Source organism: Sparus aurata, chromosome 19, assembly GCF_900880675.1.
Source record: "Sparus aurata chromosome 19, fSpaAur1.1, whole genome shotgun sequence".
Taxonomy (NCBI): Eukaryota; Metazoa; Chordata; class Actinopteri; order Spariformes; family Sparidae; genus Sparus; species Sparus aurata.
In genome coordinates this window covers 5,379,696-5,668,053 of record NC_044205.1, presented here as the reverse complement: position 1 = coordinate 5,668,053, position 288,358 = coordinate 5,379,696, and the positions used below count along the sequence as shown (strand labels likewise).

General features: G+C 40.0%; 5 protein-coding genes and 2 long non-coding RNA genes across 7 annotated transcripts; 3 read left to right on the top strand and 4 right to left on the bottom strand.

Annotated features, from left to right (window-relative positions):
• Positions 1-13,703: 13,703 nt before the first annotated feature.
• On the bottom strand, positions 13,704-29,507 carry c1ql3a (complement component 1, q subcomponent-like 3a). The gene is made up of 2 exons (XM_030397658.1): positions 28,397-29,507; positions 13,704-19,235 (listed from the first exon to the last, which is right to left on the bottom strand). The coding sequence occupies exons 1-2, from the start codon at positions 28,985-28,987 to the stop codon at positions 19,056-19,058; spliced, it is 771 nt and encodes a 256-aa protein (XP_030253518.1). The 5' UTR covers positions 28,988-29,507; the 3' UTR covers positions 13,704-19,055.
• Positions 29,508-45,921: 16,414 nt separating this feature from the next.
• On the bottom strand, positions 45,922-119,123 carry rsu1 (Ras suppressor protein 1). The gene is made up of 8 exons (XM_030398701.1): positions 118,720-119,123; positions 114,275-114,325; positions 107,567-107,687; positions 100,249-100,367; positions 98,623-98,705; positions 88,508-88,622; positions 86,450-86,582; positions 45,922-47,358 (listed from the first exon to the last, which is right to left on the bottom strand). Exons 1-8 carry the CDS (start codon positions 118,826-118,828, stop codon positions 47,256-47,258), a joined length of 834 nt encoding a protein of 277 aa, XP_030254561.1. The 5' UTR covers positions 118,829-119,123; the 3' UTR covers positions 45,922-47,255.
• On the bottom strand, positions 96,517-98,615 carry LOC115570246 (uncharacterized). Its single transcript, XR_003981723.1, has 3 exons — positions 98,013-98,615; positions 97,474-97,580; positions 96,517-97,043 (listed from the first exon to the last, which is right to left on the bottom strand). It is a non-coding gene; the product is annotated as an uncharacterized LOC115570246 (long non-coding RNA).
• A 1,654-nt stretch (positions 119,124-120,777) lies between the features above and the next one.
• trdmt1 (tRNA aspartic acid methyltransferase 1) lies at positions 120,778-130,638 on the top strand. Its single transcript, XM_030397474.1, has 11 exons — positions 120,778-120,940; positions 124,377-124,486; positions 125,065-125,141; positions 125,581-125,652; positions 126,376-126,441; positions 126,791-126,860; positions 126,965-127,024; positions 127,677-128,002; positions 128,257-128,314; positions 129,223-129,352; positions 130,302-130,638. Exons 1-11 carry the CDS (start codon positions 120,877-120,879, stop codon positions 130,400-130,402), a joined length of 1,134 nt encoding a protein of 377 aa, XP_030253334.1. The 5' UTR covers positions 120,778-120,876; the 3' UTR covers positions 130,403-130,638.
• An 11,412-nt stretch (positions 130,639-142,050) lies between these two features.
• On the top strand, positions 142,051-256,784 carry cubn (cubilin (intrinsic factor-cobalamin receptor)). Its single transcript, XM_030398587.1, has 67 exons — positions 142,051-142,216; positions 142,715-142,844; positions 147,703-147,798; positions 147,940-147,978; positions 148,195-148,296; positions 150,488-150,591; positions 151,198-151,324; positions 154,052-154,220; positions 154,945-155,076; positions 156,598-156,693; positions 158,128-158,252; positions 159,652-159,844; positions 161,653-161,771; positions 164,109-164,343; positions 166,236-166,417; positions 167,266-167,428; positions 172,752-172,942; positions 176,292-176,448; positions 177,797-177,972; positions 178,860-179,025; positions 181,161-181,386; positions 183,215-183,345; positions 185,672-185,861; positions 186,529-186,689; positions 190,872-191,053; positions 193,140-193,296; positions 193,534-193,724; positions 197,458-197,617; positions 199,608-199,789; positions 200,308-200,476; positions 205,093-205,274; positions 206,533-206,689; positions 207,481-207,597; positions 207,682-207,792; positions 209,295-209,420; positions 209,567-209,699; positions 210,970-211,175; positions 211,622-211,803; positions 213,407-213,599; positions 214,371-214,568; positions 215,154-215,300; positions 217,219-217,409; positions 218,421-218,589; positions 218,854-219,028; positions 219,517-219,695; positions 222,739-222,948; positions 223,592-223,732; positions 225,241-225,425; positions 226,492-226,663; positions 227,145-227,348; positions 230,987-231,136; positions 231,266-231,387; positions 232,609-232,834; positions 235,936-236,123; positions 238,269-238,425; positions 238,644-238,793; positions 240,837-241,022; positions 242,568-242,697; positions 243,450-243,667; positions 247,263-247,462; positions 247,770-247,932; positions 249,143-249,351; positions 250,635-250,779; positions 252,036-252,217; positions 253,366-253,531; positions 254,928-255,163; positions 256,521-256,784. Exons 1-67 carry the CDS (start codon positions 142,095-142,097, stop codon positions 256,626-256,628), a joined length of 10,887 nt encoding a protein of 3,628 aa, XP_030254447.1. The 5' UTR covers positions 142,051-142,094; the 3' UTR covers positions 256,629-256,784.
• Positions 256,785-257,839: 1,055 nt separating this feature from the next.
• Positions 257,840-265,383, bottom strand: f3a (coagulation factor III, tissue factor a). The gene is made up of 6 exons (XM_030398588.1): positions 265,127-265,383; positions 263,442-263,553; positions 261,844-262,037; positions 260,909-261,090; positions 260,651-260,819; positions 257,840-258,708 (listed from the first exon to the last, which is right to left on the bottom strand). The coding sequence occupies exons 1-6, from the start codon at positions 265,200-265,202 to the stop codon at positions 258,563-258,565; spliced, it is 879 nt and encodes a 292-aa protein (XP_030254448.1). The 5' UTR covers positions 265,203-265,383; the 3' UTR covers positions 257,840-258,562.
• LOC115570197 (uncharacterized) lies at positions 264,163-265,775 on the top strand. The gene is made up of 2 exons (XR_003981720.1): positions 264,163-264,581; positions 265,094-265,775. It is a non-coding gene; the product is annotated as an uncharacterized LOC115570197 (long non-coding RNA).
• Positions 265,776-288,358: the final 22,583 nt, after the last annotated feature.

Sequence of the window (288,358 nt, the reverse complement as noted above, 5' to 3'; positions counted from 1 at the left end):
TAGATTCTAATTTAACTTTTAAAAAACATGTTAAACATGTGGCTAATACCATCAGATTTAACCTGGTTAATTTTAAACTCATAAGGCCATGTCTAACAACAGAGGCAGCCAAACTCTTAATGCATGCCATGATCTTTTCTCACATATACTGTTTCACAAGCTGGTCCCAAGCAAACATGACAACTCTGAAACCTATAGAAACCCTTTACAAGCAAACCTTAAAAACACTAGATCAAAAACTTATCAGCTATCACCACTGCAATATTATAAATAAGTACAACTTATTAAATTTAGAAAGCTTTTTACGTTATCTGGATGCTTGTCTCATTTTCCTCCACCACTGGGTGAGTTTATACAGCAGAAAAACGGCAGTGGTATAACTGTGTTATACAGTATAGACGTAGCAAGTTTGGCCAAACAGTCTTTTCGGTACGGGCCGCAAATTACTGGAACTGCCTTCCTATTGAACTTAGAGAAAGCACCAGCTATCTATCATTTAAAACAAAACTTAAGAGATGGATTAAAAATAACCAAAACTGCAATCATCAATAACTGACCAACTTCATCTTAAGATGATCTTACCTGCTTCATCTTAAGATGAAGTAGGTAAGATCATATCATATCATATCATATCATATCATCAGATATTTGCTCGCTTCCTTGTACTGCACTTATTTTTTTTTTTTTCATGTCTCTTTTCTCTCTCTCTCTCTCTTTCTTTTTTGCTTTCTATCCTTGTTGAATTTTTTTTTTCTTTTCTTTTCTTTCCCACTAATGTAATGTGATGATGTGTTGACCTGCCAAGGGACTAGGGACTAGCTTTTTTGCTAACTCTGGCATATTTACATTTTGAGTGTAAACTTAAAATGTCAATTGATGTGCATTGTCCCTTTTAAATAAACAACAACAAAAAAATAACCTTACGAGAGTAATCATCAATACAGCAGCTAATAGCAAAACGGTATGGTTTTAGTTTGTCATAGCCATCTACATGCCAGACATGGTTTGGACCAAGGGAATGGTAAATTCTACTCACAAATCTTCATCTGTGGCGTTGTTTAACACCTGATAGATCAAGGTCTGCCATCAGAAGCATGACGTCGTCCCTTCTCAATGTGAAACCACATTTTGGATGCTGCATCTGCCACATTGTGCGGTAGCCAAAATGCTGTTAAGGACTGTTCAGCTCTCCAATTATTGTTGATCGGATCATGGCCAAAGGTAAATAATCCTTATTTCTCTACAAGGATAAACTTTTAAGTTTATCTTTCATGGAATGAAGGCTCATTTTAAGGTAGTTAGTCCTGGTAATTTCCAGGAGATCCAAAATTGTTTGTAAGTATGGCCATCTCTGAAGTAATACTGATTGAGTTCTTCATGTGATGGCACTGATCGACATAAAGGGAGATAAAGATCATAATGTTATGGTGAGGTCATGTGGGAAATTCTGTTTCACTGAATTTGGAGCAAGACTGTGTCTTGAGATAACAGTATGTTTGCATTTTCCATTTTCAAATGTTACAAATGTTCAATGATGTAATGATTTCTTTCCCTCCACAGTCACCAGACCTTAATCCCATTGAACATGTTTGGGAATATTAGAAAAGGGAAAAGGTGAAAGGTACTAAGGCAGCACCTGGGATGCTTTAAGAGTACTGGAATAACATGGATACTCAAATTCTACAGAAACATTTTTAAATTCTTTAAAAATTTTAACAAAAACTTACTGTTGTTTTAAACCTCAGCCAAAAAATTACAGCAGTCCAACTGTCATTTTAGCCTGAAAAGAAAAGGGAGACATTCTACTGATGAGTTTATTCAAAACTATGGCTTAACTATACTTACTGTACTGAACAAGCAACCAGAACCCCTAAATATTGCACAGATGACGTTTAGCATGAGTACAATAAATGTAGTCCATTTTAAATGTGCAATAACAATTCCACCTGGCTATTGCAGAACAGCCAACATTGGCTAACTAATGTCTCTGAGGACTGTCTCTATCCCTCAACCTCTCCCTAAGCCTATGGGTTGTCCAAAGTGGTCCCCGATTGTCATTACTCAACCTTATCACAAAACAAACATATCAATCACTTTTATGTGGTCTCATCCAGTGACAGCTACCTCTGCCGTGAGCTAACATTAGCTAGCTAGCTACAGGACGCAGCGGGAGTACAGAGAGCCCAGTATCATGTGTTTCACGGAAACGTGGCTACACGAGCAGATACCGGACTCCAACGCCACCATCCCCAGCTTCCACACAGTCCGAGCCGACAGAGACACCACCGTGAGTGGCAAGAGGAAAGGAGGAGGGCTCGCCATGCTCGTCAACAACAGGTGGTGTCACCCCAGGCACATCTCCATGAAAGACTGGTTCTGCAGCCCGGACATCGAGCTCATCGCCTCATTATCTGCCACAGGAGTTTACCAGTGTCATCGCCATAACGGTTTACATTGCGCCATCTGGAAACGCCGACGTGGCGTGTGACGTCATCCACACTGCGACTGTGGCATCATCACAGGTGACTTCAACCCCGTCTCGTTCTCATCCACTCTCCCAACATTTCACCAGTTTGTCAAATGCAGAACAAGGGACAATAAAACCATAGATATGCTGTATGCAAATGTTAAAGATGCATACAGCTCCACTGCCCTCCCTCCCCTGGGAAGGTCAGACCACAACCTCGTCCTGCTCTCCCCATCATATAAGCCTGTGGTTCAGCAGCTACCAGTGACAGTGAGAACTGTGAGGAAATGGTCTCCCGAGGCCATGGAGTCACTGCAGGGTGCCCTAGAAGCCATTGACTGGGATGCACTTTACAAACCAAACAGTCCAATCACTGATTGCATCTCTGACTACATTGGGTTCTGCATAGACAACACCATCCCCACTAAAGAGGTCCGCTGTTACCCAAACAACAAACCCTGGGTTACTAGCGACCTGAAGGCCCTACTCAACAAGAAAAAGAGGGCCTTCAGGTCAGGGGACCGTGCAGAACACAAGCGTGTTCAGAGAGAACTAAAACTCAGCATCAGGGAGAGAAAGGGAAACTACAGGAGAAAACTGGAATCCAAACTGGAGAACAATAACACCAGGGATGTATGGAGGGGGATGAGAGAGATCACCAGCTTCCAGAGGAAAGGTGAAGGAACAGCTGAGGGGAACGAACAATGTGCGAACGAGTTTAACCTGTTTTTCAACAGGTTCGACTCCAGCTCCCCCAGCAGCCCCCCTGCTGCTCCTCCGAGCAGCCACCTCTGGACACAACCCCACCACAACTCCACACCAGCCCCACACCAACCCCCGCAGCGGACACCTCCTGCTACCCCTGATCAGCAACATCGGCGCCCCCCAGGGAACTGTGCTGTTGCCCTTCCTCTTCACCACCTACACTGCTGATTTTAAGTACCACACTTAGTCGTGTCATCTGCAGAAATTCTCTGATGACATGGGCATTGTGGGGCGTGTAGAGGGTGGGAGGGAGGATGAGTACAGGGACCTGGTCGGCAGTTTTGTCAAATGGTGTGAGGGGAACCAACTGCAGCTGAATGTGGCGAAGACGAAAGAGATGGTGGTGGACTTCAGGAGGAACAAGCCCCCGCCCTCTCCAGTCTGCATCGGTGGGACAGACATCAACATTGTGGACTCTCACAAATACCTGGGTGTGGTGCTGGACGATAAACTGGAGTGGACCGCAAACACGAAGGCAGTCTACAAGAAGGGCCTGAGCTGGCTTTACTTCCTGAGGAGGCTCAGGTCCTTTAATGTCTGCAACCGGATGCTCCAGATGTTTTATCAGTCTGTTGTCGCGAGCACCATTTTCTTCGCTGTGATGTCCTGGGGTGCGGGCATCAAAGCAAAAGAAGCAAACAGACTAAACAAACTCATTAAGGAGGCAGGGTCTGTTGTTGGCTCTAAGCTTGTCATCCTGGAGGAGGTGGCTGAGGACAGGATGCTGGCAAAACAGCTGGTGATCATGGACAATGTCTCTCATCCCCTCCACGAAACCCTGGACAAGCTTAAGAGCAGCTTCAGCAACAGACTCATTCAACCTCACTGCCTTAAAGAATGGCACAGGAAATCATTCCTACCTGGTGCCATCAGACTTTACAATGCTTCACAGCAACGCCCAGGCAATACACACACATCATTTAAGTGACTTATTACTTAAATCTTACCACTGTAATTAAAAATGCACTTTTCTCTCTTTATCTTGCACCTTCAAATCAACTAAGTTCCATTTTGCTCAGTATTTAATATTATTTAACATTTATCTGGAACTGCTAAGCATCTTATTGTATATAGTGTATAGTGTTTTAAATTGCGTATTGTACTCTGATAGTATTTTGTATTTCTGATTGTATTGTGCTGCTACTAGTGTTGCATGGTAAACCGATACTAGAAAGGTACCGCGGTACCCAGCCGTTAAGAACAATACTTTTTCACGTTTTATTAGTATCGGTACTTTATGACCTTTGTGTGACAGCGGGGCAGCGTGTCTGTGTGCAGCTTCTCTCTGCTTCCTCACTGTCTGCAGACAGAGTGGGCGTGGTTTCCCGGTGACAGACAGTCACAGAGCAGAGCGAGACGGACGTGTTGGCTCTCTTGGTCATTACGGATTTAAAGCATCGTTTACAGACGGGCTTTGTGGTGTCCATGGGCTTGCCCTTACTGTCGGCAACGTTAGCGAAATATTTCCATATTTCTCTCCGTGCGTCTGCTTTTTCAACAAGCCTAGGACGGTCGGCAGGAGCACTCATGCCACTTTCAGCTGACAGACATGCGGACTTGTTCGAGGAGTTCAGAGAGCTGCAGGTTAGCGATAGATAACGTTAACTATCCCCCGGATGGAAGTCAAGCGAACTTTTTTCATCATCAGAGTTGCACTCTGGCAGTCAGGGGTAAAGCTAACTGTTTAACAGTCCGATGTGGTTCCACACATCTCTGTATGCAAACACAACGTTCACACTGGTAACATGAACTTCACCATAACATGCGCTGGTGTTCACAAGTATGCTGATCAACAACACCACTTATAAATGATCGTTTTTAAGTCAATCAGTACTAGTAATATAATCATAGCATGTACATTTTTGTCAATAATTTATAATAGATATTATCAGAAAATGGTGTGATTAGATCACCTCCACCAGGTCTGTTTTACTTTAGTGCACTAATGTAGTTTGCAGGCTAATAATCCAGGGTTTGAACTTTGAAATGAAATGTAATGACATGAAATACAAATTGCAAATTTCCCCTTTGTGGGACGAATAAAGTATTATCTTACTATATGAATTGCCAGACTTACAGTTTATGTCATTTATGTTCATTATTTTTATGCTGAATAAAATTGTAGTTAATGTGCTGTTAATTTTTTTCTGCTACAAGCATTGAGCTTTTAATGGAAAATCAGGTTATTTAATAATCTCTGAAAGCAAACAAGATAAATGCACAAAACAAGAAGACACTTGTCTTCTTGGATACAGAAGCTATAAAGCTCAGCAGCTTTTACATTTACAATATATATTTTTATTTTGACTTTTGAAGTGTTTTAATTAATAAAAAGAAATAAATCATTTAAGTTTCACATTCTGTTATCTGATATTTTATTCCATTACTTTTGATGATGTTCTAGTTTTCCGCCGTGGTATCGTTTCAGTATCGGTATCAAGATATTTTAGGCAGGTATCGTACCGAAGTCATAATTTTGGTATTGTGACAACGCTAGCTGCTGCGATGACCTAATTTCCCCTCAGGGATAAATAAAGTTATCTATCTAGCTATCTAGCTATCTAGCCATCTAGCTATCTAGCTAGATAGCTATCTACAGAATAAATATCTGTTTTAGACTCGGTGTGACAAAATATGACTGGTATAAAGCTCAAAGAGATGATCCATCTGTCTTGCGTGTCATCAGTTGTTTGGAGAGAGCTCTTAAAGAGAGAGAGGTCTCCGGCACCGGAGAGACAAACCTTGAGCATCCTGAGGCCAAGCTTCTTCTTAGGGAATGGAAAAGGCTTGTACGTAGGGATGGTGTACTGTACAGATGGTGGACTGAGAGAAGCAATAAGGTCTATCAGTTGGTTTTACCTGAGCAGCTCCGAGAACAAGCACTACAGGACCTGCATGGTGAGTTGACTGTGTGCTATATCTTGTCTGTGTCAGTGGCAACTAAAGATCAAAAAGCAAGAGCTGGCGCAAAAGCTTTGTGGGAAAACTTAATTGTCCACCATGGGGTTCCCAGTCATCTGCTTAGTGACCAGGGCAGACTTTGAGTCCATAACAATCCAAAAGGCTGCTCACTGATGGAACCTGTCAAAATTTGTACCAATTCGAGGAATGACATAACAGGCTACTCACCTTATGAGTTAATGTTTGGTAGACAGCCCAGACTGCCGATTAACCTGGTCCTGGGAGCCGACCCTGATAAGGGAAACCACCAGACCCACTCACAGTATGTAAGGCCTACGTCAGCGCCTACAAGAGAGCTGTTCACTAGCTGCAAGAAATTCCCAGACAATGAGAGAGAAAAGCAAGGCAAGGTTTGACAAAAATGTGAGGGCAGCAAAGATCTTTGAGGGAGACAGGGTCTTGGTGAGGAATATGAATATCTGAGGAAAGCACAAACTAGCCGATAGATAGGATGTTGTTGTCCATGTTGTTGTCCAACTGATCGGAGACAGTCCTGTGTATCTAGTAAAACCTGAAATAGGTGAAGGACCACATTGCATGTTACACAGGGACCTCCTTTTGCCATGTGGGTTCTTGCCTGTGGAAGAGATCAATGAACACAGTCCCCTTCCTTATGTGCCAAGTAAAATGAGGCTTAGGCATTAAAAAAGGCAACAGACACACAGAACACAGACAATCAGGAGGATGAACTCTGCAGTGATGAGGATGAACTGTATCCAAGGTTGCAGGTGCCAGAGGTCCATTTATTCAAAGGCCAGGGGGTTTCACTGGTATGCAGTCACCCTGAAATGTGTTTCTCAGGGCAATGGCAGTGGTGCAGCAACACATTCCACTTCACAGTGTAGAGGCCCAGACTATGTCATCATGACATCGTAGAATCTGAAATGACACGTACACCTGGTGGACACAACATAAATTATACGAGAATAGAGTTTGCAGTTCAGGGCACTGACTATGTAGCAACTAAGGCTGAGCCTGTGGGGTTAAAGCGTTCCATCAGGGAAAGACATGAACCTTGCAACCTCACTTGTGATGAGTTAGGGGAGTTCTTGATTTTGGCTAGGCTTTTTGATTAGTTAATTTCTTCCTTAGGGATTGCCATTTCACCCATTCCTATATCTGTTAAATCAGCTGTGCATGCAGAGACTCATGCAGTCTAGAGGGGAAGATTGTAACCCAGGTTATCTTCTGCAGTTTACAGAGCTACAAATGTTCCATAATGCATCACTTGAAGGTTACATCGTTAAGCAGCTGCGGTCAGGGTCAGGCTACTGCAGAGCCTATTTGCACATCGGAAATTGAGTTAAGTAAAGGTATTCAAGTTAAGGCTATATGCTTTAGGGATAATTTGTACAAGGAAACAAAACTGAGCAGATCTTCTTGGCAATGTACATATCCCTGTATGACTCAAATATAGAAAAGACTCAAATATAGAAAAACCTAAAAAAAAAAATGTTGACCCTTCAGATGTTGTTGTAGGAGGCCTCTGATGCAGAAATGAAAGAGTTTTTATAAAAAATGTTTATGTACGTTTTTAGAAAAATGTTGTAATACTGCAACATTGGGCTTAGTTGGGAGGAGAATTTCTGTATATGTACTCATGTTCTCTGAACAACAATTCAGAACAACCAAGGGTTCATCTGCAGGGTTGATTGCTTACTTAGTCCCATAAAGGTATATAACATTAATAATAATCACATATTAATCATATTTTTATGAAGAAAAAAAAATCTTTAAAACAATAATAAATTAACAGCTTTTTCTAGCAACTTCTTCATTCCTTTTTTTCTTTTCATGGCTGATTTTCATTCACAGTGAAAGTCACAAAAACAGTTCTTGTTCTCTGTAAAGAGAAGGTGAACATCACACTTGCTGCATTGTGTATTAGCGTATCCTTTAATACAGCATCTGCAGCGTCCTCTCCCTGTCTTCACTGGGAAACGTGCAACTAGGGCCTTGCGTACATCCAATGGGAGGTGTGCACTTTTCTTGGATGGTCTCTTCTGAGGAGTCAGAGGACTTCCTGATGTCACTATTGCTGGGCTCCCTTCGCCTGAAGATGGTCGTCCTCTCTTTGGAGTTTGGAGCGCCATGTTAACCAGGATGAGAGAGGACGCTCGCTGTGCCCGAAACTGTCTTCTGTTCATTGTCTCTTTGATAGACATCTTCAGAGAGGATGATGGTGTGCCAGAAGATGTACATGTACCAGCGACAGGATTTGATGGGGGACCTCTATTTGGCTGTAAATGAGTCCAACAAATCCACAACTCCCATGTACTTGTTGTTGGCACCAACAATGTAAGGCCTCTCAACTTCAGTGTAGGTTCGGCTGGCTTTGTCCCAGCATTAAATCTTCTGCACAGGTTCAGGTCCAGCAAAGGATAACACAAGTGTGATGACTCCTGTTCTCATACCATTTGACAGCACAGATGTTGTGATTCCCCTCCACTCTGACGTCATCGCTTCCTCTCCCCTTTTTCTTCAAGCTCTTCTCGTCTTCAAGGTCACAGTTGGGCAGGCACACCTGCCTGGCTGTTCCCATGTAATGAATTCCTAAATGTTTTTTACAGGCAGACAATACTGTCTGCTTATTGTAAGTCGCTTTGGGAAAAAAAGCATTTGTTGAATGCCCTAAATGTAAATGTAAATGGCTGTACTTATCATGCTAAAAAAAATGTGCACCCCAATCACCAGCCATTTAGTCACACAATACTGCCTTGATATGACAATACCGCTTGTAATGCTCTCTAATTATCATACTAAAAGGAAAACATGCATTCCCCCACTTACATCCACACCAAACATTCAGGAACATTTTTACCTTTCCCAGAACTGAATTGTCTGTTGATATCCTCTTTGTGGACAAAGGCGTGGAATTTTAGGTCAGTTTGATCAAATTAACTACATTTTTTAGATATAAAACTTTTAAATCAGTTAAATTTGGCCAGAACACAACACAAGGGTAGTATGTATACTTTCCATGTATTAAAAAAACACTCTGTTTCAGGCAGTGGTGTAGTGGAGGGAATACAACCTGTTTGTGCCCACTGCAACAAGCCTGCTATTTTGACTACCACACTCACCCAACGTTGTAGATTTGCAACAAATATATAACAAGCTCTAAATGAAATTTAATGAATCTATTTTACAAAAACTACATATGTACATGTTCTAGACATTGTTATAACAACAAAAAAAATATTAAAGACAGTTTACTTACTTGAATCTGATGAATTTAGTCCAATGAAACAAAGCAATGTTGTCCGAAGGAAACCATGAGAGGTTGTGTGACTTCATGGCCATGAGGCAGGACTTATAAACAAATGTAATATCCAATAGCATCGTGAGACTGAACAATAGGACCCAATGACTATGTAAATGTGGTAAAAAACAAGATAAAATATAACAGATTGTTTTTTAGGATGGCTAAAGGTAGCGTTGTAATATTACAACAGTGGGTCTTAGAGGGACATATATATATATATATATAAAAAAAAAAAAATCTAATTTCCATAAACCTGTGTTGTGTGGGTTGGGGGTCTTATTGCTCTTCTTAAAGAGTGCTCATGTCAATCTCGTTAAAGGAGAACTTCGGCCGTTTTTAACTCATATCCCTGTTGATCTAGGTTACCAAGTGCTGTCAGTGGGAAAAATAACGTGAAATTTTTTGCACAATATTGGCCAGATATCAGGACGGCAGCTAAAGCAAACCTATGGGGGCAGACATCCTTAAGTTTCACTTTCTGTTATGTCTGCCCCCATAGGTTCGCTTTAGCTGCCGTTCTGATACTCGGTTAATATTGTGCCAAATGTTCTCGTTATTTTTCCCTAATGACAGCACTCGGTAACCTCGATCAACAGGGATATAAGTTAAAAACGGCCGAAGTTCTACTTTAAGAACCTAGTACATGAAAGGAACCTGTAGTCAAATCAACCACTAGGTTTTGGTTTCATTGTATTTTGGTGAACCCTGAATACTGATACCAAGAATATTAGGGCCAGGATTGGTGCCATAGGCTTTTAATCTAGATTACCCCCTCTCACGGGTTACAGGAGTTGCACTTACACTACAATTACATTTGTGTAAAGTAAATGAACATGTTGCTTAGATGTACTCTTACTATGTGATAGACAGATTACTATGTGATAGATTGTTGAATTTTATGAATTCAAAACATGTCCTGTAGCTACCCTCCATACAGTACTGTTGTAGGAAATCAGTTGTTGGATAACTCTATGGGGTCTACTGCAGTACAATCTGAAGAATGACAAATAACTCTGTTTCAATTTCATAACTGTATTTTTCAACATTTTGGTATCTACACCAAAGGATACATGATGTTTATCTGCATTACTTACTGGCTGTTTAGCCCAACCTCATCATGCATTACATTTTTCAGTGTTCAGAGTTTGAGTAAAACATCTGTATTGAACACCATTTCATAACTGTATTTCAACATTTTGGTATAAGTCCATTTCATCTTCATCAGATGCTATCTGAACATAGTGGATGTCAATGTTGTGAATCAATCTAGGAAGACAACATACAGTATATTTGGCATTTTGAATACGCATAATGTGTGTCATAGTATATAGTATATAATCGTTTGTGTTTGGAAGTGGTGGGCACACCTATCTTTTATCATCTCCTTGACTTCACTCTTCATCACCTAGTGCTTGGACATCTTGCTCTAGCTAAAAGAGGCAGAATGATAGATCTAGTAATGTAGACATCATGTAGACAATGTCCCCAAATGGAAGATCTACTGCCGGTTCATTGGAGTCGTCCATTTTGACATTTACAAATATCCCCTTAAAGCTGCGTTGAAGGAACTTTTGCAGCAATTTCACTAAACAAACCAGATGGCGAGTATTTTTCATACAAAACAAATGGGGTCAAATGCTGCAGGACTTCTGTCTGCAATGCATCAGGGCTTGATCAACTAGGCTATATTGCAAGCATGATCAATGATCTACTACTTCGTCAGATCAGCTATATTACAATAGCTGTCAGCATCAGGGCTCTTTTTACAAATTGCACGCTTATTTGGAGTCCTTTCAGTTCATATTATAGTGCAGCAATGTGAGCATGTTCACATTTTCAGTGCTCAGTCTTGACCGCTGGGGAGACAGGATATGGTCAGCATCAGCACTGATTGCAGGAAGGGACAAGTACAGTACCAGTCCCTCTTCTCTTTCCTGTTGGTGGTCGTGGAGGTGCTTTGTGTGGCTGCTCCCGGAGGCTGTTCTGTGTCTGGAGATTATTGTGTTGCTGTGAACCACAAAACTTAATATGTTCAGAACATTCTTAATTTGAATGCTGCAGTGACAGGTCTTCTCTCATCATTGGTTTCATTTGTGTAGTGAGAATGCTGTCTTCCTCTTGATCTTTAAGTATCTTACTGGTTATGTGCTCTAAGACTAGCTTCAGGGAGGAAAGCAAGACCTGTCTCTCTGAGGCCAAGGCATCGGTGAAGTCATGGAGATGGCGAGGGGGGTTGGCTTTAGTACTGCCAGGTGCTTCTGTCTCCTACTAGCTTCCCACAGACAGCCTACTGCTGCTCCAAGAACCTGGAAATCATCTCAAATGTGGATCCCCACACGGTGAACACATCGTGAATCAGCGCATGCTCAGGGATGTTTAATTCTACCTGCTTCTTTCCAAGCTCAACTTTCATTTACCAGCTTTGAGAAAACGTTTGCATTAGATGTTGGCATGCTCTAGTATCCACCCTTGGCACCTTGAGGACTATTGCCAGATTTAGATTGAACCAAAACAAGAAAACCAAACACAAGGGGCATTTTCAATGGCTTTTTTCATGGTACTGGCATCATGAGTTTTAATTCCAGACAGACTCTCTTTCTTAATCTTCCAGTTCTGGAGCATCTGCTCTGTTACACTGTCTCAAGACAGTGAGACAGTTACCAATCATAGGAGACATAGTGGACTGTAAAGCTCATAGAGTGTTCTCCTCCACCACCAGTGCTGGTCCACAGGTCTGTGGTTGCACCAAACCATACACCATCTACCAGATGTTCCTCCACACTTGCTTGTACCTCCTTGTACAAACTTGGGATTCTGTTTGTTGAGAAGTAGGTTCTTGATGGAACTTTGTATTGTGGCACTGTCTTTTTCGTTCGATGAAGAAATCCAGGTTTTTCCACAATCTGAAATGGCATCATATATTTGCAGATGAACTAGGCCACAGCATTACTCAGATCTTGGCCTTTTTTTGAAGAGGGAGCACAAGACCCAATGATTCTGCAACAGTGGGATGAACTGCAGCAGAACTGGAGATTAGGGCTAAACGTAAAAAAGAAAAATGAAAATAAATAATTCGTGCCAAGATTAACTTTGATGGGACATTGCAGTAATGACTTAAGTTGATTTTTAATATTAAAAATATAGTATTTTTAGTATTTTAAATTATTACACATACTAAAATAATTATATCATTCTACTTCATTTTTAAGCATTTTTTTTAAATTAATCCAATTTTACATGTGGTCTGAGAAAATCCTGTATATTGTTATTGTTTTGCAGTTTAAGTAAAAATGAAAGAAAGAAATGGAAAACGTCTCTTATGCACGTGTTATGCCCTCTAGGAGATTACATGCTGCTTTGGTGAATGTTAATGTATAAACATTGCACCATTTATAAATCCTCCTTTTTTTTCTTCTTTACTGTTGGTTTACATTGCACTAAAGGCCCAACTCTCACCGCTACTTCTTTAATTGTTAAGTGATGTATTTACATTTACTTCCTTACCAACTCAGTGTTTTATTAAGTAACTTGCCCATAAGAAGACATTTGATATGACTTTGTGTATTGCCTTAACTTGCGCATGTGTAGCTGGATGGTGTTCCTGAAGATGTTGCATTGCATTCATTGATATTCATCTTCTGGAACAATCCTCTTGTCATTCTTTGTGTATCCAAATTGCTCCCATATTGATGACTTGAGGCAGAAAAGAATATTGAGCCTTTACACAATGGTGACATTTTAAAATGTGGTAAATAGTAAAATCGGTTAATCACGGCATCCCTACAAAGTGATCTGAACACAGAAATCCACGGGCTCTTCTATAAATGAAATTGCCACGTTCCTGAAATCTGATTAGTCTGCAGGCTTTCCTGCCTACAAAGCAATGTGTTGTCTCTTACTGTATATGTGTTTATCTGTTATCTCGAACATAACCTGCTCTATATCAGGTTGGATGTGCAGCATAAGTTACCATGGTGATGTACCCAGCTAAGAAGTGTACAAGCTTCTAAACACTGAAAACCCAAAGATTGCCCTAAAGTTACCTGTCTATCCACAAGTCCTAACTTCAGAGTGCAGACCTCTATTTCTTGAACATTATGTGTAAGTTGGCACTCCACATACAATAGTTACAGGTATATCGCTCACATACCATGACATTTATTTTACTTTATTAAGTGTATTATCAAAACTCGAAAACAAAAACAAATAAACCCAATACATAGACACATTTTGTTACGTCTTTCCATTTAATGGAGACATTGTTGAGGTAACAATATACAGGGGATTGTTGCTAGACAAAGGAAGAGTGCAAAGTGTTTATAGTATTGCACAAACCTGACACTGTATCTACTATATGCCTTTCATACCAATTCACTGCTGAGGCTAGAACTTCAAGACATTCAGTGATTACTGATTACTGACATTCTGTACATGGAATAAGCAGAAAAAATAAGAAATGTTTGTATCACTACAGTATATACACATGATTGCAATAACAGTGAACAACATTTTCTATCTTTAAGATACATGACACGGTACATTGATAAATTCTTATTCCCTACATCTGCATAGTGCTTTCAGTTCACATTGCAATACTTCACAATGCAATTTGCACTCCACATATAAAAAATAACAAAAGGCAATACATTTTCTTGGAAAACACAAAAAGGTATTATGGGAAAAAAATAAGTGATGATGTCATTGCTTCTTTAAATACTGCAGATGCCAGGTTTAAAAGAAAATCAATGCATACAAACTTGGTGCAGGCTAAATGATCTACTGTATGAAACCTTAACTTTGGTAAAAATAGATCTTGTACAAGGCAAAGCAAATTAATTCATCAGGTCAGTGTGTAAACTTCAAGTGTTTGGCTCGAACTTGCTGGCAACAAGATACTAATATCAGTAGTTAATGGCGTTACTTGCTAATATGTTGAGAAAAACACACCCATTGTGTTGTATCATAAGCCATGGTGAGTTTCTGAGGGGGACTGTCTGCGCTCATTCCCTTGTAATTATACTGAAACCAAAACAATTGCTGGCAGAAGTAAAACAAGCAAGCATCAGTGCTGAGACACAGTCAGTAATCAAGCAAACATAAAGTAACATCCTAAAAAAAATTAGTTCCAGTACATACATAAAGGAATAGCTTTAATAACACAATAAAGCTTTCTTTTGTAGACATAGTATTGTAGACAAATATAAACATTTTTATTTTGAAGTCAAGTACCAGTCAAGGCCCAGTATTTTGCTGATACTGACAAATAAGGTCTATTATCATTATTATTATATTCTTAATAATAACATAACACAGCAGTGATATTGATATCAGATAATGATTATTATATGTTTCAATCAAATATTCAAAATTACAGTAGGTTATGGTTTGCTACCCCACACAGTCAAGTGTGAAGTACTTGGTTAAGCGATTCTTCAGAAAACTGTAAGCATTTACACCAGAGGTCAAACAATCAGCCCATTCTGAACAGGCAATGATTTAATAAACAAGAACAAATTTGTTGAAAACTGTTTTAAACTAAACTGTAGATATAGCAAATGTTTTTTTTTTATTCTGCCATATTTCTGAAACAGATATATACTAAAGATACATGTACAAGATCATGTACAGTGATTTCCTGTCACATCACACCGACGGATGTTTGTCTATCCAGGATACACTTCATGGGCAAAGAGAGAATGTGTACACATGTATTCTACTGCTCTGGCCGCCTTTGTTTTTATTATGCTTTCCAAAGGGTCAAACAACTACTTTCACTGGCCAACCACTATAGTTTATTGATCATTATTGGGTCATTTGAAGTATGAAGAATTTTTACTCTAGGTATATGAGCTGTATGCTCTTAGACGCACAAATATCGGGCTTCAAATAACTCGCCTTTGAATCTCAGGGAGCATCGAGGTAAAGCAATTGACATTAAAACACATAATTCAGTGTACAGTAGTTCATGAATATTGAATGTGATGCGTGGTTAAAATAGTCGGACATTTGGGGAATTACACTTGTTTGACTTATATTGGCATGTGATTGTATAAAGGTCATGATGTTTGTAGTCTAGTTTGCTAACTTTGAGTTTGGAAACAATCTAGTCGCATTGAAAAAATGAAGACATATCTTTGTAACAACAGATCTTGTGCACAGTCACAGTGCCTAGCATTTGAATGTCAAGGTATATCACCAACACTATCCTATGCGCTAAGATAGACTGTAATCATGCAGTGGACGCATGTGCTAAATAACTCTGGATAGACAGCAAACATGCTTATATAATAATACAATATAATGATTAAGACCAGAGGCAGGATTTTGGTAATAACAAGGTTATGAGTGAAAACAGTGAAGACATGAGCTCTATGTCCACAATAGTAGCTGTGGGGTAAAGTAAAGCTACTATATATATCTGTATCAGAACCATAAGTTGTATAGATAGCTTTGTTTCCTGCATTAAATGTTTTCTAATAACATTTATACTCATCTATCCATTATCTTACACAATGATGAAAGCAAACAAAAGCCAAAACATGCTGTAATGCAATTGGTAAGACCCAAGATTTCCCAGAAGCATATTGCAATGTGACACGAAGACCAATGTTGTGTACTTCACCTGTTTAGATTCACCGTTTTGTCTGATCGTGTGTATCTGTAAGGGGGACTCAAACTTTAGCCCAGTTGCTCTGTACCACGCTGAAGCACGATCGTCCCTCCTCCCCAGTCCCCCACTGGCCTGCACCCAAACTGCTTTGGCTGCAACCAGGCATGAGCATGGTTACCCGTTGTACATACATCATAACGTCATAGCGTGGTCGCAGCACAATGTATAACGATGCAGGGAGCATGACTTCAATGACTTTTGTGTTTTTTTCATGTCATTTTGGTCACAGATGGCCCTCTTACATTCCTGGGTTTCTTGATCATGCAACATGGCATAATAATCAATGATTATCCTTCATGATAGAAATTAGGCCTCATGGACAACAGTAGGACAAGAGTCAGATGTCAAGGCAAGTTAGAATTGCATTCGGTCATATTGCATGATTTTCTTGAAAAATTGAGGTTGTGTATATGAGTGCAGGCCAGAAGAAAAAGTGTTATTTAAGTGCGAAAGCTGTTGTCAAAAGCTATAATAACCAATCAGGCCCTGCTGCTGTTAGAAAGGAGGGTGTGCATCCCATGAGAGGAAGTCTACAAACAAGTCTGGATAGTCTGCAGTGTCTATGACAAAAATGAGAAAACTGTTGACACAAATCTGCATCACAAAAAGTCCTAATGCTTCGGTTTCTAGCAGATCCTGTTCACATTGTACCAACAAAACCTACTTGATCCCTTTTGATTACACTCCTGGAAGCCATGGCCTTAGCTGGATGTTGGACTGATTCCAAAAGTAGTGTACAGCACCTGATCTGAGCAGGTTGGAAAAAAGTTTAGAGATGATGCAGATGCACGGCTGCAGTACCGGTAGTTAAGCTCAAGCTCTGGGCGGGCTTAGATAGTACTCTCTTATATTCGGTTGGGTGTGGACAGAAAAATATGAGCCTTGCAGCACTCTATAAAGTAGTTCAGTTGATACATCAATTATACTGAAAGTTGAGTGGGGTTGTCAAGCTATAAATGAATGAATGACTTTATTTCTAACCAAAAATGTGAAACAACGCAAAAAAACATTTTTTTAAAGTAACTGTGTCCAAAAAGAAGTAGGTAAGAGTGAAATGTATATGTCCCTGCACCTTTCATGCTGTTCTTCGTTTAACTCATATAATATTTCACGTATTACTAGCTAGAGTGACTATGGGGCTGTCACAATACTCACTATGTATTGGCAAGAAGTCAAGTGTCTGCATTTGTACTGCATTTCCAATTCTTTGACCACAGTGCCAAAGTAGTCATTAATATCGCAAATGTAAGGTACTCAAGGGGACATCCCTCACACATGCAAATAATGCATACAGTATGGCAAAATTGATCTCAGATGGTTTGTTGGATTAACCATGCAGTGTGACACTTCCTGAGATGTCAACAAGAAACATATGCAGGAGCTGAGAGGAGAAATACAATTTTTAAAAAGCAATTCAATTATCCAGATGCATTCAGATCTATTGCACGTTCAGGAGACCTAACTTAAAACGTACATGTAATACATTCCTAAATGTTTGATGAAAGAATATGGTCTCTGTCTTTTCAGTTGACAGTGTCAGATACTCAATATTATTCTTAACAGTCACATTTAAAATATCTGATACACATCCGTGGAGAGTCTTCCATAATTTGTAGTGTTTTCACATGAATAATACTGTTCATCCTGAATCCAGCAGGTCATGTACTTGGAAGTGCTTAATATAACTGCTTAATACCAGCCTATAGGTGCACTACCACCAACTAGAAGCCTGGTGTAGACCACTGGACTGTGGTGTACACTTCTTGAAAAAGCAGTTGTCTGAAGTTCAACATGGTCACATTCAATTTTATTCCACTTACTGTTTCCCTGAGTGTCTCCCACAGACATCAGAAATAACTCAGCAGTGCCGCCCTTAATCATGTTTTCAAATGAATTTTTACCAAACATTCTCCCTCTATAAAGATTGACATAAATCAGCAATTTCAGTGCCAAGTTTTTAGTGTATTTGAGTAAGATTTAAGCAATAGTATATCTGCTCTGTTCTTGGGATTAGGTGGAGTAGTGAAGTAGCCTCTCCCTATGTTGACCAACGACAACATAGTTTGGAGTAGAGAGACAGAGGCATGGCGCGGGCGGGGCTTAAATATGCAAAATCAATTAATGAATACATTTCAATAATACTTAAGTGGAAGTGGTGATACAAACCGTAGATGAGGAATCACCACATTATAAGATGAATATATGTATTAAAATCAGAACATAATTAAACAGATTGTGTACAGAGTATAGGCTCAAATACTTTCAAAAGTGATTTTTCTTTGATTTCTTTTAATACAAAAAAATAATTCTAATCTATGAAAGAGGCCATGATGTTTGTAATGGGTATAATAATCTGCTGTCGGTGTGACTTAATGCAGTTCAAGTGTTACCAGCTTTTCCTTGCTATCTTCACAGCATTATATAAAACAAGAAAGACAAAACACACACACACTGACTGACAACCTTTTCATTAAGTATCACTATGAATATGTTGTTTTTTATAAAATATATTTAAATGGTGTTGACAGGCAGCTTGCAGCCTAATCAGATTTAAGGGTGAAGGGTCACTCTCTGTCCCCTCTGACAACAGCCCCCATCACACACACACACACACACACACACACACACACACACACATTCCCCCGAAACTCTTCCTTCTCACTTTTATAACCAACAATTCGAGACAGCACTAAATTAACATAAACTCGTCAGCTGTTAGTGTAAGAGGGACGTAATGGTATAAAGTGAGGATATGATTTGATCTCACACAATTTCACAATTTTATTGATGTTACTGTCCAAAAGGAAACAAAATGCAGGTTTGGAAGGCTGATTTAAGTTGGTTTCTTCGCACACCTTATCCATAATAGAAGATTTGCCGAAGGACTGGCCCACAAGGCTTGTAATGGCTGATGAATGTGTTGTTGCCTAGTCTGCGTAGATGATGAATCCAGAGAAGGTGCTGTACTTGTTGTTGTTGCCTCCATGAGCTTTCCCTCCGTCTAGTTTAATGTAGACCTCATCTCCTGGCTCTAGATGCAGCACAGCGCTGTTACTGGCATAGTCATAGTTCTGGTCCGCATCCTGGGCTATGGCACTGGCACGTACCTGCAGGAATGCACAAACACAAGCACGCACACGCACAAATAATCAGAGCAAAATCTCGAAAGATGATTAGATGGATTACATGCATGGCAGCATGCGGTAAGGAACATTTTTCCATCTTTCAACAGGCTCACCAGTTATTATATTAAAAATATCCATATCTAACCGTTGTGCTGCTCCAGCAAGGGCTCCGGTGCGATCGACCCGGGGAATATGTCAGTAAATCCGAATTAAAACACAGACTTTGCTTATCCTGTGCGAATGCGCTGCACAAAACACAGACGTGGTGGGATAAATCACTTGAGGTCCCCAGGTAATACTAGTCCTGTGCGAAGAGCTGCATTTTCCCCGTAGCCAAATACCGGAGTGTTGCCAAACATTTTAACTCTGGCGATTTAGAAGTCCTCTGGACTACTTCTAAGGTCTCCCAGACTTAGGTGCTACTTTTAGGCCTAAAATGTTTTGTGAATAACTCTTATTTTTAAAAATTAAGAGTCCTAAAGTTATGACTGACACGCCCATTATTTTGCTTTTGAGTTGCTCCTAAATTCGCCTGTTAGGAGCTAATTTTAGCCTTAAGATTCTTTGTGAATACGGGCCCAGGTGTCCTACTGTTAAAGCAGCAGGTGTACCACTGACATCACTCACTTCAACATTACAGCAGGTGTAACACTGACATCACTCACTTCAACATGACAGCAGGTGTAACACTGACATCACTCACTTCAACATTACAGCAGGTGTACCACTGACATCACTCACCTCAACATGACAGCAGGTGTACCACTGACATCACTCACTTCAACATTACAGCAGGTGTACCACTGACATCACTCACCTCAACATGACAGCAGGTGTAACACTGACATCACTCACTTCAACATTACAGCAGGTGTACCACTGACATCACTCACTTCAACATTACAGCAGGTGTACCACTGACATCACCCACCTCAACATGACAGCAGGTGTAACACTGACATCACTCACTTCAACATTACAGCAGGTGTACAACTGACATCACTCACCTCAACATGACAGCAGGTGTACCACTGACATCACTCACCTCAACATGACAGCAGGTGTAACACTGACATCACTCACTTCAACATGACAGCAGGTGTAACACTGACATCACTCACTTCAACCTAACAGCAGGTGTAACACTGACATCATAGACCTGAGTTTGGAGGAGTTAATGGGAGAACTGGGGATGTGTTTTGCTCCTGACAAGAGTCTCAAAGTCTGGAGGGATAGTAGACAAAGGTCATGCTCAATGTCCAGTCTGTTTCTGTGTTTTGTCTTCAGCTGAACCAGATCAGAGAGGCCACACTCACAGACAGGTAGTGCTGAGTGGTAGGAGGATTTTTACTGCTCAAGTGAAAAGGGAAGGATGCTCGCTCATCACAATGCTTCACCAGAAATGGGAGACACTTACCACTGTGAATTTCTTTTTCAGCGTACAGTCACATGACAGCTCCACCAGGTGACTCTCTTTGTTTAAGTATCCATATTTCATATATTCAGTGTATTTACGTTTCGCCATGCTGAATAAGCATTTAAAAACAAACTTTGTCAGGTGTCAGTTAGCATTACAGGGCATTATTGGCACCTACTGTTAAAGAGTGTGAATAGACAGCACTCCACTGCATAAAAAATCCCCTTCAAAATGAAAACACAGGATTTTTTTTTTCTGCGTGGGCAAAAGGCCAGCGACCCACCAGTTAAGAACCACTGGTCTAATAGGTAAGAAATAAAGATGGCTTTATATTTATTTTGCGTTATAGATTTGTTCTAATGTGATTCAAATTAACCTCTGACAAAGTCTAATAATGAAAACAAAATTGCACACATCCATAACCTAATGTTACTGTTGTCAGGTAGGGAAATGACATTTAAATGGTCTTATCTGATGTCTTATGTAACTGGTATGAGAGCGGAGTATTAAGGAAGGCCATGTATAAGAACCCACACACTTAACAGGACTCAAAAGAACATCCAGGTATGAAAGACTACGATGTCATTCGACTTTAATTAATGGTACAGTTTTATTGTAATGTGCGACAAATTACCCTTTAATAAAGGCTGTATAAGTGTATCTTGCTCCGACCTCTATGTTTTGTCAGACCATAATAATTAATCATAATTATAATATGATATTACACTTGTCTAATTACAGGCTGCGTTTTGAAGGTTCATTGTGGTAGCATCAAGGGTGGTGTCAACAGTATTATTAGCTAGTAAGGGAAATCTTGTGTCTAATATATTTTGAATCTGTATGACAGCATGATATAGTTGCATGGTTTATAATTAGGATATAGCTGTTTGTTCACTGTCTAATAAATAACATCATTTCTAGTTTTTGTCTAATTTGATGCATGTATGAGGTTTTGGGTTCAGTCGCCAGCATCGCTGTGTGTTTTGGCTAGACTGTCACTTCAAGTAACCTGTGGTTACTCATGCCAATCAGGTTTCTTCTTTGTTTTGGCGCCACAGTGGTGTGATGAACTTTCCGCTGAAGTGAGGACAGCAGTCACACTGCACATCTTTCACTCTGGACTAAAAGCCACCTTTAATTTTGGTGTCTTTCTTTTTTCAAAGCTACCTTTTCAAACTACACCTCCACACCCCATTCACTAGCTAAAACAATCGTAAGCACTCTGAGTACACTTACATTACCTAACACTTTCAGCACTGTATTTGTATATTCGTAAGGGTTTCCTCCATTTTTTCTTGTTCAACACACTTGTAATTAGCTATGGCCAAAGGCATTTGCAAATTAAATGTAATGAAATTGATAAACAAGTGGTGGGATTTTAAAAATAATTTCTTAAGAATATCTGGAGCTCTAGCACTGCTTTATTGACTGTTTCCTTACGCTAAACAATAAACAGCCAGACACAACATCTACAACAGAATCTTACTAGAATCATATGACAACTGTGGTAACTGTTCAGGATCAAGAACCAGAGCTAAAATTCTGTTTTTGAACAGCAGTAGGGCTCTGATGTTAAGGGAATTTCACATATATCTTCTTCTTTAAGCATATAAATGGAATAATCTAAAATTCCTGGGACATTTGGACATTTGTTAGAGTCAGTGGTCAGTCTGATGTATTTGCATAAGGCTCTGCCTCACCAAAGACATCTGTGAAATTCAGTGTTTCTTCAACCCTGTCATCAATACTAATATGCACAAATAGCTGTTTTTTGAAATATATTCAAAGCTATCCAGATTGTTTTTTTCAACATAATTAGTCCTTTCCTTTTCTGCTGGGTTACAAAATGCTGAGACAGGTTCAGCCAACAGGGACTAACACCAAAACCATCTTCTCTCACATTAACATGGTCAAAATAAATACCAGTCAGATACAGCATATTACTTTAGTTGGCCAAACGGTAAATCATGGGAAGAACTATTAATAAAAACTCTGCCAATTGTTTTGCTGTCTGTTTCATTTGAGAAATCATCAATGTTTACATTAAAATGGAAAAGAATGCTGTCAAAATCATACTTGAAGGACATTTTCAACACATTCTACTGATCTTCTCTGAAGCCTAGAAAAAACATGTCATCATTCAGTGCCAGATTTCAGTTGTTGAAAATCATACTTCAGTTTCAGTAAAAGATCCTCCACATCCTTCTTGTGAACTTACTTACCCGCAGCCCTTTTTTGGACATGCATTCATTCAGCTCATTTGCAACTACCCTTATTTGAGATCTTTCAGCGTTTGGTTGTTTTCAAGGGCAGCAGTCTGATTTAAACATCTCCCTGTGCTCCTTGTATACAAGTAGCATTACCTTCATCTTAAGTAATGTCTTGGCCTCACTTCATGACTTTGAAAGTAGTCAGATTGTTTGCTCTCCACTAGGAATGTAAGATAATGATACCACAAACTCATGGAACGATATGGTCACTGTTAATAGTCTATGATAGGATCTCACAATATATACTTTATACTGATGGCTCCTTTAATCTACAGCAATCCATCATATTCTATAAGATCATCATACGTATTTGGAGTGGCTGTTCTTTAAGAACCACAAATGGGTTTTTAAATGGTTTATTGGCAAAAGAAGGAGGAAAATGTTTGTCAAAAACATTTGAAATCACCATATCTGGAGATACAAGGTTTTTCACTGGACAGCAAGGGGGTTAAACATTGTAAACCGAAAAGCAACTAGTAACTTAAACTGTGAGATAACTATAGTAAAGTAAGAGTAGATTATTTCCCTATAAGATATAGTTAAGTTGAAGTATAAAGTTTGAATAAAATGAAAATGCTCAAGCAAAAGTACATTACTTGAGTAAATGTATTTGCATTTGTAGTTGCACTCCGCCACCGACTAGCAGGCACACTGTGATGAAGAAAACAACTATATTGTATTACACATTACTACAGCTATTTGTTTACGCTTAAATTTCCTTCTTCCTCTCTAATCTTAAGTGAAAAATAAGAAACTCACATTGCTCATTTTTTATATTTCAGCCCACAAAATTGAGTTTTTACAACTAAGGTCCAGGAACTGGACCACGCCACTCCTCTTGCCGATCTGCCACCCAGGTCCAGCCAAATCAAACCACCTGCATCTCATTAACCTAACCACCTGCGTCTCATCAATCTAATCAACTCAACCACCTCCGCCGCCCCAATCCCATCACCTGTGAAACCTATATAGGTAAGCCAAGCCATCTCTCCCCTGTCCGTCTCAAGTTCTTATAACCCTCCGCCCAGACCCTCTCTTTCTCCACTATCCTTTCTCACAGGATCACCAGCAGCCAAGCCTTCGCCATCGCCATCCCACAACAAGAAGATATCACAGAACAGGGACCTGGGCCATCCAGCAAAGGATCCACGGGGGGGAAGATAAAGACATGCCTATTAGGATGTGTGCCCATTGAGACGTACCCCCACTCTGAGTCTCCACCAACCCCCTGGTTCCTAGACGGTCCGGCAAATCTGCAGCCCCACTCAAAGCACCCTCTTCATCCACCTTGATTCATTTGAGAACATGAATAAAACAGTTTATATTTTGTTTTGTTTTGTGCAGCTAAACTTATTTTATAGTATAAATGAGGATTATACATGGCAGACTAGATGATTTCTAAAAAACATCCAGTGTCAGGCCCAACTACTTCTGGTATAAATCTGAATACAAATTGAAATGCAATATTTTTTTTCAACATAAACAGATAGAGAAAGTAACTTTGTGCAAACAGAGATAGTTGGTTCAACAAAGCAACTCCCAGAACCCAGAACCAAGTTACAAAGGCAACAATCAATGAGTATCCTAGGTATATTATCCTGATTGTATTTGCAAAGTAGTACTTTCAATGAAAGAATTTTACTTTTAACAAAGTATTTTTACAATGTGGAACTAGTACTTACTACTACTTCATCACTTAATAACAAAGTTACACTTAAATGATGTGAGGTTTGTTCGAGGTGAGTCTATCCTAGTAGTGTGAACCAGTCACAGAAAAGTGCATGCCAGTGGTGCCCTAAGGCGCGCCTGGCTCACCAATACCTTAAAATACCCTTTATCCCTCTGTTTTGGAAGGTTGCATATTCCTCTTGTTGTTTTCTTAGAAAAAAATGGAGAGGGTGGCGGGAGCTCAGTTCATAGGGAGAAGTGCTAGTTCATTTCATGAGCACTCCCGGGAGACACTGAACCCCAAACTGCTCCTGGTGCCTCATACAGGGTAGTCCCCTCGCTTTGAAACCTCTCCATATGTATAATGCATCAGTATAGGACCTATGTTTGGAAATTGTTGCAGTCTTTCTTTTTTTTTTATATACTATTTTAATCCCAAATTGGGAAATTCTTTTTTCCACTCACATTACACACAGGTGCGCACACACAAACACACACATGCAGTGTAGAGGAGATGAGCGAAGGGGCAGCCACACATGCCACGGCGCCCAATGAGCAGTGTTAGGGGTCGGTGCCTTGCTCAAGGGCACCCAGCACTCTCCAACTGCCAGTCCATGTCATTCCTTTTTTGGTCCGGATGGGACTTGAACCAGTGACCTTCAAGTCCCCAAGCCAAGTCCCCACAGACTGAGCTATTGCTATAGAATTTCTTTATTCTAATTGTATTTAGTTCTGATTTTATGCCATTTTATCATCCAGTTCTATGGACATTTTTGTATAAATATTGTATGAAGCTTTTCCCATGATGAAGAAGTATGTAATAATTATTGTGAACTTGATTATAATCTTGGGCAAGGAAGTTGTGTTTATTTCCTTTAGAGTTTTTGTAGTAATGTATTGGTAAACTAAGTATACAGATAATTTACTGAAGTACAAGTACCATTATGATAATAAAAAAATACTACAATGTAAGCAACCACTAGCAAGTATGCCAGACAATACAAGACAGTAGTTTGAGATTATATTTTGAGTTTTACCTCTCTGTAATCAATTTTATGGGTGAGAAAATGCCCCTCTTTCCCTTCTTCTGCAGAAAACACTTTTGAATCCTCTACTAGTTTCCTGGAATTTTCTCGAGTAGGTTGTATTTGACTTTTATGATTGCACACAGACTTCAAACTCAGATGACTCAGCATGATTTTACAAAGCTCAATAAGAGCATAGTTATCTTAAATGTATTTTTCGTTGACTAACAAAGACCAGATGACAGCCAGCATCTTTGGAGGAGGGAGACAAAATTCACCAGCATACGTATATTTACAGATTATAGGAAAATAATAATAATATTTCATGGTGACTTGATTATCAAACAAGATGCCAAAAGTAAATAAAGAATTACTTAGAATATTCAGTTTTTAGGTTTTGAAGATTAAAGTTTTTGATTAAAGTCTTCTTCTTATTACAGTATTTTTTATTATTATCATTATTATTAGTAATAGTAGTAGTAGTAGCAGTAGTCATAGTATTTCTTGAGACACCTACAGCATCCATTTTAATTTTCTAATGCGTGTGTACATGCATGATGTTTCCATTTTTTATTAAAAAGAAAGAAGGTCTTGTCCAATATTTGTAGTGCATTCATTTCCATCTAAATGCATCATTTTGAGGTTCCCTGATGTACTATTTTTAATACAAGTGAAAGAAATCCAGTGGGTGAGTTACCTTTTCGATTTTTATAGGGTTTAAGGGGATAACTGTTTTAAGAACTTTGAAACAATGCATAATGCAGTGATCGATGCACTAGACACAGGTAGAATGACAAATTTAGGAAATTACTGAAACAAGTTTTGTTTTTGATAGTTTGAGCTCAATAACAAACAAAACTACTTGGCAACATTGATTTGTTTCAATTAAACAAGTGAAGTCATATTTTGCTTATGATTTTAAGAAAGGCCATAAATCAAGGCAATTGCCAGTCTCAGCATTTGCTGATCAGAAATGTGTTATTTCCCAATCTGATCATGTTTCAACGTCTCAGTAGCGGTAGGCTTAATTGAAACATGTCTGTCTGCATTTGATTTCTCATGGTGAGCAGCTATATTGGTTTAATCCCAAAGATATTTGCTGGGTTATGTGTGTTCTCTAGCAGCTTTACAGGAGCAGGCTGACAGGCAGGAGGGATGTGTTTAGCGGAGCAGTGCTGCAACACTGGTTTGCCCCACGGATTAGATCTGCTGCTGACAGTCAGATCACTAAAGAGATGCACTCAGAGGAGTATGCTACAGGAAGCAGTAAAGGGCTGCTGTAGATCCCCAGGCTTTATTATTATCATTATTATTATTATTATTATCAGTAGTAGTAGTATTATTATTATTATTATTATTATTATTATTATTATTATTATTATTATTATTATCCTTGATAATAATACAAATAATACTTATATTTAAATATATTTGGTGTTGTTTTTGTTATTTGTCGTTGTTGTAAAAGTTAAAGTAGTCATGTGCTCTACTTTTGTGGGTTTTTTGTTCCAAAAGACTGCAATCTAGGCTACTTTATAGGCTCCTATAGGAAACCTCCAACAAAAAGACATTGTGTAAAGGTATTTCAAAAGCCAAAAACACCATGTTACCTTATGCATTCACATAACCCCAAAATAATGTTATATTCATTGAGGTAGTACTAAAAAACCCAAATAATTACACTGAATGGAGCTGGAGCAAACTTTACATTTTACCACATAGGAAGGAAGCTGAAGGTAATGCTACAGTACCATGAGGGGCTTACTGTCGCTTGATTTAGCAAAATGTATACATATATACAACACATATTATATGTATCTATGTATATCTGTCTTAATATATTTTGCTTAAAACAAGCAATCATTAAAGATGAGGCATCTTAATATATGAGCTAGTCGCACATTTTACAACCCAGAGTGGCTAAATTGGTATTGTGCAATAATATAATGTATTAAATGCATCAGTAATTAATGGTTATTTTTGGGATGCTATTTTATCTAAAATCTGTTCACCGTGATTATTGACTGAGAAAGAGAAGGAAATCTGTAAAAGTACAACATTTAAACTTGCTGAGATCACACAGAAACCAGATTAAACATGTCAGAGGGACACAGGCACAGGCCCACATGGCCCCTGCAGCATTGCTGTACAGTGTAATTTGGTCATTCTGTGTGCATTCAAATTTCAAGTTCTTTGTCAGATGCCTGACAGTTACAGCGACGCAGTTAGTGGCAATTACATGTTTCTCCCTCCAACATTAAATGTGTATAAAACGTAAATTACGTATGCATATAGTCTAAGTAATAATGCTACAGTTAAAATATAGGAATAAAAAAAAAGATTGACGAAGATTTACTGGTGCTCAGACTTTTCTCCCACCAGCCTCAGTGATGGAACCGTTCCAGCGCCTCGGCAGTAACTACCCCTTGAGATCTGAACACCAAATCCATCGAGCTTTCAGGTCCTTGACTAGGTTTGATCATTCCTTGTCTCCTTCGTCCTTCTAGATTTCCTGTGGTTGTATCCATCAACACACGTACAGATCTCCTGTTGCTTTGTTTTGTTTTGTTTTTGTTAAAGTGTTGACTGACCTGCTGATAGTGATGTATCTACGGAGATGTATAGAGTATAGTGTGAGTTATATTGAGTGTTTACTTAGTTAACTCGGGTATTAAAATTATCAGCATTATTTTTGTGCTGTGCCCTCCGCGTTTAAAATAACAGACTGCCAGTGTATGCCTTATTATGCACAGTCTGTGTTACCTGGTTGTTTTTGCACAGGTCAGCCCACATGCTGGTGCCGTCCCCTCCGCGCATCAGGACGTGGTAAGTGAAGAAATAAATTCCGGGGATGGAGCACGTGAACTTTCCAGTGGTCGGGTCATAGTGGTTTCCCAGGTTGGTCACCACGTCGTCGAACTTGAGCACCTCGTAGCCCTCGTGTTGCTTTTTCAGCCCTGCGTAAAAGGCAATCTTGGGGACCGTGCTGTAAGTGGCCGCGCTTATTGCGCCGGCAGCTGCGCTGGGTCCCGGTAGTCCTGGTAAACCAGATCTGCCTGGTTCACCTTTCTCTCCAGGTGGCCCCGCTGGACCAGGCGGTCCCGGCTCACCGGGAGGTCCCCTCGGACCTGCCTTCCCTGGGCGACCTGGTTCCCCTTTCGGACCCTGGATAAAAGTGGGTAAAGACTGCACGAGGCTGTTGTCTCGGGCCGTGTCCGCCGTGGCGGTGCTGGTCGGAGATTTGGTGCCATATGGGTCGCATACCATCCTACAGGTACCGAGCATCTCGTAGTGCGCCGCAGACCCTGCTGAGTTGACCAGAACCGGGATGAGGATTACCAAAACTAGAACCATTACGACCCCCAGGACCCCCGCCGCCACCAGCCGCTTCCTGCCGACCAGCCGCGTCAGCGCAGGACGATCCTGTTGTCTGCTTTTGGGTGAAATCTTGCTGGCTGGAGAGGTAACCCTTTCAAGAAAAAAATGTGTAGCGGAGCTACACTTTGGTGGTAATGTTTATAAACTTTTTCTAGCGATGCCCCCCTCCCCTCGCCGCCCGCGTCCCTCTCCTCTCCACACTTTTTCTGCTGATGCGCTGCTTCTTCAAGTCTCTCTTGACGCTCAGTCCTTCACTGCTCCGTGAATTCCAAAACCTCTGGATTCAGCATATCGCAGACACTCAGACATCCAGACATGGGGTTAGCACCTATTTGATCCACAGGTCTCGGACCAAAATATTTGTTCAGCAGCTTAACTGTTAAGGTGGATCAAGATCACTTAGATCGTCTGCCTGATAGAAGCGATCAAAGAGCCAAAGGCGCAGATACACAGCAGTAGCAATTCGGTGGTGGGAGAGAGAGATAGAGATGATAACGCTGAGGGTCCTGATGTTCTGTCGTCCAATAGAAACAGGGCATTTTACCCCACTATAGGGAAGGGACATTTTATGGAATCTGAAAACAGGTTTCATTGGACACAGAAGACTATGATATGTTCAGGCGAACGTTACCAAATTAACTTAGCTCATATGGAAACAATGAAAAGGGCAGATTTTAAGTTATTCACAATTTAATAAATTGATCAATTTCAGAAATGTATTTTTAGATAATTAAATGTATATTTATTTGAATATTAACAATGTAATAATATCACAGGTGGAGCTGAGTGATTTTACTCTTGACATTTTAGGCTATATTTTGCTGATAAATCCAGACTATTAGACTTTTGAATGCTGGACTTTTACTTTTAATGTTTTTTTGTTTTTTTTTGCTTGTGTTTTCTTTACATTATTGTAGCGCTGCACTATTAATCCCAAAATAATCATCGAAATCACAATATTCCTCAGTGATATATCTAAATCACAAGATTTTAATAGGGGTAAATTGTGTAACAAAACGGCAGAGTACTGTAGTGCTGCTGAGATGCCCTGACCTACAAATCTTTCTTACCAGATGTAAGAAAAGGTGTGTTTGGTACAGTCACCAACAAATATCTTGATCTAGATGTTTCAGTAAAAATTTTAATTGTGATGGAAAAATGTCAACTTCCCACTAAACCCGAATCAGATCATTATCACATCCGTCGATTGCAATATGATTTGTCAAACGTATCATGCAGCCCCACTCCTTTATTAATGTATAGATACTTTTACTTATGTTTGTATATATATTTACACACACACACACACACACACACACACACACACACACACACACACATATATAAAAGCCCTGAGAGGACCCGAGCTTGGATGAGGGAGGAAGAACACAAGACCTCCTGGAGGGGCGAGTTTTTACACGTACACACACACACACACACACACACAGCCTAAACCAGGGGAATTAAGCAATAACTTGAAATTGGTGAGGATATGTGTTTCCTTTTTCTGTTAATACACAAATCTGTGTCTCTGAAGAAAGCCATATGTCTAGTGGATCAAGAGGACACTGAGGCAGTCAATGTCAGCACAGTGAATGATGAATTGCTGTCGAGGGCCACATAAGTCAAAAAAGGACCAAACAGAGGAATAACAATAATGAGAATAAACTCAATTTATAGATCAGCTTTTAAAGCAAATGTTGCAAAGTTCTTTAATCGAAGCAATATAGTTGAAGAAAAGTTGTACATTAAAACAGAGCAGCACAAAAAGAGGATCAAGAAGAAACATAATGATAAAACATGTTTGTGTGAAATAGAATGGCACTCATGGACCAACAATCCCCTTTAATCCAATCAAGCCAAATCTAATATCAAACAAAACATACTGGAATCTGCTAGATGCACGTTTGTATTGGATCAGCATCAAACTGTACCCACTCATACATGTAGATATCAGCCATCTAACTACAACTACTAACTAACTACTACAACTGCACTGGTCGCAGTTTATCACACACAACATCATGTCATTCACTCCTCTCACGCATGCTCAAAATGTCCTAATTTGCTACCTCATTATCTAGGGCTGTCAATTGATTTCAGCCGTTCACATCTGCCGGTCACATCTATCCAATAGCACACTGAAACACCACCGTTCGCCTATCATCTTGCAGCTGTCTTTTTAAGTATAACGCTTGCTCTGCATTTATTCATTCTGCCACACAATAATTTTTCCTTTCATTTCAGCTTGAATCATTGCAAATATTTAACATTCACATACCTTTTTTTCAGCATTCATTGTAGTAGCAAGCTGATGTCTGACTATCCAACCTGTAGGAGAAACATCTCCTCTCCACCTGTACTCCTGCTCACACACACCTTTTTCATTTAATAAAATTAGTGTTTTTTTTAAATTAGGGTTGCACCGATAGCATAGTACGGGTATTTTTATTTGTGTACTTGCAGATACCGAGTACCAATACCGATATTTCTACCAAAAAAGTAACTATTAGGTTACAGATGCACAGAATTGGAAGACAGGATTTAAAACACAGAAAGCATCTCTTTGTTTGTCAAATAAATATCAAATATAAACAAATATAAAATTAGATAAAAATAGTTATATATGTACGGCAATAGTAAAATATATACAACAAGATATATAAAACAAGATTGTGCTTTTCACTGCCTGTGGGAAGATGGGGAGATCTGTTCTTCAGTCTGTTAATCTTTGATCTGATAGATCTATATCTCTTCTCAGAGGGCAGGGGGGAGAACAGGTAATGTCCGGGGTGAGTGGGGTCCTTAACAATACAGCTGGCCTTGTTTTGGAGTCGGCCAGTGTAAATGTCTCTGAGAGGGGGTAGTGTCGTCCCAATGACATGCTCGGCTGCCCTCACCACCCACTGCAGGTCCTTCCTGTCCTGTGCTGTGCAGCTGGAGAACCACACCGTGCAGCAGTAGGTCAGGAGGCTTTCTATCGTTAAATCCAGGTTATTGTCCGAAGACCATTCTGTCAGATGCTGAATCTGCTCCCTGCAGGCTGACTCGTTGTTACTTATAATTATTGTTATTAGTCCTACTATTTATTTTCTTCTCTGCTTCTTGCAACAAATGATAATAAATTAAATACAAATAAAGACAAATAATCATAATTTCTTGTGTCAATAAAAAGCCTACACATTGGCACTGTCTTCACATTTGACAAAATGAAAGTTGACAAAATATCAATGAAATTTGACAAATTAAACAATGAACTTATTGCAGTTAACACAGTCAACTCAATATCTCAGTTAAACTATTGCACAATCTCTACATTTGAATCAGTGTGATAAATATTGAAATTGAGTAGTTATATCAATGTCTGCATGTAATCAAGAACTGACTGTCAGATCAACTGAAGAAAGAACATTTCAAAAACATTTCGACAATATTTATTGTCACTTCAAATCTAATAATACAGATATATAGTACTGTATATATTATTGTCTTCCCTCTTTAAGGAAAAGAAGGGCTGTATTTAAAAACGAAATAGTGAAAGTAAATAAAATAGCTTTTTAAAAATTGTGCATCTTAAAATAAAGAACTTAATTTTTTTCTGATTCCCCTCAAGTAAGATTTCAGCTACTGCACTCGTGCACTCCTTGATGACCCCTCCATCAGTAAATGGCTTTCTGTATACACCAACAATCCAAGTGGCTCTGGAACATTCATTAGCTCTTAGAGATCAAATCAAATCAAATCAAATCAATTTTATTTATATAGCCCAAAATCACTATCACATTGCCTCAGTGGGCTTTACAATCTGTACAGTGAACAACATCCTCTGTCCTTAGACCCTCGATTCCAGTGAGGAAAACTTCACATGTTGATGGAAAAAAAAACCTTTTAACAGGGTAAAAAAACAATGGAAGAAATCTCAGGAAGAGCCACAGAGGAGGGATCCCTCTTCCAGGACGGACAGACATGCAATAGATGTTGCGTGTACAGAAAAGAGCAACAATTCGCAGTTTACAAGTTACATTAACAGAAAGTTTGAAACAAGGTATATGTAAAGTGAGTGGATCCAGGAGACGACCGAGCAGCATGAGGCATCACCAAGTGGTGCCCGAGCCACACGACCTCCTGTCCACCATGGTGACCTGGAAGAGGCCAGGCCACACAAGATAATTAGTACTAGACAGAGTGAGGCATCAAGATTAACAGAAATATAGATATGAGGAGATAGTGAAGCAGAGAGGAGCAATGATCCAGCAGAGCCCGGGGTGTGACGATCCAGATCCGTCAGTATTTCAAGGCAGCAGGAGCCTGGAAACGGTAGATGGTCCCACGGGGCCGTGGTCCATCAGAAGGGAGCCTGAATGAAAGAGGGGAGGAGGAGAAAGAGAAGGAGGAGAGAGAAGCTTGTGGGAACAGAAAACAAAAACAAAGGTTAGAGCAATGCGATATTGATCCAAATAAACAGATTGTTTCTTGTCGGCAGGAACTCATTGAGACTGACACCTAGCCACTGAAGAAGCTTACAATTGATATCAAGGGCTAATTAAAGGCTAAATCGAAAAAGTGAGTTTTGAGTTTAGATTTAAAGGCGTCAACAGAGCCAGATTGTCTGATGTCAGCTGGGAGGTTATTCCAGAGGAAAGGAGCCTGATAGGAAAAAGCCCTGCAGCTAGCTGACCTCTTCTTTATCCTGGGAACCATCAGGAGCCCTGAATTTTGAGAGTGTAATGCCCGAGTTGGAATATATGGTGTAATGAGATCTGACATGTACGACGGGGCAAGGCCGTGTACAGTTTTGTATGTCATCAGCAGCACCTTAAAGTCTGATCTTAGAGGCACTGGGAGCCAGTGCAGAGATGCTAAGATTGGTGTAATATGATCACATTTTCTTGTACGTGTTCAGACTCTGGCTGCAGCATTCTGGACCATCTGAAGACTTTTAGTGCTTTCACGTGGACCTGAGAATAAGGCACTGCAGTAATCCAGCCTAGACGAAACAAAGGCATGAATCAGGATCTCTGCATCCGCAGTGGACAAGAAGGACCTAATTTTAGCTATATTGCGCAGGTGGTAGAGGGCGATCTTGGTAATTTCTTTGATGTGCTGATCAAAAGAGAGTGTAGAATCAAAAGTAACACCTAGATTCTTGACGGTTGAGCTTTGAGAAATAACGCAGTTGTCGAGAGTTACAGTCACCTGATCAACGTGGTGTCTCTGTCTGGCGGGAGTGATGACCAGCATCTCAGTTTTTTCTGAATTTAGGAGCAGGAAGTTTTCTGACATCCACTTCTTCACTGCATATAGGCAGGTCTCTAGCTTCGTGATTTGTGATTTGTCATCAGCTTTTAAGGGCACATACAGCTGAGTGTTGTCCGCATAGCAGTGGAAATGTATTCCATAGCTCCGAATAATTTGGCTGAGAGGTGAAATATGTAAAGAAAAGAGCAAAGGGCCCAGAACAGAGCCCTGGGGAACTCCATACTTCACAGCAGTAAAAATTGATGAAGTACCATTGTAAGAAACACATTGTGTTCTTTTGGACAGATATGATTTTAGCCAGGCTGGAGCCAGGCCAGAGATGCCAAATTGACTTTCAAGTCGGTCTGACAGTATGCCATGATCTATAGTATCAAATGCAGCGCTGAGATCCAGTAACATAAGCACTGAGGTAGAGATAGAGTCTAAAGTAAGTAAAATGTCATTTACCACTTTAGTAAGGGCAGTTTCGGTGGAGTGACAGGCTCTGAAAGCTGACTGAAAAGGTTCCAGGAGATTATTATCAAGTAGGTAGCCTGAAAGTTGTTGGGACACGACTCTTTCTAAGACTTTTTGCCATGTCTAGTTATTTTTCTCTGTCTCCAGCTCATCCATCTCTCTGTCTTCTCTCCCTTTATCGCTCACTCGTCTTCTGTCTGTCTGTATTCAGAGTTGCAATGTTTATCACATGCACAGATTTGATTGGCAGATTAGCATCATGTGAGATGGCTTAACTCGCATGCAATCGGTCAGTGCATTTCCTGAGCCGCTAAACCAATACCGCAAAACCTAAAAAAGTGGCGCCGGTCAGAATAGAAGTACCCCGTCAAAATGTAAAATACTTCAATAATGTACTGACCCAGGCCCAGGTCCTTATAGGGTGACACGTGGGTTTGGACTCGGAGCACGGTCGGCCTAACCGGAATTACAACAAAAAATGACAAGCCGCCCTCTGATCGTGGGCTTCATGCAATGTAAGGCCTAACGCAAAAAAAGTGGTATCAGTGCGTGGTATTGGTGATCATTTTTGAGTTCGAGTACGAGAATCTGAGCGCAGTATCGGCCTGATACCCAATGCCAGTATCGGTATCGATGAATCCCTAGTATCTATGTATGTATTTATGGAATTCCTGTCCCCGATTTTTACAACCAAATTTCTTTCTCACAGACGATGGTTCACCACTGTCGTTCCAGGTTTTAAATAATGCGCTGGGTGGTTCTCAACTCAATTTTAGCAGTTTCAGCAATCTCCTAAGTTGTTTTCTTTGCTTGATGCAGGACAATAATTTGACCCTTCTGAAACAGAATAACATCTTTTCCAAGACCACGGGATATGTCCTCTGACATGGTCACAATGAAATGAGAAGCTACTCACTGCATCAATCAAACCTGTTGCCAGCTGAAACATATGAATCACTGCAATAATTATCCAGTGTTGGAAATTGATGGTAGTGCAGTGTTGGGGAAAAATATGATTCCCTCAGGACACTATGTCTCCATACAATAAAAGGTCATACGGGTCTTGTACAGAAGTTAAAGTCTGGATAAGTTTTGCAGCCCCAGTGCTGTGGGTGTACTTGTTGTGTGCTTTGTTTGTCCAATTTAGGTGCCGCCCTCACACTCCCCCTCTTCCTTGCCATGTGTGAAGCACCACACCTGAGGCTACTTGCCATTGAGGCCATGTGGTACAAAGGTGCTGCGGATGCCAGTGGGCTGGGCGACCGTGTCATGGTCATATGGGGGATGTAACATATTTGGGGGCTCTTCCAGGATCGTTAAGGAGCTGGAGAAACTTACAGTGCCTTGCAAAAGTATTCACCCCCTTTAACTTTTCCACATTTTTTCACATTTTATCCACAAATGTAAACGTATTTTATTGGGATTTTATGTGACAGACCAACACAAAGTGGTGCAAAATTGTAAAGTGGAAGGAAAATGATACATGCTAAAACAATTTTTTTTTACAAATAAAAAACAGAAAAGTCTGATGTGCAAAAGTATTCACCCACCTTCACTCTGATACCCTTAAATTAAAATCCAGTGCAGCCAGTTGCCTTCAGAAGTCACCTAATTAGTAAATGGAGTCCACCTGTGTGTAATCTAATCTCAGTGTAAATACAGCTGTTCTGTGAAAGCCTCTGAGGTTTGATAGAGAACATTAGTAAACAAACAGCATCATGAAGCCCAAGGAACACACCAGACATGTCAGGGATAAAGTTGTGGAGAAGTTTAAAGCATGATTAGGATATGAAAAAGTATCCCAAGCTGTGAACATCTCATAGAGCACTGTTCAATCCATCACCTGAAATTGGAAAGAGAATGGCACAACTGCAAACCTACCAAGACATGGCCGTCCACCTAAACTGACAGGTTGGGCAAGGAGACCATTGAGGCCCATGATAACTCTGGAGGAGCTGCAGAGATCCACAGCTCAGGTGGGATAATCTGTCCACAGGACAACTATTAGCCATGCACTCCAAAAATTGGGCCTTTATGGAAGAGTGGCAAGAAGAGAGCCATTGTTGAAACAAAGCCATGTGGGTGGCACAACAAACGTGGAGGAAGGTGCCATGGTCAGATGAGACCAAAATTGTCATTTTTGGCCTAAATGCAAAAGGCTATGTGTGGCAGAAAACTAACAGTGCACATCACCCTGAACACACCATCCCCACCGTGAAACATGGTGGTGGCAGCATCATGCTGTGGGGACGCATTTCTTTAGCAGGGACAGGGAAGCTGGTCTGAGTTGATAGGTAAAATGGATGGAGCCAAATACAGGACAATCTTGGGAGAAAACCTGTTAGAGTCTGCAAAAGACTTGAGACTGGGGCGGAGTATCACCTTCCATCAGTCATCAGTCTTTGGCTGAAGGTGCTCCTCTGTTCGAACAGAGGAGCACCTTCAGCCAAAGACTGATTGCTCCTAAATGCACCACTGAGCGCCACAGGAAGTCATTCCTGCCTGTGGCCATCAAACTGTACAACTCCTCCCTCTGATGATCGGACTCATTTGGCTATTTATAAATCTAAACAAACAATATAACTATCCATTCTCATTTAACTTATAACGTTACAACCATTTCATTGTATGTTGTATATATTTCAGTTTGTATACTATTCTTTACTATTTTATTATTTATTTGTATTTTATTGTCTACTTTGATATTTTATTTTATTTAATGTCTACTTTAATATTTTATTTTATTTACATCTTCATCTTTATTGCTTGTTTCCATTCATGCTGTATTTCTATTTCTACTTTGCACGGAGCATTGGAACAAAATGAGCCTAAAACATACAGCCAGAGCTACAATGGAATGGTTTAGATCAAAGAATATGCATGTGTTAGAATGGCCCAGTCAAAGTCACATCACATCACATAAAATCCCAATAAAATACATTTACATTTGTGGTTAAAACGTGACGAAATGTGGAAAAGTTCAAGGGGGGTGAATACTTTTGCAAGGCACTGTAAGTGGAAGTTTCCCATCTACAGTAGTGGCGGTGGTGAGTACTGTTCGTCCGGTTTGCCATTGTTTTGCCTTTGCTAACTACTCCTCAGGTAAGAATAGGTGAGTGTCCAGCTTGGCTTGGTAATCAGCCTTTCCATCCAGCACTCTTTTGTTATTTTGCCTATTTTATTTTCGGGGTAATCCTGGGCTAGGATAACATTTCCTGTCGGAGGCAGGTGTTTCAGGGCCTCGGCCGCTGAATGTTGCCTTTAAAGTTGCCTCGAGTCCAGCACGCTCCAGAAGATAAACAGGTAAAGTTTTCATAGGTAGGATCTGAGGAGTCGGTTCTCGCACGGCTGGGTGGATAATAATTTTTTGTGGCGTCGGAATTTCAGTATTACCAGTATTGAGTTTTGTTTTAGCAACCAGCTGTAATTTGTTTGGCCCAAGTAGTGTGCTGCTCTAAACTAGCTGTTGGCTAGGTGTGTGATTTTTCTTTATCGACTGTTTGGCCAAGTATGGCGAGCGTTTTGTTGAATGAATTTGTGGCTAATCCTAGTCTGGATCAGCTCGAACTGTGTAGAAAGCACAATTTATTTGAAATTGCTGCTAATTATGGGGTACCTGTTTCAACTTCATGGGTGAAGCGAGGTTTTAAAGCGGCTGTCCTTACCCGCTTAGTTGACCAAGGTGTGTTGGTTGTACCTGGGTCGGATTCTCCTGGCTAGGTGGCCACCAGCAAGACCTCCCCAGGTAGCCAGAGCTCCCAGCCGCTGGCTGCTCCGCTCCTCGAGGTTGATTTATATTTCAATGTGTTTGAAACGTCTTGCGGGTGCTTTACACTGGCCGAGGGATTTGTGGGCCATTTTACTACAGTGTAAGCTAACCAAAGCCATGAACCAATCTACCTGCAGGCACATTGCCGCGCTGATCAGTGCCCAGACAGGTGATCCCTGGCAAAATGTTTTGCTGCAGCTGAGAACAATGCTGGCGTATGTGGGGGGAGGCAATCCTTTTTCATTGACAAGGGTGTGTTGATGCGCCAGTGGGTTTCACAGCCAGGTGTCATGTACTGGAGTTAGCGCATGAAAACTTGTGGTTAACAAAACATATAATCATCAACATTTCAACTCAAACATTTCTTTTGGCCGAGTATGAAGTAGCATTACTTTTCAACTTGCCGCACCTGTCAGATTGTTGGAAAACCAAATGAGGTTGTGCCTCCAGCCCCTCTGCACCCTATTACAGATTTTGGTGAGCCATTCGAACATGTGATTGTAGACTGTGTGGGTCTGTTGCCCCGTAGTAAGTCAGGTAATAAATTTATGTTGACTGTGATGTGTGTTGCCACTTGTTTTCCTGAGGCCATTCCTCTAAGGAGAATCACGGCCCCAGCTATCACCTGAGCTTTGACCAATTTGCTCACCACTTTTGGTTTACCAGAAGTAGTACAGACTGACCAAGGGACTAATTTCCTTTCCAACCTGTTTAAGCAGACCTCGCGATCATTAAGCATCTCGCATGCCGTGTCTAGTGCCTACCACCCTGAGTCACAAGGTGCACTTGAGAGGTGGCATCCGACTTTAAAATCAATGTTTCGCAAATATTGCCATGAAACTGGTAAGAGCTGGGGTGAGGGTGTCCCGTTTGTTCTGTTTGCGATCAGGGTTGCAAAACAGGAATCTCTTGGTTTCAGTTCGGCTGAGTTGGTGTTTGGACACAATGTGCAGGGTCTGTTAAACGTGCTAATGGAAAAATTTTAATTGGAGTCTGAAAAAATGTATGCATTTGAGTAAATCTACTCTACTCACATCCCTCTTTGTTTGGTGATGTTCATTCCCGAACCAGTGTGTTGTCTCACAACATTGATGTTGGCTCTACTGTGCCTATCCAGCAGCATGCATATTGCTGTCCACAACCAAAGAGGGAGATGATGAAGCAGGAGACCGAATATCTGTTGGTAAATGGTTTAGCCAAGCCTAGCAACAGCCCTTAAAGCAGATAGAACACCGTGCTCCTAAACTGATTTTCGGAAGGTTAAATCTGTCACAGTGCCTGATTCATTTCCTTTGCCACGTATGGAGGATTGTATTGACAGCATTGGTCCAGCCACCATCGTTACAAAATAAGATCAACTGAAAGGATATTGGCAGGTCCCTTTAATAGCCAGAGCATCTGCTATCTCCATGTTTGTCACATCCTTTTTTTGCAGTATAATTTAATGGCTTTTGCTTTGAGGAATGCGCCTGCAACCTTCCAGCACTTGATGTGTTAGGAGATGTGCCAGCCTGTAATGTTTATTTAGATGATGTGGTGGTATATTCTGACTCGTGGGCCAAGCATGCGTCCACCTTATTTAAAGTGTTCCGGCGATTGGCTAAGGCATCACCGACGTTTAACCTTGCGAAGTGTGAGTTCGGTAAAGCCACTGTCACTTATTTGGGGAAGTAGGTGGGCCATGGTCAGGTCCGTCCGGTGAATGCTAAAGTCCAAGCGGTGGTGTCCTATCCTTTCCCATCCACCAGACGTGAACTCAGGCAGTTTCTTGGAATGAAACATAAGCCCTTTTTACACAGCCACACTGCATTATCTCCACAGCATTGGTTCGCCATTTCTCCACCGATGGTGATTCACACAGAGCGAAGCATCTCCACCTTAATGATGAAACGCTGTGTAATTCATACAGAAAGCCAGCACTGCGGCTCCTCAAGAGGCGTGACAGTACATGTCATGATGATGACGTCGGTGTGGTTTCAAGGTGTTTCCCAGGTTTCCTCCTGTCAATCATGTACTTGGTCATGTAACGTTGCTTTGTGGGAAATTTCTCTTTATTTAGTTTAGTGAGGGACCTGTGCAGTTATCAGACTGTATGATTGGCACGCCCTCAATACGCGAAGCCGGCACATTGGTTTGGTTCGGCAATAATACGCCTCTGATACTACCTCCAGAGGCGTATCAGCGCCGGAGTGAAATTTCACCCCTCGCCACCTCTGAGAGATTCACACAGACATGGAGGCGGAGAATTGGCGCACTTACCCCGCATCCAAACGCCAGTGTGAATGGGGCTATAGTGGCAGATGCACTGTCTCGTGGGTGTGGTGACGGTTTTGTGTTGCCGGTCGGCATTATGGTGCTGGGTCTGGGTAACGTGAGTGTTGGTGTGTGTGTCAAGGTGAGGCTAACCTGTGGCAGAGGTCTAAACTATGTAGAGTGTGTGTGTGGCAATGTTTTGTTTTCTTATGGGAGGGGGTGTTACAGCCCCAGTGCTGTGTTGTGTTCTTTGTATGTCCTATTCAGGTGCCACCCTCATACTCCTCCTTCTCCTTGCCCATGTGGGAAGTGCCACACCTGAGGCTACTTGCCACTTAGGCCGTGTGGTACAAAGGTGCTGCAGATGCCAGTGGGCTGCCTGACCGTGACATGCAGGAGCCAGATAGCCTGGGAGCTATCCTTAAGAAGATAGCTATCTTGGATAACTAGTGTTTTTGTGTTGGCTTAAATAAAGCAGTTTTTGAGTCACTGTTACCCTACTCTACGACTCAAAGCTACTGTAGATATGTCTAGAGAACAGATGTCTGATGAACCAAGCCAAGGCTAAGCTAAACCTTGTAAACCTCGTAAGGTTCAATCTTATCTACGTTTACAGACTAAGTGTCTCTGACCTATTTTACCTCTTGGTCCTCTGGCTAGAGAGGAGAGACTCTGCATCACCCCCCTTGCAGTGTTATTAAACAGATAACCATGTATGGAAGCACTGCCTCCTGAAGCTGTAAGATATAATTTGGACACTTGGGAAGACCTGGGAGGATTATCATGGCAACACTCTGTGCAGAGAGACGTGCTGTTATTCTGCTCCTCCATAATCATGCTTTATAAACTATCTCAACGTACGCTATCAGTGTCTCCGAGTCTTCTTCATCTTTCCTGAACGGTCAAGCGAGTTGAAATTCCACAACAAGTTGGCGTCACGAAACATTCCCTGCGAGTGACAGAGCTAGACAGCATCCTGTTTACTGATTACGTTTATGTAATTATGTAATTTAAAGTGAAAAAAGTAACTTCATTACTTTCCAGGATATTTGGTGGGTCAGGATCTCAATCACAACACATTATAACAGCATCCATATGATTATAAACAGTCAGCGGGTACATGTTTAGATTGACAGGAGCACACTGGGGAAAACACCTTGAAAAAAAAACACAGACGACATCATCATGACGTGTACTGTCCGCCTCTTTAGGCTACGCAGTGCCGGCTTGCTGTGTGAATTACACAGCGGTCCATCTTTGCACCGGAGTTGCTTGGCTCTGTGTGAACGAACGGCGGAGAATTGGCGAACTGCAGTGTATCTGTGTGAAAAGGGCTAGTGTTACAGATTGTTGCTGAGCCCATGTTGTAACATCCATTATACATCATGTGATGAACATTGCCACATCCAGTTAATCACCGAGCCTTTTGAGTATGCCCTTTTCACAACCAACCATGATACTATCAACCTGTTTACCCATGGAATGTTCCAAACATGTGTTTTGGAGCATTCCATAACTTTCACAGTATTTTGTTGTCCCTGTCCCATCTTGTTTAAAACATGTTGTTGACATCAAATAGAGAATAAGAACTTCTTTACCATATTGATTGTGAACTTGCAGCACTGACAAAAGTAAACAGAGGCAATTTACAATGTAGATAAGTGAACAAAGAGTTTCTCGTGATACTCCTAACATCCATACATCTTCTGTAATAATTATTCATACACAAATGATACACTGACAATTTATTGGTGTCTCAGTAGATATCCCCACATTACAATATAATGTGTAGATAACAGCCAATTATATCACTGATTACTCATGTATTTTGTATTATTTCTGTATCAATGTATTTGTAAATGATGTAACTAAATAATGTTGTTAAGGATTAGTTTAATTATTATAATGGATTAAACCAGACATATGTAGTGTATTATGGCATTTTTCCAGGTGGAGGCTTTCTCATACCTGAATTTGACTGGAAATCCATCACACTGTAGTAATCTGAGAAGGACCACTAGGAGCTTAGCACCCAGGGAAATGAAGCCAGCTCTCATCTGTCTGCAGTCAGACCTCATCTGACCTCTGACACTGTGAGGAAGATGAACGGAAGATCACCTGTATTTTCACAGGATTCGTCAGTGTCAATGCTTCTCATAGTAAGGCGTGTGAAATGAAGTCCAGACGCACACTGCAACTAATCTCTATGCCAATTTGTAGAGTCTAAGAAAAGGCAAAATAATTTGATATGTTATATTTATTGTGATGTGGGGAGGACCATTGGCTACTGTTTGAGACAGACATCATTCTTGATTATTTTACTCAGTAGGTGTCATGGTCTTGGGTTTTAGTTTAGTTATTTCCTTTTTTATGTTGAAGGAGATTCTTTTTGTGTGTCAAGTTTTGCTTTACACTTCCTGACATGTATTGTAATGTATTTTCCCCGATTGTTTTCTGTCTCCACCTGTGATTCATTGTGTTCCGTCATCAGGTTGTCAACATCTGTTCCGTCCTGCCTTTGTACCTCATGTCTCATCAGTGTTACTGCTTTTGTTCCATGTGCCTTTCCTGTTTGATCTCAGTTAGGTTTTATCCTCCTCTTCAGTGTTTTGGATTTGCCTGCTTCTTCTGTTTTCATTGCCTGCCAGTTTTTGTCATCTGGATTTTAGCTTTATGTTACTGAAGCTTGCTTTTTGTTTTTTCAACCTGCCCTGCCTGTGTTGATGAGTTTGATTTTGGAGCTAGATGAGGGACGTACCAACTAGTATTTATCAATGGTGACTCTATTGATGTTAAAGATTAATATAAATATCCAAGTATAGTAATATTTAAAAAAGAAAAAACAAGAAAAATGTATGTTTGGAGTGGACAGACAAATACTAGTTCTGTTTTATGGTTCATTTGCAGAGAGTAGTTCAAATTTCTGATTCGTTGTCTGGTATTTTTCACTGTGTTTTTAACAAGAACAACTTCAGTAATATTGTTAATATGTCTAGCAAGATTATGGTACAACAAAAACACAGTAGCCCGTTTCAACCAAACAAGTTCAGTTCTGTTTGGTTTGTTACACAAGTGTTCAGATTTCCATTGTCAAAAGTTGTGAATGGTCCCAAAAGCTACTTGGGTGACATCCTCCTCTATACAAGCCCCCTTTCCATTGAGGAACGCTTAGTAAACTTGATGAGCACAACATTATCATAACTGATAAAATTGATGATTAAGACAACACAAGCAAAAAGATGAAGCAATTTGTATACCAGTGCAGTAACCAGCTCATATTTTCAAAATACTGAGATTTGAAAAGCTAAATATAAATGCTTTGATCATTAAGTAAAGCAGCAGCTACATAGCCTATTAGCTTCTCTCTCTGTGGTGGGCTGGGTGCTTGCGTCTCTTCCCTGTGTCACCACCCTCATTAAAGTGGCACAGTGCAGCCCCCCTTAGACAATCAAGCCTGCCCTAACACACACGCCACCTATAAATCACCTTGTGAAAATCAATATGCTTTAGTTAGCCTGGGACTCATTGTGTCCTTGGAAAGTTGTGAGATGAATTGAGATGAAGTGAGCACAAAACAGGAACATCCACCAAAAGAGGATAAAATCACCAAAGGGGGAGGTGATAGTTGGTCAAGATGGCAAATATTTAAGCAGTCCATGATGCTGTTAATTTTCCAGCCCAAGCTTAGCCTTTATAACAGAAGGCAACAGAAGATGAGTCAGGTTGCCATTACTTAGAATTTATCTGAGATGGATGGAGGTCTTAATCTAAGGCCGCTATATTGAATATTATTTTATTTCAGGTAAGTTTGAAAACCCTGTCCTGTGCACCTGCACAACTCTCTGCTGATTAAACCACAAACAGCAGCCTTATGCCCCATCCATCAAATACCTGATATGAACCATATCTTATAAATCTGCATGGGGCTCAGATGCACCTGATCATAGAAAAACATGTGCTGTCTCATAGGAAAAGTAGCCCAAACGGCTGCAAGCAGAACTACAATTTGTATGTTTAAAATGGCTCTGTGTAACAATTTGTAGCAACTTAATGTATTAATCACATTTTTATTGGCCATATGTGAGTGGACTATATGTCAGCAACTCCATTGGCTCCCTATCAAACCCTGCGTTGATTTCAAGATTCTACTCCTTACTTTCAAGATCCTTCATAACCTGGCACCATCATATCTCGCTGAACTGATCCATATCCACACACCCTCCCGCACTCTCTGATCCTCTTCTACCATAGAGCTTTTTACCCCATCTGCCAACCTAACCACCATGGGGTCAAGAGCTTTCAGCCTATCTGCCCCCAGCCTCTGGAACTCTCTCCCACCAGACATTTGCACTTCTGACACTGTCTCCACTTTTAAATCTCGCCTGAAAACACACTTATTCCGAGTGGCCTACTCAGTATCAGCCTATTTTCTATTGCACTCTATTGCACTATTCTCACCCCGGAAGCTCAACCCTGCCTAACCCAGCCCGGTTGACTTCCTGTATGGTGAGGACTGCGGAGTCTGAATTCTGTGCCGAGCATCATATACAACCATCATATCATGTGCTTGAGGGATTTTTTTAATTTGATTTGATTTAACCACTAAGATTATTATATAGCCCTATATCTAGGACTCCCTTGGTAGTAAGTAGGGAGTAGTGAATGAGTGTGGGACTTTGGACATTCTCATTATTATTTTTTATTGTGGTCCTCACCCATAATACTCTACGTAGGGCCTGCAGTGCCTGAAAGCTTCCTGACATGACAGCTGGTTCTGAGAACAATGAGGGCGGTCAGAGGCTATGTGTATGTAACAATTGGACACTTACTGCAAGTAACACCCAAATGCTGACATTTGAAAGCTGGTGCTAATTTGGATGAAACTTGTATTTTAGTCTGCTCTTGTTTTTTTGTTTTTGTTTTTTTTTTAACAGTTGGCTTTTTCATTTCGACATTCAGTGACAAAATTCAAATGGGATTCTTAGTCTTTATGAGCCATTCTGTCTTATCAAGGACTGACACCCCATATTTCCAGGCATCATAGTGTTGTCCTACAGTGTCTCATAATTATTGAAACTGTATTCAATGTCACAAAGTTAAAAATAAGAACAACACTTAATTGTCTTATACTGTACTGCATATTTATCTGAAATGGACAAAACAATACATAGGAAACTGTTTGGAGACTGTTTTATTTGAAACGTTCAATACAGAGAGCCTCTGACAAAAGCATGAACTAAAAAGCATGAATTTCAAAAATTGAATACATCCAATCATTTATTCAACAGGCTGAAATGCAATGGACACTTAGTAAAGCTACTAAAAAATAACATAATATAGAGAATGTGAATTGGAGGTACAGTAAAGTTGAAACACAAGAACAACTGAACAGAGATTGCTCTCAGAGATCAGTGGAATGAAAACAATTAACGATTCAGTGGGCCTGCTTCTTCACTCATAGAGATAATTGTATTTAAAATATTTGTTAAAAAAGACTCAGTTTTGTTTGACATTGGATAACAACACTGTCCTGTCTGCCCCCACTGTCCAGCCAGTGGGAGGGAGGGACAGGAGACAGGGAGTATACACTATTCAGAAGAAAGCATTGGGTAGTGTAGTATTTAAACTGAGTAAAATTCTGCAAAAATATGTTAAAACATCTGAAAGAACTACAACTGTTTCGCACGTGCTTGTTAAACATAAATAATGACTCTAAATGAAATACTTGTTATTAGAGGGTTGAATACCTTTACATCTGTGAAGAAGAGTTCTTTCTAGAGAAAACTGGCTCACCTGTTTTTAGTGTTTGCCTTTGTCATCCCAGAATTTTGGCAGTGTCACCTTGTATTACTTCTTGATTCTGATGTACTCAAAAGTTTTGAAGTTACAGGGCCACCAGTATAAAAAGTGACTGCCAGTGCTTTCTAACAATGACATTTAAATCAATTCCTAAATTTGCTTCTATACATGAGTGGCAGCTTAGGCTTCTGTGGCCCAGGTGGTAGAGCGGGTCGTCCACTTATCAGAAGGTTGGTGGAAGAGCCCTGGCTCCAGCTGCATGCTGAAGTGCTCTGGGAGAGATATTTAACCGCAAATAGCTACCAATGGCTATTCCATCGGTATGTGACTGTGTTTGAATGGCTGTGCATAGAAATATTGTGGGGTGCTTTACTTAGGAAGCACTGTAACACAAATCAGCAGGTCAGCACCTTGCATGGCAGCATATGCCATCATTGTATGAATGTGTGAATGAGAGGGGGATTGTAACAAGTGTTGTAGGGCGTTTTGAGTGGTCGGTAGACTAGAAAAGCACTTTGTTAGCAAGTCCATTTACCATAAGAAGAGTTGGATGGAAAAAAAGGCATGTAAGTAGAAGAATTTAACTGTATTATTTAGGAACATAATTGATATATTTCTGTGAAATAAAATGTGAATGAAAAGAAAAAAGGCACATGCAGTGAGTTTGGCTGGCCGAGTGAGTTTTCATCTCTATCCTCAATCTTCTCTTCATTTGTTCTTTGCAGCCAACGGTTTGCGGCTGATCTTCTTGCTCTTATCATTGCTCTTCTTTGGAGGTTCTGGGTTGGCCTGCATGTGTCTGCCATAGAGACTGAGAAGGAGATGAGTGGAGAAGAAGAGAAGAGCAGAAGTCGGGAGGGGAGGGGAGGGGAGGGGAGGGGAGGGGAGAGCAGATTGGAGACTTTTTTCAGTTTGCACAGATAAATACAGTATAGAATTCTCACACACATACAGAGTTGTAGCTATGTTTTTTTTTCTTTCAGCCCAAAGAAAATTGTCACATTTATACAACACTATCATCTACTGTGATGTCCATCTATATGCTCAGTATGAGTCAAAAACTCCAGAAACAGCTTAAGATGCTGCTTTTGTTTGAATTTCATTGACAACTCTCAAGGGGCGTTCAGACCAAACGCGATAGACGCGAATTGAGCGGAAACTCTACATTGAAAATCAATGTAAATGGCGCGGTGACACGCGATTCAGGCGGCGGCGTGAATGGAGCGTCTAGCGCGGCGCGTCTGAAGCGGCGTGAATAAAGTTGAAAATATAGAACTTTTCCAGCGACGAGTTCAAGCCGACGATGTCACTTCCCTCACGTACGGTTGTTTACACTCAGACCAACATGGAGGAGAAGCTAATTGTAGCTGTGTGTGGGCACCGACCCGAGCTAACAGGTCCTCGAACTGGGCTCCGGTCAGCCTGGAACCGGTCGTCATCCAGACGGAGCTCCTGGAGGGGACAGTGAAATTCCCCAAGCTCCGTGTGTCTCTGGAGGACTTCATGAACCCAGACACAACGGCGGATGGTTTTCTGGCATTTCTGGGACTTGTACAGCAGATACAGTGCAGCAACGGTGGTGATATCAGCCATGATCGTCGTGGAAAGAGAGCGGGTTGAGAAATACCGGTTCAAAAATGAGCAGGCAAGCGTGTCGTCTGTTTTTTCCCCCGAGCATCAAGCGCGACAAGTGCGAATGACGCGAATAGTCCAAAATGATCAAGCAGCGCGTCTCAAGCGATTGTATTCGCGTCTATCGTGTTTGGTCTTAACGCCCCTTTAGGGGCACTATTGCAGGTTTGACCAATGGCAGAACAGAAGCATGGGTCTTAAGAGAACAAAGCAACCAACCATAAAACCAGGGCTTATAAGGTTGAGGGGCCATTGAATTTTGTTTTGTGAGAGACGCTGCTTTCACTGCAACATGCATTTATCAATCTATCTGTCCAGCACATGGGGGCGGCTGAGGCTTCAGAGGAAGGGCAGGTCATCCACCAATCGGAGGGTCGTGGTCCGAATCCCAGGTTAGCCCCCCCCTGCAAGTCAAAGTATCCTTGGGCAAGGTACTGAACCCCAAATTGCTTGGCAGCCTCTGCCATCTGCGTACTTGTCCCATTTACCCACTCATTAAATGGGACAAGTACTGTAAAGCACACTGATTAGTCAGTAGACTGGAAAAGCACTACATAAATGCAAATCCATTTACCATAATGTACCCATTGATGTAACACCTGCTGGATGAAGGCATAGGAATAAACCTTAATGGGTGATTACAGACTAAGCTGTGATCAGATAGAGGCAACAGCATAAACTTTGACATCAAACTGCTGTTTCCTATTTGTACTGCCCCCCTTCACCCAATGCAGCAAGAACATGTCAAGCCCTAGATTTAAATAAACAGCTGCAGGTGGAAAAATATCAATTGTTGTCAAAACCAAGACTTGCTCACAATCATTAGGATCCTAGTGGTCGACAACTTAATTGGAACAAATACAAAAACACCAAAAACTCACACAGCATACATATGGTCATCAACAGTGGACACACACAGTTGATTGTCAACATTGACTGTGTTTCTTCCTATACCCCCCCACCCCAGTCTGTCACTTCTCTCTCCCATGGGTGTCTCTTGCTAGCACAGTAGTGAGAGAGAGCAGTGGAGTGGAAAGACTTTTTCTTCAGTTCAGTGTCTCTGTCCTCCTCCCTGCAGCCTGTTTCACATTTAATTGTGTCTTGTTTTTTCCTTCTCTTACAGTATCCATACTTACGCCTGGGTTAAAAAAAAAGGCTTACATAAAACAGTATCAGTAGTATTTTCTATATTATTGTTACAACATTGATATCAAGGTATTTCGTCAAAGAAAATCCGCCTAGCCTGGCCAACTATTTTCACCATGTTAAAGCAAAGCCCCACTGATTTCTTTTCCGTAAGAGGTAGAAACACAAAATTTGCCTTAATTAGAAGACATAATTGATTTTTATTATATTTTTTTCAAAAAATGCATGCTCTTCTTGAGATAAAGCTATTTCTGTATCATACTAGCTTATTTTTTAGATGAGGGGTGACTTTTTTTCAAAAAACCTTGTTGTAAATAGAGGTTCCTTTTGTCACATGTTCAAAAACCAGATGGACATTAGTAAGAATTCATTATAAGAGATTTTTCAGGGAGAAATGATGATACATGTAGCTCCATGATGATGTGTTCCCATGCATTTCTATAGGATTTATGTGTATGGCTGTGTTCTGACAATCTCTCACAATCTGGAGGCTCGTTTAAAATGGCTGCCCTCTCAATGACAGCTGATTTCACCAATGCTAAGCAACTCCTGAACAGTGATTCTTTTTCGGCACTTAGCCACATCGCACTTTCCACATACAGGACCGACAGTGGCCAACCACATCAAATCAGTGACTCGTAAAATATTTTTTTTAAATTAACAAACATCAACATTTGACAAACAACAATTCATGACACAATTCAAACGGGATCAAAAAATTATTTCTCCTTCTCCATTTACTACCATACATCATTTTTCCAGCACAAGGTCCCATGGGGTTCACTGGAAGGAGTATGACTTTGGCTCTGTATGTGTGAAATATAGATTCTGTTTGGAGGATACTGACCAGTCAGCTTCTTTAGTTGTATGTTGCCATCGTAGCACTCAGAGTTGCGAGTACAGTAGATAAGATACATTTCCTTCCTTTACTTTTGTATGGGTGCTTTTAAATCTGTTTGACTCCACTGGGGGTTGGAGATGAAAGAATAAGGCTGAAATGTTCATACATGCCATATCAGAAGACTTAATTTGAGAAACATTAATTTAATGGTATACACAAGTGTCAGATCTTACAGTTAGATCTACTGTGCTGAAAACAGAACAGAACAGAAGAGAAAGTCAGAGCTGTTTTGGCTGCAAAAGTGGACCTTGCACAATATTAGAAAGGTGGTTTTAATTTTGGGGCTGATTGTGCGTTATTTTCCAATGTCAACCTTTCTGAACTAATTTCTTTTCTTAGAGTCTATGGATTGTTGGTGAAATGGCATCGAATGACCCACTCGCCAGTTAAGGATATGATGTAAATTTTTTGTCATGCCCACATATGAGTCCTGTCCAAAAATGGCACATGAAAGATCATTCTTTTATGCACTTTAATAATGTAACCGCAAACCTGAGAAAAAAGTTGATGAAAACGAGCCCAAACAGCACCTCAAAGAAAAAAAGGTCATGAGTGCACTGTAACATCCTAAAAGAAAAAAAAGAAAAACCTTTTACAAAATATAAATATATACTAGAATTATCACATTGTGGTTGTATTCTTCAGCACACTAGTCAAGTTGCTGTTCCAGAGCTGTGTTGATAATGGCCAGAGCATATTTCAGAACATTATGATGTCACAGTACATTCAAACTCTGACCTGTTGTTTATCAAATGTCATAACTTCATAATTTTTTCCTATAAGGCATTTGTATGTCAAATGATATTGTACTTGTAGTATAAATGCTTGACTTAAGCCCCAAAATGTGCTTTTCCCAAATATGAAAAAACTCCCTCAAGGTGTTCTTCAGATATCACATTGACAAGAATGGGACGCCCCCCTGCCCCCAGACTGTGCTCTGATCTGTAGCTGTTTACTGATGGGAGGAGAGCGATAAGAGAGATTAGAGAATACTTTTGGGATTAAAAGAAGATTTATATTCACTGCAACAGCGAGATCCGTTGTCCGATGTCACGTTACTGGAATTCTGACTGGAGCTGGATGGGAAATGCACTTTATTTCATGGAGACATTACATTCACGAGAATGGAAAAAAAGAGGGAGAATTGCAGTCTCAAGTTAGTGCTGAGAACTGAGAGTTGATCTGAACTTACACACAGACACACACACTCTCCTGTTATTCCATTCTTGGTTAAAATTAGCTCATGGCTAATGTAGTAAAGTAACCTGGCTGTTTGCTGGGGATAAACACTTCAAGAGTAGGGTATCAGTTGCTGATGAAAATCTATCTGACATGACTCGGGCACAAATAACATTTAAGAGTTAAGTTTAATAGTTTAATAGTTTTATTCACCTTAAATCTAGTCTTGTTCACTGACTTCCTTGTCTTGGATGTCGCAACAGCATTGAATGAAACGAACTGTTACTTTGAGTAAACGTCATCTGAAGTACTGTCACAAATGTACTGTCAATGTTTCTAGACTCCGGTGGCCCGCCAAAGTGCTCACTGCCGCACCTTAGTCACAATCTGAAAACATTTTTTACTTCTCATCTCTGAAGATGTCTTCAGCAAAAAAACAAAAGAGAAAAAATACTCCAGCAGCAACCTCAACCAGATAATCGACAGTTAAGATGGTACTCTTGGACGCTCAGAATTTTTAAACAAGACAATGCTTATCTAGCCTCTCAGTTAAGGGTTAATAGAACTCGGGACGAACAGTGAAAGCAGTGGATTGAAATTGATTACTGGCAATAGCCTTTAGGATCATGTTAACATTGTATAGCCACAGCTGTACAGTATTGTGGATTGTTGGGACTAGACTAATCACCAAGCAGCAGAGCCAAAGCTCAGTGTAATATTTTATTTTCTACGTTTTATGTTTTCACCAATTCTTCTAATCCATGTTCGTGTAGTTTATGATGCAGCCTCTTAATTTTTCTCTCAATGTGCATCAGATCGATGCATTAAACTTTTAAATGTGCAAAATTGTCTTCAGGGGAAACATGCCCCCGGATCCCCCCCAGAACATGTCAGTAAGTTATAGACACTATGGCCTTTTCTAACACACACACACACAAACTGTCAGACTATGATTGAAGTGTCTTGTATTTTTCCTCTCCTCTCTCTGCCTCCATTCCATTTTAACACTTGCATCTGGGAATTAAATGCTGCCAAACCCTCTAATATCTGCTGCCCATCAAAACCACAGTACTCCAACAGCAGAGACAGCAGAAGAAACAGAGAGAGGAAGGGAGAGACAGAAGCAGCCAGTGAAATAACTGGTCTTGTGCAGGAGGCACCACTTTCACTTTTTTTTTCATTTTAACACGAGTGCTTGCTTCATAGGTGGCTATTTATCTTTGAAAAGCTCTCCACAGCAGCATTATATTACTATCAGCACTCCAGGTTTACTTCTCAGATTCATCCTACTTGGAAATTTCTGCCTATTTGCATTTTAAGACATGCCCAACCTCTTCGCCACACCTCAGATGGAGGTTACCAGGGTGCAGGGATACATATTTGACTGAGAGAAAGAGTTCGAAACAAAGTGGGTTTCGTTCAGTAAGCTGTGCTGCCAAGCCCCAGGGAAGAGGTAGGGGGAGACACAGGGTGCTGGCATGCTCCTAAATGCACTTGAGTGTCTGGAAACAGAAGGCCCTGGGATAGTTGACTGTTTTTAGGGATAGCAACGTTGGTCTGTTTGGTGGCTAGTGTGTCCACACTGAAATATTTCAACAGGATGGATTGGTGTGACATTGGCTTCTTAACGACTCAATTTTCACTTGCACTACAGATGCGCCGAAGTGAATTTCTAAGTTGAAGTCATTTTCTTGCATCTCTATTTGTAATTACAGTGACTCACTAATTCATGGAACAAAAGAAGCCCTGTAACTACAACAGCCATGTTTGTTTGTCATATATTCTATCTATCATATCAATCATGGATTACTCTAATTTACCCTAATTTTTCTAGATACATTTTGAGTAATATGCAAGCAGACTCTATTTCATGTTAGGCCCGTTCAAGCTCTTTTGACATTAATATTTGTAAATATGTTACTTTGTCATTTACCCCATTGGATACTGCATGTACATAATTTGCTATCAGGCCTATCTTGCAAAAGAGATCTTGATCTCAAAAAGAAATCCTGAATGAACAAGTCTGAATTAAGTAAAATCAAAGCCCTTGAAAAATCAATTTGAAAATCTACTCAGCTACTCAACTAAATAAAGCTAATCAGTCACAATGAGACAAATACTGGAAACAAACATGAATCAGGCAAACAAGTCTGATCCATGCAGGCCCCACCTTGCAGCCCACAAAACACAAAGGATCTGTCACACACAATCGCTCTGGTGTAGTGACAGACACTACAAGGCACCCCCTTAGTCCTATGTTGATGCCTTGATGGGTCAATACCAAGCCTGACCATTGGAGCTTCCATGGACCTGACGTGAAAAAATGTATTATTAAAAGCAATGGAAGAAGTGGGCTATATTTAATTTTATTTATGCCTTATTATCCCCCTATTTTTTTAAACAGTTATTTTATCATGAGTTTTATTATTAGTTTAATATTTAGCAATTTCTTTATCTAAACACACAGTAATATCAAATATATATTTATGTTTTGTCAATATATGTCATCCCATAAAAGGCTGCAGGAAACCGAGAGAATAGAAGCAGATAATAAACAGAGAAGTGAGCTAATAATGGACAGCAGGACTGTGTTGACTGATTGTGTGTGCTCCTTTTAAGAAGAGCAAGATTATTCATTAAGTCAATAAGTGGCCATTGCAGCACACTTGGTGCTGTCATAACAAGCTAGTGTTAGCATAATTGTTGGTTCAAAGCATTGATGGATGAGTTGAGGAAAGAAGGATGTGGAGGGAAGAGAAATGAAGTCAGTCAGTGTGTCATAAAGGAAAAATAAATCAATGAGAAGAGGGGAGAATAATGCAGCCTAATTGATGATGGAGTGTCCACTCAAAAGAAAGAACACCAGAATCATTAGAGAGTCGATGTTTATTAACTGTTTTTAATAATCTCGATTGACTACGAGTATATATAATATGTGTTTCTGTGATGTTAAGTCACACAGACATATCTTTCTCATCTGACTGACAGTAGAGGCGTGCATGAACAGAATATTGAAGACGATGAGCGAAAGCAGAGGGCCACTGTGTCATGATCCATTGCCAGACACAATTAACAGAACATGACTAAAGTAAAGCGAACTTATCTGTTCAAACACAGCACAGACTGTGGTATATATATAGCTGTCAATTAACTGTCAATAGTTAACTTGCAAGTAATCGGAAATTAATTGCACTTGTGTTCTAAATATATCTTTCAGGGAATTTTTCAAGTTTTTAATAATGCTATTAACATGGGAGTCAAAAAAAATGCTTGCTTTATGCAAATGTGTGTTTATTATTATTGCAACAATCCGAAAAAATGTCTAGTTCAAATACTGTCCAGAAAATTCTCTAGAATAACCTCAAAAGCAGGGCTTGACGCTTAGCATTTTCCCAAGTAGCACGTGTGCTCCTAAATTGAAAAATCTAGTAGCACACAAATAATTTTAGGGGCACAATGAAAAGTTACCAAATAATGTGTTTTTCTTTAATAAAGTGATATGAGGTCAACAAGGAGGCATTTATAAGCAAAACAATTCAATTCATAGCTTTTTAAGTTTTAGTTATATTCTCTAAAGAGTGCAGAGAGAATAATACTGTAACAACTCATGTATTGTCAGTTATTTATTGGTGCAAATGTGCACAGTGCAACTGAGAGAAGGGTTTTTGTTGTGCCGCTATGAATGCATCTCTGCACACGGTAACGTTATGCCTATGCGATTTACTGTGTTTCACTAAATTGTCTCGTTTGAAGTTCGCGTTGCCTGTGACAAAATCGGACTTTCCAGCTTCTTGCTTCTGCGCTTTGCAGTACTTAAAATACATTAATTCGTTTTCGTAAAGGAGCCACGGGAATGTTTTCTGCCAGTCAGCATTAAACCTGTACTTTTTACGGCAGGGAATGGTAGCGTTATCACCTGCTCCTCTGGTTTCTTCAGTCACGTTAGCTTCTTCATCTAACTCTAATTCTTCCTCGTCCTCGTCCACCATTTCGGCCTCGGTGCCTGGGTCCACAGCTTCTGGCTCTGTCGGCCTTTTAAAATAATCGCTAATGCGCTTCATAGTTCATACGTTTTGTTTTCGTTTGTTTGGCTTCGCCTCGTTACCATAGATACTCCCTCTGCCTTTAACCGCCTTCCGCAGCACGTCGGCAAGCACGCTCACTACGTGTAAATCACATATTTTTTTTTTCAGCTGAGGCTGCATTCAAGTGCACAAACGGCCACAACCTCCAAACGTCAGCAACACATCATTAAACATTAATTGAACGGTAAAATTAGGTAGTTGCACACGTGCTACTAATTGCATTTAACAATTCGCACTGAACTATTTTTTACTAGCATTTGTGACGAGGTGCTCGCACTGTCGAGCCCTGCTCAAAGGTAATGCATGCTCAAAATTTATGCTGAAAGCATAACATGACAAACTCAAGCCCAACAAGCAACAACAGATGGGCCTATTGACCTGAATGTAACTTTCCTTAGTACTACCAAAGTCCTTCTAGGCAAGTCATGCCACTCGGCGGCCATCTTGGCGACGCCTCGAAAAGCCCAAAGAGACCAGACCCCTATCTAAATGAATGGAGGCATGGTCAAATCCACCCTTTAACGTGATAGCAGGACGGAAAAAACATACAGACATGCTCGCCAGTGAAATAAGATACCAATAAAAACCAAAGAACATCGGCTTTACCGTAGAAATTATTTTTAAAACGCTCTTTTCCTACAGGGAGAACTCCACTGCGCATGCGCGCGGATTTACGACACCGACGTCCAACGTACGGCTGAATCTGTGCCGGCTGCTGTGCTCTGGCTCTACTCTACCTGACCATTGATGTATGGACCAGATAATGTCTAATACATCATTTCTTATCATTCACTCTATAAATTAGATAAAGATTTGAAAGCTGGCTCTGCTTGCCACCAGGTGAATGGTCTCTGTCATAAAAACTACTTGTGCGCATGCGCTGGTGAAACGACATGATTGGGCTATAATTTTCCTGGTTCGGCTGTGATAACGCAGGTGATTGGCTGTTGGTGAAAGGGGCGGGATATGCGCCATCTTTGGCGTCGCAGATTTCCCCATTCAAAATGATCAGAGTGATCTGTCTCTACAATAGTAGAACGTCTCTGGTAATACTAACACAATGTAGTGTCCAACTTTCCAATTGTAAAGGTTAACTATACAATGTCAATCGGCCTGCAAGCTTTAGTCACCCATTTAGCTATCGCAGTTGAAAGTTTGTCTCATGTAAAGACGTCCAGGCGTTTCAGTTCCAAACTAACCACTGTGGTCTGCCTTTGGTGAGGGGAGGAGGGATCTCTCTGCATCAACTGCGTGTGCATTATCAGCAAATGGTATTTGAGACTCAATGTATGCCAGTGGAAACTCTGTTATATTGACAGTAAATGCAGAGACCATCTAGCAGGGCTTTGAAGCTGAACTTGCCATTCAAAAGATATATTAGTTAGATTGTGTGTTTTGTGTAATCCTTGTGTTTAAATAAAATACTTTGAACCTTCTTGCTGTCTATCTAATATTGTATGTAAGTTAATAAATTAATTATTAATCAGAGTTGCAAACAGTTTAGTACCTTTTTTTGAGACTTAATTATTGAATTGGCTATATTTTCCCTTCTTCAGGGGTGGTGCCCCGAGGTGATCTAATGTAAATTGGATCCTAGGATTTATCATGAATAATAATTATCCCTGACAATCATTAATTATTATTATTGATAGCCAAATGTAATCCAAACTCTCTTCTAATGCTCCATGAGTACTACATAATTGTGCCTTGTGTGATGCATTGCACAACAAGTGTATTTAAACCTTTGACCACAACTGTACCCAATGAGCAAAAAGTGGTCCAAAATATGTCAAAAAGATGTGTTCTCTGTACATCCAGAAGACATCCTCAGATTAGCCAGAATTAAAGTTTTTATTATGTCTTTTCTGGACGTTGGATAGACATTTTATTTTGGATGTTATATAGACATCATTAAAAGTCACTGTCAAGACATAATTATTGAACATCCAGAAGACGTCCTCAGAGGAGCCAGTATGAATGTTTTTATTACGTCTTTTCTAGATGTTGTATAGACGTCTTATTTTGGATGTTATATGGACGTTGTTAAAAGACGTTGTCAAGACATAATTATTGAACATCCAGAAGACGTCATTCAAGGAGCCAGTATGAACGTTATTAATACGCCACTCCATCGCAGGGCCCTTACTGATGGCAGAGGCTGCTACACAATGTGCCAACTGCACATCAGGAGCAATTTGGGGGTTCAATATCTTGCTCAAGGCACTGTAGCTCAGTTTCGCCCCAGAGGACCTGGGATTCGAACCGGAGACCTTCCGCTCACTAGTCAACCAGCTCTACCCACTGAGCTACAGCTGCCCCGACTATGCAACATACTACATGGATTTCCCATGACAGATAATTTTAGACATGACAAGCAGTGCTCATTTTTTTCCTTATAGCTGAAACAAACAATCAAGGACAACAGAATGGTACCCTCCACTCTTACGAACACATTCTCTCTCTCACACACACACACACACACACACACACACACACACACACAACTTACACTTCCATTGTTCTCTTTACAATGAGACCAACTAGGCCTACTCAAGTAGACCTCGTGGTTGCACAAATAAACTCATGTTATCATGGGTATGCAATTTTCTAGCTGAGACCTATGAAATAGGCTGCGATTCCAAAAGGTTAAAAAACGGGGAATATAGGCCTACATGCAAAGACAGATACAAATATTTTCTCAGGCACTCGTGGCTATCAGTTTAGCCACTTGAGGAAACTAAGCATTTTGTGGCTCTAGAGCTGTAAAATACCTGTTTGGCAGCTGGTTTGTAATCAGATGTGTGATAATATTTCTTTCAGTTTCACTCTGACAAAGTGACTGCCAAGGAGACAGGGAGACACCCAATTTTCCTTTGAGTCAGTTGTTACTGGAAAATTTGGCTTTTTTGACCAAATGTATACTTATATTTAGACATTTATACACCAGTGGTTTAAATAAAAGAATCAAAGAAATTACTTATACTGTTGGAAAGAGCAAATGTCTTCATGGTTATGCTCCTCCTTTATTTGATTAATATGCATTTTTTGGTTGTCCTTTTTTTTCAGCATGTTGTTCAGGTCAAACTGTTGAAGGACACGACATGTTCACCTAAGGGACAGTTGTTGAATTTCATAAAGTCTAACCCAGGCCAACCTTGGCCCATTAGCACATAAGACAAGTAAAGCCTGTTCCTATGTTTGTAATGTCACATGATTACAGGAGGAGGAGGATTAAAGGAGACCATCAGCTCACATACTCACTGACTGTCCCATTGGTTTACTCATGAAGAAACCCCTTTTTCTACTTCATAATTTACCCAGAATGCATGTGTGTGTGCGGTGTGTGTGTATGTGTGTGTGTTTGTGTGTGTCACTATTATATTTATTTACATGGGAACAAGTTGCAAATGACACTACAGCTTCTGATCACAATCACATGAAATACGTACATTTTGATATTCAGTCTTACAAAAGTAATCATGATACAAATTAAAAGTTTTGGAATCTTTGATGATGACGATGACGATGATGATCATCATCATCATCATCATCATCATCAGCAGCAGCAGCAGCAGCTTATCACATGCTGATGCAACAGCTGACAGGACAATTTCATCAACTAATTCTGGCTGTGATATGGACGTCCAGATCATAGTGTAGGAGAACGTCTATTTGCAACTTGGTTTTGTTGTCTATAGACGTCCAGAACCGGGTCATACTGGACTATAATCGCAATGTCATCCATCAACTAATTCTGGCTGTGATATGGACGTGCAGATCATGGTGTAGCAGAACGTCTATTTGACCCGGTTCTGGACGTCTATAGACAACAAAACCAAGTTGCAGACTGGACTATAATCGCAATGTCATCTATCAACTAATTCTGGCTGTGATATGGATGTCCAGATCATGGCTTAGCAGAATGTCTATTTGCAACTTGGTTTTGTTGTCTATAGACATCCACAACCGGGTCAGACTGGACTATAATCGCAATGTCATCTATCAACTAATTCTGGCTGTGATATGGACGTCCAGATCATGGCGTAGCAGAATGTCTATTTGCAACTTGGTTTTGTTGTCTATAGACGTCCACAACCGGGTCAGACTGGACTATAATCCAATGTCATTTATCAACTAATTCTGGCTGTGATATGGACGTCCAGATCATGGCCTGGACCGACCGACGTGATATCAACTTGTCTTGGACGTCCATAGATGTTGCTTGCTCAGTGGGTAGAGAGATTTAGTATAAAGGATTTAGTATACTGTGTAGTCTATTGAATTGTGTGGACTAGATTGATCAAATATGTATTTTCTCTATTCATGTATATGTTATTTATGATGTAGCCTCATGATTTTTTTGTGCACAATATTGATGCATGTGCTAGCATCAATCACACTGAATTCAAAGCATGAAGATAACTAAGTGACTAAGAAAATGAAGAGTGAAGATAGTAGTAGCACAAATACACAACATATACTGTATCGTATGTTGATACCATAGTAGCTTGCATATAAGTGTGGCTGGTTCCCTGGTTCCCTGTTTCATTCAAATATATACTGTCAAAATGTTAGCATTTATAAATGTAACATCCAAAATACATTGCAATAAGCCTAATATACTATAGCCTGTCATATTGCATCACTGTGCATCTAATCTTGTAACACATGTTGTCCTGTGTTGCTACATTAATTTGCTTTGTTGTCCTTCTGCACTGCTATCCCGGTATCATTCAACTTACTACATATGCAGTGTGTGATCTGGAAGTGCAGCACTTCTCCCTATCTTGATCTTAAAATCTACGACTTAGTAAAGCCAAACAATAGACATTTATCTCGGTTGTCGCCTGGCTCTGCTGAAGATACCAGAATCATGAGACCATGAGATCTTGTTCTCTTCTCGAGTATAAATGTAAAGATTTCCCATTCCTTTTGAGTGTGTGTGTGTGTGTGTGTGCAGCTCCCGTGATGAACTGTTAGGGCCAATTAAATGCAGAAGAGGAGAGGCGAATGGATTCAGATTCCTGATGATGTCTTTATGGAGCTCTACTATTCCACACGGCTTAATTAATCCTGGCAAAGCTGTGTGTGTGTGAGAGAGAGTATGAGAGTTGCTATTTGCTTTCCTTTACCCATGTGTATGTTACAAAGTTAAAAATATGTATGTGAGTGCTTGTGTGATAAATGCAAAGGGAGGCCAAAGGCCATTGATCTGATGGGGGCCTTCCTCTCACAGCCAGCTCATCCTCACCAGAGCTGCCAACCAATTTACTAGATTATTTTACAGCAAAAGAAACATAAGTAGAAGAAGTGAAGATGCGGAATGGAGCACAGGGAATGGGGAAGAAATGAAGAAGAAAGTAGGCCTGGGCGATGAAAGGAGAGCAATGTTACAGCAACAGACACTTAGCAATATGAAAATAGTTTGATAAAATGTTCTCGAGTTTCACGTGTATGCGTTGCATGAAAACCAAAATGAAAGCACATAAAGAATAGGTTCATAAACAGCCTGTCATATCCCTTGATACTGGAGTGTCACTCGACTGCCATGCAAACAGCAAATCATTTAACAGTTGTGTAGTATGGCTGCACCATCACCATGTGACTGACAACAATGGAAGACCGTATTCATGGATCCCACCTCTGTCCCTGTCTTCTGCTGCTCCTCTTGGGCACACTTATCCTTTCTCTTCACTGCGGGAGTGTCTCTGGGTTCGTTAGGTGGAGCAGATAATGCAGGCAAACAGGACGCTGTTCCGTCACCTGGCCTGATGTCTCTCGAACGAGCCCAGAGACAAATTAGACTAATAAGCCCTGAATCAGCAGCTTCATGTTTTTCGGACATGCCAGACAGTGTCATCAGGCTGTTGTGCAGGATGCACTAACACTACCATAAAAATACTTCTAGGGCTGAAGCAATCACTCAATTAATATTCCTACCTGGCTTTAGAGCTAAGAATTCATACACAACACATGCTGTGTCATCTTAGAAACAACACTGACAAGATAGTAACTGCAATGCCATTTTCAGAGCTGCCTTTAGGCTTTTTCTGGTGAAAACAAGTAAGTGACAACGGATCAAGTATCATTTCAAGCTGCTTGTCCAAATAAATACATATATATTAACAAATCTGCGGTCCATAAACATCACAGCAGCAACACGCGATGCGGCTTTAGTCACATTTTTCCTATGTGTTTAGCAACAACAGGACAGAATGTAATGAAGCAATTCATTTGTCCAACCAAGATGTTTAGTTGTCTTCTGCAGACCAAAAGCCATCAAGTTGTTGTCACTAACTTGCCATCCCTTGGAACAGCATCACCTGGGATTCTGCATGTCCATCAATGACAGGGATGTATTTGTTATATATTGACTGGATGCAGAATTCTGAGAAAATGTTATAACAACTCATCCAAACTACTTTCCATTCACACTGATTGCACCAGGTATCAAAACGATTAACATTAAAACTGAAATTAGCTAAGGCACGTTGCACGAACAGCGACTTTCAATTTCACTTCTGTGGCAGCAAAGACCGCGCATCATTTCAGTAAGTTTTATACTTCAAACTGAGCCTACATACACATTTTATGGTTGACTTCAGTACTGACAATATGTACTTTACTGTGACTGCAGCAACATGCACGCAGCTCTGTAACATTAAATTTGGCATGGTCTAATTGTTCCAATTATGAAACTGCACCTCCTTGGACCCTCAGCAACAATCCTGCCAAGTATGATGTAGATTGGATGGACAGAGATTTCTGAACCACAGAAAGAGGACAGAGAGAACAATGACAGACAGAGAATTCTTGCTTTTTAGTTAGATGTCAAATAGCCTAACACATTAAGTCCCATCTCGGCAAAAAACAAAACATGCTTTTCTACATAGTTTTTATTATCCAAGATCTATTTTTAGCTCATCATGATTAAGTCCTAGCCATGAAACAGAAGCTTGGTGATGAACATTGTTGTGAAAGTTTTCGTTGACGAAATTTACACTGTCCCAAGTTAAAAATGATCATACAACATTGACATCCATCATATGTGTAATTCATGGCACAATTAAAACTGGATCCTCTCCATTCACTGCCATGCATATTTTTTTTTTTTCAAATAAGGTCCGGAGGTGCTCCCTTACCATCTTATTTCTAGACCCCATGATCCCTTGCGTAAATTAGGAGCACTATTTCCGCCACGTCCTGTCACTTTACTGGCCACTCTGTGTTGCAGTAAATTCCACAGTAAAAACATTAAGAGCAATAAGACTTTCCAAAGTGCCACAATCAGTGTGGAACTATGTTCAGAATTTGAACTTTTCAAAGTTTTGAAACTCTTACTGGTATTACCAAAAAGGGCACTGTGGCCAACAACAATGCTCAATGCTCTGAGTTTGTTGACCTATATACTTCATTACCATGTCTGCATCCATATGGCCAGATCAAACCTCTGGGAAACCATAACATGTCATACTTAACAATATACACTACATATGAATGATAGAGATACTCTGGATACTGAAACAGCAGCTGCAACACTTTATTTAATATGCCTACAACCGACCAGTGAGTTATACATGATGAGAAACTTGGGTATATGCAGGCTGAGGCAGCAGAAGACCACAGTCCTAAAGTGGACGTCATGCATTTCCAACCAAGGAACGAGGCAGTTATGGATGTGATAATCAATCAGCCACAGATCATTATTTGCTGACGTTTGAGATATGTCTTCCATGAATGGCTGATCATTATTCATGCTTTCCTGTCATTTGACAATGATTGAATATGGCCATCTCTTTATTCTTTAATAGTGAATGGATTGTTTGCATTATTTTGGTTTATTAGTTGATTCATTTTGGGGCATAACAGTTAGATAACAGAAACACCATAACATGCTCTCTTTCTGCACAGTGTAGTGGGTGAGTCAACCACAGCGCCACAATATAAAGAAGTGGCTGCAAACAGTTTAAACAAATTATATGTCTTTGAGTGTCAGTGTTGGGCAACATAGTGACAGTCAGTGCTGACCAGGTTACTTAAAAGAAAAAAAAAATCAGTTATTCATTACACATTACCCCCTAAAAACGAAATTATGTTACTTTACCAATTTTTTAGCCACAGCAGCAAATTAATTGTGTTAAAGTCACTCAGCCAAGCACTCTCACCTCAGCCAAGTGGTGGAAAGAACACATCATGTCTTTTGTTTTTAAGTAGTAATAAATACCAAATTAGGTAGGTACTTGTGGCTAATGTAAGCAAGACACATGATAGCACATATCATGTGTATAAGACAACCATAATTCCCTGTAGACACATTTCTCCTCTTTTGGTAGAGGCTGTGGAGTTAGCTTAACTCTTAACACATATTTATTACATTAATTCCCATTAACCTGCAAATGGAAGTTAGCATTGTGTCTGTGATTAAACTATCTTTACAAATGTCCCAAGTCTCAAGTCTTCTGTTTCAAACTATACAGCATGGTCTGCGAGGGGGGAGGAGGGCTCTCCACTTACAGCCAGTAAGTGGTATTTGTGACTGGATGTACTCCAGTGGTAACATCGACAGTAAATGCAAAGAACCCTTTGTTCTTGTCAAGAGAACCATCTAGCAGGGCTTTGAGGCTGAAATTGCCATTCAAAAGATCCTTTTCTTTATCCACTTCTACTCAAGGAGGTTTTTTCTGCTAGTCATGCACATTACTGCTGCATTGCTTCCTGATTTCCCAAACTGTGGAGCGGGCCGAGGGCATGCCCAAAAAATGCATTTTGGATTGTGCAAACTGAATTTTGTATGAATCCATAGAGCTGGTTAATGGGATATACATTTCTCAAATTGTTGGTGACAAGTGCCGACCAGTTTGTTTTACTCATGGCCTGATAATAGCTTTTTATGTAACAGTCGAGAGTCAGTGATAAACATCAGTGATAAAAACAAACATACAAAAAAAACCAACTAAAAACTGTATTACAAATCCAGAGGGTTTAATCAGTTAAATCAGCAGTCAGCATAGACAGGTGGAAGAAGGGGATGGGAGTGAGACAGAGTTTGCAATATTAGCCCTCCAACTGTAAGACCTTATCACTTCAGGGCTCTGGTACAACAGTCTCTGTTAGGCATTAATGCGTGAATATAATTAGACAGCAACTGAAAGGGAGGGACTGCATACTGTATCCAGCAGCATTAATCAGGCCTAGTCGAGCAGAAATGGCAGAGAATGACATGTTCACTTGTGGATTGTGTGAGGGTGATGTAAAAAGCAGAAAGATTGCAAAAAATGCAATATTATAAACTAAATCAAAAGTTTATAGAATGATTTCCTACCTCCAAGTGGTCACTGGTTCTGAGTTGAGTTGTTTGGTGCAAACAGGTGCCAACATAACATCCTTTTGTAGGTAAATATACCATTGCTTCTCCAGATATGACCATGATGAATAACCACACAAGATCATTGCACCAATAAATCTTGTACACACATCGGGGGACTCAAGAAACTTGATTGATTTATCACTCAGTCAAAGGGAGATGAGGGTCAGCAAATGATTAGACAATTGTTGCCCTTTTTATCTGCCGATATCATTGCAATAAATCAGACAATGACAACACTTAACCTTGAGCCTGACTGATACATCGACTGGGCTGATAGTCTCTTAATACAGTTTTAGTGCTGGCCTTCAAGTAAAAAATGTCTGGGAGAAACAGTGTTTGCAGTACATAATTTATCCACCAGAGAACATTTACACTGTTAAATGTCCACTCACTACAAATCTTGGTCAAAGTTCTGTAATAAAAATGTGAATAAAAATGATAGCAGCCAATATAGCCTTTTTTAAACTCTTTAAACATTAGGCCCCATCACTTTCAAAACGTATGCAGGTAAAGTCTAACTCCCAGCATCAGACCTTTGCCCCACCTCATGCAGCTACTTGTCTGAAGCTTCATTCAGAACAAATTTGGTGTAGCAGCAAAAATGCCAGTCCTCTCTTTCATTTGAAAGAGGGTAGTGTGTTTAGGCTATGGACCACATGGGGTACTTGGAAAGCGTGCAGCAAAAAAGGTTGAAATAGCATCAACTTTGGAGGAACTCATATCATGTTGCAGCATGACAACAAGCATGAGTGACAAAAAACTCAATGGAGTGTAATGTTTTATGTGTAATCACTCAGTGTATAACGCACTGTATTGATAGGCCTCATATTCAAGTAAAGTAAAGTAAATTGCGATTTCTGTTACATCTGTGGATGTGGACAATCACTATGAAATATGCATGCTAAGCCCAAGACTTCACAAGGTGTATCTGCATTGCACTTCCAGATGATGCTCATGTCTTCCACTAGCTGTGCCACAGCATGTTTCAGAGGCATCTGCGAGGCATCTCAGGAGTGGCTCTCTGCTCTGCTCCACAAACAATATGCACTGAGTCTATTTTTGAATGAAGAGGACAGCAGCTGCGTCAACCTCCACAAAACAGATAGAGCAGGCAGGAAGTCAGACAGAGGAACAGCAACCAGTCAATTTTCAAAATACTCGGCGCAGACTCGGGATCTACAGCACAAAAAAGTCGGAAATACATGCACACCTAAAACAGTTTTAAAAAATTAAAGCTGCAAGCAGTGATGAATGGGCCCTCGCAGTCTGTGCGCGTTGGGGCATGCCTGATTATTGTGTACGCATCTCTTAACTGTCTGTGTTTCGGACAGTGCAGGAAGGTGTTAAATGTCATTTCCTGTGTCCAATAATAATAATATATATATTTTTTTAAACCTTGTTTTTATGTTGTTTTATGTTTAACACATAACACAATAACTACAAGTCCTAGATGGATGTCTGATACTTCATTCGAAAGCTGACAACCTCTAGTTTCTGAAAATGTGCTTATTTAGCATGTACATACACACAACCAAAATTACATCAGTTCAAACATGGCTCTAAAACAAACATGGCTCTTTTTTTTGTCTTCGAAAATAATAGGTCATATTTGAATAACAATAACTAGGATGTGCTTTTTTTATGTAAGGCATATGGCAATATACCACATACCTTCTACATCTTGTCAACTACACCTGGATGAAATTTTAGACTTCTAGGCCTAACCTTATGGGAGTTATGGAGTTTTTAGTTTGTGGTGTCACTGGCGTCCACGAACCTCTCTAAAACGTCTCCAAATGGCCAAATTGTGCCAAATGCTTTTACTCACTTCTGTGACACTGGAAATATTACTGAAGCATTTTGGTGACTATAAAACCTTTCTCCATGATTCAAAACATCATTTTTTCACACATTCATTTGATGGGTGGTTGGAGGGGTTACCACACGCTTCTAGGTGGCCATATTGAGATATTGTCATGTGACAAGACACTAAAGAATAGTAACCATTATACAAAAATGATAGACTATACTGAACTGAATTTCAAACAAGGATTTTATTATCTTTCAATATACTATTACTGTATGTACAACTGTGCCAATATCAACAAAATATGAACAATAAATGAACTAAATACAAAAAATATAGAATACGAACTAAATATGAACAATATACAAACACAAAAAAAAACTGAAAAACGTGTATAATAAGTAAAAGGTAGTGGAAAACGTATAAAAAACAAAATCTACAAAAATGAAGTATATACAACTGTTCATGGACAAAACTGACGTAACTGGACATTTTGGGCCATGCTACATCCCATTTTGTGTGTGCCACTCATTGTAACAGTCCCTTGTGGCAACAAAACACAAGGGAACACCACATGTAGAACAGCCAACGGACGTCTTTTTGTGGCAGAGTGTGCAGAGCCATCTGCCGACACTGCCTGCATCCCGCTTAGCCACATTTTGCCCCTCTATGAAATAATGCAGCTTGTGGGATGCTGCTGGGTTTGGGGGTACAGTGATGCTTGAGGTGGATGGCTGGGATGTTGACGCAGGCCCTTGGTCTGCAAGCTCCTCAATAAGGGCCTGACGGAACTCTTTCTAAGTCATCGACAGCCCCCTCTGACACTGCTGGTACAGGATGTGGGCATTCACAACCGCAATGTCCAAAAAGTGATAGAGGAATGTCTTGTACCATTTCATTGTCTTGTGTGTTGCGCTGTAGTAACCAATGAGTGCATCTGACAGGTCAAACCCCCCCCATGTGCTGGTTGTAGTCCTTGACTTGTGCTGGAATGGGGACATCGATCACCGCCCACTGTCCAGCTGTCTTCACTCTCCTTCGGGCTGTATCACCAGCGAATGCCTTGTGAATGGTGGAAAACATGACAACCTCTCTAGTGTCCATCCATTTCACAAAAAGGAGTTCACTGTCCCTGATCCACTTCATTGTCCCCCGAGGAGTGCCCCTGGTGAAGTCATTGATGGTGGTCTTGGGGAAACCAACCCGGTTTGTACGGATGGTACCACAAGCCCCTGTCTTCTTCTTTAGCAGGTCCAGAAAAAGTTGGGAGTTCGTGTAAAAATTATCAACATAAAGCTGATAACCTGTACCAAGGGAATCAAAGTCCATGAGGGACATGACAGAGTCATAGCTCAGTCCTTTTCCAGCGCTGGGTGACTCTCCTCATAAACAACAAAATTCCATTTGTAGCCAGTGCCAGAATCTGCCAAAACAAACAGTTTGTATCCCCACTTAGTGGGCTTGTTCCTGATGTACTGCTTTATGGAGATTCTGGCCTTTGATGCAACCATCCTTTCATCAATTGCGATGTGTTGCTCTGGCTGGAAGTGGGCTTTGCAGGCTTCGACAATCTGGCTGTAAAGGGGCTTGATCTTGCCCAGGCGGTCATAAGCCGGTGTCCCCCTCTTAGCTGTATTCTCCTCATCTGCTCTGATGTCACTCATGTGGAGAGCACGAGAAATCCTGAGGAATTTATTTCGGGGCATCACAGAGGGGGGGAATGGAAGGCTATAGAGGCGGGACCCTTTCCAATAATCCACCAGCGTAGAGCACTTGACCATCCCCATGTACATTACCATGGCAAGGTAAGAAAAAATGTCATCTATGCCGATGTTATGCCAGACCTCTTTTTTCCCTTCATGCCTCTTTGCTCCATAGGCATTAGTGTTTGCCATCAAAGTCCCAAGCACTGCATCAGTGAAAAACAGTCTGAAAAACTGCAGTGGACTTGTTGCCACTCTGGTCTCCTGCTGTGGTCCAGGCTGTCTCACCGGCATGAAGGCAACTTGAGCAGGCTCAACGTCGTCATCCCCCATATCATGCCACTGTTGTTCCTCTGTGTGGGAGCTAGGTGCACTGGAGGATCCTCCTCTTCTGCCCCTCCCCCGGGCACGTCTGGCAGCACGGGAACGTCCAGCAGTTGGTGTAGAAGCTGCAGCGTCCCCTGAGCCAGAGGGGGCAGTGGAAGACGCAGCGGGGGAGGTTGCACTGGTGGATGCAGAAGAGGATCGTCGGCGCTTCTGACGACCGCCTTCAGCAAGAGAGGGGGTTGGGCGTCTGAGTGGCTTACTTTGAGGCTCCCAATCCACATCACTGTCTTCAGACTCAGACCTACAAAACACAATGCAATGCACAAATGTTACCAAATATAATGAAAAAATTTATAAATGCATTTCAATGGGGTGTTATTTACATAGGAAACAAATAAACACAGATATATGATATTACATATAACACAAAAACATCAGGAAAATAACTGTACATAAACAGAATAACTGAATAGGGGGAATATTCCAAGTCTGTGGTCAGTGAAAAAGATCTAGTTCAATTTGTTTACAAGCTTGATAAAAAAAAAAAATCTAAATAAAAGGCAATGAGGCTAAAAAAGAATTACAAGGATTACATAACTTTAGTTGAGTAGTTGAGTAGCTAGCTAGCTAGCTAGGCTTAGCTAGGCTAATTAGGCCCTAGGGCGCTAACCATTTAGCATCATTTATGAAATGCTAATGTATACTGTACTGTTCACTGTAATCACAAAACCCCCCCACCCACTAACTTTCATTCAAATTTCACTCATGGCTAAATAAATAAACCAAACATGATCAAAGATAACGTTACTCACCGATCTAAGATGTCGTCAAGGCCCTGAGCGAACATCTCCTCTCTCTCAGAGTCATACTCGCTGTCTTGACTCTCATCAGACGATGGTATGGTCCATTCCTGGTCTTCTTCCCGGACATTTTTAGATTTATTCGTGGCTTTCACCATTGTAAACTCTGAAAATGCCTACAACAAGATTTAAATGTCCGATGCGTCCCTTTACTGTGCGTCCGCGGCATAAAGTGAGCCTACTGGTCGCCAGACGCAGCGATACCCCTTGGCTCATATGCAACTGATCTGGGCACGCCTACCCTCATTGGAAAGGTAAAATAATTAGAAGAAGCCTGGGTGATTGACATATCGATAACCAATATGCTATCCCTATACTAAGGCAGTGAAAAACAGGAAACAAAGCCTATTGGCCCTTCAAACAGGCAGCGCTCGATCTACTTCACGGGCTGCGCTGGGGTGAAAACTGAACAGAAAAAGAGGGGGACACTTTTATTTTGTAGCCAGCAAAGTGATGAAAACAAGCATACCCAACATCACCATACAGGAACTAGAGAACATTTCGATTGCGGCCGGGAAAGTATGAATTCTATTTGCCGAACAAAGTTGGTAGACGGTAAAGAAATGGATTTACAGGACGATATTCACAAGCTGGAGTAATTTTATGAAAAACAATTTTGATGCTTTTGATCAGTGGATTCTTACGGACAACTGGAATATAAATAATTGAGGAATGGACACATATTACGGCTTTATGGCGGCAAAGGTAGGGAGTCGCCGTGTGTTTCTTGTGTCTCACGTTTACCATGCTGGTAAATATCAACAATTTATGGTTTGGTACTCATGATTTTTGCAAAATCAACTGGATGAATGAATTGTGGAGATTCTACCCTTTCTAACGATGTATAGTATGTCCGTATTGATGTACGTTGAAGCGGGATACGTCACTGCGCAGTGTAGACATACAGTCATTAATCTGAAATCGCCCGTCGGCGGGTGGGTGGGTGCGGAGAGGTTAATGTAAATTATTGTATGTAATGTGATTTTGGCACAAAACATGGTGTTTTTCATGAAATGTGACGCTACGCTGCAAATAGCCTACCCTTATTTTGAAAAACCAACACCGGAGTCACCACCTGCCTGTCTAGCTGCTGCGCGCAAAAGACGAAGAGAGTAGAGACAACAGTCCAACGTGGAGGGAGAGAAAAGGGTGAAAGAAAGATACCTAAGTTAGGTTATATATTTTTATAGGCCTATATATACAGTTTTGTTCAAACCAGTGAAAACGACCCTAATGTATAGATGGATTAGGCTACAGAAATAATCCTGATAAATGTGTTACTGATTGGTTAATACAGGATATGCATTATTTCTATCATTATTTCAGAGAGATTCTTATTTTTATTTCATTTTTGTACCACTGACACTTGTTAAAGAGAGATTACTTTAGGCCTAATAAAGCATGTCGAGTCTTTGGTTATACAGTAGAGAGAGATATTATTTTGTTGTAGATTAATTTTTAACTGTAAAACTTAATTTTCTATTGATAGAGGAAACCTGTTACGTTTCAGATACACGTTTTGAACAGCACGACATAACGTTAGCTTAGGTAATGCCCAGGTAATTTTCTGCCATGACTCTTTTCTGGTTACATTTTCAGATGAGTATATTAAACTATTTTCAAAAGAAGAGAAAGGTTCCAGAGGAAGAGAGTCAGGTAACCTTACATAAAGGAGAGGCTCAATGTTCTTGACTTATTGTCGTGATGTTATTCTCTCAAGTCAATAGAAATGATAATAATGTGTACCATGATAAGTGTAATATTTAAATATTCCTAACATTACCTGCGTGGTATTGGTGATGTGAACGAATTTAACACTTCCCAATATTATATTAGATAAGAGCACAGGCAGAAGTAGTGCAGGAGGTGAGTGGAGGAGATAAAAGAGGAGAGGCAGAGAAGGAGGTTGAGGTATTCAGTATAGACTAGTTTAGTTATTTAACTTATATCTTTAATTTGTTGTTGTTGTGTTTGTTGTTTTGGCCTAGTGATACTGCAAGATCCTATTTGCAATTATTATTTTCAAGCCATGTACCGGAAACTCTATAGTAAATAATGTATTTAGAAAAACATTCAGTTTGAAATAGTCATAATTTCACATTTCAAAATTCATGTTGCCGTCGTCGTCACCACCCCTCTTCCACTTGGGCAGACCTCCCCCAAAGTTTAAAAAAATCCTGGAGGAAACCCTGGATCCTCAAAAAAACTACTTAAGTAATGTAAAGAAGTAGATGTACTTCGTTACTATCCACCTCTGGGCGCTGTGACTATGACTGTACATTGGCCTAGATGTTTCAGGGCTGGACTGTTATCAAACATGTGAAGTTTGGTCCAGATAGAAATGAGGAAGTTGATCCCTTATGATTCGGTGGCCTGCTCCTGCTGGTATTAAATAATGTATGCTGAAGTCAGAAGAACTCTCTGCAATGAACATAAAAACAAAATTGACTACAGGTGAAAAACCCCTCAAACTAATTTGTGGTCAGTTGTGTTTTGATTATTGATTGGTGGCGATCCTGTCGGAGGGTGTGCTCACCTTTTAGTTGCATGCCATCTTGAAAAAACCTATAAATGTCATGTAAATAGGATTTTTGTCTGAATTCCTGTGTCCAGTAGGTGGCGCTATGGATACGACACAGTATTGATACATGGAGGTATTCAGGGCAACATCGTATACATGTGTGATGAATTTGGTGTACATGGGAAATTGTATGTTGAAGTTATAAGGACCTGATACTTTATGGTGAAGCATGAAAATAGACCGCACAATGACACCCACCATGTTTGACGTAGGTGAAAGCTTTTGATAATTTTTCATGTTCAAGGTCTGAGGATGATACTGAGTGAATTGGAAGTCTGTGGTGTTCAATCTGTAGGAGTTGTTGTTAAAGTACAAGGCATGGAAATGGATCTAAATGGGGGCGAAATGGAAACTTTGAATTAAAATGGCCGACTTCCTGTTGGAGAGACATTTTGGTACCCCCGATGTTTTTTGTGCATCTGGTCATGATACATATGCATACTGAATGTCATTCATGTATGTGCATGTAGGAGGCAGGGCTTGGATTTTTAATATTCCAGGGGGTGCCATAGAGTCCCCCAGTAACACCTTTCATCAGCTATCATCAGGAGGGCATTGGCAATAATTGTACCAAGTTTGGTGTTAATCCGACCTACCGATGTGGAGATATAAAATACTTCAATTTAAAGAGCGCCACCTTGTGGTAATCACCCAAAATTTTAATATAAGAATAAAACATCAAGATGTATATATGCAGCCCTGTCCTGGCAAGCAATGTCTCTACTAGGGGTGGCTGTATTAAAAACCAACTGTGAATTTTCACAAAACTTTCTGAACACTTGAGCTTGCTGTAGCAGCTCAGTGTTGCAGTGCTACAGTAGCAGATTGAGCTAATTATGTAAGTCAGCAGTTATAATTTTCTTTCCACAGCATAAACAATACTGTATATGCCTGATAATATGAGCACAGATGACGTTATAGGTTAAGTATGTGATTTAACCCTCTGGGGTCGACGGACGCGCTGGCGTGTCCAAATTACATGACCAATTTAAGATGACGTAACAGCAAGATGCAGCCTCATTGAGTCTCCAGTTCGACTTATGTTGAAACTACAGACTTCAATGCCAGTTTTTTAAATTGTGTTGATAGGCCAAGTAAAACCAAACTTATGATACAATATTTACAGCATGCTTTTTCTGAATATTGTTGGCACGTTTGGTGCACGTTTGATGAAATGGTAAAAATGGGCTATTCTCAGGAAAGTGTCCACAAGCCGGAAGTGCTTGGAAGCAAAATACACGTGACACCCCCTTTCCTATTGGTGGAAAAATGCACCACATCAACCAATCACAAAATTATATGGCAATGCTGGGGAAGAGGAGAAAGTTGTGGGAGGAACGGCAGCGAAAGAAAGACAGCATTAGTGTTAGTCATAGCAGTAGCAAGTTTTGAGAGTTGAGAGATTTGTGACATTTAGAGTTTATAGAGTAAATAGTGTGTTGTGTAGTGTGTTTACTGTGTAGTGTAGTCATCTTTTTGGTTTGTGTGTCAGAACAATGAGAATACTGAATGTGGACCAGGCAGTGCAGCTCTTCTTTGAGCTATGAGGAGCTTAGGGAGACCTGAGCCTGAGGCATTGCCTGTATTTAAATGTCAATAGTATATACCTTAGTATATAACTTCTAATTAAACTTCTAAGTTATAAGAAAGGTTATTAATGATGTTTGTAGTTTTCACAGTAAAAAACCCCAACTTTTCTTACTCCGATTTTGTGTTTTTTGGGTGATTTTGGGTCCAATGTGTTAATATAGTATGTCAAAATTAAAAAATAATTGTATAGTCACACAAGGGAGACAAGGCAAGGTAAACAGTTTTAAAGGTGAAATAAGATGTAAAATCATTTGTAAATATGTAAATGTGCTTTTATCACTGACGCTAACCTCAGTTAGTGCGTTAATGGGAATTCCTATTATGTGTTAGAATCTTGCTAGCGGGCTGAGAGCTTGTTGTATAAAACCATCAAGAATCAAAGAAGGCATGCCGTAATACATTTCCCAGTTGGCTGTATGCAGTTAACATAGGCTACTGCCTGTTTCACACCAAGGTTTCGGACAAATTAAAAAACATGATCTGGCAGCTTTGAAAGGAGCCCAGCTCTGATTGCCCGGTTGCAACTGTCCCAACAACAGCCTTCTGCCTTAGCCATGCCTCCACCACCTGCAGCTCTTTGGTAGCACTCATGATTGTTGGCTGACGCATGCAGCTAAGGCAAAAGGATGACTGAGATTGGTGCAGGCAGTTACGATTCCCTCTAAAGCCTGTGCCACTCTGATGTTGAAGACCCAGAAGTTTTTGCGGTAATCCAGAATGAGGTTCTTTATCTTGCTGAGAACATGGTGTCTTCAGAGAGTCTCTTCAACCAGCTTGTGGGCTACGGACACAAGCATTCTCAAGGTCCAACCTCAGGACCAGCAGGTAAGCCTTGCCTTCCTTTGCTTTTCTCATAACTCCCTGTTTGCTCCCAGTTACCAGTTCCAGAGATCTGCCTTTCTGTACCAGACGTGTCAATGCAATCATTCTTTACGAGGAAACTTGACAGCTGCCGGGACAAGATGCTGAAAAATATATTGCCTTCAATGCTGAGCAGTGACATGGTTCTAAATGGGTTGGTGTCTTTGGAGTTCTCCTCCTTGGGGATTCAAATGCACTCAGGGCATCTACACTGGTCGGCAACTCTTCATCTCTGCCACATCACTCTCAGGATTTTCCAAAGTTGCCGGACTGAGTCTTGGACAGCTTTTATACGCGCTGTACGGTACCCCCCTAGGCCCAGGGGCAGCGGCTGATCTTGCTGCCTTAATGACTTCCTGGACCTCTCTCAGGCTTGGTTCCTTGATGTCCAACTCAGCTGTTGGGATCACACAAGGTGTTGCAAAGGAAGAAGTTAATGTCATTCGCCCTGGCTGCCACTCCTCTTATCACCAAGCAATTTCCTACTAATGTCGAAGGGGTTGGCAATGAAGGATTTTCGCTTCCTGGCCTTTTCCTTCCCTCATCTTTGGTGCCATTCTGCTCTGCGTTCGCCATGAGCATTTTCCTGAGGTTTTCTTGCAACTCTACTCGTGGCTGGCGTCACTCTTCACTGACCACCGTGTACTGTTTCTAGAGAGTTCTTCACTCTTGCCGCAACTGTTGTATTTTCTGTTGTAGGGTTTCTTGTGGTTCCCTGTTTCAGTGTGGCCAAGTCTCTCAGATAAGCAACATCAAACAACTCTGACGATGCAACTGTCAGAATTATCCTCAGCTGTCACTGTCTTGTTCAATATGGCATACATCACCGTCAAACTACTCTGCATGGAGCCTAGGGAGCAGGTGCACGTGCCCAGGTTGCCATCTTTCCATGATGTCAAGCAACCCTCCAGAAGACACCTCTCTGTTCTTGGTTTTCATCTGGTCTGTTCCCAGACATCATTGGTTGAACCAGACATGTAGGTTGCAAGAAACATTTCTAGGATGCACTTGCATGCATCATCAGTGATGTTGTATTGATAATCAAGAAAAAAACTTTTTTGATTGGAGTTAACATCCTCTCCATGGGGATATACTGTACTTTGTACTCAACTGCATTTATTGTTTTACAGCTATTGCTAGTCTCCAATATAGGTCTTCACTGGCCTCACGATTCAATTCGACTAAAATTCAACTGTCGATGATTCGAATGCAAAAAGATTTTTGATGCATCTCAGTGTATGGCATCCTCAATGATGCATATTAAAGTCCCTCTGCACACACATCTTTCTTAGTTGGATGGCAAAGTTGACTGTGCCTCCTGAGATCTTGGCTGATAAACTAGGCTTGCTGTAACAGTTATTATGTATGGCTGCAGACATCAACTTCAGACTCTCAATTATCCCTCTCTCTGCATCGATGCAGAGTCTTCCACATCCGCATCGTGATGCATCTTATGATTGAGAAATTTCCACAACTGAAAAACTATGATCAGTTAAAATTCTACAGTTAAAGTCTACTTTTTCAAAACACAGAGTCTGCCTCATGAGTTTGTGCCTCTGCCAAATGTGTTGGAAAGCCGACAAGACACACCTAGTATCTATTATCAGGATCTGTGTGTGGTCATGACTGGTTCTAATCCTTTAATGCAGCCGTGACGATAGGCTAGACAAGCGGCTCCTGCCAGCCAATCAGACATAAATAGTGTTGAGGCCTTAGAGCCTGTCCCTCTCAGGTAATCCAAAAAAACAGACAGAAATAAAACCTCTCCAATTTTAAATTTTTTCAGTTGTCCAACTGTCTTTCAAACATCTCACAAATTGAAGATCAGAAAAGAAATTGCAATTTTCTATTTCTCATAGGGAAATTTGAACTGAAGCATTACACAGACCAAGGGAAATGCAATGTCATTTTTATTTTGCTGTATCTGGCTTGGAATTAACTATGCACTATTGATAAAGTTAATTTCTTGCTTGGGTCAGATCAGTGTCCAGAAGTAACTTTTTGGCCAAGTTGATTGCAGCAGGAAAGGAATCTACTGGCAAATCATATTTTTTGCCAGCCAGAATAATAAATTACTTTTTTGTGTCACATATGCTTTCATTTGAGAACATTTCATTGAGACAATAATGCATAATGTTGAAATCAAACAGAGTATAATACAAATCAGTATTGTTTCAAAAAGGTGATTAGTGGTTAACCAATTCAAGCCTTGATACAACTCAACAAGCCTTGATCTCAAAGTTGAATGTGCAAAAAACATTTGGTACAAAGGTTTTTAAATCTCTGCATAAAGTACTGAATGCTTCTGAAAATGGTCAGCAGTAATAAAAAAAGTATTCATGAAATAATACAATATCCACATGTAATGACTGTGTGTCCTGTTACAGATAGTTCCACTAAAGCAGAGGTTCAGAGCAGAGTTTGGAAAATGACTGCTGCTTTCATGCAATGGAGTACATTAGGGGTGGGTAAAAATATCGATTCATCAATGCATTGCAATATATTTTTTCCCAATTCAATATCGATTCATAAAATCCTCTGAATCGATTCGGGCAAGCGACCACACGCGGTCCCTCGCCGGACCTCTCGGTCCCCGCCTCAAGCAGCTGGAAGTCTCGCCCGTGACCTCGCTCGAGGGTCGGAGGGTGATGCGCCGCGGAAACACCGTCGGAGCTGCGGAGGCGGGTAGCCGATGTCTGACGCACCGCTCTTTTGGAGACTGTAAACTCCCAGCGCAGCCGGTCTCACCCTGGCTGCTGCACCGTGCGCCCGCGAGTAGCACTCTCCTCCGGGGAGAGAGGGGGGGTCAGTGTCAACGTTTTACCCCCTTGCGTCTAGTCGGAGGGCGGAGGGACCGCGGTCATGTCAGACAAAAATGAACCATGCAGTCCAAGAAACAATGGCACTTTTTCAGCTTAACTATGGTTGCACTATTTTATACCTAAACACATTGAGTACCTTTGTTTACATTTCAATTCGAACTAGAACTTCCTAGAGGAAAGATTTATAATTTAAGATGACTTTTTTTAATTAAAAAATTATCAACAGGTACCCTAATGAATTATTTGTTTATTACTACTTATAACTGAATCGATATCGAAGCATTTAAGTCAATATTAAATTGAATCGATATTGAATCGAATTGCGACCTAAAGAATCGAAATCGAATCGAATCGTGAGGTTCTTAACAATACCCAGCCCAAGAGTACATACCCTCTCAAACAATATCCCATATTAATGGACATTTTACTGTTCCAAGGTATTCCACTGAATGCCTCAATGTAGAAGGGGCATTACAAAATACCGTTTATCTTACCAAGAAAAATACCAAAGTACTATTATTACTTTCAATTTGAAGCTTTAGTCTATATTTAACTGTGTGTGTGTGTCCATGAGTGCATGTGTGTGTGTGTGTTTGTGTATGTGTGTTGACAGTCTTGAAAGATGAAGGACATTTAGTCTGGTGTGAATAAAGCTGTGAAGACTCAAAGAAGATCTCTCGGGGAAATTGTTTAACACCTGTCGAAAGACCGGCTGCTGCCAGATGTGTGTGTGTGTGTGTGTGCGGTAACTTTCACCGCTGCACTTCATCACATGCACTCATACATCTTTTTCACCATCACATCCTCACAAGCCCTCTTTAACACAGGCTTTTTGAGGCAGGAAGGCCATGTGGCAATGCTCCATCCACCAGGTCATTGGGGTGCTCCTCATTTTAGCTACATGAAGGAGATGACATTAGAGGATATAGTGCAGGGTGTTTGTTTGCAAGTCTTTAATGAGCTCAATAGATAGATTATGTATGTGTTGCTTTTAGGAGTGGTGACTTCAGAGTTGGCAGTGATGGATCACAAACATATAATGGCAGTCCATGGCAAAGCTCTCCATCATCTAGCCTGACAGACACAGGTGCCTGGTCGATTTGATCAGCGTGTCACTATATATAGCTTGTCACTGTATATAACTGTGTATATATATATATATATATATATATCCGTTCTCCCTTATGCTGCTTTCAAAGGTGGGGCCTCTAGGGTACTATAGTGTCTGTTACCAAGGTGTTGGCGGTGGATCCTCTGAGTCTCTGGGTAGCAATTTTGGCCTCTCTTGATTGGTCTTGGCAGCAAGTCCCACGAATGCTCTTTTGGATTAGTATCAGGAAAAATTTTGAGCCAAAGTTTCCAGGCCTAACATTGCATTGTCATGAGATGATCAATTTTGATCAAAACGATATCACTTATTAATCCTTTTAATGTTGTGACTGCCAGGTGTATTGATATGAAGAAGTAGACAGTCTCTGACCTCCCATGAATTTGTAGCTTTGTGGATGTGTTTTGCTGAGGAGGTCATTTACACAAGAAGAAATAATTAATTTCCAGTTGGATTTATGGTCTAATTTTAACATGTCCCATGTAGTTGCAACAAGGTCCAGTTTGAGAGAGTGTGATTCTCACACCGAGCACATTTAATGATTATTCGGCTACCACATCAGGAGGTCATCAATGCTATACTTTAGCTTTTTGTTTTTCAACAGTACTGCATGAATGTGAAAGTAATATGCCTGGGAAATTAATGATTTAACAGGAAGGAAAAAACTGTGTGTGCTGCACTCGTCTGAGCGGCTGACTGCGCTAACAGCTCTTGTGGTGGTACCAGACAAACTTTTATAGTGTAGGAGCCATTTCTGTGTTTGTTATTGTAGTTATATAAATGTTGTTTCTCATGCTGTTAGATAACTGCTACACCACACCGTCAGGTGCTTGCGTAAATCCAAGAGCAAACTTTTTTTTGCCAAAGTAAAAATGTTGTTTTTGAAAGGCTAAACGCCATCAAGCAGAATGTTTTTTTAGGTAAAAAATGTTGACGATTTGGGAAATTATTAAATTGATCCTTTATCAGTGTATTTTGACTTTTGGTCTTTTCATGTGCTCTGATATGATTAGTAATGTTTGAATTACATGAGTCAGAAGCAATCCCACGCGAAACAGAACAAAGACAAAAGTACATGCCATTTTTTTCCCGTATTTCTGTAAATGTGGAAGGCACAGAGCAATTTTTGGTGAAGTGCCTGAATGTTAATGCATAGACATGAGCCGCTGATCAATGGTTCTTTACAGTGAGTCATGGCCACTACAAGCAGAAGACAAAGATTGTTTTTTGACACAGAAAACAAGATGTTTATGGATGCCCATGCATGATTTTGAAAATATCCAGCCAATTAATCCCAACCTCTCCACTCGTGCTTCTCCACATAGTGAAAGTTGCATTTCAAGCCCTATTTTGTTTGTACACAATCTGTATAAATGAGGCCCCTGGACTGGACTGCAAGATTAATGAATTGTTAGTTTCACTGAAGTACACCTCTAGGTCATTTACACCAATACCTCCCCAGTTGAAGGTGGTTTTAATGTGGCTTTAATGTGGTTTATGTTGTTCACATTGTGGCAGTGTTATCTGCTGGAAAGAGTAGAGAGTATTTGTGTGCATTTGTTTTCATTTGCATTTATATACACAAGTATTTCATGAAGGCACAAATCACATAAAATTGTAATGTCATTCTTAAACAGATACATGCTGCTGTTTTGTGTGCCCCTGCCCCTTCTCCATCTCCACCCAGTCTCAGAAGAGTCATCAGCCGCCACCACCACCACCGTTTGGAATACATGGGTGGATTTTACTTGCTATTGCTCAAGTCAGATGCCTTTCTTTCCTTTTTTTGTATATTTCTTTGGCTTTATTGACAGGATAGTTGAAGATATGACAGGAAACAGGTCAAGAGAGGGGGGAGTGACACGCAGCAAATGGACCCAGGCCGGGAGTCAAACCTGAGTCCACTGCAGCGAGGACAAAGCCTCTATACATGGGATGCCTGCTCTACCCACTGAGCTTAACGGCGCTGCAGGCAGATGCCTTTCTATCACAAAATCTCCCAGTAGAGTCGAAGTGCTGATGACACATCATCACACATCATCTACTGTAATAAACATTTTCTTTTCTTCATACTAATGCCCCCTGAAAGAAATGAAATTTTAATATTTCACTAACATTTTAAAATATTATACCAATATTCTAGAGGAACATTATAATAATTTATACTGGATACTAATCCAGGTTTTGGATACTACATCTACAGTGGACAGATGGGACAGGAGACACTTGAAACCCTGTGCATTATGATATCTTTAATTATTTCATGAGTTCTTTTCCGATTTTAAGGAGTTAAACATTGGCCCAGTGCACTGGCACTGTCAGCTGCTGCATATATATAGTGCCTGAATAATTCCAATTTGTTCAACAAAACTATTTGGAAAGATGTGCACACAGATAGAAAAATCACTGCCATACACTGCTCATACAAGTATGCAAACATAATATGGAAAGGGATATGGTTGAGACATGGTCTTCTTGTCTACCTCACACACAGTCACACAGTGCAGGGATCAGTTCCAGAGCATGCCTCAGAGCAGCAGTATGAGGCATTCACACAGAGGATTTGCAGCATCTCCTTCTGCCTGGAACAAAGAATTCATAGCAGCCTTCTGCTTCATACTACTACCTCCAGCATTTCATCTCCATATGAGAGAATGCTGCTTAGACTAACATTCCTGTGCTCTAAAATACACATTGTATTTATCATATTTCTCACATTTAACATCATATCAGCCAATATACATATCTCAAATCCCATGCACCTGTTTGATTAGCTTTCAAGACAGATTCCCTTTGCCTTTTGAAATCATTCTGAGGTGGAAAATGGCTCAGATTCTTTAAAATATGTAGATTTTTTGCTTCTTTATTTAATCATGAATAAATAATTTACTGTTAATCAAGTCTCCAGTCAAACTTCCATGACTAACACAAGATTAATTCTTATTTGTTCAATAAACCTTTAGAATGAAGTGATGAGGAAAATTTAAAGGTTCATTTATTTATTTTATTTTATTTATTTATTTATTTATAAATAAAATGTTCACAGTCTGACAACTACACAGATCTCTCACTCATCAAATAAAAGAGAATTGACCCAAAAAGCAGTTTCACTGGACAAAACAACAGTATGTGGCAACTGTGTCATTGGCAACTTATATGAAAAAAAGATTACCGCATACATACATGGAAAAGTGTCTGCCATCCTGTCTGTCCTACCGACACTTCTGCCCAAAGAACAGCATCTGTCCCCGGCAGCAGAGCCAGGTGGCTCCCACAGTTGATTGGCGGTGATGATGTGACACAATTCAGAGCAAAAAACGTGTCAAAAAAAGAAACAACTCTATGTGAAAAGAGCTTTAGATTCAGACTAGGGAACACCACTCCACTTACATCTACATCAACCTAGTCCAACCCAATGCCTCATTGTCAACATGAGGTTTCCAGGTGCTATCATGTGGTCTATGAGATCATATCCCTGGTAGAGTGATTAACAGTAGTCTGTATAATAACTGTACAACTGGCATATTAATATTCATAACATTAGCTATATTTTTTTCCTTCAGACAAAGGTCATAAACATTTATTTAGACGACTTCACGTTCATGGTGGGAGCGGACCTTAAGACAATCATTTCCTATGGTATTCTCTGACCAGCCAGCCAGAGCAGTCGGACCAAACATCACGTTAAGTGAAGTCTGATTGGACCTAGAGCTATTCCTTTACATAGGCTACTTCTTACAAATGGTTGGTTAAGGGGAAATAAACAGGGTTAAATAAGACTCAGCAATGGGAAACCGGAGACAGTTGTAAACTAATTTTACAGAGACCTGGAATCACCGCAGTATCCCGATTCAAGCTTTTGCATTTGAACAAAAATCAAGAATCAAGTAAGAAATGGGGAAGCAGACTATGTGATGCTCAAACGCAGTCAAAACAGATACTGTTTACTAGGGTTGTACAATATAAAAACTCACGATTCCATAATTCTCACAACATTAAGAAACAAAGAAAAAAAATCCTGGAGATATCCTGTATCATTTCTATAAAATAATTCCTGGCAGCTTCAAAGCCCTCCTGCAACCTAATTTTTCAGACCAAATTTCCCTACTTCTTCTGTCTACGTTCAGATGATCAAGAGGGTCAAACCATCAGTAAAAATTGTTGGACGGATAAAGCTAAAAGTTGCCCTACAGGACAATTGACAACATCAATCTTGAAAATTATGAATCTTCAGTAACATCATATATCGGTTAATGTGTTGATGACATGGTGAACACAAAGACAATAAGTTCATTCCCCAACCTCAATGCATAGATGATAAGAGAGGTGAGGGCTGTTTCCGGAGCTTAAAAAGCTGCATATCGGTCAGGTGACAAGCTGGGACTCTAGAGGGACCTAAACACCAACAGCGGCTAGGTCCGCGGTTTTAGACAGAGGGCGGCAAATTGAGGGTCTGTTTAGGTCCGCCGATTTGCCGCCTCGGAGGGTACACTTATTTCCACCTCGCCTGCTAGATGAGCAGCTGCACAGCTGCTGAGATTCAGGAGATTCTAGCATCTCCTGGATCTCTAGCTGTTTCGTTGTGTTAACTTGTTGTTGTAGCACAAGCTAGAAACGGTCGCTACTTTCAAATTAAAAGACCCCCGCTAAGAACCCAGTTCTAAACTCCAATGGGGTGCAATATAAAGCTATTATTTTGAAGACAAATTCGTTGTCAACTGTTCAAAGCCCAACTTCGGGCTTCATGTCACGTCACATGTTTACGTGAGGAATATTACGCCTCCGTTTTAGAAAGCCGATCACAGCAGCTATCACATATCACCTAGCCAAAGATACGGCCCAAATAAACACTGTACAACATGAGGGATAAAAGGATGCCCTATCATCTTTGAGACTATTTTTTTTTTTCTTTTGTAAAAATAATTTCTCATCCAATGATTGAACTTGAACAAAACAAAAAAAAACATTGCTTTGGCAGAGGCATAGTAGTATGCCTCTGCCATACTACAAGGTTTTTTTTACTCATCAGTGCAATAAACATTTTGTGAAAAAATTGTGCCAGAGAATCGTGATCTCAATTCTAAGCAAAAAAATCGTGATTCACATTTTTTCCAGAATTGTGCAGCCCTAGTACAAAAGCAGGAGCACCGCTATCATGTATGAGGCCACACTGCCAGAATAGCAAAACACATTTTTTGTGTTAGAGCTATAAAGTCAATTTCAACTCCAGGGGACTGACCACTGTCAGTGACCACAGTGAGGTGAAAAAAATCCTGCTGAGAGGGAATATTAAATGGGCTGCTGGTTCAGAAAATATACTTGGCTGTGTACCAAAATCATCTGCTATCTGATGACATTGCTGACAGTTTTAACATCTCAATCTCACAGTAGACTGTTTCCACTTGCGTCAAGAGAGCTTTCATTGTCCCTATGCCTTGAAAAGTCTGTATTGTCTACTCTTAAGGATTACAGTTTTGTGGCTGTCACTGCCCTATTGAAGTGTTTTGAGAGCTTTATTCTCCAGCACAACAAAGACAACAACCCTGCCAGCCTGGACCCTCTCCCTTATGCCTTCAGAACAAACAGATTCACTGAGGATATAAATAGGGCCTGAGCAGGTCTCGACCTGCGAGGTCCCTATTGTTTTTCAAGTGACCACTTCCTCCGAAATCACCGCAAGCAAGGGCGCCATTGTGCACCTAGTTTGTGTAATTGTCATGTACACCATATACGAAATGTACAAAGATGTAGCAGTTTGTTGTTGTTGGTGACGTAATGAGGTCAGCCTGAGGTGGTTCTGTTACCACTAGTTGAAATGGGTACAGCGCCACCTATCGTACCGGGGTATGACATGCTTCGGCCAATAATCCGATTTTCTCACCGGCATGTATACTCGGACAACTGCAGCTGTCTGATTGAGTAGTATAGTCGAACTATTGCTGTAATCTGACTAAGCTGTGCATGACTGACTTGATCAGATTGGGATCTGGGGAATTTGGAGGCCCGGTCAACACCTTGGGCCCTTTATTGTGTTCCTCAAGTTATTTCTGAGCAGTGTTTGCGGTGTGTCAGGGCACATTGTCCTGCTGGGGGGCCACTGCCATCACGTAGTGTTGTTGTGATGACAGGGTGTACTTGGTTCACAACAGTTGGATGGGTTACTCATGTCATGTGAATATATAGTGTGTATATGTAAGTATACGTTAATAGGGATATTGTTATTTACATGAGTGCTTTTCCTATTTGGTCTGAATTTTAATGAAATAAGTAAAAGTTCCCTTTGATATTACTAATAATGAATGAGAAGAAACACCATTTCATTAGTTTAATATTTATTATCCCAAAAATTTAGACAATAATAAGGATAGCCCCAAATAACAAAAATTGACAATGTCAGTAGCGGGTGTTTCCACCATTTGCCGCAATGACAGCTTGACAGCGACGTCTCATGCTCCTCACTAGCCTCATGATGTTGTTCTGAGGCAATGCGTTCCACTCCTCCACAAGTGCTACACGCAGTTCTGCCAGGTCATGTGGGGGTGGGGTACGATCATCCAGTCTCTGCTTCAGCTGGTCCCAGACGTGCTCTATGGGGTTCAGGTCAGGGGACATTGCTGGCCATACCATATGAGGCACTCCGACTTCCTGAAGTCGAGCTGTGACAATTCTGGCAGGATGTGGTGGAGCATTATCATCCATGAACAGAAAGTTGGGGGTGTGCTGGCAGAATTGGGGGATGATGATGGGTTCTATGATGTCTCTGAGGTAAAAACGTGCAGTGACTGAGCCATCTACAATAACCAAATCTGTTTTGCGCTGACTGGTGATGCCTGCCCAGACTGTTGCACCTCCTCCACCAAAGGGAACCCTGGGGACCATGTTGACCTCGGCGTATCGCTCACCTCGCCTTCTCCTGCAACGCTGACGACCATTATTTCTGTGCAAGGTGACCCGACACTCATCAGTGAACAGGACGGTAGACCACTGCTGCATTGTCCAGGTCACATGGTCTTGTGCCCACTGCAAACGTTCACGCCGGTGTCTTGGTGTCAGTGGAGTCACCTGCAACGGTCGTCTGGCATTCAAGCCAAAGCGGTGTAGTCGGTTTCGAATGGTTTGTCTGGAAACCCTAGTACCCCTCACATCTCGTAACTGGGCCTGCAGCTGTGTGGCAGTTGCATAACGATGTCTGAGTGCATAGGTCCTAAGGTACTGGTCATCGTTGCGGTCTATCACCTGGTGGGGCTCCACTCCTGGGTCTGTCACAAACTCTGCTAGTAGTTCTGTGTCTGGATGCAAGTCTGCTGATGACACTTTGAGACACACCAAGTTCACGAGCAACATCTGACTGCCTGCCACCGACCCGAAGGCGCGCTATGGCCAGGTGGCACTGCTCGTCCGTTAAGTGACGTCGTGTGTTCATGGCTGTTTGAATGATGAACTTGGAATGACTTACTGACAATACTAGGTTTTTATACCCACATAATGTTGAAATTGATGCCACATTGAAAAGGGTTGTCTTTTAGTTTTTTGGCATTGGCCCAAATATGTAAGGCACACTGTACACGTGGAAAACACAAAATGAGGTGTGTCTATCACCCCAATACAATTGCCGCCCTATCCCAAAACTCTCTGAAGTGAAACAAACACCATATGAAATCCACTGAGTCTCTCACAATATCCCTAACTTATTGTGAGTAGTGTATAGATATATGTGTGTGTGTATATGTAAATATATATATACACATTTATACACACACAGATCTATATCCATCTATCTATCTATCTATCTATCTATCTATCTATCTATCTATCTATATATATATATATACACACAAACATACTGTATATACGTATACATATATGTGTGTGTGCTGTAAAAGGTAGGAATACATATGTGTGTGTGTGTGTGTCTGTGTGTTGTATTACTTACTACTTATAGGTCTCTGAACGAACATATTCAAAAACATGGGAGACACCCAGCTGGAACTGGTCTGCAATGGGAGTGACCCATGGATTATTCTCTGCTTTAAACACCTGTTTAGGACCAGTCAGATCCAGATTGCCTGCAAACATAGACAAATTGATCACATACATCATCTGTGTAGTACTGCCCTATTCACGTTAACTACTCACACTAACACTATAAGCTGCTCTCTGTATAACCACAAGATCAGGACTAAAAGCCTTTAGTTTGAAGTGGCACCACTGAGTTAAAGTCCTTGCTCTAGTCGTGGTATTGCTTAGGTTAAACCCACCCAAATTATCCCCCTTGCTCCTGCCTATTCTGAACACTCCTGTCCAATAGTTTCATTTGGCCCATGTGAAAAAAAATTAACAGAATGCCTACATTTTCCAAGTAACACCACTTGCAAATACAATCAAAAACAATGAAAAAGCCATCTTGCGTATAACAGCTATATCAAGCCCTGTAACTTCTCTTAACTGTTTTTCTAGTTGTACTGCTCGACTCCATTGGCGGCACTGGCTGCTTGAATGCAGACTCCAACTTCTCTTTAGCATTGGTTCATCTGATCTATCAGGGCCAGCACTGTCATAGCCTCATGACTCTGATCTTTTCTCAGGCAGCATTTGCCACCAGGCTGATCGTTGAGGGGCATTCAGCCTGTCCACACTGTCTCGCCCAGATACACTCGGCACTGAAGAGGGCAGCTGCCAGTCCGTCAGATGGGACTGCAACTTCTGAAGACTGCAGTGTGTTTATTGGGGAAACTACAGATAACAATCACCCTTATTTGCACTGAAGAGAAGCCGGAAAACATGATGCTTCAAGGCAGACAAATCACAGTCCAAGTCAATGGGACGTGCAGTTACATTTCTGGAAAGGTGCAAGCCAGGCCAAGACTTGTACAATGGTGTAGACAATAATGGTAAACAACTTACACATTTCATTATTGTTAAAGTGACTACAAGGAACTTCAGGTTTTTCATTGATTTTAGCCTGTTTGGACAAAAGCGGTCCAATCTGATGTGAAGATCTTTGCTAGCGCAAGCTGGCGGTGTGTGCATTTGTTCTGGAAACAAGTGCATTTGAAAATCTCAGTGATCAGATCAGAGCACAGGCATTAAAGTGAAACTCTCGCCAAAAAGCAACCGAGGCTTTATTTGGGATTGAATATGAGTCAAACCTTCGTGTAAAAGCATAATTATGACGAAAGAGGCACTTTTAAGATTTACCGTAGTTTCGGTTTTGGGCATGTTAATTTTGAATCGCTATTTTTAGAACACTAAGAAAGCTCGACACAACATGAAACTTTGCTCATAGCATCACTAGGGTCTCTACTCATGAACAAGAGCATTGAGAACATTGTTTGTGTAAACAGAGTTTATGAAAACGCTTGAGGAGCGGTTCACCATTACTCTCCTGCCTGTCAGGTCGCACTCGGGGATCGACACTTTTTGTCTGCCATGACGGCGACGCGCAGGAGGTGCAGCAGCTAACGTGAGTAGTTCAAAAACCTTCTTTTTCATAAACTCTGTGTACACAAACAATGTTCTCAATGCTCTCCAGTGTGTGCACTCCTGTTCAAAATTAACGTGCCCAAAACCGAAACTACGGTAAATCTTAAAAGTGCCTCTTTCGTCGTAATTATGCTTTCACACGAAGGTTTGACTTATATTCAATCCCAAATAAAGCCTCGGTTGCTTTTTGGCGAGAGTTTCGCTTTAACAAACAAAAAATAGCAGTCTTTTTGCTGATGGTTTCATTTGCTGTTACAGGTCATTTATAGTCATCAGAGGAATCATAAGACTTTTTCATAAACAAGTTTCTTGCAGACACTTTAAATAGCACAGGCAGCCACTGGTATTCAGCTACTGAAGCAGCAATGCTGTCAAAAAAACCCCCAAAAAAACAGCCAGAGTGTAAACCTAGGTTTTAACAGACATTCAGAGGTGTTTGGGAGCTTACAGTCCTTTGTGGGTGTGTGTGTGTGTGTTTGTGTATGTGTGTGTGTGGGGGTGTTCATACCAAGTTCAGGGGGCAGCACAGTCAGTCTGTTGCCCTGGATGTGAAGCTCTTTGAGGTGAGCCAACTCTCCTATCTCCTTAGGCAATGAGATCAGATCGTTATCCCTCAGACTCAACTGAACAAGAGGAAAAACAGGGGAAAGACAAGACAAAGTATTTTAACAAAAAAAGATCTGACACTTAAACGTACAATTTCCACTGCTAGAAGGCTCCCTATCAAAACAAAACACAAGACATTTGCAGAGTATTATGTGGTGAGGAGCTGCTCCCAGGCTGTTGAGAGCCGGTTCGACTGTCTGGAGCTAAGCCAGACCTGAAGAATGGGTACAGTCACACTGGATTTTGCTCTGACCCGGAGCCATTTATTGACAGGTTTCAAACTTTTGGGATTCAAAATTGTAGTAACATTTGCCCCTGATTGGAGCTGGATGGGAAAGGTACTTTACATCATGACAGTAGCATTACAAAGAGGGGGGGGGAAGAAGAGAGAATTGCAGTCTCTGGTAAGTGCCAAATGGTGAGCGTTTGCTTGCATTTAAACTCAGATAAACACTCTATGAGTAAAGGGCTGGATACACTGGCTGTGTGTGTACCTCGCGCTTTTCATTGCAGCGTCCATGTTAACAGGTTTGACCAGCCACGCTGGATGCATGAGACATGCTTATCATGCTTGTCATGGGTGATGTAGAGATTTAGAGTGTCTCCCATTTTTGCCACAACATGTGCACAGTTATCGGCAAAAATAGACCCGAGAACCACCTGTACACAGTCATATCCATATCATACCGGTGTTTAACTGCAACTTTAATGTCTGTATGTGTAGAATGTGTCACAGACATGAATAGAATACAAACAACAGGTGAGCTTTCCTGTGCATGTTTCTTTCACTTTCGCTCCCTCCCTCTGTTTCCCCCTTGTTTTTCTTGCTCATACAAAGGGGATAAGGCAAAATCGAGTCATCATATTTATTGATAATTATCAAAGGCAAACTTCATGTGAACAGATGGGGCAGGCAGGAGCAGCGCTGCAATCAGCAATGTAGCCACCACTACATAGGCAGCCAGTGTGTCCAGCCTATGAGGCGAATTAAACATTAAATTATTTGCTGGTGGTTAATACATCATTTAACAATCACCATGATGATGAAAATCTTTCTGATGTGACTCTGTTCACACACACAGTAGTTTTTAAGTGTTATTCATATTTAGTCTAGTTCGCTGTAGGGGAGTAAATCTTTGCCAATCTCCAATTTGATTTGATTCTGATTCAATTTTCAATTCAATAAATAGAAAAGGGGGGACTATTTTACTGTGTTACATTATGCTGTGTGCTAAACCATTCCCTGGGGCCCTTAATCTGCAGAAATACAATATGAAACACAACTGGAAATTAGGATAAATGATCTTTAGCTTTTCGATTTAATGAAGTCAACAGCACAGATTGATAAATTAATGAATTTGAAAGCATCTAACAGTCACCTATATGTGAATAACAAAATTAGGGGGTGTGCTCTGCTGAAAAAACAAATTCACCCCGCTGCTTTTAAGATGTGAAAAGTGGACAGGACTAGACATATTACTGAAACAATCAGCATTTACATCACATTTGTGTTTTTGTCAGCCCCTTAAAATGTGATCTTAATTAGGTGAATCCAATACACTATATTATATTGCTGGCAGTTTCTTTTTTTCTGGTCCATTGTCAGTGTGTTTCTCTCAGAAATGCCACTGTTTTTGAATTTTTGTTTTAGTTTTTCGGCTTAGCTTCCTCAGTATAGCCATGTTTCAAGCTTCTGAAGCTGACCACAGCTTTGTTGTGCACATGTGCTCCTGAGACAAATACCTTTTTAAACTGGGCGCAGGGATGTACAGTGGGGCAAAAAAGTATTTAGTCAGCCACCAATTGTGCAAGTTATTCCACTTAAAAAGATGAGAGAGGCCTGTAATTTTCATCATAGATACACTTCAACTATGAGAGACAGAATGGGGGGAAAGAATCCAGGAAATCACATTGTAGGATTTTTAATAAGTATTTGGTCACCTACAAACAAGCAAGCTTTCTGGCTCTCACAGACATGTAACTTCTTTAAGAGGCTCCTCTGTCCTCCACTCGTTACCTGTATTAATGGCACCTGTTTGAACTCGTTATCAGTATAAAAGACACCTGTCCACAACCTCAAACAGTCACACTCCAAACTCCACTATGGCCAAGACCAAAGAGCTGTCAAAGGTCACCAGAAACAAAATTGTAGACCTGCACCAGGCTGGGAAGACTGAATCTGCAATAGGTAAGCAGCTTGGTGTGAAGAAATCAACTGTGGGAGCAATTATTAGAAAATGGAAAACATACAAGACCACTGATAATCTCCCTCGATCTGGGCTCCACACAAAATCTCACCCCGTGGGGTCAAAATGATCACAAGAACGGTGAGCAAAAATCCCAGAACCACACGGGGGGACCTAGTGAATGACCTACAGAGAGCTGGGACCAAAGTAACAAAGGCTACCATCAGTAACACACTACGCCGCCAGGGACTCAAATCCTGCAGTGCCAGACGTGTCCAGGCCCATCTGAAGTTTGCTAGAGAGCATTTGGATGATCCAGGAGAGGATTGGGAGAATGTCATATGGTCAGATGAAACCAAAATAAAACTTTTTGGTAAAAACTAAACTTGTCGTGTTTGAGGAGAAAGAATGCTGAGTTGCATCCAAAGAACACCATACCTACTGTGAAGCATGAGGGTGGAAACATCATGCTTTGGGGCTGTTTTTCTGCGAAGGGACCAGGACGACTGATGCATGTAAAGCAGAGAATGAACGGGGCCATGTATCGTGAGATTTTGAGTGAAAACCTCCTTCCATCAGCAAGGGCACTGAAGATGAAACGTGGCTGGGTCTTTCAGCATGACAATGATCCCAAACACACCGCCCGGGCAACGAAGGAGTGGCCTAGCCAGTCTCCAGATCTCAACCCCATAGAAAATCTTTGGAGGGAGTTGAAAGTCCGTGTTGCCCAGCGACAGCCACAAAACATCACTGCTTTAGAGGAGATCTGCATGGAGGAATGGGCCAAAATACCAGCAACAGTGTGTGAAAACCTTGTGAAGACTTACAGAAAACATTTGACCTCTGTCATTGCCAACAAAGGGTATATAACCAAGTATTGAGATGAACTTTTGTTATTGACCAAATACTTATTTTCCACCATAATTTGCAAATCAATTCTTTAAAAATCAGACAATGTGATTTTCTGGATTTTTTTTTTCTCGTTTTGTCTCTCATAGTTGAGGTATACCTATGATGAAAATTACAGGCCTCTCTCATCTTTTTAAGTGGGAGAACTTGCACAATTGGTGGCTGACTAAATACTTTTTTGCCCCACTGTATGTTGTTGTGACGGGAGACAAAAACAGCGATGTCATTGTCCACCATGATGTTTAGCTATGGACATTGCCATATGGCAGTTTGGCATCGACCAATAATACTACATAACTAATAACACACATTAATTTCTGGGGAAATCTCAAGCTGGCTCTCCACATCCTTCAGGTACCTCCAGAAAACTTGCTGTCCAACCATCTGAACACCCCCTACGAGCTACATCGCCAGTACAAGCTTTTTGTCCATTTCTGTCCACTTCACAAACCTCACTTAGCATGTGGGGACTACAAGCTTTTTGTCCATTTCTGTCCACTTCACAAACCTTACTTGGTTGTGGTATAAAACAGTCAGGGTCATGGCTTGGGCTTCAGAGCAGGTTCCTGGAGCCCCAGAAAACAACACTCTTTTTTCTGCAACAAATCATTAGCTCATGGGGGGTTGACCCAAGTTCAATTGACTGGGCTGTCCACTCCATCCAGGGGCATCCGGGGAACCCTATGGAAGAAACTTTTGGTCGCTTGTATCTGTTTTCTAATTCTTTCAGTCACTACCTAGAGCTCATATGTCAGGGTTGGAACATGGTTGACTGATAAACAAAAGCTTTGCTCTCTGGCTCAGGTCCCTCTGTACCTGCAGTACTGCTGATGCTTCACCAAAATGCTTGTCCAGCTCAAGCCTCACTTTCACATTACTTGTGAACATGACCCTGCGATACTTGACAGCCTGCTGGTGGGAAAACTATCCGTCATGCTCAAATATTAGTCGTTGTCTTTGCTGCTTTTGGTTGCCTTATTGAGGCTGGAGCTCACCCAGTTGGGAAAGTGGCTGACCCTCATCATGACCACATCATATTCGGCTGCACACCGTCCCCATGCCTCCGGAACACAGCAGAACCACATAAACCACAAAAAACAGAGATGCAATTCTTAGGTTTTCACTAGACATTCTCCTCACTATAACTGCACCTTGAGGTCCTGCCCTTGAATCTGATGAACAGGGATCAGATAGTTACTCCCTGTGGGGACATGTTTATAGGCCTTCTCCAAGTCCACAAAACACATGAAGACTGGATGGGCAAATTTCCATGACACCTCCAGCATGTCTGCAAGGGTAAAAAGCTGGTCCACAGTTCCAATCATTGTTCCACCTGAATCCAAGAGTCAATAAACCATCCAGCATCCTGGAAGGGAGGCTGAGCAGCGTGATAACCCCTCTCCAGCAAGTCTTACAGATGCTCGATCAGATTGGGATCTGGGGAATTTGGAGGCCTAGTCAACACCGTAGGCCCTTATTGTGTTCCTCAAGCTGTTCCTGAGCAGTGTTTGTGGTGTGTCAGGGCACATTGTCCTGCTGGGGGTCCACTGCCATCGGGTAGTGTTGTTGTGATGAGAAGATGTACTTGGTCGACAACAGTGTTTGGATGGGTGGTTCGTGTCAAGTGGCATTCACATGAATGCCAGCACCCAAGGTTTTTCCAGCAGAACATCGCATTGTGATGAAATGATCAATGTTATTCACTTTACCTGTTAGTGGTTTTAATGTTGCTTCATAATGAAAGCTTTTAAATGACTAAATAATGGGGGGCTTTTATTGTGAGGAAGTCAAATTAAATTAAACATGTTTGTATTCTGATTTATCAGATGTACTTTGTTGCTGATCACTCTTTGATAGTACTAGGACAAGCGTGTCATTGGTATAAGACACACCATCAAGCAGGTAGCCCAGTTGTGATGGAAATGCAAAACTCCACTCTTGCCAGGATGCTGTGCCAAGTCAAATAGAGTATAGCCGGGCAGGCAGATGTGATAGAAAAAATGCACAAGTTGTTGTTTCTGGCTCCTTTAAGCAGACATTGGTCTGATGGCTTGACATGATCACTGCAACAAAATGGTTATGTTGAGTTGGCACACCTGATGTCCAAGGGCATATTAATTATCATTGCCATCGGATTTCAGCTACGGGACAAAGCCATCTGCCACCACCCTACCACATGCACCTCTGACACAGATGGCTGATCCTCCCACTGTTTGCTTGCCCCAGTGCTCTCTCTCCTCCTTCTCTCCTGTGGACTCCATTTCTGTAGCTAAGTTGGTCTCCCAGGCAAAAGCCTCCGCCTGCTCTCTGGACCCCATGCCAACAACTCTAGTGAAATCTTCACTGCCTGCCCTATGCCTCCTCATAATGGAAATGATCAACTCTTCCCTAGAATCTGGCATTGTACCGTCCACCTTCAAAACAGCTTCAGTCACCCCCATCCTCAAGAAGCCAGGTCTGGACCCAGATGACTTACATAACTACCGGCCAATCTCTAACCTTCCTTTCTTAAGCAAAATCCTGGAAAGAGCAGTTGCCGCCCAACTCCAGCAGCACATGTCCAACCATGAGCTCTATGAACCCCTTCAGTCTGGCTTTAGGGCACGCCATAGCACAGAAACTGCCCTCATCAAGATCACCGACGACCTCCTCATCGCTGCAGATTCTGGCCACATCAGTATTCTGATCCTCCTGGACCTCTCTGCAGCCTTCGACACAATCTCCCACACCATCCTCCTCACCCGCCTATCTGACTACCTTGGTCTTACCGGTACAGCACTCTCCTGGTTCCAGTCCTATTTAATAAACAGGAAACAGATTGTCACCATTGGAGACTCCAGTTCCACCCCAGCTCCAATCAACCGGGGCGTGCCTCAAGGCTCTGTGCTTGGACCCCTCCTCTTCACTATCTACATGCTCCCCCTTGGTCAGATAATTTGCAAACATGGTCTCAACTTCCATTCTTATGCTGATGATACTCAATTATATCTCTGCACCAAACCATCCACCCAGCTACCCCAACAGTCACTCGTCAACTGCCTACATGATTTAAAACTCTGGATGACATCAAATCTACTCAAATTAAACACCAATAAAACAGAGCTCATGGTTGTGGCCTCCAAGGCACTGCTCCAGAAGGTTGGAGATCTTCTCCTGGATGTGGACGGCTGCTCTATATCCCCATCCACGGCAGTCCACAACCTGGGTGTCATCCTTGATTCCACACTATCTTTCCAATCACACATAAAATCCATTACTAAATCAGCTTTTTACCATCTCAAAAATATCTCCAGACTCCAGCCTTCCCTCTCTGAACCTGTGGCTGAGATCCTCATCCATGCCTTCATCACCTCCCGCCTGGACTACTGCAATGGAGTCCTGTCCGGGCTCCCTTCGAAAACCCTGGATAGGCTCCAGTATGTGCAGAACTCTGCTGCCAGGGTCCTCACCCGCACCAAGCCCTGGCATCACATCACCCCCACTCTCATCCGCCTTCACTGGCTCCCAGTTAAATCACGCATCACCTACAAAATTCTCCTCCTGACCTATAAATCTCTCCGTTCCCTCGCCCCCCAATATCTGTCTGACCTCCTCCACCCCTACACCCAGTCCCGGACGCTGCACTCATCAGGCACACACCAGCTCTCCGTCCCTCACACCAAACTTCAAACCTTTGGCAACAGAGCCTTCTGTGTGACAGCCCCCACTCTCTGGAACACTCTCCCAGCTGAAATCCGCAAACAGACTTCTCTGGAGACCTTCAAAAGAGACTTAAAAACCCATCTTTTTAATAAGGCCTGTCAGCTCTAGATCCAGCCAAATCAATCAACTTTTCTATTTTTTTATCTTATATGTATTTTTTTGTTTATCCATTTATTCTTTGTTTTGTTTGTTCCATTTTGTTAAGTGTCCTTGGGTACCCTGAAAGGCGCTATAAAAATTAAATGTATTTTTATTATTATTGAGATGACATGACATGACAGATACAAAAATCCAAATTGTGTCCAACAGGTGGACCCTTCCCTAGCAGTAATATAAAACATAATCACCACCCGATCCTTCAGCAGTAGCATGGCTGTGAGGATGGTGTGCAGTATCACTCAGCCCTTTTTTTTACCAACACAGGGCTGACATGGTGTCAGCTATGTCATAGCCAGTTCCTTCATGCCTTAGATCATTTCATTTTGCAGGTTTGTGAACTTTTATATGTCATCTGAAAAGCTGTGCTGTAGGGCACAGCTAATGGGGATACCTAAAAAAACGAATGCTGCTTTCTAGACCTTGGCATTACAGTGGACATTGACTACATCAGCATCAGCCTCACCCTTAGCCTAACTGCGATAGCTCTCTGAGAGCGAAGCCTATATGAAATAAATCAGCTGCCAAATTCTACCAGTATGGGTGTAGCCCTTTACTCCACTGGCATTAACTAAAGAAAATTATGACTTTGGGGAGTACAGCTCAAGTCACGCAGTCCTTATACTGCATAAGTGGCTCTGAAGGGGGCCACAAGGGCTCAATAGAAAATATTCACTACTGCTCATTGGGCAGGGATGAGATCAATAGTGACAGCCTTTAGCAGGCTACATCTATACTAATAGAATCTGAGTTCCAATACCTAAGGGAGATATTTGTAATTTCCACCCACCTGCATCAAACAAATAGGGGGCAGTATTTCCCATTTTCTCAAGGTTTAGTTATATAAGTACTACTATGTATGTATTTATGCAACCATATAATCACCATTATTCAGTTGCATTCTTTTGATGCACAATAAGTGGATTGTTCTATTTCAGATATTTTCAATACAAAAGCCTTTCATGTTTTGCCATTTATTACAAAGTCTACAAAATATACAAAAATGCCAATGCAATAGTGGACACTAAAATGCTGGTCGTTTTTTTCAAGGGAGGTATTTGCCTTGGTGTTTGGTGCATAAAAAAATTGGGGCTAGTTACAGCAACAGTCAAGACCATAAACATAGAATACAAAAAATACAATAAGAATAGAATTAAATAGTATAATAAATACTAGATTGTATGTATGTATGTATGTATGTATGTATGTATGTATGTATGTATGTATGTATGTATGTATGTATGTATGTATGTTTTAGACTTGCAAAGCTTTACAGTTTGGTGCAAACCTTTTCAACATGGGATGTGCTACAGTTCAAAGTATATCGAGTGTATATCATGACATGTCAGTCAAATATGTCAGCTGATGTAATGTACAGAGACAGATGTCCACTTGGGGGCTTGTTGAACAGACCAGCTACAGATGAGAACAAAGGGCAGGGTGGTAATTTCTCACTGGGGGTGGCAGGACTGGAATTCCAGGTGCCTAAAAGACAAAGATGTGGCAGAGCTGTTAGTTCGGTTCAGACTCATTTATAAGAGCATGTCAGGACTGTGTTTGTAATATACAGTGTGAACAGTGATGTGGTCAGGCTCAGATATATACAGTGTGAACACTGTAGTGTTTGAATGTTTTCTGTAAAGTCCTCTATACATGTAAGACAGGATTTATAAGATCTTTAATGTTAATATTAGAGACAGGATGTATTGATTTTTTAACTCTAATGATGTCAGCACTCATAATTACACACTGTGCATCACAGTGCCATCTGCGCTCTTTCAGGAGGAAAGGAACAGGTGTATAAAAGTAATGATTTTATATTGTACAAGGACTGCAGAGAAAAAACATGATCATCAGACAGCCACATGGTTTACAAAGTACAAATAAGTGATATCTTCGGCCAATTTAGACTTACTTGTGACTGTCATTCTGCCCAATGCTTGATGCAGCAGGATCTGTCAGCTCTGCAGGCCTGGTCATTTCTTAATGAGGGTAGAAGCTGGAGCTGCTGCTTGTTCTATCCTGGGGCAAGAAGTTCATCATTTACTAACTGTACACAATGGTAACAGTGTAAATGCTACAGTTAGACACACTTAATAAACCTTAAATGTCCTCAAAAATGTATAGCGAAGTAACATAACAGTCCAAGTCAATACAAAATAATGGATTGAATAACAATATCTGGTCTACTACTAGGTTCCACACAATCGCACAATTATAGTCAGCTGTTACAATTAAAGGCAACTAATAACTGACAGCAGAGCAAGAATACAGCTGGTCAAACTATGACAGCGTTATTATGATCTTATCATGTATCGTTGGTGTATAAGTTTACTCAGCTCAGCTTTAGCAACGCCACAGTACCTTGAAAACAGTCACATCAAGCTAACTGTTACAGTTTGTGTTGTGTTTGTGATATGTTTCAGTAAACAGACAACATTAGATGTTACTTACCATTCAAAAGAAATTTCATGAGTTTATCTTTTAACTCGTCCACAGCTGTTATTGAAAGCCTTGACAAAATGTACTCCTGTTTAGCTTCTTTTCTCTGCCGTGGGCGTGGTGACTTTTCAGGAGCTGTTGTTTGAGATGATAAAAAAAGTTGTTTCCTGCATCTTTGTGTTCACTGAGGCTGTTAACTTCTCTGCGGTAGTTCCTCTGGCCAGCTAGACGTCTTCATCATCTCTTGCAGCACACCAGAGACAACAGTGACTCAACTATTGCCCCTCAGGTCAGAAGGTGTTATTACAAGAAGGGACAGCTTGTGAGGCTAGAGAGGCTTTAGTGACTCATTATCACCCCCAGGCCAGGTGTACGTACACAAGAAGATTCGGACCATATCCGGCTTCTTAGCAGTGGATATCTCATAGGCACCTTGGATATAACGCCAGATCTGTTACCTCCTCACACACTTTGTTGATAGGGTAAGTTAATTTTTTAAATGCTCTAAATTAAAATTCTGTCCAGATCTAAAATAAAAGGCACCTTTAACCAATGTTTTAAACTATAGGGCTGTAATGCTATCAGATCAACAGTACTAAGTCTTGTGTTGACATTAACTTACTATTTGCAGCTTGGTCAGCTTCCCGATGTCAGCAGGCAAGACCTCAAAGTCATTGTCACTCAGGTAGAGAGCACGGAGAGTTGCTGCAAAACAAGCACCTCTGTTACTCTGTGTGTGGGTTAACTGTTAAAACATGGAACAAAAAGCTACTTCTGCTGTACAATGCTATTTATCTTCTAATATGAAATCCATATCTCACTGGATATGACTAATGTAGCTAGAGACCTGGTTCCTCTTGCTCCTGCTTCATGCACTTTGAGCCCTCTGTTTGCATCTGAGAGTTAGATCATTATCAGTTAATTGTATTAATTTGCAGTCTCAGAGTGCTGTGAGTAGTAACCAGAAAATGTCAATAAGGATACAGTTTAACACAACAACATCTGGACAAATGCACTACAAGTTACAAAGACAATGACTAAAACATGTTCTAATTCATCATGATAGGAGCATCAATGTACACAGTATTTCAATCCAATCATTTGTTATTGCCTATACATGTGTTTATATTCAATCCAATCATTTGTTATTGCCTATACATGTGTTTATATTCAGTCTTAGGGTTAGGGTTAACTGGAGGAAAGTGTCCACATTGACTGTTTGTATTGTATTTGTGTATCTCAGTCTTCAAAGAGATGGATCTGTATAAGTTGGGGTGTATTAATACACTGTAGTCCAACATGTTCTTCACTGCATTCAGAATCTAAGTTGTTTGCACTTTGGTGGTTTTTAAATAATAGCCATGCAACTCGTGTTCCCCAATACCTCAATTACGAGGTGTAGAGAGAGGCCATCTATTAGTGCTGTACTGTCTGAAACTCGTGACTTCAATTAGGGAATTGCCGCCCTCTGTCGAATCACTTGCAGAGGTCAAGTAAATCTGTGCTCTGCTCACTGTGCTGAATGATGCTGAATGATGCTGAACTTTTGTTGACATTACAGAGCAAGACAACTGCCATGTGTTGACAGCAGAACAATTTTAAGTATGTCCGAGAGTAGTTTTATGCAGTTTGCGGGAGTAATGCAGTAAGAAGTAGCTGTTTGATGAAGATCTGCAGATAGGCTGCACATCTCCATCTTCTCAGTGAGGTAACCAAGTCCTTTTCCTTCAATAACAACATCCGGTTCATTATTAAAGCACTTGGTTTAAATCTTAAATACTGACAACCAGAAGGGTTTTTTTTCCCCCTTTGACAACAATTCCTTCACCACTGTCTTGTAAGTCAACTCTCTATACTTTTGTGAAGTAATAGGTAAAATGTGATTCTTGCTACTCTCTGCTGTGACTCTGCTGCTGGCCCTGATGATGCACATAACACACATCTTCAGTAAATTATTGTAGGGGCTGTAAAAACAACGGTGGGGGCACTGGGCAAGTAGTGTAACTGGTGTATACCTAAACACTGTGTAACACTAGTAACTCTGACTGACCCACAGGGACAGCCAGTGGTAGCAGTGGTTGTAGTAGTTGTAGTCATCATAATAATAGATTGTGAACTAATAATTTGTCCTTTATCCTATGATAAACACAACTTAGGGGCAGATGAGTGTGAATCTGTGTGTGTTTGCTTTTGTGTGTGTGTCTGTCTGTTTCCAAGCACTTGCAAGCATGTGTTAGTGCAAACTTACTTAGGTAGAAGAAGTTTCCAGGCAGGGAGCTCTGGTTCAGGTTGTTGTAGGTGAGGTCTAACACTTCCAGAGCTGGCAACGAACCAAATCCTCTGGGCAAGCTGCTCAGGCGGTTCATACTGTGCTCACAAAGACACATACAAAACATACATCACAAACACAAGCCTCACTGTACAGTGCACTTCATAAGAGGCTTTTGATGCCTTCAATTACAATTCAGAGGGGGGAAAAAAGAAGTACACAAACGTGATTAAACATAACAGAAAAATAAAGTACCTTGTCCATGATGGGGCAAGTGAGAATAATTTTTTTTTCTTCTGGTGCTCCATTTCATCAGTTCTAAATTATCATTTTTTTAATGTGTCGAGCCCAGTAGAAAAACTTTTTTTTAATAGGAACGTATGGCAAATTTTTCAAAATGTTTGCATCTGTCATACTCAAACTCAGCAGTGTTACTTGCCTACTTGCACTTCTGTATTTGTAGTGGAGTGTAATAATTATTCCATAAACACCATTTCAATTGTAGAAATAACAGCCAACTCAAATCTTTAATCAATAAAACCAGCATTCAGGATATTTCAAGGCGTTGATGTCATGATGCAGACACGACAGCAGTAACTTCATGCCAGTTCAATTTTAAGATGCCTGTCCTACTTTCTCTCGAACTGTAATTACTTCTGCTCTTTGAGAAAATAGTTAAGTACCCATACAGTCAATGTGTGCTTCTTCATTTGGATATTTGACCCTCAGATTGGTTTTGACTTGGAGTCCATTTTGAAACAGGAAACAGTAAAGCAGTCAACTTGTAACAGGTAGAGACAATGAAGAGGATCAAGGTTTATATCTGATCAGCACTGCCTTGGTACGAAATGCAAACAAAACAACCCCGAGACAGAAGCCAGATGGCATGCTTCAGGGGAATTTTGCCAGCAAAAATGTGGGGGCTCTGGGTGCAGGTAAAAATTTAACAAGTTAACATGTTCATTAACAGTGTATGCAATTATGTGCACTGTAGTAAGTAAGTAAGTCAGTAAGTAAGTAAGTTTTTATTTATATAGCACTTTTTTCAAATCAAAGTTTGCAAAGTGCTGTACAGGGTACAGTAAACATAATACATAAGTAAAAACATAATAAAAAACGAGCATAAAAGTAAACAACAAGATAAAGTAAAACAAACATACATGAACAAATATTTGCCAAGAAAGATGACAGTTCAGTCGTAGGAAATGCAAGACGATAGAGATGGGTTTTAGGAAGTTTTTTGAAGACATTTAGTGATTCAGCTGATTTGACAGAATAGGGTAGATTGTTCCAGAGGGATGGGGCCCGGACGGCAAAGGCGCAGTCACCCTTAGATTTGAGGAGGGACCGGGGTATAGATAGGAGGCCTAGGTCGGAGGATCTGAGTGGTCTAGAGGTGGAGTAAGGGTGTAGGAGTTCAGCAATGTAGGGAGGGGCAAGACCATGAAGGGCCTTGTAAGTGAGAAGTAGTGTCTTAAAGTCTATTCTGTAGTTTACTGGGAGCCAATGAAGGGAAGCAAGAATAGGTGTGATGTGGGATCTGAGATGGGTATTGGTTAATAGTCTGGCTGCAGCGTAGTAACTTGGTAACTGTAAATGTGTGAATACAAGCTGACAGATGTATATATACACATCTATATTTCTGCTGTGTGTGTCTGTGTTGGAACAGAATGATTGCCTGTCCTTTGACTGCACAAACAGACATGTAACAAATTGCCAAATGTTCAGGGGTGAAAACATACTTATTATTTCTAGAGGCTTATTTTAACCGTATTACAAGTTGCCGCATGACATTTTGCGTAAGTGTTGGCTCGGTGAGAGGGCAGACAGACAGAGCAGAACCCTTCCTCACATCATGGAGGTGTCTGAACTTACCGTCGTTAAGGAGACATTGTTGGAAAGTGTGAAATCATATCCTCATTTGCTACATTTATTACGTTTCAGCTCTCTTAACGACAGCCACTTTTCATTCTGTGCCTCTTGCCTTTTTCATGCGGTTGGACAACACATTATGAAAACCAAGCATTTTGTGTAACTTTGGTTACACGTATACTAAAATTGGAAAACCAAGCATTTTCAGCAATTTACACATTGTTGACTATGATCTTTTCATTGGATTTGTTGACAGTGAGAGAAATACAGAAAGAAATGTCAGCTTTATCCTTAAAACCAACATTCACACACACACACACACACACACACACACACACACACATAAGATGGTCAGAGGAAACGGAATGGCAAGCTCTCTAAGCCATGCTGTTTATTTTATTAGATTAGATCACACTTGCCCTGTTTTGACATGAACAGAGTAAAAATATAATTTATCAGTAATATGTTTTACAGCGATTTTAAGTACTGGTGTATCTTTAAATATTGTGGTCCATATTTTAATATATATTTTGTGTGAAATATGGGTGAAAATATCTTTGTGGATTAAAGAATTGGTTCCCCGCAAATGAAAATGCATTCAATATTCACTCACCCCCATGCTGAAGGAAAGTCAGGTGAAGTTTCATAGTCCACTAACATTTCTGGATCTTCATAGCAAAACAGCTTTGCAGCATTTACCTAAACTAGTTTTTTTTATAAGAACAAAATTTAATTTAATCTAATCTATTTAAGAACTGTGTACCACTACCCCTAAATATTGTGGTCAGACTTGTGGTCATGTTTGTGTTACTTGTCCCTGTGGACTAATCAGTCATGTCAGTGACCAAATAAGCAGCTCAAAAACAGAAAAATAAACAGCCGATGAAAAGTGAATGCACAGTCTGAATAGTAGTTTGAGGCTTACACTATCCAGATGATGTTTGTCTGTAGATCAATACACACCAATGCTCCCCCTCTAATCCGTCTGTCACTGACGCCCTGCCTGTGTGAATCTGCACTCAGAAACACACACATAAAGCATTTCTATTTAACGGGTGAGGACTGACCCTACCTCAGCAATCTGTTACACACATGCATACGCACACTTTTTTTGTATTACACAAACATAATGAATGACAGCTCTTTGGAGCACTGATTGTTGCGTATCTGAGTATAATTTATATTAAGATTGCTGGTGATACACCACTGTAAAAGCAAATGAAGAGTGTTTCCTCAGGAGTCTGATTAAGCCTGCAGTTACACAATCTTTAAAGCAACAACTGTCTGACCCACTGATTTGGTTTCTGTCTTGTCTTACAGACTTATGAACCAAATCAACCAAAAAGGCTCAGAGGTTCAAAATATCTGCTGTACCCCAATCTGAGCCTAAGAGCTTGAGGGGGCAATTTGGGTGACACTGTGGAGACTACAGGGATTGAATAAGGAATCTAGTGCCTTAGGTAAAGCTTGAAGTGTGTATGTGTCTGTGTTTTTGTGTGTTTATGTAGGAAAAAGGAATATCAGACAGTATGCAAGCCTGGCTGAGGGGCAGCAGTAAATGAACAACAGGCAACTGAACAGTATACTGTACGGCTCCACGACAGATCTACAGAAAATGACAAAGAGAAGGTGCATGCGTGTACATGTGTGTATTAATGCTTAGGGATTACATTATAGCTGCTGGAATGAATACGGTAGTCAAATATAAAAAGAGTAGTAAAATAAGTAGTACTAATTGAATGCTGAAATTATTGTTTGAATGTTTAATTTCTAATGTTTGTCATCTGTGCCCTTGACAGCTGTTTTCTTCAATGACAGCCAGTTATTTGTTCTTCTTTTGTCAACATTTTCTTGTTAAGTATATAAAGTGTCATTCTATAAAGTGTAACATGTCACAGTGGAATACTTGAATTTTCTGCAATACAAAATACAACTTTCATTTTCACTAGAACTTCTCTCTCTGCCTCTTTCTAGCATAACGATTAGGTCGATTAGTTGACATCGGGCCTTCATGCCCCCCTGTTTCTCACAGTTTGGTGGGTAACATGCACACCAGTAGCCTGCTGGAAGTCACTTTGTAGGGCTCTGAAAGTGCTCCTCCTCTTCTTCCCAAAGAGGCAGATCAGGGTGTCTACAGACATAAAGTTAAATTGAAGACTTTTAAAGACCTTTTTAATGCCACTTTATAGGAAATATGCAAACCTGCAATGGAAATGCACACCAAAAGAAAAAGAGTTAAACTTGCAAAAAAAAAAGCTGTAGCTAAAATGAAATGGACTACAGAAGAATCTCGAACTTTTAAGTCCTCCACCAAGCTTGGCTTTTGGTGTTATAATAAAGGCAGATTTGTGGTTCACGTAGGCTCTATGCAGAGCCAATGCAGTAATCTACACCAGTGGCCTACGTCGTGGTGAGCATTCACATTTATAGATGGTCTGTGTGAAGCTGATTGCCCCTTCAAACACAGAGTCCTCCTCGCAACAGAGTCTCCGTGTGAGAGAGAGCGGACAGGCTGTGTGCCTGCAGGGAGGGCAGCCTCTCCATTCAAACACAGCTTGGATGACTTGGTTTCAGCAATAAAGCGTTTGCCACAGAGCCGCTCATCATTCTTTCCAGTCTCTCTCGCCCAGAGACTAACAAAGAGAGGAGTATGATCCAGGAAAAGCAGCCAGCCAGTCAGGAGGGACTGCAACAGCCAAGTAGTATGCAGTGTATTTACCAGGGAAACTACAGGTCACAGTCCCGGTTATTGGCACAGCCACTATCCCCCTGTCCAGCTCTTCGCTTTCCTGCTCATATGAATGTGCCATCTTGGAGGAGCTGGACAACCTGTGTCACCTGATTGGGCTGCAGGTACAGCCTTGTGCTACCACTAGTGACAAGAACACGAGCAGAACACAACAGAATCAGTCAGGAAGGTTAAGGAGAGTGCAATTGTCTGTGGCCACCACGTGAAAAATCAGCAGATTTTTGTTGGGTTCTCTTGTTTTTCCTCTGCACCTGTTGTTACTTTCATCTGCTGCAAAACAGGTTAAACTGATTCAGAATCACTTGTGCTGCCTAAATGGACAGATTGATACCCCTGAAGTTTAACTGACTTGGTGTTATGCGGTGACGATTAGGTGTCCTCTTCATTTTTTGAGTGATGTTTTCAGTGTATTAAGCGTTATTCGTCTATCTCGAGAACCATCCAATCTACTTCACACTTCCACTTCCACTTGGCCCATAGAAGTGTGCGCATCTTTCAACGGACCCAGCTTACTTAAGGTTTAGCCCCCGGCTAACTTGAATGACGATCAAATAATTTTATCGGGCAGCTGTTCTGCCAAATGTTATTGGACGAAATGACTCACAATATGATAGTAAAACGGGTCATTTTGAGGGGGTGGAAATGCTAAATATAATATACCCACCACTTTAGACTCTTCTTTCACAATGTTAGCTGGGAAAAGGCCTTTTTGGGCTGCAGTGCATCATGTGACCATGTTATTTCTAGAGATGCACCGATCGATCGGCAACCGATCGCAATCGGCCGATAATGCCCCTATCGGTTTTGATCGGAGTTCTCAAAATAGATCAAATCAGGCCGATCAGATGACGTTTCAATATAGAGACAGTGCACTGACTGCATGCAGGGTGGGAATTTAGTGCCCCGCACTTTGGCCTTGATGCAGCGTGAAAAAAAAACTCATCGTAGAGCCACAGTGGCCTCTGTGCCCCTGGCCCGGTCAGCGTAGCGAGCTTGCCTTTAATTACAGCCACCTGAGTGCACAGTAGTCACTCACAGTAACTTCAGTGAGTCCGCGGTTCGTGCAGGTGGAGTCTCATCATCACGATGATCTCACGTGAAAGTCTCTCAAACAGCAGCAGCTTCTCAAACTGAACAACGAAACTTACAGCACAGCGAGCGAGCGCAGCCGGTTTTGACATGATACGTAACTGACTTATGTGGTAGAATTTAGTCCAGTAAAGTTGGAAATATATTCACAGATTCGAACTTCCCGGATCAATAACTCATAAGTGAAACCTTGTTAAAACACAACTGACGGCTCTTTCCTACCGTAGTGAGGAAGACAACGAGCTCCAACCGTATGTTAATCAAAACGAGCGTCTGGACATTAACTCTGGTCTGTATGATCAGCCGGCTGTGAGACGAGGGCGCAGGGACCGTCTACAAAGTGCAACACTGAAAAGAGAAACTACAAAAAATATTCAGTAACTTCACTATTATTCAGAGTGTAGTGTCACCAAAATCATTCCACACATCAGTGGTCTCCTGCTGGTTATTCTACAGATTTTTTGTTTGGAAAAAATGTGCTTTGCCATAATTTTGGGGAATTTCTATTAGGAGAAATATTCAATAACACTAATATTCAGTGTAGTGTCACAAAACTCAACTCACCCTAACCCTACTTAAAAAAACTGTTTTGTAATGTAACATTAACTTGATATTGGTATTAAAAAAATGTTTTAATACATAATCCATGTCTAATTATAAATTAGGATGTTATGGTATCAGTCTGAAAGGTAAATCAACACATTTTACCCAGTGGCCTTTGTGCCCTGTCATGTGTGCAGGCCAAATGGACTTGCCCCTAAAATGACAAAATTCCCACCCTGACTGCATGCATTCCCACTAGTAAGCTACAGTTACTCTATGTAAGCTGAGTCCAAGTTGTCTCTAAGAGAGTCTCTAGAAATATTAGTGAAATATTGCATATTGCCTTAGTCTGCAATAAAACGGTGGTCAATTCATGATACTTTCTCATCTCCTAATTTTTATACTTAATAATACAATGTCAATGTTGTGTAAGAAAAATCATTAATTAAATATATGAAAGTTACACAAGACAACAATATAGAAGAATTTATGGATTTGACACTGTGATCGGTGATCGGCAATATCGGGATCGGCAGATACTGCTTTTGGTGATCGGTGATCGGCCCCAAAAATCCTGATCGGTGCATCTCTAGTTATTTCACAGTCTGTCCACCACGAAAACTGGCTTCAGGGCTTGACATTCTTCGTGGGGGCTAGGTTGGTGACCTAGCTGGAGCTGTGCAGTGTGTCTCCTTCAGCTCTTCATCTAACAGCTCTTGCTTGTTCTATTACTCACAGAGACTGTATTAAAACCGTTCTTGGCAGCAACATCAGCTGCTCCACGTTGTCAACATGTTAGATATTATCAAGGCAGCCTATTGATATAGATCATCTTTGCCCAACAGCATGCTTTGTATGGGCACTGCACTAGTACTAATAACAGGCTCAATTTGAGCATTAAAGTTTTTAATATATAATAATAATAATAACAATAACAATAACAATAACAATAATAATAAGAAGAATATTATTATTATTATTATTATTGTTATTATTATGAATATGCATGTTTTAGAGGAACATTGATGGCAACATTGGACATACCCAAGGTTGAGGTGTTTCAGCTTCTGTAGACTGCTGAGCTGAGTAGGCAGCTCTTCAATCTGGTTATTGAACATGTTTAGGACCTCCACATTCTTCAGCTCAGAGATGTTAGCAGGCACCACTGGAAAACACACACAGAAGAGAGCAAATAAAACACACACACATACACAAATACACACATACACTTCTCCAAAATGTTTCTCTACAACTAATACATCACATCACACCAGTTAGCACTCATCAGCAGCATCAGTAACTAGCTCATCATCATAAGCCGCAGGCTGTTAACTAACCTCATATAATTACTAAACTATATTAGCTGCTGTGCTGGTCATAGCTCTACATGTTGACATTTAGACAGCACAGATATTAAAGTGTCTCTCTTCACTTTCATTTATAGTTTTATTACTCCACGGTGTGCAGCCACAGAGGCAGCCACAGATCAATAGGCTGATAACAAAGAGCAGGACGTTTATCGGATTATCAGGCTGATCAATGGAAGACGAGAGATGGAACCAGTGGAAGGAAGAGTAAACCAACCAGGCCCTGACCTGAATGCTGCCAGGACGATGAGTGTTTGAGAGGTGACTTCTGCGCATACTGATACTATATCAGATGAGCAGTGTGTGTGAATGAGTGTGTGTGTGTAAAGAAATACAACTGTGATTTTTTTGTTTCTACTTCGTACTTGTTAAGATGTGAAATAAACACATAACATACTGTATAAATCGTATGAATTTGTAGATGTAGGTGGCGAATCAGACCAGGACTGCCACAAAAATTAGCACGAAACAAAGAACAAGAACAGTCTTTACTTTGTGTCACCCTCAGAATTGGGGGTAACACAGAACAAAAGCAATGTGTTGCAGTAACAATTACTTGTAATACAGAAATGGACTAATATTAAACGGTTCTAATAGGATTTGTTGTAATATTGTATCCGTTCCTAAGTCTGGTGACAGGTTACCAGCTGAAAGTGAGACCTGCCAGGAAATTTAAATGAGGCTTATAGCAATATAATTAACAAACATCTTTATTTCATGTAAGCCTGTTGCAGGTTGGTTGAGGACATTCAAACTGTTAAGTGTTGATGCAGTGAAACAGGGACCACAGTAGCTTTGCAGGCCAGGTGATGGTGCCAGTGGTTATAGTACAGCCAACAGATGGATGGTTTGTGATGTCTGTGAGAGTCAGTAAATAGTTGCTGGTTTTAAAGGTCCCACTGGTTCATGGAGGATGTCAGAAATCAATTTCATTTAGCTGGCCTCTCTTTCTGTGGACCACTGAAAAGATCAATTAATAGACCACCACAACTCCCTACCCAGGTGGACAGACAAACTTTTACACAAAGGTCCTCCATACAGTGTATGATATTGATTTCCATATGGCCTCCTAAGCAATGTTGTGTGTCAGTGTGACCTGGGGAGCTGCTGGATTATCAGTTTGTATGGTGTTCTGTTTGAAAAGAAAACCTCTGCAGCTGTACATGAATAAGGTTGGGTGCTGTTCACATCTGAAATGATAACAGTTCTATAGACAATATCATGAGTCATATTTCCAGTAACAATACACATCACATGTCAGTCAGTTTGTAAGTGTAACGTCTTGCTGTACTACATATTTATTTGGTCATTAAAAGCGTATTGTTTGAAAAATTTCCTTTCATCACAGTAGTAACGTAATACCCATTAGCGCATTAATTGGAATTTCCCTTATGTGTTAGCATTGAGCTAGCGGGCTCAGTGCTGGTTATATAAAATACATTCTGAAATTTAAAAAATGCATGCAGTACTACAGTGGCTTGCAAAAGTATTCATACCCCTTGAACTTTTCCACATTTTGTCACGTTACAACCACAGACGTAAATGTATTGTATTGGGATTGTATGTGATAGACCAACACAAAGTGGTGCATAATTGTGGAGTGGAAGGAAAATGAAGCATGGTTTTCAATTTTTTTTTACAAATAAAAAACTGAAAAGTGTGGCATGCAAAAGTATTCAGCCCCCTTTACACTGATATCCCTAAAAATCCAGTGCAATGAATTGCCTTCAGAAGCCACATAATTAGTAACTGGAGTCCACCTATGTATAATCTAACCTTGGTGTAAATACAGCTGTTTTGTGAAGCCCTCAGGGTTTGTTAGAGAACATTAGTGAACAAACAGCATCATGAAGCCCAAGGAACACACCAGGCAGGTCAGGGATAAAGTTTTGGATAAGTGCTAGATGTTTGGTGTGCTGGCATCAACACGGAGTGTTTCGTTATGAAAATCAACAGGATGTTATGTTGTTGTTTTTTCTGTGTGTGACTTCCTGTTCTGCTGAAAATTATTTTGCGCTGCCTTTGCCTGCCCATATAGGGTGGTGGCAGTGATTCACATACCACTACCACCTAATTTGGTGCCAGGAAAAGCTCTGCATATGATATGATAGGTGGTATTTTGGCCCAATTCCAATCCAGCCCATGCGCCTTACTCCTACCCACTCTCAATCAGTTTTTTGCACATTTTTGACGGTCCACCAAATTGAGTGTCATTACCATGATACCATGTTTATGCACGCATGACAGAATTAGAGGTTAAATTGCACAGTATATTTGAACGAATATTCCACTGAGAAAACATTGCACATGTTGATTTGATATGACTTGATTGACTAGGGTGTACAATTTCTGTGGCAGTAAGGAAAAAAAGAACCTGAACAGATTAAAGCTAGCTAACAAAAATTTCAACATGAAGAAAAATGGCCAAAAAAGGGTATGAGTGAGTTTTTAGTCTGTATCAATTAGACATGGGAATCAGGAATCAGATACTTAATTGATCCCAGGTGAGAACACTCACACACACACACACACACACAGACAGAGATTCTGTGCATTTATAGATAGATAGAGAAATTCTAAGAATAAGAATTATTCCCCCGGAAATGAACAAAAATGTTGAACATGTTATCTCACAATGTTAAAGAAAGAGAAAAAAATCCTGGATCTTTCCCTTCATCTGGATCCTCATCAAATGTTGATGCTGAAATCCATCCAGTAGTTTATGTGTAACCCTGCTGACAAACTAACCAACCAACTTACAAATGGACACTGGTGAAAACATGCCTTAAAACTTGCTGTTGTATTTATGTGACTGGATGAGAGGGACAGATACAACAAACACACGGTTATATTTCCTGCTACTTTTAAGGGGTTGCTGACAGTGTGGGGCAGCTGAGATTTACTTTACAAGGCTGGGGTTACTGAGCCTGCAGGTGAGTAACTACGCCAATTATGTTATCCCCATTTCTGTCTGATCTGGGCTATAAATAACCTAGCAGAGTGAGATGTGTGTAATCTTTTCATCACCAGCAGCAGATTAGAAAACACGACAAGGTGAACATGTCACTGAATCGGTGCAGAAAAAGTGCAACTCAAAAGGTATCAAAAGTCCACCTCAACAAGATCTTATCTGATTTTTTTTGGAGAAGCAATTTACTTAACTAAAGTTGTTCATTTCTAATACTAATGTGAATAGTGGGATAGTCAGGACAGATTAAGTCATTTAAAATCATGAAAATACAATCACTTTGACCACTTAAAATAGATGAAACTGACCTAAAATCATGAGAAAACGTGCTACATTTGCAGATTTTAATTGTTCTCATAGACAAAAGAAAGCCTGGAGAAAGAAGGCACCATTTCAGAGGAGAAGAGAGAACTGGTTTATCTCTGTAATAAACCTTCTGAATCACCTTGTACTAACCTATTTTTTGCAGTTCACTGACAGAGTCTTATACTTTACTATGAGGTATGCTTTCCCCAGAAGGAAGAATAAAGTAGGAATCAAAATGCCCTATTATCTTAGTGTTTTATAGCACAGTTAAAACAGGTTACCATGTCAATGAGTGTGTGGTGACCTCTGCTGGTACAAAACACAATTACAACACAACACTTGTCTGTCATTGACGATGTCCACTCTGTACATGCATAGGCTGCTTACTGTTCTACAGGAAATAATATCTGACAGAAGAAAATGACATTAATTCACAGCCTCAGTAAAACACTGACTATACAAGTCTCCCTCTCTCTTAATGGAGCTGGCTCAGGTTTACAACATCATTTGCAAGAAATCAAGTGGTTTAAAGGAGAACTTCGGTCGATTTAAACATGCAGCTTCATTGCTCAAGCTACCCTTGACTTGCCAGTACCGAAGACGCGAACACATTTGGTCCAACCATTACAGAGCTCCGTGAACGGAGACTTAGCATTGACAGCTAACAACATGGGGTCATAACTTTACACTGTGTTTTAAGCGTCTTAACATGCTCCACATCTCACACCGAATGTTATGCAACATCAGCAGACACCTTAGCACACAGCACTGTAGCGTGTATGACTCAAAATGAATTAAAAAAGTAGTTAAAACAGTGTGTTTGTGCAAGGAGCTACTTACCTGTTTGTTGACAGCCGTGTGTTCCGGTAGCTAGACCAAACTAGCATATCCATCGAGTGTGCACTTAACAGGCTTAACAGGCTATTGTAAGGCCCATGGCTCATGACAGGCTGTAACATGGACATGTACATTATGAACATGAACACGAAAATGCTGGATTACGTTTCCGTCTCCGCCAGTGAGGGAGTAAGTGCACGCTTGACGGATTGACTAGTTTGGTCTAGCTACCGGAAGACACAGATGTCAACAAACAGGTAAGTAGCTCCTTGCACAAACACACTGTTTTAACTACTTTTTTATTCAGTTTGAGTCATACACGCTACAGTGCTGTGTGCTAAGGTGTATGCTGATGTTGCATAACTTTTGGTGTGACATGTGGAGCATGTTAAGACGCTTAAAACACAGTGTAAAGTTCTGACCCCATGCTGTTAGCTGTCAATGCTAAGTCTCCTTTCACGGAGCTCTGTAATGGTTGGACCAAATGTCTTTGCGTCTTCGGTACTGGCAAGTCAAGGGTAGCTTGAGCAATGAAGCTGCATGTTTAAATTGACCGAAGTTCTCCTTTAACACTAGGGTTAGGGTAAGGTCAAGATTACTATTTCTATTTTAAGTGTGATACTCTTTTTTCTTTACAAATTATAATCTCACCTTAACAATTTGAGTGAAAAGTTGAATCTATCTATCTATCTATCTATCTATCTATATCTTGGATTTGTTTCCTTTTTGCTTTATTGACAGAATGCACTCAAGCTGCATGGAAGCCAAAACTTTGTGTGAAGCCTGATGATTCATGGTATGACTCCATAAATGTTCAGAGGGGTTGAGGTTGACTGTGGAAGAAAGTTTGTGACAGTCCGGACCAACAACTCTGAGCAATTTGGCAAACGTCTTACCCTGCATTTCAATACCCATAGTACCATACTATTTAGTATGCCAGAAAAAGATTTAGTATGTGCCAATACTAAGTATGTGAATTGCAGTATGCCAAAAATACCAGGATGTTCTACTACATCCAGTTGCATCATATCCAAACCAGCATGCTTTTCTCTCTATTGTGACCCACAATCTGCTGCACAGAAGATGTGTCACATAGGTCATAGTTTTTCAGGAGGAAAAAACCCACAGAGTGATTACAGACTAAGTTTACTAAGGCCTCCAGGAGGATCCCTACAGGTGGTCTACATGTGGTTATTGACAGTGTTTGTTCTGAGAATTCTATTCTTTGAAAATGACTGACAGCCTCCAGATGTTTCATCATTTTATCATTGTTAGAAACTCAGTTAAAGGGATATTCCGGCGTAAGTTTAATCTATGGTCTAACACACCGTGACACCGAGTAAGAGCCCCCCCAAGAGATGAAGTTTTCCCACTGCTAGCTTATGTAGTTTTAGCAACCTCAGAAATGACCGCACGATAACAATACACTTCAGCCTATGCCTCCACCAAGAAACCGCCATCAAAAAGCCACTCATAGCCACATATAATGCTCAGAACAGCACCAAACTCCAGCAACAGTACAAATAGGGTCCCAGCACATAGTTCAAGGCATCAAACATCTGCTAGCTTTGCCGGATTTCAAGGACAACAAAACTCACCACTCTCCTGCAGCAGCTTGCTCGTTGTGGGGAAGCATTGACGAGTCGATTACCGAGTGCGGTCAGAAATGCTCAATTCCATTCTTTTCCCTGTCAGCTCTCGATAATAACTGTTATAAACTGGTAGGCAAGACACATATGAACTTTGATTGCATTTCTATGGAGTAATAAGAATACATTATCATCCTTGAGCTGCAGAACTCTACTGCACTCTGTAATCGACTCGTCAGGGCTTCCCCACAACTAGCAATCAATTAATGTCCCTTAAATTGTGACTTCTGGGTTATACATTAACTAGACTTTCACTTACAATCCAAATTTAGCCGCCTTTAGGATGTCAGGTCTACAAAAAGATGGCTAAGAGATATCTTTTAAATGCAAAATTGCTTGTTGTGTAATGTTACAGACCCATTATTAACAAATAGCTAGATTATGTGGATTGTGTGTGTGAACTATTAGGGCAAGTCAAGAACTGAGTTGCTACCTCCAACTGACTTAAATAACTTAAATCCTGTTAAGACCTATTAATTACTGTTAAATATGTTGGTATCCTGAAGGCATTCTTGCTACAAATTTGACATAGCTCCTCTCCTGTTGTAGAAAGTGATGTCACAATTCCACAGATTGAATTCACCGCTGTTGTCCGTGAGAGCAGAGGATGGAGGAGGCAGCTTACCTGAGAGCTTGTTGTGGCTGAGCACCAGCTGAGTGATGTTAGACAGGGTGACTGAAATGACATAGAACATCAACATCAATTAACTCAGCAGTTTGTTTACTCATAACAATAATCTAACTATAAATACAAGGAATCTCTGTGTGTGTGTGTGTGTGTGTGTGTGTGTGTGTGTGTGTGTGTGTGTGTGTGTATTTGTCTGTTGGTCAAATATCTCTGCGGATAAGGAGCACACTGACCCGAGACTTTCAACATGGCTGCTGCGTGGTTCAGTGGTGTGCATCTAAGCATTTGTTTGGACTGCAATGATACCGTGAATAAATTATTTCATAAATGCTTTACAAATTCCGCCGAGCATTGTCCACCAGAGCAACCACAGTCACGTGCGCACCAGAGCCAATCACTGCACACCGTGGCCACGTGCGCACCAGAGCCAATCACTGCACACCGTGGCCACGTGCGCAACAGAGCCAATCACTGCAGAGCTCAAGCCCACGACATACCTGAAGAAACAAGCGGATGTATACCTGCAGCAGCGCGATCTGGACCGGGATTTTGCCGGTGGTTCGGTCCGTTCTGTTCTGTTCTGTGCATCTAAACTGACTGTTGTGGATTAATGAGATTAAACGAGTCAGGACCGAGTCTGTTCGGGTCTGAGGAGATCCGGAGACGGGCGGACAACAAAGTGGAATCGGAATCTGTGGATGTTCATGTGTAGCTAGCCGCTAGCTAGCTGCTAGCCGCTAGCCGCTATATATTTTTCCAGCGGAAGTTGCAGCCGCTTGCTCTGTGAATTTGAGACCAGATAGCTGCCGTCTACTCTGTTTTGATCCATTAATTCTCTGACTTCTTAGTCTTTCTAAATTCCACTGGTACTTTACCAGCAATAACCTGAATCTGCTGAGTCTCGATCTTCACTCTCACTCTTTCTCTCCAGATAAGGATGTCATCGTTCATCTTGTAAAAATGCACATAATTCGTTTGATCTTCTCCCTTTACTGTTGTTACTTCAAATATATTTGTCTCTGTAGTGAGTTTGTGATTATTTGGTAAAGATTTCTCTATCAACCATTTGTATATGGCTTAAAATAATCTCTTTATTTTTCTGAAATATGCTTGGTTTTCACCGAACCCGTAGTCATATCGTATCGTATCGATATCGAGATATCTGGCATGAATATTGAGATATGAAATTTTGTCCATATCGTTCAGCCCTACGTTAGACCTCTAAAGTCCAGTTTGTTTGACTAGTGTGAGCGCTCCATACCGTTCTCTAGCATGGAAGAGGTGTGGTCTGGCACAGTACGATTGCTCATGCATGAGCGTAAGAACAGATGCACAACAGGGAAATGTAGTAAGTAAGTCACAAAAAAATGATTCAGTCATGTTCTCTTGACACTTCATGACGTATGGTAGGTTTGGTTGGCTATGTCTGCCGAATTGGCATATAACGATGTGTACAGTCAAACATCGTTCTGCAGTGACACTGTGTTTAAGAATTTGAGGCAGCATGTCCCCTCAGTGTTGTGGTAGGGCAGCAGTTGCTTATTAGCTCACCACTGTATCTGCTGCCGTTTCCTATAATTGATCTGACATGAATCTCCAACTGTCTCATCCTGCAGACGAAACTATCCACCACAATGCATCCCTGTGCCAGATTTAAAAGGATCCTCGTCTCCACGACAGACGTCTCTAATTTAGCTTTGCTCAGCCTCATATGCATAAAACGACGTCAGATGACTAGCCAAGGAAGCTAAGCTAAGACAATTGTGTGTAAAAACAACATTACTGAGAGAAACAGCAGCCCACGGGAAAAGAAACACTGCAGCCAAAAATTTAACCGAGTGTCTGGGGTTCACCTAACTGAGCTGGTTTAATAAGAAAATAATAAACAGGACAAGGAGACGTAATGTTAGTGCACTGAGCAGCAACACACTTCTTATCGTTCCTTCTCCCCACATATCACAAACAACATCAACTCTTGCTCCACAGCAACTCTGAGGGGACACACCACTTAATGGGGCTCTCTAATGGGGAAAATTTAACTCACGATGTTACGATGGTCAGGGATTAGTAGTAAGCCATTGGGCTCTACTAGGTTGCTACTGTTTGTTGCTGGTAATTTTAATCGCGTGTGTTATTACAGTCAATACAGTTTTAAGACTATCTGAGTTCACCTGTCAGCTGTTAACCTCCACTATGGAAGTTAATCATTTGAATTTATAATAATTTAACCAGCCTAGTAGACTGGTGTCAGCCAACACCTAGTTGCTGATGCTGTAGATGGCAAATAACTCATGGTGTTTCAGCAGTATAATGATCTCCAAATAAGAAGCTATTTCTTGGCTTTCATGGCTTGAAATTATTTTATTTTTGTTGAAATGACAGCTGTACATTATGGTATGGTTCACTTTATTTATTCAGTTAACTGAACAAATTACTGTTTATGAAATGGCTTGGACATCAATTTCCAAAAATGCACTTTGATAAGCGCCATAAAACAAACAACTGTTCTGGTTATATTGACCTAAACTGTGCTACCAATAACTCATACATGTTAGATTCATTTAAATTTTCAGCTCTAATCATTAAGGTAGTTTTACGTTAGCTGACAACCCAAACAAATGTTTCTCTGACTAAAAACTATAAGCAACTTACATAAAATGACTCCAGCACTAACAGACTAACATAACGATACCCATGTCTCAATGTCAGCTTCTCAAAACTCCACACAGGAATGTGTTTAACCCATTTATAATTCTTATTATTTTCCATGTGCAGATCATTTTGACACTGATCTCTCTCCATAAACGTGGTGGGGGTAAAGCACATGCTTTCAGCAGATTTGGGAATAGGAAAGCTGATCACTGGACTCAAGTAGGTTTAATATTGTTTTACTATATACTATAAATGATCTAACTGGCTTATTAAGTTCAGATTACACTTTGTAGAGAACTATGGATATGTTAAAAACACAAAATAAATCATACCAAGCATTCTTTACATTTAGAACTAGTGAAAAGGCAACCAGATGAACTCATGAAAAAGCTGCAATGGCCAAACATTTCTGCTGGACACTGACAATGACATACGTATTATGACGACAATATCAATATTTCAATGTGAACTATTGTGAATATCGTGAATATCGTGAATATCATGAAAATGCGACACCAATACTTTATACTTTCACCACTTTCATATGTTATTAGTTACTTTGCAGCTTTACATTTTCAATGTAAGATATCATTCAACTCATAAAGTATGATACACTGTTGTAGATTAAACTACCCAACATTAAATAAAGCAGGGGAAATGTGTTTAAAGTTCCCCAGCTATATATCAGTGATCCACTGTACATAGTTATACATTACTATAAGGGTCCTCCACTTAGGATTCTTGGGGCCAATCACTGATTGCTGGAAGCAATATCGGCAGATATCGATCACCGATCAAAAGGATGTTTATTTACTGTCACTGACTGTTAGTAATTAGTGCCATAGTAAAATTAAAATGTTGAGGCAAAAAATAATTATATCTATTTTACATTGATTTAATGTAAAAATAGGTATTAAAAAGGTTTAATACAAAAGGAAAAATTAACTGTAAAAAACAGAATTTAGAAAATTCCAAATTCAGTTTCTCATTCCCAGTTGTCTCAGTCTTTGACTAAGTGGTGGTCAGTCTAGCCTATATGACATCATAGTAAATGGTGCACTACATTCATGTTTCCTGTATTAAATTGAGTGGCTATGATAACATGTATCTAATCATCATCAAATCTTTTACAACAATTTGAGACCTCATACACTACAGCAGACAGCAAACTTGAACACAGACACACTATAGGTTAAAGCAGTCACATCAACTACAGTCAGCAACATAAAGGAGAAGAGAGGGGAGAAAGATTCACCGGGCTACCTTTTAATTTGCTCACGTTTATGAATCGTTAAGAGAAACTTAAAAAGTGAAGCGCTGATTCTGACAAACTCTTCATTCTTTGGGCCTTCTTGTAAACTTCAGCATGTCATAGACTCGTTTTTTTTGGGGGGGGGGGGGGGCTGTTGCAGCCCTCTCAGTACCTGTAGTTCGAGTAGACTTTGTTAAAATAAGAGATTTGATAGATTTTGGCTGGCATATGCTTGCTGCATCCTTTTAATGACCAGGACAGAGACCAAGGAGAGGAGAGGACACCCACAGACAGAGGAGCTGCAGAAGGGGATAGTATGAGACAGATAAGCCTCACAGTTTTGCACAGTGTCTCACAGCTCATGTTCCTCTAAATATAAATTCTTATTGGTGCAGTTATAGGGTGAAAATCTAAAATATTTCAAAAAGCCCCCAATGTTGAAAGATGCTACTAACACCTCTGTATACAACTAAAGCCTAATGGTGGTTAAAAGAGCACTTTAACAGAGTGGAAACTGGAAACTGAGTCGTTCTCTTACATAGTCCCGGAATGTCCAGCATGTTGGAAATGCCCCGGTCGCACATCTCCACCTCTGGCAGGTTCTTGTCCCGACTCTCCTCCACTATCTTCTTCAGAGACTTGGACATTTTTCTGAAAGCACGGATCCAAAACAGTAACGTTACAGAGTGGCGTCAGAAAAGTCGGTGTTCGTTCAATGTAACGTGATGTGAGCGAAAACCCAACAGCAACACGCGCGAGGAGAAACCGGAAGCAGCTGCTGGCGCGATGATAAGCAGTCTACTTAAGATGTTTACCGGTGTGAAACGAGGAATGAAAAACTAAAGTTCAGATGAGCTTTTTGATGACTGACAATCTTCGCTACAGGCTCACACCCTACCGGAAGTTTGTATGAGAAGCCACCATTCCATAATAGGGTACTTCCTGCTCCTGGACATGTTGAGCCACACCTCCTGTGGAGCTGCAGTCTGCGGTCCTCAGGCTGCTCACAGCTGGATGGCAGCAGCTGCCTGCATGTCGCGCTTCGTCACAAGCAAGGTCTTTTCCGACGGATTAACTTATTGTTCATTGGTTTTTATCTTCTTTGTTTTTTCTTGATGTATTTATTTTTATTTAATGATGTTTTCTATGATTAAATCTATTCATGCGGGTCACTTAAATTGCTGTGTTTTTATTCTTGTGTGTCATACAGTCTCTTTGTAAAGCACTTTTGGACACGATTGTAGTTTTGATATGGATATGTGCTCCAGAAAAAACACTTGTTTAATATTCCCGCTGGAGACTAATTTATTAATCATTTATGGATGTGCAATTTTTTCTAAATATATAACATTTCTGCAAAACATTTGCATGTCTAGATGTATAAAAGTATGGCAACAGATCGCATTCACAGAAGTAAATTCATAAAATAAAAGCTTGATTTTTGTTTTGTTATAATTCTGCTGGGTCGATGAAGGAAAGCTTTGAAAAAACAGTCCTACCTGTAGTTTGACTAATATCACTGTTTAGCCGACCTATATCTCGTCTCCTTTCTGTATCTTAGTAATTTAAAATATTTAGAAGTGTGTATTTCATACAATCATCTACGTTATCCATCTGTCCCTGGAGGGCACTGTTGCATTATTTGTGCAGGAGTAAAGTTATTTTATTTTTTGTCTATGGAAGTCAGTACCTTTGGAAACAAACGCAAAGGTTTACAACAGGACCAGGCCACTAAAGGTTGCTGCTGTTTTTAAAGGGGCTATGAGTGCCATCCCGTTGTTAGGTTAGACATTTCACACACACACAAAAAGAGAGAGACACAAAAACAGTCAGAAAGGTTTGTCTGAACTAGGTCACAGTTGTCTGTGGACTGTGCAATGCTGCCGGGAGTGCAAACAGATTTCCTTTGAGATTTCGTAAGAGTAAAACTGTCTCCTCTGAGTGTTTGTTAGTGGTTTTTAACTGTGTGTTAAAGTAATTACATTGACCTGTTCTCCGGAATCACATTTTACATTAACACTGACAGCACTGCTCTGAGGGCTACATACAGTGGATTAATAACATCAACATCAGATTATGTGGTGTATGGGTCAGCAGCAAGCACAATACAAAGTTGGATAACATTCAGAATCAGGTTTTGAGATTATGCACGGCTGCATTTAAGACATCCCCAACAGCAGCAAGATACCATAAAACCTTGTTGGGAGAATGTCAGTGTCACTTGCACATGAGTTAGCAGGTAAGACTGCAAACAAAATGCTACAAAATGAATAATATTGATTTGGTGGACTGAAACAAAGAGCATTTTTAAACAGACTGAAGAAAAGATGGCAAAAACAGTGGGAAGATGAGAGGAAGGGATGCATGCTCTGGCACACTGTTGAGATATGAGCAGGAGAGAAGGCATATGAGTCAAACCTTCATATCAGGCAAATAAAAGTACTAACTAACCTCATAGACATTCTAAAACAGAACTCAAGAAATGTGTGTCATCAGTAGTTATTTTTATCGGTCTTTCCCGTCTGATCCGCACTCCATACCAGTTGGTGGCAGTAAAGCATCAGTTGTTTATTTTGCCAGCCGCCAATGAAACGCAAAGAAGAAAAAGCAGGAAGCGCTGTGAGACATGACGTTCAACCACAACATGCCTGCCGTGCAGTGCAGTGCAGGGCAGTGCCATCACTGACGGTGTGACATGGAGAGTCTCCGGGTGCTGGAGCTTTACAGTGGCATAGGGGGGATGCATTACGCTCTAAAGGGTAAGCTCATCGTTCATAGATGCTGGTTGATTGATTTCTTTCTTTGGAAGTGCTAAACCGTACCAAGCGAAGAGATATAGTTCTCTTCTGCGTTATCCTTCATTTATTATTCATTTGAGATGAGCGAGCAGAGACTAAGACCCGAGGGTACGAAACAAGTTCGACACAGTCAGGCTTTCTTTGCGTGAGCTGGCTCGAGAAAACCTTAAAACTTGGGTCAGGGATGATGGGTGTCACTCTGGTGGTTAACAACATGCTGTCTCCCTCCAACGGGTGTTTGGTGCGTCAACCGACTCTTCTTCCGCACAAAAGGCAAGGAAACCGCTGCTTTAGATTCGTAAAGGGGCTGACTGAAAGTAGCAATCTCGAAGATTTCCTGAGGAAGCAGTTATAGGTGCATGTTTGATCTCACTACTTCCCAGAGGCCCAGTGTCGCCTGTGTGACGTCAGTCGGTTACACAGTTGTATATATGTCAGCTGTGTATATGTCTGTGCCAGCAGAGACCAGTACAAATTCAGCTGTTATGTCACGTGCGAACTACTCTCTCTGGCTGACCAATCACTGCTGGTCGAACGCGTCACTAACTGTGCACCGCTTGAGATTTTTTAAAGATTTTTTCATAGACACCTTTATTAAGCAGTAGACAGATAGGAAATATGGGAGAGAGAGGGGGATGTGACATGCAGCAAAGGACCTTCCGCCGGAATCGAAACCGGGGTCGCCTGCGTATGTGGCATGCGCTCTAACCACTCGACCACCTCCGCGCCGCCGCTTCAAATATTTTCCGAAAAATCAGTAACGATACCGAGTATACATCTTCATCAGTGAATTAACAGATATTTATTTATATAGATTATAACTCTAATAGATAAAAGCAACCCTGTTGCAGCAGATACAGCAGAAATGCTGGTAGGACATTTCTAAATGTATTAAACTGATTATTAATAACTTCACCTAATACACTATGTGGTGTTTGTATCTATGAGGACTGCAACATTCTAAGGGCTCAAACTTTAAATGTGATACAGAATATTTGAAGCCGATATTCAAGAATAACACTGAGGTCAGACAGTTGCTGTGTCTCAGTTCAGGGTCTGCATCCTCTGAAGGACTCGGCCTTTGTGGTCTTTGAAGGCGAGTCCTTCAGAGAGACCTTGTTAACCTCGTCAGCTGTTGTTAAATGTGACGGTCTAGCCTTTGGAGCATTTCCTGGTTGCGTCACCAGATGTTTTACCCTTACGTCACGATTTCTGCCACCCAGGCCCGCGAAAGTGACGATCTACATCATGCGATGTCACCATTTTCTTTCTTTCTTTCTTTCTTTCTTTTTTTTCGGCGGCACAAAGAATCTAGGGATATGTGAGGTCACATAGGATAGTAGCGTGCATCCTCCAAAAACAAGGAAAAGAAGGCTGCATTTGTGGGCTGCATTTGAAGGAGCTTTCGAATTGGGACAGCCCTCACACGGCATAGTGACGTAATTGGCCTGCGTCCTCCGAAGGATGCAGACCTTGGATTGAGACGCAGCAAGTGTCTGAAAGTGAAGGGTCGTGGAATGTTTTACGTCCAGGACTTCACAAGCAGCCCACGTATCCCAGTGTGTCAGCATCTGTTTTTTAACCTCTTTATTAACAAGAAAAACAAAACAAAACATTAATTTATTTGTTTTTACGCATTTCCTGTTTGTTATGTTACTCTAATTAACCTTTCTAAATATGTATTTATACAGCAAATTAGCATATTACAATTAGAAGGAAATGCCAGCAGAACACTGAATTCGGATGTGGAAAAGTTTTTAATGAGCCTGCTTTCTTACCTACTATTTAATTTCCTCAGACAGCAACACAGCTGGACACACATAAGTACACACAGCCCTACACACACACACACACACACACACACACACACACACTCTTAATTAATTTTTCTCACCTTGGGTGGAGGACTGTAGCAATGGTGTAAAGGTGCTCAGATTCTGTCAAGGAACCTCTTCTGGAAGGCTTCCGAAAGGGTGACTTTGGACCTTTTCACACCTATTTTTTCTCAAGAAGATGTGTAAAAGTTCTCATCGATGGTATAACATCTGCAGCCGCTGCAGCTGATGAGCTGTTTTTTTGTGTGAGCTCTTCATACAGGGCATATTTTCCACTAATTTCCACTGGCTGCTGGGGAATATGCAAGGCAAGTCATAATCAAGTCCATAAGCACACAGGACACATTTCTGCTCCAGTAGACTCTGTAGCATGTATCAAGTACTGTTCCATGTGCTGGGTACATCCTCATCTTGCTGCAGCTTTTTGAGAGGCTGTCCCAGTTGTTTCTGAATACTTTGAAGTCGGGAGTAGGCAGAGTTGGAATGTTTAAAATGATGATGCGTCTTTTAGTGGCTATTATATCAGTGATTCTTCGCTTTGACAAAACTCTCACGGCCATTGCGAGCTTGACAGTATCCGACATGCACAGTAGGCTGGGGAAATCACCATCCATCATGACCTTTGCCATGATTGTGGCCCAACATGGAAATGGGACATGCAGAAGGAATCCATCTTGTGATGGGATCACATCAGCCCCAACGCCATCAACATGTTGACATATTAAATTTGCCTGAAAATTTGTACTTGTAGTACCAAATTGTTGTATAGCGTTATTAATCAACGTGACATCAGCTTGAGTGGTGAGATTGTTGGAATTGTTTGCTGGAATTAGGCCTCAGTCATTACCAACAGCTGACAACACCATCAGAACACTTTTTTTTTATTTGTTTACAATCTGTTCCTCAAGTGTGGTTGATTTTTTTGATTAAAATAAAAAATGTTGTTTTATGTAAAGAAACTCCTTCAGTATTTTCTGGATCCTTATGTAAACCTTATGGTTTTTGGACTACTTATGTGCATGGATGAAGTCAGACATCAGCTGCCATCCTTCTATGAAACTTATGTTGCTGCCAAGCTTATTTCAGGACCATTTTCTTGATGTTCAAGTTTATGAAGTTGGTCAAACATGGTCATAAATTGTGCTTGAGTTTCTAGGCTCTATGGACCTCTTTGGATTTCCAGATGGATTTCCCAGATGAATTTTGCTTTAAGGACATGTATTGCTTTGCTAATTGATCCAGTCCCTACGCATGGACACTGTTAATAGACTGCTGTTGCTGTCTTTCCAATCTTCCAAGCTGTCCTCTGTCTTGATTGTGGGAACACTATGTGCACTCTCTCTTTTATTTTTAGTTTTTGATCACTTTTTCTAATTCCCCTGCTCATTACATTTTCTCTATGTGTCTTTATAAATAACTGGCAGTTTCCTTTAAGCTAGCTAACCGACATCTAGTTCACACAGCCATTTTATCAGCTTCACCCCGAGAGCAGTTTGCTATTGCTAAATGATGTCAAGAAAATCTTGTCTGTTGCTTATAAACTGATTTCTGTCTTTCTCCAGAGAGTGGCGTACCTGTCCAGGTAGTAGCTGCCATCGACATAAACACAACAGCTAATGAAATCTACAAGCACAATTTCCCCGACACCCCCCTCTGGAACAAGACCATTGAGGTTGGTCACAGTTTGTCTGTTGCCCTGTAATAGACTGGCAACCTTTTCAAGGCATTGCACTGTTTATGCTCAGGCCCTGTTAACACTTACATGAGTATTTCTCAAAAAGTTGTTTCTGTGTTTTGGCCATTCCCTATGCATGTAAAACAGTGTTATTGAAAAGTGAGCTTCTGGAAAACTCCTTCTAAAGTGAAGGTATTGAGAAATGCTGTTGTCACTGGCCCTTTTCACACAGAGATGCCGCATTATCGCCACAGCGGCAGTTCGCCAATTCTCCGCCGCTGTTTGTTCACACAAAGCCAAGCAGCTCCGGCGTAAAGATGAACCAGTGTGTAATTCATTTAGAAAGCCAGCGCTGCGGAGATTACCTACGAAGTGGTGCTTATACACGTGTCTTAAAAGAGATTTGTTTTATTCTAAAACCCTGTTTACAAAAATACCCAAATGTATGTGTACTTAAATAACTGTTGATAAAGGGAACAAATGATATAAACATGATTACATAATTACAATTAATTATAACTTTGCAATGTTCTAGTTTGAACCCTTTTAAGTCTTTTTTTCATCTATTTCCTCAGGGCATAACACTCAATGACTTCAATAAATTATCTTTTGACATGATTTTGATGAGCCCTCCTTGCCAGCCTTTTACCAGGTAGGTCTTATTTTGTATGTATTGTTTACCAAGTAATTTGTAAAACTTCAGAGGAGGCACTGGTGACGTGACAATGGTCAAGTGTTTGAGGTGGACTACATCTGAATAGCGGCAGTTTCTATTAGTCTCTTGGGAACAAGTGTTAGCAACTCCCCTGCTTTTGCAGTCTCCTTGGAGTCATGTAATATCATCATCAGACCTTTGTGGGGCGCTGTAGGATTCTGGCAAGTGGTTTAAGGTCCTGCTTGCATCCATGCTTGATTTGCAGCTTTTTTGCAGCTTGTTCCTTTCTGCATATTAATATACCACTTCACACTTCACTTATCTTCTGTCTCTTTGTTTGATCATCATAGTACCTGTCTTGTTTATAGTTCTGTTTAGTGTCTTATCAATTTAAATCTGTTTTTCCACTTTAATCTTTGTTGTTTTCCTTCTGCAGGATAGGACTTCAGCGTGACATTGCTGACCCAAGAACAAAGAGCCTTCTCCACATTCTTGATCTTCTGCCAAGGTGCTCAATCTCCAGATTTACCTTACTTCACCTTAAATTTGGTTATCAACTATGTCAAGAAGTCTGTCTATTGCTGTGGTGACAATATGATTTATTTTACTGAATTTAATATTAAAGGGGTATTATTATTAACATTATGATATGGCAACTCCCTAACAGCAGTACATTCAAACTAAATATTCCATGCAAATCTCACAAATTTATAATCTATATTTTTTCAACTTGAGTTACTGCTGCATCTGCTTTGCACCTGCCAATCCCTTCTATGAAGGTGTGCATCAATACATTGGATAGCCTGCTGCGAAAGCCTGAGTTCTACATGGTTCACCAGCCATCAGTTTCTGTTTGTCTAGCCTTTTAGTCGGAATGCTGTGGTCTCCCCAAACACGCTGTGTACTGTTTTACATTGACCATACATCAGATCACATCAGATTCAACTTTATTGTCATGGCAGAAGTACTGAGACAACGAAAAACCGTTGAGGTGAAGTGCATAGTAATGTACAGTGGTAATATAGTGCGAGGTGGATATGCATCTTGTAAAACATTGTGAGTATGAACAGTGTTGACGGAGGTGAGAGCTGTATATTCCGCACATAGCTTTATATATTGGGCCCCAGGTCTGCCCTCTCCTGTGGGCTGAGGATGGATATGTTTGCATGGTTTCTGTCGGTGAACCCTCTCAAACTTTCTTTCCAACTTGCATATGATGGTGTGTGTCCAGGCTGAGCAGGCTGCCCCGCTTCATACTGCTGGAGAACGTGAAAGGCTTCGAAAACTCCTCTGCCAGGTAACCATTGAGTCTAATTGTTTCTTAATAGAAAAGTTTGTACTGTTTTTACTGAAGGTTTCTACTGTTTGACTGTTTGGAGCATGTGTCATAAATCTTCAGTTCATGTTGTTATTATGATTATTATTGATACTTGTTAACAGGTTGGAAATTGTCTCTTAAATTATCTAAAGAACTGGACTGATTTGGTTGCTGTTTCAAATTCAATCTTAATTAGGCCTTCTATTTTTTTACTCTGCTTTTGAATCCTTTCCTGTTTTCACTCTCATTAACCACTTTACGGATGATCTACATCAAGACATCTCATTTATGAGTAAATCTGTCCTCGTATTATGCATCTACCCTCAAGGGAACATTTGGTGAAAACACTGATGGAATGTGGATACACTATTCAGGAGTTCATGGTCTCACCCACAAGTGTAAGAAATACACACTGGAACATTAATTGTATTACATGCTTCTGTGATTTGGGAGTTATACAAAGTAAGTTATATCTATATGACCTTTTTCTTCATAAATATAGGTTGGGATCCCAAATTCAAGACTGCGTTACTACCTGATTGCTAAGATTTCAACAGAAAAGGTAAGGCTTGCTGCAGTAATCCTGGTGTCATGAAATGTATCAAAGAATCACTTTACTGCTAGCTCCCAGGATCAACCAAAGCTGGAATGACTCAAGGATGATCCATTTTTAACACAGGACGATTCTGTACGATTCAGTCTGATTTAATGTGATACCATGCCATATGATGCAAATAATACAGTTCTTGACGTTTGTTTCATGTTGTCCTTCATTTTCCATAATAAATTACAATAAGCCTTTTCTGTAACAGTGGCAGTACTTGGGGTTGGCAGTTGTGTAAAAAACCAAGTCACAGCTCTAAATAACTTCTCATTCTGATTGGTGTGGCTAAAGGAGGGGCCATCTGAATCAAAGCTGGGTCTAATGGTTGGAAAATGAGCCAGGGAAAGTCCACAAGCTCCCATCTCTTATATTTAAATGGAGTGAACTGTTAATGTGCAACTTATACTTGGAGTCTATGGGCACTTCTGACAATGTAGAACATTTTTAATCTCCTTTTTTATTGCCGATTATTCATTCAACTAACTAACAGTACAATATTTACAGTGCTCATTTAGAAATGTATGTTGAACTATTGTCTCAAAGTCTTGTTTGATGAAATTCTACTACTTCTGGTTGTCTATAAGGCTTTTGACAAAGTACGTCATGTTAGATTTCAGATGCCTCTCCACATCCTGCTGAGAGTGATTCCCTCGTGGAGCCGTCAGTCTCGAGTCCTCTCGGACCAGGAACCTGTCTGCCAGAGGAGGAAAAGCATGGGGGTGAAGCCCTGTATAAACTAGAGACAGCAAAGGATGCCCAAAGGAAAATAAATCAGAACAATGACCTGTCTGTCAAGCAGATCCAAGACTTCATGGAACCACAGATGGAAGTAAACATGGAGCATTATCTCCTTCCTCCTAAAACACTGCTGAGATATGCTATGCTCCTGGACATTGTTCGGCCCACATGCAGGAGGTCTGTCTGTTTTACCAAAGGGTGAGTACAGTATGTCTACATCTGTGTCCATTTTCACATGTCGTATTTGAGAGAGAAAAAAAGTTTTTGTGGAGTGGTCTGCTTTGTATCTAATGTCACATCTCAACAGTGTAAATGGGGTACCTGGTCCACTAGTTGATAGTGTAACTAATTTCTGTTGTTTTTTCTATCTGGTTGATGGATCATATTTATAATTATCAATATTATATCAATTAGTAATGTTGTTATTTGATATCCATGTGTTTAACCTATAGCTATGGGCGGTACGTTGAGGGAACTGGCTCAGTGCTGCAGTGCTGCATGGAGACAGAGGTGAGTTTTGGCTTTAGTCGAGGCATCAACAAGACTAAGCAGCTGTGGACACTGTCTGAGGTGATCTATCAATGTGGTTATAGTTGAGTGTGACAGGATTTAACTGCTCTCCGGCTCACATGCAAGGTTTCGTTGCGGTGACAATTTAAACTGTGATATAATTGTAATGCCATTTATAGTTCAGAGTTGTTTTGACAGCATAAATATACATTCACAGGTCATTTACATGTAATAACATCTTTTGATGCTTTCTGGCCATTCTTGAATGTGACAACCTTTTGCTTCTCCTCACATTATGTATAAATAACAATGTGACCGTAATACCCACTGACCACTGAACACAGCAAAATATGTAAATGAGAACAACTATATTGTAAATTTGGCTGCAATAATATTCTGACTGCGATGACAAAGAGCGGGAGGGAACAGAATGCTGGTTTAAAAGAACAGTATGTCTTTCTTGAATGTAATGATGTTGTGAAGTAGTGTGGGATCAGGGAAGTTGTTGTCTTCACTGTAAAACAACATTGCTCATGACAATTTAAATAGCATGCGCCAATCAATAGCAAACAGTAGAGTGGCTAGTTAGTCAGTTCACTTTTCCCTCTTTCCTCATTCTCTGACGTGTCATCTTCCTGTGTTCAGAGAAGTTATAGGAACAACAGTTTGAACATTGTAGGAAACATCTGGGATACTGTTATTTTACTAGTTTTTTAACATTTTAATGCGGAAATACAGACATTGATATATCATACATATTATGCCTTTAACAGAGTTTCTTCCTCCCTCCTTCTTTCACTTTTGACTTTTTCACTTTTCACTCTTTCACGCTGTGCCGTCGCAGTAAAGCTTTCGCCATCTTGCCAAGTGAGTGTTTATTGAAGGCGTTTGCTTTGTGTGCTCTGCAGATGGAGAGTGTGTTTAGGGGTCTGGACCAGTGCTCTGAAGAAGAGAAACTCCAGAGGCTGCTGAAACTAAAGCTCCGTTATTTTACTCCTAGAGAAGTTGCCAACTTGATGGGTTTTCCAAAAAGCTTCTGTGAGTCAAATAGCTTTATCTCTTTAATGTGTCTGTCTCTTCAGATGACATACGTCTTTCTCTCCTTTGTGGATCTTAAAAAATGTTTTCTGCAGCATCTACTGCTATCAGGCATTTAAAAAAATCAGTTTATAATAAGAGTTTGATTTGATCGCTGTCTGACAAGATAGAGCCAAGTTCAATCCAGTAAGCTATAGCTGGAGTTGAAAACTATCTTGGAAGTGGTACTATCCACATTAGATTACATTAGTATGGTTCTGTTTTTGCCCCTAAGGGCTTGAGACATTTGTGTTTTTGCCGCTATAATGTTTTTGGTCCTCTGCAGCGCTCTAATTGTTGGGTCCTGGAATTAGCTAGAAACATGAAACTTGTATAACTAAATATTATGTGCAAGTGCTTCCCAAGAAAGAGAACTCATTTGGCCAGATGGTGGCACTGTAATCAAGGCTCAAGTCCTGCTCAATGTGCCTTTCAAAAATTGCATTTTTGAACCTTGACCACAGCAACACAAGTGTCACGGGAAAACATGGCACAACACTGAGGGCATAAAATGTTGTATTTGTATTCATAGTTAAAGATAACATGCTTTGTGTACAGTTTGTTAACTAAGTATTTGGCTGATTAGGCTTATATTTCTTGGGAAGCACTTGCTTTTTCAGTTTCATGTTGCTAGCTTATTCCAGCTAATTTCAATTAGAGCTACATAATAATAATAATGATAACGATAATGATGATAATAATGATATAAACCTAGGCATACTGAAGGGTTCTGCCCACCTGCAGGGCTTGAGCTATAACAATGGATTGAAAAAATACCTAGGTAATGATCAAAATGTTTTAAATAAATGCCAAACTGAGAATGTGAAAGTCTAAATGTGATATTGGTGGGTTTTTTTCCCTTTTATTTACAAGTGTTAACTTACTTTCTGATTGTTTTTTTCTTTTGCAGCCTTTCCAGAGCATATACCTACCAAGCATCAGTACAAAGTTCTAGGTAACAGCCTCAATGTTGTGGTGGTGGCCAAACTCATACAACAGCTGGTTTCCTAGTATTACTTTCCTGGACAAACTGGAGGAGGAAACCATATAATTTGTCATTGTAGATTATGTTACTGAGGGCTCTTTGACGAATGGCTGTAAAAATGTAGTCTGGTTTTTCTCGAGGGGAAGTGTATTTCTTATGTTACTTTAAACATTAACATCTCTTTTGGCTGAGCTTGAATTACATTTTTTTATGATTACAATAATTGCTTTTCTGTTACTTAAAATAAACAACTTTACAAGAACTTGTATCTGATAGATCATTAATTTGTTTTCCATAGTATATTCTCATTCACCAATAGTTAACCAAATGAGTCACAATCACCAAGTGTCCTATTATGCTTTAAAGGGATATTCCAGTGTAAATTTAATCCATGGTCTAAATCACCGTGAAACTGTGTTAGACTCCCTCTCGAGAGATCAAGTTAGCAGACCACTAAGTTATGGAGTTTTATCAACCTCAGAAACGACCGCACGACAACAATACACTGCAGTAAATGGATCCAAATATAAACCGCCACCAAAAAGCCACAAATAATGCTCAGAACAGCACCAAACTTCAGCAACAGTACAAATAGGGTCTCAGCACATAGTCCGGGGCATCTAACCTCCGCTAGCTTAGCTGGATTTCTACTGAAAAGCTGACAAACTTTACCACTCTTCTGCAGCAGCTTCCTGTTGACGGGAAGTCCCGACGAGTCGATTACCGAGTGCAGTAGAGTTCCGCGGCTCATGATGAAAATGTATGATTATGACTCCATGGAAAAGGGGGGGCAGACAATTCATGCGGGTGTGTAGCGCTGTTTCGGGTTCGGACTGTAATTTTCAGGCCCGTTGAGAACTCTAATTACATGATAATGATGAGCAATGGCGATTGATTAGTATCGATATTAATTGGTGTTGCATACTTCTCAAAATCTGGCAGCCACGGCACCTTATTCTGATAAAACAGCAAACGGTCAATGCTGAGAAGTGTCGGATGAGCATTAAGTGTCTATTTTAGGCTCCATCATAGCATTTTAGATATTTAGGTTAAAGGTGTGTTGAAAGGCTGCATAGTAATTTGAATGTGTAGCAACCCTCTATGCTGTGGTTAAACATGTTTTAAAAAACAGATTTTGAAACTGCTAAATGATTAATAAAAGCTTTGCAATTTAAGCATTACTAAAGTAAGTGTAAAAAAAAGTATAAAAGTATTATTAGCAAAAGGTTTGCCCACATAGAACAGGAGTAGATCTGTCAAATGCTTTTAAGACAAGTTGCTTTGCATGAGTTCATAAAGCAGCCCTGTTTTTAGCCTGATATAACAATTTTATAGCTTTTTAAAGGGAGCACCTTTTAACCTGAAGAATTAGAATTGAGCTGCTATATCAGGGAAATTCAGAAAATACATATTAGAGATGATTTCAATAAAAAGGATAAAATAATCAATTGAACTACACAGAGCAGACAAAAGTGGTAGAGTTAACAATAGATGCTAAACTTCTGAGATCTAGGATGCCGATGATACATTATGCTTGAAATAGAATATATCTTTACTCAACTATGTGTTGAGTAAATGTACTAATTTGTTTTCCACAATGGTTATTTGATAGACTTCTAAAGTAATAATAAACTAAATAATAATAATAACTAAAAAGTTATGAGTTTTTTTTTCGGTTTGTGCTCCGCTAATTATGAGGGGCCGGTCTAAGCCAAAAATGCCAGGGCCGATTTTTTGTCCCAGTCCAGCCCTGTATGTGACTGACTGTTGACATCTCACACAGCTACAGAACCACAAACCTCCTCTTTCCTCTCACTCTACGGCACAGCACACAATTTACTGTGAGAGCAAACCCCTACAGGTCAATTGCAGAATAAGCTGTTTGGCTTTACAAACTATAGGATTTTACAAGGTCCTGTAAATTAAACAGAAGGTGAGTTGCAGGGATGACCCATTATGGTATTGATGTTATTTGACTAGATGGGTGGGCATGAGGTCAAGAAGGCACGTAGTAGTGCTGGATTCAGTTCAGTTACAAACTGGTCGTCAACAGCAGAGGAAGCAGAGAAACAGCTAGCAAGAAGAGGACAGTTGGTGGTAGCATTAAGTTGAGTGAGCGTGTTGTTGTGTAGCTGCTGGTAGACGGCAGTAATTTGTTAACAAAAACATACCATGGAGTCGGTGCACTGGTTGGGTTGAGGGAGGGAGTGAGAGGAAACTGTCAAGTTTGTTTGTCGTTTAGTTTCATAGTTGAGCTGCTTTGGTCAAGTGATACCTATATTTTGTTCAATGAAAGTATTTTTGATTGGATCAATGTGCTTATATTAATAAATTCTATTAAATTGTACATAGCAGTTTCCTGTGATTATTTTGTGCATATGTTTGTGATAATTCCTGGTTGTGATGGTCAGTGCTCGGATTCATTTCCTTCACTGTTCCCTTAGTTGTAAATATTTTGCAAATAATCATATTTGCAAAATATTGGTCTGGTTATTGTTTGCTGATTCCAGGGTGGTGCCCCGTTTTAATGATTTAATCATAATTTCTAATAATTTTATTGATTTAATTTAAATAATTATCATCAATATTATGAATTTCTAATAACCACACCTGCCCTACCATAGATTCCAACACAACTTAACTTTACCAAAATCCCCAGTCAAGGTTGGAATAGTAGTTTTTCTGAATTCTACACAAGATACATAGAAATGGAGAAAATACAATGCTTCACTCCAAGAACCTAACATAGAAGTGACTGTGCAAATATGCAATGTGCAGGGTTCCTTAGATAATAAATAACAACAGAACAAAAAAAACATCAGTCTTTAAGTGACAGTAAAGTGTATGGTTGAGTCCCTAAAGTTGTAGTCTGTGACTGTTTTTTTTGTTATATGTGCTAAAATTGTCATAATGATCTGACAGTAGAATAAAATACAGGTCAGCTGTGTAGAAATCCACTGTCTGTGGCTCCACCCAGTGGCTGTAATTTGATTTACAAGAATCCACCGCTCCGGATCAACACAACCAATCAGAGCCAAGGGGAGTGTCTGAGTGTCAATCATTCTCATGCATACTGCTGGCAGTCCCCCTCCCTCACACAGCATGTACTGGGCACATTCAACATTCAAACCCAAACTGTAAACAATGACGGAGAACAGACAACAACAACAGAGCTGAAAAATGCCCCACCATTGTCCAATTACCATTATCAAAGTGAGCAAATAAAAAGACTGACAAAAAAGAAAGAACTGCACAGAGGCAGAGAGAAAACAAGGATAAATATTAGAGTGTCATTTCAGAGGTGGAGGGAGCTGCAGGATTTAAGATTAGATAAGGACTCAAGAGTGACGCAGAGGTAGCTGCTTTTCTACCGGACAAGTAAGGACCCTGCTTGATTTATGTTTCATTCTATGTTTTAACCACAAAGCTATGGTGGCGGTGGTTACAGTAATACTCACAATAACGCATATGGCTAGGGGTGGGTAAAAATATCGATTCATCAATGCATTGCAATATATTTTTTCCCAATTCACTATCGATTCATTAAACCTCTGAATCGATTCAAGCCTCTGGCCAGTGGGGGCGCTGTGAGCAACACCTTTGTGTGATTTGCGTTGTACGGACGGAGGCCGCACTCGACCACACAACAACAATAACATGGCAACCGAAGCAGGTAGCAGCAGTGTAAGAGCAGCGCCTTCAACTTTAAAAGCAGACTTTTGGAGTCATTTTGGATTCCAGTGTAAACCTGGAACACAGGAAATAGACAAAAGTAAGGTAGTGTGTAAACTGTGCCAGGCAGTACTAAAATACTGCAACAATACTACGAATTTGCGCACTTAAGCCGACACCATGCAGATGCTCTGCAGCAACCCGCAGCTAAACCTGTGGATTCAAGACAGATGCAACTCGACAGATCCTTCCTTTGCAAACTGCCGCCAAACTCTGCCCGTGCACAGGAGATAACAGAGCCTGTGGCCGTCTTCATATGTAAGGACCTACGACCGTACAGCGTCGTGGAAAACAGCGGTTTTAAGAAGATGGTATCCACACTCGAACCACGATACACCATACCAACACGCAAACACATGACGGAAGTCGCCGTCCTGAAGCTGTACACAGAGGTAAAGACAGCGGTTTTGGAGTCATTGAAGTCGGCAGAGAGAGTGGGTCTTACCTGTGATGGTTGGACTTCCAGAGCGACTGACCCCTACGTAACTATCACTTCTCATTTCTTTTCTAACGAGTGGGCATTAGTGTCAAATGTTCTGCAGACCAGAGCCCTGCACAAAAGCCACACAGGGAGCAATATAGCAAACTTGTTGACGGAGACAATAAATGAATGGGGATTAACGGACAAAGTACTGGCAATTGTCACCGACAATGCCGCCAACATGCTACTTGCTGTCCGTCTCATTGAGTCATTGCATGTTGGCTGCTTTGCCCACATACTCAATTTGGCCTCACAGGCTGCTCTTAAAATCCCTGCGGTCACACGGCTCCTCGGCAGAGTGAGGCGCATCTCCACTTTTTTTCACCAAAGCACTTTAGCCAGTCATGCACTCAAGAACAAACAGAAGTTGCTGGTCCTCCCACAGCACAAACTTGTGACTGATGTACCAACGCGTTGGAACAGCGCTTTAGGCATGCTGGAAAGATTTTTGGAGCAGCAACCAGCTGTCTCTGCTGCACTACTTGCTCCTGAAGTACGAAAATAGGAAAAGGATCTGTGCACCCTTACAGAGGCAGACATAACAGCAGCAGAGGATGTTGCACAGGCTCTGGAGCCACTGAAGAAAGCTACCTTGGTGATGTCTCAGGAAAGTACCCCAACTCTGTCTGTCATTGCACCCCTGAGAGCAAGACTTCTGGAGGAGATGCAACCGGCCCCCGATGATTCTGTGATGGTGAAGGAGATGAAGTCTGCTGTGCACCAGGATCTCCAGAAAAGGTATTTACTCCTTTTTATAAGACTTTCATGATCATGAGGGAAAAAAGATTTATTGTAATGTGAATTAATTTTATTTCAAGGTACATGGGCCTGAAGGACGAACTCTCCTTAGCCTCAGCTCTGGACCCACGCTTCAAGGCCCTGCCTTTTCTGTCTGATGATGAGCGTGAGGAAATCTTTGCACATCTCATCACTATCACTTAGGCATTGGCAACTGAGAAAAGCTCTGTAAGTACAAATGAACATTGAATTAAGATGCAGACTGTGTGTACAGAATATTTGTGTTGTGTTGTCTTATGGAATGTAGTCTGTAATCAGGTCTGTAACTATAAAATTATAAAGCTATTATTTATTAATGCGATTCATTTACTTTTTTCAGCAGAGTCTGCCAATAAATGCAGCAGACAGTAAAGCAGGTGAGGTGCTGGAGCAGCAGGCAAAGCCAGCTGATGACCCGCGACCCCCATCAAAGAAAGCAAGGGACTCTTGTGCTCTGGCTGATCTCCTGGGGAACACATATACTCCAGTAGCAGCGTCCAGAACTACAAATGACAAGGCATTAGATGAGGTGATGAGGTACAAAGAGGTAAAACCACTGCCACTCTCTGTCAATCCACTCAACTGGTGGAGGAAACATGAGGGGTAATACCCCCTTTTGTCATGCCAAGCAAAACGATACCTCTGTATCCCAGGAACCAGTGTACCAGCTGAGAGGATCTTCTCAACAGCTGGTGACATTGTCACAGCCCAGAGAAGTGCACTGAAGCCTGAACATGTAGACCAGCTGATTTTCTTAAACAAAAATCTAAATGTTCATATCTAGTATGTAACCAGAAATGAAGTCACATGGTTCTGATGTGTTTGTTGTTGAATAATGTTATGTGAGCTATATCACAGTTTCCACATGCACTTTACTTCAATGTTATTACAGTACAGTCAGGTTTTTTTTTTACTTTTATACTCTGTTTTCAGTATTATTGTGCTAAGGCTTTATTTTCAGATGTTTTATTGCGCAAAAATGTTATGTGAGCTATATCACAATTGCCAAGAGAAAAGAAATATAATTTAAGTTTACATGCACTTTACTTAAATGTTAATACAGTACTGTCAGGTTTTTATTAATTTTTGTACTCTGTTTTCAGTATAATTGTGCTAATGCTTTATTTTCAGATGTGTTATTGCTCAACAGTGCTATGAGTTATAGCATGGCTGTTCATATGGGCATGAAAATAAATAATTATTTTAAAATGATCAACAGGTACTCTAATTATTTGTGTAATTCTACTTATTACTGAATCGATATCGAAGCATTTAAATCAATATCGAATCGAATCGAAATCGAATCCAATTGTGACCTAAAGAATCGAAATCGAATCGAATCGTCAGGTTCTTAACAATACCCAGCCCTATGGCGCGCAGGTGGTCGAGTGGTTAGCGTGCATGCCATAAAACGCAGCCGACCCTGGTTTGATTCCGGCCAGAGGTCCTTTGCTGCATGTCACCTCCCCCTCTCTCTGTCTACTGCTAATAAAGGTGTCTATGCCACAAAAAATCTTTAAAAAAAAAAAACAATACCCAGCCCTACATATGGCCGTACGATGTCTAGCTTGTTAGCTTGTATGCTAACTCCGGTGTTTAGCTTTTTGTTTATGGCTACTGGTTAGCAAAAATAATAATAATAATAATAATACATTTTATTTGTTTGATGGCGCCTTTCAAGTCACCCAAGGTCACCTTACATAGGATAAAAGCATAAAATCACAGAGTAATATCACCACATAATATCACAGAATATTAAAAACAAACATTGACATAAAAAGGAAAAGAAAAGTGTAGTGCACAGTGACCAGTCAGAGTGAGTATGCCAGTTTGAACAGGTGGGTTTTGAGTTTGGATTTGAATGTTGTGATGGAGTCTGACTGTCTTAAGTGTCTTTTAAGTGATGATGCAGTTATAATAACCTTAGTTTGTGTTCAGGACGCTCTGAAGTGGTTGAATTCATTTAGAGAAATAACGTTACTCATGCTTCAGAGGAAAAAATGTTGTGCCAGGTAATGATTAGCTGGTAACTGTCTACAGCGATGTGAGGAATATTGCTAGTTACTCGGGATATATACAGTGATCGGCATGAGGCACTCATCAATGTAGTTTAGTTGTATTGATCAGAAATAGAACAATCAGGGGTTATGTTGTTGTTGTTATTTTGATTGCGCCATCTTGGTTATCTGGCGTCCTCTGTTACCGTGGTTACAAGCCTGCTCATGCACAGCAGGCTCCTCTGTGGGGAGGAGCTTTGAAGGCAGGACTGCAGCAGCAGAGAGGAAGAAGGAGGGACCTGGGAGCTGTATCATTCAAATATTCTGGCTAAGTCCAACTTTTTTCTCAAAACTTCCAGACTGCAGCTTTAAGCAGTGGAGAAAGATTATGTTGGGAGCTATGGTAGTGGTGTTGTGTTATCTGATCGCTGATGATATATAAGAGCCCCCCAAGTGCTTTGAGGTACAGGGTTGGATGAGTCTGTCGCTGAACGTGCTCCTGAGTGGCCTCAGCTCTGCGTAGAGAGGGTGAGAGGGGATGTCCATTATAGCTTGCAGCTTTTCTCTCATCCTCTCTTCTGTCACCGCCTCCACACTGTCCAATTTCATCCCCACCACAGAGCTGAGTTTCCTCACCAGTTTGTTCAGCTTGATGGCACCGCCTATCCTAAGCCTCCTCCGTAGCACACTGCTGCAAAGAATATGACACTGGCGACCACAGACTGGTAGAACACTCGTAGAAGCCTAGTGCACACATTGAAAGACCTGAGCGTCCTCAGAAAAAACAGCCTGCTCTGTCCTTCCTGTAGAGGGCGTCAGTGTTGTTTGACCAGTCCAGTGTATTTTTCAGATGCACCCAGTTTCCATCATCTCCACCTCCTCCCTGTTTATGGAGACAGGTGTTGGGGGGCTCTTTCTGCGCCGGAAGTCCACCACCTGCTCCTTGGTTTTCCCTATGTTGAGCTGAAGGTGGTTCCTGCCACACCATCATACAAAGTTCTCAATTAGTTCCCTGTATTTTTCCTCCTTATTGTCTGTAATACATCCAACAATGGAGGAGTCATCAGAGAACTCCTGCATATATGTTTAATGATACTGATTGGATCAATGAAGCAAGATGCATACAGTATACAGTAATACAGCAGCCAGTTACTCCTTGTTAACCCCTCCAGACAGCTTTGACTCCTGCCATTATGGGAGGAGGCAAACATCACCTAGCAGGGCCAATCAAACAGACAATTAAAATAACTTGCTGTACAGTTGCCAAATAAGCTGTAGGTCTAGTTGCTTTTGCATTAAACACAAGATTGATGCACTGTGAAAGTTGGTTTCTCACTGTATTATTTTTAAGATGACCCCCTGTATGTTATATGTATTTTGTCACTTTTTATTGTACTGTTTAGGATTCTGTGTACTGGTTGTGTTGGTTACTGTTGCAACCCAAATTGCCCCTGAGGGATAATAAAGATTTTCCAGTCTTATCTAATGCAATACTGTATTCACTATTTATACCTATTTGAAGGCTGTTAGCGGTATGAATTTGATATTATTTCCTGCTACCCATGGGTTTCCTCCTTCTTTGACTTTGTGCACAGTGGAAATATTCCATATTTTCAAATGTGCTAGACTTTTCATTTCAAAATACTTGAAAAAGCAGTTTACCTCCAGCTTAACAGCTAACTAACATCAAACAGCCTTCTAGACTTTTATCAATCTGGCTTTCAACCTCACCATAGCACAGAAACAGCACTTATCAAAGTTGTGAATGATCTGCACATAAACACAGATTCTAATAAAGTATCTGTTCTTGTGCTCCTGGATCTCAGTGCTGCCTTTGACACTGTTGACCACGATATTTTATTGGAGAGACTAGAAAAATGGGTTGGCCTATCCGGCCCAGTTCTAAACTGGTTCAGAACCTACCTACAGGACAGGCAGTTCTTTGTGTCCATTGGAGACTTTGTCTCAGACAAAGTGGGTGTTATGTGTGGAGTACCCCAATGCTCGATTCTTGGTCCGTTACTATTTAATCTGTATATGCTCCCACTCGCACATGTTATAAAGAAACACAACATAAAGTACTATAATTATGCAGATGACCCATTCACTCCCTAACTCAGCGTATTAATGATATCAATCTGTGGATGTCACAGAACTTTCTACAACTGAACAAAGACAAAACGGAAATACTCATTCTCAGAGACAGAGAATTGCAGCTTATCTCAGTTCTCTGTCCCTGGAGAGCAAAAGTGAAGCTAGAAATCTGGGTGTAATCAGAGACAGTGATCTAAACTTTAAGAGCCATATCCATCACATCACAAAATCAGCTTTTTATCATCTAAAAAATATTTCAAAATTAAGAGGCTTCCTGTCAAAAGCAGACTCTGAAAAATTAATCCACGCATTCATAACAAGTAGACTAAACTACTGTAATGGTCTATTCACTGGCCTCCCAAAATCTGCTGTACAGCGATTACAGTTCATTCAAAATGCGGCTGCACGCGTTCTTACTGGAACAAAAAAATTTGAACACATTACACCTGTTCTTAGATCTCTACATTGGCTCCCTGTCAAAACTAGAATTGATTTTAAGATTCTGCTACTTTTCTACAAAGCTCTAAATGGCCTTGCACCTCAGTATATAAAAGACATGCTCATTAGATATGAGTCAGCAAGAACTCTCAGGTCCACCGGCAGTGGTCTTTTAACCATCCCTCGCACTAACTCTAGAGCAGGGGAGGCTGCCTTCTGTATCTATGCCCCAAGTAGATGGAACACCCCGCCTGAGGACTTGAGAGACGCTCCTTCACTGAGCACTTTTAAAAGCAGGTTAAAAACCTTACTTTTTTCTAAAGTTTATGACTAAGTTTTTGCGTGTGTGTGTGTCTGTGTGTGTGTGTGCGCGCGTGCATGCATGTGTCTGTTCTGTGTATTGTAAGATTTGTATAGGCTGCATGCGCTGGTTCTTTGTATAGTTGCACAAACTTTTTGCACTTGTCCTTTAATCATGTTGTTGTTTATGTGTAAAACACATTGTGTTATATTGATTTGTATGAAATGTGCTATAGAAATAAAGTTTGATTTGATTTGATTTGAATCATAGGCAGACCAGTAATAGCCACACTAAGAGGGCTGGTTTAGACAACATTGAAGGCCCTGTTCAAACTTTGTATAAACAGCTCCAAGTACAAGTGTGAACACACCAGAGCGCATTGAGGATGCATTTTAGATCCTATCGCTTAGACCACATTCAGAGAGATGCAGCATTATGCACAAATGTATATGTTAACAGTGACTGTTCCACTTTCCAAAATGATCGTGACGATCAATTAAATACCTGAGATATAATATGAAAATCGAGGATGGATCTGTGAAAACAATTCATTTCTTTATTTTAATTTAGTTATGGTGAAAACGGCCAATGATTAGGACTCACAGTGATGGTGAGACAGCACTGGCTGAGGAAATATTGATTTCAGATTGGAGGTGACTAATATCTTGCACGTTTAAAAGATTATTGAACAAATATCCTTTAGTACAACTGATGGTTTGAATGTTAATGATAACATGGATCTATGATTAACATTTGATATGAAGTGAAGTCAGTTGTGAGATGTGCTGTATTATTATGCACAGAATAATGCCTCTCATATTTCAAAATGTTTGCATGCATGGGTCAGAGTTTACTTCGAGGTGTGCACATCTCAAGTTTGTTTTCATAGATCATAGCCTTCCGTGTGGGAAAGGGTGTACGCCTCTTGATGATGGTATAATATGAAATGATATACCTATAAACATCACTGAACACCTCAACTTTGTAATGTTGTTAACCTCACTGGCCCTCTCACATGATTTCACAAAGTCACAAACTTTGTGTGTGTGTGTGTGTGGGTGTGTGTGTGTGTGTGTGTGTGTGTGTGTGTGTGTGTGTGTGTGTGTGTGGGTGTGCGTGTGTGTGTGTGGGTGTGTGTGTGTGAGTTCAGGTGAGTGGTTATGCTGATGGTTATATACTTTGCACTTTGTACATTTTAAATATTTTAGTATTGGACTACAATGGGCCAAGCCTCAAATGAATGCAACTGAAGAAGCCTGCTACTTGTTATAAGGATAAATCCTACACATAATGCTTTTGATAATAAATATATATGTATATTAAAAACATAAAAGTAATATGACAGAATACTGATATTGAGAACTTCACAGTTGACAACTGAGGATTTTAGGATTCATGTGGTTGCTATAAGGCCCCTCTGATCAAGCCCCTGCGTTATCCTTTGATGACACTGGACTATTCTGATAAATTGACTGGTTTGTAAGTAAACATTTCAAACTAATTAATTTAAGTTTTGAAATATAATTTGGATGAGATTTCAAAAGTCTACTAACAGTGTTGAAGTTTATGATGTGAGTATAGTAAATATAATTTACAGTATTTTTATGTGAAAAAAAATATTTTATGAAAACATTTTTTAGCTACTAATTCATCTCACAGTGGCAACCCACTTCTGACATCTGCAAAGCACATATAAGCAAAGTCACATGAAGCAGGTTACTCATCTCCTACAATCATGTGCAGGTCCATGGTCACTAAAGTTAATCAGCTTCATTAAATGAGGTGCACTTTATGGTTGTACTGTCAGGTCAAAGTCTTGGCAGTGAAAATTAGAGTGTGGAGGCTCATCAAACCCCAGTTAAGTTGTTTCCAGTGTCGAAGCAACACATCTCTTTTCTATGGCGCTGACACTGCGGCTCTCGTGGCTGTCTGTCATACTCATTTTCCTTCTGGTAGGGCTGCAAGGAGAGCCAGGGGACACAGCACAGGGACGAAACAAGAGGACCGTTGACAATGACCAGTGAGTTGGGGTTTGCAGAGATCAAAAAGAGGGTTGGTTCATATAGTGATGGAACATAAAATTGTATTACTTATTTAAGGTATTGTCTTGTTACATGCAGACTTAAATTGGCACTTCAGTTTGTGAGCAGCTGGTCAGTAGATAAGCAAATTGTAATAGTCATAATTCTCCCTGACTATATTTTCAATGTTTCTCTTTTAAAGTTTTCAGATCATGTACAGAAAAAGGTCTGCCATGGGTCAAAATAGTTGACAAATAGTCAATATCTCACTTCTTAAAATATTCTGTCAACGTTTGGAGTATTTTTATTTGTGTAATATATTAGATTTGTTATACCCTACAGAACTTTTTTTTTGTCTAACAATCAAAAACTCATCACTGACTTCCAGTAGAACACCAGCAGCAATCTCTGAATGTATGGGGATCATAGTGGGACTCCCAAACTTCAAGTTCTCTTTTCAAAAAATAATTTTGAATTTGGTTGATTTGACCCTATAGGCCTCGTATGCAGTCAGAGAATGGTCACCTTGTCTTCACAACTGGTTCAAATAAAGAGATCCGCTTTCAGACATCACCATCAGGACGGGTAAAAGTGGATGATGAAGACCTCACGCAACTTTTAAAACAGGTAAGTGTAGACTTTTTCCATAATTAACAGGCACACTTGATGGGACAATAATCATGTGGGTCATAGGCACTGTTTAGAGGACTTATTTATAAACGTTGTGTACGCACTAAAGAAGGTGAGTGCCACTTTCTAAACAGAGCTTGGGATTAGGATTTATATATATCTTTTAAAAATGACAGGAGAGGTGGGGTGCTCCATAGAAACCCTGATCCATGCCTACGCACATAAATCTGGAGAAATGAGCCACTGTGACTCCGATAGCAGAAACTGTTTTGGTACCTGTGTGTAACATAATCGAACAAACACCTCTAACCTATCATGTGAGGGGTTTATTTGAAAAAAAAAAAATAAAAAATCTTATCATCCTGAAAACCAATAAACAAACACCTTTATGAAACTGCCTGCATTGAAATAATAAAAAAAACTAAAATATTATTTAAAAAAAATGTTTTGAAATAATGAATCAATACCTTTATGTTGTGTGATCAATTCTCATTAAAAAAAGAAAGGAAAAAAAAACATGCAGTGTTGGAGAAATCGTCTGGGCAGATACAAGTTCATTGTTTCATTTATTTATATCACCTGTGAGTGAGCTAAATGGTCCATTCACTGCCAGTTACATCAGGATAATTTTAATATTAATATATTTCAATGTAAAGCTTAAGTTACATGAAATAAATGTGATTTGCAGTGTGGTGCAGTCTCTCAACAAGGTGGGTGGGCTGTGTGTCCTCATTCTCCTGCACCTTGGCTGTGAGCACAGCAAAACCTTTGATTTAACACTGTGCAGATTTACTTTTTCACACTTTCTGCATTTTCCATGATTTCCATATCTTTATGCCATCAGCGCGACTGATGGTCAGACAAACAATTAACAATAAATGCAAGGGCATATACCGTAGTATCATATTCATGTGAAAGTTGTGACAGATAATGTACAATTAGTAAAAGACCTTCACTTTTCCACAAGATTCTCACACAGATCGCATTCTCTCAGTTTTCACAGTGGCACTAAGCACAAGCAAACTTACTTCAGTCTTCCTCCTGAAGCTCTGAAATGCAGTGGACAAATGACAGCTGACTGATCGAGCCAGAGAGCGAATGCATCGTGTGAAAGATGCGACTAAATTTAAAAACAAAAACACATCCATTTCACCTCATGAGCTCTGTAGTAAACAAATGAATTGAAAACAAAATTAACAAAAAAAACATATGCTTGTGGTGTCCCAGACCTGACGATGTTGACAAGGAGCTTAATGTGACTGAGGCCTCAGATTTTATAAAAGGGTTGTGAACATAGCAACTAAATTCATTTACAGTGTTCGTCATTTGGGGTCATATTCATATTGGGATACCTAGGCCTGTTTGTGTAGGAAATAAAGAAGCAATCACATATATCACACAGATGACGGTTGATGTCTGATGGTGATCACCCAGCGAATCTTAATTTTATTAAATTGAATACCTTTATGTCATTATTTAAAAAACAGTTTAAATATACAGTTGACACTGCGATAAATATGTAAAAAATATAGAAAATGTGCAAACTACTAGTAACTTTTTTTTTTATGTTGTTGCATTTAGCAAACATAGAGGCCGGGGGAAGGGGGTCCTCAGGAATATAGTTGACTATGTGGGTACCTGATTGTTTTGCTTTTTCATAAATATCTGAAAGTGCTGACAAAAACTTGAGCCCTCATTTTGACTTATCACAAAATAAGAATACATATTTTTGAAAATGTACTGCTTTTACGTTTAAAGATGTTTCAGTTCTACTCTGGAATATGAATTATACATTTTACAAAAAAATTTTCACAGCTTTTAGTACATTGAAATGTTGTTCTCTTTTTTGGGACAGCTGGTTTTGTAGGAACTGGACTGACATGTTATTAAATAAATTATAAAATTATAGACTATCATATGTAAAGAAACCATGATTACTTTAAACAAGAAAATGTTATTTATTTTCAACAGATTTAGCACTTTTCTTACTGGGACATGTTTTTGCTGAAGTCTTAAGAATCAGTACCAACCATTGTACCTGCTGACCCCAGTTCTAAAATATTCCTGTGATCTTGGCATGATTATTTTGTAATTCTCTACTTATCTATGAGGTATGGCTTTATTGTGGTTGTACTCCAAGACATCACTGCAGTACATGTTTCATTTAAACATATTATCAGCTTTACACAAACTGAAAGCTGGCTGCTGCTCATGTGAGACAATGAATGATTTACCAGTTAGAAAGCAGACACAGCAGTTTGGAGAGGACCAAAGATCAGGGGCCAAGTGTCAGATACACAGTCTTTACATTAAATGTATTATGCCCTGTATGCATTCATTTTATCTGTAGCGACGACACACAAAAAGTGGGGGTCTGATTTGAATACCATTTTATACATTTCTACATGCTTTTAATCATATTCCCAGCTACTTAAAAGCAACACATTATGATGAACATTATTTATAGAACCATCAACAGATAATGTTCCATGTGTAACTTCAATCACAACATATAAAAGATTTATCAAAATATGATGTATACACAGTTTATATTAACTATGAATTACAATAATAATATCATTGATTATATTAACTCAGCCTGTGCCTGCTCCCTCAGGTCTCTCCTCACCTTGCATCTTATATAAAAACATAGGGTAGTTTTTTTCAATGTTACTGGTTAGAAAACATGTACTTTTCACTTTGAAATTGATCAATAATTCAATTCATTCGTAGCATCACTGACAGTATGTGACAGTTAAGAATGAGTTTTGGATTAAACTGTGTTAACTTCTATCATGTTAACATCTTACCCTCATTATTGATGAATCACCTAATCTTTTATACAGAGCCTATAACCACCTGCAACTCAGTGCTTCTCCCTGCCATATCCTCCCTGTCTTTCTCAGGCACCTCATCTGGTTTCTGATATGAAAGCAGCAACATGAAACTTTCATTAATCAATGCTAATATGAGAATAGGGTGGGAAATTAACTTTTTGAACCACTGGCCACAGTGGTAGGTAGATCCCCAAATTCTACCATTTTTTTCAAAGTGACAGTGACAAGTTAGGCAGGCTAATAGCTAGCTCACATCAAGGTAACAGTTAACTAGACAGACGTTATTCTGGCTCAGTGACTATAGCATTTTTTATCAGCCAACTCACGTCTCCTTTCTTCCTTTTAAAGACAAGCATCAAATTTTGCTGTCGTGGACAACGTTTCATTTTTTAATCACAAAACTCTATGACGACATTACATTGAGTATCCGACGCTTGAGAGCTACTGCGTTCCACTGGATTAAATAAAAGTGGGGGGGACAAAAACGGGATTTTGGAAAGTGGGGGGACCTGTCCCCCCTGTCCCTAGTGGATGTACAGTTTAATTAAATATCTGTTGTTATTCCCCTTAGCTACATACACACAAAATGACAAAAACTATACAGTCTAATTAATGAAGAATAATCTAGTAAGAATATAAACTATTCATGTGAAATGTTGAGGATGAGTTCAGGAGTGTCACAGTCTTAGGAAAGAAGCTGGTCTATAGTCTGGTGATACAGCAATGGTTACTTCTGTTTCGTCTGCCAGACAGCAACAGGGTAAACATACTATGTCAGGGTGGCTGTTGGGCTGTGTGCAGACACCTAAACTCAACAATATCACTGATGACTTGAAAACTATACTGAGAGGGTACAAACAAAGTTTAAACATAAATTGAAAGGTACAATGAAAATGATGAAATAAAATTATGTGTAAGCGAGCAAAAAAAAAAAATGTAACGGTCTTTAGTTGTCCTTACTACTTTTCCCCCTTAAAATAACAGCTTCATTGTGAGGGTAAATTGTCTTCTAAAAGTGCAAATGGTGTGTCTGTTATAGCCCACTCTGCCACCCATCTCTTATTTATGCACTATGTAACTTCAGTAAGAGGGTAGAATCACAGCATTCCATACATGTTTACTTCAAGATACAAGTTTTCAAGACATTACATTGCTATGATGTCATGAGTTTTGTCTCTAATTGGCACCTACATTACATCTGACACATTGTTACAGATCCGATATTTGTATTTAAGACTGTGGGTGGTACCACATCACACAAAATGCCAACTTCTGAATAATCTTCCTGTAAACTTGCTCTGTTTTTTTAGGGAAATCTTTGACTCTCTAATACTGAGCTGACACTCACTAAAAGCTACATCTAGCCAAGGGGAGCTGTAGATTCAGAGGATAATTCTCTGTGTCTGGGTGATCAGTATGGTTGATCCCTTTCGTATTGACGTTTCACACATAAAAATGTTGATTATAACAATTTAAGTGCATTCTACAAAAATATGAAGGCAATTCTTTTTTTGGTTGCTTTTTTTCAATTGAAGTAAAAGATGTGAACCTTTCTCTGTGGACACACAAGGTTGATTTATCAAGCAAATTTGCATAAATCTGTGTTAGTAAGTAGAGGCCAGGTGTGGCATATCAATATGCTGGTTAAACAGCATGATCAGTGCACAGCTCAGTCATTTGACCGGGAATGAATGTCAATTATACCTTTTTTCCATCAAAGACGAAAGCTAGATGTTTGAAAAGGGCTGTTGTAATGTGAAAGAATAATCACAGTTTTACATCTTGTACTTCAAATGTTAGCACATTTAAAAACTCTTATTTAAAATTTAATAATTTAGATTTTATTTTTAAGATTAATAAAGTAGTTTGTTGTGTTACAAATTCAAATTCAATAATACAAAATATGGAAATATGAAAGAAATAATTCACTATTTGTTTTAAAGTGATAAATCAAATCACACTGTACTAATGAATTTCACTTTTGTTTACTGAAGTATCAATGAATTGTCTTGTTTCAGATCAAATCCAACAAAGAAGAGATCGATGACATTAAGTCCAACGGAGGTGGAGTTCCTCCTGATGTCACAAACAAACTGAACCAGCTCGATACCAGGGTACACCATTTAAGACTTGTGTCTCTTGGTTTGCATTTATGTGCCATTTTTCTATCTATTAACTTTTTCTTATTTTGAATGCCCCTGTAAATAAGCAGTGTCATAAAACATATTGTCATTGCTTCTTTCAATGCTTTCCAGGTGTCAACACTTGAGAATAAAGTGACTACACTTGAATTGGTAAGATATTTAAGAAGTATTTGATGTATCATAGATAAAAAATTATTCCATTCCATTCTATTCTATTCATTCCATTATTATCTATGTAGGATGGAATTTATTCATTTCAATTTGAACATGAAAAGTCTGGCTATGCAAAACATTAATGGCTCATCCAAATACTGTACTACACATGTGTTTCTGTCCTTGTCTTTTGTCTCCTCTTCTATCCTCCAGACAGTCCAGAAGGTGTCTTGCAACAGTAATCCCTGTCAGAATGGAGGAACATGTCTGAATACACTCAACTCATATTACTGTTTGTGTTCCGGCAACTGGAATGTGAGTATTATACTATTTGTTACATTATGGGGTGCTTATTATAGTGTACTATGTATCAATTGTATTATTGGTATTAATGAATACCACTTGGCATAGTGAGAGCAGTGTAGCTGAAGCGGAGTTGACACAGCAGATCACATGTATAACTGAGGCCAACATAGTTTCCTCTTAGATTCCTGGATTGAACCTCACCGTTAGTTGCATCCAGATAATAGTGCTGTAAAATAATAAATATTTACAGTCAGGCAAAAATATTTGAATGATACAAAATATGCCTAGATTAATGAATAAAGAGCACAATGCCCTTACACACTGGGGGGTATGAAAAATAACCACAAAAAATAAACTGTCAAAACTATCCATATCAGAAGTTATGTAAATGTGCGACAGTTGCAACACGCGTACAAAAATAAAAGATTTGAATAGATTCATGCCATCTCATTCTTCAGAAAAAAAAGATGGATTCAACATCGTCTGGTGATGATGATCTTGTCCTCCTTACTCGACAAAAGGAGAAGAGAGTTTGGGTACATCTTATTTTAGAAGATAGTGAAAATGAAGGAGAACAACTTTATTGTCCAGTTGAGGCCAGACAAGCAACTATCAACACAAGCTGCAGACTCTCAGTTATGGTTTGTCTCTGCATCAATGCAGAATCTTCCACATTAGTGTTGTAATGCATCAGATAATCGAGCTCAATCGACAGCTCTAGAGCCTCTGCCATTTGTCGCTTGCCAAGTCGTTCAAAGGCCTGAAATGTTTTGACAAAAAACACTATATCCAAGTAAAAAAATGCTGATAATCTCACTTCGCTGTGAGACGGATCTGAAGTTCTGATGTTCTGATCTGAGGAACAAGACTTCTGGAAATCCCTATCTTTTCCAACTGGCTCTCCACAAAAAGAGCAACTTGTCTGCACACTCGTACTCTTGGTGCATGTGTGTAACATGTTGTATGTGGCCTGTATATAATTTACCATCATCTGCTGATCCTTGACATAAATGCAGCTTATATAATGCTGCAAAGCTAACACTTAGAACCACAGCGTGGAGAGGCTCAAATCAGATCGTGATGAGCACAAAGAAACAAGCAGCAAGTGCAAAGAGTTACAGGGTAAAACAGCTTCAGAAAAGGACTTGGACAAACACTGTTGCTTTAAAGCATACAAACACACGCTATACATCTCTAGTATCTGCCCAGACACTCATTATGGCTCCCTTCTGCCTAACAGGCCAGTCTGTGGCTCAGCCAGTGAGACAAAAGACTGTGAGGGTATAACCCAAACTTTTGGTTGCTCCCTTGCAATGCACGTGAAGCTGATGCTTCCAGCAACACATTAAGATGTGACTGCCTTGGAACAGGTGTGCAGCTGTTTTCAGGTTCTCAGTGCATCCGGCTGTTTGACTGGAACATGACAATTAGGTGTGCTATAAGCAATTGGGTGAAAGGAGTTTCAACATTGGAAACTGTAGCAACCAGGCACACCCTCCTGGACACTTGGGTTTACACTCTTTCCTTTGTTTACCAGGCTTTGCTAGTGAAAGGAGGCCACATGTTAGGCTTTGGTCTACAGGCAGGCCGCTCTATTGTTAAGACCTTGTGGTTAGGTTCCAACACAAATGAGGGAAACCCACATGTCAGCATTAGCTAGCTAGCTTACCTTAGCCAAAACTGCTAACTAAGCCACTTAATGTCCTGATGGCCAAGTTGTTCAGCAATTCTACTCCACACTTTGTCATTCAGTCTTTTGTCTTTATAATGCTTGTGTCCAACGTCATATAACACTGTGTGGCTAAAAACACAAATGATCAACGGATCTGCTATTGTTGTGATGTCATGGCAGTTCCGCACAATGTGACTGACTGATGCCCTTGTTTGAAAGATTAGAAAAATGTACATGTGTGTTTATAAAGAAAGAATGGTCGCTTTTTTTGTTGCATTGCTAATATTCATGCTCTATTTAAAAAAATATATACTGAAGCCAAAACAAATGGTTTGGAAAAAAATATTGATGTGCAAATTAATCACGTGAAAAACCCTGCCCCCAGTGTGCAAAGAGCTTTGCTCAGAATTATTCTCAGAATCTTTAAAAATATAATATTTCTCTTAATTAATAACACAAAGGTCACAAAAGTCTTTTAAGTATTTTCTTTAAGTTGATTCTGAACCAGATGTCTCACCCGTTTCTCAGGGTCCTAACTGTGCAACAGATGTAAACGAATGTCAGGTGTATTCTGGAACTGTTCAGGGTTGTCAGAATGGAGCAACGTGTGTCAACACCCCTGGATCGTTCACGTATGTCCAAAACTTCCCATATAGGCTATTGTGGTGTTATGGATTAAATGTTAATGTTAGTTTGGATTTTTTTTTGTACCTATTCTTACTTCTGTTGAAAAGCTGATAATGCAAACAAGTTTTGATCTTCAGTTTAACCCTGCTGTTCTCACATGCCCTTTATATTGGCAAAATGATGCATATGAAAACGGTTTACTTTACACTTGCTAAAATAACATAAAGCACATGATCCTAAGGTAAAAAATTCTGATTGAAATGTGAATACCATATTACTAAATCTTTGAATTAATCAAATTCTAAATACCTATTGTGGTTACTTAATGTATTTTTTCAAATTAGTTGAAACTGTTAAGTATTGTTGAAAAAAAGAAAATATATATTTTTTCATTTTGTCCCTGTGTTTTTATGAATGTTTGTAAATTTTAATGTGCTTCTCTTTTGTCAGTCATTGTATACCATTGCCGCATGCTGTGTGAATCAGAAATTGAGTATAATAATAATTCTTTTGGGGGATATATTTATTTATGAATCATACACTCTGTTAGTCTTTAGTTTCACAAGCTCTCACTTAAAGCTAACATCAGTACCATTTCTGTTTCTGTGCAGTTGTAACTGTTCTCCTGAATGGTCTGGGACTCTCTGTACTGTGCGTTACGATGACTGCAGAAATGCAGGACAGGACCTGTGTGTACATGGCACCTGTATTGACACAGACCGCATTGTAGCTGGACAGGTAACTAGTCACTTTATCCTTTACTTGACTAATTTAAAAAGTAAAGGCAAGAGATTGAAAGTCCAAGATTTCATTTACACTGAAAGCTGTTTTTACTATCTGTCCATAGCACCATTAATTGGACAAAATAACACATAAAACAAAGACAAATTTTGTTTTTTATTTTTCATCTGACGATGAACAATAGTAGTTGTGTCGTAGTTTTTAGAAGCTTTGAGCAGTACATTATTGCACAATAGAGTGTCATTTTTATTCATGGAAGCACAATAAGGAGGATAAATACTGTATATTTGATTGGAATTAACCAGTATACAGAAGATAATAATATTATGATTCTGACCATAATAACAGAATTAGAATTATGATTTGTTGCATTTTTATTAATCATTAAAATGTATAAAATGGATTATCTTTGTTTGCTGAGTTGCGTAGGCTACTTACTATATATTCCTTTGAGTGTCACAACCCTTGCTAAATGACAAGTTTCGCAATCATAATATGAGCCATTCGGTCCAATAACAAAAGTGGAAAGTTGCACGATTAAATTATTTTATCCCTATTCAAGTTAGCCAGGTGCTGAACCGGAATTAGCTGGCTCGGTCGACAATTCAGGTATTTTCATAGCCAAGTCATGCAGTTTTCATACAACTGAGACTACAGAAATTAGATAATATATGTGAACTAATAATTTTGAGTAAAGGCTGATAATGTAAACCTGATATGTCTACTACATCCAATTATGGTTGAGTTTGTACAGTTAGAACTGTACAGTTTCACCTCATGTAAAAACTTAAATGGTACAAGGCAACAGGGTTTCATGCAATTTTCTATTAAAGTGAGGTATCGGGATGGCAACACATTGTGATCTTTGAGTTTACATGGTTTAGATTTAACGATGACTAATTGTTTTTCCTTGTGTGAGTGAAGGTCCAGGAGTTGGTTTCCAACTGTGAGGGTGTCAAAAGTTTGCAGACACCCAAGTCATCATAAAACACTAAACCTGAATTTGACCTGCACGCCAAATGGTGGGAGATGCCTAAATGTTAATGTTCCCGTAGAAGCCAGGGAACCCATTTGGGTCATTTTGGGGACAGGACCTAAAGTTGACCGCAGCCAAGTTAGATGAGTTATGGGAGATGAGCAGGGAGACAGGTCAACTCCTCTTTTAGTATATCGGATAATTTACCAAAGTGACCAATTTGAAGAAGTGGGTGTGTACTGTAAAAGGGACTCTAAAGGTCCGTGCAGGAAGAGAAGGTTAGGGGTGGCACTTGTAGATTTTCCTAAGATCGAAGGATCGATAGGAAGTCTGATAGGGCAGGGGGCAAAGCATTTTGGCATTGCTTTTTCCATAGATATAGATAGATGAGAATATCAGAAAGCAGCCGCTTCTGATTAGGACGCAGGGTTTGAGATCTGTTTCAATAAAGATTGCTCTATCATTCCACCCAGTCTTGCCTCCGCAGAATTCTTTCTGCTATCATCAAACTACACACCGACAAGTTTGAGGAGGAGAGCCCAGAAACTACAAAAGCCAATTAACTAAGGAACTTTTCATCAGAAGTGGTGGTTGTTTAATGGTGTATACACCAACAGTGAAGTGATTTTGATGGCACGAGCATTTGTGTTGATTTGCCTTACTCATGAAGTGTTGATCCACCCCAAATAGCCACTTTACTTTACTTCACATTAGCCGAAAGTTAACATTTAAGCAAAAACACACACCAAGGGTCTGTGTGTGTCTGTGTGGTTAAATTCAGGTCAACTCTGTCTACAGTAGCCCAGTAACCAGACACTCTGTTCATTTCCGCTTTCCTCTCTGTAATGTTGCTCACAAGTAAAGAACATTTACCCTCCAGCTCCAGTCAGCAGTTCACATTATAGAACCTAAACACCCAAAATCAGAGATCAGCCCTGCAGATTACTGCTGGGTCAGGTTGATAAACAGGAGTGAGGATAAAATTCACTTTTTAATCCCAAGATTTAAAAGTCATTTCTCAACCTTCCTCCTGTTTGTAAATAGTTCCGGATCAGACCAGAATCTGAAGTGACTCCAGCTGTTCATTCTCAAGAGGGTCTGGCTCTTATAAAGACTCTGTAGCTGGATCTAACTAACTGAGCTGTGGCTCTTGTTCCCTGCTCTACAGGGTCCTCCAAACTCTGCAAAGATCATTCGTTTTGTTTTGTTACAGAATGTGTCAACATTCAGAACAATTTTGTAGCTTCATTAGCATTTATTAGAAACAGTTTTATGTCGTAGTCCATGCAGGCTCAGTTGTCTGAAGGCTTTTATTCCAAAGTGTCTAATTTCAATTTTTATGATGTTATGTTATGTTATGATTATTGTAATATATAAAAGCCATTAGACTTTCCTTCTGACACACCTCCTAAAATTGAGGTAACGGAGTCTTAATATGAATTGGAAATACAATATGAAAGGCTGACCTTTTTTTATTTTGGCCTTTATGTTTACATTTAGTCCATTTTGCAGACGCTTTTGTTCAAAGCTACTTACAATAAGTACATTTGTCACAAGAAAAAAAACTAAACAATGTCAACCGCAATGTATGCAGGTATGGCATATAATTGCAAACAAATACTCTTGCATATTTATTATTTTTAATTCAAGATTATTTTATTCTGTTGTATGTATATGATTTCGCTTTACTGCAGATATGACTTTGTTTGACAGATTTTTCACACTGTGACCATTTTTCCATTGAACAGCCTAAATACCAGTGCATTTGTCAGAATGGCTGGGAGGCTCCAGCCGGAAACCCTTCCTGTGTGGCTGATGTGAATGAGTGTAACCTACAAAACAAACCTTGTTCCACCAACCCCCCTGTTCCCTGCTACAACACTCAGGGTTCCTTCTACTGTGGAGCCTGTCCTGCTGGTAACACTCATTAACCCAAATCATCCTGGGCTCTGTTTTTGAATGCAAATGCTTAATTTGTGACCAGAAGCACATACTATATTAGAACGGTATTATACCGAAAATGGGTGTGGAGCAGGTACAGTTATCTAAAACAGGCCATTGTGGATGCATAATCAGAGTATTACAATTTTCAAGCGTAATTTAACCCCCCAAAAGTGAATATGAACAACTTTGAACATTAAAGGCATAAGAATCACAGTTGCTGGCTCAAATGAAGTTACACTGTTCCTCTTGCATCTTGCCTGTGTGCTCCTAAAAGCTGACGTGCAAATTGAGTACCCCCCAAATTTGTTTTCTGCTCCCTCAGATCTTCTGTCATGAACAAACTTAGGTTGATTCTCCTCATGAACAGGAAGTCAACTGCCTACTTGGCTTTAAAGGTGACAGTTGATATAATTAAGTAGATTTGCCTGTTTCAGCTCCAGTTGTTACTAATTGCATCCTATTAAATAATATTGATCCAGCTATAGCCATTCCTTGATGGAATAACTGGTCTCTATTGTAGCCCTGGACAACAAATTGCGAAGAAAAACGAAAGAAATTGTGAAAAATAAGTTGGCCACATTATATTTGTACTTTTGTATTTGTTTTTGTATGCATGCAACTAACAAAAAAGTATAGCTCATACTGTGGTTATGTGAATCACCACTGTTTTATTGTAATAACTTCTAATATATCTCAGGTTGGCAAGGCAATGGCTATAGCTGTCAGGATGTGGATGAATGTTTGACCAATAATGGTGGCTGCTCCACCACTCCCATGGTGCAATGCTTGAACACCATGGGCTCCTTCCACTGTGGTTCATGCCCTCCAGGTATGGTACATCTTAATCACAAGTATTCCAAATGTTCGAAAATGCTGACTTGTTTCATTTTCCTGAAGTAGACTCTTTTCATAAAGAGTCATCAAGGACACATGTGAGCTCTAAGTTTTCTGAGTCGGTCAGGTCACTTGTGGGTCTTTACCCTAACCAGCTGTCATGTGGGTTGCTAGGACTAGGTGAGCACAGGTGTGGATGGTTTTTAAGCTGTCTGGGGAGGGAACTCAATACTGCATTGAAGGTGGATCAGGTGAGTTCAAAGACAGTTGTTCCTTTAAACTTATAACCCTCCTCTTATCGCCCTCTGTAAGGACACTACCACACAGAGTTTTAAAGCCTGCAACTCCCTTCTAGTTAGTTAGAAATGAAGAAGCCTCTCGGATGGGAGGTGAAATATCTTCAAGAAACTGAAACAAGTCAAGTTGCCTACGATATAGTACTTATAACAATGACCTGGATGAGTGAGAACCTTCATTAACAGTATTACAAATGACAATGAACTCTTGGAGTTATTTAAAAGTTACAGAACCATAGTCGATTTAATTCTTCTTGAGTGCCAGAGACGGTATGTAAAACCTGCTTGACTCATAACAAGAAGGTCAGAAGGAATCTGCTGGGTAGTAAAATGTGGAAGTACATGTGCAATGTACACTCCAGGTTTGCATTTTGACCTCTGCTCAAACCTGAATTTAGTTTATACTGGTTATTATACAGCATGCCAGTCAAGGAATTAGCAATGGTTTGGACCCCAAACTGATTGCAGGTACTATTGGTGGTAAAAGTGATCTTTGTGGGATGCCACATGTGGGCCCCCGACTGTGACAGAAGATCCTGCCTCACTGAGAGAGGCCAAGGCACTCTGTTGGAAAGCAGACAGATCACTGGGAGTTAAAGCCACCAGCAAAACAGTGTGTTTTCATTTGTCAATCTGATGTGCCTATGAGTAGTGGGACCAGAAGTTAGTTATATACGAGGCAGTTTTACCAAAAATGTGACATATGACAAATGGTATAAAGCGTAAAGTGCTACTCCACTGTGCTTTGGCATTTTTTCCATATAGATCCTTTCCTGGCAATGTTGATTAGACACACTGTCAGCCTATTTTGACAAATGACTTCATTTTTTGATCAAACTTAAAGAATGTAAGCTTGACAAGGATGTATGCTTCTAGTACAATCCTCAAGTCATATGTCATCCTCTAAGCATGCACAGGCAATCATCAGGCAACCATCTAGACTACTGACATTTGGGGCTCTGATGTGTGCCCCTCGTATTTGCAGAGTATGCACACAGGGTGGACACAGTACAGGCATCAACATTTTTTTTAGATTTATTTTAATTGCTGTTGCACTGCTGTTTTAAATTGTTTTATTCAAAATGTGGTATATTCTAACAGTTTGTAGTATATATAGCTGTTTAAAGACTCAGTATCAAGAAGGAAAATGGTACCAGAACATCTCTGACCATGACAATACCAGAAATAAAAAGAAACTGATAACTCTTGTGTTTTTGCAGGCTATGAGGGGGATGGGAAAACATGCACCCAGACCAATATCTGCGATACCAACAATGGAGGCTGTCACCCATTAGCTACCTGCTCCTCTAGCCCAGGTAAATACACACATATATTGATTTTATTACAGTGTCTTTAAAATGGGATAGTGATATTTGTGGTTAAACTTATTGAGAATCATGCATAATTGCATCACAACACTTTTTTACAACTAGTCGGTTGACATTTGGGAATTAAGAACAATTGTGAAGAGAGAATTATGTTTCATTTCATTGATGAGAAAAAAAATCACTCAATCAATGTGTTTGTGCTGTAACTTAAAGTAAGCTTATGGATTTCTCTGGGTTTGAACATTGTTGGAAACATTTGGGATAAGTACACAACTGAACAAAACATGACAGATACTTCATCATTTTTAGACACAATTCTTACACATTATGTTCTTTACTCACAACATATCTCTAGCAAAGGCTTTTATTTTAGCAGTTTTTGAGCTGCAGTTTTGATGCTAAATACACCACATGCTCTTTGAGTTTTCTGTTGCTCCCCCCGGGTCATTCACCCTCCGGAGCCCAATTTCTGCGGTAATAGTGTCTCTTGGCTCATTGGCAAGAGGACAGTGTGCTATTTCCTTACTGTATGTTTTCTGGTTGTCTGGTGTTAATGTGTTTTGCTTGTCAAACCACCAGACCCTATTTACATTATCAGATATTTTTTTTTGCAGATTTTAAAACAACCTTCAATCAAACTCGACAGGAATAAAATACAACTGATCAAAACTGTCAAAACAATCACCATTGGAGAAGCATTTTTCCAAAATCCATGTAACATAATTATTATCTTGCTAGTTAGCCTGAAATCATTGAAATCACCTAGAAAATGATTGTTTGCTGGTTTATTAACGTTCAAAATCACATGTATAAAACCTTTAATGGTGCTCTGTTTGGCTCACTTAGCAAGAAATAGCTATACCTTTGAGTCTACTACACACCTGCATCATGTTATTGGTTATTGGTCCTCTTGGTTATGAGGGAGAGTCAGACATCTGATGTAAAACACATGTCTTTAAAGATAAATAAACATAAAATTGTAACAATGGAAAAGGAAAATATAAAAAGTCTGTTAGTAGTAAGTAAACAGTAAATGCTTACATTGATAATCAACAAATAGAAATTGGGGTTATAAAAAAGTGCACATAGTTTCCAGGTTTTGTCTGAAATCAGTATGAAAATATATAGGCAACTCTATAGTATAATAACATCCCATCATGTTATCTAAATTGTGTGAAATTTACTGTGTTGTATCTTACATTTTCCCCCAATTGAATGCAGATGGTAGTTACTTTCTGCTAAAATCCCACAATACAATACATCACATATGATAATTGCAAAAGTACGGTTGTGTAATACTACATCCTATATGGAATAGATATGTAATACTTGTTCAATTTCAGTTCAATTAAGGAGTGAGGTTTGCATTGAAACATAACCATGTATTCTTTTCTTCTCGCTCAACTCTTTGACATCCACCAGGCACAACTCTCCCTGTATGTACATGCCCTCCAGGCTACATAGGTAATGGTTATGGACCGAACGGTTGCACCCAGACCAGCAACATCTGTGAGACCAACAACCCATGTGTCAATGGACAGTGTACGGTAAGTGTGTGTGACTGTGGGTATATATGTGTTAATGTTAAGACATGACCAGTGCCGGCCCTGACCAATTTGGTGCCCTAGGCAAGATTTTAGCTGGCGCCCCTTTGCATCACTGTCAGTTTCACTCACACAGAAACTGCATGTATGTATTCAAAATTGTATTTCTTTTAAGTCAAAAATATCACACCAAATATTAACTGAAGAAACTAGTGATAACTAAAAAAAAATGATATAAATAAGGCATTGCACAAACACATTAAAGAATATTCTATTTACATACAAAATAAAAACAGTGAACACGAAAACAAGTGACATAAAATGAGGGGACCGGAGCACCTGATGCTGTGTCACTTGGACCAGTGGTGAAATATTTTAAAAGTGCATCTGAAGAGAGAAGTATATGTGTTACATATATACTATATATGTATATATATACACAACTTTATCATCATTGCAAAATTAGTAAAGTGCAAGGTGATATATATATATATATATATATATATATATATACATATATATATATATATATATATATATATATATATATATATATATATATATATATATATATATATATATATATATATATCACCTATGAATGTAATGGGAAAGGTACGGTATGGAGTATTAACAGTAATACATTTTAACTGCACTTACAACACTCATTACATCATAACACTGATGTAAATTTTAACAAACGTAAACTGTGACACTATAAACCAAAGACTTATAACTACCCTATTGCTTATAAAGGGGATGGACAGCTAATACCATTTTAATTAACATACAAACAGGAAAACACAGCCAACAGGTTAAAATAACACCTGAACAGGCCTAACGTTAACTTTCCAAATGTCTCTGATAAATTTAAGGTGGAGTAACATTAACTTACATGGACTTGAACTATTTACTGATTATTAAACAATGCTGCTATCGTCCAAAGTAAGCTAGCAAGTTAACACTCTGCCCCAACAATGGTAACTATGATTCCTTAAACTATTTATTAAATTAAATTCATCACATTCCATCACATCGTTACTGTACCTGTATCTTCTTCACTTTTTCTTCCTCTCCTGTCCTTTTTTTCCTTCCCTGGGCGCCGGATGTTTTCAGTCTTTTGGACATTGTGATTCCACTACAGTATCAGCCCTTAGCATTCGCCTATACAGCCTATGCCTAGAGCCGGCTCTGAGCGTGGCTATTATGGCCATTATTCTATATTTTCCTATAGTCACCAAATTTCAAAAGCAACAATGAATTGATTCCAGTAAAAATAATTGTGTGTTGATCCAAAGTCTGCCTTCTCCAGAACAGAAACTATAGAATCAAATCAATCTGTATCATCAGTTTGTAACAACAGATTCATGAATGTCTGACTAATTCACTACTGCTATCACAGGCCACCACCTCAGCTCCTGGCTACATCTGCAATTGCAACTCTGGCTGGGAAGGAGCAAACTGCGACCAGAATATCAATGAATGCTCCAGCAATCCCTGTCAGAATGGAGGAACCTGTACCGACGGCATTAATGGATTCACATGTGTTTGCACTGCACAGTGGACTGGTCCATTCTGCCAAACCCCACAGCAAGGTATGGGCAGCACAAAAGGCAATAGGGGCTAGGAAGATAAAAGAGATGAAGTGAAGTGAAGTGAAGAAGTAGTATGGGAGTCTTTTTCCTGCATTTGTTTCCATTAGTTTATATATTTTTAAATTATAAACTGATAATATCAGTTTAACAATTAGAGTGCAAAGAAGATTTTTTGAAAAATGTCCATGAATGTCAAAATATCTTAGTATTTGGTATGTCCCAGTTTTGCTTTAATGAAAGAATGCACTCATGCTGGCATGCACTCCACAAGTTTGTGCAAAACCTGATGACTCATGTTATCCCAGCATGATTCGACAGTGACTGTGGATCACTGTATCAACCCCTAACCCTAACCCTAACCCTTTTTGGGTAATTTTGATTTTATGCTCGGATCACAAAAAGGAAATCATAAGAAATGGGGCCAAGGCTGAACTTGATCTTGATATTTAATTTGTCTGATTTGTGTGACCCGCACATTATTTATTATGGCTTTACTGACTTACACAGTAGCTCTCATAATCTACGTTTATGGATATCTTGTGAGCTGTAGTTTTTAAACAGAAGGCAAACACACCATTTTCTCCCAGCCTCCCTCCCAGTCCTCAGCCGCTTCTCTCGGGGTCACTCATCCTCCAGAGCTGCTCCTTGCTGCAACAGTCTGCCATTCCACAGCGGGAGCCGCCTGGCTCTGCTGCTGGAGATGGATGCTGTTTTTGGGCAGAAATGTGTGGAGGAGTTAGTAGGACAGACAGGATGACAGACACTTTTTCACATATCACTGCAGTATTTTTTTCCTCATTATAAGCTGCCATAGACACTAATATGTGGGACATTTCTCTTTTAATTGATGAGTGAAGACCGACACATCCCTGTTATCTCTGCTGGCGTTTCACACAGACACTGGCTCTCCTCTGGAGGTGGATCAGAGCCAGAGTGGATCTGTCTCCCCTCTCTGCATCTGTAACTTTCACGCAGACAGCGACGTGGGGAATCTGCGCATGATTCCCACACTGAAAGAGCAGTGTGAATGGGGCTATACAGTTAGGAAAAAGCTTTGCGGTGTTTTTGGCCTCATTATCCTGCTGTAGTATGAATCCTTCTCCACATTCAAACCAGAGGGTTGAGCATGTGTCTGAAGAATGCAGTGATACTTCACCTTGGTGAGGGAAGAGTGAATTCTGTGCAGATGTCCAACTCCAGTGAAGTCAAAACAGCCTGACTTAAATATGTCCACCACAATCTCTCACTGTGGGTTTGAAACACTGCTGTCATTCGCCTCACATAGTTAGTTTTGCTTCAATCCTAAGCTTGGATTCATCAGTAAATAGGACTTTTTCCACAACAAAAGAGACTTATTTTGATGGGACTTTTACTAATTGGAGTCTTGTGTTCCTTATTTTGCAAATTCTGTGTCTTTTCTGTCTCACACAGAACTTAGCCTGATGTTTTGATCTTCTTATTATATGTCCAATACATATTGAGGACCACAGCTAATGTAATGATGGAGCAATGTAATGAAAGGCATGTAGGAACAAAGGGTGTGTGCTTTCACAAGATTATGTGTAGGCTAACATAATTGTTTTGATGGAACATGCAACCTTTGCACAAAGGTGAAATAAGAATACTTTTCATTTTGCTAGTACTTTTATGTGATCATAAATGGATGTTTTTTATTCCAAATTTCCGTAACAAAAAGGCGGACATAGAACAGAAGAAGCTCCCCATCATATGCCTTTTTTGTTGTCCAGCTCATTTCTAACACGTCGACTGTCATCAGGTGCTACTATAAGTGTGATTGTGTGTTCCAGTGTGTGGAGGTCACCTGACTGGCCCTGCTGGTTCCTTCAGTTATCCCAACACCCCAGGTCATGATGAATATGATCACCAGGTCAGCTGTGCCTGGGTTATCCGTGTTGAGGCAAACAAGGTCAGTGGTGGTCTCTCTTACTTTTTTTTTTTTTATTTATCTTTTCTTTTTTTTAATTTTTATTTGTGACAACAGAACAAGTCATTCATCATTCATTAAGGAAACAAAATATGACCACAGCTTTCTGCTGTTACAAAGTGATAACATATATAATAAAATCGTATACAAAGAACAAAACAAACAAACAAGACACTGAGCATAAAGACAAACAAAAAACACCGAAGAAAAAAAAAAGGGGGGGGGGGGAGGGTTCGCTATATCAGTGATTGTTTATGCTTAGTCCTAATTTACTCCAATACTTATTATTGCTGGCCAGTCACTGCTAAAGAATCTGCTAAGGGGGGACCATTCTTTAACAAAATCCTCCAGGGTTGCTTGAAGTACATGAGATAACCGTTCATATGGAAGAAATGATAGTGATTTATCATACCATATAGATATTGTAGGAGGATGTACATCAAGCCAAACCTGCAGGATCGAAAGACGTGCAGCATACAACATAATATTTAACAATTTTACATTTTGACCAGACAAGGAAAAAGGGCTGATACCAAAAATACACTGTTTAGGATCCATTGCTATTCTGATGCCAAGGAGGTTCTCTATCTCTGTTTGAACAGTAGACCAGAATATTTTAATCAATGGGCACAACCATATTAAATGAAAGTAAGTGCCTGGTTGTTTTTGACACTTCCTGCATGTTGCAGAACATGAGTTGTCATATTTACTACGTATTTCAGGAGTCACATGCTGTTTATTAATTATCTTAAATTGTGTTTCATGCGATTTGTCTGATCTAGTAATTCTTTTGGCATTATACACAACTTTACGCCAGGTCTGGTCATCTAGGTGAATACCCAAGTCTCTTTCCCAGCTATTTTTAATATTTATTGTAGTCTCATCATTCATAAGCAGCTGGTCATATATATAGGTCATCACTTTCTTATTAATAGTTGCTGCTTTTGTGATAAGACTATCAAGAATATTCAGCTTTCTGCCACTTTTGTAATATGGAATAGAGTTTAAATAACTCCTGATTTGTAAGTAACGATAAAAATGTATTTGAGAGAGATTGAACTCTTCCTGTAGTTGCTGAAACAACTTTAGTGCATCGCCCAGATACATATAATCCATTTTTGTAATACCAGCAGCCTTCCAATCTCTAAATCCCCCGTCTACACAAGTATATTCAAAGTCTGGGTTATTTGCAACGGGTGCTAAAAATGAATATTGACTAAGTCCAAAATGTTTACGTATACTGTTCAAAGACTTGCATATATTTGTAGCTATGAAATTATCCTTCATTTTAATTTGTAGGTTACTAAAATGAACAAAAGGAAGGTCTGACATTGAAACATTATCTAGACCTATACTTTCCAGATCTGTAAATGAAAACTCACTGTCTTTTACGGAGTCTGCGACAAATCTCAGTTGTGAGGCCCAGTGATAATAAATAAGATTAGGTAAGGCTAACCCACCCTTTCTTATAGGAGATTAAGCTTCTGTAATTTCATCCTGGGGCGCTTATTTTTCCAGACAAATCTACGAAATGCACTATGTATTAATTTAAATAGCTTTAATGGGATATAGGTAGGTAGCATCTGAATTGGATACAGTAGGCGTGGCAAAACATTCATTTTAATAATTGCAATCCTGCCTAATAAAGACACTGGTAAATTCATCCATCTTTGAAGATCCAATCTGATTTTAGTAACTGTAGGTAAAACATTACATTTTGTTAAATCAGAGAGCTTGGCTGGGAAAAAAATGCCAAGATATTTAAACCCATTGTAAGTCACCTTAAAAGGCAAGTATTCTGAAACATCCTCACTACTGATTTTCCCAAGGGGAAAGGCCATGGACTTATCATAATTGATTTTGTATCCAGAAAAAGTACTAAATTCATCAATTAGGTCTCTCTTACTAAGGTAAATATAGATCTCCTTTTCCTGTAATCTGTTAGCTTTGTCTCTCCAATTTGACGGACTGCATTTTACATTCTCATGTATTAATGTATATATTCATTCATTCACTACAGTTATAGGACTATCAAGCAAGATCCAGAAGATATCCTGTCGATGGATGATGATGTTTTAAGCATTGCTAAGATCACCTAAGTTTTCAGAGCTACACAGTATAAGAAATAAAAAAATTGATTTTGTATAATGACTTCATATATGGTGGCCTAATGCAAATAATGTTAAACAAGTGAAGGCTTTGTCATCTAGCAATCAGGGAGCAACATTATTATTCCATTGGTTAATACTAAAACTGGTACAAGATCTCACATGTAGCTGATTGACAGTTGAACTTGAATTCTGTTTTTCTCTTCATCAGATTCTTCGTATCACCTTTCCTTTCTTCGATCTGGAGAGCAGCACCAACTGCAACTTTGACTTCCTTCAAATTCATGATGGGGACACTGCCAGTGCCTACATAATTGGAACATACTGTGGCCAAAATAATCCCCAAGAGCTTTACAGCTCCCATAATTCACTGTATTTCTGGTTTCGCTCTGACCACACTCTCAATGCGGGTGGCTTCACTGTTGCTTGGCAGTCTCAGGACCCAGGTACGTGTATCTGTAAATGTCTTTTGATTTCAATAGGTTTTGAATTTTGAATTTTGATTGACAGATTCAGTGAGAGCCATGTCAGCACACAGCCACTTCAAAAGGCCTTGGAAAAGCATGCAACTGAAATTCCAACACATTAAGTAGTCACCCCAAGGAAAACAGAGAGGAATTTGTCATCTTAAAAAGGGAAATTGATAAAAAAAAAAAAAAGGCTTCAGGGCTTTAACATATGGTTGTCACACATGTATTGTCAAACAGAGATTATTTTCTCCTCTTAATAAAAATAAAGGACGTAATCAGCCAGGGGAATCATCCCTGTAGTGTTAAAACAGTAGAAGACACATTAAAACATCAAATGAAGCAAGGATTGGTAAGTTATTCTAGAAGCAATTTTGTTTAATCCTATTTGTATAAACATCCCAACAGTAGTCAATAAATCAAATGCTTGACAAATAAAAGGAAAATAATCTAATAGGCCCAACTAATTGTTTCATTTTACCATATGAAAAGATGTTAAAAAGGTTGTTTTCCAGTAGTTGCATTCCACTGCTATATATGTAATGGGAGGATGATGGATTTGGGCCAGTTGATGGTGTAGTCGGAGACAGAAGAGAATCTTTCTATGAGTTGAAATACTGCCGGTAGTGATGTTGAGGGTTTTTGTGTATATATATATATATATATATATATATAATAGTAAATCGTCTGCATATAAACTGACTTTATGGACTTAGTGGCTGTCATAATTGCAGTGATTTGTGCGTCCTGGCAGATAAACAGTGCAAATAAAAGTGGAGGGAGTGGACATCCTTGTCTAGTGTTGCGGTTTATTGTAAAGGGTTGTGAAATGATTCTATTTGTGATTACTTGTGCTGTGGGTGAAATTGTTATAATCCATTTGATGAATGACTCTCCAAAACCAAACCTGTCCAATGTTATTAACAAAAAAGTCTAGTTTACATGATCAAATGCATTTTCTGCATCTAATAATATGATGGGTGTGTTAATCTTTTGGTTTTTGAAATATTTTTCAGGTAGTTGTTTAGGGAGTGTTGACCTGTAATGAAACCAGTTTGATCTGAGTGAATAAGGATATGGATGACCTTTTCTGATCTCATGGATACACCTTTACTCATTATTTTAATATCTGTGTTTATAAGTGATATATGGTGGTATTTTAAGCAGAAACTAGAGCCCTTGTTAGGTTTGAGGAAAATTAAGATGAGTGCTGAATTTATATGTGATGGAATACTTTAGAATTTCTTTCTATGCCAGGTGCTTTGGCAGGGCTTGTAATGCTTTCTTACAGTTACGGTTACTGTACTGTGCATAAGCCATAAGACTGAATGCAACAGCAGGGTGTTTACGTCTGTGTTTGAATTCAGTGGAACGTCTCACCTCTCACTTATGTATATTACAGTACATAAACACAATCAAATAGAGGTCGTATCTGTGCATCAGTGCTGCTGTCAGGTTGATTAAAAGGAGGGAAGATCAACTTTTATCCCAAAAGTTAAAAATTAATTTCTGAGCTCTCCTCCCATCAGTAAACGGCTCTGGATCAGAACAGACCCAATGTGATGCTGAGTGTTTATTTTTTCCACAAGGTCTGACTCTGTACTTGACTCTCTCCTTAGCAGCAGCTCTGCCCTTGCTATTTGAGGGACAAATGTCATTACAGTTATTATTGATAATATTCATTTGGCTTTAACCAATGAGCCATAAAAAGACATTATTATGGAAACACTGATTTTTTTTTTTTTTTCGTTTTAGTTAAACCTGTGCTACATACTGAAAATGTCAGTGTGCTGCTCCCCGATTTCAAAGTGTTTTGAAGAACAAAGTGAAATAATTGTTCCTCCTTCACTAAAATTGCTTTCTCATCTTAGTGTGTGGAGGCGAACTAACTGACCCCTATGGCAATTTCAACTCACCTGGTTACCCTGGGAACTACCCACCGAGTCGGGACTGCTACTGGGAGGTTACAGTGGATCCTGGCTTGCTTATCACCTTTGTCTTTGGGACTCTGAGTCTGGAGCATCATCCTGACTGCAACTTTGACTTCCTAGAGGTAGGAATTGCTTCTATATATCCCAATATTTGGCATTAGGTTAAATTAATCAATTAAATCATGGACAACTAAAAAGACTTAAAGGAGAATGCCAGTGTTTTTTGAAGCCTTGGCCTCATATCTACATGTTTTGTTGTTTAAATGATTCATACTCAGACAAGGTTTTTTGGAATCAGTCCATTGGATCACCTGAACCAGCAACTCTTTCTGCCATCGTCCTCCTGCAACAACTCACCTCCTACAAGATATCACCGCTTAATTAGACTTGTGTTTCTGAATACAAAAAAGGATCTCTCTAAAGGTGTAATTTCTTTAATGTTGACAGACATTAAAGTCAGTGGCAAAAACGAGAACTTTTAGTGATGCAACTATGGCAGTAGGGCTTGCTTCAAATGATTATGTTGCAGCCATTGCAGCCATGTCGCGGCTACCAGCTGAGGTGATAGTATGAATCATTTACACAACAAAAAAGTAAATGTAGTGCCCATGTTAAAAATACTACTGTCTATCTACACAGCCAGATTGTGTGGGTCTACTAAAATAAGGGTTTATACTTTATGTGAAGTCTTTTTTAAAGCAAAACTAGTAGTATCACTTTAAGTTCAAGTTCAGGTTGAAAATACAACAATCACAGAAATAGTCGTTTGTGTCAACTAGGACAATGTTCCTTTAACTGTATACCCTTGAAGCCCAAACCCAATAACTGTGTACCTGGTTGCTTTTACAGAGAAACTGTCACAGTTGCACTCTGTATAGCACTACTGATACTGCTTGATGCAATGAGCCTTTAATGCACACTGTCTTGCACTGTTGTTCAATTTATTGTCTTGTGTGGTCCAATGTTGTAGATCCGGGATGGTCTTCTACCAGAAGATCCTGTTCTGGGAAAGTACTGTAGTACTGAAACGCCCGCTCCCCTGCAGACCACCGGTCCAGCAGCATGGGTTCATTTTCACTCAGACTTCACTGTCTCTGACCGAGGCTTCCACATTACATACACAACATCACCAAGTAAGAAACTCTTACTACTTACTTACTTGAATACCATGGTGTATACATGTCACAATGAAACACATTATACATATTGACATAACAGTTAATGAAAGATTATTCTTGACATTGGCACAAGACAACTTGAGACTTTAATTGCATCAGTGGACTTGCCATCACGTCTGGTGCTGTTCATTGTTTTAATGTTGTTTTTATGTATGTATTTTTTCACGTTTATTTGTTTGTCGAGAGACTTCAGTTCTTCTATGTTGTGTTCATATAGGGATAACTGCTCTAATCTAGGTGTTGCCCTTGATGTGTGATTGATAGTTATACTTTTGTGAAGTGTTTAATAATAGTAGGAGTATAGTAGTCCAGGAGGTCCTGTGGTGGTTCTCTTGTGGGATTTTTTAATCTGTACTGTCCATAATTTAACCCTCTCTCTCTGCTAAAATACACAATCTGCCCCATGCAAAACCTTTTGTGTCACTATTGGGATTTTGAATTGATTTGGTGCAGGATGTAAACCAGCCCTTCTTCCCCTTTGGTTACATGTAGAAAACATTTCATCACATTTTGCAATATATGGAGCACATGTGGGAATTATGCAACCGCATATTGTGATGTGAAAAAACATGTTAACATGTAGTGACATGTGGCACCATATATAGCATGTGAAAAACACTATGATGCCACAGTCACTGCATGGCGCCTGTCCTTTTTACACCACCAACCCTAGTGTCAAAGGTTGTGAGTTTGAGTTCCAGTTGATGCTTAGTAAATGCACTTCATACACTTTTTCCTCTTACACAACATCTGCTGAACCCATCTTTGACTGCTTGATGTCCTTTTTAGATTGGTGTTTTTAGTTTGCAAACAACCACTGGAAGGTACATGCGAGATTTTAAACAAGTTTAACATGAAGTTAACACATTTAAATGGGCTGCACATGGGTTTTACATGGGTTTAAATGCCGCCTTGAGGGGGAGGCAGAGTACTTTTTTCTTATTCCCTATAAAAATGGTCATGTAGCTAGGGACTTGTCAAGGGGGATGTGGGGACACCTGTTATGCCAAGCATATCTGTATTGGAACTGGCTGCAGACCATGCTCTGGTTCTGTCCTTCATGTAATAATAATAATAATAATAATAATAATAATAATAAGTTATTATTATTATTATTATTATTATTATTATTATTATTATTCATACATGTTAAATATATATAATTAATAATCATTCCAAATATTAACTGATTTTTATTGCTAGCCAAATTTGACCCAAAACTCCCTATTAATGTGGCATGAAGCACTACAACAGAAAGGAAGAAATATCTTAATGTATAATGTGTGCTGAATTAACAAGTAAGCCCAAATACTAGTTTTAGACAGCCTTTTTACAAAGTTTATGCAGTTTCTGCAAATGCCATAAGTCCCAGTATTGAGGGTTTTTTTCAAGAAAGTGTGGTGACCCTCTCCACTTAATTCTTTCTCCAAAGAAAAGCCAAATCAGTTACTTTTTAATGGATTTGTTAAATTTCATGTTAACCGTCAATACGTTACCTTTAAGAAATTTGGTATAAATGATGAAATCATTGATACAGTGTGTTTAAACAGCCGTTAGGAGGTATGACACACTTCAGATGTGGATGAAGACAGGATGCACTTTAAACACAAACAACAAACACACTTTTACAGTGATGCTGCAACAGATACTTTTCACAAGGACAGAGTCATCTATTGTATTGTATTTAATGCTGATTTAATTTACAAGAAGGCACATTTTACGTCATTATGTGTTCAACACACAACTACACACAGAGCAGCAGCCCACTTCTTGCAACAAATGTGTCAAATAGATCAGAACAACAGAATTATTCAATTTCTATATGAAAAGGTATTAGTTCCTCTGCTTTTACTCTGGACATCATGCTTCTTTTAACCTATTTATATCATTTATGTAAAAAAAAATCCCCACACATTGCAAATTCATAATTAGTGATTAAAGTAATGGTTGTTAGAAATATATTAGTGTCCCCCACCGATTTAAAATTTTGCAGCCTTCATAGGAGCTCAAATCCTACCATAATATGAGCTTAGCTATTGGCTCCTCATCTAACTCAAACCCTGATTGTGTATATTTGCACATTATCATTTATATTAATATTATTCCATTTTGATTATCATTTCAATGTGTCGAACAATAAAAGAAAATTCAGATGCACCTCAAAATGTCACTTCATGTTATCCTGAGGTGCATTTATGGAAGGAAAAGTTACCAAAAGTCTGACGTTTCATCACTAATTAGTGAAATGGAAAATAATTATTTGAGATAGAAAAAATATATAAATGAATAAATAAATGCTGAAATAAATGAATGAATAAATAAATGCATGAATAAATAAATAAATAAATAGATAAATAAATAAATAAATGTGTAAATAGATCAATGCTGAAATAAATGTATAAATGAATAAATAAAAGTATACATAAAAGGATGAATAAATAAATAAATGCTTTATATTTATTTCTACATTTCTGTTCACCTACATGTATTTATTTCTGTATTTCTGTGTCCATATGTTAATGAGGAGGTAGGAGGTCCTGACCTCAGTCAACAGCATGATTGGTCAAATCGGAGAGCCAGACAAAAGCAAACGATTCCCAATCCCAAGCCTTGCTCCCTGTAACGTTGCAAACCAGCTCCAGTTAGCTTAATGGCCTCGACCGGTGTGACAGTTTAACTGGCGTTCATTTTAACGATCCCAGGTGTGCTGGTGGTGTGGTTTGAGAATCCCGTCTGGAGAGAGAGGGGTCCTCAGCCATGTCCACTAACCAGGAAAAACATTCTGCTCATCGATCCAAGTCATGTATATGTGTATTTGTTTTGACGTGGCTTGAACGCTTCTATCCACATGGAGATGCCGGGGCTGCGACCTACAAACCACTGTTAGACGAGCGCTACAGAGCACAAATCTTCCTAAAGTGCATGTTGTCAGTTTCATATCTTTGTCGTGAATGTCTGTACTCAATGCAGTAGGTTTGATTTTGAGATTGGTGGGGACACAATAGTGCTCCAAGGCAGCACTCCTGAAAGTTGACGTTATTTTTACATTAGCAATCATAATTTCACGTCATGCAGATGTTATAGGTTAAAGCAACTAATGAAAGACAAGGAGGCAACTTCGAAGAGTTTTAAAGCCACATGGGTGAAGCATGGCTATTCAGATCATCATCACACTAACATTTGTCACAGTGCTGAATCTCATGACTAACATATCCATCATAACTTTTAACCTCACCTGTGAATTTCCAGCCTCTCTTTCAGCTTTTCCTCCTACATCTCCTGCAGCTTCTCCTCCTCTATCTCCTCCTGCCTCTCTTCCTCTACCTTCTCTGGCCTCTCCTCCATCTCCTCCAGCCTCTCTTCCTTCATCTGCTCCAGCCTCTCCTTCTCTACCTCCTCCTGCCTCTCTTCCTCTACCTTCTCTGGCCTCTCCTCCAGCCTCTCTTCCTTCATCTGCTCCAGCCTCTCCTTCTCTACCTCCTCCTGCCTCTCTTCCTCTACCTTCTCTGGCTTCTCCTCCTCCATCTCCTCCAGCCTCTCGGCTGTCACCTTACAAAAATATGTTGATGCATGACATATGAACAGATACATTAGGGATACAATGATCATAGAGCTTGATGGTACAGTTATTGCCTGAGCAAAAAGGCTTTTACTAAATATTAATATTACTTAATACTAATTAATTATATTTCACCTGATCATCTAGAATGTGAGGTTGACATTTTAGAGATACACTTTAAATAAGTGTATCTCTTTGGCATTGATATTCTCTTTTATTCAATATCTGTATTGTTGAGCCTCTACCTATACACCCTTGAAGTAACTTACACTTTGACTCCTAAAGAAGTCTCTTATATCCAGTTTTCTTTTCTTTGACATCCTTCAAATCCTATACAGCACACACGCATGCACACACGTACATGCACGCAAACAGACACAAACACAAATGTAAATGACACCACTGATATTAAAATCCATCTAGCTGACGTGACCCAGGAAGAACAAATGCCAAACATGTTGACAACTTACACTCGCAGTTGCAGATAACATGCACTGCCTCTCGTCCGGTCCAACTAGCAAGTTGCATGTAGCTTTTACTAGCAGAAGGAGTGACAGTGGGGACAGCCAATCACATGTAAGTTAGCAAAAAACCGCCAGCTGATCACGGAGCGATATTTAGGTTAGAGGCGGGACTTCTAGCAGAGACCGACATGTAACCCTTTGTGTGCCATAATCATTGACTTAACACTACGGACAGCGGTTGTATTGATAGTGACTACACAGTAGCGGCTGAATATTGGTAGGGACGTGTCCCCAGAGTCCCTACCCAATTCTACGCCCTTGTCTGTACTCTCAAACAACTCATGGGTGGAACAGCGGTCTCCACGCTGCTCTTGAGCCACTCAGCGTGAACAAATGCCTCAGCCTGTTCCACCCATGAGTTGTTTGAGAGTACAGACATTCACGACAAAGATATGAAACCAACAACATGCACTTTGGGATGATTTGTGCTCTGTAGCGCTCGTCTAACAGTGGTTTGCAGGTCACAGCCCACATATACATGACTTGAATCGATGAGCAGAATGTTTTTCCTGGTTAGCGGACATGGCCGAGGACCCCTCTCTCTCCAGACGGGATTCTCAAACCACACCACCAGCACATCTGGCTCCCTCGCCAGTTAAAATGAACGCCAGTCAATTTCATTACTAAACCAGAGCTACATGAATACCAAATGTCAACTACTGCAGCTAACAGTTAGCTGAGCGGGCTTGCTGGTAGCCAGCAACATTCCTGTACAGGAATCAGCGCACCTAGTAAGGCAGAAGTAGTAGACCCTAATAAAGACGTAGTAGACCCACACTCCTGTAACCAATCATGCTGTTGACTGAGGTTAGGACCTCCTACCTCATTAACATGTGGACACAGAAATACATAAATAAATAAATGTAGGTGAACAGAAATGTAGAAATAAATATGAAGCATTAATTTATTCTTTTATTTATTTATTTATGCATTTATTTATTTATTCTTTTATTTATTCTTTTATTTATACTTTTATGTATTTATTTATACATTTATTTATGCATTTATTCATGTATTTATTCTTTTATTTATACATTTATTCATGCATTTATTTAAGCATGTATTTATTTATTTATTTCTGTATTTATTTATACATTTATTTATGCATTTATTTATACTTAAGTCAGGTTTAGTCCTCCATACACAGGTGCTGTCCTCATGTAAAGTCCTCACACTGCTGTGAATTGTGTCATAGGTGACCCTGGCTGTGGCGGTACCTTCTTAGACAGTGAGGGCATCCTTATCTCCCCCAACTGGCCCAACAACTATGCCAACAACCGCCAGTGTGTCTATTTGGTCAGGCTGCCTGCAGGTGAGAGGGTGGCCCTCAACTTCACTCACATGAACCTGGAGACTCACAGCAACTGCTCTTTTGACTATGTGGAGGTAGGACTTGTTTATGGCTCACAAACATTACATTATGTCTTTATCTATTTGATTTATTTATGAATACTGCAACCCCTTCTCTTACTAAAATACACTTCTGCACCACTAATTTGCTTTGTCAAATATGTTTTTACGGCATAATTGTTTCCTAGATTATTTTTACTAGCAATGTTTTTTTTCCAGTCCAACAGGAGTTTTGTTCTAATGTTAGGTTTATGTCACTAATCACTAATCCCTAGTTAAGGTTAGCAACATATCCCATCTCATACTTCAAGTCAGATATGACTTTTCAATATAATATTAAGATCTCTTTGATTTTTTATTTCTGTATATTTGGTATATGTCATTTCACCCTTTTTCCCCTTTTCTCAGCTACTTTTAAATTCAGAATTGAGTGCTGAGTACAATTTAAACATGTATCTAGACCTTTCATCTTCAATTTTGTAGCCAATGAGGCTATCCTTTCTCAAACATGCAAATGAAAACCCTGACATATTTTCAGTACTCTTATTATTACTGAAAATAACACATTTACCTAATGTTAATGCACCCAACTCTCCAAGTTCTCTGACTGACATCTCAATTTCAGAAGCTCAGCATAATACTGCTGATATAGTTGCACTACCTGTGGTTGTTTGGCTGCCTCTCTCACGTCCTTATTTATGTATTACCAGCTCTACATAGAAGGCATAACTGCCTCAGTATGTTAGTGAAGGTCCTCAGTCATCCAGTTCATGGTCTGGCTAAGTAGTGTACGAAGCACTTATTCGTATAGTAATTAGATACATTGACTCAGTAATATTGGGGCAATAAGAAGATGCTGATATTGTCTGGCTAAGATACTATTAGCCACCAATCTATGTGCCAACCAATAACTATAATAAAATTCACATATGTTAATGCAGAGGCTTGGAATACATGATGTATTTAAGCCACACTTCTAAAAAGCAACACAGAATCTAGAAAGGATATATTAGACACTGGTTTCTGCATTCAGTTTCTTTTTAAATTGGCTCAAGACAAAGATTTCAACTGCAGCAGACCAAACACAGAAATGTAAGAAAGGACTAAATATTTATTATTATTTACATTCTGATGGTTTTATCAAAAGGGTCTCTGTGCCTGTGTTGGAGTGCACAGAGACACACACTGACACACTGACCAACTGACCTCTGACCTTAAGGAGGAAGGATGTCAAGAGACTACATCCACAGGGAAGTCCATTAGACCTCTCCAGGGCAATACATTGTGTGGATGACCAACATTCCTCTTTGAGCGTGTTTAAAATGGTCCTAAGTGTCTGACATGGTCTAAACAATCTACTTAAATTTGTAAATCAATATTTTACTGCTAGTTCTTTGTTTATTTTTCCAGGACATCTAATCATTTAAATATTATGAAAGTCTAACTCAGCTTCAAATCTGGTAATTTACAGGATTCCACTTTGCTATCGCATGAGTTTCAATATAACTTTTAACACAATGATAAGGAAATGCCAGTATCACAGGACTGTAATTGATGTTTGACCAGGATGATTGAATTATGATTTGAGTTCTACTATCATTTATTATTTTAGATGTTTAGCTACAGATTTCCAATTTGAGGCAAGGATCGCCTTTCTTCCAAATCAAGCCCCTAGCCCAGGGTTCAGCAACCTTTACTATGAAAAGAGTCATTTTTGCCCCCGTCCCTCTGTCTGTCTGGAGCTACAAAACATATTTGTGTCCTATAATGAAGGTGACGCAGCCTAGAAAGTCTAAAGTCAAGATTATTAATAGGCCTAAATGAGCATCACTTTATATTTTTACATGATGATTTTACATGAAGCTAGCAGCCATAAAAGCTGCAGAGGAGACTGATGAATAACATGAAAATGCATTAAAGGGCTCTTACACCATCCCAACACCATCTCAACAAATAATAAATACACTGGACTTTTGCTCTCTCTCAATTGGATATTCTGACTTTGTGGCAAGCCTGGCTATAAGATGAGGCCATAAGATGAGACTGTTGTTCACTCATGATGGACTAATATGGACACATGTGCAGACACACATGTAATCTGTATGTACTGTCTAGAGCTTGAATTCAGCTCTTTATGCTACTGCTGTAATATGTTTTGTCAAAGGTCATAACAAAAGAAAAAAAGAGAAGAAAAGAAAAAAAGTAATTTGCAAAAGACAAAAAAAGATCAGAATGAAGATTTTATCCTGTGGGTAATGGGGGCGGGACTTGATAAGCTTTGGCTTCTCCCGCTTTTCCCTTTCGGCCATGTGTGTTGTATTATTTGAACAATGACGAAATGTGATGCTTATGAATTGACATGTCCGAAACAAACAACATAAATAAATAAATAAAAATCTGCAGAGGGCTGCTTATGCTAACAGTATAAGGTACCTGAACTTTGCAATTCCATGTTAATGATGCCATGTTTTAGTGCATCTGATAGCAATTTTAGAGTAGCAATACAGAACTATATATGCAGTCCTCCATGTGTTTGTGAAAGTATATAAAGAAAGTAGCCCCATTTGATAATAAAGTAAACACATAGCTGCAGCCATGAAACTGTAAAAGTGAAGAAAATAAACAACAACAAAAATACACAGGACTATAAGACTTTACAACACATGAGGTCCTCTGGCTCTTCTCTCTGAGCTCATCCTCTTGTCCCTCTGCTTCTTGTCCTGACTCTGTGGTGATCCCTCTGCTTGGCCATGTGGCCAACAGGAAATTACAGGTGTCAGCTTTTGTTATTCACTTTTTACTATAAGCTGAAAAAAAGCTCCAGAATGTACAAATGTAAAATCCACAAGCCCATTTGCTGTATTAAGCCTTAGGCTGACTCATTCTGAAGAAATGAGACCAGCTGCTTTACTGAACCTACTGTACAGTGGTCATCATCTGGCTGTTATGTGGTTCCCAATGATCATAAGTCTGCTCCCTATGTTCGGCACTTTCCGAGAAGTTTGCCTCATCATCACTGCAGAAAAGTAGGAAAAACCCATCTTCATGCATTCTGTCTCAGAGTGGAGGCAGAGCTGACTCCTAAGTGATTTTTGCTTTTATTGATCTTGCGAGTGTTGCCATTATTGCATTTTTGCAATGAATCAGCTCTGGTTCTCAGGTCTGGCTTAGAACACTCTAGTTTACGTAAACTAGGCTACAGTGTGTGATGTCGATTCATGTGGGTTGTTTAATAACACTTTGCATTAAACATTAATTGCTTGATTTGTCTATTTATTCACTTTTCATATTATTATTCAGGTTGCTTTCATTGATCATTTAGACTAATTCAGCACTGCTTCTCACCTACTCCTCTTTTCTCTTCCTTTTTTTCCTTTCTTCCCAGGTTCGTGATGGCAGAATGGAGACTGATCCTCTGATAGGGAGGTACTGTGGGAGCTCCCTGCCAGCTCCCATCCTCTCATCCTCAAACTTCCTGTGGATTCGCTTCAGGTCTGACAGCTCAGTCAGCAAGGCTGGTTTCAGGGCTGTCTACGAAGTTGGTGAGATTTCACACTAATAAACTTAATTGTGATATGACATAATTTATGTTTTGTTGATGCATTGTTCATGAAATTATGCCTATTTAGTTTAATAATGGATGTTCTTAATAGAATAATAATTAGAAACTACAGAGCTCTACTGTGTCCTCAAATGTGACAATTACTATGTCACAGTGAAGACAAATTCTTCTCCAGGTGAACTATTTCACATAAATACCCGAATGACTTCTTAATTAACCAACTTCTGGAATATATTTCACAACCTCGCATCACAGATTGGCTCCTAGTTTCACAGCAGTAAACTAGCAGAAACTTGAAACTAGCTAATTATGTCACAGCAGTGGGTAAACAAACAACATAAGTTCATTAGTTCATTAGCTACAATAGAAAGCATGGTATATTATATTGTTTCATTGTCATGATGCTGAAATTTCTTACTTCAATAAAATACCTTGAAAATATTGATATTCCATACTATTTTCAATGCATCTAGGAAAAATGGACACAACATTGTTGAGGGCATAACATTTCAGATTTCTATTAACCATATTATTATACTATTGCACAGCTTAACTGCTCTGTAGGAAACACATTTGTTATTTTTGAGATGATGAAAGAAACGTCTCAACGGTCAGGTCAGGAGCTGTAGGTACAGTGCCTATAAAAAGTATTCACCCCCTGGATGTTTTTCACTTTTATTGCTTTTATAAATGGAATCATAGTCAAAATACAGAACATTAACAAAACAAAAAATGTACTGAAAGAAAACACTCCTTAATATTAAAGTTAAAACAGATTTAGTCAACAAATTAAAATATATGATGTAAAATAAGTGATTGCATAAGTATTCACCCCCTTCAAGTCAGTGTTGAGCTGATGCAGCTCTGGCTGCAAGCGCAGCACTGAGTCTGTGTGGATAGGTCTCAATCAGGCTTTCACATCCAGAGCCTGCAAAGCTCCATTTTGGTCTCATCTGACCAAAGAACCCTCTTCCAGTTGACCCTGGAGTCTCACACATGGCTTTGGTTAACTCTAGTGGAGATTTAATGAGCTTTCTTCATCAGTGGCTTTCTCTTTGCCACCCCACATAAAGCTCTGACTGGTGGAGGACCCAGGCAACAGTTGCTGTATGCAGAGTCCCTCCCATTTTAGCTGCTGAAGCTTTTAACTCCTTCAGAGTATTCAATGTGTCTTGGTGGCCTGCCTCACTAGTCTTCTTGCACGGTCACTCAGTTTGTGTGGACGGCCTGCTTGAGGCAGATTACATATGTAATGGTAAAATAGTAACTTTTGACATGATCCATTCATATAATAGTCACTGACTAACCATTAACCTTCCCTCTTCCAGCTTGCGGAGGCACTTTGTCTGGGACTGGGCAGCTACGCTCTCCCTACCATCCCAATGCCTATCCACACAACAAGGACTGCGAGTGGGTCATTAACCAGTCAGAGGGCTATGTTGTCACCCTCAACTTCCTGTCATTTGATGTTGAAGGAGGCTCCTGTCGTTATGACTTTGTTGAGGTAATTAAACCAATTAATAAAATAAAACAGCCAATACTACTCCATACAAAATAGCAGAAACAGAGTGTATTCTTCTTCTTCATTTGTCTTTTTCATTTTTAATTGGTTGAGTTGGTTATCATAAACCTGAATACAAGGGCGACGCTCATGCTTACAATTTTGCCCAGTGGCATGCATCACAAAATCTGTCTGATAAAGCTCTTCTTTGAACACCATAACAAGAAAGGAGTCTGTCAGCTGCTACAAATGTCAATTATGAGTCTTTCTATAATGTTTTTTTGATGCACGGAGGTTTTATATTTGCAAAATTAGCACCAACTGACCCCCCCCCCCCCCCCCCCCCCCCCCCCACCACCACCACCAAGTCCCGGGACACCGGGCTCCGTGTCAGCGATGAATGGTTTAATTTTTTCATTTACAGCACTACTGTAGACAGCTTAAACACACAACAGCCATAATGCAAGTAGGACACTAAGTGCTGAAGTTAATGCAGAGCAGACTTCAGGGTGACACAGAAAAAGTGTTTCACAGTGATCATTATTTCATGATTATTACGCTATAAACTAATGATAATAATGTTCCAGGACAATGACGACAAGATTTGGGATTAGGGACAACTGCTTGGGTATTGTCTTTCCATCACAGCTGATCCAAAGTCAAGATAATAAATACCAATGACTACTGAAGAGTCAACTGAAGTTGTAGTAAATGCTCATTATAAACATTCATACTGAAGACAAAAAACTGATGTTAGTGGATGTAATAATAAGGATAATACTGTATTCTATTCTGTGGTGGGCATATATATTTTTTGATAGGTATATTTATGAATGGAGCTGGCAGACAGTGGATCACTTATAATAATACATGTTTCCTCTATCTTCCAGGTGAGGGATGGCTCCACATCTAGCTCTCCTCTACTGGGGACATTTTGTGGTGCTTCAATTCCCCCAAGGGTTCAGTCCACTCAGAGATCTATGTACGTCCGCTTCAAGACCGACTCCTCTGTCAACAATCATGGCTTTGAAGCAGCCTATGGCTCTGCCTTGGAGGGTGAGAAAAGTGCAAATAATTCAGTGTCATGATTAACATTATTCACAAAGTTTCACTCAAGACTCTGACTCTGAAAACATCTCTATATTTATGTCAAAGTAGACACTTTCAAAAAAGGTGCACACCTTTTATCATTCTTCTTTATAAATTGTTTAATGGGGGGAAAGGGGGATCACTTCCAGTGAACGATGGAGTAGCTGTGTGTGAGTAGCCTGTGCTCAAGATAATCCTTTTTAGTATATTTAATCACTCTAAGGTAGTGGATTATCTGAATTCATGTTGCTTACCTTTTGGGGTTCCCTCAGTGTGTTTTAATGGTGCCAAAAACAAGGTCTGGGATAGGTATTCGGACGGAGAAAAAACAACTAGAGTTTTCAATGAGGCTGCACCTGACGACAAGCACATGGCTGCAAAGCAAACCAACAATTGGGCAACAGTGGCTCTCAAGGCAGGGGTATCCCAACCTTCACCATCTTGATACTAGTAGCTATAGAAAATCAGGGTATGGAAATGAGGAAGTTAATCAAATATACCAGGTGCTCCATATAACTTTCTGCTTGGCCTTGACTTTATCAAGGTTGTAGGAAGTGGGTAGAGCCCACCGCATTTTAAAACCCAGGCCGCAGGAGAGCGACCCCAGACAATTATTGCTAAAGTACACGGGGACCAGGAGAGGGAACTGATTCTGCAAGTCAAGAGAGAACAACGTTGTGTTATAACAGTGCAAGGATGTCTGTATTACCGGTTTACACATCCAAAGTGATGAATCAGCGTCAAGCCTTCAGTAATATTATCAAGACACAGAGAGATCACAAAAAACAGTCTCAGCTTGTCTGCCAAGCTGCACGTGGAAAATAATACCACATTTAATTAACCAGAGGACGCCAAGGAGTTTGCAGACTCTCTCAACTTATTCTACAAACAAGTGTGGTTGGTAAAAACTACAGAAATGTAAGCTGCAAGATGAACTAGTGACAATTAACATGAGAGGAGACATTGGCATTGAAATAATAGTAATTGAAAAAGTTGAATCAACATTAAAAAAAATATTTCCCAAAAAAGATCTTTCCATCATGTTTGTCTAATGAGGAGTTTACCCCCAACAACAATTGGATTATGATACGTTTTATATACCAGTCTGCCAGAGCCCGGCTGGAACAAGGTCTGATGTTAGCTAATGTCAGCTATCTATGAGCTATCACAGCTCAGGTTAGCTAAATAGAATGTTAGTGTCTTAGTTTTTTTTAGTTTTCAATGTAATTTCTTTTTTTTAGTGCAAAATATTTGTTCAAGTGCCAGTACAACTTTTTCAAATGCAAATGTTTCAATGCCAGTGTTATTGTGTTAGTTCAGTTAGTTCATCAAATGCGGTAAGCACCGAAGTGGTCAAATTACTATTGCTGCAAATTCTCCTAAGAAGTGAACAGTTTTCTCCCTCACCTTTACTTTCTTTGTAATGTAAACTGAATATGAAATATACAAGTCTTGACGCGATTACTATACACTATAGACTAGAGACTATACACTTTACAAAGACTCCCAGGGTGTGTGGAAGCCCGATGTTCGCCAGAAATATGTTAAGTATAAAAAATGTTTTATTGTAATTATTATTGATTGACTCAAATTATTATCATTGTAATTTTGACCTTCTTTGAGTGACCTGCTGTTGGCATTTTGTTGCTCATCATAATTCTAAATAAATATAGCAACCTTAGCAGTCATCTCCCCTGTACGTGACATAATGTTGAAGTTATTCTTTTCACTGAATTTATAGCAAACAGTTTGATAAAAATGGCAACTAAGATGGTACCAATATGCTGAACTGGTACATACTATCTAAACTAGTGTGCAGTTTAGGGACTGGCTCTCATATTACATAGAAATGATGTCATTTGTAGTAAATGCGCTCAAACATGCAAATACACTGAACCTCAGGGCTCTGTTGTGGCTCTTCCATTAATGTTGTTTATTTAAACTGAAACCTGCCTGATATCTTTCAGAAATGTTACCTGCTGCTTCTAACAAAACAATTCATGATTTTGTTTCACATTCTTTAAAATGAGCATCTTAAAGCTACTTTCAAACTTTTTTAAATTCTACTAATCCTTAAAGTTGTCATTTTGTTCCTGCACCAGGCTGTGGTGACACTCTGACCAGTCCATCAGGCACCATCACGAGCCCCGGCCACCCCACCAGCTACCCCCATGGTGCCAACTGTACATGGTATATCAACGTTACCCCAGGAAACCTAGTTCGGCTGTCGTTTGATTCCTTCAACCTCGAGTACCATAGCAACTGTAATTATGATTACGTTGAAGTGTACGACAATGGCACTGTGCAAACTGGAACCAAGATCGGCAGGTAAATGAAACATTGACACATACCAACATGTTCTCACAACCAATCAAATACAGCTGCTTGGTTAGTGGGCATCAGCAGCAAAATATTACACACTACCTACTAGGGGCGTCACGATCTTGATTGTAAGTCGTATATCGTTCGAAATGACGTCATGATCTCGACCTAAAAAAGTTGAGGTGGAGTCAACTTCTGGAGAAACACAGCCTGATGTCACAGGCCAGTCACATAAGCTGGCTTTCAGACTATGACTGAAGCCACAGTGGAGTGTAAATTAATGTTCCATGTGCCAGTCAGTTTTGCTATTTGCACCAGTTTAAATCATATCTGTGGATGCTGACGATCACTGTAGGTGAAAGCTACTCTTCGCCTGGATAATACTACAGAGGAAACACAACAAAAGTTTCTCTGTGTAGTGTTATGTTTCACTTTCACTTTGGTTCGTTCTTAGTTTGACCCTAGTTTAAAACAAACAGTGGTGATGTCACTGTTATTCTTAATCTGTCAATGAGGACAAAAAATCACTATTAGGACCAGCATGCTAGTAGCATAACAGCATAAAAGCTGTGTCTGTCGGCAAACTGATCAGCAGGGGGTTCCCATCGTATCACACACACAGACCCTGGAGTGACACTCCCACACTGTGGTGTTTTGCCACACCCTCTGCTTGCTATACGCGTGTAGCATACGTGTCCACAAGCAGCATAAAATATGGCAGGACATCTCCGCAGTTATGGCAGATAACCTCTATGACTTCTCTTCTTTTGTTTACAATTATTTTCAAATCGACTGGTGAAACAAGTTGTTATTTATAAATTATTTGGATTTGATAATAACGCCTTAGTGTTGTACATTGGCAATGAATAATGGGGATTATAACACTTAAGTATGTTGACCATCCAAGACTAGACTAGTCTAAAAATGGCATAGCCATCTGTACTAAAAAGAAAAAAGTAATCGAATGAAATTGTGACTTAAAATTGAAATTCAAATCAAATCGTGGATTTGGAGAATTGGGACACACCTACTACCTACCTCTCTAGTGTCAGTTAAGCACATAAAGGGCTCTGTGGTCATGCTGGCCCTAATACCCGATACGCTACATTCTCTTGAATTAAAAAAAAAAAGCTTGTTGAGAAACAGATCACATATTGTGACATACTATGACCTTTGGACTGTTGCTGAAGTTGTTAAATGGTCACAGTTTGGTTAGTTTCACGCACCAAACTACTTGGTTACATATTAAAAACATTATACTTGGGTTTAAGATAACTACTGTTGTATGTATATAGAGTAAATGTTCACAGTATGGAGAGTATGCTGTATGTATATGTACAGTCACAACTTTAATTCATCAGTCCATAGTATGTTCTACTAATATTCCCTGATCCAGTTCCACTAATACTAGACCAACCCTTCTATTTTTATCTAAAATTTTACTAAAGCAACACGCTTGTTAATTCTAGCTTGTTATCGTGATAATTGTGCAATAACTTGAAACTGATATTTGTTTAAATCTGCATTTAAATCTGCTTTTGATGCTAAGCTTTCAATGTCTTTTCCTTCTTTGTTTTTCAACCTCTTCAGACATAATAAAATCTATATGTAAAGAAGATTACAACCTGAAGGCATGAAAGACCAAAAAATAAAGCATAGTCCTCTCAGCCACTGGACTGCACTCAATCAAGCTCTTGTGGCAGGCCATGGCAGACTTTTTAACTGTTGGGTATACATATAAAAACATTCTGTTAAACGTGAACATTATGCAGATAATTGCTTTCTATATGCTGTCATATGTGAGTAAAACAATTTGGGTGCTTTGTGTGTGCAGGTTCTGTGGGCGTTCAGTACCTCCATCCATCACCAGTACAGACAACATACTGACTCTGCTGTTTGTGTCCGACTCAAGTATAGTCACTGAGGGATTCTCTGCCAGCTACGTGTCCCTCAATGCCACCACAGGTACAGAATACATTGTCTAGGGCAGTCTTTTTTTCTGTCTTTGGTAAATATATTTGAGACTATTGATAAATTGGCCTTGAACAACAAGCCTACAATGCAATCCTAATGAAAGAGCCAAACATTGTGATACAGAGAACATTATGAAACACGAGTATGAAGTTTGACATGAAGTGTAATGCAATGTGATAGACAGAGTTAGACTGAGTTAGCGCCAGGCAAGGTGAGCATACACTGTCGGCCTCAATCAAGATATTCCTATTCTCATCCTTTATTTCTATGATTTTCTGTGAGGTATTACTCAGCAAACTAAGTTAAATAATCTTGTATGTTGTGCTGACTCACACTACACATTTATCATCTGTTTTGCATGCATTTCCAAATGCAGTAGTTTACTCAAACAAGATCCTTAACAATGCTGATAACAAGGGAGAATCTGACAGAAATTCAATTAAGTTTTATAATCAGACCTAATCTGTACAATTAGTCTGGCTTTAAATACACAAACTTGTAAATTGCTCCCTCCAACATATCCAGCAAGAACCAGGTAGCTCCTGCTATTTAAGGAGTTGTTTCTACAAACATTTGTGAAAGAATGGGTCGCTCTCAGGAGGTCAGTGAATTCCAGCGTGGTACTGTGATAGGATGCCACCTATGCAACAAGTCCAGTCGTGAAATTTCCTCCTCCTAAATATTCCACAGTCAACTGTCAGTGGTATTATAACTGAGTCATATGCTGAGGCACAGAGGCGCAGAGTTCGCAGAGGTCGCCAACTTTCTGCATAGTCATTCGCTACAGACCTCCAAACTTCATGTGGCCTTCAGTTTAGCTCAAGAACAGTGCGTAGAGAGCTTCATGGAGTGGGTTTCCACAGCCGAGCAGCTGCATCCAAGCCATACATCAGCAAGTGCAGTGCAAAGCGTCAGATGCAGTGGTGTAAAGCATGCCGCCACTGGACTCTAGAGCGGTGGAGAGGTGTTCTCTGGAGTGATGAATCGTGCTTCTCCATCTGGCAATCTGATGGACTAGGAGATCGGTACTTGTCTGACTGTATTGTGCCAAGTGTAAAGTTTGGTGGAGGGGGATTATGGTGTGGGGTTGTTTTTGAGGAGCTGGGCTTGGCCTCTTAGATCGGGTGAAAGGAACTCTGATGCTTCAGCATACCAAGAGATGTTGGACAATTCCATGCTCCCAACAAGGTCCATATAGACATGGATGAGAGAGTTTGGTGTGGATGAACTTTATTGGCCTGCACAGAGTCCTGACCTCAACCCGATAGAACACCTTTGGGATGAATTGGAGCGGAGACTGAGAGCCAGGCCTTCCCGTCCAACATCATTCAGTGCCTTTACATGACACACAAGAAAACCGAATTACTGTGTTAGTCTGACTATGATCGGATCTTTAAGATGCATGTATACACCTTAGTCTGACTAAAATCGGACCGGATCGAATTTCTCATAGTCGAATTAAAGCACCCAGATTATTCGATTGATAGTCGCAATACTCCTGCATGTATATGTTCCAGCGGATCGGATCGGATTTTGCGTTCTGCGCAGGCGCAAGATTTTTTCCCCGGGGCCATGAGCCGGAAGTAGACGGACGGCAGCGTCTTTCCTCCGAAATCACCGCGAGAAAGAGAGCCATTGTGCATCTAGTTTGTGTAATTATCATGTACACCATATACGAAATGTACAATGATGTAGCTTCGTTTCGCTCTTCATACGCCATCTTTCTTGAATGCCGAGGCAGCTGGTGAGGTAAAGAGGTCAGCCGGAGGTGTCTCTGTTACCACTAGTTGAAATGGGTACAGCGCCACCTAGCGTACCGGGGTATGACATGCTCCGGCCCAATAATCCGATTTTTATGTATACTCGGATAATTGCAGTTGTCTGGCTGAGTAGCATAGTCGAACTATGGCTGTAATCCAACTAAGCTGTGCATGTAAACGTACTGAGTGTGTGACCTCACAAATGCACTTCTGGAGGAATGGACACAAATTCCCATAAACACACTCCTAAGCCTTCCCTGAAGAGTTGAAGCTGTTATAGCTGCAAAGGGTGGACCAACGTCATATTAACCCCTATGGATTAAGAATGGGATCACTTAACTTCATATACGAGTCAACACAGTTGAGCGAATACTTTTGGCAATACAGTGTATGTAATGTATAAGTGTGTAAAGGTAATCCAGTATATGTTTTGTTGTGAATTAAAAGAGGTTTTCTGGGACAGCAAAAATACAAAACAATGTATGTTTTCATCTGGAAAATATGAAAAAGTAGTAATCAGATTTTAAGCTTCTGCCAAAATATTTATCTCTCATCAGACTGTGGTGAGACCTTCACCTCTGCCACAGGGTCCTTCAGTTCACCCAACTACCCTGACTACTATCCCAACAATAGAGACTGTGTCTTCAAGATCACTGTACAGATCAACATGCAGATTATGCTGAACTTCACCAGCTTTGAATTGGAGGGCGGCTCTCCTTCTTGCAACTTGGATTTTGTGGAGATCCGGTAAGGTGGTAGAGTTGGGCTGACTTTGTAGATGTGGGATCTTTTTCATGCTTTGACATTGGCAGTTTCTAAATTAACAGTCTGCCAAAAACAAAATGGTTGTATGGTTTCACTTGTCACATCTGTCTGTTGAGTTGATACAGAAAAAATGGAATGCCTTGCTTATTCTCTGTGCAGGAGCTTGACATTAAGCAAAAAAGATTCTCAACTACTTAATCAAGGAGAAGGAGCTAGTCAGTTTTAAGTCAGATTTGATAGCCCTATCTGAAAGTTGAATTTTTTCCTATTCCAAGAAGATAATGCTGACCTCAACTTATAGTTAATGAGCTTTTCTCGCACTGAGGGCAGTTTCCACTGAAAGAGAAAAAAAGGAAAGTTTTGACATTTAAAAAATGTAAATGTGCCTTAATCACTAGGCTACCCAACACCCAAAGTGGTGTCCTTTTTAAGCTGCCAGTAGACAGAAGACACATGAAGAATAAAAAACACGTTTATTGTGTTTCCCCACTCATGCAGACATGTTCAACCTTCTGTTTTTGTTTTTTCTCCCTGCAACATCCACAGAAAGTGCATTTCTTTGGCTCCTTGTTGGATGAACCCATTCTAGAGATTTGCAAAGGACATACATCCAACGAGTCCTCTGACATTTTAACCCTGTCTTTTGCAGGGATGGTGGCTATGAGACATCCCCCTTGATTGGTAAGTTCTGTGCCAGTCAGAAGCCTCCAGTCTTGGTATCCCATAGCAACCGTCTTTGGGTGCGATTCCACTCTGATGCCAGTGTCACACGTCCTGGATTCACTGCTCATTGGGATGGCACACAGACTGGTAAGTGGTAAAAAAAATTTAAATAGAGTTTGTTGCTTTAGACAGGTTTAGCAAAGAAGGAGCACAGTATTGAATTGTGTACAGGACTTTGAGAGAACTTAGAATGTATTCTTATCTACTTCTGGAAGTATAGAAAAGTAGAAAACCTCTGCATTTTGCACTAGTTCAATGTACATACGATATCTTTTTTCATATTTTTTACAAGTTTATACTGTATATCACAGTCATCTAAAATGCATGTTTGATGCTCTCATGTCACATTAAAAACAACTTCACGTCACTTTGTCACTATTGGGTAGATTGGGAACCCATACACTTCCTGTCCTGCTGGGTCTGAATCTACACTAGGTGTTATAAATGGTAACGTCTTATTAATTAGGATAGCAGCCCCACTCGCTTTAGAGTTAAAGTTGGAGTGGTATATTTGGTCTACCCAGTCGCTTTTCATTCTAAGGTGGTCAGAATGTCGCAGATGTGTTTCTTGTAGAAATGCTACATCAGTCTTGAGTTGTTGTAAATGGGTAACAAGGGTGGTCAAGAGATTTGACATTCCAGCTCACAAAGTTGACTAAACGGCCCTTAGATTACTTGTTAATAGTCATCAAGAGTTAACTGAGTACAGAGTGTAACTGTGGTGCTGAAAAACACATGTGAAAAAGAACGGAAAAAAACAAAAAACATGCATAATAAAAACATAAACAGTGTGACCTAAACCCAACCCTGTAACATTCTCAAGTCAATCACCTAATAGAACATGGTGACTGTAGAGACCCTTACACGTGTAACCACACATCGCTTTGGTTTACTCCAAGCCCACATATATGGTGCTCCCACTGAACCCATGTCCCACATGTAAATATCCATAGCCAAGAATCTGTTATGATTTTAAACAGAGGCTGTGCTTCATTAAGGTCATGGAAAAGCTATTAGAACAAGAATGGAGAACTATTCTTAAACAAACAAAAAAGGCCTTTCCTTCCAGAACTGAGAAAGAGATAGATGTGCTATCCTTTACATCATTCTAACTTAAGAGCATCTATCAGTATAGGTTTAGGTTTTAAGTCAAATACTGACCAGCGCAGAAGAATACTCTATTTCCATTTTGGCCATGTAGCGAATGCCTGGCAGAGGTTCACTGGCCCCAAAGTCATAAAGTAGAAAATAACCAGCGGAAATATACCAATTAATGGATTTATAGCTGAGGCATCCTCCGCTGGGCACTTCAATCATGTCCCATCTTCTGCTGTCTTATTGATGTGGCGTTTCACATAGTCCATGGCTTTTCCAGGATCCAGAAACTATTCGTCCTCCCCTTTGTACGAGCAGGGAACAGGATGCCGAAGAGGACCCCTTGTTAGTTATGTAGAAGTCTCCGGACGTCTGTAATTGTTGCCCGCACTCTGGCCACAGCTGCGGTGTAATCCGGGAAAATGGCAAAAAACCAAAACGGTTTCCCGTTGAGCCAAAGAGGGGCCTGGGTCCGGGCTAGGCGTAGGATCTCAACACAGTCCTGGTAGTAATGGAGCCTAGCAACAATGGCGCCTTTTTGGCAAAAGCTCTGTGGCTCAGTGGGTAGAGCGGCCCTAGTTGCATGTCGAAGTGTCCTTGAGCAAGATACTGAACCCCAAAATTGCTCCTGATGAGCAGTTGGCGCCTTGCATGGCAGCCTCCGTCATCAGTGTATGAATGTGTGTGTGAATGTGGCGTGTATTGTACAGCACTTTGAGCTGTCGTTAAACTGGAAAAGTGCTATAAAAATGCAGACCATTTACCATAAGGCTTCTGTTTGAATGATCGACTAGGACGTCTTTATGCATTTCCAGCACTTCTTTTAGTAATTATTAATTAGTAAATTTAGACACAGACGCCATGGTGCTCGAGTTTGGTTCCTCTGGGACCCCCAGGATGTGGATGTTGACCTTCCACATTCTTGCTTCCATATCTTCACATTTACTTCTCAGGTCAGTCGGGTCTGCAGGCTTGTTACCGTAGTTTGCAGGGTGACAACTTCATTTGTCCATGTCGACAGCCCGCTCTCCACCTCCTTGACCATGGCTTTCATTTGGTCAATCTCAGTGTCGAGTCGTTGCCATGTTGTTCGTGATTTCATTCCTTACCGCCTGCAGTTTGGTCTTAATGATGTTAAAGTCGTCAGCAAAAATGTTTTTCAGCTCTTCTTTTATCAGTGGTTATATCTCCTTTGATAGAGTTAAGACTCTGGAGCTTGGGAGAAATTAAATAGTTTTCCATTCAGTAATTAATGCACTATAAAGAACAGATCAGGATGTGAGAGGAGGAGGGGAGAATCCCCTTTTGGGGTGAGGGTAAGAAAGTCATATGTGGGGCAATTCTCTTTGCCCAAGGTGTTACAGGAAGGTAGATAAGATGACATTTACTGTCCTAAAAAAATATCAGAGGGTCACTGTCCTGGGAAAGGCATTACCAACCCAAACATCAGGGGGTCATTGTTATAGGAAGGAATAATTACCAAGTGTCGTAAAAAGAATGTGACACCTAGTCTTAAATACATAAGTTGGAAACATTTGGAGGACTGCAGAGAACAGTCTGGATCTTCTCTCCGTGCAGCATGTAGTGAAGACATCTGATTCATCTCGCGGAGTCTAAAATTCTTTGGAGAACTGGCAACTCTCTACCTCACAAAGGACAATTTCCACTACAAGCTTTAGGTCTGCCATGTCCAAACCTCCGTGCTCTGCGCTGTCGTTGTGTTGTGGCAAGGATGTTTTGCATTGGAATGCAGAAGTTCAGCGGGAGCCTCAGCAAACACGTCCTACTCCATTGCTGGCTTGTTCTGCCAACCACATTTTAAGACTTTTAAAGGACCTCCAGCCACTCTGTATAACAGACCATCTTCTCATGCTGTTACCATACTTATCTCTCTCTCCAGAGCACTTGTAATTAGTGCTGACAAAGTAATCGCAATGACTGGCAAGCTACTCATTAACATTAGAAGAAATGTTACATAACGTTACTGGTCTTTCCATCCCCTCGTTCACAAAATGGCTTGCGAGCAGTATATTGCAAAAATGTTGCGCTCATGGAACCGATACCACACTGAAAAAACATAATGAAATTAGCCAGAGGAGAGCTAGTTAGCTCTTAACAGCTATGGAGCTAATATCTTACAACAGAGCTAATGTTGGAAAGACTAAAGGACAGAGAGTTTCTGAGGTTTGGAGTTAAAGTAGCCTACAATGAGTTTGGAGTCTAATCCAGGTACATAATTTTACCCAACTCCTGGTCAGAGACGAAAGACCTCAGTGCAGGGGCGGAAAACATTTGAGATAAAGTTGAAGTTTAAACCGCTTCGAATAGCAACTTCATTACTTAAGAATAAATATTTTATTTTAGTGATTATTTTATGTAGGTTCAGTCAGGTTTTTTTTATGAAGATGCCATGTTACAGACAGGTGACATTAAGAAACATGAAACATATGTTTTCCTTAAATCTATCACCATTCTGTAGGCTAATACTGCTATCACAAAACAAAATGTAGGTTGTTGAGCACAGTAACATCTGATTTAATGTGACGGAATTCAATTAATAATTTTACTGCCTTATTTATGCATAACTTTAAGCCTTGATATAAACAAGTGAGTTACATAAAAATGAAACCAAGTCGAGTTGTCATGAATGGCTAAATATCCTGTATAATATACAAAAATCATATTTTGTACTAGGCTGTATACATGTCTAATTCTGCTGTAAAGTTAGGCATTTTAACATGGGCTTTCAAGGAGATCTTTTTGGGCCATTTGAGGAACTGCAATTCTGTTTATTCTTGTTGGCCTCATTTTTCAGCTCTGAAGGTTGCCACTTTAAATGCTTTTTTTTTCAAACATATTGACAAAATAATTTTCAAATAAAAAAATAATCACTTGTGTTCTCAGTTGGACTTTACAGAATAAACATTTTTGTAAAAAGTTACAACAATCATGCACCACCTCTAGACCACTTGCAAGTCAGTTTGGTTGGTTGCATTCAGTTGTGTCATTTGGCAACATCAACCAATTATAACTTGATGCTTTCTCAAATACCTAACATGTCTTATTTATTCTTCCAGGCAGACACACACACACACACACACACACACATACACACACACACATATACACACACAAAATGCACCAGCCCATGTGATTTTATTTATTTTCTCCAAGGTTGTGGAGGGACGTTGTCGACTGCATCTGGGTCATTTTCCTCTCCGAACTACCCTCTACCCTACCATCCTAATGCTGAGTGCTACTGGACCATCAGAACCAGCCAGGGCAGTCAGCTCCTCCTCTCTTTCTCTGATTTTCATCTGGAGTCCAGCACTGGCTGCTATTACGATTACCTGGCCGTAAGTGCTGTACCTTAGTGATGTGTCGATCGCGAACAAAACGGCTCCTAGAGCTCTTTGAAGTGAACGATCAGAGCCGGCTCCTGCCTGGGAGCCGGAGCTGCTTTGTTTGTTTTATTTTCCTCTATTTTTTTTTCTGTTCAAGCCACACATGATTGGTCACCTACATGATGTTTGGTGGCGTCTTTGTGTCCGCACTGAGCAGGAGGGGGGGGGGGGGGGGGGGGGGCTTACAGACACAGCACTCGCTGGAATGGTGAGAAAATGAGTGACTGCAGGAAACGCAGTAAAATTGAGTGTAGTTTATGCAAGGTTAAAACCTCATATGGTGCAGGATTTTCAATTAATTACCTGCACAGGCACATTAGAACTGTACATTCATTAGTGCAGTTGGAAGAAAAAAAACAAGCAAGTGAACCTGCTACTAAGGAAGGTGCCAGTTTGTCTACTGCAACTGTTGCTGCTGCTGCTCTGTGACACAAAAGGCTATGTACTTTAAAATATTTTTTTTGTAGCAGCCTGTTCCATGTTGAATATAAAACGTCATATAAATAATAAACATTTTTATGTTTTGTACATTCATAATTCATTTTACACATAATTTTTCAATATTTTTTTTTAACGACAAAAAGATCTGAGGAGCCACTTGGGAGCCGAAAGAGCCGGCTCTTTTTAGTGAGCCGAGCCAGAAGAACCGGCTCTCTTAAAAGAGCCAGAATTCCCATCACTACTGTACCTCACAACATGTGCCTGTATTATGCTGTAGTTTAACGATGATTAGTTTCTTGGCTAAACATTTGACTTTGACTAGTACAATCTTGAGGTTCGAGAGACACTTAGGGACTGGACACTGGGATACAGAGCTGCCAAGTCTCATGCAGTGACTGTGAGAGTCATGCAACTGAGCATCTTCATACGGTCATACGCTAATCCTCCTACATAAATGGCTCTTTTTTATTTTTTTCCCCTCTAATATATTTCCTCACCTGCTGCTTGACATAATCTGCCTCTGATGAGGTTACCCAGATATAAACCATCAGTCCCCTTGCCGAAATCTAACCAACCCATAGAAAGGCAAAGAGTACCAACCATCAGAGGCAGAGTCAGGTCAGCTATCACATCTCAGGCGGAAAAAACAAACTTTATCTGACAGACTGCAAACATTCAACAAATATTGTGATCTGAAAATAACTGTCTTTCAACTGAAGCGGAAGGGTCAAATGGGAGGTAACCATCTCGTTTTGATATGAATTATGTTATTTTTCTAGATAGCAACTTATTAGTATAACAAACAAAACTATAATAATTAGTTGTAAAGACAGCACACCAGGGTCTAGTATTAAATCTTTCAGGGACTGGAAGGAGGAAGTGTTTTCAGAATTAAGTCACAAAGTACTTTTCATTTATGGGGATTTCAATATCTGTTGAATCCAAATAAACAAACAATGACTGAAGAATTCATCAACAGAATGTACAGTATGAGCCTTTTTCCAAAAATGACCAGAGCCAGTAGAGAAACATCCCACTGTGCCACTTCAACAGACAACATATTTACTAATGACATATAAAACCATACAATTAGTGGGCTATAACTTAATGATATCACTGACCATCTACTAGTTTTTACAGTCTTTGACATTCAACACAAAAAAAACTCACCTGGGCAAGAAACCAGTGTATAAACAAATGAGGACAAAGCAATCAGTGAACACACAAAAAAGACAATTGACACGCAGTACAAGATGTGTGTTTTTGATTCATCATTTGTCAACATGTGTTTGAATATTTATCAACTTAAAACTATTTGTACAAAGTACAACCTCTTAATACCAAAACACGCTCTAACAACCTATAAGCCATATGCTTTGTTAACAGTTGTTAACATTGTAGACACTGTTCAAAGCAGGATAAGCACAGGCGTGACCAAGACGGTCAACGGTCAACCAAGAGTTGTGCAAAATGCAATGCAGTAGACCAATAATAGCTGTTTTTAAAAAAAATGTGTTTCCTGTGTGTGTGTGTGTGTGTGTGTGTGTGTGTGTGTGTGTGCGTGCATGCATGCATGCTTGCGTGTGTCTGTATTTAGGTGTATGATGGTAACAGCAGCAGTACTCCTGAGATTGCCAAGTTATGCGGCACTGGGCTGCCCAGCACCATCAGCTCTTCCAGCAATCAGCTTTACGTCAAACTCCGCACTGACAGCGTCGTCAACGCCGGAGGCTTCTTTGCATCATACACCTCCAGTACGAAAACACACTCGGGATACTGCTAGAGACTGAACATGCCATATTGTATTGTGTTTTGGTCCCTTTGGAATTTTTAGCTTTTGTCTTGCTAAAGTAAATTGGAGAAAATATACAGTATGACCCCAGAAAATATTTGCTGAACTCTGCAGAATCCGGCTGAGACAAACATCAAATTCAAATGACATAAGCTGTGAATTGTGTTGTGTTTCAGCATTTGCTTGTTTTTGTTTTCAGAATGCCAAAGTATGCTCATCTCAGGACGGCACAAAGGAGTAGTGGAGTCACTGAACTTTCCCAACAACTACCCACCCAACTCCCAGTGTAGTTGGACCATCCAAGCCACCAGTGGAAACACTGTCAACTACACCTTCACTGCCTTCCAGCTGGAGGCCACCTCCAGCAGTTGTTCCTATGACTACATCAAGGTAAACACATGCACACTCTTTAGCAGTGTTTTACTAGTTACAAGTTCATTTCAGTTCACACAGACTGAATTGAAATTGTTCACTTTCATACTTGATAATTTAGAATTTTTAACTTCACAGTCTAAAAAATTAATTAGTGCGCATTAATTTCTTCATTTCTTTTTCTTTTAAACATGCTTCTCTGAGCTATTCTTTTTGAAATGTTACAGCAATGTATCACATTTTGCAGTAACAGAGAAATATTAATGCAATACTAATATGATTTGGGTAAAATAATTACATTTGCAGCCCAATCGCAAGAAGAAATGTTGCAAAGTAGTTCAAATTTTGTGTTTCTCTACGTTGCAACGTTACATTTCATTCGGTTAAATTTTCTGTTTTCCTCTCGTCACAATGCTGCTCTTATGCTCTGGTGAGGTTTAGCCACAAAAAACCCTCAGCAGGGGTAGGAAAACATCATGTTTTGGCTTAAAAAACACAGTTGTGGTCGGCCAAAACACAGCTGGAGATGGCCTGCCTTCCTATCAAAAATACCAGTTTTTTTGCATCACTAACTCGACCTGTACTTGTCCAGTGTATGCAGTGCTTACCATTGTTTAAATGCCATGGTCCCTTGTCAAAAATGTCGAGTAGTTTGCCATTTAGGAAAGTTACTGAAAAACAGCATAAAACTGTGGTTATTGACTTGGCAGCCTTCTCACTCAATAACTCCACTATCATCACTGTTGAAAATGGGAACGCGCAGCCCTGTGGCTTCCATCAAGGACTCCAAAATCCTTTCAGCTCTTTGAGTCTGACTGAAGCTATAGAGTCTAAAATATTTGTGCAAGAGCTGTTAAAACCATTTACAAGATCATCTGTTGTGAGGCCGTGTAGTTCACCTGCATTAAAAATCGAGCTTGAGGACATAAAGGCTTGGCTGAAACGAGGAACAGACAGTGAATTTAGGGGGCGGGAGTGAATCAGTGTGAGGGGTTTGGGGTCAGAAGAGAGGAGCGGGAACCTGGACGACAAAATCAACCAAATTCACTTCATCCACGCAGAAACCATGGGCGAGCACAGGGTCAAGTGTGTGCCCTTTGTCATGGCTGGGCTGCTTCACATATTGGGTCAACCTAAAAGAATCTAAAAGTTTCATAAAATCCGAGGTAAACGAGGAGGAAGAAGGGCAACAGACATGGATATTAAAGTCACCAAGAATAAGATCTCTGTCATATTGTAGCATGATGACTGATAAAAGGTCTGAAAATTCCTGAATAAAACCGGAAATGAGTTTAGGGGGTCAGTAAATTAAAACACAGAATAGGTCATTTAGGTGATAAAATAATCTTTAAAATACAGCTAAAACACTCAAAGGTAGAGAAGCAGCCAAGCAGAACCTGAGAACAGTTCAAATCATTTCTGTGTATTACTGCAAGCAGTAAGTGCACGCTGCCTTTCAGTGATCCTAACAGGAATAAGTGACTCGATAAAACCATCACCACCAGTGCCAGCACCAGGGCTGACAGAGGATTCAACATAGGTGAGAGAGTCAATGGAGGAGACAGATCCAGCACCAGCTTGACCCGCACTGTCAGGGACAGGGTTATGGGATGCCAGGTTAGGACACTGGGCAGGGTCTAGCTGGGCAAAGTGTCATTTTAGACTGAACGCGGTGAAGTTGATGAGATTGTGAATCAACCTGCTGGTGCCCATCCTATTTAAGTGTAACCCATCACGTTTAAACAGGTCCTGTTCAGTCCAGAAATAGTCAAAGTTGCTGATGAAGCCTAGTTCAGTGAAGTTCTGCATCCATGTATGCAGGCTAAAAAGGCAACTAAAACGCTCTGAGCTTTTGGTCAAAGCAGGAATAGGGCCAGACAGAACACAACAATTCCCAAGGCTCTTAACTGTATTGGCCAAAGACTCAAGTTCATAGTAGAGTTTTGTGGATTGTCTAGACATAACATCATTAGTTCCTGTGTGCAGAAATACATAGTGAACGGTGGGGTGGAGCTCAAGGAGGACAGGTGTCAACTCAGAAAAATCTGCAGGTTTACCACTGGAAAGACAGTAGGTAATGGCACCTGGGAGTTCAACATTTCTAATGCTAGTGTCACCAATTATTAGACTTTCCAGAGGTCTATCAATACAGCCTTTGTTATTGACTGTTATTTTAGATGAGAGGAAAGACAGGATAGTGGCAGATGTATCAGCGTTTGCTAGATTTGAGTCACCTGTGCTGATGACGTCATCTCCGGCCTCTGGAGTGACCGGTCCATCTGACTGGAGATGGATGCAGCGGGTCCAGCTGCGCAGTTAGATGAGTGCGCCCAGAGCTGGAGAGCTGAGGAGGAGAAAGGTGCCTGGGACGTTTACTTTCCGATATCAACGGGCTCGTCGGTGGAGTACAACGCTTCCTGTTGAGGGGGCGGACCGGGACTTGATGCCCCTGGGGGAGATGTGAGCATGTGGCCGCAAGCTCAGTTAGCCTCTAAAGAGGGGTGAAGAAGTTGTAGCAGAGAGACCCGTTTCCCCTTCCTAACAATGGACGCCCAGGAGGGAGAGTGAGGTTCAGATGGCCCAGGAATATCCGCAGCTGGTGGACACTCAGAGCTGCAGGGAGCACCCTGCTGCAGCGCGTCAACCCGGGAAAGAAAAAGGGCCTGCCGCTGGAGGACATCATCCAGGAGGCTCTCGATTGTAGGGACATCACACATCCCTTCCCATTCTCACAACTCCTTAAAAGCAAGGATGAAACTCTCTTCAGCCTCTCCTCTCAACCATTAGGTAATGTCTCTTAACCTTCTGGAATACAACTCGGCTGGCTTGACCCAGAAAATGTGGGTGGGGGGCCCTTGGCTCTCTGCCGCATGATAAGCAACTCAGAGAAGCTTGTTCAGCGTTTGTGTCCTGACACAACAATGTCATGACTGAAGAAACTGACGTACCTGCGCACCTAGGAGAGGTCTGCATGACATTAAAAAGAGAGAGAGAGAATATTGATGGTCCCAGCTTGGCCTTCACCATAGAATGAACATGCCATCAGTGGCAGACAGGAGGAACAATGCAACACCTCCTTATTTTTCTTCCCTTCAACCAGCGTCAAGTAGCCATTTATATGCTTTTTCAGGGTGGATACAATCATTATTTGCAGTGTTGGTTACACTGGGAATTACTAGGTTCAAACTAGGATTTTCCAGTAATTATTTTGACTAAAAGAGTCAAACACTTTCCAGTTTTATACTCAGTACTCTCAGCTTGGAACAATGCAGATACAGTCTTGAGTTTTGACCCCACAGCTCTTTGTTCATTGTCTCACTGCAGTTTAGATAATTGTAAGATAAGATGAACCATTATTGATCCTCGGAGGAGAAATTCAATTTGACCCAGCAATACAAGGGGGGTGCAAATTTTGGAGGTGTGCAAATTGTGCAAATAATAACTAAAAGAAAGGAAGAAATTGACTAAGAGTAAAATGAAATTAAATAAAATAAAAAACATACAAAAATGAATAAGAAAAAATAGAATAGAATTTGTGTTTTGTTCATGGTCTGGTCTTTGTTATAATCTGACATGTTTTTTTAATTAATGCAGAACATTTTATTGTTGTACTAAAGTGTTGGTATTGTAGCATTATTTGTAAAATATCCCTTTTATTTGTGTCCACCCACAGCATACATATACATTTTTTGTGATAATCCAATTTTATATTTTCCACTCATACCACTTTCATCCAATATTACTGTTCTAGCTTTATAATGGGCCTAATGAGCAAGCTCCTCTGATTGGTACATTCTGTGGATCCACACCCCCACCAGCCAACACCACCACAAGCTCAGCCCTCACACTGGTGTTCAGATCAGACTCCACTGTGTCCATGTCTGGCTTCCAGATGATGTGGTACCAGAATGGTAAGAAGGACATGTTTTTCATTGTCGTGGGCCAGGCGAAATCAACAGGTCCACTACATACAGATGTCTAGATTTCTTTTCTTAATGAGTGCATAAAAACTGCTCCAGTTTTTAGAAGTTTTAAAAATGAGGGCACTTATCCTGTAAATTAACTTGCCTGGTACAAATCGCGGCACATCAATGATCACTGCACTCTGGAGGCACCGATAATCGAAACCAATCACACTTGCTGCACCTATCCCCTATTAAAACAGTTTTCACATCATAATGCAAAGACAATTTGGGAATCCTATGGCAAGTGCCAAAAGAAGATGATTCGAGGCTTAATTCACAATTTTGGATGTTTTGGATGTTAAAGATTCCCCCCCCCCCCCCCCCCCCTTTTGCAATCTCCAATTTCTTCTTTTACATATAGTTGACTAAGCAAGCAATGATTCTACTCTATCACACCATGTTTGAAGTGTTTCAGTGTAACATACCTGTTAAAAATGATTTTGAATTGATAAATAAGCACAGTTTACAAGTTTGATCTGGTGGTTTTAAGTATTTTCTGTGGTTATTTCCAAACAGTCTGAGGCTGGTTGCAGGAAGTTGAACCAGTGGATCTAGCATGTTTTATCATGGCAGTTCTATCAATACCGAGACCACAGATAGCTGCTGCCTGTAGATGACTCCAATGAGAGTACAGTGGCTTGCAAAAGTATTCATACCCCTGAAACTTTTCAACATTTAGTTAGGTTACTACCACAACCATAGCTGGATTTTATCGGGATTTAATGTGTTTGACCAACACAGTGGCGCATAATTGTGAAGTGGAAGGAAAATGATACATGGTTTCCATTTTTTTTTTTACAAATAAAAACTGAAAATTGTGGCGTGCTGAAGTATTCAGCCCCCTTTACTCTGATACTCCTAAATAAGTTCCAGTGCAACCAATTGCCTCCAGAAGTCACCTAATTAGTTAATGGGGTCCACATGCATAAGCCAAAGGTTGCCCATGGCTACTCCGGAGGAGCTGCAGAGATCAACAGCTCAGGTGGGAGAATCTGTCCACAGGACAACTATTAGTCGTGCACTCCTCAAATCGGGCCTTAATGGAAGAGTGGCAAGAAGAGGGCCATTGTTGAAACAAAGGTCACACCTGCCAGCTTGTTAATGTTCCCTTAGCAAACAGGTTATTCTAGAGTAAATCACAATTGTCAGTATGTATGTTGTTAAATCAAATAAAATCAAATACATTTTATTAATATGGCCTAAAATCACAATCACATTGCCTCAATGGGCTCTATTATCTGTACAGTGAACGACGTCCTTCGTCCTTAGACCATCAATTCAAGTGAGGAAAGACTTGCCTCATGGAGAAAAGGGTTAAAAAAAATGTAAGATACCTCAGGAAGAGCTACAGAGGAGGAATCCCTCTACCAGGGCGGACATTTATGCAATAGATGTCACATGTACAGCGACATGTAATCTCCAAAAAAAATAGGTATTGCCGTGAATGGTGACAGACAAAAAAATGTAAGATCCTGTTGAGTTGTGCCATGGCTTATACATATGATGTTTGTCAACTGGTTGTCAAAAGATCATTTTTTCAACTTGAGAGAGCCACAGTTGTTCTGTAAAATCCAAATGAAATATAAGACTATGAAAATATGTAATTAGAAGTCTTCACACCCAACAGTTGCGTAGGTGACATTGTTAGGTTAAACGCTTTCCAAAACTCATAACTGTAGCCTTGTAGAGCCGGTCCCGTATATTGACTTGCTCACAGAACTGTCTCCTTTCACGTAACTTGTCAGTATGGCCAGGTTACAGCCACCTGTATTGGCGGTGTATATTGAACTGCACAAAGTAGTTAAGAACCAGCTGTGCTACATCTGAAAATGATATGTATAATTACTGTCAGGTTTAGATGATATCTTTGCACAAGTAGTTTGAACAATCTAAAATAAAGTATTTAGTCCCCTGTGATTGGTTTGTGTCCCTCCAGGTTGTGGTGGGGAGTTGTCTGCTCCCAGTGGCTCCTTCACCAGCCCAGACTACCCAAACAGATACCCAGAAAACAGGGAGTGTATCTGGTATATCACCACATCAGCTGGCAGCAGCATAACACTTACTATCCATGAGTTTGACGTGGAGTTCCACCAAGACTGCAACTATGATGTTTTGGAAGTAAGTTATTGATTTATGGATCTATCTCATCCTACTAAGTTTGGCTCAGAACATGCAAAATAACCCAATATGACTCATTGGTGCACCACAATTAAGTGAGGAAGACACCACACTTGAAAACTAACTTGCCACAAATGTTTAAGAACAGGATTTATTTTTTTTATTTTTTTTACAAGACAAAATACTTCATTTATAAAGAAAACTTGTTAGTTTGGTGAGAAATTGGTTAACCCTCCCACCTCTGTTAAAAAGCAGCACACAGCCACGTTCTTGAGCTTTTGTATGGGACCTTTTGGGACTGTCCTACTGGGGCTATCCCCGTTTGACTGTCCCATAACACTTGGGGGTTTTTTGAAGACAATTGTGTTGGCATACCTAAGACATACTTAATTTCCTATTAAATGTATAAATTGTATAATAAATGACAGAATAGTGAAACTGGTGACCTTTGATTATTTTTGAAATGGTGAGCAGCATTGCAGTTGAATGTTTGACCATTACCTTTGACTACATCTTAGGTTTATGGAGGCCCAGATCTTTCAGCCCCTGTGCTAGCCAAGCTCTGCAGCACCACATCCAGCCCAATGCTTGTCTCCAGCACTGGCAACCTGATCACAGTGCGCTTCAAATCTGATGCTTATGTCAGTGGTCGAGGTTTCAATGCAAGCTGGGCTGAAGTCCAGGGAGGTGAGTGGAAATTATTGCGTGCATGTCCATATGACATGCATACAGTCAAGGGTATGTATGCCAAAGGTCAAAGGTTTAGATACGCATACACATACATACAAAAAAACCTTCCTGAGGTTTGGTTGAGTAATTGATTTATTATGGGTCTTCTGAAAATGTGACCAAATCTGCTGGCTTGAAAATGTACATACAGTAACTTGAACAATCAATTTAGGTGATTATGAAAAGTTGTGTGGGTCAACTTTTCTTTATAGCATGGCCTTTTAACTTCTTTTGAGGTATCGTGATTGATAACGACTTTTCTGGGCCCATTTTAAAAGGCTGTGTTTGATACACCCATGAGACTCAGCCACAAACACTATAGTGGGAAAGACTAAGGCGTTGATCTCAGCATTGATCTAAAAGAGTGTATTATTTATCTGAACAATGACCACACTGACCAGCAATATGTTCAGAGGTGAGTGGTTGTAGTTCCATGTGTTGGGGCTGCTTTGCTGCGAGTGGATCTGCTGCTCTAAAGAAAGTAAATGGAATAATGAAGAAAGAGGATTATCTCCAAAGTCTTCAGGAAAAGTTAAAACCATCAGCAGAAGATTGGGTCTTGTGTAGTTGAGTGTTCCTTCAAGACAGTGATCCCAATACACATCAAAAGTGTCAAAGGAATGGTTAAAAAAGAGGAGTGGTTAAAAATGTGGCCAGAGGATGTCCAGAAGCTTGTGGATGGCTTTCAAAACCACCTAACTGAGGTAAAAAGGGACCTTTAACCAAATAAAAGTATCATTTTTGTCCGTATATTTTTGACCCAGCAGATTTGGTCACATTTTCAGAAGACCTATAATAAATTCATTATTGGACCAAACTTTATGAATGTTATAGTGACAAAGTAGCATGTGCTCCCTTCATCCCATTAACAGAAAAATGAGAGTTGTAGAAATCATTGGAACTCAAAACTGCAATGATGTCCACCACAACTGTATAGGGACTGCATTAGTGTCATCATTTCATCTTTATAATACATGAGGTAAGATAAATAACAAGCAGTGATGCCAGTAACGCGTTACTTAGTAAAAGTGGTCAGATTAAAGTAACTAATCTGACCAATTTTTGTCAGTAACAAGTAATCTAATGCTTTAATATTTCCAAACCAGTAATCAGATTAAAGTTACTTATTCAAGTCACTGTGCGTTACAATTATTTTTGTCATTTTCCTTATACATAGTTCTATTCTATATGCTTTCTTCTTGTGTCTCGGGGAGTGATGTCACGTATGCGTCAAGTCACGTTTTTCAGCATGAGGACAACTCATGTGTAACACCAAGCAGCGATACAAACAAAAACAACAATGGAGGGAGGAGAGAGATGAGTGTTTTCTTAACTGGACATACAATCATTATTTTGAGTTGTGTCAGCTAAAGATGAGAATATTAACGTTCGTTGTACACTCTGTGATGGCGACAAAGTACTATCAAGTTTCAAAAACACGTCAAATTTGAAGAAACATTAGGAGTCGCAGCACAGTTAAGTTTACAGAGTGAGTCCCACCAGGTTGTGTTAAGCAGAGAGCTGCGAGCAAAGCCTCAGCCTTGACTTCTGCAGGAGGCCCCCCACCACCCAAATAACAAAAGCTGGACTTTGGTGCAAAACAAGTAAATAGCGGAGGGTTGAAGAAGTTGAAGAAGCCTTAATAAACAAGATCCCTACTACTATCAATGCCATGCTTGGCATTACTGTTAAAAATGCACTTCCAATAAAGTAAGTATTGGCAAAACCGGTTGTCATTTTTATGTATAGGCAGTTGGGGTGTTGTGGGCAGCTGCTAAATGTAAACTAATAAAGTAACTTGTAATCTTATTTTTAAAAACAAGTAATCAGTACAGTAACTAAATTATACGTTTTTTAAAGGAGTAATCAGTAATCGGATTACGTTTTCAAGGTAACTGTAGCAACACTGGTAACAACTTAATAAGAGAAATGAAATCCTTTTGGAGAGCATCATGCAGAGTGAAAGTGCCCAATTGTCACATCGGACATAACCTAACAAATAACAAAACAAGTTACCGCAAACAACCAAAATATGCTGGTGAATATAGAAGTCTTTCAAGCAAATGTGCTATGAGTTGTTAGACTCCGACCTCAAGATAATATGTAAGCTGTTGGCAATACGGCTACAAAAGTTACTGCCAAATATTATTAATAGAGATCAAAATGGATTTATAATAGGAAGACAGGGTTTTCATAATGTAAGAAGAGTATTGAACATTATTCATACAAACAAAGAAATGTCAGATGAAGCACTCTTATCGTTAGATGCGGAAAAGGCCTTTGATAGGGTCGAATGGCCTTATCTTTTCAATGTTTTAGAAAGGTTTGGAATTGGACATAATTTCATAAAATGGGTTATGGTGATATATAAAAATTCTACTAGAAATATTTCAAAACCAATAAAAATCAAAAAAGGGTGCCGACAAGGTTGCCCATTATCTCCTTTATTGTTTATACTAGCAATTGAACCTCTCGAAATCGGAGGGCGCTCACATCAGCAAGTTTGTGGCATAACTGTGGGGCCGATAGAACATAGAATATCCTTATATGCCGATGATGTTATTCTATTCATATCAAATTTAAACAAATCAGTACCAGCTGTGCTACAGTTAATCAAAACATTTGGTGATATCTCGGGATATAAGGTGAATAACACAAAATCTTCTATATTATTACTTAACTCAAATGAAAGAAAGAATCTTAATCCAATTGATAGATGGATGTCACTACCAGTATCTATAATTGGGAGAATTCATATTTTAAAAATGAATATACTGCCAAAGCTACTCTATTTATTTCAAAATATTCCTCTGCCACCTCCTCTTGATTTTTTCTCAAAAACTAAAAATATGTTTGTGAGATTTATATGGAAGAATAGGAGGGCAAGACTTCATTTGTCTTTGTTGTACTTGCCTTATGATAGAGGGGGCTTAAGGTGTCCAAACTTATTGTGGTATTACTGGGCTGTGCAGCTGAGGTCTGTGATGTTCTACTTTTCAACAAATGAGCCTCCACATTGGACTGAAATGGAGTCTCACGGTCTAGCATTGCCTCTTCCCTCATACATATATTCTGACACAGCAAAAAGACTAAAGAAACAAACTAAAAACCCAATAGTAAAGCATATGTTAAAGGTATGGTATGATGTTCAGAAAGATTTAAAGGAACAGCATACATTATCTCAATATAGTCCAGTATGGGGTAATCGTTTTTTGCACCAGGGAGAGCGGATGCAGCGTTCAAAATGTGGCACACTAAGGGACTTAAAATGGTCCAAGACCTGTATTTAACAGACTCAGGTATTATGATGTCCTTTGAGGAGCTGAGGTCTACGTTCATATCAGAAGTTTACAGGTTGCTGACATCTCATTCACCAGAAAATTCACAGTATAAGTTGAACGCATGGAAGGACAACTTGCAATCAGAAGTCTCGGATAGGGATTGGAAAGCAGCTTGTGCTAATGCTCACATTATATCTATAAATACACATCTTAAATTCATACAGTACAAATGGTTAATGCGGACATATGTGACACCGATAGATTTAAATAGATATAACAAAAATGTACCAGACGTGTGTAGAAAATGTCTGGAATCCAGAGGAACTTTGTTTCACTGCATTTGGCAATCCAGAAAGATTACAATTTTCTGGGAAGAGGTAAGAGCTATAGTCGAGAAGATCATTTCAAAACAGATCGTACTGGACCCTAAATCTTTTCTGCTGGGCCTATACCCAGAGAAACATAACTATAGTAGGAGTGAGCGGGCATTTATAGACCTCAGCTTGCTTTATGCTAAGAAATGTGTTGCATTACTGTGGAAAAAGATTCATAGACCAAGTACTACTCAATGGATAAGACAGATGCTAGCAAACCTTCCATTAGAGAGACTATCTTACATATTAAAGGCTAAACAGCATGTATTCAAGGACATATGGAACCCTTTCATCAACTACATTAAGGACTTGGATTTAACAGAAGAAGAAGTGGATAACTAGTCTTTGTGGACAATGCAGATTCCGATCTTGTAAGATTTATATTGTTTTTCTACATATTTGTCTTAATTTGCACTAATTATTATATACCAGTCGATTTTATATAGATTACCATTTTCCCTAACAGGTGGAGCATTTCTGTTCTGTGTGTTATGTTTTGTTTTGTCTTTACTATTTGTCTTCAAGTAAATGCAGCGGTGAATGAAGGTGAACGAATGTAAGGGCTGTATGTCAAAGTGTTAAAAACAGAAAAGAAAAGAAAAATATTGTGGAAAAAAAAGGAAAAAAATGTGCTATGAGTTAGTTTCACTTAACATTAATCTTCTCATTGACAACGTGTCATTTTATGATTTATGAGCCAATCACAAGGTTTTTGGATTAAGAGCAGCAATCTCTGATGATGATCTCTGCCTGTGGCATCTTTCTTGCTCATCCATCTTGGATTTATGACTGCTCCTGGCTAATGGTTGGTTGCAGGACAATGAAATGGACAAATGGGACACTACTTTTATTAATATTATCACCACTATCAGCATCAGCACTCTTAGTAACCTTTGATTAACTGCTGTCTTTCCTGCAGGCTGCGGAGGCCCAGTCACTGCTCCGTCAGGGGAGATCCATTCTCCTTTGTATCCCAACAGCTATCCCAACAATGTGGACTGTTCCTGGGTTATCAGTGTGGATCCCAACCACAGAGTTTTACTCAACTTCTCTGACCTGGACATTGAATATCATAGCAACTGCTCCTGGGACTATGTGGCTGTGAGTGACTGATTTATAAAAACTTAATTTCTAGTTCAAAAGCATTCTGCCAAATATAAAACTATAAATGAACTTGTAGAACATTCAGACCCTATGTGGTTTGGAGTTTTTTCCTCTGGTTTGTGAATATCCATAGTTGCGTGTGGGTTAGTGACAGGGTTAGTACAAATCTCTAATGGTTACTGCCAACTTGTCGATCTACAGCAGAAATAACCCTTTGAAAACCAACCTCGTACAGCCCTGAAGTGGTCTTGGCAGATTTGATGACCTGGTCCTGTTTGAATACAATATACAATACAATACGTCACGATATATGGTGCTCCAATATGTGGCATTGCGATACGTAGCATAACAATACCTGGCTTTACAATACATGGCATTGCGATACATTGCAATACGCCAAGGTATTGTTACTCTGCGTATCGAAACGTATTGTAGCACAAGGTATCGTAGCACTACTGCAGTTACCATATATATTTCATTATGATACAAAAAGTTACAATATGTTTCGATCAACTGCATTGCCATATGTTGGGTTGCAATACAAGATGTTGTGGTTCTCTTACTGTACGTTACATTAAGATATCTTACTGAAAGTCATGTTATGCTATGTTAGGTTACGTTACATTGTGATATTTTATGATAACTTATAATGCATTACTAGCTGAGTTATAATAACTTGAGTCATAATACCTTGAGTTACGATATCTTGAGTTATGATATGTTACATTATAATACAATATATTACACTACATTGTGATTCATTGTGATACGTTATAATATGTTACGATACATTGCGATATGTTGTGATACGTCACTCTCTGGATAAAAACAGCCTTCTTTGATGTCGCGTCAGGCGTGGCGACATAGTTTCTCACACTTACCAACATCAGCATCACTTAACCCTGCACTGATACGCAACACTTGCCTCTAAGATTTGTTTTTCTAGGAGTCTATCTAGTTGAATGCAAGCCAGGCAGGCAAGTGTTCAAAGCACTGGTGTGTACGTATTTTGATACTTTTCACCCCTAATATGCATAGTAATTTGTATGCTTGTTTGTATGTGTGTAAGTGTGTGTGCATGTGTGTGTTTGTGTGTGTATAAATAGGATAGGGAAAATTGGAAAAGTCTGAAACTCTCTCTTTAATACAGTCTGTTTGCAATTGACCATACAAGCAAACAAAATGTAGTGCTTGCTGATGTTGTACAGTTCACGCTACATAGTTTTCCTGATACCATATGTGTGTCCCTCTGTAGATCCATGATGGTTCAACCACATCTTCTCCTCTGCTAGCCCATTTGTGTGGCACCAGTCCTCCTTCCCCCATCACCTCCACCCAGAACACCATCTATGTTCGCTTTAGGTCTGATTCCAGTCGCAGCCACCGCGGCTTCAGTGCTCGCTTCTCTACAGGTGGGTTTCCTATAACCTCTCAGTTTAAGTCACAAGATCAGGGGTTGAGTTTCTGTCCATCAGTCCTTTTGAGTACTCCCTTATGCTATGCTATAGACTATATTGCCTGGTCCAAAAAAATATAACCACGTGGATTTAACTAAGCAAAGAAGTAAAGGCCTTCCATTGGATATTTAGTGATTAATATTTTTCAGCTACAAACAAGTTATTTAACCCTAACTGATGCAGTGATTAGCTTCTTATTTGTTAAAAAAACATGTAGAAAGACATGCGCATATTGAATACCAGTGTATTTTTTTCATATGCAGTCAAACAGAGTTGTTGATGGGACAGATGATTGTGAAATGGCGGAGCGGAGGATCCAGCAAGCGAGGACCACATCTCTGTCCCTCAGTGAAGACCAGAGCCACTGTTTTGCAGTGCTCCAGGTCGTGCTCCACCTAGCTAATAAAGGGAATAGGAGCTGACACTCTGATTGTTTTCATTTATGTTCAGCCCAAAATACATCCATGTCTAATTTTAGAAGCCAAATAAAAACCCTTTGCACCATACACCTAACTGTGCCCGTGTTGACGCATTTTTTGAAGAAGCACTTAACCAAACATCTGGGCTTCAGTTACTCTTTAAGGACTCTGATATGAATTCTCATACTGCAAGTCTATTGTATGTTGCATTTGCCACGTCACATTTCATGTCCTATTGTTGATATTTCAACCAGCCTGCAGGTTCGGGTGGATGAGGGGTGGAAGATGCTGACCATGTTTCTTTCTTTCTTTCTTTCTTTCTGACAGCTTGTGGAGCAACCATCACAACAGATGATATTGGTGGGGCCATTGTATCACCACGGTATCCATTACAATACCCGCCCAGTCAGAACTGTAGTTGGATCATCAGAGCACAGGAACCATGTGAGTTATGTTAGTCAGCCCTCAAACAAAAAAATGTTATTGTTGGATATACTTTTAACCTTTAACTTTTCTTTCTGTGGGCAGTCAACCATGTGACCCTGTCATTCACTGACTTTGAGTTAGAGATGACCTCCAACTGCTCCCGTGATGCTGTGGAGATCCTGGATGGTGATAACTACCAGGCTCCTTCAATTGGTACTTATATATATATATATATATAGTGTGTGTGTGTGTGTGTGTATGTGTGTGTGTGTGTGTGTATATGTATACAATAGAGAGAGACAGAGAACAGACTGGATTTGTATGTCTGCACTGTCTGCTGTATCAGGTTATTTTCACCAAGGCATGTTGTGTAAATGATGAGATAAGCTTATTCATGGGTTTCAGTCACGTGAATTTTTCGTTCTGGCCGCCATCTTGAGGACCACTAAGGACCGTACGATAGACTGTACTGTTAGCGCCTTCAACTGGTTCGAGGGGAAATGGCTAGAAAAACTCATCTCTCCACGGAGGAAGAGCAGCGCTATGTTACAAAAACAAGTATTTTAGGATTGGATCCACATGTACTCCCAAATGGATTACTATCCCCGCTTTTGTCCGCACAGCATTTGCCAAATATTTGTTTTGGCGATAGTTTCATTTAACTTGTACACAACCCGTCGCCATACAGCAGGGAGCACCAGCTCCGGTGCAGCAAACAAAATAAAAAGTACGACTTGGAATTCAAACTTTATGTCCTAAAATATGCAGAGGTAAACTCGGGAGAAGCAGACGCTAGACATTTCTGTCGACACCAAGAGAGTGAGAGATTGGCGAAAAAATCAAGCTGAGCTTCAGCGTTTGTCCGAGGAGGACAGCAGCAGGGCCAGGCTGCCTGCTGGAGGGAGGAAGAAGGCTAGTGAGGAGCCTGAGATAAACATGCGGGGATGAGTTATCAGCATACGGGCACGCCACGAGAGAGTGTCCCCAAAATGATCAGGACGATGGAGAAACAAATGTACGCCACCGTGAATGACAGCAGAGATGAGGAGTTTCCTCCGCCGCAACAACTTCACTCTCAGAAGGATCCCAGAGAATTCACCGAGAAGCTGGCGAAGTTTGTGACATTTTCATCCCGTTTTTTTTGTGTGTGAAGGGAATTAAACGCCTGTCCCAAATTGCCGCCTGGTCTTTTAGGTGGTTAAAACAAATAAATGCCCCGGCCATTATTTGGTATTTTACGGTGGGTGCTAATTTCCACTTCTGCTAGCTAGGCTAACTAACGTCAGTTCAGAGTCAACGAACTTACCCGAAATATAATGATCATTGCACAGCCTGGAGTGTCCTGTCGGCGTCCAACGATTCCTTCTAATTGCAGCTATCCACTTCTGTCTCCTTTCCGTGTTCTTGGGAATGTTATAAAATATATGTCCATTTTTGTTTGACTTGCTGTTATTACAGCCTACAGCACAGCAGATAGACGGCATTGTTTACATTAGACTACCGTAGCTCCGGTCCTAAGACGGTCTCCAAGATGGCGCTGTGACTCATGTGTGACGTCACATGAAACCCATGAATAGTTAACAATGATACAGTATGTGATGACATTGTTTAGCTGAATATGGCTGAATGAATGTAACAAGTCAACAACTTGTTCAATCAGTAATATGATATGTAGCCTTAAATTCTAATGGAAATATGATGTAACATTTCATCAGGGCGCTACTGTGGCTCCCTCCCTCACCCTGTAACATCCTTCAGTAACTCTTTGGTCGTCAACTTTGTCTCCGATCAGTCGGTCTCCAGAAAGGGGTTCAGAGCCACCTACTCAGCATCCACCTCAAGTAAGACATTCCAGGATATTCTTCTCTCTTTCACACACACTTAACACTCATCACTGCAAATTCAAATGCAGCCTCTTCTCATACACACACAAACACTAATATGACAAGATCAAGAAAAACTGATTATTTTCCCTTCTTCTGCTTAGGTTGTGGAGGAGATCTGGTGATGGAGAGTGGTGCATTTAACAGTCCTAACTATCCAGATGCTTATCCACCTAATTTGGAGTGTGTGTGGACCATCAAGAGCTCACCAGGGAACCGCCTCCAGCTCTCTTTTATGTTAGTCAATTTGAACTTGATGGGTCATTCTTGGAATAACATCTGTGATGAATTATTCTAAACTCTAAGTTCACTTAGGAGCTTTTTTTGAGCTTTCGACAGTATCCAATAATCTTCTTCAGCAAACAATAGCTGCTCAGGTGTCATGACATGAATTAAGTTTTGTACTTATGGGCATGGCAAGTGATTATGTATCCCTAGTCTCTGTTTAAAGATGATTTCTTGTGTCAGACATGAATGTTCTCTGGCCTGTCCACTGACTCTAAATTGATGACCTCTTACCCAAAATTAGTGTCTGGTCTGGTGTTCACAGACAGCTGATGTCTGTTTTCAGTCTTCATTAACTCATGTCAACAAAGGTGCTTTTTTAAAAGCTAGCTTTTTCTGTGCATTTTGGCCTTTCGTCCACTCAAAAACATTTTCTAGGCTCAAGATATTGATATAAGATGTGTGATTGAGCACCTCTATCATTTGTTTGATGTAGAAGTTGTGAGCTGTAATCTCCTTTGTTTACACGATGCTGGACATATCCTCCTATGGTGAAGAACCGCTGGGGTCATCACAGGGTACTGATCTAGGAAAGTGGCTAAGATGTTGGTGCACTCACACTGGCAAGACTCCCAGTCCCCGTTTTCTTGAGATTATCTGAGTATGTCGGTAGCCTAACCTCAAGAGCTTTTTTCCAAGCTTCTGTTGGCTAACATGGCTTTTGTGTTATGTTTATATGTTGAAGCTGTTGGCTTGGCATGCTCCTCAAACCGCTGCTACTGCTTTTGCATCTACATTACAGTGGAGATTTTTGTAAACAGTGCTTGTGTGGATGGTTTTCTGAGTGAAGGAGGAAAACATGTTTTAAGAAATAGCTTTTAGTGCTTGAATTTAGAACATTTTATTACAGTCTATTAGTGTGTTAACATTTTTTCTTCAATCAGTAAATTGTGTTTTTTTTTTATTAAATGCTGATCCAGTATTTGCACTAAAATACTGGATGACATACTCTTCAGGTTTTTTCGTAAAGACAATAGCACAGATGATGGTAATTAGAATATGAGAAAGACTAAGAAAAAACATGAAAACAAGATTTCAATTTCAAGACAGATTTGTGATCATCAAATCTTGTTTATTGTGAAAGCCAGTCTTATAAACCTAAACAGAGATAGTAAAAACAAAACAGGCCAGATAGTGAAGATTTCTAGCAAGATGTAAAGTGCACATTCCCTGTTTTACTTTATTATTCATACTTGTAAGTAACAATCTTGTATTTTGTCAGTGTCTTTCACCTACAGGGAGACTCTGGCTGTCACAATGACTATGTGGAAATCAGAGAGGGCAATTCCACTGGGTCTCTGGTTGGTCGTTTCTGTGGAAATTCGCTGCCTTCCAACTACACCTCTGTGATTGGTCACATCCTGTGGGTTAAGTTTGTTTCAGATGCATCAGTCAGCGGAGCAGGATTCAGGGCCACCTTCTCACACTGTGAGTGTCTGTGTATGAAGACAATTCACCACTGTCTTTTATACACTGAGTACTTTCCCCAGTCTGTATTAAGGCTATTGGTAAAGATGTTGAATTTCTGTCTAAAATAGGATAAGGCTTAAAAATAGCCTAATTTAACAGCTGTGGCATTAAAGTAATGTGTCTTTTGACTACATCATTAAAAATGATAATATCGTAATGGTGATGTAGTTTATATGGTAATTACTCTGCAGTAATATTAGTATATTACTGCAGAGTATATTTTTGTATATTTTTACATTACTACATTTGCATTTGTGCCTACAGTAAATAGACTATTTCATCTCTTCATGTTGTCAGTAGTCCTAAATATATCTAACTGATGTCATGAGTTCTATTTAGTCTGGCGAAAACATAAAATGAGAGAAAATGATAAATCTAACTTTGACTTCCATTCTGTTTCCTAGTGTATGGTAATGATCTGACGGGGGACTTTGGACAGATAGCATCCCCACTTTATCCAAGAACGTATCCCAATAATGCCAATTACCGCTGGACCATATCTGTGGAAGGAGACAGCTTTATCCAGATCCAGTTCTTGGATATGGACATAGAGGACCTATATGACTGTTACTACGACCACCTCAAAGTAAGATTGTATGTGCTTGGAAATCACATTGCATCCTTGATTCATCCTTTTACAGTTACAGTCAGAACGTTTGCACCGTCAACATGCAACATTCTTCATAATGCGGTATCATCAAGGTCTTTGATGTTTTCTCACCATGTTTGAGGCGAGGAGTAATACCTTAGTTTTAAAACAATGGCATTTCCGGGTGCCACTGGGTGGTGCTATGATAGTAACTGACTATCAGCATGTTAATGTGTTCAGTCAAGGACTCGTAAAGCAGATTAAAGCATACACGGTGGATTTACAGGAACTTTCATTGTCCTGGTGAATCTGCAAAATTGGCTACACCACTGTGACATGCTCAGCAAAAACAATCAAGCTTTTATATCTTTTCATGTAAAATGTGTTAAGGTGTTAGGTAGAAGCTGATTGGTTTAAAGCAGTTGGAGGATTTTGTTTGTTGGAGTTCAACACATGCAAATTGCACCGAATAAGCACTAGATTAAAAATGGGGAATTTGCTGTTGGGTTTTTGGACATGGCACTTACTTCGAAGGTATAGGTGTGATTCACATGTGTATGGACTTTCATACATGTACATAAAACTTGCTGCCTGGGCTGCTGTGTAGGGGCTGCAGGCAAGCCATTTTGCCTCAACCTTATGTGAGAACCTCTTTTCTCTCTTCATTTGTTTTGGGGTTTTTGGGTCCTCAATGATATGGCTCATTCAGAAGAATAATAACACATGTTTGCATTTCATGAGGGCCTTTGCAGTGTTAAGGCTTGGGCCTTTAAAATTACACCACATACTGGAAAGGCAGCCCTAAACATCAGTAAAATTGAGTGTTTTTTGGACTGACAACACAAGTTGCCAAAAATGTGACCACCGTTACGATATTGAGAAAGACATTGTCTGGCAATACAGTGTCAGTGGACATATACAGACATACAGACAAAATGTCATAGACCAGGGTAGACAGGCTGTGTTCATGGTGCACACAGAAAACAGTGCAGACAGACACACCTTTTTTTTTTTTTTACTACACTGCACTACACAAACATGCAGAAGTAGGAGCATTATTATATTATTTTCCCTACAGTTGTATACAAAGAAAAACAAGGATTTAATCCACAGACAGAAAGGGACAAGCTCAAATACCTAAAAAACAGGTGCTGCATCGTTACAGCTGATTATCTGGCGTCTGGCGTCTTACCCAAGGGACATTCATTTAAATGATGCCACATTAAATCGTGATTGTCCTTTTTGTGTGCTCAAGATGACATTTACATTGTTTGTTTGCCTATAATTGACTTTCATATTTAAATTGCAATGCCTATATATTAGGGTTGATGATTGTACAAACACAGTGCCTATACATTTTCCTTTTCATTGGTGTTACTTTTTTCATTATCAGTTAAATAGCTTAAAGGGTTTTCCGTATTATTATTGTTAATAATTGTTTGGTTTTGCAATATAACAAACTGTCTTTGAATGTCAAATTAGGTCATTAAAATGAGATAACAGAGCCCTGGTGAGAGCCAAGTGGTGGCGACAGCCCAGGGAAGGTCCACTGATTCATAACAATGCATCCAATCTGCCCTCAAATCGTGTTACATTACAGATATTTGATGGCCCCAGTGTTCATTACTACCCCATTGGGACATTTTGTGGTCTTGCCCTGCCTCCTCCTCTAAGAAGTACTGCAAGCACCATCACCCTGGAGTTCCAGTCAGATACAGTGGTTGGAGGACGAGGCTTCCTTGTGGAATGGACCGCTGTTCAGGAGTCTGGACCACCACCAACTATCACACCAGGTCAGACAAAACAGTTTATCCCCTTTAAGCCACCATACATACAACCACATCATATTAAAAACATGCATATTTCATGCTACTGTACAATCAAAAAGATAAGTGAGGCAAAGAAGATAGCAACGTGGCACTTACTGAGTAATTAAGTGCAGGCTTTAGCTTTACACTGCCAGTGTTGGCTCATTACTTGAAGAAAAAAAATTCTGCAATATTCAGTATGTGTATCATTTAAGCTGTGCTGTTACAACAGGAGTTGTCATAAGTCTGATATTATGAGATATCACACCAATTTTATGTCTACCTTACTTTTTTGGAAAGCCTAGATAACATATACACCACATCTGGTCTTCTCTGTGAACACCAAAAGCCTTCTCCAGTTATGTTTAATGTTCATTAAAGTCTAATTATTCATTCATGTTCATAATAAGGTTAGCAATACTCAAATTAATGCCACAAAACGCAGTTGAATTAAATAATTTAAACAAACAATTTTTGAAATTTGGCTCTATATTCAGCAAGACGGCTATAGCCAGCAGCTGCAAAACGGGCTACGATATAATCCCTCTAGGAAATTACACACTATTAAAGCCTGTCCGCTAAAAGTGATAGCTCGGGCTTCAAGTCTGTGGCCTGTGACCTGTGGCCCATTGCTGCATGTAACCCCCCTCTGTCTCATCATGTTTCCTGTCCTATCAATAAAAGGTCCCGTGTGAATAACCATCTCTCTCTCTCTCTCTCTCTCTCTCTCTCTCTCTCTCTCTCTCTCTCTCTCAGGTGCATGTGGTGGACTGTTAATGACGGGGGAGAGTCCTGGCTTCCTTTATTCTCCTGACTGGCCTGAAAATTACCCAACTAACCAGGAGTGTACCTGGTTGATACGTTCTCCAGACTCAACTGTAGAGTTCAACCTCTTGTTTCTGGACATGGAGGACTACCCTATGTGCTACTTTGACAGCCTTGTCATTAGAGATGGTAAGCCTGTGTAGGTAACTGAAAATCTGGTATTTACTTTTATTTTAATGTTTTACACATCAAAATATTCCTGTGTTTGGACACTCCAAGTCTGAAATATGCATCTAAAAATGTTATTTTCTAAAACCCTGTGTTGAATGTCGAAGGATGTGGAATTCAGAAAGGGGGCTTATAGCGAGTGTAGGATCTAGTGTTTTTGGAGCATGACCTTTATATACGTACTAAATGTCAGGATATTGATGCCTTTGCATATTTTGTCCTCTTGTATCACAAATCACATTTTGAATAAAGAATATTAATTGTATTTATTTTGTCACATATACATAATGAAGACAATGTTTACTGATCAAATCAGGCTGCATAGCTATAGTAAGCAGTATGATGTCACTATTTCAGATTTCTATTACACAAGTATTATATTATTTTATATAAGTGTTGTGGATTCAATTTATTATTGTGTTTTTGTGTCAAATTTGAGGTTTAATAAACACAATTTTAAAAAGAGGAAGAAGAACAGACTACAGACAAAGGTGGTAGGTCTACTTGTTCTTCTTTAGATCAAATGATTTCCTTTTGTGTTCTCAGGTGCAACAAGTCTGTCCCCCATTCTGGCTACTGTATGTGGTCGGCATCTTCCAGGCTCTTTCCACTCAACAGGAGACTCCATGTTCATTCACTTCTCCTCAGACAGCAGCATCAGTGGCAGAGGCTTTAATGCTTCCTACTCCAGAGGTCAAACACTAGACATATGTATTTGTTACTCTCAGTTTTTCAAAACCAATCCAGACTAGCCAGTATTAATCAGATAAAGGTAGAAATTGCTCTCTACTGTGTGCAGCAGTGACTTTGACACGGTGCATGCAATTATTTTGGTTCAACCATTGTAAAGGTAGCAGTGTACAGGATGTAGTAGTATTCAACAGTGTGGTTGCAGATTGCAAACAACTGAACAACCCTTGCCTCATCCTCACCAACTACTAAAACCCCAAAACACGAATGGAAAACACCCATATTTCACACTGTGAAAGGAAGAGAGAAAAAATTCCTGTATACTTCCCTTTTTTCTGATCCACATCAATGAGGTCTATTCTGGGATTAATCTGAAAACCATTTAGCAGTTTTTGTGTAATCCATCTGATAAACCAATGGACAGGGGGCAAAACAAAACCTTCTTAGCAAAGGTAAAAAATAAAGCCCCTCAGTAGAGTGCTCTCATGGACTCTTGTCAGGAAACAATAGATTCATGCATTCTTGTTGTATCCTATAGTATTTTATTGCATCTTATTGCACTTTTATTGTAATTTATAATATTTTATTGTATTTTATTGTCTTTTCTTGCTCATGGGAGCTGCAAAGCCAATTTCATTGAACATGTTCAGTGACAATAAAGACAATCTATCAAAAATAACTCCAGGTGGTTACTGGCATGGCCAAGAAGTACCTCCACCACTCAGCCTCCTGGAAAAATATTTTAAAAAATTTAAGTCTTTTGTTTTTGTGTAGAGTAAACAAACACAATATAGTACCTTGATAGAGAAGAGATATTCTAGAGAAAATATCTCTAGAATATTTAATGAAACCCCCCTCCTTCATGTAGTGATGAACTAGTGCCTGAGGGGATGGCCACTGTTTGCTGCAGGGTGAACAGGGTGAACTACAGTAGTATCACAATAATAAATAACAGATGTACAAGGTTATGTTCTGGTTTGGCTCATACCTTTTTAAATAATGCTTGTTTAATAAATGGTGTGTTACTGCAAACACAATATAAGAGATAGACATTACATTTGTTTTTATAAAGCTAGGTTTTTCCCTTACTTTTTCAAGCCCTGTTTCGTGCATGTGCAACAGTCATATATGAAACCTCAGGGCTCTCTACCTGGTGTCAGTTAGTCTAACCGCTGCACTTTAGCCAACATGCAGATGTGATGACCACTGACTCCGTCATGGAGAAAGTAATGTTACAGTTACTGAATCAACAACTCACTGAATAGAGCATTTTTTTAAGAGAGTCTGGGGTCTTTCTTCCCAGGAGACAGAGAAGTAGCCTAAATTAGTTACTGTTTATTGTGTAGAATTTTTTTTACCATCGATAAAATGTCGTCTTGTTTCATAAAGTTAGTGTAAATGGTGAAATCAGTGTAAATAGTGTGTTCAAACAGCTGCTATATGTTTGCAGGTAAGACAAACTTTAGACACAGAAGCTAGCAGGCTGGTACAGAGATGCTGCGACAAATTGACACCTTCTACAAGGAAAGGAAACCACTTAATGTATTGCATTTAATTCAGAATTTATAGAAAGTCAAGAATAGCTGAGAATTTGCTGTAGCTGTCTCTCTGGTTTTTCACCCAAAGTTTTTCCTCAACCACCAACTCGTGAAATTAGCTGTAACAGACGGTGTTTGCAGCTTCACACTCTAGAAAATATGGGGTGATTACAACACATCTTGACTCTCCTTTAGCTTGATAAAAGTTTTTGGTCATGCAGTATTTAAAATCCATTTGAAATTGAATGCTGGCCAGTGACATTATTAGTCATATCTTCCCCCTGTTCTGTACATTTCCTGTTATACTCTACTACTGCTACTACTCTTTGACAGTAAAAATCATGTTGTACTCACAAGACTAACGGTGAAACTTGTCTTTTCAGGTTGCGGTGGCCTGCTGCATGTAGACAGGGGTGTGCTAAGTAGTCCCTTTTACCCCAACAACTACCTGTCTGGTCTGGATTGTAGCTGGCATGTAATGGTGACGCCTGGCTTCAGGATTTCTATGACTTTCCAGAGCCCCTTCCAGATTCAAGGCTATGGAACTGGGTGCAGCTCAGGAGACTACCTGGAGGTAAACAGCACATGGATGTCAAAACTGTATTATGAATATAGTGTGAACAAAATTATGTAACCAGACCCATACCTCTGCAAGTAACAGTTTTGCACATCAGCATCAACACAAAATTATGAACACAGTGTTTCTATTACTTACACATTGACAATGCATCACATTTCTGTGAGGGTTCTAAAGCTGGATTCATAGTTCTTCCACCACCACATATGACTCGAGTTTGTTTATAATTTGAAAGCGAAACAGATCAACCACAAGACTGTCTGAGTCGTTTGTTCTACTTGAGTGCCATTCGAGTTTGAGTATGAATTTAAAAGTAAACTATTAAATCCATCTGTCGATTGTCAGTTAATGTGTATAAGCGATTAGACAAGATCATTTGGTAACAATATGTATCGTATTTATGTCAGCACTTGAACACAGATATTTCCCTGACAGATCTGTAGGTAAAGAAATGAAGGGTCTTGCACTGCTTTAGCACCTAGTACTTTCCAAGAGAAATGCAAAGACCACACACAGACTAATGTCATTCATTTATTCAGGCAAGATTCTCTGAGAGCAATGCTCTCTTTTTCAGGAATGCCCTGATCAGATTGACACCTAGAGGCTGTCCAGTATGGCCGCAGTCTGACCTGCTGGCAACTGAGAAGCTCATTGGAGTGGTTGGGGTTAAGGGCCTTGTTCGAGGATACCTCAGTGGTGTTAATAAGGGAGGGGAAAGCACTACCATTACCCACCAAGACCTTTCCTACAACTTTGGGGATACAACAGGCCATCTTCTGATCACAAGCTTACTTCTCTAACCTTAGGCCAACACCGCCCTGAATTACAAGTGTGAAACCACCTCAAAATGTGAATTGGAATTAAGTTTGTATTGCATGATACTAGTCAGGTGCAACAACTTCATTCTACTTTCACTTCTCTTTATCTGAGGATTTGGACTATTAATGATCAGTTTGTAAATTGCTTCTTCCATTACTCCCACTTATTCATTCACTGCTATCGCCACAGCTCAGGAATGGTCCGGATGGTTCATCTCCACTGTTGGGGGAACGTATTTGTGGTTCAAGCCCGCCATCCCTCCTCCAGACTACTGACAACCACCTCTTTGTTCACTTTGTGTCTGATGCTACTAATGAGGCCAGTGGCTTTAAGCTGACCTTTGAAGCCCACAGTCAAGGTACAACCAGTATCTTTTCTGTTTTTCCGTCACGGTACAAGTCATCATATCATATCTTGTGAAATCTAGTCATAGTGGTTTTCAAACCCATTTGATGAAGACACATTTAAGAGATGTGACCAATAAGAGACTTTTGTTAGTGTAAAATGCATACAGCACCTATGTATTCATTATTAAGGATAGGAGAATATGGTCTCGATTCAATGAGTAATAATGGTCAATATTGTGTTACAATATAAAGCTATTCTTTCCCTTTTTTTGCAGCATGTGGAGGCTTCATTGAGTTAAATGATAATGATCCTCCAGGGTATATCACTTCACCTAACTATCCTCAGAACTACCCCCAAAACATTGACTGTATCTGGGTTATTATTGTGCCCAATGGAGAAGCTGTCCAAATTGATTTTGAGGATGAATTCTACATTGAGCCATCTACCAGGTATAGCTGCTACCTTCTCTTATGGATGATGTTTTGTTATTTTTTTCACCTTTCTACATGCTCATTACTGTTTAGATTCAGTTTTATGTGTACATTATTTGGAAACTATATTCCTCCTCTGTCTTTTTGCTTTCCTTTTCTAAAGTCTCATCTCTTGTTTTTTGATAGATGCAGTGAAACTCATTTATATTCCCAAAAAGTTTACCATTACTTTGAAATAAGGTTATCATTTGTGCTTACGAATAAGCTATCCTAATATTCACATGATAGCTTGACAACTGTATAGCTGGTAGGGTCAAAGTTAAGAGACCTGAAATTGGATTATAGGCCAGACATTGTTGGAGGATCACTGCTCATAAAGCTGATCTTAAAACTAAGTAGTTAAAAAACAATAGTGAATTGTATTTAACTATTTATCACATTATATTGTCTTTTCATCATGACCTTCACAAGATCTATATTCAGGTATTCATTCATGTATTTCTCAGTTGTGTGCATGACTACTTGGAGCTGCATGATGGATCAACTCTCAACGCTGAATTAATTTCCCGGCTCTGTGGCAACACCCGACCATCTACCCAACATTCAACAGCTTCCTCCATGCTGCTAAGGTTTCGAACTGACACCAGTGTTATACACAAAGGCTTCAAAGCAAAGTACTCCATAGGTAAGCATAACACAGGCAGTACACACAATCTGATGGGACCAAAAAATATGGTTTTCCAAATCCAGCCAAACAAGCAAATGCCTTATTCAATATAAGTAAACAAAGAGAGACACTTGGTGTCAAAATCAGGCTTGTTGTGTTGGGAAATATATTGCTTGTAATTTTTTAAACAGTACGTTATTAGCTGCCACCAAACTCCTGTATAGAAGGCTTGACGACAGCTTTCAAGAAGTACTTGAGTATGTTGATAAAGGTTCATAGTCATCCAGGTAATTGTAAGCGCTGTATTATAGGCAACTGGATTTGTTTCAGTTTCTTGAAGACGTGTCACCTTTCATCCAAGAGGCTTCTTCATTTCTAACTAACCGTAGGGGAGGTTCAGGCCTTTACGCTATGTGTGAGAGTGTCCTTACAGAATCGTAAAGGACACTTACCTTTAGTGTGTTGTGATGCTTGTGCCTTCTCAACAAACTTGGAAACGTTTTCCCTGACATTTCTTGGTAGCAGTGATGTTATTATGAGGTGTCTGCACAGTTACAGATTCTGAGCTAAGATTTAATAGTGATAGTTTGTTTATCCTTAATGTGAGTTAAGAAATGTGGCCAGTGTGGGGTTTACATGTCCAGGGGCCTCAGGAGCCATTAATCAGCTCTGTGTGTGTATTAAAGTTTAGCTGGAGAACAGGCCCCTACAGAACATTAAAACTGAATTTATCTCTCATGCCAGAGGTTCGGAGCTAGAGGATTTCTGATAGAGCAGAGGGCAAAGCATTGGGCGTTACTTTGCTGCATTCTTGAGTAGCTGGTTTTGAGACCTCTGAATGATTCTTGTGGCCCTGTGTCCTTTCACGGTGGGAGCCAGGCATAAGTTCTATGGTATTATTTTGTGTTGCCTGCATCTCAAGTGTTATACTTCAATATAAAACATGCACATTAGGTTTCTCCAGTTAGTCCTCTTGACCTTGTCCAAGTGCGCACGTTGCCCACTGCTCCCTCAAGTACCAGTTTCACCTTGTTGCACATTGTATAATATGTGACATAAATACGTATTCTTCTTAATCTTCTGTAGTGCCCTTTGAACCTATGTAACCCTTTGTGACTGTACCTGAATGCCAAATCTGCCATGTGTTTCCACTGTGGAGAGTAATCTTAAATGTAGTCAGGGTTTGTTACTGGCCGGCTTTGGGTAACCCTTTTCACCTTTCTAGCAGTTGGAAAACACAGGTGGAGACTGGTCTGGACTCGTAATTAGCTGTTGCATTGTTAACTGACAGACTGTGACTGTATTGATAACATATACAAAATAGGCCAGGTCGACAACATGTACAAACCTCCTTCTGCTTTGCTCACATTGATCGTCACTTTTCTTCCATTTGCACACACTTGCTCGGTACCTCAACAGTAGTATGTCACACAAGAGTCACACAGCCACCAGTTACCGCACAGGAGCCACACACTGGGGAGCCAACTTGCAAGATTTCGCACACAGTGGAAGGTCTTGAGGTTATAGCTCCACTCTTTCTCCATCCACCAACAGCCTGGAACTTACTGTTAGCATTGATGAGGTCAGGAGAGTGCTCTGTATTTTCAACCCCTAGAAGGCCGTCGGATCAGATGGTGTTCTAAGAAGGGCAATTAGAGACTGTGCAGATCAGCTGGCAGAGGTATTCAGCAACATCCTTAACCTCTCCCTGTCTCCAGGCACTGTTCTCATTTTACGTTCGTCACCATTGTGTCTTTCCCCAAGAAAACTGCTATCATCAGCCTAATGACTACAGATCTGTGGCTCTCACCTCCACTGTGATGAAATGCTGTGAGAAACTGGTCCTAAGACACATTAAATCCTCTCTTCCACCCACTCTGGACCAGCATCAATTTGCCTATAGAGCCAACAGGTCTACGGAAGACACCATCAACACAGCCCTTCATATTGCACTAACCCATCTGGAACACCTGGGGACATACATTTGAATGTTGTTTGAGGACTTAAGCTCTGTGTTCAACACAAAAATTCCCAGCAGAATGATGACCAAACTGCTCGACCTTGGTGTCAGTCAGCACAGATGCAGATGGATTAGAACTTTCTGGCTAATGGGTCACAGACTGTCAGGCTGGGCAATCATCACTCCCCATCCATGACACTGGAGCTCCACAGGGCTGCTTGCTGTGTCCCTTACTCTACTCTTTCTACACCCACAACTGCACACAAATCCACACCACAAATGTCATCATTAAGTTTGCTGATGACACAGCTGTTGTGGGACTGATACAAAATTTAGTGAAGAATCCATCTCTAAAGCTGACGTCCAAAAACTGACAGAAGAGTGCTCCATCAACCACCTAGCACTCAGTACCTCAAAAAATGAACTGATCATTGATTTAAGGAAATAGAGTGGAAGAGAAGGAATGGTGGAGATAGTCAAATTTCTGGGTACATTCATCTCCCAGGATGTCACATGGACAGTGCACATAACCTCTCTGGTGAAGAAGGCACAGCAGTGGCTCTGCTTCCAGCTGCTGCTGTTCTTCTGCCACTGCTCTGTAGAGAGCATACTCACCTATGGCATTCTGGCGCGATATGCTAGCTGCACTGCAGCTGACAAAAAGCACTAGAGAGAGTCATTATAACAGCCCGCCAAATCAGCAGCACACAGTTACCTTCACTTGAGGACATATACAGAACTGGATGTCTCCGCCGGGCTACTAACATAATCAAGAACTCAGCTCATGGAAGGCGCTACTGGTCTATCAAGACCCGCACCTCCAGACTTCAGAATACTTTATACACACAAAGCCATCAAAGAGCTGAACTCTTATTATAAATCCTGTGCATCATAACCAATTTTATTCTTATTTAATGTTATACTATGTTTGTTTGAGTCATCTGTCATTTTGCTGTGGACTAGTGTTTTTTATTTGTATGACCACTGGGGGGGGTTGCACTGAAATTCCGTTGTACACTGTTCAATGACATTAAAGGCATAATATTCTATCCGGACTGTAAATGAAAACTTCTACCATTTCGTATCCCCATTTCCTTATAGGAGTATGTGGAGGTACCTACATAGGTCAGAGGGGTGAAATCCAAAGCCCTGGCTTCCCAGGATCCAACTACCCTGATGGCTCTAGCTGTGAGTGGTACTTGGAGGGGCCCACAGGGCACTATCTTACTCTCAGCTATGGAAACCTAAGCCTGCAGACCACTCCAGAATGTGTTGCTGACTATGTGGAGATCAGAGAGTACAATGCCTCAGGTGAGTATACAAGAGGATTATTTTACTATTTTAGGTCTTAAAAGCCATCCCCATAAAATAATATAGAATTAATTAGAACAACATTTCAAAGATTTGACATGATTATCTGAGATTAAAGTTGCTTAACAGATTTCTGAGGGCAGATGCATCTGCAACCTCCTTACTCAAAATGATATGATTCCCTGACACAAAGAGAGAAGGGGAAGGAAATAACAGAAGAGCTGGTTTGTTTGAAATAAGTCATACACACACAAACTGCAAATTCCCATTTTGATTTACATCAGTGCAATTGGTTAAATCAATTAAGAAATACTTCAAATCAATTGAGATATTGAAGTTCAAACTACTTTCAATCTGAACCCATTGATGCCCAGAATTGCAAGTTGTTTTGTTCAGTGCAAATATAATGTTAAGTGCCAATGGCTATCACTCATATTGTCACTAATCATATTGTTCATTTATTCTACCAGTAAAAGCCTATGTTTCTATATGAGAATTCAATGAAAAAAGAAATGAATTCAAGGAATAACAAACTGAGGCAAAAGCCACTTTTGCCTCAGTTTGAAAATGACAAATCAAGACAACTAAAATGCAAATCACAGACCTACTATGAGGTAAATGTCCTCTTTTGTACTGTTTGCAGGACGCCTACTGGGTCGACATTGTGGGAATTCACTTCCAGCTTCCATGGACACGTCTGACAGTTTTGCCTATGTCAAGTTTGTCAGTGACACCAGCGGAAATGCAGCTGGCTTTAGTCTGTCATTTGAAGCCAGTGTTGAAGGTGAAGTCATTTAAAAAGACTTCTAGTAAAGAAGGCTTTAAAGATCAAAAACTACATTAATCAGTTACAGTACATGATATCTGCACATGCAGTACAAATGTACAGATGTAGTCCAAAGTTTAGAAGGACTTGTGAGGAAAATGTATATCATGGTAGTCTTCAGTTCCAATTATTTCTACAGCTTTCTGTAATGGAATAAGTGGAACATATATGAACACACATCGAAAATATACATACGGTAACTTGAATGATCCATTTTTGTGATGAAAGAAAGTTGTATGAATCATCATTATTGTAGAATGGCCCCTTAACGTTAATAGGGCTTGTTTGATACACCCACTAGACTCAGCCACAAGTCTAAGGAGCCCAGCATTGATCTGAAAAAGCAAATTATTGATTTGAACAAGTCTGGAAAGTCACTTGAAGCCATTTAAAAGCAGTTACAGGTCCCAAGACCAACTGTACAACAACTGTTTGTAAGTACGGCATTAAGTGCATGTGATCAGCAGCAAACTTTAGTCCTCTGAAATTTGCTGCTGATCACATTGACAAAGTAAAAACTTCCTGGAGGAAAACTCTGTGGTCCGGTGAAACAAAAATGTAGTTTTTTGGCCCCAATGAGCAGCAATATGTTTGGAGGAGAGAAGGTGAGGCCTTTCACCCCAAGGACACCACACCTACTGTCAGGCATGGTGCTGGTAGTATTACGCTGTGGGGCTGTTCTGCTGTCAGTGGATCTGCTGCTCTAAAGAAACTAAATGGAATAATGAAGATGACAATGATCCCAAATACACATTAAAAGTGTTAAAAGAATGTCTAAATCAGGCTAGAATTGAGGTTTTAGAATCTTTACAAAGTGCTAACTTGAACCACATTGAGAACATGTGGACTGTGATGAAGAACAAGTCTGTGCCAAGAAGACAACAAATGTAGATGAACTTCATTGATTCTGTCAAGAGGAGTGATTCTAAAATTCAGTCATTGGACCACCAGAAGCTTGTGGATGGATATCAAAATCACCAAACTGAGGTGAAAATGGCTAAGGGAAATTTCACCAACCAGAATTAATGTATATATATTTTTGAGCAAGCAGATTTGGTCACATTTTAAGAAGACCTGTAATTAATTCATAACTGAACCAAACTTCAGGAATGTTTTTATGACAAAGTAGTTTGTGTTCCACTCATTTCATCACAGAAACATGAGAGCTGTAGAAACCATTGAAACTGAAAAGTGCCATTATATACAGTACATGTTATTTACAAGGAAATGTAAACATTTGACCATGACTGTATATGTAAGCGTTGTCAGCAGAGAGCCAGTCCTGACGACTGCCCAACTGCTCTTTACCATAAAACAGATGTATTTGCATATTTCCATAAATGTTTACTCTATTTTACTTTAGGATCAAAGAGACACATATGTTAACATTAATTCACTTAGAAAATGTTATTTGTCATGTTAATCATAGAACAAAGAGTTTTACTTTTCCTTTCCTCCTCCTGCAGTCTGTGGGGGAGAGCTGAATGCTCCCTCAGGAACTATCTCCTCTCCCAATTACCCCAACTTGTACCCACACAGCCGTGTGTGTCGCTGGGAGCTCATGGTGTCACCAGGCCGCAAAGTAACACTCACCATTAATGACCTGAGACTGGAAGGGTCTGGTAATTCTTGTGCATTTGACTATGTTGAGGTAAGCCCTTTGCCACTATTCCTCATGTTACCTTTTTAATAATGTATCTTTGTGACCTCAAGTCAATTCCATTAACCTCAAATGTATTTAAAATGTTGCAAAATTCTGTTTCAGATACAGTGATTGGACAGTGAAGACACAGTTTTCAGATTATTTTGCAGACTTAAATTTAAATGCGATAAATTTAGGGATCTTTCCTACTAATCTACACACTAATTTGATCCTCAAGGAGAAAAGAAAAAATATAAAATTTGGTAAAACATTAAGGACATGTTTCATGTCAATACAAATCATTAAAAAAGATAATACATCTGTAGAGCTTGTAGAAAGGTGCTGAATAAAAATCTCTTTTTCTTAAAAACATTATTATTGACCCCGAAATTAATTATTTCACAGGGTCCAAAATGATTGCTTTGTTCATATCTGTGCATGAATGCTGACAGATGCTTCCAGCTTCTAACAAGATCAGTAAGACAATAGTATAACATTGTTGGAATCACAACATACCTGTGTTTTGTCAGCAATCAAGAGTCTTGGTTGTTTCCAGTTTTGGGCAAAAAAAGGAAAACAAAATTATTTCTACTGCTGATTTCTACTGTCTAATGTTAGTTAGCCAATAAAAGTGATGTTAACATTAGTGAAATTAGTGTAAGCAATGTTAGCTACAACAAATGGATTCTCCCCTCCCCCACTTCAAGGGGCGGACGATTCAAACAACAGTGGTGTTGTGATGTGAATACAATGAAGGAGGGTGATAGGATGCACATCCAAAAAGAGGGAGAAGAAAATTGAATATTGAATATAGATCAGACAATAATATGATCGCTTGTCATTTGAATATCTACAGTATTCATATCTATCAAGAAGTCAAAGCTTTAAAGGTGTATCATTTCCTATCCATTGTTTCTCTAAACTAACAGAATGGCATGTTAAGATCCTGATCCAAACCTCTTTGTGTAAGGCCAGAATAATTGTGTCTTATTTAAATTACAGCAGATTTCCAACAGAGGACTTGATTCTGGGAATAGTACCCCTGTGTCTCTGTGACAAGTGCTGTGTCTTCTAGGTCCTGAATGGCTTGGCAGTTGATGCCCCTCGCCTCCAGCGATTCTGTGGTACAGTGCCAGCAGGCACTCAGGTGCACTCCTCCAGCAACACCATGACTGTTGTGTTTCGCACTGACGCTTCTGTGTCCAATGGTGGCTTCATGGCGACTTACTCCTCTGAGGAGCCTGCAGGTAAGATGCTCCCTTGGATAAAACTCAAATTGAACTATTACTTAAACACTTACTTAAACATGTAGAAAGCCTGGGAAGTCCACAAAAACCTTTAACAAAAGAGAGAAAATGGTGCAGTCTGGAATGGCTGTTGTTGTGCCTGTCTTCAGGGGGTAGGTTTTTTTCATTTTTAAGCAAAACATAACTTTTTTGAGTCATTTCAACGTGATTGAGACTAGCAGATGTTGCATGCCTCAAGATGAGACGAGTCCAACAAGATTAAAACATGTCATAACAAGAGAGAAATATACATCGATTGAGTAGTATAGACTAAATGCTAATATCTGAATTTAACAACCGACCATTTCCCTTTTTTCAGTGTACACTTGTGTTCTCAGGTTTCTTGAATACCTTATAATTAATAAATAAATTGATGATAATTCATAATAACATGTTTTTGTCTCTCATTGTAATCTTACATGTCCATGTCACCTTTTTGTAGAGTGTGGTGGAGTCCTGAACAACCTAGCTGGCGGGAACTTCACTTCCCCTGGGTACCTAGTGTCTAACTACAGCAGCAACCTCAACTGTGAGTGGCTGATCCAGAACCCACAACACATCAATTCCTCTATTGTGGTGCTGATAGAAGACCTGCACCTTGAAAATCACCAGACATGTGAGAAAGACTACCTCCAGTTCCGCTTAGGTGAGTCCAACACAGAGAGCATTGACGCCAGGATCCACTGAATAGGTTTTTTTGTGGGTTTCTTTTACATCCAATTCCGATGTAGGTTGTCACCATAGCCAAGAAAAAGTGTTGTAGTCTACTATAGTGTTTGCTTTGTTTCCCATTGTTTTCGTAAAAGGTGAAGTTGATAGTTTAGTTTATCACTCACCACCTTCTTGGAAATCAGAAATTGTAAGACGAGACTTCAAATCAGACATTAACCAAAACGTTACTGGAACATTTCAAAGTCTGCAGACCACCAACTATCCAGTATGTCACTAAGATTGTTGTCTCTTCTGATGGACCTTACAATTTCAAGAAGGTCGTTTGTTTTAGTCATCGACCATCACAGTGATCAAAATGAACTACTTTGATAATTGAGATTTTTTTTTCTTGCCACTGTTGCCAAGTGCTTGCTCATGGTGGAAATGTTTAGTCTCTGTAAATTACTAAATCAAGGTGTAATGTTTAGAGCTGCTCAATTTTGAAAGTGTCATAAGATGAATTTTGTTTTGAATTGGCGCTATACAAATATTGATTGATTGATTGATTGATTGATTGATTGATTGATTGATTTCCCTTTTTTTTTACTTGATCTCAATACTCAAATTACCCTCAGGACAAATAATTGGTGGCCCTCTTCTTCCATCTGGCCATCTGGCCAAATCAAAATTCAGTATTTTTTTCTATTCTGATTACACCATGGACTCTTGTTTAGAGCAAACATATCCTAAAATTAAAATCTTTTCCTTTTTTGTTTGTGTTTGGAGAGAGGGAAACATTCACTTGCTCATTTTGCTTAGAGGAGAGGTGTTGGAAAATTAACAGCAGTAGCAAGGACTTCTACTTTCCAGATTAAAGCTTTTGTCAAAAAATCATTGTTGTAGGTATTTTTCCAACTTTTGTAGGAGGATTTAGAGTGAAATGTAAATATTGTAAACAAAGATGAATACATGAAATATAAAGTCTTAATGACTGCAGCTATTGTGAGACTGAAGAACTTTTTTCTAAAATGTAAGATTACCCACCCTCCAGCAAAACCTTTGTGCTTTCTCAACTCCTCCTGCCCCTATGTACAGTCCATTAGGACATCACAATACAGCATTTGCTATGCTACGCCCCTGCCCAGCGCTGTCATGATAATGAATGATAACATTAGTCATGTATTTGGGGGTACGGTGGCACAGTCACCTCACAGTAGAATGGGATCGACTTTAAATCAACTGGTTGGCAATCCCCACTATGTTCTCCCTGTGTCTGAGAAGGTAGCCTCTTGCTGCTCCAGTTTTGGTCTCATGTGCCTATAGGTGTGATTATGAATGTGAGTATGGTCTTCTCTCCTGTGGTGGACTGGGAACACATTCAGGGTATCCACTGAATATTATCACTGCCATTACTACAATCTATTCTGACTATATTACTGTAGGTGTGATGTGACAGCACACCACAACAACTGCACAGAAAAAGCAGGTGTGGGGAAGATAGGGATAAATTAATTATAGATAGATAGATAGATAGATAGATAGATAGATAGATAGATAGATAGATAGATAGATAGATAGATAGATACATAGATAGTATACTATATACAATACAAAAAACAGAACAGTACTATATACAATAAAACGCTTAAGTAGTTATAAAATAAAATAAAATGTTAAGGTATTGAGGAGTAAAGGTAGGTGAAACATAAGGTGCAAGAGGATAAGGTGCATTTTTTTACAGTAATAAATGAAAGTGAAAAAATGATGTGTGAGTTTTGGAGTGACCATTATAAAGTCTGATTGCACCTGGTAGGAGGGATTTCCTGTGCCGTTCCTTTGGGCAGTGGGGTTGAATGAGTCTGCTGCTGAAGCTGCTCTTAACCCTTTATGGTAAGCATTATGATGCAAGTTAGGAAAAAAATGTTTGGAGTGTTTTTATATATTGAAATAGACTAAATAAACATCATCTAAAGAATTTTTTTATTTTTCTGGAAGTTTTGGGGGTTCGTTGCCTGTAGGCAACATTGTACCATAATGGTATAGAATGATGCTGAATTTATCATGTAAATTGAGGAAAATATAACAAATAATAATAATAATAGATAATAAAATATAAAGATTATGATGAATGTTATGCTTTTGAATATTATATATACACTATATTGACAAAAGTATTCGCTCACCTGCCTTGACTCGCATATGAACATGAACAAGTGACATCCCATTCTTAATCCATAGGGTTTAATATGACGTCGGTCCACCCTGTGCAGCTATAACAGCTTCAACTCTTCTGAGAAGGCTTTCCAAAAAGTTTAGGAGTGTTTATGGGAATTTTTGACAATTCTTCCAGAAGTGCATTTGTGAGGTCACACACTGATGTTGGACAGGAAGGTCTGGCTCTCAGTCTCCACTCTAATTCATCCCAAAGGTGTTCTATGCAGCTTTCTATGCAACACCTTTGGAAACCCAAAGGTTTGCCATGGAAACCCATTCCATGAAGCTCTCTACGCACTGTTCTTAAGCTAATCTGGAGGCCACATGAAGTTTGGAGGTCTGTAGATTGACTCTGCAGAAAGTTGGTGACCTCTGCACACTATGCACCTCAGCATCCGATGACCCCACTCTATCATTTTACATGGCCTTGGCTGAGTTGCTGTCGTTCCCAATTGCTTCCACTTTGTTATAATACCACTGACGGTTGACTGTGGAATATTTAGGAGCGAGGAAATTTCACAACTGGACTTGTTGCTCATGTGGCATCCTATCACATTACCACGCTGGAATTCACTGAGCTCCTGAGAGCGACCCATTCTTTCACAAATGTTTGTAGAAACAGTCTGCATGCCTAGGTGCTTGCTTTTATACACCTTTGGTCATGGAAGTGATTGGAACACCTGATTTCAATTATTTGGATGGGTGAGTGAATACTTTTGGCAATATAGTGTACCATAACACACTCTACCAACATGTCATGCTGCCATGTTGATTCCATAATGGTACACTGTTGCCTCAAGGCAACATATGCAATTTTCCATTATAGTATGTTGTTGCCTCACGGCAACAGTTGCATTTTAACAAGTTTCCACTATTTAATGAGCAATTAGATTACATTAAACTACAAAAAGTTAAAGTTTCACCTCACCTATGAGCGTGCATATATTTTTTTTTATGACGGAAAAGGGCCAGGAAATTATGTTTTCAGCCACTTTTTTAGGAGCAAAATGGCAAAGCTGTTTTCTTTTAAAAAGTCTGGGAAAAGGGGTTTCTCGATGGCTTCCTGAAGGTCATGTGACAAATTGAAGCATTGTTATTGTTATATGGTTGCACCATGCAAAGGGATGCATTGTGGAGATGCGACAGGCCAAAAATGGGTTTGTTGCCTGAGGGCAACACGGTAGCTTGTCCAGAGTTTTTTGGAGGGGGTGAGAGACATGGTCCATGGTTGCCAGCAGTTTCGCCAGCATCCTTTCCTCCTCCACCTCATCCAGGGTGACAAGCTTAAAGCCAATAACAGACCCTGCCTTCTTTATGAGTTTTTTCAGTCCGTTGGTGTCCTTTGCTTTGATGCCCGCACATCAATTATGGACTGTCTTTATGAATTTCTTCTATTAAACTTTATACCGTCTCCCTCAGGTGACTCAGATGGGGAACTGTTGGCCAAATTTTGTGGGCAGACCATCCCGAGAATTCCCATTGTAGTCTTTACCCCAGATCTCTGGGTCCATTTCCAGACTGACGCTTCCCAGGGAGACCTTGGCTTTAAGGCAAAGTACTTGTTCTCAGGTAAGACACTCAAGGGTTCATTAACTTAATGTGTAATAGGGTATACTTAAATATGAGATAGTAGCCCTCTAATCTAGCAGTCATCATGTTACCACCACTGTCCTTACATGCATCATTATCTCTGTGCAGAGTGTGGAGGCTGGCAGACAGGTGAGGGAGGGGCGTTATCCAGTCCTAACTACCCCAACATCTACCCTGGCCCCAGTCGCTGTGCTTGGCTGCTAGAGGCTCCAGTGGGCCATACTATTACGGTGAGTCTGCATCATGAGACAGAAGCACTGACTGAAGCCAAAGAATGGAAGTAATGTACAATCTGCAGTATTTAAACCTTCATTTATCACATTGGCTCTCATCGTGATACTATTACTTCTGCATGATGTTTAGATGTTGCTTCTCTGAGGGACCTATCACCTTTGCACGATAGCCAAAGGGCTCAACTGGCTTAAATTATATACAGTGCATTTACAGTAATGGAACCAAACAAAAGGGTTGCTAACAAGATTTTTAACTGAATCTAAATGTCAGGACTTGAGTCTGCAGCGACTCTGGTAGCTCAGTTGAACTGAGTTCAGTAGCTTATTTTAACATGATCTGGGCATTTTGGTGTTTTGGGCATAGAGTTGTTTGTTTATGTACTTATCAGTACTTTTATCTTAAAAGATAAGAGAGTTTGTTGAATGTGTTGAACTAGCCACTAATTGGAATCAATCACTTAGAATGTGCTACCGAGGAAAATGACCCTGCAGTAGTCAAGCGTGTTTACAGGCACCAGCTCTGATCGGCTGTGATGGAAACACAACACCTAGGTGGATGCAATAACGTGCATTTAAATTTAACCTCAAAATGAAAATTGAATTATTAATTACCCTACCACCCCTTTGCCGATAGAAGGTCGGGTGAAGTTTCAGTTGTTTTTTACATTTTAGAACAAGTCCCCAGCTACCTCAGTTGTTAAGGAGAATGCTGCAACGTTGTCTTGCTGTGAAGCTCCAGAAATGTTTTGTGAACTATGAAACTTCATGTGCAACTCTCAACAATAAGAGAAATAAGTGAGATGTCTTATGACTTTTTCAAAAAAGTATTAGGTCTTTTGCATGGAGTGTGAGGAGGTTTAAGGATGCCTTCTACAATGTACAAACAAAAAACAGGAGGCAAACTTGTCTCCTAGCAATAGGAACGAGTAAATAGCCTATTTACCAGCATTGCCCGCATGTGAAAAACCTGCATATGCATATACAAATATGGTATTACAGTGAAAATCTGCACACTGTAAATGGTCAAGTATTGCTGGTCACCACTGATTACTCCAATGAAATATTAAAGAATAAGTGTGCTGCTGTCCATTGTAGTTGCTGAGGCAACAACCACTGTTTACAAGTTCATATATTGCTTCCAGTTGTGTAATTCCAGGACTTACTGCTTGGTAACCACCCACTTAAGTGTCCTTGGTTTCCACTCTCATTTTACTGCAGCTAACTTTCAGCTACTTCAACTTGGAGCCCCACTCTAAATGTGAGTGGGACTCTGTCACCATCTTCAATGGAGGTTCTCCTGGCTCCCCTATTATTGGCCAGTACTGTGGGACCACCTCCCCGGGAGTCATTCAGTCAGGATCCAACAAGCTTGCTGTAGTTTTCCTGGCTGACCACAGTGTGTCCAAAGGAGGCTTTATGGCCTCCTGGTCTGCAGATTCCTCAGGTGAGTGTATACTAGTTAAAGGAAAATGCTGTAGTGTCTATCTATCACAGTGATAAAAGTGTTGATGATCCACTCTCTCAGTATGGTTAACATGAGCTGTTACATCAGTGTTAAATCTTCATGTAATTACTTCATTGCACTTACTAACTTTCAATAATACTTGATGTCTAGTTAAAGATAAAGGTGCCATACATATATTTGTATTATTAGAAAGCATTGTGTCCCAGAACACATGATGTTTTGAACAATCCCAGATGGATAGTTAATGCATAAAAAATGATGAAAACTACAAAAATAATTTGCTTCACTTTATCATTGCTTGCACTGTAATAGGTGTAATTGGCAACATGGTTCATGCTGCACTAAATAGCGAAGATAATATTTAGTTTGAGTAGAATGACAATTTGCTCAGCATTGCTTCATATATACCCTTTAAACCTAAACCTTATTTTTCTACTCCATTATACTCCATCCATCTGAGAGGCATGTATTACACTTTTATTCCACAATTTTATTTTAAAGCTTTAGTAAGTTTAGTTAGTGTTAGGCCTACTGTTTACTTTACTTACTTTATTTATATAGTATATCAATAATTTGAAGTTGTATCTCACTTATATTTGTATAGGTTCAGCCACCCAGCAGTAGCCTTTTTTAGATAGAAAAGGCGGCACATTTGCTCCAAGGTAAGGACGGCAATGTGCCGGCCTGTCTTTCTAAAACGGAGGTGTGATATTCCTCCTTTTCCAAAAGCTGCCTCTGAGGTAGGCGTAAACATGTGACGTGACGTGAAGCTCGAAGTTTGGCTGTGAACAGTGACAACGAATTTGTCTTCAAAATAAGAGCTTTACATTGCACCCCATTGGAGTTTAGAACTGGGTTCTTAGCGGGGGGCTTTTAATTTGAAAGTAGCGACTGTTCTTAGCTTGCCAAAACAACAACAAGCTAACACAACCAAACAGCTACAGAGACCGAGGAGACGCTAGCATCTCCTGGATCTCAGCGGCTGTCCAGTTGCTCATCTTAATGTCCATGGTTGAAATGATGGACTGACTGTTGTGATCAGCTGTTTCCTGATTTTAAAACTCCCTGGCTGTGGGTCGCACAACAGTGCACGTCATTGACACCTCCGCCCACCTCACGCAGAGGCCAGCACATTGCCGTCTCGTTTTTAGATAGCAGGCGAGGCGGAAATAAGTGTACCCTCCAAGGGGAAAAATCAGCAGACCAAAACAGACCCCCAATTTGCCGCCCTCTGTCTGAAACTGCGGACCGAGCCGCCAAAAGGACGGGCAAATTGGCGGCTTGGTGCTCTGTCTAAAAACGGCTAGTATATAAAGGTATTCAAATTAGTTCAACCTTTACCTGATGTGGCCCTAAGGTTATGAAAATATTTAATCATCAATAGTTATAAATCAATAATATAATATATATTATTCTGTTATAGTGGTCTATTCAGTATATTTAGTCATGAAAATGAAGACAGCGTGTTTTTATGTAGTTTGTTAGGCCATAAAAATAGTACAACAGAGTTTTTTTAGCCTTATTTTCACAGTACATAAACAGAATGCTGGAGACTTCAGGTTCACAAGCTTCTCTATTTTAGCTAAATACCACACAAAAATGTTTTCTCATCGCATTTTAGGCAATGAATGGGCAGTGTAGTAACAGATTCTTGCTTTACATTTAATCAACAGTTGACAGCACATGTAGCAGTTTCCCTCTCGAGATCTGTCAATGCTCTTTGTGTCTGTGGATTCACACGTGGGGGACAAAAATGTGTATTTGATACAAAAGCTCTAAGGCTGCCAGATGGAGCTATACTGACATAAAAGTGGGGCTCTAGGTGCGGGCAACGTGGACAGAACATTGTTAATTTGCATATGCTACCAAAATTGTAGTGATACAGCGCTGGTTGAAAATCGACAAAGCTCCTGTGACAGTATGGGGGCTGGGAGACCTAGTAGAATGGCCATTGAGAAGCAACAAAAAGTTGCACTGTAATGCTAATGATGTGTCTGGACTCTCTCAACTCCAAAGATAGGCAGAGGATGTTTGCGAACACACATTCATAAACTGCTTGTTTCTCTTCTGTCAGCTGCTAAAGTGTGAGGAATTTCTGTTGAAAATACTTAGAGAATTATGCAGTGCACTGACAATCATTTCTGCTGAAATGCTTAAAATGCTTAAAGCACACCTGTCACCTGAGAGTAATAGTTCATGCGTCAACCACCCACACCCGGTGAAATATTCAAACCAAATAATTCAAATGATATCACGGACATAGCGTGTTTTATGATTATCAGGCTACCATATCATGAGGTCATCAATTTTATGCTTTGGCTTTTTGTTTTCAACAGTCCTGGATGACAGTGAAAGTAATACAGCTGGGAAATTAATGATTTAACAGGAAAAAAAACTGCATGCTTTCACTCCCAAATGACACTTCAGCCTCCATCATCACTGCTTTTCCTCGTAGATAGATAAACCGTTGCAACTGCTTTCCACCCATGGCACTTAGGATTGCAATTTGGCCCCACGTTCACTATGTCTTTGTGGGGCTTCTCATTCAAGTCAAAGACTCTTCTAGGTCAGATCACAGAGCCGTCATGGATCGGTTAGTGCCCCGCCATGGAGGAACAGGAAGTTTAAGGGGACTGCATCTATATGTATTCTCTTGCAGGTATGTCTACTGTAGTTAGCATGCTAACCAGCAAACCCACACCCCTGTCTAGTGAAGAGCCATGTTCACTGGGAGTCTAGTTGACTGTGCTTGTTGACCGGGCGTCACCCGAGATGCTAGGCCCAGCTTCATATCTGCATGTTGAGTTCAGGTTTGCTTATTTTAGGGCTACCTTTGAATTCTGACCATTTCTTAAAAATCGCTCCTTTAAATTCCCAATAAGATGTTGGCAGACACAAACTCTGTTCTAAAAATGGTCCACACCCTATTTCTCCAGAATTTTCCATTCCTAAATATGAGATCTTCAGCCCTATGAAGGAAGCACATTGAGTCAGCGTGTTTCATTCAATCTTCCATTGATATTACTACTGTGATCATTTTAAATGTGCACTGTGCAGTCACATATTTTGTTTTTGATCAGGCTGTGGTGGGGTGATCCATGCTGATACCGGAGCAATCAAGTCTCCAAACTATCCCCAGAACTTCCCTGCCAATGTTGAGTGTTCGTGGCAGATCATTGCCCATGAGGGAAACCACCTGGAGATGAGCTTTGACAGTGATTTCCAGATTCCAGACAGCACGGGGACCTGCCAAAGCAGTTATATCAAGGTACTACTAGAGGCTAACGAGACGAGAAATACAAGTTTCTTTATGATTGTCACACCAGCTGATTAATAGGTAAATTAATGTTGCTGCTATTTTTCCTGCAAATAAAACTAAACACTACATAAGCTTAAAATAATAATAATGTGCTAGTTGCCCAGTTAGACCTTTTTTAACACAGCAATTACTTTTATCATTACAACACCAAGTTATCAGAGGAAAATGAACTGATGGCCAGCTCTTGGGAAAGAAATTAAGGGTTAAACGGTTCACACAGAAATATTACCATAATATGTGGATCATGTGTGCAACATATACATTTGCTCATCTGCTTCTTCAAAAATTGATATGTCATATTTAGTAGCAGTAAGTATAAGCTTAGCCAGAGGCTGAGTCACCAGTATCTCATTTCACTGCGGAGCAGGTGAGTGGTTTAAGGTTTCTGTGAATTACAGTGCCCATAACAAGTATTTACTGCCCCTGGATGTTTTGATTAAAAACATATATTATAGAATAAGTCATGAGTATTCACCCCATTTAAATTGATTGACCTAATTCAACAGGACCAGCCTACTGGTGCGTGTAGACTCACAATTAGTGAAATTAAGAATATCTGAGTGCAGTGAATGTGGCTCTATTGATTGTACTCTACAGACACCTGTGTCTGGAAGGTCCAGTCTCTAGTTAATCAGTACTCCAGGGCAAATTAAACCATAAAGACAAAAGAACACTCCAAGCAACCCGGTGAAAAGGTTATTCAAAGGTTTAAGTTGGGATGGATACAAAACATTTCCAAGTCACCAAACATCCCCGGAGTTCAGTTAAATCCATCATTAAGTGGAGGGAATATGGCACATGTGTAAATTTGCCTCGAGCAGGCCGTCCTCACAAACTGAGTGACCGTGCAAGAAAGAGACTAGTGAAGCAGGCCACCAAGTTAAAAGCTTCAGCCACCCAGACAGGAGGGAACAACCGTCTTTGAACAGAGGAGGTGGCCTAAGACATTACTTATTACCCACTTACAATGCAGTGCTGAGTTCCCCTCCCAGACAGCTTAACAACCATAAACACGTGGGCTCACTTAGCCCTAGCAACCCACATGAAGGCCGGTTGGGTCAACCACCCACAAATGACCGTAACGACTGTGAAACTCAAAGCTCACGTGTGTCTTAACGACTCTGCAAGGTCGCACCCACACAGAGTTTAAAGCCGAAAAAACGTACAACTGAAGAAGCCTCTTGGATGAGAGGTGAAACGTCTTCAAAAAACTGAAACACGTCCAGTTGCCTATGATATAGCACTTAGAATTGCTGCTAATAACAGCACACAATTTTGCTGTGGATTTTCTGGTGAACATCTAGTGGACACCGTCCTTCCACTTTGACTGCATTTGAGCACCAAGCATTAGTTATGTAAACACAGAGCCTGCCACATCTCCACTTACCAGAGACCTGTGTTCTGTTTACTCTGAGCAAGGTTTGCCCATCCAGTCAACAACTTGATCCAGGATGTTAGGGGTGAGCCATGTCTCTGTGAAATATGCACACAGATAAGAGTCGGTCTGAATTACACCTCCAATGAAAGTCTGTTATTAGTTTGATAACTGTCAAACTGGCACTGAGCCCATAAAAAAATATTCTCCAATGACTCAATAAGGTATATTGTATTGGTATTGTATTGTATATCTTCTTAGAATTTGGATATCGTTATATGGTGATATGGTATAAGTGTTGTCTTCCTTGGTTATAAAGGCTGCAATCATTTTAGGAACTTAGGAGGCTGCTCTGCTCATTCCAATACTTGCCTTTCCTGACTTAGTCATTATACAACCAAGTACCATAGTCATTGTTGCAATGTGGATATTGAGGAATAAGTTAAACATATTGTGATGTTTGATTTTGTTCCCCTGTCCATCTATGAAGTACTGAGATATGTGTAGTCTAAAAATGTTGCATTATTATTTTCAGGCTGCATCGCCCAGCCCTAGATAGTATGAGTCATTGCTGGGCTACCAGGCAGTTATGTTGGTCCTAATAATGCACACAGTTGCCTCTTATTGTAGTTTAAGACAGGCAACTTTTTTAGATGTGTACAGTGTCAAATACTGTCCATTTCACAACAGTTTCTGAAACAGGTTCCCTTTTCCTGCAGGTGTGGTCAGGTCAGACCCAGAATACTGAGGATCTGCTGTCGACAGGCTGTGGTTCGGTGGCCCCAGACCCCATCATTGCACCACGGAACATCATCACAAGCAGATTCCAGGCCACTGAAGCCACAGGAAGAGGTTTCTCAGCTTCCTTCAGCACCAGTAAGTACCAGGCAGACTGTGTGACTCATGTTACAATAGACGTACCATACAGACTGACTGTAACAATGTTTGAATCTTAAGCCCTGTAGTCTTGCATATCACATACCTGTGATTGTTCATAATTAATCTTTCCTTCCATGAGAGTGTAGAAGATGTCCTACTTGTGGATACAATTACAACAAACAGTTGACAACAATCTGATGTTTTCTGTTCATCAGGGTGTGGCGCAACCTTTATGGATCCCGTTGGTCGTGTGGTTTCTCCAAATTATCCAGCCAACTACCCTTCCCGCTCCAACTGCAACTACACAATAGAGGCAGGAGAGCAGACTCTGGTTGTCCTAACCTTTCAGGTCTTTCAAATAGAAGGCAAGTTTAACCACTGGCAATATATGTACAGGAGTTTTGGCCTGTCTCCCTTTTGGTGCTTTTGAAGGTAAATGTTTTATTCTTTTTGTTTTATGATAACCAACAGTCACTTATCTGTTTATGCCAACTCACCGTGGTTTTTGCAAAATGTTACAATCCTAATTAAGTAATTATTTATTTACCCAAATTAAGAATATTTTTTAAATTGACATCAACTTTAGTTTTCACTTTCTTTCAACTAAATGTTGATTCTGTGTCGTATTAATATGCATTGCTCAAAACGTTTAAGGAAGCTCTTAATCATTACAGTATAACACCCAGTTAGTTGAACGTCAGGGATATCAATCTTTCCATTTAGGAAGCACAAGTGGTTGTGAATCAGTTTCATCTGCTTTGGTGCAATTTGAAAGTGACAACAGGTGCAATGGAGAGGCAAAAGCAAGATGACCCACATGGTTTTGCATGTGTTGGCCACAGACAATTGTTCTGTCCTTATCCTTCCTGACTGATTCTTCTGGAGTTGCATCTTCTGATAGCATCCTTTTCACTACTGGTAGCATGAGGTGATACCTGAAGCCCAATCAAGTTGCACTGGTAGTCCATCTCCTCCAGGGTGGCACATCCATACGTACAGTCGCTAGAAGGTTTGCTGTGTCTCCCAGCACAGTCTCAAGATCATGGAGCAGATACCAAGAGACCGCTCATTACACATGAAAGCTGGACAGGGGCGTAAAAAGGGCATCAATCCAGCAGCAGGACCAGCATCTACTCCTTTGTGCGAGGAGAAACCGGAGGAGCGCTGCCAGAGCCCTTAAAAAATGACCTTCAGCAAGCTACTGGTGTGCATGTTTGTGACCATACTGTCAGAAACAGACTCCATGAGGGTGCATGAGGGTGTACTGTACTCTATTGGCATATGTGAGAGAACACCAGAACTGGCAGGTCCGCCGTTGGCACCATTTTCACTTTAGAGATGAGAGCAGGTTCACACTGAGCTGAGAAATAGTCTGGAAACACCGTAACACACGAACGGTTTGGCATTTGGTTAGTCAGTGATGGTCTGGGGATGCATATTCTTGGAAGGTCACACAGACCTCCATGTCATGGCCAAACGTACCCTGACTGCTGTTAGGTACCGGGATGAAATCCTCCGAGAGATTGTCACACCTTACACAGGTGCAGTGGGCCCTGGCCTCATTTGGCCAGAGTGTAGCCAGTTCCAGATGACAAAGTCATTAATGCGATTGCCTGGCCCTCTAATTCCCCTGACTTAAATCCAATTAAGCACCTATTGGACGTTATGTATCAGTTCAGCCGATGCCGCCGAGTACCTCCACAGACTGTCCAGGAACTCACTGATGCACTAATCCAGGTCTGTGAGGAAATACGCCCGCAAACCTCATCAGGAGCATGCCCAGACATTGTCAGGAGTGTATACAGGCACGCTGGGGCCATACACGCTACTGAATCACATTATGAATTGCTGGAATGAAATTTCATCCCTGATTGGGTAGATGATTTTGGTTTCCATTGACAGTTGTTACATAATTTTATTCTCAACAAATGATACAATGTACATCAGTAAAGATTGTGAACTGGAATATTTCGTTCATCAAGATCTGATTTGTAATTAAAGTGTTCCCTTAATTTTATCGAGCTATGTGTATACGTATATATAGAGTGTTGTTTGTTTTAAAAACCAAACCTACGTTCATTTTAGCACCCTTTTATTGATAAAAAAGATTCTTTAGATTCTTACAACCTTTTTAGACAGATGGTTCCTTGGTAGAAGGCATTGAGGTTCTAGATCCTAATTAGCTCTTTTTTCTTTATCTGTGATCTACTGAAGATGTGATAGAATTATATTAATACCACACACTGTCAAAATTTGGTTGCAACTAGTAAAAATAAGTGAAAACTTGTAAATATATTTATTCTTAAAAATTCAAGACTGTTAAACAGTCTGAGAATGTTTATTAAATGAAATCATGTTGCAAATTATGGATTATAACGATCCAAATGTACTGTCTGTCTGTTGTCTAGCACACTCCACCTGTCAGTATGATGGGCTGAAGATATACAGCCTGGCCACTAGTGGCCCTCCTGTTGCTACTGTGTGTGGTTCCAGCATCCCAGGACCCTTCACAACCTTTGGCTCCATGTTACTCCACTTCTACTCTGACTATTCAATGGCGGACAATGGCTTCATGGCAGAATACAGCGTCTTTCGTAAGTAAAGATTGTAAATACTTACTCTAACTAACAAAAGCACTCATTCAACAAATTAAATAATCAAACAACCTTAACAATCAATCCTCTTATATGTCAAGGAATGATAACCTGACAATTGAAAGTGAGATTTAGAAAAACTGAAAAGAAAATTAGTCAGACAGATAAAGTTAAATTTGTGTTCATTTTTTCCTCCCTACTTTTTGCAATACAATTTACATGTCAATCTATTTGTAAATGAGGAGACCTGGCCTAAGAATGAACTGTGGGCCTGTAACAGGTTTAATGAGTAGACACACCTTCTAGAACCTAGGGTGAGCCTAAACAATGGCTGAAGAGCACAGTGTATTGTTTGTATGTGTGCAGTGGGGATGGAAGGTCAGCTCACCTATCTCACTAAGTCACAGCTGCTTACATCTGGCTACATTCTGATAGAAGGAATCAATTGTTGTCAAAAATACAAGAGGCTTGATGATTTGAAAAGTGAGAGTAAATGAGTCTGCTATGTAAAACAATATAGAGGTTGTCCCTAGCTGTCAAGTTGAACCTTGAACAACTGCAGCTAGCCCTGAGTATGACACCATCACATAGCACAGACCACTCATTACCACACCATATGGAGCAGTCAAGGTAGGTGGAAAAACATTGCACTTGTTATGCAGTGTAGGAGTAACAGAGTTAGGAGTAAAGTTGTATTGACACAACATATATCATGGTTGGGAGAAATGATGGTAGGCATGACCATGTGTATCATGGCAGAGTTCCTACAACTCTCATTTTTCTATGATGGAATGAGTGGAAGACAACTACTGTGTCACAAAAAGTATTCATGAAGTTTCTTTCAATAATGAATTTATTATAGGTCTTCTGAAAATGTGATCCAGTCTGCTAGCTCAAAAATATACCTTCAGTAATTCTAACATCTGGTTAAATGTGGGTGAATTAGCCATTCATTTATTGCTTTAGATGTTTGTTTGGCATTTTTGTTCTGTTGACGCACCCAACTGCACCCAAGAGGCACTCTTTTGGCTGATTATTTTAGGTTTTCCTGAAGAAATTATTCCATCTAACTTCTTTAGCGCACCAGATCCACTAGCAAGCAAACAGCCCTACATATTGCAGATTTGACTTTTGGTGGTTTTAGTTGACTCTTGACCATCCTGACCAGTTTTCTCTCAGCAGCAGGTGATAGTTAGTGATTCTCCCTGATCATGGCAGTGATACAACTGTGCCATGTACTTTATACTTACAGACAGCTGTTTGTGCAGTTGATCTTTGGACCTGTAACTGCTTTGAAATGGCTCTAAGTGATTTTCCTGAATTGGAGACAATGCTGGGCTCCTAAGACTTTCCCATTTTAGTGTTTCTGGCTGAGACCAATGGGTGTATCAAACAAGCCCTATTAAAATAGGCCCAATCAGAATCACTCAGAACAAGTTAAGAGGCCACGCAATAAAGCAAATTTGTGTGTGTCTGTTTGTGTGTGTGTGTGTGTGTGTGTGTGTGTGTGTGTGTGTGTGTGTGTGTGTGTGTCTGTGTGTGCAGCATGTGGTGGTTTCTTCAACAGCTCTACGGGTACAGTGAGCAGTCCTGCACACTCCGTAACCAACTACCACCACAACATCAACTGTACCTACCATATCATGGTTCAAGCAGACAGAGTGGTGGATCTCAAGTAAGATTGTGCTGACTGCACTTACAGCATTTATTGGATGGCAGCACTAAATTGTGGAACTTTTTGGATTACTTGAACTGCATCTGAGACATACCTTTGCAAGTATGAAGAGGGGGTAATTTTCACACCTTGTGTCGCACAATAATTCCTTTCATTCTGGTGAAATATAATTCTTAGGAGCCAGGATGGCTGCTGGCATTTAAAAAAAAAAAAAAGTAAAACAATCAAAAAAATGATTAAACTCTTGTTGATCAGGTTGTTTTTACAATGGTATTTCTAAACTGGTATTTCTACACTGCAAATTACAATGGTATTTATACAAATCTAAGCTGCGAATGAGGAAAGGGGAGGGCACAGAGGGGAAGAGGAAGAGCAAGTGGAAAGACTTGATTTAAAACATACCCAGATCTAACCGAACACATCCTTGCCTGTCACTTGATGAAAACATACCCGAGGCTTGGAAAATAATCTGAAACATCTTTAATTTGAATTGTCATAGAATTTGCTGAATGCAACACATATGAACAGGCACATTTTGACAGAATGGAAGCTCTGTTGGTTCCTTAGGTTGTACTTTAGAGTTTCCATTTGGCCACAGTACCAACTGGTGATTGTACTTTAGTCCTCTCAGTTATTTGTAACTGAATGAGAATGTTGGTTCAAAAGAGATTTAAAAAACCTAGAGAACTAGCTGTAAAGCTTTATGTAATCTACCTTTCAGCCCTTTACGTTCTTCTTTTCTCTCTCTACAGATTTAACAGCTTCCACCTTGAAGCATCTTCTTCTTGTCGCTATGATTATGTGGCAGTGTACGATGGACAGGACACCTTGGCACCTTTGCTTGGGAAATTCTGTGGTACAGTGCTCCCGCCCAATCTTCGCTCCTCCAGCAACCAGCTGTTCATCGTTTTCAGGACAGATTCATCAGTGAATGGGATTGGCTGGAGGGCGACTTACAGTGAGACACTCGGTAGGTCAATGTTAATGTATTTGTGATGCTAGTTTAGGATAGAGAAGCTATTTCCATTTGGTAGCAGCTCATGCTTGCAATAAAAATTGCAATAAACATAGACTTAAAAATTAGCTGTGTGTGGAAAGATACATTGTCCCAGATGAAAATGTATCTCATCTGCTCTGCATCCATTTGGTACTCTGCTGTGATGATGTTGTGGGGTCTGTCTACATATTTGATTATGTTGGCTGTAATACAAGGACCTCCCATTGTACAGCAGTGGAGGAACCCATTCTGTTTGACTGCAGCACACACTATAATGTTACCTGCGTTGTCCTGGGACATTCAAAATAGCTCCATTGCCGATGATGTTTCTCCTTTTTCTTCTAACTTTAGTGTGATTCAACTCAGCCTCAGTGGTGTATCTGCTGACAGTGTTTACAACATATTCAACTAATGATGCTCAAATCTCTTTTGATAAATATGGTCCTCATCTTCTTTGTCCACATCCTCCTCCAGGTCTTCCACTTTCTCTTACACGCCTGTTCTTCAGCAAGCTCTCCATCTCATCCTAACTATTCCTCTTTGTCTTACTGCAGTGTTCCATGCCATACATTTTTGTTGAAGACAGATAAACTCATACACTTGCTTTTGTATAGGGCATATGCCTTACTGGGAAGTTTACAAACAGTTAAATCACCTAATTCTCTGTACAGTTGATCTGATATTGTCGTGTTGGTGTTGCTCCTAAAACAACATAAAGGTGATCCTGAACTATGGAGCCAGAACGGTGACTTTAAAATTTGGCATCCAAAAAAAAAATTGGCATTGAAAACAAAACCAGTACTGAAAAAAGAAACATTGTCATTGAAACATTTGTATTGAAAACAGTTGTATTGGCATTGAAACAAGTATTGGCACTGAAAAAAGAAAGTAATTCAAATAATTCAAATCCGAAAATCTTATCATTTTATTTTATTTGGATTTTTTTTAATTTTTCAATGACAATCTTCAGATTTTTTCTTCATGTCACTTTTTTTTCAGTGACAGATTTTTTTTACAATGTCAGTTTTTTTTCAGTGTCACTGATTTTCAGTTTCAACTTTCTGTCACTGTTTTGGCGTCGAGAGGGAGGGGCCTGAGGGGAGGGGCAAGTAGAGCGTGGTTTGCATATCATTTGAGAAGGTGATGGCAGCAGCCTGCGGGAAGGCGGGGCTGGACGGTCCAGCCACAATACCATTGTAGCCGGCCGTCTCTGGGCAACACAGAGTCCAACTACCTCGCAGACTTTTCTTCAAGCTCTCTCCTGATGTGTCCAAGTCTCTGTGTATCTGGCTCTGTCCCGGAGCTCCCGAGCCCCGCTCCTATATGCGTATGGAGTGTGGTAGTAGTAGTACCAGAGCGCCGAGCACGGAGCATTAGCCACAGTTAGCATAACAGTAGAACAGCCTGTTGCTCCGAGCCGGGGCTGCAGCGCCGACAGCAGCGCTCTGGTCTGCTCCCCGAGCTCTGTGCCACCTACCGCTACCGGAGACCGGACCTCCCGAGCTCCGGTATCTATATGCGTATGGAGTGTGGTAGTAGTACGGAACTAACGAGCATTAGCCCCAGCTGTGTCGCTCCGAGCCGGGGCTGCCTCGCCGACAGCAGCGCTCCGTCTGTGCCACCGCACCGCTGCACACGCATACAGAGACCGGACAATAAAGGAGAGTGCTTGGAGAAAAGTCAGTCAGAATTATGAAAATATGTGTCTGTTACTTGATTACAGGCAGCCGTCTGTTGTACTTTACTATGAACCACAGTAGCACAATCACAGCTGACTTTCCCCGCACACTGACTTGTTGAGTTTATTCGCTTCGACTCAAAGGAGTCATTGTAGGAATAGTGATATTATTCACATGAACTGAGTTTATAGGGGAGCTCTGGTCTCTGGTCTCCGGTAGCAGTGCGGTGGCATAGAGCTCGGGGAGCAGACCAGAGTGCTGCTGTCGGCGCTGCAGCCCCGGCTCGGAGCAACAGGCTGTTCTACTGTTGTGCTAACTGTGGCTAATGCTCCGTGCTCTGCGCCCCGGTATTACCACCACACTCCATACGCATAGAGACCGGAGCTCGGGAGCTGCGGGACAGAACCAGATACACAGAGACTTGGACACATCAGGAGAGAGCTTGAAGAAAAGTCCGCGAGGTAGTTGGACTCTGTGTTGCCCAGAGACGGCCGGCAAACGGGCCCTAACATGGTGTATTGTGGCTGGACCGTCCAGCCCCGCCTTCCTGCAGGCTGCTGCCATTACCTTCTCAAATGATAAGCAAACCACGCTCTACTTGCCCCTCCCCTCAGGCCCCTCCCTCTCGACGCCAAAACAGTGACAGAAAGTTGAAACTGAAAATCAGTGACACTGAAAAAAAACTGACATTGTAAAAAAAATCTGTCACTGAAAAAAAACTGACATGAAGAAAAAATCTGAAGATTGTCATTGAAAAATACAAAAAAATCCAAATAAAATAAAATGATAAGATTTTCGGATTTGAATTATTTTAATTACTTTCTTTTTTCAGTGCCAATACTTGTTTCAATGCCAATACAACTGTTTTCAATACAAATGTTTCAATGACAATGTTTCTTTTTTCAGTACTGGTTTTGTTTTCAATGCCAATTTTTTTTTTGGATCCCAAATTTTAAAGTCACCATTCTGGCTCCATAGATTTCTTGCAAGTTTTAGAAATAATAGTAAAATAGTAGTGGTGAACAGATACTAAAAGTTAAATTTCTTTTTTTTTTCCTTCCCTCATTTGTGGCACCCCTAGCATTTATGATGCCTATGTCAATTTCTGGCCCTGGTGAGCTCAGAACTTTAACGCTGACGCTCTGCTTCTGTCCCTGTGGCTTAACTCACTGCCTAATTACTTGTTTTGTGTGCGTAGGTCAGGTGAAGCCCCTTGGACCTTGCATGTCTGAGATATAAACATACGCAAATGGTTACATATACAGTATGTCGTGTTACAAGTTCCATGTGTTGAACTGTTCAGCTGTGCTGGCAATATAACAGCGAAAACCCTCATTCAAAACAAATAATACAACTAAGCAGTTTTGGCTATGTGCCTCTTTATATTTCAACATGTTTTGCTCTTTGAGTGTCTGTGTTATTTTGACGTTTACTTTTGAAGCAATCGTAAAAATGTCTATAAAGCCATTTATTTACCTGCAGTAAATAGAATGTAACTTTGGCTTTTATACACTCTAATGTTGATGAATTACTGGTGAAAAACTTACCCCATGACACACACATAACTGAAATGCATAAAGAAAAGTAAAAAAGAAATACACAAATAAATATGTTTGTGGAGATAAGGGGGAGGGGGGGGGGGGGGAAGGGGACAAATACTTAAATAAAAAAAAAATTCAAACATTTATAAACTGATAATTACACTGTATATACTTCCATAAACATACATTTGACTTCCGAAAGCTCACAATCTTCCCGTGTATGCAGATTTGTGTATTTGCACATAATAGCTTTGATCCTCCCAGACAAGCCAGCCTGAAGTTGCCCATGCTATGATAGACGTGTTTTAAGATGTGGTTAATAAGTGTTTGTTTCTGAATTGCCAACAGGTCCAGCACAGGGATGTGGTGGCTACCTGTCCATGCCCATGGGCATGTTTGGTTCTCCAGATCCAAACTTGGATGAGAAGTATGAGCCCCGGATGGACTGCCTGTGGATCATTGAGATGCCAGTCAACAAGGCTGTCAACCTGACCTTCAATTCCTTTGAGCTTGAAAGCTCTTCTACTTGCCGCTATGACTATGTCAAAGTAAAGAGCCTACAGCCACTGAAATATAAATATGACCTTTCTCTCATTAGATCATAACTTAATTGAATGCTGACCTTTACACAACATATAGCCATGCTGTGTCATGTTGGTGCAACAACATGATGAATGTTTAACTTAATCTAAATTCACAGAAAAGAGTCAACCAGGTTAACATGTTAAGCGAAACAGCCTGAACAACCTAAGATTACGTTTTATGTTTATGATCTCATGAGACTTGTGCTGGCTACTGCAACCCAATTAAATAGCTTGTAACAACAAGTAATTAATGTATGTGTATTTCTATCAGGTGTTTGATGGTGACAACGCGAATTTCCCTCTGGTTGGGACATTTTGTGGAAACTCCATCCCTTCCTATTTTGTATCAACTGGAAACTTACTGACTATCCAGTTTGTCACTGATAGCTCAGTTCAGAGACGAGGCTTCAATGCTACATACAGAGCTGTGCCAAGTATGACATTTCCTACTCTTTCACACACACACACACACAATTTTGTTACTCTGAGACAGTAAACATTGTGAGAAAGATAGCTCCTTTTGAAAACATGAAACACATCTGTTTCATTGTTACCATGTGTGTTCTCTATGGTTATTATCTGAAAAGGCACTGACATGTAGTATTAACAACAACCCTGAGTGATCCAATCACATCGAGTCTCGAGTCACAACTTGTGATTGGATCACACTTCTGTGCTATACAGTATATGCCAATAAATACATAATGTTAATGGAGCAAACACATTATTTGTTTTCTTTTGTACACATAAAGAAATACCTTCATAAATAATGTTGAAGAATTAATAAGGCCCAAATAGTTTGAAAAAAAAAAAAACACCAACCAAACAGCTTGGACAGCATTTCACAAAGTTTGTCCCAAGTCTTAAAATTGGGTGATTTTGTTCTCTGGGGACTTTCTCCATGGGTATCAAAAAGTAGCTAATATTGGTAACTGTTTACTGTATTTTTTTAATCTGACATGTTTACTGTCAATAAAATGTCTTTCATAAATTTGGTATAAATAGTTAAATCAGTTAAAACAGTGTGTTCGCAGGTAAGATGCACTTAAGCAACAAGCAGCAATGTAACTTACACTTTGCATTTAATGCTGAATTTACAAAAAAAACATCAATACTCATTCACACTGCAAAAGTAAGTTGTCATATGCACCCCAGAAGAACACTTCTGAATGTGATCTGAGTGATCAGATCTCATGTGTCCTCAAACAAGACACATGTTGAGATCAGGTCAGACAAGCCCATGAGTGGTGTGTCCAGACTAAAACACCACAAGAAGGAAAGAATGATATTATGACCTGCCAGGTTACCTGGGTTTCACTGGCCAGAGGTCTTTTTTGTTAATGCCATTTGACTCTCCATAAAAATGTGCTCAGATTACAGGCATTGTGCAGAAGCAGAGAAAAGACAAGTTTGCTTCTTTTTTTTTATTTCATTATTTTTGTATCTCAGATAACAAAGCTCATTTTCTTGGTATAACAGTGTAAGTTATAAATAGAACATGTCTTTTGATTCCTTGAAATCATTGGAAAATTGTGGAGACCTTGAAAATGTGTGTGCTTCATTTGCTCAGACCTGATTTAAACCTGCAAGATCATGATTGAACTGTATGGTTATAAGCATTTCTATGTGTCTGCCCTCCTTCAGTGGTTTGCGGTGGGATTCTGAATACCACCACCACCATTCAGACCCTGACCTCACCTTCATTTCCCAATGCCTATCCTGCTTTCACCTCCTGCCGCTGGATCCTGGATGCTCTGCCGCAGGAAACCATCAAAGTTTCAGTCCAGAGCTTTGTCCTCCAGCCTAGCCAAAGCTGTGACACAAACTTCCTGGAGATAAAGGATTGGCCTGTGGTAAGTTCAGAAACGGATCAGTAAGTTCTTGTTGCCTAAGATAACTTATCTTAGGCAACAAAACATCTGAAAAACCAAATGCAAATTATACTAAACAGGAAAACATTTTCATGGTGGAGTGTTGAGGGATGAAGTGAGGAGTCTCACAGCCAGAAGAAAGAAGTTGCTCTGTAGTCTGGCAGATACTTATCTGTATCTTTTTCTATCTGTCAAATGACAGAAGCGTGAACAGACTGAGGCTTGGGTGGGTGTTCTCTTATAGTATCCTTTTGGCTCTGCACAGACATTCACTTAACCAAATTTTCTGAATATCTCTGACCCTAGCTACATGGGTACCAGTGACGTTCTGGATGGTGTGAATCAACCGCCGTGGAGCCCTCCTGCCCTGGGCCATGCAGGAACCATGCTAGTTTGACATGTTTGCAGTCAGGAGGCTTTCTATGATTTGTATCTGTTTGGAGCCATCCTAGATTAGAAAATTGCCTCATTGTCAAGTTATATTGCGACAACAAAAGTTATCTCATGACACTTTGCAAATGGAGCAGGACTAGACCACGCTCATACCAGCACTCTGTGAAAGTGGCAGGTTTTGATTTCATGGCATGGCAGGGTTCCCAACATAGTAGCTTTGGGTAAAGAAAAAATATTTGCCTCAGTGTAATGCAGGGTCACCTGTTGCAGTGCGTCCACAGTTATGCACCCACTGTTTTTTAAAAGTTGGATTTTTTGTTTGAATGTCTAGAGGGAGACATATATATATGTTGCTTAATTCCAAACAATCTGTTCAAATCTTTCAATAATAATCATAAAGAACTTTTTAAAACCAGACCAGACACGTAGCCTCACTTCTCATATTTTCTGCATAGTTAACAAAAGTAGACAAATGTAAACAGAAGTATATATCTGTATGTACATTGGTTTTAACAGCACACATCTTTCTTTCCCATAAAATTTGCTAAGATAGAGCCCTTGCTGATACAGTATCATCGGCACTATATGGACCCACATGTACTTTCCTGGTATCACACAGACCATTGAGAGAACATTTTAGTCACTGCCAAAGTAAATAGAGTAGAACACAAGGGATCACCTCAAAAGGTGAGACTTGGTCCAGTTGTTTAGTCAGCACCAGAATTCAATTGATGGCTTTCACACCAGACTAAACAAGCCAAACTAACACCCACTAGAGAGGTTGAGTTTGACAGATTTCTCAGTAAAAACATCAAGCATGCTTGCAGTATTATAATATCCATTGTTAATAGGGTGATTTGTGTGTTTTCCAGGGAGACTATGGGCAGTCACATAGGTTCTGTGCATCAGATGGACATCCACCAGACTTTTACAGCTACAGCAGAACCATCCTCGTGCACTTCAAATCTGATTCCTTCATGGCAGGAAATGGCCTGAGCTTCACCCATCAGATCACCAGTAGGTACCTGTAGTAAACCTGTCACAAGATGAAGCACCAGTATTTTGCTCAAGTAGAGGTGCTATTACTGAGTTGTAAATGTCCATGTTTTATTACATTAAATAACATAGGACTTAAAATGTGTGTATTTGTGTGCAAGTTTGGTTTAGAAGAGAAGAGAAAATATATGAATCTAGGGAATCTCCAGCTTATATGCGCCAGTAACTGGCTGCCAATAAAGCAGAGTCAGCACAACTCATTGCGAAATCAGTGCAACCTACACTCACATAATAAAGTATCACATCCAATGTATCTATCATGTTGTATCTATCTATGTGTATAACTTAAAGCAACATTATGTAGAAATTGGCATTTTGTTCAATTTGGCACCCCCCACATCTGTAACAATTTGTCAGACGTAATAGGTGCTAACTCAAAACAAAAGTCATTACTTCATAACAGTGTTATGCCTTGAAAACTTGTATGTTGAAGCACACATGTTTGCAACACTTTAAGGGTGTTCACCTGTCCCTTATGAAATGATTTCATATGTATCTAGACACATGGGCTACAACATGATTCAGGGATGATTCTTTTTTTTTTTTTTTTTGTGGAACAATTCGTTTCAGATTCGGTCCGATTTAATTCTATCCTGTTTGGGTATGACATTAACTTAACACTGTGCACTGTGCAGCAATTGTCAGTAGACAGTAAACCGTGTGCAGTATGGTTTAATTCAGTCATACTTTCAGTAGACAATGACACTTAACGTTGTGCAGTACTACCAGCAGTCACAAAATACAGCTAAGAATAGCAACATGTTCCAAAGCAGACAGGTCGTAGGTCCTTAGAAATAAAACAGGCCTTAGATGCTGTGATAACCTTAGACCCGCTGAGTTGTGGCTGGAAAAAGTGTTTAATCTGTGTTTTTGTTGTATGTTCTTGCAATTGCTAGCTTTACTAGCATCCTGGTTGTCTGCACAGGCTTCACCATGCCATCTCACCCGGTGAAGTCTAAGATATAACCCTCTGTTAACAAGACGCTGGCTCTACCCCTGAGCCACAGCTGCCCTATGCGGATAGGCAGGGTTTAATTTTCTAGGTTTTGAGATATACAATTTGGCTAGGTGCTGAGAGGTCTGCTTACATCCCAAAACAGTGGAGATAAAGAGAATTTAATTTGTGCTTCTCACAAGAGGTTTTGAAACAGTGATAGGGTAGTGTTGGAGCTTGGTTGCAGACAAGCACTCTAACTGTGGCGGTGGTGGCTTTCCAGGTTGTAGCAGAACCTATGAACAGGAATATGGCTATTTGAAGAGTCCTGGCTGGCCTGACGTCTACCCCCACAACATGGACTGCACCATTATCCTAAAAGCACCACAGAACAGCATCATCTCCTTCTTCTTCAACAGTTTTGATGTGGAAAGCCATAGCAACTGTCAATTTGACTACCTGGAGGTGAAATAACCAGCACACATGCAGAGACACACTTTGATACTTTGTCACAAAGTTTGAAGTAAACTATTGTGATAATGCTTTCAAGTTAAAGTGAAACTCTCGCCAAAGAGCAACTGAGGCTTTATTTGCGATTGAATATGAGTGAAAATGCATAATTAAGACGTAAGAGGCACTTTTAAGATTTACCGAAGTTTCGTGTTTGATGCTACTGCTAACGTGAGTTGTCCAGAAACCTTCTTTTTAGTAAACTCTGTGTACACAAACAATGTTCTCAATGCTCGTGTTCATGTGTAGAGACCCTGGTGATACTACGAGCAAAGTTTCATGTTGTGTCGAGCCTTCTTACTGTTTTAAAAATAGAGATTTTGATGCTAGCATAAAAGTGCCCATAGCACTCCATTGAAAATTAGCTTGCCTGAAAACGAAACTATGGTAAATCTTAAAAGTGCCTCTTTCGTTGTAATTATGCTTTTACACAAAGGTCTGACTCATATTCAATCACAAATAAAGCCTTGGTTGCTTTTTAGTGAGAGTTTCACTTTAAAGCTGCTGTAAGTGTTTCCTATTAAAATGAGTGTCAAATTGCTTTATATTCTAACAGTAATAAGTTTTCTCTCCTCACCCTGCTCATTTGGTAAAGGACAAATTGAATTTTCCATTATCCTCAGTCAGTATAGAGAAGTCTATAAAGGGATGGTCTTTTATGCCTTGGGAAACACTGAGTGAAGAGTCCTTCTGTGCTGATAACCACACCGGCAATGGTGGAACAGGGAAAACTACCAATGCCAGCATTCCTGGTGACGGCTTATACTTCCAAACGGACCAAGTAACGAAAAACGCTTGAAGAAAAGAAAGAGACACAGAGAGCTGCCTCGAAAAAAAGAAAAAAGGCTTGTCCAAGTGAGGTGATGTAGGAAAGAAGGAGGGAATCGTTATCTGCAAAACAGATAGGGAGTCAGCTGAATAGATGGCAATGCTTACAGCAGCTTTAAGATCTCCCTTCATAAGGAAAAAAGGGTCCAAACCAGGTAAAACAGCCCCAAACCAAATAGTGAGTCTTTATTCATTGTAAATGCGTGTTGGTGACCTAGCTGTGACCTCTCTGTGTTGTGTCAGTATAAACCACATCACTCTCTGCTGTTTCTCAGATCCGTAATGGCAGTACAGCAGACTCCCCACTGATTGGTAAGTTCTGTGGCAGCACCCTGCCCAGCCCTGTCTTCCCACAATCCAATCTGCTCTACCTACGCTTTAAGAGTGACTTCTCCCATGCCCGAGACGGCTTTGAGGCCACATGGACATCATCCACCAATGGTATGAACTGCACTGTATATACACATGATTTTAAACCATGTCCCGTTAAACGAATGTTTACATATATCAACACTCCTCCTCCTCTTCCTCCTCCTCCTCCTCAGTTACATATCAGTGCATTTTGCAGATGCTGTCAAACAGAGTTGTTGATAGGAAAGGTGATTTGACAACCACATCACTGTCCTCTCAGTGAAGATCAGAGCCAATGTGTCATATGTGCCGGGTCTTTTGCCCCCAGATTATCTGCCGTTTAATTGGCAAAATGGAGTTAGACACGCGTAAACTGACATGAGATCTCACCCAACTGACGTCACCAACCAGGAGGATAAAAAGAGTGAGAGTGTGTGTGTGTGTGTGTGTGTGTGTGTGTGTGTGTACACCCACAGTGATTCATTTTTTTTCAGTTGCTAAACTTTATTTGTGAGAAGCGGCGAAAGCAACTTCGGCTTTCATTGTTGACATTCATAACTCTCAGCTGTAAATATAACAAATATCCCAATTTCCTGAACCTTTTTCAAAAAAGATAATTATATCATAGTGACACTGGTGTTTTAAGAGACATATCACCAATTTGGTATTACGCTGTAATGCTGGGGACTTGGAGACAGATTGTTGTCTTTTTCTTTTTTTACTCCCTTTTTTTGATGGTCAAATTCAAAGTAGTAGAAGCCAAAAATGTCCTTTAAGTCCCAGTATGACCCAAGCGCCAAACACACAGGAAACTTAATCTCCTATAATGTAATGGTATAGTGTTTTTCATTAGAGCCTGCCGCTTTATTAGTCTTTCAAAAATAATGTTTGTCATTGAAAATCCTGAACTACAAAAGACAAAACAGTGGCGTTTGTATTTAAAAAGAAATTGGTTGCCAAGAGAGTTCCAGTAAGTGTTTTGCTGTGACAGTCTTCAGTTTTTAGCGTCCCTGGTTTTCAGTTTCAACTCTTTTTAATCGCTTTGATGTCGACGATTTGCATATCTGCACCTATATATATCTATATATATCTGGTTTACTTCAACGCTAGCATACGGCAATGGCTTTCTCAAGTTCCACTGAAACTCCCAAACCAAAGTCTGTTTGTCTCTGAAAACTACAGCTACTATCACACTGATCAGATAGCTGACTTTAGCTAATGTCAGCCGTGATAGCTGAACATCCAGCACGGTTCAATTACTTTTTCTTTTTTTTTAAACAGCAATGAGAAACAGACAGTTTGGATGTGTTTGTTCAATTTGAGATGTATGCAATGGTCGGTTGTTGTAGATGTTTATGTTATAGTTGATCCTTTTCCAGTTTTCCCATTTTAATTACTGTCGTAATAGGTTCATGTTTTCATGTTTGCTAATACTGCCATGCTTTTAGCTTTAGTCTGAGTCCTGTTTAATATGTTTGTGTGCTAGGTTGTGGTGGCACTCTGTATGGAGAGCACGGCTCATTCTCAAGTCCCAACTACCCAGGAAGCTATCCAAATGGTACCCACTGTGAATGGGACATCAAGGCTCCCAGAGGTCGTGTGGTGACCATCACATTTGCCCAGATCAGTATTGATGATCCTGGAGATTGCCAGAACAACTTCTTAAAGTTGTTTGATGGCCCAGACACTTCTTCCCAGCCTGTTGGACCTTACTGTGGAGCGGTATGTAACTCAAGAAAGCAATTGATCAAATCGCCTGGTTTTATCCATGTGCATGTTGAGAATGAAATGGGGTTTAAGTAGCCTACAGTTCAGGCATATTTTTAAAGTCTACTTTATGTAGTTAGTACATAAATATCAACGTATGCCCACTACTTGTATGTGTACTACATCAACACTTCTCAGGACTAAATTTGGCCACATTTTTAGTTTAGAAACATATATTTCTAAATACACTTAAAGTGTATAAGTAGTAAACTTAAAGTCCATATCTAAACTATACAATAATATATTATACTATACTATACTAGTATACTACTGTATTCTACAAGTAGTAAGCATATATGTCGGTCTAAAAATACTCAAGTTTTAACTCAGGCTTCTTAAAGCTACTACTTTTGTACTTGAAAGTATACTACTAGTTAACTATTTAGGTATTTTATATTTCAAATATACCTTAGCTGTGCTTTCAGTAGACTTAAAGTTAACTCATATAGACATTGCCAGTGGACCACACAAAACTCACACGGCATATTTAAGTCCCTCCCCAGCTGCCTCAAAATAAGCAGGAGGCCACGAAGGTAAACTGTTCCATAAAAAGTGATTGTTGCATTGCCGCTGTTTTTTGACTAACAATCCCATTTTTGGCAGACGTACATTAAGACAGACATTTACCAAACTGTCTCAGAGGAGCTTGGTGCAGATGCTCCCACAACAGCAAACCTGCACACGTCCCAAATCTTAACAAGTGCAGCCTTGTCAAGCAAAGCAAGCTGATTGGTTGATCCAACATCCTGAAAGGAGGCTGGTTTGAAGTGGAAAAATGGAAAAACACATTCACCCAGCCATATACAAAGTATTAATGAAACAACTACATGAACATGTGTGATTTACGCCTGTGCATATATACTTACTGGCGACCTGAAGAAGCATGTTGTCTTGAGTCAGATGTGGCTCAGATGGTAGTGTTGGGTTGTCTATTAATCCCAGGGTTAATCCCCAGCTGCCCATGTCCACATAATGAAGTTTGAGTAAAGTACAGAACCTTTATTTGTTTCAGATGCTAATGTTTGCTGTGTCTGAGTGTTTGTGTGAAAATTGCACAGCTTTAATATACTATATATTTAAATGGAGTCAATATACCCAGGCAGCACCTCTTCCTCTGTCCTGCTATCAAACAAGGAAACACAGCTGACTCAGATGAAAGAGACAGTGTTTTTTTCTATTTTTCTATTTTTTTTTTTTATTTCTCAGCTAATATACAGTATATATACCACATCTCTGGAAAGTCAATAAGGACTATGGTTTTATTTTCAATTTACAAGTATGTTATGAGTTTCTCCTCCCTTTGTTTGTTCAGGAAACCAACATTGCTCCATTCACAGCCTCCTCCCATCGAGTCTACATCGTTTTCCAAGCACAGTACGCCACTCTGCCTTCAGGCTTCAGACTCACCTGGAGCAGCTGAAAGAAGGCCCGCCGCACTCATGCACAGCTGCTGACTAATGTCCTAAATAATGTTTTAAAGGTTAATGCATGCTGTGCATTTATTTTTTAATCAAATGTAAATAATAAATATATATTGTCATTTCCTCTCTTAATAAACATGATTCAAGAAGAAAAAGCTGGTCAGTCATCTGTCATTTAAGATGTTTTTACTTCATTTTTATTTTATTGATTTTAATGAGTGCTGCAACTGATTCTAGTGGAGTTTTTCCAGACAGACGTGAACCTTGAGATAACATTATTGGTCAAAGTAATGATAGAGTATTATGATGGACAAAATGGATGGGCAGAACCTTTTCACCGAGTTTGAAAATGATTCAGTTCAAGTTCACACTCTAACTCACAACTTTTGAATAGAATAACACACTTCTACTCACGAGGAAAGATTAAGTCACTACTACTTCCTCTACGTGAAGTAAACACGAATGTGTCTGTACGGCTCATCAGGAGTTCCTCATGTGAACACAACGACGACGGAGTGATGGAATACTGTACTTTACTTTGACAGCGATTGACCCTTTAACGTAAGTTGAAAAGACAAATTGATGTGGCACATCTTACTTCCCCTTGCTTACTGTCCATTGGTGCTGGGATAGATTCCTCACAGTGAGGAGTTTGTGTGGTCACTACATGTTACATACCACAATGTGTCATCCAACCTTCTGACAAAACATTCAGTGACCATGATAGAGTTTAAATTGCCTTTAAGCTTTCTTTTATGTCAAAGTGATAAATAAAATTTCAGCAGATTTTTCAAACGTTTCACAGGCTGTAATATCACATTTAGTGGTTTTAATTCATAGATGGGCGTTTTTTACTGTGTTGAAGCTGAGGCTTTCTATCTTTGTATAATACCTTAAAAGGCATGAGTTTATGGGGTCAGGAAACTTGCAAGTTACAGCTTATAATGCCATGATGGTCCTGGAGCAACATGCTATTCTAGGTACAGTACCGACACCACCATGTCAGATACAACATACATGTTGTGATATGACTGCCCCGCTATAGAATGGATTCTGTCACTTACATGGACTGGATCAAGTGCATTTGCATTTGTTTGTAATTACAACTGTTCACCTGAACTGTATCCTTAGTATTTCTCTTTTCCCTTTGTTTTTGTAAATAATCTTTTGTAAATCCATTTTTTCCCCAAGCCCCAATGCTGGTTACCAATAACAGCATGACTTTTTATCATCCATTTCAACTTCAACATCATTATTTACCACCATTGACAGAAAAACGGAGACTTGTATTAGTGTACAAATTGATCGTGCTCTGTAAAATATTTATTACTTATTCAACATTTCATCACATTATACAATTATCAGCAACCATGTGAAGTAAAAAAACAGCTTAAAAGAGCATCACATATATGTTAATTCAACTAAACATAATAAATTAAGCATCAGATACAAAAATAATATAATTTAGACCATGATTTCCCATAAAGTGTTGCTATAACCAGGCTCCCAAAAAATGTCACTATGACAACCATCAAGTTAGAAACTACACAATAAAATGCAATAAATAAAATCAGTTGGTAGTGTTTATCTACAATCACCAGAGGTACCACTCACCAAATAACACCAAGAAAGGAATATTACAGCTTCAGCACTAGTGTGTACAGTAGGTGCATTCAAACAGTGTTTTCCACAAGTGTCTTTTCTGCAGCATGAAATGATAAAGAAAGAATCCAATATGTCTAACATATTCAGAGGCAGTTTCACAGAAACTTAAGGAAGGATCAATTCCAGTGTTGGACAGTGGAATGTTTAACTAGCTCTGCCCTCCTGCTCTCCTAACAGGCCACACTTCAGTTGCACTGTATGTTCCTTACAGTGGTGTGTGTGTGTGTGTGTGTGTGAGAGAGAGAGAGAGAGTCATTGAAGACACACTCTATACATCCCGGAGCGGCAGTCCCTCTTTACCACTTTTCAGAGCTTTCCTCCTGCGCCTGCAGCAGATCACTGAGACAGCGATGATGAGGCCGACCAGTAGCAGGATGAGGAAGATGGCAGCAGCAATCACACCCACTGAGTACACTGTGGAAGACAATCATACATCACATTAAGAGACTACATTGATTACTGCGGGGTCATTTCTTTCAGTTTCAATTATATCACACAATACAAAAGTCTTGCACAGCAGAACACCACTCTGAAGATTTGACAACAGATGAGGTAAGGTTTGTCATATGTGTGGTGTTAAAGGAAATGTGATGAAGTAATAAAGTAAAAGGCTGGCATTATTATATATTTCTCTTGTTGTCTGCAGAGCTTAATGTGCATGTGTCCATTGTGTCTTTTCCTCTACTGTATCAATGACAACTATCCAGGAAGCACTAACAGGAATACCCAAATACATATATTTCATTTCTTATCCATCCACAAGAGGGCAATGTTGGATTTCTAAAACTTTGAGTCTTTTTCAAATGGCAACGAAATTTAAATTACAAAAAGTCTATGTATGTAATTTTCCTCCATTAGTACAAGTAATTTCCAATTGCATCGAGTTTTTTTATTTCATTTTTATAGGCGTGGTTCTTAGATGTACCCAGAGATGGACAGAGTACTCGACCCCAGTACTTGAGTAAGAGTACAATTACTACTGGTCGAAATTTAGTCCATTACAAGTAAAAGTAGCTCAGTCGACATGTTACTCGAGTAAGAGTAAAAAAGTACTTGCTTTTAAAGGTACATGCTTTTAATTTACTTTAAGTAAAAGTAAGAGTAAGAGTAAAAGTACATTTCTTATTTTTCACATCAATGAATTACTATAATTTTTTCTAAATGAATTTAAGTACCTTTTAACTCTTGTTTCTGAGAATTAACTCTTTGAAACCACTTGCACTGATGTACTTGCTTTTAGAACCACAATGTTATATAAAGCCTGCAGAAACACCTATAAAAACAAATCAAATGAATGGGATCACAGGAGGACAGCAGATGTTGCAGATGCAGATGTTTATTAACAATCATTAAAACTGTAACCAAATGAACCTGCACCGTCCAACTAACTCTCTATCATTTAGCTAAGTTGGGAACTGGAACCCCCTCAAAGACCAATGTTGTCCCCAGACCACTGGTTGAGAATCACTGCTTTACAAAAAACTACTTGCACTGTGATAGGTTTCCTTCTTTGACAAACACAGCTTGTGTCCAATAGTATTTTAGAAAAAAAAAAGTAACGAGTACTTTTCAGCCTTCCTAGAAATTAACTTGAGTAAAAGTACAAATATTTGTCTTGGAAATGTATTCAAGTAAGAGTAATAAGTACCAAAGAAATCTAATACTCAAGTAAAGTACAAATATTTGTCTTGGAAATGTATTCAAGTAAGAGTAATAAGTACCAAAGAAATCTAATACTCAAGTAAAGTACAAATCCTCTGGATATGTACTTAAGTACAGTACTCAAGTAAATGTACTCCGTTACTGTCCACCACTGCTTTATATTAAAAGCAAACAGTAGAAACAAGACAACCAAGAGCTGAGCTGCAGCAGGGGATAGCGTTAACTAACACAACACTAGATGTCATTTAATACTAGTTTATATCTATACAGCAGAAGATTATGCATATCCTTTCTGTCACTTGGTTAACATTATGAAAGTGTCTATTTTAACCCAAACCATCTTTATTTGTATGTATTTTTTTTACAAACTGGAAACAGCAAACGGAAGAAGATCAGGAAACTACATCTGGGAGACTGTTTTATAAAGTTTTCTTCAGTAACATTCTGAATTAGAAACATGATTTTTACTGGAGCTGATGATGGACATAGCCATAGTCTTATCTCTGTTGTGAGTTGTGCATGCACAGTACTGATCAGGCAGCTGACAGGGCGCAGTTATTAGTACCACAGAGAACATGAACTGCAGTTCCTTTTCTAATATCTTTTACTTCTCCCTCTAAAAGTTAAGACAGAGCTTAGAGTTTAGCAGTGATTTCACCAGTGTGAAAGGGGTATAGGAATGTGGACACCTCACCTTCAAGGATGGACTTGCTGTCGTCGTTGGAGCACTGGGTCTGGCTCACCTCTCCTAGCTGCTTGTCGACGCTGCGGCTGGGGATGTAGGCCTGGATGTAGAAACAATAGCTCTCACCTCGGTCCAGACCAGTCAGCTCGATCACATTGGTCTTAGCGTCGTGCACTTTCTGGAGAGAACACAGTAGGAAAACATTCAGTACATGTTTCTCATTCATGTTTGTATGAGGCTGATATGGTAATGTCTGCTGACTCCCACCTTGCCGGTACTCTTATTTTTCCGATAGGTGACTCTATACTGAAGCTGGTCAGAGAAGATGTCCCGGATGTTCAGCTGGCTGCCATCTTTAAACAGGGCAGTGAGTGGGTCAGTCACATACAGGGTGGTCTTCTTTTTGTCTTCACTGACCTCTAGCTTGAAGTCAGGTTTGCCTATATCAGCTGTGGAGGGGGAGACAGAGGTAGAAGATAATTAATCTGTTCATGTATCCCTGAATACAAAGTACTGTTCAGAGACCAGCCTGATGATGTTTAATGTTAATAATTTTCTCTTTTCCTCAGTTTTTTTTTTCTATCATCACATTGTCTTGTACATTTTGAACTTGACAACATTACTACTTTTTGTTTTAGTGGCGGTCTACCTGCATGTTCATGGATGTGAGTCCTTCTTTGTCCCCCTGTGCTTTGTTTTTTAACTGGTGGCCTCGTAAAAAATGTTCTCATATTGAAGACAAGTAGGACACTAAATTTTGAATGTTGATTCTAGATCTGCAACAATAAATTGATTAGCTGTCAACTATTAAATTATTCCGCAGCCATTTTGATAATCAATTAATCAGTTTGACAAGGTTTGAAATGTTTTTTAAGGTATAGAATTCACCTCTTTATGAAGAAATGAACAAAGTACTGATATAGTTGACAAAAGTCATTAATTTCCTGTTGTTTAGTTGTAAAATGTAATAATAATCTATTGTTCCACGGTACACATGGACTTTCTTCATGGCCCACCAGTGTGTGTGTGTGTGTGTGTGTCAATTGTGTATCAGCTGTTTTCCACTACTGACCTGCTTGAACATGCATCTGAACAATCTGTATAACATTTTGTCTGTGCCAAACTTGTGAAATGTTTCTACAATCACATCATGTTGATTTAAAAAAAAAAAAAAAACAGGTTATAGTAGCAGAAGGACCTACTCTCTTTGTAAGGGCAGAATCTTGGTGAGCTGGTGTAGGGGAACTCAGTGAGGTCAGAGTTGGCTCCTAGAGGAGGTTCAGACAAGACGTCGGCCGTGTAATAGGCATCAAGCTCAGTCAGAGAGCTGGACAGATCACACACTGTCCCTGAAGACCTGATACAGTGAGGCTTCCTCTGTTTGTCCCCACCAACCCTGCAATAGTTTGATGACAGGAAGGGTATTCATTACTCATAGACATGACTGATGGATGCACTCAACCCAAAAAATGAGCACAGACAAAAAAATGAATTACAGAAAAAAATGATGTAATTGTTAGACGATTTTAAAATCTAGTGATAACTGTCTGTAAGCAAAAAAGTGTTACAAACGGAATACAACCGGGGAATGAAGCACTGGTCCATGTTTCCTTACAAGGCCATGTTGCCCAAAGTGCCACCTTTATTTGTGTTGCGAGCAACAAAGACACCTTAAACTTGATTATTTGAAAATGTGAGATTATAAAAATAGGACTATTTGACCTCTGAATGCACGAGTGTTGTATAAAGTACCCCAAAATCAGACTTGATTAAAAGTAAAGACATTGTGTAAACATATTACTTTGGTAAACGTGAATATCACTTGTACAATTGTACTCAAGCAAAAGTCTAAAAGTATCTGATGTTAAAGTATCAAAAGTAATTTTCAAGCAAAAAATGTACACAAGTATCAAAAGTACAAGTAAAAGTCAATGATACATATGTTTACATGAATGCATATACTGTATACTGTGGGTTGATCCAGTTTAGACCTGGGCACGTAACAATCTGATATTCAAAAAGATTTTTAATACTGGAATTAAACGTTCTGTTTTGTAGTTGTTGTTTTATCTGGTTATTGGCAAAATAAGACGTGGCTCTGAGTCAGCATGCAATCTGAAAAATAACTAGGAACTAAAGTAGCTATTTAATTCATGTGTCAAGTAAAAAGTACAATATTAAGTACAGAAACAGAAATACTCAAGTAAAGTGCAAGTACCTCAAAACTGTACGTAAGTAGCCCACAGCACCTTACTTGAATGCACATTTCCTGGGCTGAGCTGATAAATGAATTGTCTTGATGTAATTTCTTGAATGTTATATGACTGTTGCTTGTTTCTTTTATGTAAAAAAAAAAAAAAAATCTGCTGCTGACTTGGCCAGGAGTTTGAACCCATGTAAAAGATTGGTTATTATCAAATAAAATGTTAATAACATTTTTTTACAGACTGAATATATTGTCTGAGCAGTGATACAGTTGTTGGCATTTTCAAATGATGTTTGTTGGTTGTTTTAATGTGAATGTTCTTGCCTGTTTCCTGGTTTGTAATTGAATCAGAAAGGACTGTGAGTCTTGGTTTATCTTTCTGGTTAAATATCTCTGGCCTCAGCTCAACATTCCAGTAAAAGCTTTTATTGGATCAGCGATGGATTCTTATCCAGCTCTGCTGCCATTAATCATTCCTTCAAGGTTAATCAGCGAGTATGTCAGAGCGTTTGTCTGTGAGAGGAATGAATGAGCTGGGAATCCAATTGATTTCTTGAAAGGTTTACAGGTGAAGGTTTGGATGCAGGTACTTACTTAGAGAACTCCACTGTGTAGGAGTATTCTGCAGATGGTTTGGGCTCCCATGCCAAAATAGTTTTGAAGTTGGTGGATTTCCAGGTAACATTCTGTGCTCGCGGATAAGAGCCTGCAAAATGAAAGAATGTGTAAATACTATTGTTACACCTCTCAAAGCTTCGGTTTGTGTGTTCATGTCAAATAATATTACTATTCAATATCAGTGGAGACCGGTCATTGTGGCAGAAAACAATGCATCAAAGGTATTTTGGACATAATTAAATACTGAATTGTATGAGCTGTAAAGCTGCTGTAAAGCAATTTGTAACCAGTTGTTCATTGTCAAATGTCAACTGACAATACAATACAACTACAATATCTTCAGGTGCAATATGTAAGAATTTTAGTTAAAAACATAAAAGAAACTGTCAATAGAACAAAGTGCAGTAAACACCAACGTAACTGAGCAAACTAGCGGTAGCTACAGTTAGCAACAGTATGCTACTCTAACCACATTTGTTTTAAATATGAACGTGGCAGCTGGTGAATTCTTACATACAGCACCTTTAATAACTAGTTTATGAAGGGTTGTGTTTGTTTACGCTAAAATAACTATTTATAGGCCTACTAAACCATAAAATGTTACATTTATTAAAGATGTCTGTTATAAAGTGTTGGCAGTCTCACTGTGGACACATCATGTAGGAGCGCTGCTGAACCAGCACACACAAAAGCCAGGCTGTGTTAACACTCAGCACTGCACAGGCTCAGGAGGGAGATTACACGGAGCTCTCAGCAGCCTTACTGGAATATTGTTGTGGACTGCCTGTTCAGTTAATGACACGAACGCATTTTTCCTAACTTCAAGCTGTAGCGCCATCTAAAGAAGATAAAGGCGTTTTGGTACCAACAGGCTGAGGCTGGCTGTAGTGTCTGCACAGAGGATAGGTGCTGCCAAGGCTGACAAACATGCCTGGACCCCGGGGACAGTCATGGCACATTCTGGGGCCAGTTGTGTACATGTTGAAGGTCACCTTCTCTCCAAATAGAAACTGGACATTAAGACTTCCAGTTGGATGATGAGAATGGATAACACACAGACCCACACAGTTGACTCAACTTTTCCAGATGCAGAAGTGGTAGAAAAATCACTAATGCGTAAGTTATTGGATACTGTTGAAGATATTACAAGAGGCCTGGACGTTAATCTGGCACGGACTACTTTTACTGTGTAGAAACAGAAGCTAAAACACGTCAGTTTGTGTTCAGTTCAATCTGTTGGAACTTGACCTTGCAGAAGGTTAAATGTCTGCTAACTTCACCGTCCTGCAGTGTCTCTACATCAGGCACAGTCACACATACACACTAACGACATGATGAAGAAAGGCTTACTCCAACACCTGTTCACTGGAAGACTGCTTGACATTTGCTTTTCTTAATTCCTTTGCCACCACAAATAACTACTTCATATGAAATACCACCTCTTTATGGTTTATCATGTTTCCTTCTTTTCAATCGCATACCGCATGTATTTAAGGCCGACTGGCTTTATATTGGACACGCTCTACTTTTCCATTTTTTGTTTGTATTTTTTTTTTTCTTTACTTTATTGATGTTCATAAATGAATGATTGAATTAATACATGAAATGATTTCAAACTCCTGACTTAGGCTGTCTGGACATGGGACGCTAACAGGACTCACCTGAGGCGGACTGTGCGGAGAGAAGGAGGACGGAGGAGAAGAAGAAGAGAGCCGCTGCTAGTCTCACAGTCTGCATGTCGGTTTAAATCCTTTCAGCTGATGTAGTCCAGAGGAAGACTAGGTCCAATAGATGCAGGTCGGTCCTGGACAGATATAATGTTATCGGGTCACCGTGTGAACGCTGTGAATCCTTTCTGTTCTCTTCAGACTCACTTCAAACCAGTGGTTATAACAAAGTCTCCGCGCGAGGCGTGGCCAAATAAGGAGCGTCCGGCTGTGGCGTCACCACAATGGGGACTACAGTACGTGCCTGTCATGCTGAGGTCATTCACCGGATACAGCGCGGTAGTCTCCTGGATTTCAACCACTCTCCATATGAACCACACGGCATAGCCGTGATGTCACAGCGCAGGATCACGCTTTCTGATCAATTGGCCAACTGTACATTTTAGTATAGTACAATACTAGGTACTACAATCAGCCCATTGCATCCTCCTGGGTACAGATTTCACATCGTTAGTGTTACCTGACATGGGTTGGGGACCATAAAGGATACTGGTAGCCCAGGTTTGGAATCTATGATTATAAAACAGGTTTAAGTATTTAAATTGTTGTAAAAAAAACAACAACAAAAAAAAAAAAAAAAACAGCATTTAATTAAAGTAATCAAAACTGCATATGTGTGGGATGTTTAATCTGAACATGGTTTTGAGAATCTGTATATCATTGATCTAAAAAGCAGCTCAGTTGAGAGCTGGTATTTTACCACTTCTGGATGAAACTGTAAAAAACTAATAAAAGCTGTTGTTATTATTGCTATTATTTCTATTGGGAACAATGCAGAACATTGTTTTGTACAGAGGTCCTAAAAGTCATTAGTAGAACATATTAATTCATCCATTTTCTCGTGATAATGAGTTGAACCTAGATTTTTGAGATCACAAGCTATTTGTGTCATTATCACAGAATAAGTGTGGTTTTCTTGAGATAACAAGATCACTTTCTCGAGATCTTGAGAATACAATGCTTGAAACTGCTTCTTCATATTTCTCCTTAAGATCATACTTCATACATATAGTCTTGTCCCAAACTCTTTTCTTTGCACATTGTTCAGTCTCTCGCTGTTTGTAGAGCAGTATTATCAGCCTGGCATAGTACAACACCTGCACTATAGGCACTAAGGTTTTCACTCCAGTGCAGTGGAGCTTATAATGTATACATGTGATCATTTATTTAATTAGATCTGTTTAGAATCAGACATATCAGCATCAAACAAATTCCCATTCATTTGCTCCATGAAATGTGAGTGCTCATGCAAGACCTGCATGGTAATCAGATGTGTAGTCATAGTCTCAAAAATGAACACATCCTTTCCGGGTTTGCTGACCACATACCATATTCACTACTGCATGATGGAAGAGTGGAGAAAAATACTCTGCACCGCAGAAGCCCGCTCTGATCTGACTACTGTGTCAGCATTATAATAGATTTGACAGTGTGGCTCAGTGCATGAGTCAGGACATCCAATCATCAAACAGCTCAAGTAGGAAAACTAGAAATCTATTTATAGTCTCATCTGTTCAGAGGAATGCTTTCTCTCCCGACGCACAGAAATGTCTCTGAAAAGGAGTTTCCACCGTGGTACCAAGTGGTTTCACTCTACTACAGTTCCAACAACGTCTGTTATTATTACTATCAAAGTTATTGTTGTAGGGCAATTCACTTTGCACTCACAACTGCATTGTTGTGCTGTAAAATGTAACTTGGACAACAATAAAAAAACAATTAAACTCTGACAGTTTATTTTCACATAAAAATGAACTGAAACTAGTAATAGTAGTAGTAAGGGGGAAAGAAAGACACACGGAACACAAGCTTTGTAAAATGGCCGGGAGTCATATACATAAAGTCAAATCCACATGATGTAGTCAGTAGGGTGAACCAATCATAACCACTGGTTGCTTCATGTGTTGCAGTGCAGTTTTTGTTTTATTTTTTAGAAAATCTCTTAATGGGCCCACCTACCCGTCTGTCTGTGCACACTCGTTGAGCATGACCTTCCACAAGGTAAGGCAAATATATTGCTAAAAGTATAGCTAGCTAGTTGAGCAAGAATGGCAGAGAAAGTGTCCTGATACTAACATGGCAGTTTGACAGCTATGATGTCTAACAATAGCCATGTTTGTTGTTGAGTTCATTATGTTGATATTAGGTGTTTTCTTATGTGAAGTAGTCATGAGATTGTGATGAGACTAGTGCACTTGTAGGACGTGCACCCTCCGTGAGTTTTGGAGTGAGCTGTCACAGCAGTGACCGACTCCGCTTCAGCAGATTGACCAGCAGCACAGCGTACAGACCCACAGCACTGAGATGTTTTGTTCATGTTTTTGCACTTGTCTTTTCTTTTTGATAGATCAGCTCATCATCAGGAAAAAACTAAACCTTTTTGTGTGGAGCTGGGTAAAGGGACACATAAGTAGCTGGAGCCTTTTCTCATTTTGTCTAACATTGTGACATTTTCACACATTTCCATTAATTTCGAAAGAAATAACGCATGGATGTTCACAAACAAATCCGGTGGATAAAGATGACTGGTGTCTATAAGTACAATTTGACACAGGTCCAAACAAAAATCCAGATCTAGCAGATTTGAATATCTTTTATTTGATATTGGATTAGACTTGATTGAATTAAGAGGGACTGTTAGGCCTTGGTAGAGGCATGGGCTCCACTGAGTGCCATTCTAGTTTATCTATGTATTTATCAGACTAAGAATGCTGGGAGAGCTTGTGAAATGTGCAAACTCGCGGCATGTACACAACTCCTGGCTGGCCAGCTGGAGCTGCGGGACTCTGTTTAGTCAGGCAGTGAAAGTTAGTGTGTTTTGGGAGAATATGATGGAGGATAGTTCACAAAATCTAGCTTTATTATCTGGTTTTCCAAGTGTTACTTAGTTCACAATAATGTGGCTTATGTTTTGTTTTCCATTTGGAGCTGGCTGGGAGTCTGTCTGGCACCATGCCAGACCTTATCCCTTGCCCCATTATCCCTCCCCCCCCCTCCCTCCCCTGGCCAAGAGGGGCCCAGCTCTAGCACAGTCCACTGTGGCTTTGAATACTCAGGAACCCTTTTTACGGGAAGGACTGAATGCAAATCCAGCCACTTCACTAATACCCTTCAACAGATGAAACACAGTCATAGGCTCCACTACAAAAACATACACACACACACACACACACACACACACACACACAGAGAGAGAGAGAGAGAGAGAGAGAGAGAGAGAGAGTCCAGAGGATTGTCGACAGCCTAGAGGAAAACTTTGGTGTACTATCTCTTGCTGAAATCTAACGTTTTATTCCTTGAATGATTTATCCAAAACTAAAAATGGCTGTCACATTGATAATGATCATAAATTAATTAAGATTACTGTAATTATACATGAATGGAGTAGAGAAAGCACTCTCCTTAGATGTAGCTTTGGATTGCTTTTGATCATTTCACTAAATAAATTCTCCTAACAAGCTAATGCAGAAAATGGCCAGCGTGCTATGCTAGTTTAAACATGCCTGATGGATGACTGGATTAAACTACTGGGAAAAAGGATACATTTCCCCAGGGCACTGTTGACTCTACAGAAGTGCTTATTTATCTGTCACAAACTGTTCCATAACATGTATCCATAATATCTTGAGGTATTCCTTAGTTCTAGCATTCCAACAGTAAATACACAACCTCTAAACTGCTGGCTGTGTGGTTCATCTCACTGTGTAGACACATTTAATGGCATGACATCATCTGGCCTCTTTGTTTGCACCAAATCATGCTATAGTCAGGGTTAATCGGCCCTGCCTTAATTACTTTCCCAGGCCTATTCCTGGAGAGGACAGAAGCAGCTGTACAGCTCGCTTGTCCTTCACCAGCATGATTCATTATCTCTGGAGTCAATGGGCCTGATCTATTCCTGCAGATAGTGTTTGTTTCATTAGTTTTGAGATATATGAGATTTCTACCTCTACTGTATCACGAGGGAAGTGATTCTCATAGTATTGATATTCAAATTCAGCTGTTTAACGGATACATTTTGAACACTCCAAAAAGACAGGCAGTAAATGAGGTGCACTATATTGTAATCAGGGAGGGATTTCAGATTAGGACTACTTTCTCCTGAAGTCCCTGTGAAAATGGTTGGCAGTTAAGTTAAATGTGGACTATCCAGAGTAGCAAGGACATTGTTGCATTGTTTTAGCAAATGAAATACATTGTTTTCATTACCTGATTTATTCATTTTCATTCATTTAAATATATTTCTTTCTTTTCTTCTAAAAAATTGCATATGGTAGTGGAAGGTGAGAGTCAAATCACTTTTTGATTCAGTTTGAATTAGGCTATGAATTGTGTTTGTCCATTTAAAAGATAATCTTTCAGCTCGTAGTCATAGTTTGTCATAAAACTAATGAATTGTAAAGGGTGAAAATATGTTACGAGAAAGACTACACAGCCAAGTGCGTAAGTGACGTTTTACTCAACAAAGCCCATAGCTGAGACCCCGAAGAGCTAGTTTGTGTATTAACTAGCTCACAGAGTTGTCTATCTGCAGTTAATGCACTGCACTGCACTGATACAATGACTGATACCACACTGTGTTACTATAAGTCTTGAACTATAAACTTCTCTAGAAAAAGGAAATGTCTTCCTTGGGTCTTGGAGGAATGGGGGAGGGGATTATACACAAAGGCATGTGTGACTGGGCGTCATTTACCATTTCCTGTTTTGCTACCTTGGTAGATATGGCATATCTACTGAGAGCCACAGCCAGCATCCCCTTTGAGAGCACTGTATACAGATGAATTTGCGATGCAGCTTTCACATGGATTTAGGCAGATGGACTAAAACTTCTGGATGGCACAGGACTACTTTCTATTCTGGTAATAGCTTCTCATTGTCTAGATCCCCCAATTTTTCTTTTTCTTGTGTGAGGAGCTACATCACAGCTGGTTGTCAAATCCGTTGTGTAGGAAGCAAAAAATTGACTTTGGATGAGGATGTTCTCTACCATCACTGGTGTCAGCCTCGCCTCATTTTATCAGCCTGCTCTCATCCACCAAAATTATATGCAGTGTGCTGTCTGATTTTTCTTCCTTAATCCATGTGAATGCTGCAAAGGTCACTGCACTAGTCAAGCAATGTTTGATAAGTCTGATAATGGTAGCAAGTGCCAACCCACATTAGACAGGAGTTTTAAAATCCTAATCAACTGTGAAATCAGGTTGCATCACAGACACAAGTAGAATCTTCTCAGGTGGGGTGCAACATCTTGATGTAACATTTATACTTTGCAGTGAGAAAAAAACAAAAGCAGAAGAAAAGAGTCTCGACGAGAAAATTATTGGGAGGGCGAGGTCAGCATGGAAAATATTTGGTAACCAGACCGGATTTGGCAGTGACACAGCAGACAACCTGCATATTAGTAGCAAAACTCCAAGCTTATTTTCAAGGATGCATTTTTATTAGACAGTCACCTCCAGCGGCACAGAAACCCCTGACGGCCTCTCCTTTTTCTGTTCTCTGCTGGAGGTTAGATCATTGCTTAAAGGGTTCGACAGGTGTCAATCAGCGACATTTGCTTTTGTTTTGACAGTTCAGAGATGCAAGTAACCAGCACATGGCTGCAAGGATTAAAGCAATCAGTTCATGCAATTGTCCATCACTCCAATAGCGCACAGCAACACATAAAAACATCAATAAATACTATGTGCACAGCAAGTATCTAAGATCATACCATGAATATTATGTAAGGATTCACAATAAACCATGCTGCTTAACTTGGCGGTGTCCATAAGTTTTACCCTGTCATACTGTATAAACAAAGTGGCATTTTGTAATTCATGACACACTTCCCCCCCTTTAATGGTTCCTGTCCTGACAACTTCCTAATGACCATACCTGTCTGGAGACCTACCCCCATTTTCTCTCTGCGATCTTCACAGATCGCACATCCCTCTGCTCTTGTCTTGCAGGTGAGGCTACTGGGTCAGGTCCCACAGGGTCTGCAGGGGGAGCAGATGCTGTGGGCACAAAAGTCAGAGGTAACAATAAGGTCTAGGATATTGGGCTTACAAAAGGTGGGGTCAATCTCTGTTTCAGTCTGTGGTGCTTGTTGCAGCACTTTAGGGAGGTTCTGATGAATTGTCCTAATGGGGCCCTCCTTTCCTTCTGGCCTGATCTGGAAAACTGGCAGACAGGGGTGCAGTTGACCAAGCACAACATAAGCCTGGGGCTTTTATCTGTAAAATCTAGGAATTTGTTGCACCACAAATAGTCCAACAGCCCACTTGAGAGAAAAAAAAATCCAGTTTAAAAGAACTGTAGTTTTGGTCATTTCTCTCCATGGGGTTTAAGCTTCGCATAGGTGATTACCCTCTCACTACCATCCTGAACCTGTGCTAGTATAGCCGCCAAACCTCCTAGGCTAGCATCAGTGTAGAGGTGGAATGGCTTTGAAAAATCAGTGTTGGGCAAAAATTGGGGGACCCACCAGAGCAGTCTTCCCTTTTTTGCACACTGGCAGTGCCTACTAAGTGAGAATTAAGGGGTGATGCAATTTTGGAGTAGCCCTTGACAAACCTACTGTAGTATCCAACAAACCCAAGGAATGATCAGACCTGCTTAATGGTTGTAGGAGCAGCCCAGTCCTTCACAGCTGCAGTCTTTTCAGGATGCCTGGATATTCTGTCTCTGGAGATGACATGGCCACGGTAGGTCACCTTTCCTGGAACAGGCTTCATTTTGGGGGGTGCTTCAGGCCATGGGCTGACAGCTTTTCAAAGCTCCAGGTGTAGAATGTGGGTGTCATAATCAGAGGAGTATACCACAACATCGTCCAAGTATATGAGAAGGGACTCACTGACCAGCCCTCCCATGCACCGCTGCATTAGTCTCTGGAAGGTCGCAGGCACCTTGCCCGACAGTCCTGAGTCAACCTGGAAAACATTAACAAGGGGGCACCGTTGAGGTGCCTGGAAACCTGTTTCAGCATTTTTTCAAGCAGTTGTCCATTGTCCTACAGCGCACAGCAAAAAATTATGAAAGCAACATCAATAAATATTATGACGTAGCAAGCATTAAAGATCGCAGCATAAATATTATATAAGTATTCACAATAAATCATGCTGCTTTACCCTATGTCATACTGTGTAAACAAGGTGATGTTTTGTAATTCATAACAAATACTTCAGCTTTTAATGTGACTCATACATGTTCATTTTCGATAAAATGCATTTGAGTGTGAAAAATAAAGAAACAGCATCCTGTTATGCGATTCAGCCCTTGTCTTTGCTTTCTCGTAAAATATTTTAAAGTAAAATGGAATAAAGTACAATGGCTCCTTTAATAGGTAGAAAAGCAACCCATTCTTACTCCCAATGAATCAAATACAGCAGCTCGAACCCTTCTAATGGCTTGATTACACTACACAGCTTCTGGAGTCATCAGATTGCTGTCCTGTTCGCACTCAACTTTTTTTTCCCTTGTAGTCAGGAGACTTGAACCCTTTCACACATGCACTGATACTCTGGATTTATCCAGGGTTTATCCAGAGGAGCTGTATGTGTAAACACAAATGTCTACATATCTTCATATTCTGCCCCAGACTTTACCTGCCAGCTCCCTAGTCCTACGTCTGGATGAGCCACGTGTTAAAAGAGCAGACGGAGTGGAGAAGTGGAGTGCAGGTGTCGATGACGTGTATATCATTCCACTGGTGCGTAACCTAAAGAGTACAGGAGGAAAAAGAGTCCAGAGCTGCTTGGTTTTGCTTAGGCATTTAAATTTACATTTACATTTTTGAGCATTTAGCAGACACTTTTGTCCAAAGCAACTTGCAGTAATTCATACATACACTCACACACTGATGGAGGTGGCTGCCATGCAAGGTGTCCACCAGGACATCAGGAGCATTTTGGGGTTCAGTATCTTGCCCTAAGACACTTCGACATGCAGACCAGGGGAATCGAACCAGATAACAAGATGGTGGCTCCACCGCTGAGCAGTAGATTGTTCTCTGCCCACCACTCTGCAAGATTGTTGATTTCCTCCCGATATGCACTCGCTGCGTTGTCTGTAATGTGGCCTCTGATGGTGGTGTCGTCCTCATACTTAAATACTGATTTCTCCTGAGTGCAGTCATGGGTGTGGCAGTGTGAGCAGGAAGGGGCTCCGATGTTGAACACTAACGTAGACGAGGTATGACTGCCAATCCAAACTCACTGGGGTCTGCTTGTTATGAAGTCCAATATATGATTTCATAGTCTTACATGGTTAAAAAGGTACATTTATTGTCATTTTAAAAAACGAAACTTTGAGTCCTTTGTGCTTTATCTAGTATATAAAATGGATTGTGGAATGGCAATGGATACTTTTGTATCTTTTGCTGGATATCAGCTGGGGTGTGTGCTGTCTTTTGCTATCTTTTGCACTTTTTGGACATCTCGCTTCACTGGTGCCACTGATGCTTAGTAGATGGTACCCATCAGTGACATTCTGGGCAGTTTTAATCAGTAGGGTTAAATCAGAAGCCACAAAGTGTGTCTACAGTCAGCCTGTTTTCAGCCACCTCAGATGCCTGATAAGAGCTTAACAGAGGATTTACATACCTGTGAGAGAAGAACATTGCTCATAAATAAAGCAGCCACTCATACAGTGCAGCCAAGCCTCTTATAGTCATCTTCACAGGCTATAACATCTCCACTATGAAAATGGAAATATGAAGCCCAGGTTGTTCTGGTTTGTAATATATGACTGTGGGCTAGTTATTTCTACAGAAGGGTGACAAAAAAAAACAGGATGGTTCTTTTGGTACCATCCACAACTTTTGACAATGGAAACGCAAAGGTTAACAGGTAACAAACCTTAACTAAGCTGTACCAGACTGCTCAGCTGAAACGGGTCTCATGTTATACCAATTTTTTCATCATGTTGATTCTTTGATTCTTTTTTTCACTTGTGCATTCCATTTGTCATCATGAATCCACTGGTAAAAAAAACGGAACAGTAGAAATCATCAGATCATACACTGTACTTCATCAGACTACATCCAGAAGACATTAAACTCCTTTTAATCAACAATATTCTGAATCACATTTTAAAAAACATTCTGATGCAAATTACGGAAGTTGCTTAGACAGTGAGACATCTTACTTCTTTCTGATCTCTGCTGAGAGAGTTGCACATGTGCAGAACCGATCAGGCAGCCGACAAGGCTCAGACTACACGGAGAGCCAACAACATTTTCTTTTTAAATATCTTTTTCTTCAGTCCCTCTAAATGACCAGAGATCAGTGGACAGATATTAATAAGCCAACACCTCATACCATTGCACCTGAAAAGAGAGTCAATTAGTGTGTTCACCTGGGTGTTGTGTTGACATCACAGCTGAGCTGATAAATACCAGTGACTACTACAGGGTCAACTGCCCCAGTATAAAACCTTGATCAGATATGTTCACATCGCACACAATGGCCAGTGTGGGGTATTAGTCTCGTCTGCCTGACTCATTGAGATGAGCAGATCTCATGTACCTTTGAGTACCCCCACAGAATAGTGCTGTGTGTGATCTGAGTGGTCTCTCTAATGCTGCCGCTCTGTAATATAGGTGAGAAAGGACCAAAAATAAGGAGGGAATGATTTGTATTTCATGTGAATTTGAAAAATCTACAGCAAACGATCATAAAAGACAATGTTTCATTTGTAAATGGGGAGATAGTAACACCTGATAGGTGTCTTTCTGCGCAGTTATTAAGCTCAGAACTTGTCGAGTGGTTGGCAGACCAATAAAACACCTTCCTGGCACCCCACAACCACACAACCGTCACAGAGTGGCACAGAGGCGTCACAGTGAGCAGGACTAAACAGCCTCTGACCCACAGGGAGTGGCTACAATGCTGAACAAAATCCAGCCTTGTTCCTGTGAACCTAGAAGTGCTGAGGTGTGAGATTCCACGCATCAAGAGAATGGCTGAATGATGAGCAGCCACTGGCTGTGGTTTAAGAGTAGTTAGGTCACCAACAGGAGGAATAGCGTGGGAGGGCTCATGTACAGTCAGTCTGCTCCCACAAAGGAAGGACTGAATACAGTTTTTAGGAAATCTAGTTCTGTAAGCCAACACTGATGTCATTTTAGAGCCATTTTCTGGTAGCTCTCCCCAGAGGAGAATCCAATTGGACAGTGTATCTGAATATTGTTACACATATTCATCTACGTATGCCTTAAGATAATATCAAAAAAGACTGTCAATCAATCAATCAACTTTATTTATAGAGCACTTTTCATACACGAGTATGTAGCACAAAGTGCTTTACACAGGAAACATAAAACAATAATAAAGAAAGCCCCTCCCTCCCACCCTCCGTACTACATACATGCACACATACGTACACACACATACATGCACACATACGTACACACACATACATGCACACATACGTACACACACACACACACACACATACATACACACACACACACACCTGCACACTCTTACTACTGGCAATAGGGAGACATGGCAAGGCACTGAGGATTGAGGAAACGCCACCTTTGGGGCCGTCCACACTGGGAGGAGTCACAGGCTGTGCCACGGGGGGCACCAGTGCCCAGGCCCCCCGACCCTGACAGACAACAGCTGGCCAGGCCGAAGGGACCCAGGGACAGCACCCCCAGCAGCATCCCAGACACAGCTTCCAGTGTGGAGGACCCCCCTGAGGAAACTCTGGAGTTAACCCTTAAAAACTAAAAACATAAGATAGGATAAAAACCCTGACAAAAGATAATTAAATGGAGTGAACAGTTAAAAGGATAAAATACATAAGATAATAATAAATAAAATAAAATAGTATCGAAGATAAATAAAAATAAAATTATTTAAGATGAAAATAGTTTTTTTTTAAAAACAAGATAGAAACAACAACATAAAATACGATAGAACCACATAAGAATGGAATAAGAATTTAAAATATTAGTTAAAAGCCTGATTAAAAAGGTGTGTCTTTAACCTTCCCTTAAAAATATCAACAGTCTCTGCAGACCTGAGGTTCTCCGGCAGGCTGTTCCACAAGCGGGGGCCATAGTGGCTAAATGCCGCCTCACCGTGGGTTTTAGTTCTTGGTTTTGGTATGGATAAAAGGCCAGAGCTGGAGGACCTCAGGGTCTGCAAGGGTTGATATGGTAAAAGCAGGTCAGATAAGTAGGAGGGCGCAATGCCGTTAAGACATTTAAAAATCAGTAAAAGAACCTTAAAATCGATCCTGAAGTGCACGGGGAGCCAATGCAGTGACTCTAAAACTGGTGTAATGTGCTCCCGCCCTCTGGTCCTCGTCAGCACTCGTGCGGCTGAGTTCTGTAATAATTGGAGATTTAGATTACTCTTTTTGGGAAGGCCAGAGAGCAGGGCATTACAATAATCTAAGCGACAGGAAATAAAAGCATGCATTAGCACCTCCGTACTGGCCTGGGAGAGAAACGGGCGGACTCTGGCTATGTTCTTAAGATGATAAAAACCTATTTTTGGCATATTTCTGATATGTGGAATAAAATTCAGCTCAGAATCAGAAATCACGCCCAGATTTTTTACTGATTGTGTTGGTTTAAGATCTTGTAGTTTTGGAAAAAGTTTCTCTCTCTGGCCTTCAGGACCAATAACTAAAACCTCAGTTTTGTCCTGGTTGAGCTGTAGGAAATTCACTGCCATCCATGACTTGATGTCTACAATGCAGTTAAGAAGGGCATCAATTTGCTCTGTGTCATCAGGAGACACGGCAATGTACAGTTGTGTATCATCAGCGTAGCTATGGAAGCTGATGCCGTGTCTCCTGATGACATCCCCAAGAGGAAGCATGTAAAGATTAAAAAGAAGTGGACCTAAAATTGACCCTTGGGGAACCCCACATCCAATTTCATGGGTTCCTGAGGAGCATATATCCATACTTACATAAAAGCATCGATCTGTGAGATAGGATACTGTCACAATACATGATATATATCACAATATTTTGAAATCTCTTCAAAAGCACTTCATAAATGCTGGGAGTGGACAACAAGATAAAAGCAATTTGTGACAAAATTAACATACATCGTCATGCTCAAGTGACCCGTGATCAAGAGCCGATCTCAAGTGGTTTTGTTCCGACTATCTGCGGACTTGCGTTTGTCAGTCTTTTGGTGCAGGTAACTGACTGTTGACTTTAACTAAGTGGTAGCCTTTATATCTGTAAAGCTATTTATTTTTTGCTTTGAAATGATTCTGTCAGCATAATTATTAAAATGAGGAATATATTTGGTGACATGGTAATGTTGTAACTGCAGGGCTATAGCCAAGACTTTTTAACTGTGTTTATTGTTTGCCTTGATTTCACTGGATGGGGATAAAAGCAGGTAGGAGGAAAAGAAAGACGATGGAAGATGTTGCATGTACAGAACCAAACAACAAAAATCACAGTTTAAAGTTGCGCTGACAGAATATCAGATACAAATTATAATATATGTAAAGTGTGTGGATCCAGGGGCTTGAACTAATAAATGTTTGACATTTTTGCTTGAAAAAGGACTAAGAGTGAGGTGACAGCACGATGACAGGGGCGCACTGAGTGAATCTGTTTGCGTCTGAATTGCTAACAATTTCATGAGGGGAACTCAGCACTCAGTACACTCTGCTCCATATTTTAAATGCACTGATGAGGTTGAACCATGAGTTAAAGTGAAACATGCATAATATACTGCAATATACTGAGCAAAAGTAATGAGACTGTTTTCAGATGTAAGCTGTAGAAAGTACACATATTTGTGTTCAAATACAGAGATCAAAAGTAAAAATACTCAAGTAAAGTAGAGAGGCCTGAAAAATCTATTCATCTAAGTATTTGCACTTTGTTACTTACCATCTCTGCTCCATGACACCTGATTCAAATGAATGTCTTGTTATCAGGCCTCAGCAGAGCCTGCTGATGAGCTGATCATGTGAACCAGGTGTGCAACAGGAATGAAAAACACTGCATAGCTCCTGATATGGGACCAGATCGAACAGTGGAGAGAAAGGGAAGATTGTTGTTAAAAAAAAAACAAAAAAAACATTTCATTCAAAATAGATCCCAGAATAACCCCTGACTTATAGCATAAACTGTGGGAGTGTTTGTGTCTTACATTTACAGTCACCAAAACAGGGAAGAAGTCAACCATAGGATGTTATGACATTACGGTATTAGTTAATCGTCCTTTTCCTGTTCCTTTTTTCAGCATTAACGGCTTGTACAATTTCTACTACCACTACAGTATATTGGCCAATATAACTTCTAGTTAGCATGTAAACACCATGTGTACTGTTCAATCTTATTAGGAGCACTTTTTTGAAAACGGGTCTAAGCGTGGAGAAATCCGAAAACGCAGCCCTCCCGTTCTCGTGTGGACGGCGAATCCGCATACTTTCCAAAACGAAGACGCCATCGCCCCACTCCTCGACCTCTTGCCTCTGACCTCTGCGACGTCTCATAACAACAACAATGGCGGACTACATGCTTGTGTTCGTGCTGCAGAAGATATTGAGCCTTTCTTGCAACTTACTCACCTTGTAGTTGAGTGTGAGTCGCAGCAGCAGTTCGACCTCATTAACGGTCCACACAAACGATTCTGGTTTCCTTGCACTAGCCATTTTCATCTTCTTTTTGTTGTGTTCGGTTTCTCCGTCTACTGTCTGTTTGTTTACAGTGCGCAATATGTACCACAGCATTTTGAATTGTTTTCAGTGGATCCGTGTGGAAGCAAATATTCTTGAAATTATGTCAAGAGAGACACAGGAAAAAAAGATTGTTTTGGTACGTGTGGACCTAAAATATGACTGGAAGACTTGTTACTACAGAATGAAGGGTATGTACGTAGGCTGCAGTGTTCTCTTTGCTGAGGTTTGTGTTCCATTGAGTCAATAGTACTCAAGTGTTGGGAACAAACTTAAGAAAACATTGACTCAGCTCAACTGAATGAACAGATCTGTGTTATTATAACTCTGTTAAAAGTACAGGATAGAGGGTGAAATACTGTAGCAGCGAACTGAATGCAGTGAATTTCCATTATAACTGACTGGGCTGGCACATGACGCCTCAGCTTGCCCAGGAATGTGGGAAAGGTTGTTTGATGTATTGGTATGCAGGTTGTTGCGACAGCAGAGGTAGAATATTCACCTGTCGGAACACGACTGTCTGCACCTTTTTTCCAAAACTATGGATGAAAGCCGAACTGGGACGAGATAGAGAGATAGGTTTGTTTGCTAGCATGACTATGTGGTGAAGTGGCACCTGCAGACACTGGTTCCTGTTAAGCGATAATGGGGTGGTGGTGAGGCATATACAGGAATTCAGAATAAGCTTTTCCAAGGACAAGATCAGACGTTTTACCTGCAGGATGGGAATAATAAAAGGCATGTTGGTCTGAGCTGAGATGACCTCAGCCGATAAGCAATAAGCTTGTTTCAACAGCAACAGTAAGAAAACTAAAGGGGGGGTGTAGATTTATTAACACTAGAAAACACTAAAGATCCATACAGCAGGGAACCAACAAATGCAGATATCAGCCAACAGTTCACAAAAGTAAGCAGGGCTCATATTAACATGCTCAGACTCAGACAGGGGGCTTTATAGGTGTTACAGGGGAGACTCACGGTTAAGCTCAAAGCCGGCTCAGACAGTCATGGTTGTGCAGGGCGGCAGAGGTGCAGGAGGCTGGTTGGCGAGTGTCCAAGGAGCTGGTCCACAGGAATGGTCCGATCATACTGGAAAGGGAGGGAAGCTTGATTAAATTGCTGGTGAGTGAAGTTTAAGAAAGCTTCTTGCATATAAACTGTTGAGACCCTGAGAGAAACCAATCACCACTGGAGCTTGCGACAATAATCTGGCACCACACCCAGCCTCACCAAGCACCTCCACAGAAAACAGAACCACAATACAGGCACAATACACCGCAAAGCCCGGTCATGACACCTATGGATGATCTATTGAAGTTGTTTAATACTGCTGGTGTGTCGATGTCTGTGAAAGACTCAGGTCAGGTTTTCTGTATGTTTATAGATATACCTAATACAACAAACCCAAATGAATGCGGTAACATTGATAATGGGCTACTTTGCGTAACAGCATCCATTGCTTTCTTTATATATCCACTTCCTCTTTCAAGTTCGATATGACTGAGTTTCCACGGAAGACAACAGCATCAGTTATTTCAGCAAATGTCCCAAAACAACATATGTGAGAATAAGCCCTCTAGTTGTTGTAAGAACATGTACCACCTCTGGACTGTAATGCATTGCTGTATAAGGTACCCAACCAAGTTCACTACATGAGGTGATGTTGTAAAGCAACCAAATCAGTAGAGGAAGGAAGTCGGGGTGGAAGGATGGGTCAACAAAATTGCGGACATCAGAACTAAACACCGGAGACCACTGTTTACTTCTCATTTCCTACTGACAGTCAACACTAGTTTCTTAGAAATATGGCCATGATCCTAATCTTACTTTAACAAAGTAGTTCTTATTGTAAAGGTCACGATGAAGGTATCTCCAAAAGGAATCCTTTCAGTCAATTTGGATCATAATTAAGTGCTTGCAGATATGAATATTCATGTTATGAGCAATGACCCAACAACAAATCACTTGACCAGTACTACCTGTGCACATTACGGTGCACTTTGAAAGTACAGACAGTACTTACAGACAGCACAAGCTTTTCCAGATAAGCTGTCAAAGTGAATATTGTGTTGTTGCTCAAAGCGAGTTTCTCTGTGTTAAATCAACTTGCTCTCTTAGGGGTAGGCTTTGAGGAACCTGTGCAAAGTGAACATGACTCTATACTATACATGTTAGAAAGGGAGCATATAAGCAAATATTCTTGAAAATATGTGTGTTTGAGACCCTCTTTGGTTGTGAGGTCTAAAGCACCCGATACCTCTTCCTCATGCATAGTGCGCCTACTCATTTACGGCCAGCACAGTCAGCAGGGAGTGTCACTGTAGCAAAGCCACTAACATCTGCCAAAACATGCACAACATACTGATAGGAACTGGCTGCAATCCACAGAACATGAATCACTGATGATCCCTGACAAAATGTGTTTTGTTGATGTCTCATATCAGAAATAGAAAAAGGCCATCAACAGCAATTCTAAAGGTATATTGTAATAGATAGAGAGCATGTTACTTTTGATGCGTGACAGGTAATGTTTGGGATAGCTTACAACTGCAAGGCATCCTAAAACAAAGCACTGCAATGCTCAGGCCATCTTTGTTCCTAAGAACATTGCTAATTGACACTGTCAACACCTCACCTGAAACTCTGTTCCTGATCAGCCTTCCATCATCAGCCTGCTCTACATCTGTAGCTTCATGCTGCTGTTTTTCTTGTGTGCAGAGATTCGTGGTTACTAGCCAGTTACTCACTAGTTTAACCCTTGTAATTGCCAACACTGGTTGAAAGACAAGAGGGGACACAGTCAGCTTCATTTCTACCCTCGAAACTTATACTTATCACCAGTTATGTTTTACACAGTAAAAGACTGGTGATATTACGCTAGGCTAGCATGTTTGCATTTGTGAGGGACAAGTATGGGCGCTGTCTGCACCCATACTGTATGGAGGCTATATCAATGCACAAATCAAAGTCTGGAGGGAAATGCAGACAAATCCAGGTTGTGATGGCTGGCTGACTAAGAGAGCACAGATACAGACAGAGATAACACTTTTTCAGGGGTGCGTCCTATTTGCTCTCTTTGTATATCTTATCTTTATTGAACATTCATGTTGGGAACTTGGTGAGTTGTTGTGTAACCACTCCTGCTTGGCCCCACAGTGAACTCTTCACATGGCGGATGTGACTAAGAAAGTGGAAACTGACATGTAATAGAGGGATCTTTGGCAGTGTAAAATACACTAAAAATAAACTGCCATCGATTTATAATAAACCTCGGCTTGTTTGATAGATTACACAGACGGATGAGTCTATTTTAGATTTGACTTTTATTATCATGTCAGATAATTAGATTTTCTGTTGCATCAGTGACTCTATCTGTAGCTTTCCAAAAGCTTCCCTGTCTTCTTCAGGGCTCAGACGGGATCAGCATCCATCTCTGATGGGCCTATGAAGACCACAGAGACGTGTGTATATCTGCTGTACAAATAAACTTGACTTCTACTTCAACCGCCTCATTATTCACCACTTCTAAGTGTGTTTGCTGTAAGCTTCTTTTGTTTTTAGACCACCAGCACTATAAAAGTCTACAAATCTGTAAGGGTAGTTCAACTAAACACTGGAGAACCAGATGGGAAATGTTTCCTGTAAGTGAGACTGGCAAAAAATAGAGTCTGTTTCAGGGATTTTGTGGTTCCTTTACATGCCCAGACAGTGACGTAGAGGAGCAGACAGTAAGCTTCCGGTAAATTCAGCTTAAAGCACATGAAGGGACAGCACTTCCACTGAAATGAAGACTGAGACTTTCTTTAGTATAAACATCCATGGTTGATGTACACAAAAGTGTGAGGAGATATTAAATACTATTTTGTAGTATTGCTTTCTAAATTCAACCCTTTTTACTGTCATTCCAAAAATCATCTGAAGCTCAGCCGACCTGTAAACACTCACTGAAATATGAGAAGTAATTGGAAGAACAGCTACAGTTGAAAAAGGACTCCAGTTATATAATCATAATAAAAGCATGTCAATGTCAAATTTTATAGTGAGCTTAAACATTTATGTTGGGGTTCAGAGAGGTTTCCTTACCTGGAGACTGGTCACACAGGATCACTCATCCTTAAGATCCTGCGTTTCCCAGAAAATACACTGAGCTCAATTTTACACAGACAGCAGAAATTATGCTTCAATTTTTCACCGTCTATGCTTTTAAAGATACAGAGAATTTGTGTCCTCTGCCTTGAGCAAATGTAGCCTACTAGAAAAACCATTGACTGACTTTATTAGGCCTAAAATGGTTTGTGTATTCATGAAGTGCACCAGAGTAAATTCTAACCCCAGAAACTTTCATGTGCTCAGGTTAGCACAACAAGCCGATAGCTGTGTGATTCAAGCTGTGGCAAGCATAAATGAAATGCAACATCCGGAAGATCCCCCATTTTCCTTTACATCAGCTGTTTTGGGACAATTTTGTGTTCCTGGTCAGCTACAACAGCACTGGAGAGAGTGCTGTGGGTAAGACGGGGACAGTGCACCAGCATCGCTCCGATGTTTGAAATGGAAGCACGTCAAAGATGGTGACACTCATTTAATACCATACTCATAGAGAATATCCATTTAGGCAAATAATGAAATTGGTTGAGCTCCACTACAGACTTGTTCATTTTAGTCAGTACATTGTGACTGCTCTGTATAAAAGAATGCAAATTGCAGCTACTTAGGAAATATCAACAGGTCAGTCAGCTGGAGCTATACTTACAGTATACAGTACAGTATGTGTTATTTAATTTAGACATTCATTTTGTCTTTTTAACAGTATGCCAGTATAATGTAGGAGTTCTAGCAGCTGGAAATTGAGGCAGGAAAGATTAAAAATGTTCGAATCAACACTACAAATCAATACTCTTCATCACTTTCTGTGTTGGAATGAATAAATGATTCAAACTGAGAACTCATGCTATCAGCATATCTCAGCCTAATCAGTGGGGATTACTGAAATGCTGTTCAAGTTTAAATAAATCTGTGTTTGTTATCTTTAGTTCCTGTAGGAGTGCAGAGATCTCAGCCCATCTGAGAGGTTCACTGTTCCACTGAAACCTCTGAGGTCGAGTTCCTCCAACACCCAAATCACTGCCTGCTCTATTACTGTAATAGCTGGTTCCAGATATTCAGTAGGCAAGAAAAGGGAACTGCAAGAATGCGTCATAAACATGAATGATGAATCCTCCTCCTGACTTCTCTTCTCAGCAAAGATGGAATTAACAACACAGTCACAGTACTGTAACTACTGGAAAGTCCCTTTCAGACATTCACTTCACTCTTTCGAAGAAGACTATTTTACGTGTCAATTCGCTCCTTTAATTAAACTCCTTAATCATTTCTCTGAAGAAGTAACAACAGCAATTTCACTAGTTACTTAAACTTCAATATTTCCCAAAAAATGACAGCATGCTCAAATGAATGCCATAACATTAATGACAGGAGTCTGATAACAGAGACATGTTGGGCAATGTTTCTCATCTGCAAATCACCTGGAAAAATACAACCTGGATGCTGTTGAAATGCAGCCTAGCAGTATTTCATGTAGGCCTACATAGAAAATACTGAACATTCCGACATGTGATTTATATCATGAGAATGGTGTTTTGCTCTAAAGAGTCATTATGGGACATTAATATAATGTAGGACTATGTTTGAACAGCAAAAACACATCATTTTGATGGATATGTGTTACAGATGTCATCCCTGAAAAGGTTTTTTAAAAACTGTCGCTTAAATGTGTCTTGCCAATTTTCACCTCACTTAGATTAGACTTTTTGTATCCATCCACAATAGTTGGTGCTTTCTTCCTGATCGTGGCAGTGACACAACTGTGCCATGTACTTTATACTCACAAACAGTTGTTGTACAGTTGATCCTGTAACTTGAAATGAATTCAAATGACTTTCCTGACTGGTCCAATCAATAATGTGCTCTTTCAGATCAATGCTGAGCTCCCTACACTTTCCCATTGCAGTGTTTATGGCGGGTTTAATCAATCAGAATCACTCAGAAGAAGTGAAGAGGCCATTCTACAAAGCAAATTTGATTCACACAACTTTCTGTAATCATCATAAATAATTAAGGACATATTCTGGATCAGCACTACAGAGCAAACCAGTAGATTTACACACATTTGTGCATGAGAGAGAGATTGAGTGTGGGGGCACCATGCTACATATATATTTCCATAAATGTACTGAATACTCCTCTGATTGTTTTGTAGTTTGGTGATCAGGAGAACATACAGTATCTTCTTGGATATGGGTTGCTATCATTCAACAGCTGCAACAGATGCTGGTTTGTGGTGTTTTAAATCATTGAGTTATCATTGAGTCTATAGTATATAAAAAAATCTTCTGAAAAATGTAATCACAATATCCAAGAGCCCAAAATTATGTCTTCAAATTGCTACAGCCAGAAGCCAAAAGACTCTTCATGATGTCATCTATGACAGTAATGTTGTAAAGGACAGTAATCCTTGCACTTAAGAATCTGGAACCAGACAATTTTTCTCATTTTTGTTTGAAAAATGAAAATTGAAATTAACAACAGGTGTAAAAATAGTTGGAAATGGATTTTCTTTCAACTGGTGATGTGACTAATAGTTGCAGCTCTAGTTCCTTGGGCCCCTTTTTTACTTTAAGCACCTGCCTATGGTCTCTGCAGAGCCCTGGAGGACACACAATGAGCATACTGTGCTCTGTCCCACTTCAGACCATCCTCTTACTGTTGTCAGTAAAACTCCAACATACAAAAGAAGCAGCTTCTGGTATTACTAATACACACGGAAAGCTGACTTCTCCCAATAGCCTGGTTTCTAGTATGCAGCCAAAATTAGATCAGAGCCACCATGCTGCCCCTATTTATTAGCATTCAGTGACTTGAGTAACTAAAATATTTGCAAACAGTCTCAGCACATGTCAGCAGGATACGAAGCTTCACAGCACCCCACCCCCTTCCCTGAGAGAGCTCCACATAGCATTTCCTGTAATCTAGCATAGTTGTCAAGGCATGGCCTGTTGTTCCAGATGTTTGATTACCTAATGAGCTGTGAGACAATTGAAGTTGAAAGCTGTGATCTGTGGATCAGAACAGAGTCCGAGACCTTATCTGGGTCGTTCAGGGGTCATTTGAACAGTTATGTGGCGTCAAGCCTACAAAAACGGTTCACACATTATCTCAATCCACACTTGTAAGTGTTTCACCGAAAATATTTATCTGTCTTTTGTTGATGGCGGTTCTCAGTCATCCATTATTATCTGTCCTTTCTGTTTCTTGCCTTGGTAAAACTAATAGTGGTACTGACCAATTACACAGCCCTGTCCGAACAGCAAGTAAACAAAACAGTAGTAGAGGATGCCAAGTCAAAATATTTCCGCAGGGAATGTTGTTCACCTACAGTCTATGCCTTCACTGGCATGTCATTCCAAAAGAACCGTCTTTGGTCCATATTGATGTCCCACTTTACTCACAAACATTTCACAAGAGGTTACACTTTAATGTAGTACAGTGCAACACCACTGTCTTTCCCTTAGAAATACATTGTATTGATCTAACTTTCTCAATCTTCTACTGAAAAACACTGAAAGCTACAATCTTGGAACACAATAGTTGATCTTTACTCAGCACATAGTATTTACCTCCCCAAGCCTGTGCAAAGTAACAAGATGCAACCACTTTACTTAGCTAGACTTAGCTAGGGAAATCATGATGAGACTAAGGGTTTCTAAGGGAACTGCATGGAACTCTAACACACTTGGAGCAGTTGGATCGAGAGCATGACTACACCATCAAAAGATCAATACATCAAGCTTATTTCCCTAAAAGATAGAAAAGCAATTTCATCACAGATACAGAATTAAGAAAATAGACAGCAACAGACTCCACCAGCAAAAGTCCTGTAGTGGACTTGTAGTGGTCTCAGAGGAGGGGTAGCCATCTCTAAACCACTTCTCGGGGGGGAAACAAGGCCAAACACTTGGGATGGGCTAAGAAACACCAGAATTTCATAGTGGATGACTGGAAAAAAGGAGCATTTTGTGACATCTTGCTGGGATAAGATGAGTCATCAGGTTTTACAGCAACTTGTGGATGCTGTGCATGAAGAGTCAGCCTGGGGGGTGACCAGGAGGTCGAAGTACCTAGCAGGAGGCCAGGGGTGAAGGTGGAGGCCCTCTGGAGGCCCAGCGTGAGGCCAGCGGCGAAGCTGCAGGTTCTATGGAGGCCAAGCGGGAGGCGGTGGCGAATGCGTGGGCAGCCAGCAGGCTTGGCTCTGGGGGGCTGGAAGGAGGCGAAGACGAGGACCTAGGCAGCAATGTAGAACATCAGACCAGGCAGCAGGATGTCAGGAATTCAGGATGTGGTCTGTGATTTTTCTCAAGGGAAGCACCTTGTAGGCTATGTGGGTTCCCCAGAATGGAGAAACTAGGAGCCTGTTGGAGGAGTCGACATACTTAGGCTAGGGACTAGCAGGCCCCAGTGCTGACAGGAGGCTAGCTAACACTGGAGTTGACAAGAGACTAGGTAGTTGGTGGCTAGCAGACAAGGGAGCTAACGAGATACTAGCAGCCTTGTTGCTTTTCACAGTGGATGACTGGAGCTGATATTGGAGCTGACAAGAAGCTAGCAGGCAAATGGCTAGCAGATACTAGAGCTAACGGCTGAGGCGTGGGGGCGTTGAGAATGTCCATGAAACAAGATGGTTCTTTGTCACTCAGCCAAGGCTTTGAAGAAATACTTTTGTTTGCAAAAGAAAAAAGCAGACTCTTCATGCCTCGCATTGGTGAGACTCATCCACATATCTTGAACCCATACTAAATTCCAAATCAGCTATTAGAGTATTTTGTGATTGTTCTGTGACAATTTGTGGGTGTTTGTGGTAGGACCCAAAAGTGCACAAACATGGGGAAAGGAAAATCATTGGACAAGCTCAGATGGAGGGCAGAGGTAGAAGTCGGAGGCTCAGGCTGTGGGATCAATAATGACAAGAAGTATTTTAACAAGTGGTCTCAGACGATGTGTGTATATCCTTATTCTTATCAATCATCATTTCAGGGTTTGCTCAGGTGTGCAGTATTGAAATCTGTTATTATCTAGCTGCCACCGAGAACTTTATAGTTCCCTGAAAAATTAGAAACATGAAAGAATGTTTCAGTATAAAGTACCTAGCATAACTTAAACATTTTATTACTGTGTAAAATTATTATTATAAATCTTATACATGGAGTTTGACATGTTTCCATACTGTTTCATGTCAAAGGATATGACTTTACATGTATATCTCATCTAAAACAGGATAGAGAAGAAAGATGTACCTCTGTTCTGTAAGAACTGAGATGCACAATACATGCCACAAAGCACATCAGGTGTCACACTGCCCTCTACTGACAACTGCCAAACCAGCACTCAGTTCAGGAAGCTGCATGATTATTCTGATTAACATCAAATTCAATGAACAAATCATACATTTTGTGTA

Bases quoted from the DNA above. Each gene is read 5' to 3' on its own strand.
- c1ql3a (XM_030397658.1), bottom strand. From the start codon at position 28,987: ATGGTTCTAGTTTTGGTAATCCTCATCCCGGTTCTGGTCAACTCAGCA. The intron at 19,236-28,396 runs GTAACACAGACT...GCATTCCTGCAG, and splicing joins ACCTGTGCAAAAACAACCAG to GTACGTGCCAGTGCCATAGC.
- rsu1 (XM_030398701.1), bottom strand. From the start codon at position 118,828: ATGTCCAAGTCTCTGAAGAAGATAGTGGAGGAGAGTCGGGACAAGAAC. The intron at 86,583-88,507 runs GTATGAACACCC...CTATGTTTGCAG, and splicing joins TGTGCTGCCCCCTGAACTTG to GCAATCTGGATCTGACTGGT. The intron at 47,359-86,449 runs GTAAGTAATACA...TCTCCTTCTCAG, and splicing joins CGTTCAGAGACCTATAAGTA to TCTCTATGGCAGACACATGC.
- trdmt1 (XM_030397474.1), top strand. From the start codon at position 120,877: ATGGAGAGTCTCCGGGTGCTGGAGCTTTACAGTGGCATAGGGGGGATG. The intron at 125,653-126,375 runs GTGCTCAATCTC...GTGTGTGTCCAG, and splicing joins ATTCTTGATCTTCTGCCAAG to GCTGAGCAGGCTGCCCCGCT. The intron at 128,003-128,256 runs GTGAGTACAGTA...TTTAACCTATAG, and splicing joins TCTGTCTGTTTTACCAAAGG to CTATGGGCGGTACGTTGAGG.
- cubn (XM_030398587.1), top strand. From the start codon at position 142,095: ATGGCGCTGACACTGCGGCTCTCGTGGCTGTCTGTCATACTCATTTTC. The intron at 193,725-197,457 runs GTAAACACATGC...TTACTGTTCTAG, and splicing joins GTTCCTATGACTACATCAAG to CTTTATAATGGGCCTAATGA. The intron at 222,949-223,591 runs GTGAGTATACAA...TACTGTTTGCAG, and splicing joins CAGAGAGTACAATGCCTCAG to GACGCCTACTGGGTCGACAT.
- f3a (XM_030398588.1), bottom strand. From the start codon at position 265,202: ATGCAGACTGTGAGACTAGCAGCGGCTCTCTTCTTCTTCTCCTCCGTC. The intron at 260,820-260,908 runs GTGGGAGTCAGC...TGTTCTCTCCAG, and splicing joins AAAATAAGAGTACCGGCAAG to AAAGTGCACGACGCTAAGAC. The intron at 258,709-260,650 runs GTGAGGTGTCCA...TGTCTTCCACAG, and splicing joins CAGCAAGTCCATCCTTGAAG to TGTACTCAGTGGGTGTGATT.